The sequence below is a fragment of the Chionomys nivalis genome, chromosome X (assembly GCF_950005125.1).
Source record: "Chionomys nivalis chromosome X, mChiNiv1.1, whole genome shotgun sequence".
NCBI classification, from domain to species: domain Eukaryota; kingdom Metazoa; phylum Chordata; class Mammalia; order Rodentia; family Cricetidae; genus Chionomys; species Chionomys nivalis.
In genome coordinates, this window is record NC_080112.1 from 97,598,842 (window position 1) to 97,887,199 (window position 288,358).

The window sequence follows — 288,358 nt, forward strand, 5'->3', positions numbered from 1 at the left end:
GAACAGCAACCTGTACTCGTAATATCTGAGCCATCACTATAGCCCAGCTTTATACATGAAAAAAAAGAGATGGATCCTATATGGTCTCATTTCTTTATGTGTAGTTGATATCTATATCGAACAAAATTTTCAAATTATATTCTCTATTTTTATTTCATCATTATAAATAAAAGTTTTAAAATACAAAAAAGAATGAAAGATACTAAAAAGAGAAAAAAAAGATCTTTATATCATGTTTACATTCCCAGTACATTCTAATTTACTGTTTTAATACTACAGAGAAGGATTCAATAAATATTTGTCTGAATGAATAAATGTACTCTGAAGTTCCTGACACAGTTATTGGTCCTTCCATGTGTTTGTTTTTTGTCTTTTCTTAATAAGTTAGTAAGCTACTGAACAAATGGATACACTGCTTATACTGTGTCTCACATCAAATCTAAACAATAAGTAGAATGTTAGTTGAAAACACACAGAAAGCTTTTACTCAATAAAAATTTTACAGGACAATTAGACAACTGTGCTTTAAAAGGTCTTAAACCCTTCCCTGTGAACTTTGTAAAAATAAATGGTTTGAATATACACTATTGCTTTCCAAAACATTTTCAAAAGTAATCTGCAAATGTATTTTCTAAATTCTTAGATACATTCAAAATTCACAGTTCATCATATATTTCCTTCCTGAATGGCAGGAATTTTTTTCTCCACCAAGATTACTTAAATGTATTCAGTCCATGTTTTTATTCACCCCATTTACCGGTCTTACTTTCTCCTTCTTCCTGACCCCATGTGCAACCGGCCACCAATCCCATTGTATACAGCAAAGGCATTCTTTTATTCAGAAGCCTGCATTCTGGTTTTCAGCATAGAGCACACTTCTATTGAGTAATCCTGCACTTGCCCTGTGCTTAGTTTAGCTTGTTAGTTGCTTACAGGTAGGCTTAATAAAAGCCACACTCTTCACTGGCTTCCTACTTGCGGTGGGATTCCTTCACTCTGCTCTCTAGTCTAGTCCTAAAATTATGTACATGTCAGCCATCTTTCAAATATCTGTACCTAATCTAAAATCAGCAGCTGAGAAGTGTGTGCCCTTGGTTCAGCACAACTTATCACTGGAGGAAAAAATGTACACATGAAGGGAAGTCTGTAAAGTTATCTATATATGAAAAATTTGGCATACTGTGGCTGCACAGGACTTTTTTCCCCACTAGTTTCAAGTTCAATGAAGCAAGAAGCAGACTCTTTTTCTGCCTTTGGCTAAAGGAAAGCTCAAAGGCTATTAAGTTTCCAAAAGGCTTTGGGAAATACCAAATGACCGCAGGGAACTCCCATGTGCTCCTAAAATTTTATACTGTGTAACCAGAGAACATTTGAAGTTTCTTTGAACTAATGATGATTTTTACATTTTAAAGTGGTAATTATTACAATATAAGCCAAAGTGTTTACTTTCCTTCCATTGCTCCACTGTGGCTTGCAACCAGAGGGGGGTAAACTCTGAGCTTGAAAAACACTCTTTAAAAAGCTCTATAAGCCAACTGCAATTACTTTCATAGGAGAATAATAAAAATGAATAAAACAAAGATTTTGAAACTAAAATCAGCAGTAGCAGAAAAAGTCTGTAGCAAACAAGTGGCCTTGAAACTGAGATAACAAGAGCAGTGAATAACATTGAAATATATATATATATGTGTAATTCAATATATATGTGTATATATAATATTTATTTATTTATAGGTTTAGTAACACTGGGGGAGAAGTACCCCGAGTAAACAAGTCCCTCAAAACAAGAGGAAATGCATGCATAGCACTGCATTTCAAGGTCAATTACATCCTCTAATGAGCTGTGCCAGCTTTTGCTTAGCCCTCTGAGTTGGTCTCAAGCAGAATTCTGAGCAGAGAGTAATTTGTTTTTCTATACTTCTACAAAAATTATAAACAGAATAACAGGTATTTCAGTTGGTTTATTTCAAGCAAGTCAGCTCTACTCAGAACAGACAGCAAAATTACTACTGGAATGTTTTAGAATGCTAACACATTTTTATAAAATACACTTTTACGTCCACACTCCTTAGTTTTCATTGAAACCAACAGTGAATCTTTCTGCCAGATTTTGTAGGAGATCAAAAGAAAATTTTGTCTTTCTTCTAGAATGGATCTTTTGTGACTCTGGGTCAAAAGCTTTCCTTGCGGGTTACCAATAGTTAAGGATCAACAGTTTGGGGTTAAAATGTTAGCTACACCTTCTGGCATAGAAAGCCCTTCCTTTGAATACATGACTTTAGAATATTTATCGTCAATCAAAAATCTCAAAGCACTAAAGATTTTCACTTATTATGTTTAAAAAGTAAATGCTGTTTTCTTATTGTACACTTGGTATGATCTAAACTTTATATAGTAAGTACCCTTTTCAGTGTTATTAAATACACATATACTGAGTACCTACTATAAGCTAGCATGGTATTACTAAAAAATTCCAAATAAATGAAAGCCTGAGCCCCTTGCCCTTAAGGCATTGCAATTGTCCAAAGAAGTATAATTTACTTGTATCGGTACAAGCATCCTAAACATTTAGTGAAATAAAAAGATTGCATTAGAGGTCTCACACTTTCTATCTTTTAGAATGACAAAATCTCCCACAGTTATTTACTTTAGAATCTACCCCATGCACAAGGTCAGCAAAATCCCCAAGGAAATAACAGTAAGTACTTTCAAATGCTTATAAAACTGGACAAAATGTTTTTGAAAACACGGTTGACCCTTCTTTCTTCTCACTGAATAAAATGAACCTAAGTCATCATTGCCAAGATTATGTTTGCAATAAACAGATTTTGAGATTATCAGGCTTAGGAGTATTGCTTCGGTTTTTAAGCACACAATAATGTCACAAAACAACTTTGTTTTCTCCTCTACTCCAAATATTGGTCTGTGTTTATAATTTAGTTCAGAGAACTTTGTTCAGTTAGAAGCAATTGAAAACCTTGAGACAAAATGGTCAAATTACCTCTTACTATTTCTTACTCATCAACTCAGTGAGTCAAAATAGCTGTGCAAAGTGCTATGAATTATGGGGTTTAGATCACTGTTTATCTACTGTATTATTTCATTATATGAAAGTGATTTTCCCCTGCACTGAATCTCAGAGTTGGTTACACTAATATCTGAATAATTTAGGTACCATTTTGTAATGGTAAGCAATTTTACTGACCCATGTTGCAACAAAAACCAAAGAAGTTTGTTACTTTGTTTCTTTGTTTCTTAGTTAACTGTCATTTAACTTTGTTGCCATCACCATGTAAAATGTGCATATTACAAATAAAATGTATGTATGATTTTAAATGAATATAGACATGAGAAACAAGAGGTTCACTTCATATCTAAGTATACTTTTTTATTTGATGACATACTTGATTAATTAGATAGATAAAAGAGGTAGACTTTTGAGGAAAAATGAAGAGCCCATCCAAAGTCAATTATTTATCACCTTGTGTAAAAATTTGTTTTAGAAAATTTGAGTCTAAACAGAAATTCTGTAAATTGAATCATGTCCCCATTGATTTATATTACAATATAAGAGATGATTTACTTCTATTTATGAACTTTGGTTGGAAATTTATATCCTTTTAGCCTAATTTTTCGCGTGCTTCCATTTTAGGTTAACTACAAATTGATAAACAGATACTTAAATATCCCAGAGGGATTTCAGGTTATTAAAAATGATGTGGACATTTCCAAAAGAAGTACAGAAGACTACCAATATGATGAATCACATCATAATGAACCCAACTGTTAAGAGTGGTACCTCATTAGCCTTCCTGTAGGAAGATGCACTGCTGAAAAGGTAGATGTGGGGGAGAGACATTGAAGTGTTTTTGCCATGCTGTAAAAGGGGAAAATCTACTTTGATATCAAAGCCATTGAAAGGATCTCTAAATGTAGGTCTTACTTCTAGTGAGTTATGCACAAGGGCATTGAACTGGACACTGCAGCTTTAATAACCTCAGAGTCACCACTGCAGATGTCTACACCAGCACAGGTTTGAAAGAGAAGCAGATGGCTGGAAAACTCTTACTGAGATTCTCTAATGATTTCCAAAGGTATAACAGCAAGTAGCTTTTATGTATAAATGATGTTCACCATATGGTAAAGCATGATTGAATATTTTACATAAAAATCAAACTATTATGGTAAGATTGAATAAAGCTGAGTCCAATTAAAAGTAAAGTTTCTTCAATAAATAATGCACTAGGTTTAGAACACTAAGCCTAAAACAAGCTAAGAAAAGGGGAAAATGGAGAAAGAAGATGTAGAAAGAATAAATTGTCTCATAATTTGAAAAGCTTTGCTTTCTCAAATACAGACCACGATTCCATGAAGGCCTGGGACATTATTTTGAAAATACACTGAATCTGAAACATTGTAAGCAGATTAAATACAATATAAAATGAGTACTAATATAACAGACAGTAACTTGGTGTTCTAATAACTGAGGTCCACAAATGTTGGAAATAAGTATTACATAATCCAAGTCAATAGTTCAGCAGAAGTAAGTTTGGAGAATGGAAATCCGAGTATCCAGATCGCTGTCAGCCAACCCAATACACTGTCTAATCAATGACATCTTTTCCTGAGAAATGGATAAACTGCCCAAATAACAGGTCCCCAATAACTGCAGATAATGGAGGTGGGTCTTGTATTAATCTGTTGCTTTCATTGGTTAATTAATAAAGAAACTGCCTAGGCCCATTTGATAGGCCAACCCTTAGGTGGGTGGAGTAAACAGAAGAGAAGGCTGGGAGAAAGAAGCCGAGTCAGTGAGTCGCCATGATTTTCCCACTCCAGACAGACGCAGGTTAAGATCTTCCCTGGTAAGCCAACTCGTTGTGCTACACAGAATATTAGAAATGAATTAGATCAATATGTAAGAGCTAGCCAATAAGAGGTTAGAACTAATGGGCCAGCAGTGTTTAAAAGAATACAATTTCCGTGTAATTATTTCAGGTATAAAGCTAGCCCTGCGGGCGGCCGGGTGCCTGGGACGCAGCCCCACCACTTTATAATTCAACATGCAGACATAAGAGAGAATGTTTATGTCACTATTGTAGGCAGTAATAGGTAAGCATCAGTTAATGGAAGCATTGACTGGTCCTATTGATCAAGAGGGGAGAAAAATATAGTTACAAGAAACAGACTGATGACTATATGCTTCCTGCTGATAGTTTCTAGCAAAATACACCTTTTGTTCACTTCTTAAGACACCACATCCAACAAGTAGAATAGAACAGCAAATACAATATTCCTTCCTTTTTAACCAGGCTGCACTATTAGTTTTCCCAACCACTTGTGGTGGTTCGAATAAGAATGGCTTCCATAGGCTCATATATTTGTATGTTTAGTAACCAGAGAGTAGAATTCTTTGAAATGATTAGAAGAATTAGGAGGTATGATTTTGCTGGAGTAAGTATGCCATTGGAAGTCTTTGGGGTCTCAAAAGACCATGCCAGGCCGCACTCTCTCTCTTACTCATTGCGGCTCATAATAGAGCTCTTAGCTACTTGTCTAGTACCACACCGACCTGTTGCAAAGCTCTCTGCCATGATGATAATGGACTAAGTCTCTAAAACTATAAGCAAGGACCCAATTAAATCCTTTCTTCTATAAAAGTTGCCTTGGATTTGGTATCGCTTCACAGCAATAGAACAGTGGCAAAACAACACTACAGGACTAATGACATATATATTTAGAGTCACACGCACACACACACACACACACACACATATATATATATATATATATATATATATATATATATATATTATATATAAACTCTGAGTCAGGTGAGTCTCAATCTGACAGTTCCAACAGATAAATATTCAAAAATCCAAAGTTGGATCTCTTCCCCCACCTGCCTGATGTCATCTGCACATCCATAAGTCTACCTCTAGATTTAAGACCTGAAATGCCTCTTTGTTTATAAGCCTTCTATGGCTTAAGTTGCTCAAGTTTTCCCTTTTCCATCCATCACTCCACCTGTTGTATCCTCCAGACCCACAGGCCTAACTCCAGATTGATGGCCATCAAACTCATTTTGTTCATGAGTCACCTTTGATGGGTGAGAAGCTCCTTTCCTCTCACACTCTTCCCTTCACATGTTGACAGATATAAACCCCCAAAACTAAGTCTAGACCCATATTTTGAGAGACATTTTTCTAAGTCCAATGAAGCAGCTCATCCACCAGCTAAATCCAGACTAACTCCAGTCATACAGATCCTGAACTGGCTCAATCTATGGAAAGGAAATATATGTCTTACTAGACATACAACCAAAGTAGTCCACATGCCAAAATCAAATTGTATGAGCAAAACAACAAGAATGAGAGGAAAAGCCTGCCTTTTGTCAAACCTTCTAGTCCTATAGATGTGTTCTTTAATGAGATCTACTTCAATAAATCTCATGACACAGAATTTAAAAGTACAATCATAAAATTTATCAAAGAATTAAAGGAATTTAAAGAAAATTCAAACACTTCATTCAATTTAAAGAAGATAAAAATAAGTGTCTGTTTCATGTCCAAGAAAATTCAAATATACATCGTAATGAAATAAGGTAGATGAGGGCACCAGGACAGCCATCATTGGGGTGAGTTTGTGACCTGTGGCAGCAGCCTGGGACAGGGAACTCAGAAGTTCATCATCACCCCCCCATCCTTCCTGGGCTCCCTGCAGGGACTCTACTCTCCGCAGACTGCCTCTCTCTTCCTATCCCACCCAGCTTGCATCCAGAACCCTTCTTCCTTCTGCCCCCTTCCCTCTTTGGGCAAATAACACCACCTAGCTCAGCCTGTCTGGGCGCTGGGGGCGAATCCTCAGGGCAAACAGGCTGGCAGGAGTTCCTTTGTTTCACTGGCCTGCCTGCACCAAGCAAGGTAGGCGCTTTGTTTACGAACTACCCAACCAGCACGGAGATCTGATCTCAGTACCAGGAGAGCCATCATTGGGGTGAGTTTGTGACCCACAGCAGCAGCCCGGGACAGGGAACTCAGAAGTTCCTCATCCCCCCCTATCCTTCCTGGGCTCCCTGCATGGACTCTACTCCCCACATACTGCCTCTCTCTTCCTATCCCACCCAGCTTGCATCCAGAACCCTCCTCCCTTCTGCCCCCTTCCCTTTTTGGGCACATAACACCACCCAGCTCAGCCTGTCTGGGCGCTGGGGGAGAATCCTCAGGGCAAGCAGGCGGGCAGGAGTTCCTTTGTTATTCTGGCCTGCCTGCACCAAGCAAGGTAGGCACTTTGTTTATGAACTACCCAGCCAGCACAGAGAGCTAATCTTGGCACCAGGAGAGCCATCATTGGGCACGGATATCTGATATTGGCACCAGGAGAGACATCACTGGAGCACCAGGAGAACCATCACTGGGGAGTACCATCACTGGGAAGGTACATCAGTAGGCAAGGAGACCTGATCCTGTAAAAGCAGATCCATAGGAGAGTATTCGGAGAAAGAGATGTGCAGTCAGCAATGCAAGAATTCACCCAACAATCTGAAAAATAATATGAAACCACAAGAACCCAGCAACCTCACAACAGGAGGACATGAACACCTTAATCATGAAGAAGTAGAAAAAATTGACTTTATGAAAGTGATTGACGCCCTTAAACAGCATGTAAAAAATGCCCTTATAGAAATGGATGAGAAGTATAACAGAAAGTTTGAAGAATTGAGTAAATCAGTGAATGATACCCTAGGAAACCAAGGAAAAACAATCAAACAGATAATGGAAACAGTTCAAGTCTTGTAAACTAAAATGGAGATAAAGAAGAAAACACAAACAGAAGGCTGGCTGGACATGGAAAATCTAGGTAAACGAATAGAGTCCACAGAAACAAGCATAAGCAACAGAATACAAGAGATAGAAGAAAGAATCTCAGATTCTGAAGATACCATAGAGAAAATAAACACGCTGATCAAAGAAAACAGCAAGGCCAACAAACTCTCATCACAAAACATTCAGGAAATATGGGAAACAATAAAAAGACCAAACCTAAGAATAATAGGAGTAGAAGAAGGAGAAGCACAGCTCAACGGTCCAGAAAATATATTTAATAAAATTATAGAAGAAAACTTTCCCAACCTAAAGAAAGATATACCTATGAAGGTTCAAAAAGCATACAGAACACCGAAGAGGCTGGATCAAAAAAAAAAAAAAACATCCCCTCGCCATAAAATAATCAAAACACAAAGCATACAGAACAAAGAAAGAATATTAAGAGATGCAAAGGAAAAACGCCAAGTTACTTATAAAGGTAAACCTATCAGACTTACACCTGACTTCTCTATAGAAACCATGAAAGCCAGAAGGTCATGGATAGATGTACTGCAGAAACTAAGAGACCATGGATGCAAGCCCAGACTACTATACCCAGCCAAGCTTTCATTCACTATAAATGGAGAAAACAATATTTTCCAGGATAAAAACACATTTAAACAATACGTAGCCACAAATCCAGCCTTACAGAAAGTAATAGAAGGAAAATCACTAATCAAGGAGTCCAACAATGACCACAGTAACTCAGACATCTAGAGACCCTTTACCAGCACATCTCAAAGAAGGGAAACCCACAAAATTTACTACTAAAAAAATGACCGGAGTTAACAACCACTGGTCATTAATATCACTTAATGTCAATGGACTCAACTCACCTATAAAAAGGCACAGACTAAGAGATTGGATACGAAAACAGGATCCAACATTCTGCTGTTTACAAGAAACACACCTCAACCACAAAGACAGACACCTACTCAGAGTAAAGGGTTGGGATAAGGCTTATCAAGTAAATGGACCTAAGAAACAAGCAGGTGTGGCCATACTAATTTCTAACAAAGTTGACTTCAAACTTAAATCAATCAGAAAAGATGGAGAGGGATATTTTCTACTCATAACAGGAACAATTCATCAGGATGAAGTCTCAGTCCTGAATATCTATGCCCCTAAGATAAAAGCACCCATGTACGTAAAAGAAACATTGCTAAAACTCAAGGCAGCTATCAAACCGCACACATTAATAGGAGGAGACTTTAACACTCCTCTCTCACCAATGGACAGGTCAATCAGACAGAAACCTAACAGAGAGTTAAGAGAATTAATGGAGATAATGAATCAAATGGACTTAACAGACATCTATAGAATATTCCACCCAAAGAGGAAAGAATATACCTTCTTCTCTGCAGCTCATGGAACCTTCTCGAAAATTGACCACATACTCGGTAACAAAGCAAACATCCACAGTTACAAAAAAATATCAGTAACCACCTGTATCTTATCAGATCACCATGGATTAAAAGCTAGAATTCAACAACAATGCTACCCCCAGAAAGCCTACAAACTCATGGAAACTGAACAGTCAACTACTGAACTATACCTGGATTAAGGAAGAAATAAAGAAAGAAATTAAAGTCTTCCTTGAATTCAATGAAAATAAAGAAACAACATACTCAAACCTATGGGACACTATGAAAGCAGTCCTGAGAGGAAAGTTCATAGCACTAAGTGCCCACTTAAAGAAAACAGAGAAAGCACACATTGGAGACTTAACAGCCCACCTGAAAGCTCTAGAAAAAAAAGAAGCAGACTCACCTAGAAGGAGTAGAAGACTGGAAATAATCAAACTGAGGGCTGAAATCAACAAAATAGAAACACAGAAAACAATTGAAAGAATCAATGAAACAAAAAGCTGGTTCCTGGAGAAAATCAACAAGATTGATAAACTCCTATCCAAACTAATCAAACGGCAGAGAGAGAATTTGCAATTTAATAAAATCAGAAATGAAAAGGGGGACATAACCACAGACATAGAGGAAATTCAGAGAATCATTAGATCTTACTACAAAAGCCTGTATGTCACAAAACTGGAAAATGTAAAAGAAATGGACACTTTTTTAGATGAATACCATATGCCAAAGTTAAACCAGGACCAGGTAAACAACCTAAATACCTGTTAGTCGCGAAGAATTAGAAGCGGTTATCAAAAACCTCCCTTCCAAAAAAAGTCCCGGACCAGATGGTTTCAATGCGGAATTCTACCAGAACTTCCAAGAAGACCTAATACCTATACTCCTTAATGTATTTCACAATATAGAAACAGAAGAGTCATTGCCAAACTCCTTTTATGAAGCTACAGTAACTCTGATACCAAAACCACACAAAGACTCAACCAAGAAAGAGAATTACAGGCCAATCTCACTCATGAACATCGACGCAAAAATCCTCAACAAAATACTGGCAAACCGAATCCAAGAACACATTAGAAAAATTATCCATTATGATCAAGTAGGCTTCATCCCAGAGATGCAGGGCTGGTTTAACATACGCAAATCTATCAATGTAATCCATCATATAAATAAACTGGAAGAAAAAAACCATATGATCGTTTAATTAGATGCTGAAAAAGCATTTGACAAAATTCAACATCCCTTTATGATAAAAGTCTTGGAGAGATTAGGGATACAAGGGTCATACCCAAATACAATTAAAGCTATTTACAGCAAGCCGACAGCTAACATCAAATTAAATGGAGAGAAACTTAAAGCCATCTCACTAAAATTAGGAACATGCCAAGGCCGTCCACTCTCTCCATACCTCTTCAATATAGTTCTTGAAGTCTTAGCAATAGCAATAAGACAACATAAGGGGATAAAGGGGATTCGAATTGGAAAGGAAGAAGTTAAACTTGCGTTATTTGCAGGTGATATGATAGTGTACATATGCGACCCCTAAAACTCCACCAAAGAACTCCTACAGATGATAAACACCTTTAGTAATGTCACAGGATACAAGATCAACTCCAAAAAAATCAGTCGCCCTCTTATACACAAAGGATATGGAAGCAGACAGGGAAATAAGAGAATCATCACCTTTCACGATAGCCACAAACAGCATAAAATATCTTGGGGTAACTCTAACCAAGGAAGTGAAAGATCTATTTGACAAGAACTTTAAGGCATTGAAGAAAGAAATTGAAGAGGATACCAGAAAACGGAAGGATCTCCCTTGCTCTTGAATTGGGAGGATCAACATAGTAAAAATGGCAATTCTACCAAAGGCAATCTATAGATTCAATGCAACCCCCATCAATGTCCCATCAAAATTCTTCACAGATCTTGAGAGGACAATAATCAACTTTATATGGAAAAACAAAAAACCCAGGATAGCCAAAACAATCTTATACAATAAAGGAACTTCTGAAGGCATTACCATCCCTGACTTCAAACTCTATTACAGAGCTACAGTAATGAAAACAGTGTGGTACTGGCATAAAAACAGAGAAGTCGACCAATGGAATCGAATAGAAGACCCGGATTTTAACCCACAAACCTATGAACACCTCATTTTCGATAAAGGAGCTAAAAGTATACAATGGAAGAGGGAAAGCATCTTCAACAAATGGAGCTGGCACAACTGGATGTCAACCTGCAGAAGAATGAAAATAGACCCATATCTATCACCATGCACAAAGCTCAAGTCCAAATGGATCAAAGACCTCAATATCAGTCCGAACACACTGAACCTGATAGAAGAGAAAATGGGAAGTACCCTACAACATATGGGCAAAGGAGATCACTTCCTATGTATAACCCCAGCAGCACAGACATTAAGGAAAACATTGAATAAATGGGACCTCCTGAAACTGAGAAGCTTCTGTAAAGCAAAGGACACTGTCACTAAGACAAAAAGGCACCCTACTGACTGGGAGAAGATCTTCACCAACCCGGCAACAGACAAAGATCTGATCTCCAAAATATATAAAGAACTCAAGAAACTAGACTTTAAAATGACAATTAAAAAATGAGGCACTGAACTGAACAGAGAATTCTCAACAGAAGAAGTTCAAATGGCCAAAAGATACTTAAGGTCATGCTCAACCTCCTTAGTGATAAGAGAAATGCAAATCAAAAAACTTTGAGATATCATCTTACACCTGTCAGAATGGCTAAAATCAAAAACACCAAGGATAGCCTTTGCTGGAGAGGTTGTGGAGAAAGGGGTACCCTCATCCATTGCTGGTGGGACTGCAAACTTGTGCAACCACTTTGGAAATCAGTGTGGCGGTTTCTCAGAAACATTGGGATCAACCTACCCCTGGACCCAGCAATACCACTCTTGGGAATATACCCAAGAGATGCCCTATCATATGACAAAAACATTTGTTCAATTATGTTCATAACAGCATTATTTGTAATAGCCAGAACCTGGAAGCATCCTAGGTGTCCTTCAATGGAAGAATGGATTAAGAAAGTGTGGAATATATACACATTAGAGTACTACTCTGCGGTAAAAAACAATGACTTCTCGAATTTTGCATGCAAATGGATGGAAATAGAAAATACTATCCTGAGTGAGGTAACCCAGACCCAAAAAGAAGATCATGGGATGTACTCACTCATAATTGGTTTCTAGCCATGGATAGGGGGCCACTGAGTCTATAATTTGTGGTCCTAAAGAAGCTAAACAAGAGGGCAAACCCAAGGAAAAACATATAGTTATCCTCCTGGCTATGGGAAATAGACAAGATTGCTGGGCAAAAAAATTGGAATCTTGGGGGTGGGGTGGGATGGGGGTAAGGGGAGATGGAGAGAGAAAAGTGTGCAGGAGAGGATGAGGGGAACTTGGGGAAACGGGATGATTGGGGATATAGGAAGGTTGGATAGGGGAGCAGGGAAACTCATATCTTAGTTAAGGGAGCCACCTAAGGGTTGGCAAGAGACTTGAACTTGGAGTGGCTACCAGATGCCCAGGGCAATGTCCCCAGTTAGTTCCTTGGGCACCTGAGGATAGGGAACCTGAAATGAACCTATCCTATAGCCATACTGATGAATATCTTGCATATCACCATAGAACCTTCATCTAGCGATGGATGGAGATAGAGACAGAGACCCACACTGGAGCACCGGACTGAGCTCCCAAAGTCCTAATGAGGAGCAGAAGGAGGGAGAACATGAACAAGGAATTCAGGACCACGAGGGGTGCACCCACCCACTGAGACAGTGGGGCCGATCTATTGAGAGCTCACCAAGGCCAGCTGGACTGTGACTGAAAAAGCATGGGATAAAACCAGACTCTCTGAACATGGTGGACAATGAGAGCTGACGAGAGGCCAAGGACAATGGCACGGGGTTTTGATCCTACTTCATGTTCTGGCTTTGTGTGAGCCTAGACAGTTTGGATGTTCACCTTCCTAGACCTGGATGGAGGGGGGAAGACCTTGGACTTTCCACAGGGCAGGGAACCCTGACTGCTCCTGGGACTGGAGAGGGAGGAGAAGAGGAATGGGGGAGGGGGAGAGGGGCGGGAGGAGGGGGAGGGAAATGGGAGGCGGGGAGAAGGCGGAAAATTTTTTTTTCAATTAAAAAAAAAATAAAAAAATAAAAGTAAGGTAGATGATTAAAGATGTTTGAAAACTGAATAAAATAAAGAGATAGACATATTGAAGAGAACACTGACTTAAATGAAGATGGAATTGAAAAGTTCAACACCCCAATTAGAAAACAGGAAGGAAAGGGTTACTGGTAGAAATCAAACAGAATACAGAACATTAGGACTCAAATATAAAGGAGGTGGTCTAGACAAAACAAATAATCTGAAAAAAAATAAAAGTACAACAAATCAATGTGAAAAAATGTGTAATAACATTAAAAGGCAAAAATCTTTGAATTATACGAAATATGTGAAGAATAAGAATTCCAGAACAGTGGCATAGACCAGATCTTCAAAAAAAATTATAGAAGAAAATTTCCCAAACTAAATAAAGGTACACTCACACAGGTAGAAGAAGCACATAGGACCCAACTAAACAAGACCAAATAGAAACATCCCAGGGCATAACATAGTTAAAAATTAAGCATCCAGAACAGTGGTTCTCATCCTTCCTAATGATGTGACCCTTTAATACAGTTGCTTATGTTGTGGTAAACCCCAACCATAAAATTATTTCATTTCTACTTTATAACTATAATTTGCTACTGTTGTGAATCAATATAAATATCTGATATGTAGTATATCTGATATGCAACCCCCAAAGGGGTTACAATCCACAGGTTGACCATTGATATAGAACAAAGAAAAACACTGAAAGTTTCAAAAGATGAAACAGAAGTGATACATAATGGAAAACCCACTGGAATATCTGATTACTCAATGGAAACTAAAATCCAGAAGATCCAGTAGCAGCGCACTCCAAGTTCTAAAAGATCATAATTGTCAATCTGAACTACTATACCTAGAAAAAATCTGTAGTACAGTACATTGGAAAATCTAAGGAAATGGATAAATTATTTTCACCTAAAATATGAAAGTTAAGCCAAGAAAAGATAAATAACGTAAAAAGGCCCATAACAAAGGGGCAACTGAAATCATGATAAAATGCTTTCTGACAAAATAAAAAAAGAAAAGAAACAAATAACCCTCAGGCCAAGATGGGTTCACAGCCAAAGAAGAACTAAAACCAATACTTTTTAAATTGTTTTAAAAAATAGAAATAGAAGGATAAGTCCAAATTTCTTCTATGAAGCCAGTATTACTTTCAACAAAACCAAAGAAAGACACAAGAAAAACTATATAACAATGTCTCTGATTAATACAGATGCTAAAATACTAGAAAATTGAATACAGGTATATATCAGGAATATCATCAACCATGATCAAGTTGGCTTTATCCCAGAATTCTTAGAATTATAAAAATGAATAAATAATCTATACAAATGAACTTTGATACAAAATCACATAACAATCTCAATAGATAAAATCCTTTGACAAAATCAAACATACTTTCATAATAAAAATTCTATAGAAAGTAGGACTGGAAGGAATGTTACCTCAACATAATAAAGGCCAGAGAACACAACCACACTGTTAATATTATCCTAAACTGAGAAGAAATCCCCATGAATATTAGGAATGAGATAGGGCTGCTCTATCTATTCAAACTTGTTTCAATCTAATGCTGGAAGCACTATGTGGCAATAAGGCAAGAAATGGCAACGACAGTGATACGGTCAGGAAAAGAAGAAATAAAATTGTCCCCATTTGCAGGTTATATTATATTGCATATAAGAGGTCCTAAACTGTCCAACAGGAAACTTCTAGAAACAACTGAAACTTTCACAAAGTGGTAGGGTATAAAATGAACTTAGAAAAAATAGTAACTTATTGATACACCAACAACAAGTACATTGAGAAATAGATCATGAACAAACTCGTACTCATAACAGCATCAAAGACAATAAAATATCTTGAAAAATAAAAAAAAGGGTTAAAGGGTTCTACAATGAAAACTTCACATCTCTGAAGAAAAACTTAGAAAACTACTAGGAAATAGAAAGACAGAACAATAGAATTAATATTGTAATGACCATTCTATCTAAAGTATTTTAGAAAATCAATGCAATCTTAATTAAAATGCTCACAAAATTCTTCACAGGAAATAAAAAAACCATATTTTTATCATGTGCCTAAAGCACTCACACTCCCATTCCACAGATACTTGCCCAACAATGTTCATTGCTGCTGCCTTATTCACAATAGTTAGGAAATGGCCATAACTCAAATGTCATTAACAGATGAATGGATAATGAAAATGTGACACATACTATGGGATACTATTCATTTGTAAAGAAAAATGAAATAATGAAATTTGTACATAAGTGATGGAAAAGTTTATATTGCCTAATATATCCCAGATTCAGAAAGACAGATGTCACATGCTATCTCTAACCCGTGGTTACTAGCTATAAATCTTCAGATGTAAGTATATAGCACAGAGTAAATGCAGAATCCAGGAAAGTACAAAGTAACCATGGAGGGATGGCCTTGGGATGGGAATAGTAAGATACAGATAATATAAAGAGAGAAACTGAAAATATAGAGGAGGCTCCAACTGGGGAGAAGGACAGGAGGTTAATAGAGAAGGAGGGAATGGGGTCCAGTTGATCAGGTAGTTCAAATGACTCCCCAAACAATATAGACTTGATGTAGGTCTTTGTTGCATCTCAAAGGTTGAAGGTAAGCCCCTATTGCTGAAGACACTATACATTTAGGACACAGAACTCGGATGACTTGAGGTGTATCTAACCCAAAAGCTTCCTTCTTGAAGTCTATCTTCTATAGTACCAGAAAGTGATATACAAGCTAACAAGGGAGGGAAGTAGTTAATAGTCCCATTGAACTGGGGCACCTATGAGCTTAACAATGACTAGCATGGAAATATGTTCCCAAAGGTCCACTCGTGTGGCACTCACATGTTGGTAGTAATAACAGCTACCTAATTGGACCTATGGGTGATTCAACGGGAGTGGAATCATGCCTGGTACTAGAAAGCTAACCAACTACTCAGGGCTAGAGAAGTCATGGATCTTAGAAGAGAATCTATTGCTACTATTTGGCTAGACCAGCATAATTTCTTACCTACATTTGAAATTCCATTTTTATATCCACAGATACATGTAGTTGTCACTCTCAAACAAAGAAGTCTCTTTCTAAAGCAAATGAAGACCATCACAGAAAGCCATAACTGGACACAGTTCAGAAATCAATGGACTGTAAAGAGCCCAGCTTTACTCAGTATTTCTGCAACAAAGTTCTTAAATCTTTGATTCAGGGAACATCCCAGAAGAGAGGACAGAAAGATTATGAAAGCCAGAATATCAGAAAGTTTGCTGTGAGACTGCCATCTTTGGAAATGGCTGCCTAAACAAGACCTGAACAAAGACATTATCAATAGACATTCAAATGCAGAAAAGAGAAAATATCATGAGGACAAAAGAACTATAGGTAATGCGTGACTGCTGAGAGAGGAAGAATTAGTCTCTCACAGGTATAAGCCCCCTGATTGTTTATTGTTTTTAAAACATGGTGGTCATTCATGAAGCCATATACACAGAGACAACAAAAATGAACTCAGCAAGTTATATTTATGTATTTGTGTATACACACATACACACAGCAATAACAATCAAATAAGAAGAATATCATATTGAGAGTGGGAGAGACCTAGGAGGAGTTAAAGGTAAGTGACATGGGAGAATCTGGAGGGAGGAAAGGAGAGAACTGATATAGTTATATTTTATTTAAAATAGAGTTCAAATTCTTAAGTGCAAAAAAGACATAAGATGGAAAAATTAGGGGTATAGTATTATAATAAAGTGATTATTAAATTTAATTATTATTGATCACATATTACAGTTAGTACAAAAAAACCACACAAACAGAAGTAGCTTACACATTGGTCAATGGGCCAGAAATCTGAACAATTCTATTTCTTCCTAGCTTTTTCCAGAAATAGGAACATTCTTCTAAGGATCCACACTTTCTTACATGTATAAGTTCCAACTTAAAGGGGAGCTCTCTACACTTAAAGATTTGTCAGCATCTCTGAATAAGTTTAGTAGTTTTCAAAATTTAAAATTCCTGGTGAAAAAAAATTCCATGATACACAGGCCATAATCTACAATTAATTAAACCAGATTCCATAGGGGTAGGTTCTAAGAAATAACAGTTTGTGAAACTTCTGAAATACTATCAATGTAAAGCTAAATTTAAGATCACTGGGTTAAAATTTTGGAAAACCTAGCTTGTCTTTTAAAAACAATTAAAAATTTCTTTTCCTCCAAGAAATACATGAGATAACAAAAGCAATGTAATAAACAGGAAAGCCAGGACTTCCCAGGGATTTTCAATGAATTATTACTTCTACACCTACCAAGTGATAAGCCAATTGATAGTTCTCAAGACAACAACTAAAAGGACATGTGCTTCACAGATGCCTCGTGCTACATAAATAAGTCAAGATTAGGGGCTAATTTAATAATGATCCCCTCAATGAAACCCACATATATATAAAGATTCAAAGCTAATATTCACATATGAGAAAAAACAATATTTGTATTTCTGAGTCTTGGTTACATCACTCAGAGATATTTTATTTTCTAACTCCATTCATTTACATGTAAATTTCATACTATCATTTTTCTTAAGAGCTGGATAATTTGTATCACATTTTTATTATTCATTCATCAGTTGATGGAAATCTAGGCTGTTTCCAAATCCTGGCTACAGTGAATACAGTAGCACTGAATATGAATGAGCAAGTCTCTCTGTAGTAAGATAGAGATTCCTTTCAGTACATGCCCAATCCAAGAGTAGTATTCCTAGATCATGTGGTAGATTTATTTCAAGCTGCTTGAAGAATCTCCAGCTTTTTTGAGGTCAAGCCCCTGTAGCTAGACAAGACATGGGCCCTAGAAGAGAACCTACTATTATTTTTGCTAAATGAATACATTAAACAATGTCCTAATTATCTATTTTTATAATCACAGATTAATACATCTCTCAACCCTAATCATAGAAGCTTATAATTGTAGTAAAGGTGATTAACCACAGCTGGCCATGATGCAGAGAATAAGAGACTGTGTGATGTTCAGCCTTAAGTGGAACATCTATAGCATAACCCCTCCTCCCAAGAATTGAGGACGATTTTGGAAGGAGGGGGTGTAGAAGAGTCTAAGAACCAGAAAGGGTGGATGACTACAGGGTTAATTGTTTTTCTGACAAAACAAGGTGGTTGCATTCATGAACTTGTAGCAATTGTAATAGCATGCAGAAACCCCACACAAGCTCAAAAGAAGCAAAATCCAAGGATGGAAACAGGAAGGTGGACATGAAGTCTCACTTGTAATAGTTAATAACTGGCAGGAAAAGGAGAGTCAATTTTCTTTAAGTGTGTGATTCCTGGTAGGTCCACCATATTCCAGGGTGGAGGGCTCACACCCAAGAACATTTTGACAGCATAAATTGGGCTTGATGGATTTTGGGTGTGTGTCTGTGTGTGTGTGTGTGTGTGTGTGTGTGTGTGTGTGTGTGAGGGAGGGAGAGAGAGGGAGGGGAGAGAGATACAAAATTAGGTAATCAGAAAGGTGGGGTAGATCTGGGAAGAGTTGAGGGAGGACGGATGAATATGGTTCATATAAAGTTCTCAAAGAAAAATGTGATTGCTCCTTGCCAGTTCTCTTCCCTGCTTATGCCACTGTATCATGTTATAATTAATCTTAAATGTGATGACTAAAGGCTCTCAAATTAGCTTCAACTCAGTTTTTGGATGGGATGTCACTCTTAATGTTAAAGCCGGACTTCTAATCTTAAATCTTAATTCCACTGCTTTATATTATATCTACCTACTTTGTTGTGTGCTCTATTTCCAAATCTGCCTACACATATTTTCTTGTTACATCAATTTGGCATCAGCTATAGACCTGTAGATGATCACCCATCAAAGTTTATCTTTGTTGTTCTAGCACAATTAAAATTTAAAATACTTTCCCATGAGATCTGAGAAAAACTAATATGACTGTAGAGTGCCATCATCTAAAATCCACCATGAGTGTGTTACTACTTTTGCTTTATCAACAGCTATTCACCAGTCTTCCTTTTAAATCTGTATCTGTGAATCTTTCATTTAGAAGCATTTTAAAGGAAATCCACATGGTTACTGATGTAGGAGGTCTTCTTTCTTTGTGTTTCTCATTGGTCAAATAAAGAAACTGCCTTGGCTTTTTGATAGGGCAGAACTTAGATAGGTGGGGAAGACAGAACAGAATGTTGGGAAGAAGGCAATGTGGCAGACGCCATGGCTCTCCTCTCCGAGACAGATGCTGGTTAGACTCATGCCAGTAAGCCATAGTCAAGTGGCGATACACATTATTAGAAATGGGTTGAATCAACATGTAAGAATTAGCCAATAAGAGGCTAGAGCTTATGGGCCAGGCAGTGTTTAAATTAATACAGTTTCTGTGTAATTATTTTGAGGACTAAGCTAGCCAGGAAGATGGGAGTAGGGTGGGATGCAGCCCACTGCTCCTTTTACCACAGGTTACTTATGACATCTTCTTTTAATTATACAGTGACCAAATATTGACTTAAATCTGGTCAGTGTCCATGGCGTTCTTGTAGTTATGGCAGATTCGGGTACTATAGAAGCATAAAAATATGAATGAGTTTCAATAGTCATTTTGAATGTAGCTGAGATGAATCATAAAATAAATACAAACTGAACTCCAACTATTTTTTACTAACAAAAGAAACCAGAAGAACAGAGCAAGCTGAAATCAATGTGCAGAACTATCACCACTTTATAGGAAAGTTAGACTTGTGCCAAGACTTAAACACTTTAACTGATAGACAGAAAGTGAAGAAAGTATTTGGAATGGAAGGAAGAGCAAGATGAACAGTGATAGCTATAGAAAAGCAAGAACAAGAGGAAAAGGTCAAGTATCCATGAGCACACAGATTTCACCTGGTTTCTGAGAATAATGAGAAACTTTTCACCCTTACGTATAAGGGTTTCTAGGTATCACCCTGCTGGAAGTCAAAATCACTAACATCTCTTAAATGTGTGCCCTACCAGATATTACCTGTATAGAAATATGCACTTTAACTATCACCTACTCACTCCTTCTAACATGACTTTTGTCCTCAGATAGCTCAATTTTATATGCTGGTAGGAGTGCTAAGATGTATTCAGTCTTCATGCTAGAATAATACCGTAATAAGCTGTAATGATTCTCAGTTATATAAAGTAGAGTTTGCCTTCCTCCATTTTTTCCTGATTTATTAAAAGCAAATCAATTAGGTTGTAAATTGCACCAGACAAAACCTCTATGCATGAATAGCTTCTTATTTCTGCAATATCAAAATCAATAGTCATTGGGTCTGCTACAAAGCAAAAGCTGTACATTCTAATTTATAATATATTGCACCTGCATAGACATATTATTACTTGCACAGGTCTCTTCTTATTCTGGTGCGAGCATGCAAGGATATTGTTTCTCTGTGGTTTCATTCCCTAAAATAAAACTTACTATGGACTTGAGCTAGTTGGGAAATGTCATTGGCTCTTAACCAAGTGCAGGTTTCTACTGTATTTTAACTACGACTTGGATCTTGGCTGTTTTGTACACATTCAAACCTTTATAAGATCTGTGGCTTTGGCCAACATTGTAATTATGCTTCTTCTCTATCCTCCCCCATCACTGATAACAATCTTCTGATTTGGCACACTTCCAGAATCATGTTTTAACTCTGTATGTAAGGCCGAGTATACATGACATCTATAATGACCAACATGATTTTTATGCCATTCCTCAGGGAATTTGAGACTTCTCGCAAAAATTTTATCTAATCTGGAAGTTGCTTATTTAAGTAGAGGTTAAACTATTTAGAAAAGCTATAATTTTAATGCTCTAAGAAGTCACATTTGCTTTTGACATTGTGAAATTCTCATAAAAATGGTAGAAAATTCAGATAAGGGAAATCGGCTGAATAACACCCTGCAGTTTCTTATCTCAACTAACACTCGACTATTAGAATGAAAACTTCAGGACAGTAGAGGAATTCTGCTGTTTTCCTTTGATTCTGGTCACTTAGAACAGTAAAATAGAGCTTAGAGTAGACATTTAATCATAATATAATCATAAATGTTTACTGAGGACCCACCATGTGTTATAATGAGTATAAAGAGGCATGGTATACAAGGACTACTTTGCTAATAGTCTCTGTATGTGAGAAGGGAAAGGGTGGCAAATGAAATGACGAAATAATTAAAATGGGAAACTGTCATTACAGTACATCTAGAGTCACAGTTATTGAGTAGTTCTTAGGTGATTAGGTGGAACTAACATAGGCTAGCATAGCCTTTAATCCCAGCACTCAGGAGGCAGAGGCAGGTGGATCTTTGTGAATTTGAGGCCAGCCTGGTCTACAAGAGCTAGTTCCAGGACAGGCTCCAAAGCTACAGAGAAACCTTGTCTCAAAAAATCGAAACAAACAAACAAACAAAAAGCATAGATTCTTGCTTAACAGACATTTGAATGGAACTTTGATTTGTTTTAGTGTAGAATAAAGAACACAGAATTCTACCTACAGAAAATAGCCAGTGCACAGGGTATAAAGAACTCATCGTTCTTCTAGGGTGGTGCTGGAGAATTGTCTGTATTCTGTCAACCATGTTTTAAATAAACACTGATTGGCCAGGCAGGAAATATAGGTAGGAAAACCAGACAGGAAGTAGAAATGAAGTAATGGGAACAGGAGAATTCTGGGAAGGAGGAAGTTGATTCCTCCCATTCCTGCCCAGACCACCAAAGCAGCAAAATGTGATCTGCCCCACTGAAAAAAAGGTACTGAGCCACATGGCTAACATAGATCAGAAAAATGGGTTAATCAAGATGTGAGAGTTAGTCAGGGAGAGGCTAGAGCTAATGGGCCAATCAGCTTATAATTTATGGAGACCTATGTGTGATTTTCTTTGGGGCTAAACAGTTGTGGGGTACAAGGCAGGACAAAAACTCCAACAAACAAGCAGGTCTGTCCCTTCATATTACACTAGGGTAATGAGGAAACAAGCCTAAACACAGTACATAGTAAAACATATAAAACAGTGGTAAATGTACTTGGAGGGTCCTAAACATCATGCTAAGAAGGTTTACTTATTGACAGGAACAAAATGTCACTGAAGATGTTGAGCATAAGAGCTTGGCACAATGCTATCTCTATCTGAGAAAGTTGGCACTATTACTGGTCATGCAAAATTCTGTCCTGAACAACAAACTGTCACCCACTGACTGCCAATTCAATCATGTTCTAGTCTTTTGGCAGGCATAATTTCAGGCATCACAAATCAGAAGATGCCCAAAGTGACCAAGCACCATGCTAGCTGCAGGACATGCCATACATATTTACCTAGAAGACAGAAGGGAGAGAATGAATCAGCCGAGAATAATGACATACAATATGTATTACAATAAACGGAAAATAGGAAGCAGTGTTTAGAGACAGAGAGTAAACTATTTAAATCCGATGGATCAATAAAAATGGTTGGTTGTGGACCAAATTCTCACCTCAATGTATTTCATGCCACTCAATTGTTACTAAATTGTTCCATTATTTCTAACTGTAACAACAATAAATTAAGAAATAACGATCTAGTTTATCCCTATGTTACATATGAAATAAGAGATGAAGCTTAATTCATAGTAAATAAAAACAATCACTGTATGATGAACTTTGGAGAAACTGTAAAACTTTAAAAAATGATTTTGTTCCCAGATATATTAAACATATTAAAACAGCTTTGAATTTTGATAATATCACAGTGAAGCAGAGGCAATCGCATATTGTTTTATTTATCTGCTTGGCCCATAATTGAGTATTCTACTCTATGAAACCAAGATTATGAAAAAACTTAAGAAATTCTTTGTTGCAATAACAGTATTTCCCCAAAGCATTAAGGAATAAAAGTGATACAGTGTGCACCAAATGATGTGTCCAAAACATCAACCCACTATATTTAGAAACTTATAAAAAGAATTATATAACATGATACAGTAGAATTTATCCCAGGAATGAAAGGCTATTTAATATATGAAACCAATCATTCCAGTGTATCACGAAAGTATAATAAAAATGAAAGTTACATGAAAGATTCAGTACCCTTAGAAAAATTATTAGAAAAATTTTGATGTATTTCATGATTACAAAAATAATTCACAAACTAGGAACAAAGAAATCCCTCAGTTGGACAAAGGGTATCTTCAAAATCTCCACAATTAACACAATTCCACAATTGTGGAAAAGTATATGCTTTCTTTTCCCAACAACTGAGAACAGTTGAATTTCAGCTTTTACTATGGGTATTCAAATTATGTGCTGAAGGTACTAGCCACAGAATTTAGTTGACCAAAACAAAAAAGTCACAGAATGATATTAGAAAGGAAAAAGTAACATTCCTTCCATATTTCTATTTACAAATATGACAGTCTGCATTAAAAATATTAAACATTAAAGAATCTATTTAACTAATGAATGGGTTTATCTAGAGTACAAGATGTAGAATTAGTTGATAAAATTAATTACAGTTCTATATATATCAATGAAGCACCTACAATTCATTTAAATCAATTATATTTATAATAACATCAAAATAAAAAGAATCAATTTAATGAAAAATCCACACATAAAACTATCAAACATAGTTTTAAAATCATATAAAAATAGATCAAAATAAATGGAAAAAACATCCCAGAATTTAACTCCATTTTAAAAAATGTGCCATATTTTCTTTATCCAATCTTCTGTTGAGGGACATCAAGGTTGTCTACAGTTCCTGCCTATTATGAGAAAACAACGATGAACACAGTTGAGCAAGTGTTGTGGTAGAATGGAATATCCTTTGGGTATATGCCCAAGAGTGGTATCTAGGTTCTGAGGTAGACTGGTTCCTAATTTCCTAAGGAAGCACTACATTATTTCCAAAATGGTTGTATAAGTTTGTGCTCCCACCATCAAAGGAAGTGTGTTCTCCTTGCTCCACCATCATAAGCCATCACCTGCATTATTGATTCTATCCATTCTGACAGATGTAAGATGAAATCTCAAAGTAGTGTTAATTTACATTTTACTGATGACTACAGATGTTGAACATTTCTTTAAGTGTTTCTCAACCATTCGAGTTTCCTCTATTGAGAATTTTCTGTTTAGATTTGAACCCCATTTTTTAATTTTTTTTTATTTTCTAGTTTCTTGAATTGGATAACAGTTCTCTATTAGATGTGGAGTTGGTAAAAATCTTTTCCCACTCTGTAAGTGGCCGCTTTTTCCAATTAACAGTGTCCTTTGCCTTACAGAAAAATTTTCAATTTTATGAGGTCCTATTGTTAACATTAGTCCCTTCACTATCAATGTTCTGTTCAGAAAGTAGTCTCCTGTGCCAATGAGTTCAAGGCTATTTCCCACTTTCTCTTCTATTATGCCCACTGTATCTGGTTTTATGTTAAGGTCTTTGGTCCACTGATACCTAAGTTTTAGGCAAGGTGATAAATATGAATCTATTTGAATTCTTATACATACAGACATCTAGTTTGACCAGCACCATTTGGTGAAGATACTGTGTTTCTTCCAGTATGTATTTCTGACTTCTTTATCAAAAATCAGATGTCTCTGTGTGTGGACTTATGTCTGAAACTTCAATTAGATTCCAAATGTGTCTGTTTTTTTTTATCAAAATCCATGTGGTTTTTATTACTAAAGCTTTGTAATACACCTTGGAATCAGGGATGGTGATATTTCCAGTATTTCTATTCATGGATCTCCCAGGGAAGGGAATCTATGAGGGTGAGCCTAGTGAGAACTCCTAGTAATGGGGAATATGGGGTCTTAACTGGCCATCTCTTGTAGCCAGGTGAGGCTTCTAGTGGAAGGACTGAGTTGTATTTAGTCAAGTTGTTGGTCAAGGGAGTCCCACAGAGATCCACAAATAACCTAGGTTGATGCTAGAACAGAGGGATGATGTCTGCAAATTGACAGTAGGACCTCATTGCTAAGGACCACATACATATACCTCCTTAAATGTGGAGAGCTTTAGCTGGTACTTGTATGGAGTCCATACCCCTGTGTTCTAATCTCTTTGATATGAGAGGGTAATATCTAGTCTACCAAAAGAGAAACATGGATACCAAACCAGCCACAAAACCTTTGACCAACAATCTGTCCTGCCTATAAGATGTGTTGGAGCAATAGTGGTGCAAAACTCCTAGGAGAGAACAATCAACATCTGATTTAACTTGAGATCCCTTCAATGAGAAAAAGCCCACAAACCAGAAACCTAGGGTAGAACCAAATACCAGATCTAATTTAAAAAAAAAAAAATCAATGAAATGATTCCTAAGAATATTCTGCTGTACTCAGATCTGTGCCTTGCCCAGTCATTATCAGAGAGGCTTCCTCTAGCAGCAAATGGAAACAGATGAGAAGACCCACAGCCAGACATTATGCAAGGAGAGAGCCTACATCAGAGTTTCCCACCAGGTTTTTTCCCCTTGGAGCTCAGGTAATCCTGCAGAAGAGGGGATGGAATAACTGTTGGACTTAGAGGGGATGGTAGAAACCAGGAGAGCATAGCCTACTGTATCAACTAAGCAGCGTAAACACGGGCTCATAAAGGTTGAAGCAGCAAGCATGAGACCTGCAGGGGTCCATAGTAGGCCCTAACTGTATGTGTTGTAGCTGTTGGTTTGGTGTTTGGGGGCACTCCTAACTGTGGGAGTAGGTGTGTTTCTGACTCTTTTGCTTGCTCTTGAGACTCTTTGCCTCCTGTTGGGTTGTCTAACCAAGCTTCAGTATGATGACTTCTGCACTGTCTTATAGTATTTTGTTTAGTTACTGTCTCTTGGAGACCTGTTTTTTTCTGATGGGAAACAAGACGGCGAGTGAATCTGGGGGAAAGGAAAAGGGGAGTTGAGAGGAGTGAAGGGAGGGAAAACTGTGGTCAGAATGTATTGTAATGAGAGAAGAATCTATTTTCAAAAAGAAAAAAGATAAAAAAGGAAAACTTTTGTTTCATTTGAGAGAAATTGTCTCAATTAATATAATAGAGAATAATCAAAGAGGCATTCAACATCAACCTTAGGCACGTGCGCGCACACACATGTGAAATTGTCAAAGTCCTGTACCAACACAAATGTGAACACGTATACACACATGCACATATAAATACATGCTTCCAAACAAGAACCTGTCTGACTCTAGAATCTAGAAATTAATACACAAACACACAAATGTTGCATGACTTACTATGGAGTTGTATAATGAAAAAAATGTAAAATTTAAAATCTTTTTTATTAAGAATTTTTTAATACAATCTTTTCTCATTTTATAAAGCTATACCTGTTCCTACTCCCTCCCCTTCTCCCACTTCCTCCACCTTCTCCCCACTCCACTTTCCCATCCACTCCTAAGAAAGGGTAAAGCTTCCCATGGGGAGTCAACAAAGTCTGAAACTTCACTCTGAGGCAAGATCAAGGACCTCTCTCCTATATCTAGATTGAGCAAGGTATCCCTCCAAAGAAAATGTGCTCCAAGACACCAGTTCAAGCACTAGGGATAAATACTGGTCTCACTGCCAGTGGCCTACAGACTGTCTAATCCTCACAACTGTCCCCTCATTCAGTGGGCCTAATTTGGTCCTATGAAGGTTTGCCCGCTATCAGTTCAGAGTCAGTGAGCTCTCACTAGCTCAGGTCAGCTGTTTTTGTAGGTGTCACTATCATGGTCTTGACCCCTTTGTCTCCTCTTGGGCTGGTCTCAGGTAGTTTGACCCAGTGCTTAACTGTAGATCTATTTTGATATTCACATGCAAATGTATAGGACTAGAAAAGAAAAACATTCTGAGTGAGGTAACTCAGACCCAGATATACAAACATAGTATGTACTCACTCATAAGTGGATATTAGACTTAAATCAAAGGATAACCTATAGTCCATGATCCCAAAGAAGCTAGGTAACAGGAGTAACCCTAAGAAAGACATACATGCATCCCCTGGGAAGGGGAAACAGACAAGACCTCCTAAGAAAATTAGAAGAGGGAAGGGGGAGGGGAGTGAAGGGGAGAGAGGAGGAGAACTTGAGGGAATGGGATGCTCAAGAAGTGAGAAAAACAGTGAGGGGGAGAAAGGAAAGAGATATCTTGATTGAGGGAGCCATTAGGGGGATAGCAAGAAACCTGGCACTAGGGAAATTCCCAAGAACCCACAAGGATGACCCCAGCTAAGACTCTAAGCAACAGTGGAGAAGATGCCTGAATTGACCTTCCCCTGTAATCAGACTGGTGACTATCTTAATTGTCACCAAAATTTAAAATCTTGAGATGACCTTTCCTAACTTCTGATGTTTCTCAATTTATGATGGAGCCAAATGATAACTGATCCATCATAAAGCAGAACAAATATAATTCAAATTATTGTAAATCAAGGACTTTCTATATAGCCAGCTAAGTTTTGAAGGGATATGCTAAGAGCATTCACCAGGTGAATAATAGCCTTTACAATAAATAACATTGGGATTATAAGTACACATACAAAAATATGACTCTCTAGCCAAATAAATGGTTCAGCAGTTAAAGGTACACACCACTAAACCTGACAATTCCCAGCCTTGACAAATCCCTATGTTTGATCCCCAGAACCCATACATAAAAGGAGAAAAACGACTCCCACATTTGTTCTCTGACCTACATAACACGCCCCACATAAATGTGCAGACAGACAGTCAGATACATGTGCACACATGCACACACACATTAAATATACAAACGTAATTTTTAAAGTCTTAAGTCTATATGATCGTCATACTGCAGATAAACCCCATGGGAAACCTCACCTTCTCTGAGGAGTGAACTGGGTTGGGGTGGGGGAAGGGAGGAGGAGTGGGAAGAAGGGAAGGAGTAGAAACTAGGTTTGATATGTAAAATTAGAAAAGATTGTTTTAAAAACAAACAAACAAATAAATAAATAAGAACAAATACAGGAAAATGTAAGTCAAATTGGCCAACATATTTAAAGTAAGAATAGAAAGTTTTATCCAGTGTTTAGAATATTATACAATGAAAAATCTTCATGGCCTCGTATTTAGCAAGGTCTTAGCTTTAGCACCAAAGCTTGTGAAAAATCAGAAAAAATATACCTAATTGAAAAAATTTAAATGTACTTAAAATTTAATCATCAGTATAGTAAGAAGACATCCCAAAGAACACTAATTACAAATCATGTCTGATAAATGATTGTCATTAAAAATATATAAAGAGACAAAAGTCTAGTTAAAAATAGGTAAAGACTCTGAAGAAATGTAGGTCCAAAACCCATATATGCATGTTTAAGAAGCATGAAAAATAGACATCCAAACTCCTTAAATAAGGAAAATAAAAATACCATGAAAATATCACTGTATGCCTGACAGGATAAAAACAAGCGAAAGTGCGAATAGATAACAAGTGCTGGGGTGATGCAGAAGGAAGGGAATGCTTGCTGATGGAAATATAAAATAATGCTTTATAAAACAGGTCCATATGACCATGTGATTCATTCCAAGTTATAAACTCAAAATAAATTGAAAATAGACTCATACAGATATTTATATATGAAAGTTTAGAGAAGTTTTTTTCATAATGCCTGTATGTCCAACAGGAAATGACTAAATAAGCAATATTTCATATATCCATATAATGAAATATTCTTCAGTCAAGGAAAGGCTTGTACTACAATGCAGATAAAATTTTAAAAATTTGCTAAATGAAAGAAGCAATTCATAAAGAATTCCACAATATATGATTTCATTCATATTAAAACACAAAATAAGGACATTTATAGAGACTGAAAGTAGATTTATGGTTTCTTGGAGTTGAGTGTGGAGGATAAAATGATAGGGGACAATAGAAGTAAGGTATCTAGATAGTGTCTTTGTAGGGAAATTAAAATTTTCTAAAATCTATAACTACCTATAATAATGATGGTTGTACATATTTGTGAGTAAACTAGAAACCACTGACCTAGATACTTTAATGTGGGTGAATTTTATGATATGTGAATTATATCTTCATAAAGGTACTTTGAGAAAAAGACCAAATAAAAATGAGAAATCAAAAATAAGAGAATATTATGATAGTCAAAATAAGAACCAAGTCTCTTTTTTTTCAGAGGTGAGGAACAACGTTGTATTCTTTCTTACATAAAGAGAAAAGTTCTCTTTGTACTTACGACTACAGTACGAATTTGAAAATCAAATCTTAGTGTATGTGCATGCTGGGAGGGGGTGTCTTCAGGGAGTTCTGCATATGGGTTGTGGAGTAAAATATGTCCCTAAAGTTTTCACGTAGAATCATATTTAGTCACACTCCGTCTTCTTGCAAAGATAACCACCAAATTACATTATTGTACTGAGTCATTTTTCTAAACAGAACTCACCCTAGGATGTACGTGACACTAATGGCATGCTCTTTTCTTCCCATTAAAGAAGTGGGCGACAATAATATATTCTAGTCTGGGTGCGGCTACTCTGTCTGTAATTTCTTTCTCTGTACTAGGGTAATAGTGGTTTCCTTCCTAAGAAGGGCTATTATTCATAAAATTGGCAAGCAGAGACTTCCTTAGCTAATGTCATTCACATAAGTACTAGAGAATAGGCTGTCTTTGGTCAGAGCCTAGGGAGTCTCAGTGCATACTGTTTTGTATTTTTTTTAACTTTTCCCATTTTATTGAAAGTAGCTTTTTGTCCGTCATATAATATATGCTGATTATAGTTCCCCTCCCTCTACTCCTCCCAGTTCCTGCCTGCCTTCCCCCCAACCTAGATCCACTCCCTTTCTGTTTCTCATTAGGGAAAAAAAAACAGGCTTCTAGGGGACAATAATAAAATAAAGTAAGAGAAAACAAAAACCAATCCACTGAAACAGGACAAAACAATCTAAAGGAAAGCCCAAGAAAAGGCACATGAAACAGAAATATAGACACAGAGACCCACTCATTCACAAAATACTCACAAAAATACTAGACTGGAAGACTTAATATTATATGCAATGAGGATGAAATGGAGAAGATATTATATAAAATTTTAAAAAATAATTTTTTAAAAAGCCCTGATACAACATTATGAGACAAGGAACTATCCATCATTCCTATGAATTGATTTCCAGGTGACTCTCTAGTGATAGGCATGCAGCCTACCCCTGAGAGTAGTTTTATTGCTCAGAGGGATTCCCTTAGAGAAAACTGAATTTTTATTTAAAAGTGGCTATCAATTAGAGATAACTTCTGAATTAGGAAGAGGTTAACATTATCAGTTTATGAATGTTGAGCCATTCCTTCATATCTGGGATGAAGTCTATTTGATCATGGTGTATGATCTTTTTCATTTGTTCTGTTTTACTTTTCAACACTCCAAGAAGACTGCCATCATATTCTATCACCTGTTGACCTCAACTGACCAATTTCTAACACAAACTTATATTCCTCATAAAATAACTATTCTTGTATGTATTTATTTTTGAATTTAAAAGCTATTTTATGAATGTGAATATATCTGTGAACAATTCTTCATGCTATATATGAGTATGTATGTGTATATTCAACATGTATACAGGTGCCCACAGAAACCAGAAAAAGGTGTTGGATTTCCAGGAATTAAAGTTTCTGATGGTTGTGAGTCAGCAGAAGTGGATAGTAGGAACCAAACTTCTGCCCTCTGCAATAGCAGCAAGTGCTCTTAGCTCCTGAGTTTTCTCTCCAGTCCCTTAAATTTTTAATCTTAATGTAATTTCGTCACACCTGCTTCAGCTGAAGTCATCATCCCTTTCCCCTCAGAGAAACTACCTAAGTTTAAGACTTAGTATTCCTTGAGATTTCAGTCCGGTGCTCCAATGTGGGTCTTTGTCTCTGTCTCCTTTCATCGCCTAAATGTTTTTCTTTGGGTTCACCTTCTTAATTAGCTTCTCTAGGACCACGCATAATAGGCTCAACGTCCCATATTCATGGCTAGAAACCAAATATGAGTGAGTACATCCCATGTTCCTCTTTTTGGGTCTGGCTCACCTCACTCAGGATATCGAGAGCAGGAGACAGAGCACGAGCAAGGAACTCAGGACCGCGAGGGGTGCACCCACACACTGAGACAATGGGGATGTTCTATCAGGAACTCACCAAGGCCAGCTGGCCTGGGTCTGAAAAAGCATGGGATAAAACCGGACTTGCTGAACATAATGGACAATGAGGACTACTGAGAACTCAAGAACAATGGCAATGGGTTTTTGATCCTACTGCTCGTACTGGCTTGGTGGGAGCCTAGGCAGTTTCGATGCTCACCTTACTAGACCTGGATGGAGGTGGGTGGTCCTTAGACTTCCCAAAGGGCAGGGAACCTGGATTACTCTTAGGGATGATGAGGGAGGGGGACTTGATGGGGGAGGGGGAGGGAAATGGGAGGTGGTGGCGGGGAGAAGGCAGAAATCTTTAATAAATGAATAAACAATAAAAAAAAAGAATTTTCCACTTGGGTTAGTGACCAAATTATTCTACAAGAAGCTACCAATTATCAAACATGTCAGTCTATTTTTATGTGATCTCTAGAAGAAAATAAATGTTTTTTCTTCATTTGAAAAAAAAAAAGACTTAGTATTCCTGAAGGGCTCATGATTGGCAAACAAAAGCAGCATCTCCTTTGGTTTTTCTTTGTAATTCTTAAAGTTAAAATAAATGCATTTAGTTTATCAGTTAAACATTTCAAGACTGACACTATGAATAATTATATTAGGTCAAAGGAAGAAACAAGCTTATTGAGGAAAATGGGGTATATAATCATTCTCATGGGCAGTGTGCATGTAGTCACTTGTACACTTCTAAATTAACTTATAGTAAAACTGACTTTTTGCTATATTTTTAGGAATTTGAATATATATACATGTAAACAGAAACATCATCCACAATCAGTATATGGAGCAATTCCATCACACTTAGAGAATATGTCATGCTGTCTTGTCCCTTCAGAGTCACACTTTGCCTCTACACCTAACCTTGAGGAAACCCTTCTTTCTGTAATTCTAGCATATTGTACTAGTTAGGGTTCTCTAGAGTAACAGAACTTACAGAATGAATGAATCAATCAATCTATCTATCTATCTATCTATCTATCTATCTATCCACCTACACACACAAAAAAAAACCCACACATATGGGGTTATTTGAATGACTTAAAGTTGTGAGCCAACAATTCCAACAATACTTGTCTACCAACAACCAAGAATCCAGTAGCTGTTCAGTTCACAAGGCTGGATTTCTCAGCTGGTCATCATTACTTGCTGGAGTCCTGATGAAGTAGGCTTTACTATGAGTGAAGGAATAGATATATGAGCAAGGCAAGAGTGAGCAGACAGCTTTCACTAAGGCTACCAACCCAGAGCAGTGAGTGCCTGACTAGAGGGCAGGCCTCAAGGTCCCCGCCAGGGAACGCGGGCCCCTGCTACTGGGCTGCAGTGTCTGCTGTGCTCTCCTGGACCTGCTCTGCCTGCCCCCTACTTCCCTGGGTCCCTGGCTCATTGGGGCTACCAGGAGTCCCTGTGTAGGTGCTGAGAAGTTCCATCTGGACGGGTGAGTGTGTGCTATCCTGGGGCAGACTGTCCCAGTAGAGAGCACAAACCCCCCTACACTAAGGCTACCCAACCAGAGCAGTGAGTGCCTGCCTAGCGGGCAGGCTTCAGCAACCCCCGAAAGGGAGCACAGGCACCTCCAGCTTGTACTGCAGTGTCGCCTGTGTTCTACACGACCCCGCCCTACCCCTTGCATTCGCCCTTCTTTCCGCGGGTCATTGGAATACCAGGCGTCCCTGTGTTGGTGTTGAGGAGTTCATCTGGAAGGGAACGGTTCCTGCCCCTACACTGAGGAGATACACCCAGAGAGTTAGTCACAGCAAAGACTGGTCCAAGACACCAGGCCTCTCCTGGCTCCATTTGAAGGAAGAGATGGGCAGGCGCCAACGCAAGAATTCCCCCAACAACTTGAAAGGCAACGTGACATCACCAGAATCCAGGAATCCCGAAATAAGAAGTGTACACCCTAATCCAGAAGAATTAGAAGAATTCGACTCAAAAGTGAATTATATGAAAATAATAGAGGACCTTAAACAGGAGGTGAAAAACTGCCATAATCAATTAGAGATTACAAACAAAAAGGTAGAGGAAATGAATAAATCTCTCAAAGATACCCAAGAAAACCAAGAGAAACAAGAAAAAGTAATCTAACAGGTAAGGGAAACGGTTCAAGACTTGAAGAATGAAGAGGAAGTAATAAAGAAAACACAAACCGAGGGAAGGATGGAGATGGAAAATTTGGATAAACGAACAGGAACTACAGAGACAAGTACCACCAACAGATTACAAGAGATAGAAGAAAGAATCTCAGACACTGAAGATACCATAGAGAAAATAAACACGCTGATCAAAGAAAACAGCATAACCAACAAATTCTCATCACAAAACATTCAGGAAATCTGGGACACAATAAAAAGACCAAACCTAAGAATAATAGGGATAGAAGAAGGAGAAGAAGTACAGCTCAATGGTCCAGAAAATATATTTAATAAAATTATAGAAGAAAACTTTCCCAACCTTAAAAAAGATATTCCTTTGAAGGTCCAAGAAGCATACAGAACACCAAATCGACTGGATCAAAAAAAAAAATCTCCTCGTCATATAATAATCAAAACACAAAACATACAGAATAAAGAAAGAATATTAAGAGCTGCAAAGGAAAAAGGTCAAGTTACCTATAAAGGTAAACCTATCAGACTTACACCAGATTTCTCTATGGAAACCATGAAAGCCAGAAGGTCCTGGACAGATGTACTGCAGAAACTAAGAGACCATGGATGCAAGCCCAGACTACTATACCCAGCCAAGCTTTCATTCACTATAAATGGAGAAAACAATATTTTCCAGGATAAAAACAAATTTAAACAATACGTAGCCACAAATCCAGCCTTACAGAAAGTAATAGAAGGAAAATCACAAACCAAGGAGTCCAACAATGCCCACAATAACTCAGACATCTAATGACCCTTCACCACCACAACTTGAAGAAGGGAAACACACAAACTCTACTACCGAAAGAAAGAAAGAAAGAAAGAAAGAAAGAAAGAAAGAAAGAAAGAAAGAAAGAAAGAAAGGAAAAATGACCGGAGTTAACAACCACTGGTCATTAATATCACTTAATATCAATGGACTCAACTCACCTATAAAGAGGCACAGGCTAAGAGATTGGATAAGAAAACAGGATCCAGCATTCTGCTGCTTACAAGAAACACGACTCAACCACAAAGACAGACATATACTCAGAGTTAAGGGCTGGGAAAATGTTTATCAAGCAAACGGACCTAAGAAACAAGCAGGTGTGGCCATACTAATTTCTAACAAAGTTGACTTCAAACTAAAATCAATCAAAAGAGATGGAGAGGGACATTTTTTACTCATAACAGGAACAATTCACCAGGATGAAGTCTCAATCCTGAATATATATGCCCCTAATATAAAAGCACCCACTTATGTAAAAGAAACGTTACTAAAATTCAAGGCAGTCATCAAACCACACACACTAATAGTAGGAGATTTCAACACTCCTCTCTCACCAATGGACAGGTCAATCAGACAGAAACCTAACAGAGAAATAAGAGGATTAAGGGAGGTAATGAATCAAATGGACTTAACAGACATCTATAGAACATTCCACTCAAATAAGAAAGAATATACCTTCTTCTCTGCAGCTCATGGAACCTTCTCGAAAATTGACCACATACTCGGTAACAAAGCAAACTTACACAGCTACAAAAAAATATCGGTAACCACCTGTGTCTTATCAGATCACCATGGATTAAAGTTAGAATTCAACAACAATGCTATCCCCAGAAAGCCTATGAACTCATGGAAACTGGACAGTCAACTACTGAACCACACCTGGATCAAGGAAGAAATAAAGAAAGAAATTAAAGTCTTTCTTGAATTCAATGAAAACGAAGACTCAACATACTCAAACCTATGGGACACTATGAAAGCAGTGCTAAGGGGAAAGTTAATAGCATTAAGTGCCCACTTAAAGAAAACAGAGAAAGCACACATTGGAGACTTAATAGCCCACCTGAAAGCTTTAGAAAAAAAAGAAGCAGACTCACCTAGGAGAAGTAGAAGACTGGAAATAATCAAACTGGAAATCAACAAAATAGAAACACAGAAAACAATCCAAAGAATCAATGAAACAAAAAGCTGTTTCTTGGAGAAAATCAATAAGATTGATAAACCCCTATCCAAACTAATCAAACGGCGGAGAGAGAATACGCAAATTAACAAAATCAGAAACGAAAAGGGAGACATAACCACAGACACAGAGGAAATTCAGAGAATCATTAGATCTTACTACAAAAACCTGTATGCCACAAAATTGGAAAATGTAAAAGAAATGGACACTTTTTTAGATAAGTACCATATACCAAAGTTAAACCACGACCAGGTGAACAATCTAAATAGACCTGTTAGTCGCAAAGAAGTAGAAGTTGTTATAAAAAACCTCCCCACCAAAAAAAGCCCAAGTCCAGACGGCTTCAATGCAGAATTCTACTAGAACTTCCAAGAAGACCTAATACCTATACTCCTTAATGTATTTCACAATATAGAAACAGAGAAGTCATTGCCAAATTCCTTTTATGAAGCTGCAGTTACTCTGATACCAAAACCACACAAAGACACAACCAAGAAAGAGAACTACAGGCCAATCTCACTCATGAACATCGATGCAAAAATACTCAATAAAATACTGGCAAACCGAATCCAAGAACACATTAGAAAAATTATCCATTATGATCAAGTAGGCTTCATCCCAGAGATGCAGGGCTGGTTCAACATAAGAAAATCTATCTATGTAATCCATCATATAAATAAACTGAAAGAAAAAAACATATGATCATTTCATTAGATGAGGAAAAAGCATTTGACAAAATTCAACATCCCTTTATGATAAAGGTCTTAGAGAGATTAGGAATACAAGGGTCGTACCTAAGATTAATAAAAGCTATTTATAGCAAGCCGTCAGCTGACATCAAATTAAATGGAGAGAAACTCAAAGCTATTCCACTAAAATCAGGAACACGACAAGGTTGTCCACTCTCTCCATACCTCTTTAATATAGTGCTTGAAATTCTAGCAATAGCAGTAAGACAACATAAAGGGATCAAAGTGATTCAAATTGGAAAGGAAGAAGTTAAACTTTCATTATTTGCAGATGATATGATAGTGTACATAAGCGACCCCAAAATCTCCAGCAAAAAACTCCTACAGATGATAAACACCTTTAGTAGTGCCCTCCTATACACAAAGGATAAGGAAGCAGAGATGGAAATCAGAGAAGCATCACCCTTCACGATAGCTACAAACAGCATAAAATATCTTGGGGTAACTCTAACCAAGGAAGTGAAGAATCTATTTGACAAGAACTTTAAGTCTATGAAGAAAGAAATTGAGGAGGATACCAGAAAATGGAAGGATCTCCCTTGCTCTTGGATTGGGAGGATCAACATAGTAAAAATGGCAATTCTACCAAGGGCAATTTATAGATTCAATGCAATCCCCATTAAAATCCCATCAAAATTCTTCACAGATCTTGAGAAGACAATAATCAACTTTATATGGAGAAACAAAAAACCCAGGATAGCCAAAACAATCTTATATAATAAAGGATCATCTGGAGGCATTACCATCCCTGACCTCAAACTCTATTACAGAGCCTCAGTATTGAAAACAGCTTGGTATTGGCATAAAAACAGAGAAGTCAATCAATGGAACCGAGTAGAAGACCCTGATTTTAACCCACAAACATATGAACACCTAATTTTTGATAAAGGAGCTAAAAGTATTCAATGGAAAAAAGAGAGCATCTTCAACAAATGGTCCTGGCAGAACTGGTTGTCAACCTGTAGAAGAATGAAAATAGATCCATATCTATCACCATGCACAAAACTCAAGTCCAAATGGATTAAAGACCTCAATATTAGTCTGAACACACTGAACCTGATAGAAGAAAAAGTGGGAAGTACTCTACAACATATGGGTACAGGAGATCACTTCCTACGTTTATCCCCAGCAGCACAGACATTAAGGTCAACATTGAATAAATGGGACCTCCTGAAACTGAGTAGCTTCTGTAAAGCAAAGGACACTGTCACTAAAACAAAAAGGCAACCCACTGACTGGGAGAAGATCTTCACCAACCCTGCAACAGACAAAGGTCTGATCTCCAAAATATATAAAGAACTCAAGAAACTAGACTTTAAAATGCTAATTAACCCAATAAAAAAATGGGGCACTGAACTGAACAGAGAATTCTCAACAGAAGAAATTCAAATGGCCAAAAGACACTTAAGGTCATGCTCAACCTCCTTAGCGATAAGGGAAATGCAAATTAAAACAACTTTGAGATACCATCTTACACATGTCAGAATGGCTAAAATAAAAAACACCAATGATAGCCTTTGCTGGAGAGGTTGTGGAGAAAGGGGCACACTCATTCATTGCTGGTGGGAATGCAAACTTGTGCAACCACTTTGGAAATCAGTGTGGCGATTTCTCAGGAAATTTGGGATCAACCTACCCCAAGATCCAGTAATACCACTATTGGGAATATACCCAAGAGATGTCCCATCAAATGACAAAAGTATTTGTTCAACTATGTTCATAGCAGCATTGTTTGTAATAGCCAGAACCTGGAAGCATCCTAGGTGTCCTTCAATGGAGGAATGGATGAAGAAAGTGTGGAATATATACATATTAGAGTACTACTCAGCGGTAAAAAACAATGACTTCTCGAATTTTGCGTACAAATGGATGGAAATAGAAAACACTATCCTGAGTGAGGTATCCCAGACCCAAAAAGAGGAACATGGGATGTACTCACTCATAATCGGTTTCTAGCCATAAATAAAGGACATTGAGCATATAATTTGTGATCCTAGAGAAGCTAAATAAGAAAGTGAACCCAAAGAAAATCGTATAGTCATCCGCCTGGAGAGGGGAAGTAGACAAGATTGCAGGGCAAAAACTGGGAACTTGCGGGTGAGGTGGCATGGGGCAAAGGGGAAATGGGATGAGAAACATGAGAAGGGGAGGATGGGAGGAGCTCGGGGGATTGGAATGGTTGAGATATAGGAAGAGTGGATACGGAAGCAGCGAAGTATATATCCTAACTAAGGGAGCCATCTTAGGGTTGGCAAGAGACTTGACTCTTGAGGGGTTCGCAGGTGTCCAGGGAGATGTCCCCAGCTGGTACCTTGGGCAACTGAGGAGAGGGAACCTGAAATGACCCTATCCTATACTGATGAATATCTTACATATCACCTTAGAACCTCCATCTGGCAATGGATCGAGGTAGAGACAGAGACTCAATTTGGAGCAACGGTCTGAGCTCTTAAGGTCCAAATGAGGAGCAGAAGGAGGGAGAACATGAGCAAAGAAATCAGGACCACGAGGGATGCACCCACCCACTGTGACAGTGGAACTGATTTATTGGGAGTCCACCAAGGCCAGCTGGTCTGGGACTGAATAAGCATGGGTTGAAACTGGACTCTCTGAGCATGGAGGACAATGAAGGCTGATGAGAAGCCAAGGACAATGGCACTAGGTTTCAATCCTAATACATGAACTGGCTTTGTGGGAGCTTAGCCTGTTTAGAGGCTCACCTTCCTGGACGTAGATAGAAGACCTTCGTCTTCCCGCAGGGCAGAGAATTTGGACTGCTCTTCAGTATCAAGAGGGAGGGGGAATGGTGTGGGGGGTGTAGAAGAGGAGTGGGGATAGGGGGAGAGGAGTGGGGGGAGGGGGCAATATTTGGGAGGAGGGGAGGGAAATGGGAAATGGGGAGCAGGTGGAAATATTAATTAAAAATAAAGAGTGAGCAGACAAAGAACAAAAGCTTCCTTCTTCCCTGTGCTTATATAGGCTTCTGGCAGGAGGTGTGACCCAGACAAGTGGGGAATTTCCCCAGCTCAAAAGATCCAGATTGAAGGTGAATCTTACTACCTCAAAGATTAAGATTAGAAGTATATCTTCTCACTTCAAATTAAGCAAAAATCCCTTGTAGGCATGCCCTCCATTTCTGGGTTTAAGTTAATTTCAAATGTAGACAACTGACAACCAAGAATAGCCACCACACAGAGATTTTCATATACATGAAATTGGAATACATGTAATTAAAAAAACCTGTTTTTTTTTTTTTATTCAGCGCACTACCCTTATGAGTCTTCTGGACTAATGCAAGTCAAAAATTCATTTTATCCTGATGTTGAGTAGTATCTCATCATGTGGACATACCACAATATGTTCTACCCCTGCATCTGATGACAGGAATTGTTGCTTTAAACTAAGGTCATAAGAAATATACTGCTGAGGGTTGAAGGGGAGGGGAAAGGCAAGGAGGGGAGCAGAGAAAAATGTAGAGCTCAATAAAAATCAATTAAAATAAAAAGAAATATACTGCTAATCACATTTGAATGTAGGTTTGCTTTAAACATGTTTCCATTTCTCTTGACGAAATACTCAGATTCACCATTTGTCATTTGTATTAGGGTAGTGTGTTCATTTTATAAGAGAGAGCCAAACTATTCTCCCAGAGGACCGAGATAGTTCCATTGACAATGCATGTCAATTTCAGTTACCCTGTGTACTCCGCAGCACTGGGATGTATTATTTTATTTACTAACGTTAGTTCTGATTTCATAATGATAAACTTAGCTCAAAAATCTACATAAACGTGAAAGGGAATGAGGAAAATAAGGAACCCAAAGAGCTGCAGCCAGAGGACAGATATGGGTTAGAGGCCCACCCAATCAAAGATGACAAAATTTGCTTTTTGTGATATGTATTATCTTCTTGGTGAATTTTTTAATTTATTTTTTATTGAAAAAAAAATTCCGCCTCCTCCCAGCCTCCTATTTCCCTCCCCCTCCTCTCCCCCTCCCCCCACTCCTTTCCCCCTCCCTCTCCAGTCCGAAGAGCAGTCAGAGACCTTCTTGGTATATTTTAAAGTTTTCTATTTGGCGCTTCCAGTTTCATTTGGGGATGTTTACAGGCAGATTTCTTGTTTCCATACTGAGCTGGATGCTCATGGAATTCCTTAAATTTGCATCTTATATTAGTTTTGAAAATATCGACCACCAACTTTTCATACTGCTTCCCTCTGTGCGTTCTAGTTATTCCCTTTCTCAACTCTCTTAGCCAAGTGCTGAAGATAGTCATTCTTTTCTTCCTTAATCTCTCTATTTGTGGTGCATTAGGTAGTTGTATATAAACCATTTACCCTTTCTTTTCTACCCTACATCATCCAGTGAATGAAATGAAATTAATACTCTGGCAATGCTGAAGCATGCATGGGCAGCCCATATATGGCAGTTCTGTTGAACTTGTCCATATTTCGTCTCATGGTTTAAGTTGATGAGGACAACTGACCAGGTCTCTTCCCTAAGAGAGCAACAGATCTCATTATAGATCACCATGTGGTTGCTGGAAATTAAACCCAAGAACTTTGGAAGAGCAGGCAGAGCTCTTAACTACCATTTTAATATTAAATGATAAGTTTCCTTAGGAAATCAGTCTTATTTTTATGTCCTTCATTTAATTATTGGGAGTTTTCAAGTTTAAAATCACTATTACAAACATTTATTTGACCATATTTTTATCTTAACATCTATATTTCTGGAAGTTAATTATATTTACTTTTCTTTTTCTACAATTTATAATTATATTATATACTTGTCTTTTATTGTATGCTTCACATAAATACTCAGACCTGTAGTTTTGATTAACGCACATTTAAATATCCAAAGAAAATTGTGGACACAGACAAAGCATAACAGATACTAGCTCAGTCATAACTTATGTTTATATTATTTCATTTATATTAAATTTTAGAATGGCACAAATTATCTAAAGTGATAAATAGTTCCCTAGTTCAGGGATTAGGGTATGGAAAATTATAAAGTGGCAAAGAAGAATGATAGAGGTTGAGGAAACTGTTCAAATATTAATTTATGTGCATTTTGTAACATGCAAAATTACCCTCAATGTAGCGTATTATAGAAAGACAGCAAAATGAATTCCATCTACAAGTATCTGACATATCTGAACAACTTTATACTGGCTGAATGAGCCAGTCAGGAGTAAGAAGTGATCCTCATTCCATAGCATGGTAAAGAATGAGAGTGCAAACTTGGAAGTACGTCTCTTGGTTTTCTTTTATCATTTTCACCATTAAATTAAAATTAATTATATTGAAGTTAAATTTATAAACATTCTAGCAACAAAATGTATCATTATATTACTTCTTCTGTATCAGATTCCTACATATGTTTCTTGCTTCTGAAGTCACTTCTCAGATTCTTCTGTGTTTTATTTAATGCAAGCTGCATAAATACAATTAGGAGTCATCTTTTGCTGATATTCCAATACTTTGTGGTGCTGCATGCAATCTTTTAGCATTCAGGAGTGCATGGAGAAAACATCTGAAATGCTTCAGTAGGCAGTGGAAAAGTAATACAGGAAAAAGTACGAATTGTCTCATTGAGTACATTTAAGTAAAGGTTCACTTAGATTTAAATATATGAACATTGTTACCACTGTAAGTGAAGAAATGTAACTAGCACAAAGTAAGACTGAAAGTCATAGTACAAGAATACTATACATAGCCAGGTGGTGGTGGCGCACGCCTTTCATTCCAGCACTCGGGAGGCAGAGGAAGGCGGATCTCTGTGAGTTCGAGACCAGCCTGGTCTACAAGAGCTAGTTCCAGGACAGGCTCCAAAACCACAGAGAAACCCTGTCTCAAAAAACCAAAAAAAAAAAAAAAAAGAATACTATACATAATGGAAATAAACAAGTTAAACCATCCTATTTCTCTTGATATACTCACTCTCTTAGACATGTTGTTCGCTGTGATAAAGTACCATAAAATGAAAAGACCACTTGTGGAGTGTTGCACAACAAGACTTTTCCTGGGGAGACACCATACACACCTCTACTCACCCCAGACAGGAAATTGATAACAGATCACAGTACAGATAGCACCAAACTGCAATTTGGTGAAGCAATTCACTTTATTGGGGTTAGTTACAGGAATATTTACAAGCGGTTACTTACAGAAGCAGAAACGGCTCAAAAGGCAGCTGTACCACGGAAGCCCACCCCAGCACGGGTGATAGCTCACAAAAGCTGAAAACCTGGAATACATTGGACAGTCTGTAGGCAGCTCAACATGTTAGAGTGTGTTTTCCAGGTGGTTCTGTTGGTCTAAATCTCTTCCATGCAGCTTCAGCTGGTTTCTGCTTCTTCCAGGCATCCGGTCTCTAGTCTCAGCGTTTTCTTTGCAGTTTGGTTTGTCTGAACATAACTCTCACAATCTGTATTATTAACTCTTGGGAGATAAGGGCCTAGTAAATCAGTTTTGGGAACTTCCTGAAGTAATTTTTATTTTATTTTTTTAACCTTTGAAATACGGAGCTTCTCTGCAGGATGAAATGTTCCAATCTTCATGAAACTGCTACACAACAGGAAGGAAGGAGCTTATTATTGCTTGCAGTCCTTTGGGGAAAACAGGACAAGAACTCAACCAGGGAAGGAACCTGAAGGCAGGAGGTGATGTAGAGGTCATGAAGGAGTTCTTCTTACTGACCTGCTCCCAGGGCTTGCTTAGCCTGCTTTCCCATAACATTTAGGACAACCTTCCCAATGATCTGGGTCTTTCAGATCAAGCATCAATCAAGAAAATACCATAAACACTTGCTGGAAGTCCAATTATATGGTGACATTTATCTCAAATTAAGATTCCTTCTTCTACAATGACCTTAGCTTACATCAAGTGTATATTAAAAATTAGCCAGTACACTCACTGTAAACCAAGAATTCAAAAATACTTTTGAATACAAATCCAGCTGGTGATTTTGTATAGCTAACCATCTAAGACTGTTTCCAACATTTGCCTTAATAAGAACAAAATGAGACTATATTTTGGTACAGAAAAATGACATACTGCTTATATTTCTGTTTCTGTAGACAAAGTTAATCTTAACACAACTTGATATTGGGTTCTGACATACACAAGGATGCTTTTATGCTACAGAACTATGTTTGTAAACTTATGTACTATTTGGGTCTGTACAGAAATTATTATGACCCTCCTGTTAACAACTACCTTCTTTTACCAGGTTAAGGGGTAGATACATCTAAATCTGGGTATAACACAAGCAACACACTTTAAGGAAGTCAAGTAAATGATGTTGCTAAAATTCTTGTTAGGAATAGCTATTAGAATAAGACACCATGCTTTAAGTACTATCTGTGGAGAAAAAAGATCAAACAGTAATAACGGTGCAGTCCAAACTTTACATATGTGAATTTAACTCAATCTATGCAAAAAATCTTAACTCTACCAGTTTCTGAACTGTTATTCCCAATAAATGGAAAGAGGAATAAGTAGCATAAGTCTTAAAATAAGTATTTGTTAAATTATGAACTTCTTTGCTCAAAATGAGGTGCATGTCCTCTACTCAGTTATATTGGTATGCAATCTTTAAGTTCTTCCTAGTTCATCAGAGAGTTGGGGATTACACTGATTGAAAATTAGGCACAAGAAGCTTTGGAAAGCAAATAAAACAGAGCAATAGGATTAGAAAATACAAGATCTCCTGCATAAATTGGGAGCATGGGGACCTTGGAAGAGGGTTGAAGGGGAGAGAAGAGGCAGGGAGAAGAGCAGAGAAAAATGTAGAGCACAATAAAAATCATGATAGGTGGGTATAATGAAAGCTGCAACAATCTGCATTTCCATTTGTTTTAATCCAAGGTAGGTCATTAAGGTAGGTAATATAAATTTAGTTTTTGAAAGCATGTACTCAACTAGTAGCCATTTCTTAGAGGTATAAATGAGAGTATTTTATTATTTTCTCAATTTATATATTATTTTTCATTATTTTATAAGATTTAATGTTATTCCTTTCAGTCCTTATCTAGACTATAAAGTCCCAAGATTTTAGCTCTTCTTAAATCCCAGTGCTTTATATCTGAAACTATGAGATGTTTTTATATCACTATTAATAAACCTAGAAATGTGGTCTTTCTAATTGTGAATTTTGTGACAGTTGTGCCTCATATCATTTTTTTCTGGACATTCTTCATTTCTGGTATTTTTTTTGTTATGTGGAAACTAAAAAAGTATAGTATTATTGGAAATGGAAATAAAATAACTGTATGAAATAGCTCAAAGGGCTGGAGAGATGATGACTCAGGAGTTAGCATCACTTGCTGCTCTTCCAGAGGACCTCGTTTTGGTTCTTAGCACCCACTTGGCAGCTCACAATCATCTGTAACTCTAGCTATATGAGATCTAACATACTCTTCTGACCTCTACTGGTGCTGTACACATGTGTTACACTTACATACATACATACATACTTATAGGCAAAACACTTAAAATATCAAAAATATTTTAAAATACTAATTTTATTAAAAATGCTCAAATTCATATCTTTTGGGATATCCTGTCAGTTACTCTTCTATGCTTATTCCCTGACAATAAACATATTCTCCATGGCCTTGAACACATTATTTATGCTCAGTTTGGTTATCTGCAGAAACCACATGGAAGTAATCAATGACCTTTTGACTAGTATGCCCTCTAGCAAGAAATCTAACCTCTGAGTCTACTCCTCAGAAACTCCATGCAGTGTCTAAATGGATTTCAAAAAACAAATAGGTGCAACATGGAACCCATATTTGAAGATCCCTAGGTTGGGGTTCTTGTTAATATTGAAAGCCTCTTAAGGCACCCTCATGTAGGCAATCGCCATGCCTCTCCTTTCTGGGTCAGATGCCATGGAGCCAGCCGCCAGGTCAGACATGCTGAATCTTTCCCAGTAAGCCACCACCTCGTGGTGCTACACAGATTATAAGAAATGGGTTAATCAGGATATGAGAGTTAGACAAGAAAAAGCAGGATATAATGGGCCAGACAGTGTTTAAAAGAATACAGTTTGTGTGTTGTTATTTCGGGTGTAAAGCTAACCATGTGGGAGCCAGGCAGGATGAAAAGCAGGCCTGCCAGCAGCTCATCACTATACCCTCATTTGTGTATGTGTGTGTGTGTGTGAACTTGCACATGTGGTACATATAATCAGGTGACACATATAAAGGGTTCAGTGTAAAAGGAAATAAAATAGTATCAAAATCCACTCTTATATGTGCACCATGGAACACTCATGCAGTTGTATGTGTTAAATAATAAAAACAGACATTCATTCTTTCAGGTTGATAGATGGATCTGACAACATTCTTAACTTCACCAGCTCACACTAACTAGTGTAGGCCACTTAGAAAAATTACATTATTTCTCCACATCAATTAATTTATGGTAGATGAAACAGAAGAACAGTACTTTTGTCCAATGGCTAAAAGAGGGCATCCATTACTTCTCTGATGAGTATGAAATAAAATAAATCTAATTCATAGCTGATAACTACTATGTGACTATAAGAATGACTAGTCAGAGAAGAAAGCTAATGTTAGCAAGAGGCACAGATAATAAAATCAAAGAAAAATATAACTTGGCTAGGTGAAAAATGCAGGAAGACTATTTCTTAATTTTTTATTACATAAACCAACACATTGTAATATATAATCCAGTCTGAATCTTTAGTCAAAAGCATGTTGACAAGATCATGTATAACTTAATAGCAAACAGAAATCACATTTCAAAAAAAGTCATTAAACAATATTCAGGTTGGAAGCACAGGACTGTGGTCAAACACTTACTTAGTATCCTAGTTAGGGTTACAATTACTGTGAGAAAACACCATGAGTGAAAATCAAGTTGGAGAAGAAAGAGTGTACTTGGCTTACACTTACACTGTTCATTGTCAAAGGCAGTGAAGGCAGGAACTCAAGCAAGGCAGAAGCCTGGAGGCAGGAGCTGATGCAGAGGCCATGGAGGACTGCTGCTTATGCCTTGCTCACATAGCTTGTTCTGTCTGTTTCCTATAGAACTCAGGACCACCAGACCAGGTATGACACAACCTACAATGAGCTGGCTCCTCCCCTATAAGTCAATAATTAAGAAAATGCCCTACAGTCTGATCTTATGAACACATTTTCTCAATTGAGGCTTCTTCCTCTCTGATGACTCTAGGTTGTGTAAAGTTGGCATAAGACTAGCCATAATGCCAAATAAACACAAGATCTGCATTCCAAATTCAGTACCACAAGAAAAATAAATAATTAAAACACTACCATGTTTTAGAAGTGCCATTTTTAATTAGACTTTTATAAAAAATACCAATCCAAATTATCTTAGGATAAATACTTCACTGCTCCCCTATCCACCCTTCCTATATCCAAACCATCCCATTCCCCTAAGCTCCTCCCATCCTCCCCTTCTCACATTTCTCACCCCATTTCCCCTTAGCCCCATGCCACCTCACCCGCAAGTTCCCAGTTTTTGCCCGGCAATCTTGTCTACTTCCCCTATCCAGGCGGATGCCTATACATTTTTCTTTGGGTTCATTTTCTTATTTAGCTTCTCTAGGATCACAAATTATATGCTCAATGTCCTTTATTTATGGCTAGAAACCAATTATGAGTGAGTACATCCCATGTTCCTCTTTTTGGGTCTGGGATACCTCACTCAGGATAGTGTTTTCTATTTCCATCCATTTGCATCCAAAATTCGAGAAGTCATTGTTTTTTTACCGCTGAGTAGTACTCTAATATGTATATATTCCACACTTTCTTCATCCATTCCTCCATTGAAGGGCATCTAGGTTGTTTCCAGGTTCTGGCTATTACAAACAATGCTGCTATGAACATAGTTGAACAGATACTTTTGTCATATGATAGGGCATCTCTTGGGTATATTCCCAAGAGTGGTATTACTGGATTTTGGGGTAGGTTGATCCCAAATTTCCTGAGAAATTGCTACACTGATTTCCAAAGTGATTGCACAAGTGTGCATTCCCACCAGCAATGGATGAGTGTGCCCCTTACTCCACAACCTCTCCAGCAAAGGCTATCGCTGGTGTTCAGTCCCTCCCCTCCTCCCATTCCCTCCACATACCTTCCCACCACACCCGCCTCCAATCCTAATAGAGGGTAAGGCACTTTGCACTATGGAAAGTCCAAGGCCCTCCCTACTACATCTAGGCTGAGCAAGGTATCCATACAAAGAGAATAGGATCCCAAAAAGCCAGTACATGCAGTAGAGATAAACCCCAGTGCCACTGCCAATGGCCCCTCAGTCTGCCCCAGCCATACAACTGTCAGCCACATTCAGAGGAACTAGTTTGGTCCTATGCTTGTTCCTTCCCACTCCAGAAGGAGTTGTTGAGCTCTTATTAGCTCAGGTAAACTGTTTCAGTGGATGAACCCTTCATGGTCTTCACTTCTTTGCTCATATTCTCATTCCTTCTACTCTTTAATGGACCTTGGAAGCTCAGTCCAATGCTCCGATGTGGGTCTCTCTGCCTCTGTTTCCATCTGTTGTTGGACGAAGGATTTTGGTGATATTTAAGATAATTATCAGTCTGAATACAGGGCAAAGCCAGTTCGGGCACCCTATCCTCTTTTGCTTAGGGTCTTAGCTGGGGTCATCCTTGTGGATTCCTGGGTATTTTTTTAGGGTCAGGTTTATTGCTAATCCCATAATGGGTGCCTCAATCAAGATATCTCTTTCCTTGCTCTCATTCCTGTCCTTCCTCCATCTCGACTATGCCATTCCCTCAAGTTCTCCTCAACCCTCCCCTTCTCTTCTCCTCTTCCTCTTCTCCCCTTCCTTCTACCCACTGCCCCCATGCTTCCAATTTTGTCAGGCAATCTTGTCAGTTTCCAATTTCGAAGGTTGGTCTATATATGTTTTTCTTTGGGTTCACCTTATTACTTAGCTTCTCTTGGCTCATGAACTATAGGCTCAATGTCCTCTGTTTATAGCTAGTATCCACTTATGAGTGAGTACATACCATATTCAATTTTTGGGGACTGGGTTACCTCACTCAGGATAATGGTTTCTAATTCCATCCATTCGCATGCAAAATTCAAGATGTCATTGTTTTTTACCGCTGAGTAGTACTCTAATGTGTAAATGTGCCACACTTTGATTATTTGTTCTTCAGTTGAGGGGTATCTAGGTTGTTTACAGGTTCTGGATATTACAAATAATGCTGCTATGAACATAGTTGAACAGATGCTTTTGTAGTATGATTTCGAATCTCTTGGATATATTCCCAAGAGTGGTGCTGTTGGATCCTGAGGTAGGTTGATTCCCAATTTTCTGAGAAACCACCATACTGATTTCCAAAGTGGTTGTACAAATTTGCATTCCCACCAGCAATGGATGAGTGTTCCCCTTACTCCTCACCCTCTCCAGCATAAGCTGTCATTAGTGTTTTTGATCTTAACCATTCTGACATGTGTAAGATGGTATCTCATGGTTGTTTTGATTTACATTTCTCTGATAGTTAATGAAGTGGAACATTTTCTTAAGTATCTTATGGCCATTTTAAATTCTTCTGTTGAGAATTCTCTGTTTAGTTAAGTACTCCATTTTAATTGTGTTATTTAGAATTTTAATGTTTAATTTCTTGAGTTCTTTATATATTTTGGAGATCAGTCCTTTGTCTGATGTGGAGTTGGTGAAGATTTTTTTTTCCATTCAGTAGGCTGCTTTTTGTCTTATTGACCGTGTCCTTTGCTTTACAGAAGCTTCTCAGTTTCAGGAGGTCCCAATTATTCATTGTTGCTCTTAGTGTCTGAGCTACTGGGGTTATATATAGGAAGTGGTCTCCTGTGCCCTTGCATTGAAGGCTACTTCCCACTTTCTCTTCTATCAGATTCAGTGTGGTTGGATTTATGTTAAGGTCTTTAATCCATCTGGACTTTAGTTTTGTGCATGGCAATAGATATGGGTCTATTTTCATTCTTCTACAGGTTAACATCCAGTTATGCCAGTACCATTTATTGAAGATGCTTTCTTTTTTCCATTGTATAATTTTAGCTTTTTTGTCAAAATCAGGTGTTTTTTTTTTACAAAGAAACAACTTTTTTGTTTAAATCTATTCTTTTTTTCTTTATTTTTTAAAACAATCTTTTCTAATTTTACATACCAATCTTAGCTCCCACTCCCTCCCCTCTTCCAGATCCCTCCACCTGTCCCTTACCCCACCCACCATCCACTCCTCAGAGAAGGTAAGGCTTCCCATGGGGAGTCAACAAATTCTAGCACAGCACTTTGAGGCAGGATCAAGGCTGAGCAAGGTATCTCTCCAAAGAGAATGTGCTGCAAATGCCAGTTTAAGCACTAGGGATAAATCCTGGTCCCACTGCCAGCAGCCCCACTGATTGCCCCAGCAACACAATTGTCACCCACATACAGAGGGCCTAGTTTGTGCCTATGCAGGTTCCCCCACCATCAGTCCAGAGTCAGTGAACTCCCACTAGGTTAGGTCAGCTGTTTCTGTGGGCTTTCCCATCATGGTCTTGACCCCTTTGCTCATATTATTGCTTGTCCCTCTCTTCCCAGCTAGCTCAGTAGGTAGAGCATTAGACTCTTGTTAAATCTATTCTTAACAGGTACATAAACTATAAGAAGCTGTGAGTAGTGGCACATGTCTGCAATCCTAGAACTGAGGAAGAGAGAAGAATCAGGAGTTCAAAGCTGTCCTTGGCTTTATATTAAAACAAAACAAAAATTATATGCAATAGTGAGATGAAGTGGTTGTTTGATGTCTTAACTTTGTTTCTGGTGAACTGACTTGGACAGTCACATTGTCTTTGATCCAGCTTAACTTTTCATTAAAAACAAAGGTATTCTGACCTTCCTTATTTACAAAGGAGTCATGCTCTTTTAAATAGGTGGGAACAATAGTTCACTGATTGACGTCTGAATTTAGAGTTTCATGGACATAGCCGTGTTCATTCATCCACATGCGGTTATGGTTGTTCTCACACAGTAACAACAGAATAAACTAGTTGTAACAGAGCCTATATGATCCCAAAATAGACATTTATTATCTGGTCTTTCACAAAACATATTAGGTGATTCTTGGTAGTATACAATTTTTCAAAGAATCAAGGCTACTCAGTCTGTGTCCAATAATTATCTGAATAAGTATACTGCCTCTCTAACCTCCAGCTTACTTAGTTCAATTCAGTTTTTAAAATGTACAAATGAATGGGCCAACCTTCCTCTTTTGTATAAACAATTTGCTTCAAACTATGAAATGACTTAACATTTTTTTCAGGCAAATATGTTTAGTATACCTTATTGTACACATTTCTAGATATACATTTCACCTGAAATCTGAATGCTGTTTTTATTTAGCCTAGCATAGCCTAGCTTAATTTACATACAATACCACTGAAATAACTTGATACACATAAGAAACTATACTAAAGAACAGAGCTTTCTTTTTAATCTGAATTATACCAAACCTCAACTAGGAATAGTTCAATGCTCTTAAATATAGAAATAAGAGTTCCCTGAATTCCAGGAATGATCAATTTCTACTACTGAGGGCTAAGCAACAAGAGTAAGGTAGAAAGGATTATGCTTTATACCATTTCAAATGATATTCTTTCAGCCCATATCGTTGGTGTGTGATATTGACTTGATAAGGAAGCAGATCACCGATTGCTAGGATTGCTTTGTAATTTCCTACTTTCCTGTGATAAGGGGCAAGTGAAGAAGTATCAACAGTGCTACATAATGGAATCACTAACACAGAATTATTGTGGACAATCAATCAGTCCCCTATTCTTTAACCAGGGCTACAACCATCCCAAACAGAAATGTAAAAGAGATTAATTGAATATGCTTCCACTCTTTCTATAATTTGTCCCCAGTAATTATAGTAGGGACAATTTTTAGGTAAGACATTCGCATAACACCAGCACAACTATCTTAGTGAACTGATACAAATTTACCCATTTTTAATTAATAAACTATGTTGAATCTTTTGCACTTGAATCCATTTAATCAATCTGAATTGAAACCATATTCTACACCACATTACTTCTTTAAATAATTACCGCATAAAATACCTCTTGTTTCATTCATCATCTTTCTTTCCTTGTCTATTCCTATTGGAAAATGGACAGTTGTAAAAGGAGATCTACAAAGATGCCTGTGGATCAAGTGTTTCTACAAAATAAAAATGGCAATTATAGTTTGGTGCAGTTGATACCAACTATAAGACAGTGGGGTATTCTTCCCCTTAATGATATTTTAACTGGACATTCAAGGACAGTTGAAAAAAATAAAACATTGCTCTACTCCAAATCCCCTAATATGTTGAATTTATAATATATTCTTCTCTCAGTTTATTTGATTGCATATTTTTTTAAGTCTGATGATATTCTGTGGATAGAAGTTTCTGTCCCACCCAGTTCTGCAGCTGTTCAATCCCAAAGAAACACAGAGAGGCCTATACTAATTTTAACTGTTTGCCCTATTAGATCAGACTTATTATTAACTAGCTCTTATAACATAAATTATCCCATAATTTTTGTTTTTGTTTAGCCACGTAGCTTAGTACCTTTTCTCAGTAAAGCATTCTCATCTTGCTTCCTTTGTGTCTGGGTGGCAACTGACTCTCTGCCTTTCCTCTCCCCAGAATTCTCCTAGTCTTGTTCCCCTGCCTGTACTTTCTGCCTGGTGACTGTCTAATCAGCATTTTACTAAACTAATACAACTGACAAATCTTTACAGTGTACAAGAGCATTATCCCACAGCATTTCCATTTTTTCTTTTCAAAACAAGAACTCGGAATCTAATCTCCTTTGTTTAGCTTTTTTCCTAACCATTATCCATAAGAAATTGTAACCAACACTCTAAAGGAAAACAAACATCCATAATCCAATTTTCAGAAAGGTAGGCATACTTGTCAAAGCTACTTTCTGCTAATTGGAGGCACTGATAATCTTATGGGGACCCAAAGAAAATTTAGGATTATGGTTAAGTCCTGACTGGAGTAGTATGTGAAGCTAGATAATCTCAGACAGTAGTCTTGAGGCTGCTAGCTGAATGGACAGCTCGTAAGAAACTACAACAGAGGTGCTCTGAAACATTGGATCATAAGAACTCATAAGAAACTACAACAGAGGTGCTCTGAAACATTGGGGGTCATAAGAACTCATAAGAAACTACAACAGAGGTGCTCTGAAACATTGGATCATATGGCCCATTGTTCTCATCAGAGACTTTTCAGGAGGTCTTTCTCAATTGTCATGGATCAGCCTTGACAAAAATACCACTTGCCAGGTAGAGATGTGGGGATTAGAAGTAGAAGTAAAGAGTACTAAGATGCAAAAATAATAAAACAGAAAATCATAGAATAGTACCAGGAGGGAGTTTCAGTGAATACTGAAATTGCCTGTGTTTAATTTCCAATTGCTTAAAATACCCGACCCTAAGAGGTAGGAGTAATATAAAAAAAAAAAAAAAACAGCATTAACATGATAAGAGAAAATGAATGGACTAGTTGAAGGTTGTGGGATACAACTATAGTTAAACATTCTGCTGCTAGAACAAAACAAGTCACCCTAGACCAAAACATTCTGTAGGCAAACCACTCCCTGGATAGAATCCAAAGTTATCTCCTTAAGGGAACTGAAACTTAGTTGGGACTTTCAGCATACAAGAGTATGTTACCCACATTTAGGGTAACACCAGCCCCCACCACTACTTAGCAAATCTTCATTTCTAGAAGTGCCTTCACAGATACACCTATAAGTATGATTGACTAATAACTTCTTGTTGCTATGTGTGCAGTCAGGTTAATAATCAAGATAAGTAGATCTCAGTGAGTATAATTTTGTTACCACTAACTTTTCTAGCTATAGACAATGAATACATAAACAGTTGAATGGCCTTGGGGTCTTTTTCTACTCATATATCCACAGTGTCCCTTACTATGTATCATCACATGATTTTACCCTAAATACACAAGTAGACCTCCAGAAATAATTTAGAAGACTGGGTCAAAATTAAGCTGTGGATCAGGAATCAAACATGATGCACTTTAATCACATTTCCTAAAATCAAAGCACTGGGTAAATTTGCGAGTAAAGGGAGGGGGTTTGCTGTTGTTGTTGCTGTTGTTTGTATTTTATTATTTCCTCTACATATAATGCACTGTTTATTTAGTTCCTCACAGTTATTGATGCCTATGCATAACATGTCACTGAGGCTGCCTACAATGTTGTAACTATTACTATGTTAGTTTTACTGACAATACCGAACTTCAAATTAAGAAAATGGTCTGTACTACTGCAAGGTAAGCCTTTTGATTCATACCCAGGTACCACAGCTCTTTCCACAAAATAATTACTTGCATGTAAATAATACTTCCCAGGTTCTTGAAAAATAATTTGTTCCCTTAAGTCCTCAAACAACTCTTTCAATTGTATTTGGTTGCTCATTTGCTAACAAACTAATTTCCAGATATCAAAGCTGCTGAAGTTGACTTATTACAAATCCCCATTCTTGAGCTCTTAATTAATGAAGCTTGTTTTTATTCTTCTGCTGCGAGTCTTGGCTTTTTAGTGAAGGTAATGGACACACACTCCTGGAAGTTTATGCAGATTGTGAGGGATTGTACCTTTTGGTTTAGGTAGTAATGGAATCTATGTGCTGATTGAGCTATCCCTATTTCAGCTAGCAATAGAAAGTACACCTACCTTTGCTTTAATGTAGACTTTCATATTATTAGTGCAATATGACATTATGAGTAGAGAAAGCTGCATACATGCCAATTTAGATTACTTTCTATTTCTTTATGACAAATGATTTAGTACCTCTGATGACAAGTTGTCAAATCTACTACTGGACAATTTAAAATATGACAAAACATATTCTCTTAACCACTTCATTCCCTTGGATATGAGTCTTCAAATGTCTCTTTCCCCAGGGCGTGGTACACTAGTTATGCTTTTATAACTTAACAGCTTATCTTTGGCAGATATTACTGAACATGTCAGATTTAAATGCTTGTGAATTCAATTAGTCTGAGGGAAAATAGCCCTAGAGAATATATCAAAATTCAATTAGTCAGCAAATTGGGGTTGTTAGCCTATTCTTTGGGGTAATTCATCAAAAATAAAAGGTTTCTTGACACCAACAATCAACTAATTAAATACATTAAGTCTTGATGGGGGATAGTTTTTATATTCACCACCTTTTACATCTATTGACCAAAAAAATCTAGCATGAAAGAGTTCCATAAGTGGACATTATATAAATAAGACTATAGAATGACTAATTAATGTGCAGGCAGATGGTGTTTCCTTGCCCCTTCTTATGATGTAGTAAAAGAACCTGGCTCTAAATATTTTATACAGGTTGGTAATATGTTAAGTATTCTGTGGTGATTTTTCAATTGCTCACTAGATACATCTTATTAAAGTTTGTAAGTCACAAATGAAGTTATTTGCAATTGAAACATGATTATTATCTTCCTTATTAAAAAGATTGTTAGTGTGCTAGTGACATTTCTTAAATATTTGTATATGTGTAGAAGAGTTATTGTTTGTTATTTTATATTACATTTACTTGTTGGGGAGGCAGTCACACACTTGTCAGGGCATGCTCATATCAATTAGAGGACATTTTGGGGTGTCTATTCTCTCCTTACATAATGTGAGTCATTTGTAGAAGAATTATTTTTGTTTGAAGTAACTTTACTCTGGACTGCAAACGTCATGTTGTGTTTTCCTATAAAGTAATTTTTTACTCAGATCTTTGATAAGACTTTTCACTGACATTGCACAAGGCTCTGTTGTAGTTTTCCTGGCTTTGACTTGTTAGTAAGGCAAACAGTGATATTGTTTTACTTCTTTATAATCACTTGGCCTCCCTCTTCACCATTTGGACCACTGTTTTCTGATGATTTCATTCAATTGTCCCTTGAGGGTCAAGGTATACAAAATCTCCTAATTCTCAGAGAACAGGCAAAAATAGTACCTGATGAAGAAGATAGGTATTAGTGTTTTTGCTATTCTTGCTGGCTTTCTGACGTTTGTGAAGTCACTACGTTTTTCAACTTTTGATTCCTTGTCTGAAATTCTTTACTTCACTTTTAATATACCTATGTCTTTTTATCCATTAGTGTTTCCATCATTATACAATTATACTTTGGTCTGTTTCTACTTGGTTGTTGTTGGGTAACCTTGGTCTTGTATAATTCTGATCCACTCACACTTTCATCCCTTTTTATACAGAACAGCTAAACCACATTTTCCCTCAATGTTTGTGAATGTCACTTTGTTTGATCATATCTTCCCAGGGTCCATCTCTGTAATAAAGTTCATTTTGTACAATTACTATTTTGTACAAAGAGTGAGCCCATAAAAGAGAAAGATAACTAGAGACAACAGAGAAATAAAATTAATCTATTTTATCTGATTTTTAATTATAATAGAAATCATTAAGGTTTGATCTATAGGTGTTTAATATAATTAACTTCAAGATGCAATAACAATTTTATCCCTCCACAGCCAAACCTTTGAGGCAGTGGAATGACTAAGAAGTTGAGAAGTGGAATGATATAGGTACCAAGAAAAATGGTGTAGAACACAGAAATAGTATATCATCTGAGTGTAGTGTATCTACAACTTTGAAGCAACAAAACAGCTCTCATTTTTCTTCAAATTTAGATTCAGTGAGTCATAGGAATAGGCATAGCTTCTGTGCGTTAATGTTACTCCTTCGTTTATCTTATCCTGCATATTCCCTTCTACTCACTCCTTATTCTTATTTTGTGTGAATTATTTATGTGCGTTGCCTTTCTCTTTCTCCATAAACTCTGATGGAGGAAGGTCATTGGTTAAATAATAAAGAAACTGCTTGGCCCTCATAGGTTAGAACATAGGTGGGTGGAGTAAACAGAACAGAATGCTGGGAGGAAGAGGAAGTGAGCTCAGATGCCATAACTCTGCTCTCGAGGGCAGATGCGATGAAGCTCCGACCCAGGATGGACATAGGCTAGAATCTTCCTGGTAAGCGCACCTTGGGGTGCTACACACATTATTAGAAATGGGCTAGTCCAGGTGCGAGAGTTAGCCAAGAAGAGGCTAGATATAATGGGCCAAGCAGTGTTTAAAGAATACAGTTTGTGTGTTGTTATTTCGGGGCATAAGCTAGCCAGGCGACCAGGAGCTGGGATGGCAGGAACACAGCCCGCAGCTCCTTCAACAAAACTCCTATATCAGTCTCCCTTTCTCTCTTTATCACTACATTTTCAGCTTACATAATACATAATTTAGGTATATTTAAAATGTTTGTTATATCAACATTAAAAACTTTTGTGTATGTCTGTGAGATAGCTCAATAGGTAAAGACACTTTGCTCCCAAGCCTGGTATTTTGACTTCAATACCTGGAAACTAGACAGTGAGGATGTCACATGATGAAAGGACTAAACCCCCAAGGTGTCTTATAATCTGTGTACATGTGTGTGTGCACACATGAACACACATATACACTAAGTTTATAAGAAAAAATTAACCTTTTGTACATTATTGTAATTAAGGATAAAAACTGTACTAGATGTGAGAAAATATTTCTAAATTGTGTAATTTTGCAATTAAAAGATAATTGCAGCTTTTAAAAGTGGAAAAGTAGTTTGAATGGTTATGCCAAAGTAGATAAACTTTCAAAAGCCGCATGAAATATCCAATATCATTGATTATGGAAATATGAATCAAATTAATAATGACATGCTGTTTCAAGCCTACTAGTATGCCTACACTAAAATAGAATTGGCAAGTATGTAAACAAACTCAAATCCCCATATATTGCTTGTGAGAAAGCTCAATGATATATCTACTTTGGAAAAATAGTTTTACAACTCTTCAAAATTTAAATATAGGGCTGGGATTTACTTCACTGGTAGAATTCTGGAAAACAATGAATTCAGTCTATAACACTGCAAACAAATAAACAATAAACTTAAAATTACCAAATGGCCCACTATTTCTGCTCTGAGGTATATACTCAAAAGAACAGAAAATAGACTTCAGTAAGAACTTGTCCATACACGTTCTTAACAGATATTTCCAATAACTAGAAGGCAGCACAGAGTTTTGCAATGTATAGCTGGATAAACAACCTATGGTATATTAATCCATTGGGAATGTTTTGGTTATCCAAAGAAGAAACAAATTATTGGTACATGTGGTACTGTGATTACTGAATGTATTATGATAGATATTATGCTGAAAATACATTCCTCGCCACATTCTGCATGGCTTGGCTAGGAAAACTGACAAGGGAAATGTGAGAATAAAGAAATGACAGATAAACACACACACACACACACACACACACGCACAAAGGGTGTGGGCTGGGCTCAGATGAGATGTACTCTTTCTGATGGAAGGTACCTATTCTGCAACTGGGAAACATTATGTATTTACTTATAACACAGGGGGTAGGGGCTAACTAGTAGTTAATAGATATGCATCTTCAGGTAAATGAGTTATTTCCCTCTGGGATTCAATGTTCTCATTTATGTAACTGTATAGACTCCCGCTGAGGTAGTTACATTAATTGAATGGAATGCATGTCTTTCAGCATTAGGCCACAGTTCAGAGTCATACATTTATACCATTTCTGTGAAGTGCTCACCTCATGCTAGCTGTTTGTAACTTACAGCAGGACAAGACTTTGAAGGCAATACGGTCAGAGAAATATTTATAGAAGCAGTTAACTGTATTATTACCAATCTGCACACAGAACCACTGCCCCCAAACTAAAGGGTACATGCTCTGTGAGCACCAGAGTATGGAACAAGCAGGGAGTTGCACTGGTTCATGAAGAAAACATTTGAGGAAGAGCAAGAGGTCAAACAGTCCAGCACATCAGGCTAGCTAAGCAACAGAAACTGAGGAGCTACTGACAGTGCAATGCCTGTTGTGCCTTTGTGCTTGAATGGTAACATTAGATACCCTAATTTAAATGATTCTAAGGCTTCCAAAATGAAGCTCAGCAGAGTTGACTATATGTGTCATTTGTGGATATGGCAAAATTCTCAGAATCAGGGATGCAGTTCAGATATTTTTTTTAATTAAGCTGGGGACCACAGATGGGGAGAAACATGATTAGCATATTAGCCTCAATGCCCCAGAAGCTGGAGAAATTTGTCTACATACTTTCTATTGAATACCTATGAATGTCACTGATCTTTTGTAATAGCTTTGTCTCATATCTAATGTGGGCCTTCTCAACCCTCTTTCATAATTTGAATTCAAAGAAACATGAAACTCATAATTTCCTTGCCTCCATTTCAGGAATTTATTTTTCTCTTATTCAGACAAACCCGTAAGACATACTTCATATTTTGCTATTCACTGAGGAATCATAGTCTCAGAGAAAAGGATAATGTTATGAAAGACGACATCTTATCTCTCTCTCTGTGCCTCTCTCTCTGTCTCTGTCTCTCTGTCTCTCTCTGTATCTCTCTCTCTCTCTCTCTTTCTCACATACACACACACACACACACACACACACACACACCTTACAGACCACCATTTCACCTAGCCACTAGCATAGATAGTTCAGTGGCACCTTGAGAAAGCTAATTGCATTTTATAGGAATCAAACATATTAAAATCCCAATATATTTTCTTTAATAAACTAATATATAAGAAGACTATTTTTCCTCAAAATACCATTGGACAGTCTAGTTAGCCTGCAGCCACCAGCATGATTCCAAAGAAAAATCAAATAATAGAGTGCTTTAGTTTTAATTATTGCTTTATTTATTCATTTATTTCTTTATTGTTAAAACTGTAAGTTCTTTGCTTTCTCCTTGGCAATTTGTTTTGACCAAGGGAATCTATATTCAGTGGAAATCTAAAAATTCTAGACCTATAGGAAACAGATGCTTAAGTGCATTGTTTAAGGACTGTGTGCCAACATCATTTACTGCTTGCCTTCTGTCAGCAAAAGCTCTTCTCAACTTCATGAAGACAATTCAGCACATATTGTGTGACAAAATAAGCGTGCGTGAGATGACTTAAGACCAGTTACTAAAAGAAAAATAAATTTTATCAAAAGCAAATGTCTCCGAACTGTGGACACAGGAACCAAGGATATATAAGGCGAGAGGGGACTGACTGGGAGTCCATTGACCCAGATGTTAAAGGGAGTGTATATAATTTGTATATAAACATAGAATATGGTGAAATTTAACAAAGGTCAATGTGGCCTGAGTCACAAACGGAGGTAAAATTACAGACTTACTATAAGATGTCACATATTTAAAGAAGTATTAAGATCAATACTACTCACATAAAGGACAACACAATCCTTGCTTGTATAAGGGTTCCTTGATTATGACAAGCACCTGCCCACATCAACACTTCATAAATGATAATATCCCTGGCTATGATATTTTTAGCCATACTTAGTAACTATTTGTGGCAGTATGGATAAACTATGCTGAGAAAAATCATCAATTATATGCATTAACTGAGACAATGTGAAATGTAAACAATAAATATTTCTTTAGAACACTCAGAAATCACACTTATTTGGACAATGGACTTTTGGGACTGCATAGGAAAAGTTAAAACTCGCCAAGGAAATGTGTTCTTAATACATTTGGAAAATTCAATTGAAATTGATTGACTTGACAATTTTTCTACAGATACTAGTGGCTGAAAAATACAGAATTTTGGGTTATTATTGGCAGTTATAGTTAATGAAGACAATAAAAAATATACAGAACTTTGGGCATGGGAGAATTCAATGCTTTGTATACTGCAGAGAGGAAGTACCTGCCTCTGGTATCAAATAACCTTAGCTTCCTGGTTTTGCCAGATACTAGTTATGTGACTTTGGAGTGGTTCCTTGGTCTTTCTGTGCTCCACTTTCAGCAACTGAGAAATCAGGCTAACACTGGACTCACTCCTCAGCATCAGAATACAAATTAAACAAGTGCACATAATTCATTGAGTACAGTTACAGTGTCTGTAATACAGTAAACTTCCATGGAGTGGAGAAGAACTCTAAGGGAAAATGAAGATGACTACAGTGGAACACGAAGCTATAAACCCGAACTCCTGAATTAAGAGATGGTCCAGTACAGCTAAAGCCATCAACATATTGAAGCCCATCAACAAATTGCAACTATCAGGTGATAACAAAGCTAACAGAACCCCCATATTTCAAAGAAATATTTTTAAAAACAAATAATGCCCAAACTGGGTGACACAGCTTATGCACAGACAAGAGTAGACTGGCAAGCTTTTATTATGACAGATAAATAGAGTTGCAATAGTGGACTAAGACAGTATTAGATGTTCAGGGAGGCTGCAACATTTATGACCTGTCATCTGTCTACCTGCATTCCCGTATTCAAGGAAAATCCTTCAAAAGCCATCTTTTCCATCAAGTGAGTGCATCTACTTTAGTAACTGATGGGACAAACAGGAGTAATTCCTGACCCAGTGGAAGGTGTTACAAGAGTGAGTAGAAATTCTAATGACATTTCTTCCTTTCAGAGATGTGAGTGGGATAACAGAGTGGAAAGAAGACAGTGAACAAAGAGAACCTTGAGAAATGAGATTGAAAAGATCAATCAAGAAGTAGCGTGCAACAAAACCTGAGTCAGGAGGAAATTATAGTCAGAATAAATGTATGATGGGGAAAAAACATAAATAAGCAGAAAGTAGGATGTAGAGAAGTGTGATGACAAAGTACAGTATTAGAACACCAGTTTGAAGAAGAGAACGTACATGTACAGGAAACAACACCCATTCTAATGGTCAGATCTATGCAATTGCCTCAGATTCTGAACAGTATTCCAGCTACTGTTTCTATGTAGACCTGGTCTTTATTTTCTAGACACTCTATAATTCCTTCTTACGAGTGTTTTAATTGTTTTTTTTATTCTTTTTAAATTAAAAATTCCACCTGCTCCCCGTTTCCCATTTCCCTCCCCTCCTCCCAAATATTGCCCCCTCCCCCCACTCCCCTCCCCCTATCCCCACTCCTCTTCTCCTCCCCCCACCACATTCCCCCTCCTTCTCGACACTGAAGAGCAGTCCAAATTCTCTGCCCTGCGGGAAGACGAAGGTCTTCTATCTATGTCCAAGAAAGTGAGCGTCTAAACAGGCTAAGCTCCCACAAAGCCAGTTCATGTATTAGGATCGAAACCTAGTGCCATTGTCCTTGGCTTCTCATCAGCCTTCATTGTCCGCCATGCTCAGAGAGTCCAGTTTCAACCCCTGCTTATTCAGTCCCAGACCAGCTGGTCTTGGTGGGCTCCCAATAAATCAGTTCCACTGTCACAGTGGGTGAGTGCATCCCTCGTGGTCCTGATTTCCTTGCTCATGTTCTCCCTCCTTCTGCTCCTCATTTGGACCTTAAGAGCTCAGACCGTTGCTCCAAATTGAGACTCTGTCTCTACCTCGATCCATCGCCAGATGAAGGTTCTAAGGTGATATGCAAGATATTCATCAGTATAGGATAGGGTCATTTCAGGTTCCCTCTCCTTAGTTGCCCAATGTACCAGCTGGGGACATCTCCCTGGATACCTGCGAACCCCTCTAGAGTCAAGTTTCTTGCCAACCCTAAGATGGCTCCCTTAGATAGGATATATACTTCGCTGCTCCCATATCCTCCCTTCCTATATCCCAACCATCCCAATCCCCCGAGCTCCTCCCATCCTCCCCTCCTCATGTTTCTCATCCCATTTCCCCTTTGCCTCAAGCCACCTCACCCGCAAGTTCCCAGTTTTTGCCCTGCAATCTTGTCTACTTCCCCTCTCCAGGCGGATGACTATATGATTTTCTTTGGCAGTTTCATGCATCTATATAATACATACTAGTCACATTAACACCTCTGCTAACCTTGCTTTCCTCCTCCCACTCCCAGTAGGGCTCCATCCCACTTTTATGTTTTTGCTTTGGTGACTCACCAGGTTTAGTGAGGATTGCTCTGGGAATTCTAAACTAACCAATGGAGCATGAAAACTCACCAGCAACGGTGTTACCAAAGACAATGTCTTCCTCTCCTCCAGCAGCTCTGAACATCCATTAATTCTACTGGGTGGGATAGGGTCCCATAAACCCCATTCCTGTCTAGCACTAAACATTTATTGGCTAAGTCATGTGACTATCCAGGGAACCACAGCTACTATGAGTTAATGGTCACAATGGCTACAGCATGACCCTCATAAAGAATTTCATAGCCCTTGTCCCCATTGTCCAGTTCTTAAAATCTTAAGTTTATTTATGTGAAGTCAATATATAAAATTATATTTTTGTATTATGCATTTTATGTTATAAAGTAAGTGTGTGTATATCTCTGTGTGCTATATATCATTTCCCAAAATGTGTACTATTTTATTTATAATTTTGTTACCAGTGAACAGTTCTTACCAATCTCTGTGGCCTTGTAGAAGTCAATACTTCACTGCTCTGTATCTTACATAATGTAACTGAAAAGTATAGGTGATACTGTTACACCAGTACTCATTTTTTTCTATGAGTTCCCTCTGAACACTTAGCAACCTAATAAAAGAGCACATTTCCTTAAAGTCGGGTGTGGCTGCACTACTAACTTTACCAATGACTTATGAGCAAAGCTGATATGTACAATTTCTTCATCATTTTCTTGAAATTAAACCCCTTTCTTTGAATACCTGCTTTTTAATTACTGCAAAATCCAGAATAAAAACATAGCTTCTACCACATACACCATGACCATGCCTTAAAATAGGTATTAGCAAACAGTCCATAAATGGACAAAAGTTTTATTTTGTCTCAGTTAAAACTACTAAGTTCTATTGTTGTATTAAAACAGATACATAAAGTAAATAATCCCTAAATACACCCCAATAAGACTTTATTTACAAAAGCAAGATCTGTGAACTGTCTTGGGAGACAGCTGTCCTATAAGTCTAGACCAGCTATGCTGTAATGAGAGGGAAGAGAGAGGAGGTAGGAAAGGAGTATAGAACGAAATGAAAATGAGAAGAACTAAGAGAGTGATGCCCATCTAACTAATGTCATACTAATTAGGGATTTTTGTAAAGGTATGTAGAGACCTGTCTTAGTTAGGGTTCCAATGCTGTAAAGAGATACCATGACCACAGCACCTCTTAGGAAGGAAAGCATTTAAATGGGTGGCTTACAGTTCAGAGGTTCAGTCCATTATCATCATGATGGAATATGACAGCATGCAGACAGACATGGTGCTGGAGAAGGAGCTGAGAGTTTTACATCTTGCACAGACAGCAGGAAGTGGTGTGAGACCCTGGCTTATCTTGAGTATAGCAGATCTTAAAGCCCACCCCCACAGTGACCACATCTACCCCAACAAAGTCACACCTCCTAATAGTGCCACTCCCTTTGGGGACCATTTTCTTTCAAACCACCACAAGTCCTTATCCAAATATACATCTCTTTCCAAGAACTGACTTTCAATATTTCTCTAGATCACAATGAATACATATGCTTTTTAAAAGCTGTTCATTACTAAATATATCTTAAATCAAATGTTTCAAAAAAAAGTATCTAAGAAAAATAGATATGAAGAACAGGCCTACCAAAAATCTTAGATAACCATGAAAGTTGGCATTAACATATACTCACTAAATGTTCTTGCTTTTTTAAAAAGCTTTGTCCTAAGCAGTCCAATCATGATTACTGAGATAACAAAATCCAGAGGGTACTTAATAACTAACATAATTTTCTTAGAAATACAATTAATTCTATCAAAACAAACCATGGACTGAAAACAAGAAACCTGTTAGCACAGCAGGTGAAGAGTGACACCAAATTTAGTTGATTCTGTGGCCCATATTCTCAAGGTGTCTTTGACCCCTCTGGCCGTTACAATCCTTCATCCCTCTCTTCTGAAGGGTTTCCCTGACTCTACCTGTATTCAGGTGCTGGTCTCTGCATGTGTCCCCATTGGTTGCTGAATAACACCTCTCTGATGATAACTGGACTAAGCCCCAATCTATGAGTATAGCATAATATCATTAGGAATTATTTCATTGACCTTTTTCCTTTTTCCATTCATGTTTGGTTCTATTCTGGGTCTCTGGGCTGTCCCATCTCTAGTTCCTGGCCTTCTAGGCAGTGTAGGTATGGGCTCCCTCTTATGGTGTGAGCCACAACTTAACAGTCATTGGTTGTTGTAAGCTCTGTACCACCACTGTCCCAGAGTGTCTGTGCCTTCTTGAAGGCAGGGCAGATCGTAGGTCAAAGGTTTTGTGTTAGGGTTGATGTCCCAGTACCACTACTAGGAGACTTGCCTGGTTATTGAAGATGACCAGTTTGGGCTCCATACTACCGACTATTAGGAGACTTTGCTAGAGTCATTCTTGTAGATCTCAGGGAGTTTCTACTGCACTAGGTTTCTACACTGTTCCCTCCCCAGTGACTCACAATTCCAGTCATCTCATCCCTCCCAGTACTCTCTCCCCCTGTCCCTCCCATCCCTTGCCTGATCCCTCCTGTTTCCATCCCCACCCACTGCCAGTCCATCCACAAAATCTATTAAATTTCCCTTTTCTGGGAAGATCCATGTGATCTTGAGCCCTCTTTGTTACTTATCCTCTCTGGGCCTATGGATTTTAGCATAATTGTCCTTTTTAATAGTTATTATACACTTAGAGAAGTGACTGCATACCATATTTCTCTTTCTGGATCCCATAGGGGCTCACAGAAATTGAAGTGACAAACATATACCGTGTATGGGTCTGTGCTAGGTCCCCTGCAAATACCCTACAGATGCATAGCTTGTTTTTCTTGAGGGACTTCAAACAATGGGACTGGGGGTTGTCTCTGACTCTTCTGCCTGTGCTTGGTACCCCTTTCATCCTCCTTGGTTGCCACATCCAATCCTGATATGAGGATTTGGTTTATACTCAAGTTTGGTTCAAACTAGACAAAATCCCAGCAACGTGTAGAGGAAGTGGACACAAAATTCTACCCTCAATCAAGAAGCTACCTGCAATTGATACCCACTGTCAAAGGAAAAACAATCCATTTTCTCCAGTGGAGTTTCACTGGGTATATCAATCATACTCCAGAACAGACCCCATTCCCAGGAATAATTGGGCAATACACAACAGACTCCATGTTTGTGTGTTGTGTGTGTGTGTGTGTGTGTGTGTACTTTTTGTCTTGATTTGGCTTTTTTGTCATTATTTCATCTTGTCAGGCCATATTCAGTGAATATCCCTAGGAGACCTGCTCTTCTTTTGTTTATTAGTTTTTGGAAGAGAAACAGAGGAGTTGATCTGGGGAAGTTGGGGTGAGGGAAGGGACAGGAAAGAACAGATGGAGGGGAAACTGCAGTTGAATTATAATGTATGAGAGAATAATAATTTAAAAAGAATTTTGTTCTGAAGATAGTATTTCAATCTGTAATATGTCATAAGAAAGAAATATATAAATATTAAATAATGATGCATATCTTGGAGTTAAGGAAAGAATGACACCAAGAATAGCACTACAGAATCACTAAGCAAATATATCTGCATAGAATAATATTTCTGTACTAGGCACTTCTAGAGTGATGCCTCCTGTGATACACATATGACCTTACTGAGTCTGTGACATTATGCACAAGACACGCACAGGTTAAAACTAGACAAAATCCCAGCAACGTGTAGGGGAAGTGGACACAAAATTCTACCCTCAATCAAGAAGCTACCTGCAAGTGATACCCACTGTCTAAGGAAAAACAATCCGTTTTCTCCAGTGGAGTTTCACTGGGTATATCAATCATACCCCAGGACAGACCCCATTCCCAGGAATAGTTGGGCAATACACAACAGACTCCATGTTTGTTTGTGTGTTGTGTGTGTGTGTGCTTTTTGTCTTGATTTGGCATTTTTTTGTCTTATTGCTTTGTGTGTGTGTGTGTGACCATTTTGATTTTCATTAGTTGTTTTATTTTTTTTTAGAGAGAGAGAAACTCTAAAGCATAAGATCCAGCTAAATAATTCCTAGATGCCTGACTTGCAGAGACTTAGAAATAAGAAGTCCATATCTTAAGACTATGCTTGAGTAATTTCTTATGTAGCATTAGGATACTAATTTAATTATGCCTATGAATGCAGCTGGCTTGGATCACAGTCAACTTATCCACGCATCCATGGAATCTTATCACACTCTACTAGAAACTGCCTAACTAACCTGGCTGTATTTTCCACCAAACCATATGCTTCAGAGGATCAGAAACTGTATCTATCACACCTACTGCCACATTCCAAACTCTAGCATAATGACTACTACTGGCAATCCTAAATAAATAGATTAATGAGTAGGTGGATGAACAGATGAATACATGATGCTACAAAGGTAACTGACACTGTGTCTTCTATGAGATGTAGCTTTGGGGGCTTTATACAAAAAATAACGAAACTGCCTTTTTATTTCACTGTTTCCTTCATAAAACCATAATAAATTTCAGTTCAGTGAACCACTTGAAGTCACAACTTCAGCTCAATGGACCATGAAGAATAAAATCTGAAATAGCAGAACTGAAGGAGGCTTAAAGTCAAAAGTAGTTTGGTCTCCAGAAAGTACCACTCCTGTGTCTTAAAGGCGGCATAAACCAAACCCTTACTTATCCAGAATCCACCAAGCATTCAGATCATTTTACATGTTTGCTTAAGCAAAGGATCCTGGTTAATTCCAGGATACCTCACTTATATCACTTTCTTCTAGGCTACATTTTATATAATCTTTTAGTATTTCTTTGAGAATTTCATACATGCATTAATATGCTCTGATCATATTTATCTCTAGGTCTCCAAGATCCACCATATGCCCTCTTACCCCCATGCAAACTTCATGTCCATACAGGATTCACTCAGTCTAATTTGTGCTTCCCATATATACATCTGTATAGGGCCACCCATTGGAGGATGGCCAACTTACCAGGTCTCATATCCTTAAAAAAAAATTGACTATTCCTCAGTTTTCTACAGTTACATTTTGTTCATTGTTATTGTTGAATTTTATTAGGTTTTGAAATGCATTTTGATCATAATAACCCCTCCCCAGCATGGTTGCATTTTCAATAGTGCTAAAATTTGGATTCTAACTTAAATTTTTTAGGAGAGCTTGCTATTCAAAGGAAACAAATAATGCACCCTCTAGACTTCCACAACTATACAGTCCACTGTTTAAGAAATCATTTGTGTGTTTGTATACAGTGACTGAAGGCTGAAGGGAGATTTGTGGATCAAATTTACTTAAAAAGCAATGAAACCTGTGATCTCCCAAAAGAGAAAAGTTAAAAGCATCAACTAAAGTATATGCCAGATCTATCCTTTGATCTTATCTCCTGGAAAGACTACAAAACTTAGGCATTTAATGACAATTCTGTCATTGAACACATATAAGAATCTCTCCAGGTAGTCTAGTTGTTGATCTTCCCCTGATGATATAACTCAGTTCCCCAGGAACCAAATGGTGATGAGTGCATTCCTTAGAACTTCAATCATGCAGAGTTGTACTTCTTATTTCTATATCTCTAATGTTGTCAGAATGCCTCCCAAATTCCTGGTTGCTTCTACCTGAAGCCTCACTCATTTACAGATTAATTTATACATAGCTTCTGCCTTATACAAATCATTGTACACACATTCAGATTAAGCAAGTCTGGAAAGTACCTCGTATCTGACAGGAGAACCAAGATATGGTAATGTGCCTGATACTTTGGGTAAGAACTATGTAATAAAATAATACCTTGACAAAATGTGTGGGTTCATTAACAGTTAGTGCCACCAGCTATTTAACATTGTGTCACTTAATCACTCTGGTTTAAAAAGAGAGATGACAGTTGTTTTCATAATTAAAAGCTTGGTTTTCTTTAAACTTTCATATTTCCCCCTTATTAGAAAGAGATTCCTTCCTCATACAATAGACCCTGATTACAGTTCCCCTTCCTCTACTCTCCCAGTTCATCCCTTCTCCCTCCCCCCCGATGTACTCCCTTTCTGACTTTCATTAGAAAAGAACTGACTTCTGAGAAGTAACAACCAAAGATAAAAATAAAATATAATAAAATAAAACAAAAACCATCACATCAAAGTTGGGCAAGGCAACCCAAGAGAAGGAAAAGAGTCCAAGAGAAGGCACAAGAATTAGAATCCCACTTGTTCACGCATTCAGGAGTCATATAAAAATATTAAACTGAAAGATTTAATATATATGCAGAGGAACTGGTATAAACCCATGCCTTGCTGCTTCAGTTTCTGTGAATTTATATGAGCTTTACTCAGTTAATTTAGAGGGCCTTGCTCTCCTGGTATTTTCCACCCTGTCTGACTCTTACACTTTTTCTGCCTCCTCTTCTGGGGGTTCCTTGAACTCTGAAAGGAGGGATTTGATGGAGACCTCCAATTTAGAACTGTGTGTTCCAAAGACTGAATCTCTCTCTCTCTCTCTGTCTAATTTCTGGCTGTGGGTCTCAGTATTGTTCCATCTTCTGTGGGGTAAGGTGGAGATTCTCTGACACTGGCTGAACAAGGCACTGGTCTATGAGCATGACAGAATATAACTGAGAGTCATTTTATTGTTGCCTTTTTAAAACCAATAATATTTATTTTTAACCTAGATCTCTGGGCTGTCTAGTCTCTGGTTTTTGGTAACTCAGCAGTATTATTTATAGTTTCCATCTCATGTAGTGGCCCTTAACTAGAGCCAGACATTGGTTGGTTACTCCCACAAGCTTTGTGCCACAATCGCTCCAGCATTTTTTTGCAAGTAGGACAGATTGTAGATCAAAGGTTTTGTGGCCGGGCTGTGGTTTACGTTTCTTTTCTTGTAACCTGAAGAGTACCAAAGACACTACAATGTAGGAGTGACAGTTCTCTGTAGGCACCAGCTTTTCATACCTATATTGAATTAGTTGTGTGGGTTTTGTCTTCAGTAATGGGGCAGTGCCATCCATCAGTTTCTGGAGGGCAACCCAGAAAAGGTTAGAAATATAAGAAGGGACTAAGTAGGAAACAGACCTCCCTGGGAGAGGGAAATAGTATAGAGTTTTGTATGGGTGGGAAGGGAGAGAACAGGAGAATCATGTAGTGAGGGAGAAGGAAGATGGGGTTGAGGAAGGGAATGCTAGGAGAGACAACTAGAATTGAGGGGCATTTGAGGAGTGATGTGGAAATCTAGCAGAGTGAAAACTTCTTAAAATATATAAAGGTAATCTAAATAAAGTCTCTAAATAATGAGGGAGACAGTGTCCCAAGTAGCCATCTCTTGTCATGAAATGAAGCTTCCAGGACCAGGACTAGTTTAAATCAAATTGAGCCATTGGCCAAAAGATCTCATGGATATTCCCAAGCAACCCAGAGTGTTTCCAAGACAAAAACTTAGTTTTCAAAACTAGTTCTACTGTCAATTAGCTCTGTAAATTTGGGCAAGTTGATTTCTTGTTGGTTAGTGCCCAAAATAGTATTCTACTTCATAGGACTATTGTGAAGATTGGATAATTTAATACAGATAAGAAACTGAGAACAGTACCTGAAACTTGTTTACATTTAATTATATTTGTATGACTTTGCCTCAAATATTTTCACTCAATTTAATGCACTTCTGAAAAGTGTTTCATTCAACATGATCTATCATGTCATAGTTTTAAGGCTAAGCAACTCACTAGATCCATAACACGTCCTTTATTGCCAAATTCTTCTACTTTTTAAAAAATCTCAAATACTTACTCTAGCCGTATATTCATTCATACACCATTAATTAAATATCCAACTCCATTCTGTATGGTGTGCCTATCCATCTGTCTGCCGCTACTGCCGGGATTGTGCAGCAAGTCTTGCTTGCTGCCACATGGAGACCTGCAGCATGGTCTCATGCACCATCCCTGCTTGGGACTGGCTGCTTTTGGAACACCACAGCAAGCTGCCGGGGTCTCACAGCAAATCCATTACACCCACATTAATTCATTTTACACCAACTTGACATCAGTTAGTCATCTGAGTAGAGGAAAGGGGCTCTCATTTGGGGAAATGCCTCTGTGAGATTTGCCTGTATGCAAGTCTGTAGAGCATTTTCTTAAATAGTTATTAATACAGGATGGCCCAGGTCATGGTGGGAGGTGCCACCTTTGGGAAAGTGTTCCAGAGGTATATAAGACAGAAGTCTAAATAAGACATAGAGAGCAAGCCTGTAAGCAGCATCTATGCCCTGTGCATCAGTTATTGCCTTAAGGTCCCTGCCTTCAGTTCCTTCTCTGAATTCCCTGGATGATGGGCTTATGAGCAATATGTGAAATAAACCCTTTCCTTCCCAATACTTTTAGTCATAGGATTTTTATCACAGGTATAGAAACCCTAAGAAACTAATATCTAGATCATCAGCCACACATAAACAAATCACTGTTATGGTGCAAGATTCTGTTCTTTTGCAGGGCATAGTTGCACATTCTTTTTACCCCAGAACTTGGGAGACAGAGGTGAGCAAATCTCTGTGAGTTTGAATACTGCCTTGCCTACATAGTCAGTTCTAAGATAGTCAGAGCTACATAGTGAGACCCTATATCAAAAAAAAAAATTAAAAGAAAGAAAAAGGAAAGAAGGAAGAAAGGAGGGAGGGAGGAAAGGAGGGAGGGACAGAGGAAAGGAGGAAAACGTTCTAGTTCCTCAGCTAATAACACACATAGGAATATGCATAATCTCTCTAAAGGGTGGGGAAATTGAGACATTACAAAGAATTATATGATCCGCTTTGTATTTGGGTTCATGAACTTCAGGAAATAGTTTTTCTTCACACAGGAAGAAAGAATATCTTCTCTCAAAAGTTCTAGAAAATTCAAAAAGACTTGTGCTTTTTCACCAATTAGCATTAAGGATTTGGTGGAAACCACATAAGCTAGAGCAGCATGACTTCCAAGCCAAAAAAGAAAGGAAAAATATCTCATTGCTAATCTTGAAGTTCATATATCATTATCTGACATACACCTCGAGAGAGGCAGAAATGGTTCATAAAGACAAAAGCGGCAGGCAGAGAAATATCATTGTATTACTAGATGACACTGTGAGCCCCCACAGAGGCTGGGTGCCAGCAGCTTACAAAGAGGCCAACTCATAATGTGACAAGCTCATTAAAACCGTTTATTCAGACATCTTTTTACAGTATTAATGTGGTCATTGTGTGATAGAATGATTTCGAAGGAGGTGGTTCAGCCGCCCCTGCTGAAAGAGACAATTAGTTTTAAGAGAGAAACTTAGAGGCAGTGTTTATTTGAAAATTCTGCCACCTTCTAATGCTTTATTCATGTATTTCTCCTTTTCTCCTCAGAAAACTGATTTTTTCTTCCACTTAGTTTACAAAATGGATGGTACTCCAAAGTCACCAAACTTAACCTTGCATGTGGGAACCCTCAACATTTTCTCCTTCCTAGTGTTACAGTGAAGCAAATAAAGATCTCTACACTTTACAGTCCTTACCTGTATTCACTGACCCTCTTGTTTCTTTTTTTTTTTTTTTTACTTATTTATTTATTTTTATTCTTTTTTAATTAAAATTTCCACCTGCTCCCCATTTCCCATTTCCCTCCCCTCCTCCCAAATATTGCCCTCCCCCCACTTCCCTCCCCCTATCCCCACTCCTCTTCTCCTCCCCCCACTCCATTCCCCCTCCCTCTCGATATTGTTTCTGAGTATTCAAAATCCTTCTCCCCCTGCCTCACCCCAGTCTCAGAATGCTATCCAAAGCAGAGTAGAAATGAAATAGGGCTGGTAAAGAGGAGTGTGGACTAAGAGTTCATGAAACCAAGAAAACTTCCAAAAGTATTCTATGTGTAGACTAAGAAATAATGCCACCAACTTGAATGCAAGTTTACAATAGGCTAGAATGGTAAAATATTTCAATTTCCCATCAGAGCATTTGATTTAGCTTAGCAACATCAACTGGCAGGACTAGTAAATAGAATTTTGGTCATGTGCCCCTTCTGTAGTCCCTGCTGGCAAGGTGGTTTTAAGCCTAATAGCATAAATCATAGTCCAAAGAGACAAAAGGCTGGGTAATGAATTCTTCTCTTAAATACAAAGGGAACAGCAAAAGCGTTTACTGGTTCCTTATTGACAAATTCTAAGGAAATGGCAAGATTACAAATAGAAGGACCTGGAGCATGTATGTTTTGGCTGCATCTACATGAGGCTTATAAAATCAGATACACTTGTATCACCTTTTCAGCAGGACTGCATATGAGGTTCGACCCAAATTCAAGTACATTGACTATCACCAACAGTGCAAGAACAGTTGGGGATATTAAAAAACAAAAGGCAATTTTATTTTAGATTTGGCAAGATTCTCTAGACAGTTTTCTCTAAGTCGTTATGAACCATTACTGTCTGTATTATATAATCAATCCACAAAAGCCAAGCTTTGGCTACTTAATTAGGACATATGGAAGCTGCCCTAATATTGGGGGAACTACATTGCAAAGGCAGAGTTAAATTAGGAAGAAGGTGCCCAGATATCAACCCTAAAACCTAAATGGTTGTTTTATGGCTTAGTTAAGGTTATGGCTAATCAAAACTATAAATTCCCTCCAGGAAAAATACAACAGGTTTCCTTCTGTCACAAGGTATTTCTCATAACCAGCGTGAATCCAGTGAAAATTGGGAATTTAAATATATAATTGAAGAATAACTTACACATCTGCATGCTCTTCTGCAGCCAAGTGATCACCATGTGTCAGTCCCTTTCTGCAAATTCTCAATGACGGTGACTCATCCCTCAGCAAACACCCGAATAGTGGCCAGTATTTAACAAGTGACTTTAGAATAAGTGTTAGCTAACTCAGCAATGCAATGTCCCATATTCAGGTAACACCCTCTGGAGACAGACTAAATACAATTTCATTGGAATCTTGAATGTGACCTTGTATAATAAACCTATGTGTATGAGAAAGGGGTTCTATGTTAGAGTATTTGAGTCAAAGGTACAGACAAAAGAATAAGACCTAGGGAAGACTCTACCAAACTTTGTGTAGTCTCCAAATGTTCCTGCTGTTCCATACCACATGCACAACGGTAAAATCAAAATACATGCTCAACTTGGACAATTAAGAAGTTTCATGTTTATATTCAATTTCGAAGAAAGTTTAAGGACACACACACACACAAACATTATAAAATTTTTCAAGATGTTCAAGAGTCTGGAAAAGTTGCTAAAAGAGTCTGCTTCTGTCATTAAAACACAACATTCCCATAGTATTGTATTTTAAATTCTGCAACATTCCCAACTAAATTTTATTCTTATAATGTTTTAATGACAAAATACAATCACTCTCTCTAGGTATGGACTATACCTTTCTTACCCCTTTCTTTTAACTGCCTGAACTATTTTTTGTTAAGTGAATAAGCAATAAAATACTAATGGCTCCATTTTTATGAAAGTGAAACTGAGGCACCGTTCATTCAAAATATTTACCTTTAAACAAGAAGAAAGTATAAATAACCTGTAGAATAATGATATACTAACTACTAACACAAAAACAAGGATGCACGATTCCACTGCTCGCTTTTGTAGTCGCCATAGCTTAGCTGCTTTGCTTAACTAGGCTTTGTTATCTTTTTATGCAATATAGGGACATTGGTGTTTGGGAAGACCTAGCTCTTTGCTTCTTGTTGTGTCTGGACAAATGCTTATGACTCCTTAGTGCATCATCATCATTTAGATACAGGTGATTCAAAACAATTTGCCACTGACCAAGTATAACCTATTTTGGAACAGAATTCAGAGTCACAGTGCTTAGGTCCTTGCTTCAGCTCTCACTGGCAAATATAATTCCTCTCTGAAGCATGTGTGTGTGTGTGTGTTCATGCACGTGCATTTGTGTGTGTATGTGTGCATTTATTATATATAATTTCAGTGTTGAGGTTTTGAAAGAAAATGCTCTGGGTTAAAAAACAATCCATGAACTACTTTATTATATGAAGGTCTCTGCTGTCTTATTAAAGTCAAAACTTAATGGGAAGAAATGTCACTAAAATTTGTAAATTTACTCAGAGGTTGTATTCATTTGTTTTATCTGTCATTTAATACTAAGCTAGTGTAATACCAACAGACAGATAGACTAAGGCCCTTGGAGATTAACCAAAATGGTCACATGTCCTGAGGTATAAATGAGCCTACTTTCAACACTGATATGACATTGAGTATCTAGATGAAAAAAAGCATTGTGAAAAAAGTTTGGCTTCTGTGCCACAAAATGCAGCATCCTTCTTTCTTAAATGTGATAAATACAGTGTTCCCAGCCTTATAGCAATGAAAAGTTAACAATTGCCTCAGGTCTCAACCAAGACCTACCAATTTTAGTTGGGGTAATATGCAAAAGAGATTGTTTCCCTCTTGCACTTTGCTTCCTAAATATTTCAACTCTCTCTTTGACCTCGACCAATACAAATGACCTAGGGCCACTCCATTGTCACAGCACCTCTCTCTTAAGCTAAACTCAGGCAAAGCATGCTATGATCATATCTTCATGTAAGTTTTACTCAAAGAAAAACCGGTTATCATGGCAAATATGAGCAAATATAATTTAACAAACAAGAAGTAAACGTCTTGGTATTGGGGAATTTCATCTATATGAAAACAAAAGAAGTCATACAAATCAATTCTATATGTAGCTATTTTCACTGAAGATTCCAGAGTTGGCATTTGCTATGTAGTCTACGGTCTTACTATATAGCCTAGCCTGGTCTCCAACTCATGATGTATGTACCTTCTAAGCGCTGGTATTACAGGCATGGAATGCTACACCCAGACCAGAACCAGAGATTTGCAGAGGAAGAAAGAGAAAAAAAAGAATATTATGAGCACCTATTAATTATTTAAAAAATGAGTTTCATTATGACATTTTCATTCATGTAGGTATTATACCCTGACCTTGCTCACCCCATTACTCTCTTGTTCTATGCTTCTGACCACCTTCCTATTTTGAAACAGTGCTCCTCCTACTCCCACGCTGTTGTGTTTTCAAAGAAGACATTTTAAAGGTGGATGAGGTTAATAGCTGATATATTAAAATTCTTAAAAGTCTTGAAATGGCCTGTTAGGGAAGACATATTTGCTAATGGAAGAAAAGAGGATATAAGATTTAAAAATTACTCATGTCATTTGTGGCTTTTGGGGTAGTTTGGAAATAAGAGAATGAGAACAGAGCTAGTTGTCAGGAAACAACAAAGAAAAGGTTTCAGAAAGACTGTAAGAGCCAGATGTCTAGGTATTTTTGTTGGGGAGGAAAGGTGTTTTCTAGACAGTTGAACCTGCAAGTTCAAAGCTCCTGTGGCTAACTGTACAAGATCAAGCCAGTCAACATTCAAGCATGGATATGGGAGGAAATCATGAGTCCCCATACCTAGCTAAGGAGCTTTTGGCAGATTCTGGCTACTAGGGAAGGGAAAGGGTCTCCTGTCGGGTTCCCATGCCACAATGGATGGCCCTTCATAGCTGCACTAATTTAGTCAAAAAAAAAGACATGAAGTTGGGAAGGCATTGGGGCATCTAGTAGGAGTTGTAGTATGGTTGTGGGGGTGAATCTGATTTAAATACATCATGTACATTTATGAGAATACCAAGGAATTAAAACAAAGAATATAACTACTCAGTTGGTAGTTGTATGCACTGCCCTATTTGTAAAAGAGGTATGTCATCTCTAATATCACCACTGACTTGTTATCAGAGAAACTCAAACATATTTATGGAACATTTCAGCATGAATCTCTCTTGTAAGGCCTGTGGAGTTACTGGGATCATTTATTAACTTGTGACATTTAAGAAAGCATTTGATAAGGAAGAAAAGGAAGAAATAGTCAAATATAACTCTAAATAAGCATTTATTACATTAGGTTTGGAATCCATTTTTCTCTCGAGGCAATTATCTTTGAATAAATGAGTTACTGAACAAAACAAACCATTATTACAAGTCAATTCTTCCTATAGACTTTTTTCATGAAGGCAAATTATTGTGACTGTTGATCATAATCTGTTATCTATGGACAAATTTGAAAAGTGTAGATTTTATCAGGCAAATCCATTCTTATAACTCGACAGTCCCAGTTCACACAGATAGCCCAGGAGAAACAAGGCAAGTCATGGACATTTGGGATAGGTGTTTCTTATTCATGCCATTCTTGCTACAAATTTTTTAAACACCTTTGAGCACATTGCCATCTGTGTGTATTCTACAAATGAGCTGCAGCCTAGACAAAGGTCAGTCACTTAGCATTGATTAGTTAGAGGGAGGCTGTTTAATTTCCAAGCCATTAATGAGGCACTCACTCTTCTCATTAGACTGAATCTTCCTCTTGTTCGGGCTAGTAATCTATTAATGAGTCTTTAGCATATCTTGGTAAAGTCAGCTTTCCAATAGACTCACAGCACAGAAACCCAACACAAGTGGCACTGGCAATACTGTGGCACTCGGATGGAAATGATAAATAACCAACACAAATAATCTCTCCTTGAGTTCCTTTAGCCCACCCACTGGTTTCTTTTGGTGCACTAACCTAGGAGTTTCTCTTATCAAATAACTGACAGTGGACGCTTTGCCCTACCAGGGAGGGACTTTTTGGACTACCATATGCAGTAGCCTCCTACTGACTCCCCCCAAAAGCAACAAAATATGACATTTGGTTTCAAAGTTTAGTTAATATACCACAAGCCATTATTTGATTACCATAAAATCTACTGTGATATTTTATTCTAAAGATCACAACTGAATTTGCAATCATGCCTGGTAGAAATGAAAATGGGTTCCATATGACAAAAAGTGGATCTGATTATTAAAAAGGACGTACCAACCCTATTGACTTACATTAAACCTTCCAACACATATATACCACATACTCATGATCTGAATTTGTGATTTGCAGGGTCAGCATTGGGAAAGGTGCTTTTTTTCTGGATCCCCGTGCATAGTCTGAAGGTCAAGTCCTATGTCAATCACATTGGGACTAGATTTCCACACCTCCAAATGGTTTCTCATGGACATGGATGCGAATTGTTGAAGTATATGTTTCTTCCTCATTTTACTCTGCACTAGATTTATAAAATATGTGTATGGGTATTTGCCTACATATATTTGTGCTCTACTTGTATACCTAGTATTTGAGAGGTCGGAAGATGATGTTAGATCCCCTAAAACTGGAGTTACAGGTGGTTGTGAGCCACCATGTGGGTGCTAAACTTTGTTCCTCTGGAAGAACAACAAGCGTTCTGACCCACAGAACCATCCTTTCTGATCCTATGGGATTTATCAAATTCAAAAAAAAACTTAAGAATAACTTTTAAATATTTCTATTAATTTTTAATATGAAGGAGGTTAAATAAAATGCTAAAATACTGTCAACCTGGTGACAATTGCCTTAATCTCAAAACTCAAGAAGTAAAGTAAAGTGGGTCTCTGTGAATTCGAGGACAACCTGGTTTACACAGAGTTCAAGGCCAGCTAGGGAAAAAGGAAAGTATTAAAGATAGTAAATAAAATACTACATTGTATTTTAAAGATTACCATTATAAAAATCCAATTGTTGCTCTGAGTAATCTGTCACTGTTAACAATTAGTGGTGAATCTAATTTTAGATTTCCCTCTGAAGTTCATTTGGATTAATTAAAAGTGGTGAAACTTTTAAGGAGGAAGAAATTAGTTTAAAGCTAAATCATTCTATACAACCCTACTACAAAAATTTCATGACATAATTAGAAAGAGTTATATTAATATCATTCATTCTGAAAATTGTTGCTGCCCTCCTATAAAGTGTCAGGCAGAAAATCCAAAAGTGTTGGAAGGTCTCATGGGAAAGAAAGACACTAAGCAAACATGATAAGTAACTGGAAGAAAACTGAGAATTTATGTCCCTCTTTCATTTTATAGTACAAACAAACTTGTCAAAGGCTCTAAGAAGTCTCACTATTTAAAGAAAAACGCCCCCTTACTTCATTAAACCCAGAAAACTTGTGTGATCCTAACTGTGCATGTAGTTAATCACAACCTCTCTAATAAAATGGCATTTAAGCACAGACATGACAGGTGAGTAGGAGTGGTAAGACAGGTGATGTAACATTGTAGAAACAAGGAATATGCCCTAAAAGGAAGAATCAGCAAGGATTGATATCAGACTGCAACAGAAAGATGGGAAGGATTAAGTTCATACCCAACATTTCCCTTGAGCATGATTAAATGCTTTAAAGAATTTTCAGCAGTAGTGTGGTTCAGCTTTGTTTTTAAGATCACTCTGGCTGCATAGATTGCAGTTGTAAGAAGACAGAAAGAAATGCAAGGTAGCCAGTTTTAAGTGCTAGATAAGATGGTTACTTGTGTTCGAGTATTTTAAAATCATAGCTCCAATTCTCTATGGTAAAGATGTATTTATAAATATATGCTGCGTTGAGATTAGTGATTCAGATATTATTAGTTTTTTGTTGTATGGCTTTTCCTGAAGAGTTATTAACAAATGTCTATTCACCCCTAAAAGAATGCTGATGACTGACCAACAATTCTACCTAAATCTGGTTGGTGAACTGATGAGTTTCTGATTACCTATAGATACAAGGGTAAGGGCTACTAACAGAAAAAAACATAGCTGACTAAAACGAAGCTGCACCAAAAAAAAACCTTCCACCATCACAATGCTGAACAACTAGAGATCCCTATACAACTTGCAGTCAGCTCCACCATTTCCCTTTGCCCAGGACTCTTTATTGCATTCATAACCTTGATGAAGGAGCTTGTGAATGTTGTAACTTTCTGAGTTACAGATTTGAGAAGCCATCAATTGTAGCACTATTTAAAAAAAAAACAAACAAACAAACAAAAAAAAAAACCAGAGACAGCTATTGGAATTCAACTTGAATGTTAGAAAAGCAATATAGCCAGCCATTGGCTCTTACCTCTACCTCTATCCAAAAATGGTGATCTTGCCTCTGAGAATCTCAGAATGTGACTGTGTGTGTGAGAGCAGTCACCTCCCATTTTATATTCCTCTCTAGTGCTGGAATTAAAGGTGTGTACTGCTACCGCCCAGTTTCTGTCAAACTAGTGTGACTCCTGGGATTAAAGGTATGTGCCACCACTGCCTGGTCGGTAAAGCTGACCAGGGTGGCCGTTTTACTCTCTGAACTTCAGGCAAGCTTTATTAAAATACACATGAAATATCACTACAATAAATTATTTTAATAAGTCCTTCTGAACTTTGACTTTTTAAAACAGTTCTAGATAGAGACACAAGGCCCTTGTGCATCCTATACATACCCTGTGCCAGTGAGCTGCATCTGCAACTGATAATGTTTTTTTTCTTTATTTTATTCTTTTTTAATTAAAATTTCCGCCTCCTCCCTGTTTCCCATTTCCCTCCCCCTCCTCCCACACATCGCCCCCTCCCCCCACTCCCCTCCCCTTTTCCCCACTGCTCTCCCCCTCCCCCCACTCCATTCCCCCTCCCTCTTGAAACTGAAGAAGCCTGTTTGGATGCTCACCTTCCTGGACCTAGATAGAAGTGGGAGGACCTTGGACTTCCCGCAGGGCAGAGAATTTGTTTTTTATGCTGGGAAAATACAGACCAAATGATCAGTTCTGACTTGTCTGATCAAAAACCCAAATATTATGTTTTGTTATAGCTCATAGGGCCTTGTTCCTAGAAATAAAATTTCTGAGAAATCATCAGAAGTAAAGGGTTGCAAGGAGCTTCAAACACTAATCTATATCTAACACACAGTGCAAACTTCTTCTGGGAGCAAAACAGAAACTTATCTTGATAGGCTCTACCTATTTAGTGATTTTCTGCCTCTCCCAGGAGGCGCCAGGACAAGAATCATTGGAAATAAAGGTCAGCAAACGAATTCTATAATGTTGAACTAAACTTCCAGTTCTTTCAAAAATGACAAATCTTAAATGGAACACCGTTCTTGAGAAATTACTTGGTTAAAATAACTTCTATTATAACATTTTGAAATATATCCTAACACCCCCCAAAATTAATAAGCTTTCCAGTTATGTTTTAATGTTATTTCATTCGCCAATGGTGAAAAATAAGGTCTTTATTTGTAGTAGACTCAGTTAAATTTGGTTCCTCTTTGTAAATAACCTTTCATAAAATGACATAAATATTTTATAACATCCTAAACATTAAAGAAAACTGCAGGTGACCATGGGTTATAGAAAAGAAAGGAAAAGTAAAAAAAAATAAAAACAGCCCTCTACTGCCTGATATTATATTTTAAACATGAATTCGCAAAATGTTTCCTCTGGCCACAAAAGTAGAACCCACCTTGGGATGTCTATCATATTCATTATGCATTTAGTAATTAAATAATTCTGAATTAAAGACTGTAACAACACCAACAAGACAGCTGCCATCTTTGGAGCATCAAATATCTTAGTAAGACATGTTTAGATTTCCTTTCTACATATTTTCTCAAATTTGATTGTGATTCTTACTGATCATACTGTATTGCATAAATACATCACTGGAAATCTAATAATGTGCTTAAGATTTCAGAGACAGTTATTGTACATATGGTATTAAAATCAAGTGGGTACAGTATAAGGGTAAGGTTTCTTCCTATTATATCTTCATTAATAATTTTGATGGTTAATATTAATTATTAGATTCACAGGATCCAGAATGACTGCTGATAAATCTCTGTGCACATCTGTAAGGGATTTCTAAATTAGGTTAATGGAGGTTGGAGGTCTCTTGTTATTTATAAGTGACACCACTGGATGTAGGGGCATGGGACTGAATAAAAATGAGAAAGGAAACTGAGTATTTGTCTCAAGCTCCTTTCCTGACTTCTCTTGGACAGTTTGAAATTTTGGGATATAAAAACCCTGGAACCCTGGTTTCAGGACTGGTCAGTGTCATCCATGTGATATTAGTTTTGTAGAAAGGAAATATGCAAGATCAATGGGGTCATGTACTATGGGATAATGCTCTTATACACTATAAAGATTTGTCACTTGTATTAATTTAATAAAATGCTGATTGGCCAATGGCCAGGCAATAGGACTAGGAGAATTCTGGGAATAGGAAAGGCAGAGAGTGAGTCACAGCCAGAAGCAGAGGAAGCAAGATGAGAATGCCTTACTGAGAAAAGGTTCCAAGCTACATGGTTTAACATAAACAAGAATTATGGGTCGATTAAAGTTGTAAGAGCTAGTGAATAGTAAGCCTGAACTCATAGGTCAAACAGTTTATTAATATAAGTTTCTGTGTGTTTCTTTAGAATTGAATGGCCGTGGGACAGAAACTTCTGTTTACAAATTGTGCCCAACATGGGGCAAGAATTTCCACATAAAACCTGAGGAAGATTTAAAAAAAAAGATTCTAGCCAGACAAGAAGAGAGTCATGTAGTGGCATTTTATTTGTATTTTAATAAATAAAGCTTGCCTGAATATCAGAAAAGTAAAATAGCCACACTGGGCAGCCTTACAGAACAGGCAGCAATGATACACACTATTAATCCCAGTAGCCACAATGACATACACCTTTAATTCTAGTAGCTACACTACCTTGCCATAGAAGCCAGGCAGTAGTGGTATGTAAACAGAGACTGTTCTTTCATTCCTTGCCACCTAAACCCAAATAATCACACAGAAACTATATTAATTACAACAGTGCTTGGTCAATAACTCAGGCATATTTTTAGTTAGCTCTTATATCTTAAATTAACCCATTTCTATTAATCTGTATATCACCACAAGGCTGTGGCTTACTGGTAAGAGGCTGGGTCCTTTTCCTTCAGCAGCTACATAGTGTCTCTCTGACTCTGCCTACTCTCTTTATATATCTCTTTCAGCCTGGATATATTCTGCCCTGCCATAGTCCAAAGCAGCTTGATTCATCAACCAATAAAAGCAAAACATATACAGAAGGACATCCTATATCATCTCCCCTTTTCTAATTAAAAAGAAAGGTTTTGTCTTTAACATAATAAAATTATATATACAAAACAGTTATCAAGCATGAATTACAGCTACAATATTTATAACTAATTTACCTTTTATCATAACTAAGGAAAGTTATAACTATCTATTCTTCAACTCCATCAAAGACCCCAGAAAAATATAATATTACCTAAATAAATAGGAAGGATATGGCTAGCAACTTTCAAAACTCTGGAATTGACAGAGACATTTCGCTGCCTGGACAGACACCCAAAGTTCTTCTGTAACATTGGGACATCCAACTTCAACCCACAGGCCCAGAGTAGCTGGCAGACTTTTCCATGAATCAGAAATTATGAAAGACTCTTTTGTATATATTGGCACTTTGTCAGCCACTTTCTTCTGTGCCCTGAAGAATGCTTGACAGACCCTTTCATGAAGCAGGAACCCTGAATGGCTCTCTCACCTTTTGACAAGTTAAGCAGTCATTTTTCCATGGGTCTTGCATTTCCAGTTTATATAGCATACTGTCAAGCAGTCCAGGCAAGAACAGTTTCTTGCCCAAATGGTTAATAAACTCCATGAGGAGCCCTTTTGATACCCATCATTCTCATAAAGTAATTGGTGCTACCAGAAGCAGCTATGTCTCATTATTGAGAAAAATCTAAGTTCTTAAACAATTTTAAATGTCATATTCTGCAGGTCTTTGAAGCATTAAAGATTATCCAGATAACTGAAATATCTCTCTATATATATCTAGAAAACCTAATTAACATGACCATAAGTTTGACTATTATAAATGACTATCTATTCATCTGTCATTTTAATTATATATTCCATTTTTAATACCTTAACCAGGAGTAGAAATAAGCATATAACAAAATTGACCTAAAATTTGTATCAATATACCAAGATCCATACCAATGAACAGTATTTATCTCTATAAATCTCTTTAAATGGAAACATTCATAAACAATTATTTTGGAAATTTGGGTGTTGTTTTCTCCAACCTGATTCCTGCTGTTCATTGGGCAAAGTATTTTTAAGGTTCATGAAGATCTTTTGGGGGGATTTTGTTCCATCAAACCACATAACCCTGGAAGGAATCCACAGTTCTTATCCACTGTAGAAACAAAAGCAAAACCTCTTTTCCAAAGTAACATTATCTTTAGACTCAAATTTTGAAGTCAAGATACCTTTATTATTATTATTATTATTATTATTATTATTATTAATTTGTTTAATTATTAAAGATTTCTGCCTCTTCCCCGCCACCACCTCCCATTCCCTCCCCCTCCCCCAATCAAGTCTTCCTTCCTCCTCAGCCCAAAGAGCAAGCAGGTTTCTCTGCCCTGTGGGAGGTCCAAGGACCACCCACCTCCATCCAGGTCTATTAAGGTGAGCATCCAAACTACCTGGGCTCCCACAAAGCCATTACGTGCAATAGGATCAAGAACCCATTGCCATTGTTCTTCAGTTCTCAGTAGTCCTCATTGTCCGTTATGTTCAGCGAGACCGGTTTTGTCCCATGCTTTTTCAGACCCCGGCCAGCTGGCCTTGGTGAGTTCCCGATAGAACATCCCCTTTGCCTCAGTGTGTGGGTGCACCCCTCGCGGTCCTGAGTTCCTTGCTCGTGCTCACTCTCCTTCATTCCACTAAAATTAGGAACAAGACAAGGCTGTCCACTCTCTCCATATCTATTCAATACAGTACTTGAAATTCTAGATAGAGTAGTAAGCCAGCTAAAGGAGATTGAGGTGCTACAGTTTGGAAAGAAAGAAATGGAAGTGTTGCTGTTCACAGATGATGTGATAGTATGCCTAAGGAGCCCCAAAACCTCTGCCAGGGAACTCCTGCAGCTGATACTGTTGCAATCTCAAATTTCTTATTGCTAACATCATTGTAGAGGAATCTGATTTATAAGCCAAGAATCTATGTAAACATTGAAACCCGTCCATCGCCAAAGTCTGTTTGATTTATTTTACTATTTCTAAACTTGAGATACATGCAGACTTCAATAAAGAAAATTATAGCATGTCTTCTTTCTGGATAGAAACCAAAAAACAAAACAAAACAAAACAAAACAAAAACAAAACAAAACAAAAAAACCATACTTTAGTTTTTAAACAAAAACCTTTGAATGAAATATGCTTAATGGGTAGATAATGTTCCTCCCAGAAACAAAAGTTATTATGAAAATCTCAATACAAGGTATGGGATACCTCCATGGAACCTTTTGGTCTGGAAGGTCCCAGAGGATCCCAACAATGACAGGCTATTTAGTTGCTGATTTAGTTACAATTTCTATTGCTGTGAAGAGATACAATGATCATGGCAACTCTTATAAAGAAAAAACATTTAACTCAGGATAGTGTTTTCTATTTCCGTCCATTTGTATGCAAAATTCAAGAAGTCATTGTTTTTTACTGCTGAGTAGTACTCTAATATGTATATATTCCATACTTTCTTCATCCATTCTTCCATTGAAGGACATCTAGGTTGTTTCCAGGTTCTGGCTATTACAAACAATGCTGCTATGAACATAGTTGAGCATATACTTTTGTTGTATGTTTGGGCATCTCTTGGGTATATTCCCAATAGTGGTATTGCTGGGTCGAGAGGTAGGTTGAACCCGACTTTCCTGAGAAACCGCCACACTGCTTTCCAAAGTGGTTGCACAAGTTTGCATTCCCACCAGCAATGGATGAGAGTGCCCCTTTCTCCACAACCTCTCCAGCAGAGGCTATCATTGGTGTTTTTGATTTTAGCCATTCTGACCGGTGTAAGATGGTATCTTAATGTTGTCTTGATTTGCATTTCCCTGATTGCTAAGGAAGTTGAGCACGATCTTAAGTGTCTTTTGGCCATTTGAACTTCTTCTGTTGAAAAGTCTCTGTTCAGCTCAGTGCCCCATTTTATAATTGGATTGATTAACCTTTTACGGTCTAATTTCTTGAGTTCTTTGTATATTTTGGATATCAGACCTTTGTCAGTTGCGGGGTTGGTGAAGATCTTCTCCCAGTCAGTGGGTTGCCTTTCTGTCTTAGTGACAGTGTCCTTTGCTTTACAGAAGCTTCTCAGTCTCAGGAGGTCCCATTTATTCAATGATGTCCTTAGTGTTTGTGCTGCTGGGGTTATACGTAGGAAGTGTTCTCCTGTGCCCATGTGTTGTAGAGTTGAAGTCAAGATACCTTTAAAATATATATGGTGGTCTAGCTTACCAGTTTGTACAATGAAATGTCTCTCTGCACTTAGTTCATTCATAGTAAAAAAAAATTAAAGAAAACATAATAATATACATAACCCAGATAATCCAGACTCTCTGTGTCTTTTCCATCTTTATGTAATCATTTTTTTGACCAGGAGAGCTTTTTTTCCCTAAATGCTAAGCAGGCATGGCTAGGACTGACTCCAAGGCCCTGCCTGTTTGCTTCATCACATCCAACATGGTGGAGGAGTGTTCACTGCCTCTGCTAGCTATGCTCACTGCCACAGCTCAAGGTATGCAGCAGGTCTATGTTGCCATTAACAAACTAGTAGCATGCTTCTCACAAGACCCATTTAAGTGACGTACCTCCTGAAAGAACCAGAGTTCGTGCTGCCAGCACTAACTAGGAAGCTACTTCTTAAAGAAGTCATGCAGTTTATATTGCTAAGTCTGAGTCAGAAAGCCTCTTAAAGGAGGCTTGCCTATGCTCACCACCAGCAAACAGAGTCTGTCTGAAAATATGCAGTTACCAAGATGCTGCACTTGGGCTCCCATTTTTGTGGGCCTAGAAGCACTCCTTTTATTCTTAAGCTTTCCTAGGTCTCACGTGGTTCCATACCCCAAATGGTGGGCACCATTTTGTAAATGGAAACTGCTCTTACACTTTTTTGTTCCTGGCTGCCCAGACCCAAATAATCACACAGAAACTTTATTAATTACAACACTGCTTGGTCAATAACTCAGGCATATTTCTAGTTAGCTCTTATATCTTAAATTAATCCACTGCTATTAATCTATATATCACCACAAGGCTGTGGTTTACTGGTTAAGAGTCTGGGTCCTTCTCCTTTGGCAACTACATGTTGTCTCCCTGACTCCACCTACTCTCTATATATACCTCTTCCAGTCTGACTATATTCTGCCCTGCTATAGGCCCAAAGCAGCTTAATTCATCAACCAATAAAAGCAACACATATACAGAAGAATATCCCACATCAGTAGTACATACCCTTAATCTCAGAAATAGAATTATAAAATGCAAGGAGACAGTTCTCTTTCAGTCTCATTCTGAAGTTTCCTAGAGGCAGGATCACCATTTTCAGACTGCAGTCAAGGTATGAGCCAGTAGCTGCTGCTTTGCTTTTCTGGTCTTCAGGCTGAACCCCAATATCTTTGTCTGAGTTTTTATTAATTGTGCATCAGTTTTTATTAATCAGAGTCAAGCAAAGCTTCTTGGTAACCATATTTACTCCAGTAGGCTCTGTTTGCTGACAGCAAGCAGAGATGTGACTTCTTTAAGAAAGGTTTCCAGACTTAGTGTTAGCAGCAAAAATGGAATGGCAGCTCTTTTAAGAGGCTCTGGCGCTAAACACTTAAATGGTATTTACTAGCACCCAGCAACATGTTTCTTGGTGGTAACATGAACCTAGAAACTCCACAGAGTTGTGGCAATAAATGTGGCTCTCACCAATACTTTTGTCATGAAATTAAAATCTCAGGAAGCCAAGGAATGGGTGGAACCAGCTGTCAAAGCTGCCACTTTAATCCTAGCCAGGCGTCTTAGCAGATTAAAGACTTGTGTGATCAGAAAAAGATAGAGATATGAAGTAAAGACAGATTCAGATTAAAAAAAAACTCAACTGTTCACATTGTGTTTAAAAATATATGTCTGCTTGGGAGAGAACAGAAATGGGATAGGAAAAGTCCTTAAAAATAAATAGAGTAAGAAAAATAAAATAAGCCGCATAAAGATGGAACATAGAGAATCTGGATACTGTATGTTATTGTGTTGTCGTTGAATTGTTTGATGGCTGAAGAAGCAACAGCTGCCAAAAGACATTTGATTATAAATGCTGATGAATTAATCCAACCTATATATTTTTGAAAATGCTTTGTCTTCCAAATTTAAGTCAAAAGATATGTTATTTTGGAAAGTGATGTTGCTTTTCTTTCTGTAGGAAATGAGAGGCTATGAATTCATTCTTGGTTAAGAAAAACAAAGGTATAATCAAAGAAGACCCCCTGAAAAATCTGATAGGGATAAATTGCCCAGATGATCTAACATTTCAAAGCACTCCTGTTGCAGTTTCTTTTGAATTCTGCATCCAGAACAGTTTCAATGTTGCTGACTGTGATGGTCAAGACTCACAGAATACTCCAGCCCAAACTCAACCACAATCCTAAATTTTCTTTGGGTTCCTATAAGATTATCAGCACCCCCAATTAGTATGAAGTAGCCTAGCAAACTATGCCCACACTCTGAAAATTAGATTATGTATGTTTGTCTTTCTTTAGAGTGTTGGTTACAAGTTGTCATGGATAATGGTCAGGAAAAAAGCTAAACAAAAGAGATTAAATTCAGAGTTCTTGTTTTGAAAAGAAAAAAGAGGAAATGCTGTGGGATAATGCTCTTGTACATTGTAAAGATTTGTCACTCAAGCCACGTGGCTAAACATAGACAAGAACTATGAGTTAATTTAAGTTGTAAGAGCTATTTAATAATACACCTAAGCTAATAGGCCAAACAGTTTATAATTAATATAAGCCTGTGCATGTGTATTTGGGACTGAATAGCTATGCGACTGGGTAGAGCAGAAACTTCCATCTACATTCATGGAGTCATGGGTCTTGATTCAGCCACTGAGTCTGGTTCCAGAGTAATTGCAAAGAGGCTTAATCTAAAAATGGGTAACAGTATTTCATCAGCTGATATCTTAGATTTAAAAAAGGGGATAAAATGATCTGAACACTAGCATTCATCTTTCTGTTCTCCTAACTACAGACACAAAGTGACCAGCTGTCTTCCACTCTTGCTTTCATGATGGAATATAACTTCAAACTCTAAGCTAAAATACACCTTCTTTAAGAGACTTTTCTTGGGTATATTTGTCATAGCAGTGAAAAGAGTAACTAATACAGTAAATTAACTGGATTAAACAGGTAAGCACAGTGCATATATGTAATTTAGGTACTAATGGATGAAACTTATACGGTAAGAAAATAATCAAAATCCATGATTAAACTATAGTGGAATACAAACAATTTCCTAGTTCTTAATTAATCATGGTAGTCTTCTTGAAAGAGAAGGAATGCAGGTAAAAACCTAAGTAGACTTTCATGGTTACTCATTTCTGTTAATTATAAGAATCACAAAGAATATCCTTTTACTTCTTGCTGGGATCTGGCAAAAATTGATTAATCCATATTTATTGAAAAATAAACCTAGAAAGTTGACTTTGAACCAGTCATTATTCATCCTTTCATTGTCCCCACTCCCTTCACTTAAAGAGTGTTTTAAATGTTTTAAGCAAAATCATGCTAATCCTTGAGTGGAAACTGGAAGATAGAAGCTATGTTGGTTTCTAACTTCAGTGTTGCCCCCAGCTTCTTAAGCAAACTGAAGTGTTGAAGGAGCAACACCATGTTAATTCTAAATATAAATCATCCCTATTGGCAGGACAAGATGCATTTTACTAAGAAGAATAATTTGGGGGGGTTTACCATGATGACACTTTCAACTTTTTATGTGTTGTATATTAATACTGGTATAACAACTGTTCTTCAAACATCTCCTAAAACTACGTTCCAACAACAAGCTTAAATCATTTGTAAAATTGCTCCCATATGGTCAAGCCAGAGTGAGCTGTCCTAATGACCCTAAATGTTAGGTTAGGGCAGGAGCCACCATTGACATTTTCCAATCAAGACTTTCTACTGGTTTAGTAAAGGGCTTTATTGGCCTTTGTCATTGATTTTAGAAGCAGTGATGAAATATAAGAGAGGGGTTGTTAAATCTCCTTCACTGCTACCTCTACCCTTGACTTCTATTACCAATTTATCTTGGAACTTCAGGGAAATTCACTAGTTCCTCCTTGGTCTTCTGGCTCTTCATCTATGAATCTAGAATGAGACTGGTGAGTCACATGACTCTACTCCCTGAACACCATACTCACTCAACACTAAACAGTAATAACAAAAAGTCTTAATAAGAAGCTGGTATTTTCAATGATAACCCATGACACGTTGGATCATAGATCAATGAGTAGCCTTAAAATAAAACCTACATTTAAGGCCAACAACATATTTCTCCCTTTCCCTGACCCATCTTTGCATACTATGTGTTTCCCTGCCTTGCTATTAGAAACACTACTCATGTATCCTACATTGAAGGATCAATTGGGTTTGAAAAGTTTTTTTAACAATAAAATGATAAAATATTCACTCTAGGAATGACACTGTTGAATGAATCAATTTAATTTTCAGTATACAGGCAAACAATTTACAGAAAGTCTAGTCCCAGGCCTAAGGAGGGAAGAAGGAAGGGTGTATTCAAAGAACTCCATGTGTCCTATCAGAACCATTTGTCCCCCTTTTCACTCTCTGCAAGAAGGAAAAGCAGTCAGTGTTGGTTTGAATAAGAATGCCCCCCATAGGCTCAGTCATTTGAATACTTGGACCCCAGTTGGTGTTTGTGTTCCAGGAAACCATCGTGAAGGAAATATGTCACTGGGGGAAGGATTTGAGAGGTTACAGATTCATGTCATTACTAGCTCACTCTCTATGCTTCATGTTTGTGGTTTAAACTGTAAGCTTTTGATTTCCCACTAGTGCCACCACGTCTGCGCATGCTGCCATGTCTCCTTTCCATGACAGACTCTTATCCCTTTAGAAACATAAGTCAAAGCAATACCTTCCTTCTATAAATCGCCTTGGTCATGTCTTAGCAACGTTATAGAAAAGCAACTAATATATAATCTGTCTTCTGTCTTTTTACTAAATGCTCATAATTCCCATATCTTTAAATTCTACAGAGTTAACCTGAGCAAATGCAGTCAGGTGGCCAAAAGATAAAGTCTTAACAGCCATTAATCACACTGTTGCATGATCAATTCAATCTAATCAGCAACACCAAAAGCCAAAATCCTTGACCATGAAACAGCAGTTAAAATCATTTCAATTACCCTAATGATTAATTTACATCAATGATGCACTTTCTCCTTGTCACTTAATGTACTTTAAACCAAACTCAGAAAATTATAACTGAAAAAAGTGAAGTAAAACTACTATGGTATGAAGTGAGTGGGAGAAACCATAATCCTTACTCTGTCTGTCTTTCTGACATCTGTGCTAGGCCCTGAAGCAACTCCAATGAACCCTAGTTTACAGAATTCATGCATATAACTGCAGCACTCAGGAAGCTAAGAGGTAAAGACTGTTGAGAGTTTGAAGTCATCCTGGGCTACACACTGAGTTCCAAATTACCCTGGAATATAGTGTAAGACAGGCGCTTTCTCTCTCTCTCTCTCTCTCTCTCTCTCTCTCTCTCTCTCTCTCTCTCTCCCTCTCTCCCTCACACACACACACAAAATAATTTAAATGAAATCCAAACCCCTCATTATTTTTTCTGAGAATACTAGGGCTCATAAACATAGTATGATTTAACTTTAGTGTACATAATACTAGAATCAAAGTATTTAGAGTCCCTCACCAGCACTTAACCAACAGAGGTCTTCCTATGTGAGCTGCCAGTAAAGGGAAAATTCTACTCCAAGGGTGCAGCTTTGCCAGAAGAGGAAGAACAAGTAGATGACTCTGCACTGGGTTAGGATATGGCAAGAGAAATCCCAAGTACTGAAACACAATTCAGTTGAAAACAGGGTATGCAACACAAGTCATTTCTTTTCTATAGAATTGGTCTTACTAAAGCATAGCTAACTCCTCACAGTGAAGTACTAGCAGCCAAAAAGTTTTCATACAATGCTTGGTAATTAGCAATTATAAAAACAAGGAACAACTATATTTTTATTCGGTTCAAATAGGACAAACCACTTTTAAAATAATCCATTAGTTACTGGATGAATGCTCTCTGATGACAACTAGGATAATCACCAATCTGATTACAGTAGATGGCTATGTACTCTTGCTAGGAATCTTAGCTGGGGTCATCCTTGTGCATTCCGGGGAGTTTCTCCCTAACTCCAAAATACCCCCCATTAAGATATCTCTTTCATTATTTTCTCCCTCTGTCCCACCCCAACCTGTCCAACCCAATCTGATCCCTCGTGTTCTCATACCTCCCTTACCTCCCACCCCAAGTTTACTCAGGAGAACCCAATTCCCAAGCTGGGTTGCCTGCCCAACCTTCATGCATGGGGAAGAGTTTGGTCCTGCCTCAACTTGATGAGTCATGCTTTGTTCCAGTCCATAAGAGGCCTGCCCCTTTCTGAATGGAAACAGAAGGAATGGATGGGGAGGGGAATAGATGGGAGTTGGGAGAGTGACTGGGAGGAGAAAAGGGAGGGAAAACTGTAGTCCATACGTAAAACAAATGAAAAAAAATTAATACAAAAGGGTAAAAGACTCCATTAAAGCATGGGAAAGTTTGGCAATCATGTATGTGAATTTCTAGAAAAAAAAAGTCATTCTACTGCAATCAAAACAATCATAATATTTAAACAGATTGTATTCACTTTCCCACCCCAGATTACATAATTATTAACAATGATATTAATAACTTTGAGACAATGTAACTTCTGACAGGATCCTCAAGACCTCTAATACATTCATATACTTATTTATTTAACAAATACTTATCTAGTATCCACTATTAGTTCTTCCCCAAAGAGTCCAGTGACACTCTTTCGGAACTATGTTAGCTGAAACATAAGTGTAAGAATGATTAAAGTAGAAATTAAAACTTTTGACAAAATGACCTCTGAGGGACATTTAGAGCAGAAATTTCATGATCATAGGATTTCATTTTATTAACTGGATCTATACAGATGCTTTAAGTGAGAATATTTTGAATATTTTCTTTTAATCACCTACATTAAGCACCTATCCACTATTGATTTATTATAGGCATGTACATAAACACATTTTGAATTCTCATTATTGTGTCTACATGTCCAGTTTGAAAACAAGCCAAAGTAAATTTCCATTTCTTTATAGATTTAATGTGATTTTTAGTCAAAATGTATTACCACCTTGATTTGCTCAATAAATAAGTTCTAAGTATAAACCTGTGTTGGGTATTTTGTTGTTGACTATTTTAAAGAAGCATATTATACTGAAATTTAAAATAGAAAATGAATTATTTAGATCACACCATGATATCTGAAGGCAATTCATACACAGTAGTTGGAAAAACTATTTTGAGATGTGAAAACAAAATTGAAATAACTACACAGCCTCTCTGGTAACAAAGCTGAAAGGGACAATGTCCACTTAGATATTCAATGGCAGTCATTCTGGCCACTCAACAAAAGAGCTTTTTCCTTCCATCTGCATTCTTCCCCAAGAGGGAAATGTGTCTTATACATAATTAAGAACGAAGTTGAAAACTCCAAGATGAAAGGCAAATCAGGAAAAAAAAGTCCATGCCAGCCTTGGCATATCAGGGATACAGAAATTTTTGCCCAAGGGTAGAAACTTAGAAATTGAAGTAAACTCAAGAGATCATGTGGTTAAGGATCTTGCCCTAGGTAAGAGAATCTCTAACCAATGTAAGACATGATTCTCTTAAAAGCAAATGTCACCCTTAATCTCAAATCATCATTTTAAACTGAAATCAGAAGACAGCTCTTCATAATCAAAAATGTTTCATCTCTTTCCAGTCATCATTAGATTTCCCTATTCCAAGACACTGTAATTACGGATTTTGTAACCTTTCATACCAGAGTTTATTTTCATTTCCTTTCTGCACATATTGAAATGCAGCTGAGATTTTGATTTCCCACACCCAAATCCAAGGTTATTGCTAAACAACCACATGTTTACCTATGGACTTTCAGAGAAATCTGTACTTGGTATGCCCTTCCAATAAATTACTATGAACTTCATTATTAAAAAAATGCCAAACTAAACTATGCAATTAAAATTTTAAATCAATTTCTTTCTAGACATTATAAAATAAATGGTTTACTTCATATGATAATATATAATTAAAATATTAAATTTATTAAGTGTTATGTATAAGGGTACAGTCTCTGATCAATTATAAGAGAAAGAGATCAATTTTAAAGCTTTCATACAGTGCAAGATAACACAGAACTTCCTAAAATTGAATTAGATGCATCTGAATGGTCTGTTTAAAGATATTTTTTCCTAATCTCAAGATATTCACAAAGAAAATGATAAGAACTCTCTAAGTATTAATAAAAGTTAATAATTTTCTTGAGTTAGAGGCAACCCAGGCTTTAAGTTTAAATTAGTTTCTAAGTTTGAGATACTATATAGATAAATTAAATAAGTTATAAAATAAAATATAAAATAAAATAATGGCAAGTATTCTCAGTTAAGATTCTATGACATAGGACAGAAAAGAAACAAGAGGAAATTTAAAAAGGAAGCAAACTCAAACCAGTGCATCCCTCAGCCCTCATCAGAGAAGCTTCCTCCTGCAGTAGATGGCAATTAACACAGAGACCACAACTGGACAATGTATAGAGAGTGAGAAACATTGAAAATGCCAGTTCTAAATGGGATGCTGTCATCAACCCCTCCCCTCAAGGCTCAGGGATTCTATGTAGAAAAGGAGGTAAATGATTGTAAGATTCAAAGGTATTAGATGATCCAAGAAACAGACTTCCAGACACTTCCAAGACTGATGATACAGATATGAATTCACTGAAGATGTGTCAGCATGCGTAAGAACTGCCTAAGTTCAAAATAAAGTTCCTTCACTGAGAAGTGGAGGAGGACACAATTGATAGCTTACCCAATCGATAGCTTCTGTGTTACAAAAAAAAATCAGTTTTCTCCAATGGAGTGACAATGGATATGTCAACCACATTCCAGGCCCCATGCCCAGAAGTAGTTGGCCTACAATAAACAAATCACAGCTTTTGTGTGCTTTTTGATTTGGTTTGGTTTTTTTTTTTTTTTTTTTTTTTTTTGTCTTACTGGTTTTTATTTATATTGATTTTGGTTCGGGGATTGTTCATTGCTTTTGTATTTTTTATAGAAACGGAGAGCACATGAAGTTGGGTGGGTATGGAGGTGTGGAGGATCTGGGGGAATAAAAAGAATATGTTAAAATTATATTATATGAAAAGGTTTCATGAATGAAAATAGAGGGAAATGAACTTAGATAGAAAGTCTAAATTTTGTTACTATACATATACCTGAAATGACCACAAGTATAGAAATTTGCACAAATTAGGACACTTAAAGGGACATTAAATATGACTGAAGTGTTTATATTTCAATAAAATTAATGTTATCAAGATTGTATTTATGTATTTAGTGATATATATGTATATATACATGCATATATGTGTTTAACAACATCTAATGAAAAAGGAGGTCAAAATTTTAAAGAGAGATAGGAGGGATATATGGAATGGAATCCCCTAAAATAAGAGAAAAAATTTAAAATAATTAAGCAGAGATCACCCTCATTTTATGTAAATTGTGAAGATAAGGTGTTTGGAAGCACAAACATGATCAGGAGCTGAGCGTAAAGCTAATGCTATCCTCTTGAAAATGGAACAATACAAAGACTCATTGAAGACATGTTTAAAGAAATGAGTAAGAATAGCAAGTCTACAACCACAAAGCGGTAATCTAAATCCAGATTCTATCTGAGCACTTTGTATTAACTCTATAAGCCACATGCTAATGGATATGACCAGAAAGAAGTATCACAGAGCACCCTTGAAACTTTTGTGAAGGTTACAGATACATACAAATACTCATGCATGCTTCTTCTACAAACGATTTTTTGTTCAGTTTATGAACATTTGTGGAGTTATTTAAGCCTTATCCATCAACTACAAATTCTGATTAAAATGGATTAGATTGATTGCAGGAGGCAGAGATATGATCCATTAACAGAAATGTATAAAAGAGCAGATTTGCTCCCTATAATCAAAAGCTTTCCAAAATTAAAGCATCTGCCTCAGTGGATATTTTGTTCTGAAAATGAATCTGTCCTCTGGATCATCACTGCTGTGGTATACACTCAGTGGGATTCCTAAATTAGGAACAAAATAACTCTGATGCCTTTATACATTAAGATTTTGTGAGTGAGTTAGTACATGCCTGTAACTCTCAGCATTTGTGATACTGAGGCAGGAGGATCTCAAATTCAAAACCAGCCTCAGTTACCTAGCAAAAACCTGTCTTTAAAGAGAGAAGAAGAAGGAAGAGGAGGACGAGAAGGCCGGGGAGGACGGGGAGGAGGAGGAGATAATGATGATGATGATGATTCTCTGATTAGAACAAAAAGATTTACCCTTTGCATATTTCATTTTCTGGTGCTTTAAATATATACTTGCTCTCAATTGTCTTGACTTATTTCATTTTCTTTGACAAGGTAAAGGTTGAGCTTCCTGAATGTCAGGTTTATGTAAATTAATCTGTAACCTATGGGTTTGTAGAAAAATCAACATGTTAATTTTATGCAAAGTAATGCAAAAGATCATTCTTGGTTTCTTGCCTTCCCAAGTGGACATTCAAAGTAGTATAAATATTTAAGAATGTGAAAATGGCAAACAAAGCCTTCACTACGAGCACCAAAAAGGGCACCATGAAATGTGCACAGGAGAATCCAAGAAGTCTGATGATACAAGTCTCTTTGAGTAACACCAGTAAGAGGTCAGAGTATGGCAAAGCTTATCTAAATATTCAGAGAATTGAGTACAGTGGAATAGTTCCTAAAATCACATTAGGAAAGAGGAAAGCAAGATTATGCCGGGGACAGAGCTGTTCATCCTTTTGTTTTTATAGGCAAGCAGCTAACCTTTACACCCTGGGCTTCAAAACATGGGGGTCTGAACTCACACTTTCTTAGAGGAAGTAGAAAGGCCCTATTCAGACTAGAAAATAATTGCAAACACAATGATATTCTGGCAACAAATTGTCACAGCCTCTGGTAATGTTTTCCTATAGCATCCTGGTCATGACATTCACTAGAAATAATGTTTCCTGTTATTTTCTAAGTAGCAGGACAAGTGGGTAAATGACATTTTAGTACCATCCACAAGCTCTACTCCAAAATATAAAGAAACAATTAAGAAAAGAACAGGCAAAAGTACATGGCTGAAGAAGAGAATTTAAAATATATATCTAGAGATACCCTTTGATATTGGCAAATACTGGGTTCAGAGAGCACCTCCACAAGGCTTCCAGGTTCTTATGCACAGAACAAGGAATTGGACAGAGACATATGGACAGCAGTGGAAGCAGAAGCAGGGGTGAGTGAGTGTGTGTGTCTATATGTGTTTGCTGATGAAGATGGACTTTCAGAGGTAACACTATTAAATCCTTCTTGTCAAAACACAAAAGCCTATGCACTCAGCCATCTTAGCCATCATTCCAAATTGCCAGCTATGATGCTTAGGAAATTCAGGTTGCTCAATAACTTTCTACCACAAACACTCTGCTCTTTAAGCAATTTGGGTTAAACAATCTATAAGTATTTACCATCTAATATGGACTTATTGATCAACTATGATGTGGAAGGCTGTCTATTACAAACAAAAAATTCAAAGCAACAATTTCTGACTTCCTGAAGTTCATAGATATAGTACAAAGGGAAGACATACAAATAACTAAATCCTAATATGACCAATTCTAGCAGAGAAGCACAAACAAAATGTGACAGGAACACAGAGGAAGAGAGACAATTACTTCTAGCTGGAAGAACAGGATGTGGAGGGGGAATCCAAGGAAACCTACCCAGAGAAAGCAAGGCTTGAAGTAGGTCTTTAAATATGAGCAGTTTTATGAAGACAAAGAGGAAGTAGGAAAGGATTTACACCTGAAGCAAAGCAGAAGATGAAATATCCAGAGCTCAGAAGTGAAGATTTCTTTTTCAGAATGATAAATAACTCAGGATGATTTGTGTATGCTCTATGAGAGGGCTACAGAACAAGATTGATATCACCTGGGGCTAATGTGGATTTTTATACAGTCTTCAACTTAAAATGCTTCAACTTACAAGTTTTCAATACAAGAATATTCATTTGGAAAACGCATGCTTCAAATTTTGAAAGTTGATCTTTTTCCACACTACTGACATGTGATACGACACTCTCTCATGGCACCGGGTAGTGCCATATTTCAGTTCATGGTCAGCAACATTATCAGGACACTAAAAGATACAATATTCTGTAGTATACTATATTGCTAAACTATGTTGCTTTGAAATGCACCTGAAACATACAATATGTTCCATATGTGATATGCTTGAAAACATATATATGCATATATATGAGGACATTTTTATATCTATGTCCACATGACATAAATATTTTATATTTCTATAAAAATAGTGCATAAACAAGTATGTTGTGGAACATGAATTAGGGAATAAACCAAGAAGGATTGGACATGTCACAGATCGTGTGCCACAAGACACTTGAATTTTATCTAATGTGTGGTAGTGTACGGAAAGGTGTCTGTTTCATAGGGAAACATCTTACTATCTTTTTTTTTTGGTTTTTCGAGACAGGGTTTCTCTGTGGCTTTGGAGCCTGTCCTGGAACTAGCTCTGTAGACCAGGCTGGTCTCGAACTCACAGAGATCCGCCTGCCTCTGCCTCCTGAGTGCTGGGATTAAAGGCGTGCGCCACCATCGCCTGGCTAACATCTTACTATCTTACAGCAAGTAGTTGCTCAATAAATATTTATTAGATGACTAGATAAATACTTACAAATCACACGAAACCTACAATCTAAAACTCCCCCAGCACATGTTATGGAAGATGAGTGGTAGCAGAGGAGTGGTTGAAAGCCAGAGGCTTCGGGTTGCAGCCATGTACAGTGTACGTGAGGGCAAAGATAAAAGGTTGAAGGATGTCAGCAGTGGGAAAAATGAAGAGGAATGGAGATTTGGAATGTGCGTCAGCCCTTATGTTAGTAGAAAGTGGTAGTTCTGCGATTTAGATGGCTAGGAGGATCGGGTCCAATAGCCTTATGCTCATTTATGTCCAAACCTAGCACCCTGAACTGTCCTAGAGATTACCTTGGATATGTTCTATTAATGAACAAAAAGGTTCTGAGTAAGATTAAGATAAACTGGGGACGCTTTAGATACTATTCAAACCTTGGTGAGAACTAGATGCCAGTAAGGAAGCAAGCATTTTAAAAGCAGAGTGGCTAGGGGTGGGGACTGCCAGAAGGAAAATCTGCCAACCTTATGGCCTTTCTATGCCTTTAGACTTTGAAGTCCTAACTGTGAAGAACTGCTCAGATAGTAACTTGAGCTATGCTTTGCAGTCTCTCCTTAAGAAAAACAGAAAGATCCAATGAGTCCCTGAGCCGAGGAGCATTCATAACTAACACATCATAGAGGGTCTGATTAGGCCAATCACAGCCTGGTGACAAGAAAAACAGTTCGTCCTTCTAATTTCAGGCTCTGGAGACAGCCAAGCAGGGATGGGGGAGAAAGAAAAAAAAAAAAAAAAAAAAAAAAAAAAAAAAAAAAAAAAAAAAACTGCTACTTCACTTCTATAGAAGGAATGTGTCACACTGCCACCTGCTGGTAATTCAAAGACCAGAAATAAATTTCCTTTTGAAAATCATTCGTTCCACTTAGCTGAACATTGAGGAAGACAGAAAAGTAAACTTCAATTTATAATTGGCAAAAATGACTTAGTCAGTAACTTCTTTTATTTCAAATTATAATTTTGGAGTTGAAAATGAAGCTGCGATTGGCCCTTCCTCTTACAGCTAATGGAAAACACTCAAACTAAACCTGTAGTCAGGACACGAATGTCACAGCAACCTTGTCTCCTACTCTCCCAACCAACTGATACACCACAACCTACATTTCTTTTTTAGACTCTCAATATATTTCCTATACTTTAAAAACAGGAGATAGATATATTTGAAGCACCATCTGTCTAGCTGCTTGTTTCTGTGCAAATATGTTTCCTAACAACTTGGGTCTTTCACTTGGGATGCTTAGTGCTCAGAAATAGCGATCACTTTATACACCCACACACTCGCTGCTATTGTCCTCTTCTGGGAATACTGTCTCATCATTATTCTCAACCCAGACTTTCACACTTGATGTCAAATGGTATCTCTCACAAGAAGCCTTCCCTGATAACTCTGATCCCATGACAGAAAGGAAATATTCTTCATCAGAACTATATCTGTGCCTCTCCCATTAAATGGACTATTTTACATCTTTTATAAGACATAGCCATATTTTAAGGACAACAGCCTGAACTTGGGAGTCAGACAGTGATTTGAGATCTGAATTTGCCTCTGAATAGCTGGAGACCTCAGATGAACTTGCCTTCTCTGCCCTTTAAATATCTCGACTGGAAAATAAATGCAGTGATGGACACACAAAGGTACAGAATGACAAAGTACTTAATAGCAAGATACTGCAGTCAGATAAACCTGGGTTGAAATCTGTCTTTACTACTAATTAGCCGGAGAGAAGTGGTCAAATTATTACACCACTCAAGGAGCTCAAAGATAAAAAGCATCTGTCTCTATATCTATAAAAGTCAACAAGTGTAGGGCCTGCCTAGATTGGTGATTTCTTTCTTATGAAGACCCATGTGTTTTAGCAAAGTGGATGACATGTAGCAACACACGACTCACGTTACTGTCTCCCTTTGTCTGACACTCATTGACTTCTCTGAGAGCAAAGAGCATACCTTTGTCCATTGTACAAGGTACCCAGAAAAGGAGTGTGACACAGTCTGCTTGCATGCTTAGTGCACTAATAATCATCATATATCTATGACATTCCTTAGCAGAATTTAGTTTTTAACAACTACTGCCTTACTTTCCCCCACAAAGCAACAATGCCAAGTACTTGCCATTCTTCTCTAGGGATTAATGAGAATCTCTGAAAAACCATGTTTCTTGTCTGTAGCCACTTGGGGAGAGCTCACTTCTGGTACAGCTCCCCTAAGTCACACAGGCAGAGGGAAGCTGTGCTGACTCTTCTTTGCCTGGGGGGAAGGTCATTGAATGTCAAAGCATTTCTATCAAAGGAAGAAAGTCTGCGCATTCCTCAGAAAATATTCTGCTTCTCTATGATGGCTTTAAATAAATACATAGAACGAAAAATAGGGCATTAATTAGAATATGAAAAGTGGTACACTACATACACAATATCTCTCTTACGGACTGGGGGTACCCCGAATATTATAAGAAATCTTTGGGTATCAGCTTCGCCAAGGGAGAAACTAGAGCAAGCATTAAGGGTGTGCTTTGCAGAGCACGTATTTCATTTAGTGCAAATTACACCTGTAGAAGTCAGTAGAGTCACAAGGGATGCAGTTTCCCCTGTCATGCCTACATGAGTTGCGTTATGATGAAAAGTCACCCTAGCAGAAATAACAGAAATTCAAAACTCCTCTCTAGCAAATACAATAGCCTTTCATTCTAAAGCAAAAATAGGAAGGAGCCCACACTATAGTTCTTAGCTATTCTTGTGGATGGCGTAAGTCCTAAATCAAAATTAAGAGAAGATACAATTTTTCTTAATTGTTCTCTCATTCTTCAGTGTTGTGGATAGAAATAAATCCAAGGTGATACCAACTTTTCTAACTTCTGTATGTAGACAAGGACACAGAACTGGGTAGAATTTTTTAAGCTCATGAACTATTTCCATTAGTCCAATTATCTACACATTTCTAGTTAAAAGAAGTCGTGTCATACAGGCCTCCAATATTTCAATTACAGTCATACTTAGTATTGCTGATATTACATAATAACCAAAATAATGAACTTAGTTATTCACTCACATTAGCTGTTCTAGTTTTTTGTTGTATAACTTAAGAAAACACATGTTTTCCTTTCTACTGAGTCATTCATATTATCATATTCTCTCTCTGTCCATCTCTCACACACAAACATACATCCACATATAGACTACACAGATAAGCATGCACATCTGTAGAGTTCATTGAATCCAAGGAGCATATTCATCATAGGCAACTTAAGAATTTAATAAACAAGATTTTATATTACTATATACAGTGATTGAGAGTGTAGTGAGAGAACTCTAATATTGTTAGTGGAAATATAGCTAGTATACTTACATTAGTTGAAACTGTGTTAGGGACTTTAGAAGTTTAAATGAAAATGGTATTCATTTCCAATTTGTCTTATCTATAGCACCAGGATATAAGCAATAGGGAAACTCTAGCAGAATAATTTTTATTATGTTTTTCCACTTTTATTTATTTTCTTTTTTGAAACAGGATTTCTCTGTGTAACCCTGGTTGTCCTGGAACTCACTTTGTAGACTAGGCTTGTCTGGAATAGAGATCTGCTTGCCTCTGCCACTTGAGTGTTGGATTACAGGCATGCACTGTCTGGCTTGCGGATCATTTTTAAACAGTAAAACATAAGACAAAAGTCTAGACTCCATAAGTACATCACATATTTAATTTTAAAATCAACAAAAAATACTACACAGCATTTATGAATACAAGGAAGATGCATATAATCAAGAATTAATGGTTATGTGAAGAACATATTAACTCGGAGAATAGGGAGTTTAGTATGGTTGCCAATTGAAAAGTATATTTAATCATTACTACACACACACACACTCCATCTGAAAGAATTTATGTTACACTTAATAAGTTAGTTTGGGGAATGATAATAAAAAGACCACATGTTATGATTATCTTTCTGAGCTTGGGTTAGCTCACTTAATTTCCAGATCCATTTACTTTAATGCAGATTTCAAATTTCATTTTCCTCTATAGCTATGTAAAACCCTGTTGTGTTTCTTATTCATTCATCTACTATGAATATCCAGATTGAGTCCATTCCCTTGCTATTGTGAATTATGCAACAGCAACAAACAAGGATTTCTAAGTGTCCCTGTGGTAAGATATGAGCCTTTGATTATGACCAGTATAAGTAAGCCATAGGATAGTTATTTTATTTATTTATTTTTTTGCAAAACTTCCACACTGATTGCCATAGTGTCTTCATACTTTGCTCTCCCACAAGCGGTAAATAAAGGTTGTTCCTTTCCTATATCTTTGCCAGTATTTGTTGTCTTTTGCTTGATAGACATGCTGAATGGGTAAGATGGACACAAAGCAATTTTAATGTGCATTTTCTGGAAAGTTAAGATGTTGAGCATTTTCAAAAGCACATATTAATCATGTTTCTTATTTGTGTTTATTTTTGCAGTTCTTTGTATGTTTTCGATATTAACTACATGTTGAAGTTTATCAGTTAATGTTTTTTCTCTCTTTCTGTGAGATGTCTATTTGCACTATTGATACACTCCTTCCTGTGTAGAAGCATTCTGGTTTTGTGCAATCCCATATGTCAATTGTGCTATTTCCTGTAGTATTGGAATCATGTTCAGAAAGCCCTTGCCTATTCCTGTATCTTAAAGTATCTTCCCTGTTTTTCTCCAGTGGTTTTAGCATTTCCAGTTCTAAGTCAAGGTCTTTGATCCATTTTGAGTTAATTTTTATGCAAGGTGAGAGTTACAGATCTACTTCTATTACTCTGCAAGTAAATATGCAATTTTGCCAGCACTGTTTATTAGATAAGTGTTTTTTAGAGGATAGATTTTATCATCTTTGTGGAGCATTCAGTATGTTTTCATGCCGCTACCATGCTTCTTGTTTTATTACAGCCTTGAGGTTCATCACTACATTATTTATTTGAGGTATATTTGGATTTTTTAAAATAACAAGACTTATAACTACAAACTTTCCTCTTCTCACTGTCTTGGCTATACCATAGAAGACCTGATAGGCTGTGCTAACCTTTTCTTCTCTGGATCCTTCAAGGAGCCAGTATTTATGCAAAAGTGTTCTATTCAATCTTTAAATGCCATGCACTTTCTAAGGTTGCTTTTGCTGTTGATTTCTAATTATATTCCAATATTCTGTATGACAGTGAACAAGTGAGTGCTCAGACCATGGCGGTATATCAAAGGGTAACAGGAAAACTTGTCATTCAGAAGACGATGAGGTAGCAAAGAAACTACATGAAGGGTAGTATATAATAGTCAAACAAAGACATAAGATGAATTACAGACACATTGAGCTCAATACCAGAGTAGAAAAATATTTGAAAGGCAATCAGTTTTCAAATTTGATGAGAAACTTCAAGTAAAAGATTCAAGTGTCTTACCTAGCTGTAAGCATGATAAATACAGAGAGTGTAACAAACTCAGGAATCTCAATGTTCTAAAAGCCAAACTGGTCAAAAGCAGTCAGGGAAGAATAGATGCCACACACAGATGGGGAAAATAAAATTGATCACTGCTTTTTCACTAGAAATTATATGATGACATCAGAGAAGAGTGAAGCTGCCAAGCCAGCGCTTTATACACAGGGAAAGGAATCCTGAAACCTAAGATAATATAAAGTTGTTTTCAGATTAAATAAAAGGAAACTTTCCAGCATATCTGTGCTACAAAAAAAATAGTAGACTATTTCTAATGTGAGAAAAAAGAGCGCCAAAATATTTCAAATTATCAGAAATAAAATAGAGCCTGTATAATAGTAAATTTGTGAAAAATACTAAAAATATATTTTCCATTTCTCTTAATCATCTTGAAAACTAATGAACGCACAAGACCTTTGCATAATAAATATAGAAGATTTGATGATGTAAACACAAATACAAGTAGATCCCCAAACATAATTTATGCTATGGTACAGTTATTATATAGGTGAGCTGAAAAGAAACAAGTATAAAACATATGGATTATGACATGGGATATAGGATAGGCAAGCAGTAAAATAGAAGTAAGTATCAAATATATAGTGGTTCAGGAGTGAAACATGTTGTGGCAGATTACTGATCCTGAACAAACAGAAAATATTTGAGGCTTTGTGACCAAATGGACAACAAGTAAACAACAATGATTAGAAAAAAAATGAGAGAGGACAAATAGAAAATATGTAAAAATAGAATAAACTTATTCCCAAACATACCAAGATTTTATTCATGGTAAATGAACTACATTCTTTACCTAATGAGAAAAAATTTTCAAGCTGTATAAAAAGCAACCTTCAGTAATATATGGTCAACAAAAACACATTTCACATTTAAAACTACAAAAGTCAATTTAAAAGAATAGGAAGTGACATATCACATAAACAGCATGCTTATATCATCTAGCAGATATATTAACATAGACAAAGTAATTTTTAAGTAAAGAAGGTAACTCTTTGTATACACCAATTTTGAATTTGCGTAACAAACAAGAGCTTTAAAGTTCATGAGGCTATACTGACAAATGTAATGAAAGAATAAGACAAATCCACAATTATAGTTAGACATTAATAAAAATTATCTGACTGTTTTATTCAGTGAGTATCACAAAACCAGTAAGGGTGTAAAGACACCAAAAATATCATCAATCACCTTGACTTTAATGATAAGTACCAATTAATATGTAGTAAAAATTAATTGTTCATATGCAATGTTCACCTGCAGAGTATGTCCTAGTTAGCGTTATTATTGATATGATGAACAGCATGACCTAAAACAACTTGGGGAGTAAAGGGTTTATTTGGCTTATACTTCCACATCATTATAGGAAGTCAGGACAGGAACTCAAATAGGGCAAGAGCCGATGAAGAGGCCATGGAGGGGTGCTGCTTACATGCTTGCTCACATGGCTTGCTCAGTCTGCTTTCTTATAGAACCCAGGACCACATGCCCAGCGATGGCTCCACCCACAATAGGCTGACCCCCTCCCCTATCAATCACTAGTTAAATGCACTATAGCCAGATCTTTTGGGGCACATTTTCTCAATTGAGGTTCCCTCACCTCAGATGACTTTAGCTTTTGTCAAGTTGACATAAAACTAGCCAGCACAGGGTTATAGGCTACAACAGAAAGTAAAATACAATGAACAACAAATGGTTAAAATACTAAATTGTATTTTCTCTAACATACACACAATGTAATTAAATTAGAAATTATAAAAAACAATATATTAATAAAATATTTTATGTTTCGAAAACTAGAAGAAATTATTTATAAAGTTTTTACCATAAGGAACAACAGATGCTTTATTAGAAAAATGTGTTTTAGTTGATGCAAACATTTCATGGACAATGAAAGTATCAAATATTACATAGTACTCTAGGAATCAGCACAATTTTAGCTGGCCCGTATCGACACAGGCCCATGACTTCATCAACTCAGGAAGAAGAGGGGAAAGGACACAAATTCAAAGCCTTCCAGGGCTACAAGAATTTATATCTGATGTGAACTTATTCTTTACCACATTTTGTTTTGTTGGTTTGGGTTTTGAGGGTGTGTGTATGTGTGTGTGTGTGTGTGTGTGTGTGTGTGTGTGTGTGTGTGTGTACTAACATCTTTGTGGTTTTCATTTTTGTTGGTTTTATTTCTTGTTTTCTTTTTTAAGAGAGAAAAAGAATATGAGGTTGGGGTGGGGTTTTGGCAGAATTGGGGAGGGGGTATTGTATGACCAAAATATACAATATGGAAAAAAACCTTAAAGAATAAGTTCAAGGAAACTTGGGCAATTATTATGATCCTGTTTCAAACTGAGATGAAAGAAGAGAGAGGGGGAGAGATCTGAGATTATAGCTTAATGGTGGAGTACTTATGAAGCTTTCCTAAAGCTCTGAGAGCCCTGCAGAGACACAACACACACACACACACACACACACACACACACACACACAAACACTAGATAGTGATCCCATTGCAGACCAGAGTACAGATACCATCAAAGTCTAACTTGGTGAACCAGTGAGTTTCATTGGGAATATTTACAGGAATATGGTAGAGGGATTACTAAATGAACAAGCAACCAAAAGACAGCTGTATCACCCAGGTTTACCCCAGTACAAATATCAGCTCACAAAAACTAGGAACTTAGAGCACACTGCATAGACTGCAAGCAGCTCAACAGGTTGAAAGCATCCTTTCCAGATGACTCAGTTCTAAATCTCTTCCAAACAGCTTGGTTGGTTTCTGCTTCTAGGCTACTTGCTTGGTCTCAGTATTCTTTGCAACTTGATTCATCTGATTGTAACTCTTAGCAGTCTATGCTGTTGATAATATTCTTTAGGATGGATGGACCTGGTGAATCTGATCATTTTCAGGGACTTTCTGAAGCTATTTTCTGTTGTTTACTTTCAATCTTAATCAGCTTCCCTGTAAAATGGACAGTTTCGATCTTGGAGGAAACTGCTACACAATATCCAGTACCAAAGAAGAAGCTACAATTTTTGCTGTTAACATATAATTTAAAACTAATTTAATTTTAAATATAAAATCTTTAAATATCTGAAAATTAAGTAACACACTTTTATTTAATGCCAGTTTAAAGAAGAAACCGCAGAAGGAATAGGACATATTTTGACTTACTAAAAGTGAAAACATAATCTATCAAAATTTTTGCTATGCTGCTAAGGTGATTATACCTATAGAGAAATGCCTTTATATAAAAGTATTAAAATCCAATATATATTTTACATAAAGAAATAAGAAACAAATTAAATACAAAGAAAATATAAAAAGAATGAAGCAACATCAAATAAACAGCAAAGATCGATAAATTTGATAAATCTCTAAACAAATCAGAAGGCTCAAAAATATATTAATATCAGAATTTGAAGAGAGTAAAATAATACTAAATGATTATGAACAATTACCTGCCAATACATTTAAAAGTTAGTTGAAATAGATGTATCTCTTCAAAATACACAAAGTACCAAATCTGACTTAAAAAGGAAGAGAAATCCATAGTCCTGGATCCATTTTTTTTTTAAAAAAAACCAATCAATACATCAAGTTGTTGATGTTCAAGAAACATAATTCCAAGTTCAAATAACTGTTGAAGCCATCTTATAAATCAAGAGTCATCCTCATATAACCTAATGAGGCCGATGCTACCAAAAAAGTAACTAGACATTCATGAATAAGGCACAGGAATACTCAGGAAAACTAAGCAAAAAGAAGCAAAAATATTTTGTGGCAAATATCAAAAGTATAACATACCATGCTGAAAGTTCTTTGGGAGGCCCATACTATTTATTTCTTTTAAAACAGATTGACTTGATGCTTGATATGTTTGCTGCAATTCATTTGATTAACACAACAAAAGAGAAAATATCTCAACAGTCGTGAAAACAATTTTATCTCATTTCATAATTTAAAAAAAAAACTCAGCAAACAACTAGTGAATATGGGTAAATAATGTATGGCTATTTTAAATTGTGTGTAGGTTTGTAATGTTTCCCAATAATACTTTACTTAAACATTAAAGAAACACTAATCGCACTTGTCCTCCTAGAGTCAAACTTCCATGTCAAATTCTTGTTTCCTGCATGAACTCATTTCAGACTTCTTTCTCTCCTGTGACATGGGATTCCCCTCTGTATGCTATTAATACCATTGGTGAATAAGGAAACTGCCTTGGCCTGTTGATAGGGCAGAACTTAGGTAGGTAGGAAAAACTAAACTGAATGCTGGGAGAAAGGAGGCAGAGTCAGAGAGAATTCATGTAGCCCTGCCAGACACAGACGCCAGAATTTTACTTGGTAAGCCACAGCCTCATGGTGATACACAGATTACTAGAAATTGGTTAAATTAATATGTAAGAGCTAGCCAATAAGAAGCTAAAGCTAATGGGCCAAGCGGTGACTTAATTAATACAATTTCTGTGTGGTTATTTTGGGTCTGAGCTGCTGGGTGGCCAGGAAGCTAACAAGCGGGCTCCTACTACACTCCTGCCTAGATATTCTGTACAGTCAACCCCATCAATTACTACAAAGGTCATCATTTAACATTATTCTCATGAAAAATAAAATCTGTACCACTCTATGATCAGGATCATCTGTCATTTAACTTGCTGTACCCAACCACCACCTAGGTGAAATATATTTGGGAAAGTTTATGAGGATCGTTAACTTGATAAAATTGAATCTCACTATTGAAACAACCCTCTGATCAGGTCTGTGTGATAGTTTCTAGACTGGGGTTAAATGAAATAGAAAGGTGCATTCTAAATACAGTCATGAACACAATTCTATTGGTTGGCACCTAGACTGAATATAAAGGAGGAGCCTAGCTGAATATCAACCATCTCTCTCAGCTTCCTGACTGTAAATGCAGTATGATGTGCTACCTCAAGCTCCTGGTGCCATGACTTCCCCACCATGACAGACTATGTCCCCAAACTTTACTAAAATAATACTTCATTAAGGTGATTTTCTCAAGTATTTTGTCCCAACAATTTGAAATTAATGAATACAATACTCCTAGGCACATAACCACACACATTGCCATTTCTATTGTCCTTTCCAGTGATAGTCCTCCTGCTTCTTTCCAGCCCATTCTGGTTCTCCTTGGGTGTAGAGACTTGCTCTAAAGTTCCTAATCTTCTGTAGAATGTCCGCTGTTGACCTCATCCTTCTCTGGCTCTCCTATCTTTAAAGTTCTGAACTATGCAAGTTCAATGTTGAATCAGTTTTCTTGTGTTTTCCCCCAGGTGCTTCATATCTGACAAATTTCAATAGGAGTACTTACTTCCAGTTAATAGAATCGGTTAGTTAGTTGGTTTTTCTACATTTTATTTTTCAAGGAATATGGGTGTTTTTTTCTGGATATATGCTTATGCAGTATGTGCATAGTGGAGCCCCAAGCCAGAAGAGGACACCCAATTTTCCTAAGACAGAAATAGTTACAGATGACTCTGAGTCACCATGTAGATATGAGAATTAAACTCAGGTCCTCTAGAGGATTGACAATTACTATTAACTTCTGAACCATCTCTCTAGGTCTAAGATATGCTATTTTTGTTTTACACTTAAAGAATCTTTATAGGAAAAAACTCCACTTGTCTATAAATGTGCAAATACATCAGAAATTCTATTTCAATTTTAATCAGCATAAGTGCACATTTTAAACATTATTACTATCATTTTATATGCATTATTACTATTATTATGTTATGTTATTATTATGTTATGCATTATTACTATCATTTTACAGCCACATTTCAGTGTATGGATATAGTCTAAATATGAATATAATCTTGATAGCTATATGCTATTCCACAAGGTTACTATAATTTTATTAGCCATTCATTTATCTCTTTAAGATTAAATATTTTTAACTGAGTGAGCTGTCATTCCTTTTCTTTTCTCCCATACACTAGGGCTATTAGAATGTTATATGCTCAGTAAGAAAGTTTAATATACTATGCTTATGACCATATAAAACCCATTGAATAAGAACTTTAAAATTATTTCTCTTTCATCTTCTCCAGTAAGCATTTCATTGAGTGTGATTCAGGCCACACATTCTGACTAATATGGCTAATCCTCTGCCTACTCTCAACTTGCTGTAGACTTTGTCTTTCACTCCAAACTCTGTTACTTCCACTGACCTTGCCAATCATTTCCACACAACATTTCTTTCCCTCAAAGATCTAATTTCCAGGAAATAATTCACTCTAATTAAAGATATAAAGATACTCAAATACCAAGTATTAAAATATTCCTTTAACTTAAAGCAAAGATGGTTAGATGGAAATTTATTCTTGATCTTAGTTCATTGCAATAAGTTTATCAAATGAAAATTGAAAAGAATCTTGTTGGTATTCTACCTAATTGTCTAATATTCTACTATTAAGTGACATGGTGTGAATATTCTTAAACAAGAATTACTTCTAGCCCACATGTTTGAAACAAAATGTCATCTTTTTTCAAAGAATTCAAAGAACGTTACTTGATGTTATTCAGATTGCATAACAAGATTCACAAGAGAAGTTACTTTGTTTACACTTGGAAGGAATGAAACTCTCTGGGTTTTGTTAAGTTCATGTAACCTCTATTTCTGCATTTATCATTTGCTTTTATTTATCTCATTGGGAAATTTAAAAGTTGCACATTTCTTGTTAAAACAAACAGCTATCTACTCACTGACAACCAGATTTCATATCATAAATCTCAAATATAGTTGATGTGGGATTCCCTTCTGTATGCTGTGAATACGATTGGTTAATAAAGAAACTGTCTTGGGCCTGTACAGGAAATAAAGGTAGGTGGGAAATCTGGGCTCAATGCTGGGTGGAAGAAGGTAGAGTTAGAGAGAAGCCACGTAGCCCTGTGAGACACAGACACCGGCTTTACCTGGTAAGCCACAGTCTTGTGGTTATACACAGATTACTAGAAATGGGTTAAATTAAGATGTAAGAGTTAGCCAATAAGAAGCTAGAGCTAATGGGACAACCCATGATTTAAATAATATAGTTTCTGTGTGATTATTTCTGGGCTGAGCAGCCGGGAAATAAACAGGCAGCTTCCTTACAACATATAGTAATTCTCTTATAACATTGAATTGAATGATTTCATGTAAATCCATCAAAAAATATATCTGTAAGGACCTGGTATGTACCACTATGTCTTCACATCCTCCTCACTGCTAGAAAGTACATTTTCCCTTACTGATTCAAGTATTTTGGTAGCTTTACGATTTTATTCCCAATTGCAGATCACAGAAAAGTTGATTACTGTGGTCATACTCCAAATGAACCGAATGCATGATGACCCAGTTTTCATACTTAAACACACAGTCCTAGAACACTGATACTTTGTTCTCTGATCTGGATAGCAATACTGGAAGAACTGAAAACCAACAACTGCACAACACAGCTTGCAATTTTGTACAGAAACAACAGAAACAGCAGCAAGGGAAGCATCAAAAATCTAAGGCAATGTAAGAGAAGAGCCTCATGGCCCAAATGATAACAACCACATGTACTCTGAAAATATCATTTATCAAGTTCTAAAAACTAGAAAATAAGAAGAATTTGAGTGGCCTATTTTTGAGGAAGAATAATTTCTCAAATGAATACTACCAAATTTTAGTCTTAGGTACATGTGTCCTCTACTTGAAACTGGCAATTTTGCCATTGGATGTTGTCAAGATATTTGCCAATGTCCTCCATAAAGCTTTAAGTAAGCTGATTTTAATATAATATACATTTCAAATGACATTATCCATATCCTATATTTAGAAAACAAGAATACTGATTGATATTTTGAATATAGTGTGGAGAAGGTAACAAGCTCATATTTGTGCAACCAGCTCTAGTCTTATCTTTTCCTGTGCAAGTTGGTTATGCCCACTATGACACAAAACACTCTCTGGGATATTGTTGTTTTTTTTTTCTAAAATTATCACAAACAATAAAATTTGCTCCTATATGTTCTGGGAGTAGACTTTTTTACAACTAGTTAAGTCATAGAACACTTGCCAAATGTGGATGATGCCTTGGACTCAATCCCCAGGACTGCAAAACAAAACAATGAAAAAAAGGAGAATTTTCAATTGCTAAGTAATTTCTGCCCATTTGGCAAGGACAGAAGTAGAAAGTTTTATCCCTTGTTCTTCTGTCTGGTGCATAAGAGAAACCCATGGCACAAGACCTGTAAGTTTTTCAGTTAGAGGGATTTCTTCTAGAATGAAACACACACAAATGATAGAGCTTCACATCAGGAGCTAAACAGTCTTGCCTGCTGGTGAATAGAGGACATAACCATTCTGCTGGCTTCAACTACAGAGTAGGGAAATGAGAACAATAGAAGCTCAGAGTTTCCTTGGAGACTCTACAAAGAGTAACCGTGTATACTTGAACCTGGATCGCTTTAATTAACAAAACCAAAGGACATCATAAACTACATGAAGCAAAGTTAAGCGCTAGATATTTATGAAGCATTCTTTAATAACTTCAAAGGTTAAGCAACTCAAATCCAACTACTAATATGAGAGTAAAAATATGTATATTTCCTAAATAGTAGTAAACATATGTGTACTGATGCAGTAGAGAATTTTGATGGGGGCTAACTAAACAGAAAGGAAGAGTGAGAAGACATGCTTCCCTCTTTCATCACCTATGGTCCACAAGCATTCTTTATCCATTTTACACGTAATTTTACTGAATAATGAAATTAAACAATAAACATATATATAAACAAAAACTGTAAAGACAAGCACCAGCCAACATTTGCCTATTAGATTCTCCTGTCTGCTCTCTATATATCATAAACAGAAGCACCAAAATGAGAGAAGAATAACACTGTACATTCAAAATACTACTACTGCGTAGACCTACAGGAAGATTTTCTCCAGTGTCATCACTGTGCTGTGCTAAAGGAAGCAGCAACATGATAGGGGAACAAGAGAATGGAAGCAATAAAAAACCCGAGTGCCTCACCTTAAGTAAATAACATCCTGTATAATGTTTCTTTAATAAAGACAATTACACTTGACCTCACTGAGTAAAGAAAGCTAAGATTCCCTGGAAACCACAAATAACCTCACACTGAACACGTGCAAACAAAAAAGCAAAATATTAAGAAGTTGATCTCTGAATGCCACATGTATATCAATTACCTTCTCTCTATGTATAAGCTTTAATAGTCTGTCTCTTCGTAAATAAAGAATCTAAAACATTAACAGTTTATGTTGTCTGTTTGCTTTTATTGTGGGTTTTACTTGAATTAAGCCATCACCATATAGATGGCTTTTAACGAAGTTAACTCATTTTCCCCCTTTCAGGCTGTGCTACAGACATTATGACATCACTCACTGAGGGCAAATAGGATCTGGTCCACCAGGTTACATTTGCCAGTAAGTAATCCTTCCAAGTGTTTTATTTCAGCAAAGATCAAGCTGAACAAAGACTGAAAGTGAAAATGTGACTAGAAAAGTGAAGGAAGGAAAGGCAGCCATAAATGATGTGTCAAGTTAGAGAGATGATAGATAAAACCTTACACACAAATACAGCATAAAGAGATCCTAATTATTCTAATGTGATTTAAACGCACGAGTCTATAAAAGAAAACACACCAATGTGGTACCTTACCACTACCATTTTAGAAGTACTCAGACTTTGGTATTGGTATTTAGTTTTATGCCTCTATCCAATATTTCTGAAAGCTTATTAATATGCTATTAACTGAAGAGCACTGTCTATTAGTTATTTTAATTAACAAGTACATTTTGACTTCAGAAAATAAATACTAAATTCTGAGTCCAATTCAGGTAATACTGTTTTGAACAGTCAGCATGTACTTTATTGCTGTGATTTTAGACTTAATGATAGTAAACTGCATGAATATAATGGAAATAATGGAATTAGAAGTCAGGGGAAAATCGTGACTTGGTCTTTTGCTTTGATATGATAATGTGTTGTTCAATGCCTTGGTAGAATGATTATATTCAGAAAATCAATTGTTAAAACCTCATTCATGCTTTGTAATTATAACTATGGTATGTAATCAAAACTGAAAGACACATCTCCATATGTTATTAAACAATGATTAAGTTTTGATTGAAATATCTACTGAGGACAGCTAATCTCTTAGTGTAATCATGATTGGCTGTCAGACAGCCATGTTCTAGAAATAGGTGTTTCTACTCAAGAAAATTTCTCTTCAGGAAATTAACTACTGTAATTTTAAATTAAATGGTTTAAATGCCTTCCTATTTGGGATTCTGTTCAGATATGGAGAGCTAAAGCATCTCTTTAAAGTATATCACTGTACATTCAATCACGAGGCACAGGATGGATACTTTTTAAGGACATCCTCTCTTCTGATTTATAAATGTTTGCTCCCAGGTGGTTACACACCAGCAAATGTAACTGACTCTAAATAACCCTTTAATATTTTGTAGTCTGCTGAGAGTTTACTGGTCATTGAATTTTAACAAAATTTCATTGGTTTCCAAACATTTTCTCAGTGGTAGGCAACAAAATTCATTTTTATTTTGGCTGCTTTCCAGTAGACTAGAATGCAAGCACTTCGATTTAAAGACATTTCTCGCTAAAGACACAGGTGGCCAATGAATGTTCACAAAAAAAAAAAAAAACACACATTTTGACCATATAGCAGAAAGTCGACAGCAACTTACCAGAATTTCTTTTTGATACCATCTTCAAATTTGTACTGACTGCAGAACAGATCACCAGGGCCAGAAGAAGTAGCAACTTCATTGTTCACGTTCTTTGGCAGCTGAGACACAAAAAAAAAAAAAAAAAAAGAAAAAAGAAAAGAAAATTTGAATCACAGTTATAGGACAATGGTTTGTACCCTGTCAATTGTATTTTAATAAAACGCTGATTGGCCAGTAGCCAAGCAGGAAGTATAGGCAAGACAACCAGGCAGGCATTAGAGGCGGGGCAATGAGAACAGGAGAGTTCTGGGAAGAGGAAAGCTTATTCTGCACTCATGACCCAGCCACAGAAGAAGTAAGATGTGACTGCCTTACCGAATAAGGCACCAAGTCATGTGGCTAACATAGAAAAGAATAATGGGCTAATGTAAGAGTTAGTTTATAACTAATGTAGACCTCTGTGCATTTCTTTGGGGCTAAATGGCTGTGGGACCTTGAAGGACAGAAAACCTCAGACAACAAACCACATAAACACACATTTGCCTCAATGAAACTGCATCTATAAAATGATGTCCTAATCTGAAAATCTAAAATCCAAAGTCTTCTGAAATTCCATTCAGGATGTTTAATGGGTAAAGTCTACAAAAGGATTCTAAAAATCGAAAAATCCTAAATATGGAAAATTGTTGGTTCCAAGCATTTCAGATAAGAGATACCCAAGATTCTAGTGTATTTTTCAAAGATCCAGTGTAGAAGTAATAATCTACTGACATCGGGCTTTGTGTTTATGGAAATGGGAGAACATGTAAAAGCACAGAGTTAAATCTTGTGACAGTTCCCAGTATAAAACTTCTCAATGGCTTCAAATAGATGTATAATGAAAGCTGAATTCTGTCCTTTTGGCTATATCTGAGAACAAGAAGATAGGCTCTTTGGTTATTTCTTTGAACTTCTTTCATCACATTCTTTTTCTTTTTTTTTTTTTCTTGGTTATGACCCAATTACTAAATTTTCTCATTTGTCTATAGATTATTTAAGAGCATTTATTTCTCATGCCATTTGCCTTTAGCCTTCATGCCTTCATCCCTTCATCCTGAACAAATCCTCCCTTATCTTCATGAAGCTAATTTCCAAATATCCTACAGGTGTCAGACTTCCAGACTTCATCAGACTAATAAATTTTAACTATGATTATCTTGCTTACTCTTTTTCTCCTTTGTTTTTTTCTTTCTCTCCCCTCCCTATAAATGGGCTCACTACTGTTCTTCATACCTCAGACTAGAGTTCCATGTCCTATAGGACTGTTCACCTTCTTCATTAGAATCATCAGAATACACAGCTCTTTTGTTTATGTGACAAGATGACAATTTATACAGCAGTGGCACATTCAAAACTGAATAGCACCAAGTCTTCAGCAATTGCAAAGAAAAGGTTTAAAAACAAAGACAAACAGATGAAAAAAAAACAGCCAACCAACCAAACAAAATAAGGTGAACTTGGAAGGGGGTAGTGCTCTTAACAGGGAAAGGGAGTACTCTCCAGCATCATCAAAGGCATTTTGGAAAAAAAAAGTATTTAATGGTTTTGCCCAAAGTGAGTTAAGACTTTTTAGTTAATTTTGAAGTATCAGAAGATGGAAGGTATTGCACCACACAGGGTTTATCATCAACCCAGGATAGAAGATGCCAAAGAAGGTTGGAAAGGTGAAAGACAGTGATCATCAAGATAAAAAAAAAATTGGAAGAAACCCTGGGTGGAAAGGTAGGAAGAGCTGCTGGTAACATTTAATGATGCAGAATATTGTTTAAAGATTTGTTTTCTTTTTTAGTTGATCTGTACTTGAAGGAACCAACTTTACCAGATTATAAAAGTATCAGAGTGATATGAAGTACTGGATGTGATTCTATATTCCCTGAATTCATCTCAAAGATCCATTTGATAGAGAAAATCCCGAAAATTTCCAGAGTGTGGCTACTAGCTCAGCAAACCAACATAGCTAAGTCCTTGTTATAAAGCTCTTGAATCACTAATAAACAAAGAGGCCTGATAAGGAGGAGTTGATCACCTTTGCAAGAGGACAAGAGATCACTCCCTACTTATTATCATATATTCTGGACTTCTACAACCCTGCTACAGGAATGAAGAATTAGGAGACACAGAGTTCTGAAAACTGCTAGATGACAAGGGGACTAAACTACTTTTGTCTACTCCCAGTACAGAGAAGACAAAATTTGCATCCAAATGTCCAAGTTGGAGTCAGTAAATAGACTATTCTTGCCAGAAGCCAGATGTGTGCACAGGGAAGGAAACTTGTCATCTAGCAGTTTTCAGAACTCTGTGTCTCCTAGGATTCTTCATTCCATAGATCATTGCAACAAAATTTCCAGCTCAGAAGAGGATATTCGTTTTAGAATTCCAAACTTTCCCTGGATCTCATGCCTTCTCTAGCTCTTCTGCCTTACCTTCTTATTCGTTTCATTTAATTTTTTAATTTTTTTATTTAAAAAACAACCTTCTTTATTTTACATACCAATCCCAGTTCCCTCTCCCTCCCTTCCTACTGCTCCCTCATCTTCTCCCCACCCCACCCCCATCCACTCCTCAGAGAGGGTGAGACCTCCCATTGGGAGTCAACAAAGTCTGTCACATCACTTGAGGCAGAACCAAGGCCCTCCCTGCTGTATCTAGGCTGAGCAAGGTGTCCCTCCATAGGGAATGGGCTCCAAAGAGCCAGTTCATGCACTAGGGATAAATCCTGGTTCCACTGCTAGTGGCCCCACAGACTGCCCAAGCCCCACACCTGTCACCCACATTCAGAAGGCCTAATTCATTCCTATGCAGGTTCCTCAGTTGTCAGTCTGGAGTCAGTGAGCTCCTACTAGCTTGGGTCAGCTGTCTCTGTGGGTATCCCATCATGATTTTGACCCCTTTGCTTATATTATCTCTCCTCCCTCTCTATGACTAAACTCCAGGATCTAGGCCCAGTGCTTAGTTGTGGATCTCTGCATCTGCTTCCATCAGCTGCTGGATGAAGTTTCTATGGTGACAGTTAAGACAGTCATCAATCTGATTACACAGGAAGGTCAGTTTCGGCACCCTCTCCACTATTGCTTAGGGTCTTAGTTGGGGTCATCCTTGTGGATTCCTGAGAATTTCCCTTGTACCAGGCTTCTCACTAACACCGTAAAGGCTCCTATTTAAAACTTCAATAATTTCTAGTGACCTTGATAAAAAAAAAATAAAAAAAAAAACAATTGCCTCATGTCTGATTTAACTCCTCCTGCAGTGCTCAGCTTTGATTTTTGCTTTACCAGTTTAACTATGCTGGTTAAATTTATAAGATCTAACAATGCTATCCTACTCCAAAGCTATTATAACTATAATTGTATCTTCACTGTTTCTATCTGAGAGCTATCTAAAAGTTACATTAACTTTCCCAGAAAGGACTATTTAATTATTTTGATATCTTATAATTAGTGAGCCACAATGATTATTTAGAAGAATCTTTAAGAATTCATTCAGCAAATAGTCATGTGCTTAAATTCCCAAAATATATAGACTATATCCAGTAGCTGATAACTCAGTATTTAAAAACAGCCTAGAAATATTTCTACCTTTTAAATTATCTTTCTCTATTCTTGGTGAAAGAAAATATTTACTATTTGACTTTAATTAGATAAATCCTCACTGGATTAGAATAAGCTTTTCCCGTAATTAATTCATGCATTCTCTTTCCTTTCACCTCTCATTTAAGAGCAATGAGGATTAGGAGACTGACCTGGACATATATACATATATATGTATATATGTAAATATACATATTTAACAATAATTTGTCAAGAGCCTGCGGTAAACTGCATTTTATACTAGGAATTTATTGAGGATTTGTGTATTTCAGACATGTATTACTAATCTGTTATGTAGTATTGTGATCTTTCAAAAATTCATTTGGGCATTAGCATCATTTTACTTTTTAAGAAAATAACAGTTGTGACTTAGCCAAAACCATGACATTATAAAATCATAGAAAAGGGGGGTTTGACTTTATGTCTGTATGATCAAATCAAGATGTTTTAATGAGTAATAAATTATTTTCCCTTGACTTTCAATGCCAAAACAAGTCACAAGATGATAAGCTTCGTCTCCTGAGGATTAAGGAGGTATAACCCCACTGTAGAGAAGCATGACTAATATAGCACTTAGTCAAGGAGAAGTCAGTGAAGATCAACCTAATATGTTAAATGGTAACGGCAAAGAAAGTAAGCAACGTAGTTGGCAGCATGTTCAACGGGTGATTCAGATTTCCCATTGGAAGAAAAAATCTGCCAAACTGCCAATTCATACAGTCAGAGAGAAAGGCCAGTGTAATCAATCTCCTTGCAGTGTTCATCTGTAGCAGCAGTCAGCCTGAAATATCATCATTGATCAAGGAATGTCTTAGGACTGACCAGTGGGCTCCAACCATACGGCTCCACACATCTGTTTAAATAATAAAAGTGTCAGAAGCAGTTCAAGCTTTCCCATGGAAATCTAAGGTTTACTGCATTATAACTTTCCTCTTGGTGATTTTACAACCAGCTTACTGTTGTGTGAAGAAAGTGTATAGGAGCATACATAATACCTACTATGATGGCAATTTTGTTGCTATCCGATTATTTAGAAATTACCTTTCTCCCCAAAATAGTCTGTTCTCCCCACCATTGTCTTAAATATGCAATAGTTCTTACTCCTATAGTTTATATTCCCCAAGAGAGCTTTGTGTTCATTGATTCCCTAGATTGGCACTCAATCCCAGTCCCCCAAAAGCCATGTGCAAAATTGTAAAGGAGGAAGATGATAGGACAATGGCTAATGAATTCATTACTATTTCTTTCCTTGGAGTACCAAATTATGATATAAGTAGTACTCTCTTGACTAGAGAGTCTTTAAGAATGTAATTGAACCAAATCTTTTGACAGATGATTTGCAATGATGATGTTATTCTCAGGTGACATCCGGGCATAGTTTGCAAATTGCCTTCAACACTTGCTTCTCTTCCTCCTTAAAGTGCCAGACATACTGAGTTTGTAGTTTGTGCTCATATTGTAGTTCTGGAACTATAACAAGCTTAATTTATGGATATATGCAGCTGAAAATGTCATTAGAGAACACATGGGAATTCTCATAGTATTACTATCAGGGAAATTTTCCCATCATCTATTCTTAAGAATATATGGACCATACTTACATATATACAAATACACAAAGCAGTTAAATAATTTAAAAACTTGTTATATCAATCCTTGACATTTTCTAATTCTGTTGTTAACAACAATGAAATCTAATGATTAGAGAGAGAGGGCGATAAGGCCATATTGAATATCTAATCAGAAAGCAGAGACACAGTAATATTCATAAAATTCTATTTATAGGAAGCAAAGCTGATTCGCAATAAGACTTACCGACAATACTTATCTAATTCAACTTTGAACCACTCATGAAAATTTTTATTCTCTTCATTTCTATCTTATCCTCAAGCACGTTCTATCATTTGAAAACAGCTTCATGAAGTGACAGCTGACTCTGTTGATAACTCTAGTAGTTGGAAATTGAGGTAAAAAGAGACATGGAGACGAAAACCCACAGAGCCAGAAATACAAATTTACGAAAATGAAGTGACAGGAATAAACAGAGATTGGACACAGATGAGAAGAAAAATATACATAGAGAAGAAGAGAGATATATAAAACTTACAAGAGAGAAAGAGAAAAAAATCTAATAAAAATGAACATCCAATATGTTAGCATACGACACAAATGGTGTCAAGTTAAAAGGAAAGAAACAGTCACTGCTGAGAGAGAGCAAAGGAGACATAGTACAAAGAGATGGACACTTGGGGACAAAACTGTAATAAGTCAACATGTATGGCATAGAAACTCTTCTTTTCAAACAGTGGTGATTACAACTCTCAGGTTTTTACGTCTAGCACAGTACTCAAAAAATGAAAATTTCACTTCTGTAACACTCCTTTTCAGCTGGATGTAGCCAAATAATTGTGTCTGACAATTAATATATGACCAAAAAGGATGCACGTGAAAGGGCTTAGTAATAATTTACAGTTGTTCCCATCCCCCCAATATATTCCTCTGTTTCTGTCAGAAAGGGCCAGGCTTCCAATGGGTATTAACAGGGCATCTTACACCTGTAAGAATGGCCAAGATCAAAAACACTGATGACAAATTATGCTGAAGAGGTTATTGGGAAAAGGGAACACTTCTGCTTTGCTGGTGGGAATGCAAGCTAGTACAGCCCCTTTGGATGTCAGTGTGGCGATTTCTCAGAAAATTAGGAAACAACCTGCCTCAAGACCCAGTAATACCACTTTTGGATATATATCCAAAGGATGCTCAATCATACCACAAGGACATGTGCTCAACTATATTCATAGCAGCATTGTTCGTCATAGACAGAACCTGGAAATAGCGTAAAAGCCCCCTTGACCTAAGAATGAATAAGGAAAATGTGGTACATTTACAAAATTGAGTACTCCACATCAGAAAATAATAACAACATCTTGAATTTTGCAGGAAAATGGATGGAGCTAGAAAACATTATTTTGAGTGAGGTAACCCAGACACAGAAAGGCAATTATCATATGCTCATAGGTGGTTTTTAAACATAAAGAAAAAAAAAAGGCCTACAAATCACAATCCCAGAGAACTTAGACAACAATGAGGACACTAAGAGAGACTTACATAGATCTAATCTACATGGGAAGTAGGAAAAGACAAGATCTCCTGAGTAATTGGAAGCATGGGGACCTTGGAGGAGGATTGAAGAGGGAAGGGGAGAGAAAGGGAGGGGAGCAGAGAAAAATGTAGAGCTCAATAAAAATCAATTAAAAAACCAAAGTCTAGCATATCAAGATGCAGTAAGACTTTCCCTTGCATTGAAGTCGGGCCCGGCAATTTAGTATGAGGAATAGGTTCCCAAAAGCCAGACAACGCATTATGGGCAGCCCCTGCTCCCAATGTTAGGAGACCCACAAGTAGACTGAGCTACATATGTGTGTAGAGGGCCTAGGTCAGTCCTATGCAGGCTTCTTGGTTGTTGGTTCAGACTCTGTGAGTTCTAGGATCTAGGTTAGTTGTTCCTGTGGATTGTACTGGGATGACCTTGACCCTCTAGCTCCTACAATCCTTCCTCCCTCTCCTCAGCAGAATTCCCCAAGCTCAGCCTAATGTTTGGCTGTGGGGCTCTCCATCTGTTCCCAACAGTTACAGGGTGAAGGTTCTCTGATGACAACCAGTGTAGTCACCATCTGATCATAGGAGATGGCCCATTCAGGCCATATATTCACTACTGCTTGGCTGCTCTCCTAATATTTATGGCTCTTTGACTTAAGGCACTTGTTGTACTTTATGGCCTCATTGTGAGTGGTGGAGTCATGAAAATGGTTCTGGCCAACTACCTGCAAGTAAAAATTTCAGGCCACACCACTTATTTATTTGTTCCTGCGATGCCTTACGTGGCTATCTTTATGCAACTGCAGCTGGTACTGTTCCCCATGATGGTTGCTCTGTCACCTTGAGTTTTATAATGACCAATCACTGTGCAGAGCTTCCGGTCACAATGCTATATAAATGAGAATTAAGACTATTGTAAATACACTGAAATTTGGGGATTGTGACAACACCATAGTTTAAATTATCCTGAGACAATTGAAATGTATATAATCTTACATTAAGGTGAATATTACACTTTCTGGGCATGTTAACCTTGGCAAATTAATATGACGCCTAGAAGAGCAAATAACTACCTTCATAGAGAATACAAAATGCAAAGAAACCATTGCATGACATAATCTAGATTCAATATAACCATTCCAATTTACTGGCCAGGGATATCTCATTATACTGCACTCTACTTTGTGTTTCTCAGATACGGCAATGTTTATGAATTAAGGGTCTGCAGTAAGCCTGTACCACCAATCAAGTTAAAGCCCATCCATGCCATTTGCCTACCAGCATGTGCTAATGCTGTGCCTCTGTGTAACATTTTAGCCATTCTCATAATATTTCCTTCTTATTATTTTAGTTACAGTGATTTGGTATTAGTGATCTGTGATGACAATGGAATTTTTGTGGGGTGCCATGAACTGTGGCCACAGAAGAAAGTTAATTGACAAATTTTCTGGCTGCTACACAGAGCAGTCATTCTCCCTAGGGTTCCATTATTCCTTGAGACACAACGATATTGAACATAGGCCAGATAATAATCCCACAGTGGCTTCTCATAATGAAATTCAAAGAAAAGAGTCCCAAGTCTCTCACTTTAAATAAAAAACAAAAGGCTAGATATTCTTGTACCAACTAGACAGATTATGAATACAAAGTAAAAGTTCTTGAAGGAGACTAAGCATGTTATGCCAGTGAATTCCATGAGTGATATGACTATAAGAGGTTTTCTTGCTGAAATATAGAAAGTTTAATGGTCTGGAAAGAAGACCAGACTGCCATAACATTCCCATAAGCCAATTGCCTCATCTGGAATGAGGCGTCTGTTCTTCAGTTCCATGAAAGCTGCAAGAAATGAGGAAGTTGCAGACAGAAAGATTGAAGCTTGAAGAGACTAGTTCTTCAGTTTTGAGTGAAGAAATTGTCTCCATAATATTAAATTGTAAGGTAAAGTAACTAGTGCTGGTGCAGAGGCTGCAATAAATTATGCAGAAGCAAAAGATGTAGCTAGAACCATGGGTGAAGGAGACTACACTAAACAACAGATTTTCAATGTATGCTAAAGAAAGAGCCTTTTATCAGGAGAAGATGCCATGTAGGACTCACCTGGGTGGAGTCTTACTTTTGGCTTTTTGTTCATTTGTTTTGTTGGTTTTTCTTTTTTTTTTTTTTTACCAATATTTAGTTTATTGATTTAAATATGCATTATAAACCCAATTGAAAACAATCAAGATATTTTTGCTCAGTATGGAATAGACAATATTGTATCTATGAACCAGTGGAGCTGATTTTTAATCTGTAAAATATGATAGTAGAGTTACTAAGATTCATAGATATTACCAATAATTAGGAGATCAGAAAAGGTGAAGCCATGACCCGCTGTGTAATTTCACATCCCAAGAACATTCGGAATTCAAGCAGGAATGCTTCTTCATGGAGAATTCAAAATAGATGCAAAGAGGTGCCCTTTCTGCTACTGAAAAGTGCACAGATGAAGAGTCCATTGCCTTTCCACCAGGCCTATAGTCTCACCCTTGAACCAAATACCATCCTGACCGCCTTGCTCATATTCTCCCTTCTTCTGCTATTCAACTAGACCTTGGGAGCTCAATCTAGTGCTGTAATGTGAGTCTCTGTCTCTATATCCATCTGTCGCCGGACCAAGGTTCTATGGTGATATTCAAGATAGCCATCAATCTGACTACGGGACAAGGTCAGTTCAGGCAAACTGAACCAAAAAAAGTCCCCTTGTCACAATATAAAACAGGAGGATCTATATATGTTTTTCTTTGGGTTCACCTTATTACTTAGCTTCTCTAGGATGGTGAACTATAGGCTCAATGTCCTTTGTTTATGGCTAGAATCCACTAATGAGTGAGTACATACCATATTCACATTTTTGGGTCTGGGTTATCTCACTCAGGATAGTGTTTTCTATTTCCGTCCATTTGCATGCAAAATTCAAGATGTCATTTTTTTTTTCACTGCTGAGTAGTACTCTAGTGTGTAGATTGCCATGCTTTTTTCATCCATTCTTCCATTGAGGGGCATCTAGGTTGTTTCCAGGTTCTGGCTATTACAAATAATGCTGCTATGAGCATAGTTGAACAAATGCTTTTATAGTATGATCGTGCATCTCTTGGGTATATTCCCAAGAGTGGTATTGCTGGATCCTGAGGTAGGTTGATCCTCCTGGAAATTGGAAGCAGACAAGATCACCAGGCAAAAGTTGGGAGCATGGGGGTGGGGAGGAAGTAGAGAGGAGAGAGAGAAGGGAGAAGGGAAGGGTTGGGGAGAACTTGGGTGAGTAGGATGGTTGAGATAAGGAAGGATGGATATGCTAGCAGGGAAGAAGATATCTTAATTAAGATAGCCATTTTGGGGTTGGCAAGAGGCTTGGCTCTAGAGGGGTTCCAAGGTGTCCACGAGGATGTCCCCAGATAGGACCCTGGGCAGTGGAGGAGAGGGTGCCTGAACTGACCTTGTTGGTTTTTCTTATTTGTTTCTGTTGCTCAGATAAAACACTGATGACACTTGGAGAAGGAAGGGCTTTATTTGCTGTACAAACAGTCCATCTTCAAGGGAATCCAGGACAAGAGCTAAAGGTACGACTTGAAGCAGAAACCATGGAAGAATGTTTTCTGGCTTGCTTAGTTACCGTTCCTATACTGCCTCGACCCACCTGCCTAGGGGAGCCTTGCCCACAGTGGGCTTGGCCCTCCTGCATCAATTTGCAATGAAGAAAATGCCCACTAGATATACCCACAGGCCACTCCAATGGAGGTGATTTCTCAGTTGGGGTTTCTTTTTTTCCATGCATATCAGGTTAAGAAGGATGTCAACATATGGCTTCAAGGCTTCAGAGGTCAGTCTATTTTTCCCATTAGGAGCTAGTTTAGCCAACAACTCTAAGTAGAAGACAGTGTTAATTTACCATTAGGAAATTCTTTAGGTTCCAAAGGATTCTATACACCTTAATAAAGTGAGAATAATATATCTGTTTATAGTATGTGTTAATGAGTATTTTAAGGTCACTGTTGAGATCTACTTCTAGGAAAAAGAAGGACAACCTTTCAAAATTGTATTGTCAATTGCCAAATCAACTGGTCACCTAAGAGCTCCAAAGAAGTTATGCAATGGTGTTAACATTGTGCTTGTGCTTGTCACCACATGCATCCACAGCTCTTGGATCAAAGACTGCAGAGCATAGGTGGAAAGACTAAAACTTCAACAGATAGTGATGCTCTGATGGATACAAGAAAATAAAAATGCACATCTCCTGGAGAAGATCTATTCTTTTAGATACCATTATAAACATCAGTGACCCAAGGAAAGAGACCAAAAGCAAAGTAGATTCAATGGCCTTCTGTTAGAAGAAGTTTCAGAGAAGTTAATTCCAGCCTTCATGGATAACTGAGGGATTTAGTCATTTGGTGTATGAAGTAACTATAATTAAAGCTGGGACCTAAAGATGCGGTTGGATTGCTACAATCTCATGGTAAAAAGTTAAGAGCTGTTTCTTATGGGTGAGAAACAAATTAGTGGTTTCTACTCCTGGTATACACAGTGTGAACATGGTGGAAATGACAACAGATGTATAGCATTTCACAAATGTAGTAGAAAAGGCAGTGGCAGGGCAGGAAAAAATTCAATTTTGAAAGAAGTCCCACTGTTGGGAAAGTGGCTGTCAAACAATATGATACACTATAGAGAAATCTTTCAAAGAGGATGGATGAATCCATTGATGTAGGAAACTTCGCCATGGTCTTATTTTAAGAAATTGCCATATGCCACTCCAACTTACATTAACTGCTACCGTGAGTCAGTAACCATTAGCATCAAAGTGAGATCCTTCACCAGAATAAGGCTTATGACTTGCTGATAGTCCAGATAATTGTTGGTGTTTCATAGAGAGAAAGCATTTTTAATTAAGGCATTTAAGTGGCCTTTCAAAAGAATGCATTGCCATATTGGACACTGTAGAAATAAAATTAAAAACATTGGGGAGAAAGTATGTTATTTACTTTCTTTTGAGAGTTGCTTTGTTTTCGTCATCTGGAACTTAGGCCACAAGGCCTACAGAGTATGCCTGTATTTCAAGGGTAAAAATTATTGGCTTGTTGTTTTGCTTGTTTCTTTATTCCAAGACCACTGAATGCAGCAAATAGAAGACCAACTATACTTGAATATTGAACAAAGAAAAATTTCCCCTGAACCCAGTCGTTGCTATTTCCTATGAAATATCAGCATCTCTGTTTGAGACAGGGAGGCAAAAAAATCATGTATATACCTTAAAGATAACAACTAGGTTAAAAAATATGGGGGCATAAAGTGAATCAAGACTCAGAATAAGCCTTTATACTCCTCTGAGAAAAAGGCTTTAGACAGGAGAAATTTTCCAAAATCAGTAAGTAGATGCAAGTTTAGAAAGAGACTTTATTAAACATACGTGCAGCAGAAGAGAATGGACAAAGTCTGGCTGCTAGGAAAGAGAGATGGGACACACATGAAGCACAGGATCAGAGAAAATATACTTTTAAAAATAAAGTATCGTTTTGTTCATCCTTAGACTGGAGACATAATAGGTTTGGAGAAATAATGTTATTTTTCCTTTGGTGAATAAGAGATGTAAACAAACTTTAAATGATGGGAGAAAGGACTCAGAATAAAGGAAATAATCAAAGAAAAAAAAGAACAGAATTGTTCTAGACTGTAAGAATAGCAAAGAGATGAAGAAGTAAACATTTCGAGAGCTAAAAGTAAAGGTTTTGCCATGTACGGGGGACTCTGCTAGCTTTCCTTAGAAATGGAAGATATGTTTATAGATCTTGTGGGAAATTAGCACCTTGTGGCTTTTCATACTATATCAAAATAGTCATCAAGTTTATTTTGGATAAAGGAGAACTGACATTTTAAGACAAGACAGTTAGATCATGGCGTTGTGTTAAGGTCACCATTAACTTTTAGCGACTGCTTTTTATTTACTACACTTTAATCTGAGCTATTTGACTGTATATTATATACTTGAAATTCAATTTTCTGTTTTAATTCACTTAACTTTTTCAGCAGGAATCTAGTGGGAGTAGCTTAAACAGAACTTTTGAAGTTTATCATGATGTCAATTTTTTTTTTCTAATACCATTAATCCTTATTTTTTTTCCTTTCTACATTCTATTCAACTGAGGTTTTACAGTACCTTAAAGCACAACCTAGATGCCCCTCAACTGAAGAATGGATAAAGAAAATGTGGCACATTTACACATTAGATTACTATACAGAGGTAAAAAAAAATCAATGACATCTTGAATTTTGCATGCAAATGAATGGAATTAGAAAACACTATCACGAGTGACGTAACCCAGACCCCCCCAAAATAAATATGATATGTACTCACTTATAAGTGGATACCAGCTATAAACAAAGGACATTGAGTCTATAGTTCGTGATTCTAGAGAATTAAGTAATAAGGTGAACCCAAAGAAAAACATATATAAACCCACCTAGAAATTGGAAACAGACAAGCTCTCCTGACAAAGTTGGGAGCATGAGGGCAGGGGAAAAAGAAAGGGGAGAAGGGAAAGAGGAAAGGAGAAGGGGAAGGTTGAGGAGAACTTGAGGGAATGGGATAGTCAAGATGGAGGAAAGACAGATTTGAGAACAAGAAAAGAGATATCTTGATTGAGGAAGCCATTATGGGGTTAGCAAGAAACCTGGCTCTAGAAAAATTCCCAGGAATCCACAAGGATGACCCCAGCTTAGACCCTAAGCAATAGAAGATAGGGTGCCTGAACTGTAGTCAGACTGATGATTATCTTAAATACAACTACAGATAGAACCTTCACCCAACAATAGATGGAAACAGAGGCAGAGACCCACATTGGAGCACTGGACTGAGCTCCCAAGGTCCAGTTGAAGAGTAGAAGGAATGAGAATATGAGCAAAGAGGTCAAGACCATGAAGGGTTCATCCACTGAAATAGTTTACCTGAGCTAATCAAAGCTCATCAATTCCAGCTGGACTGGGAAGGAACAAGCATAGGACCAAACTAGTCCCTCTGAAAGTGGTTGACAGTTGTATGGCTGGGGCAGACTGAGGGGCCACTGGCAGTGGCACCAGGATTTATCTCTACTGCATGTACTGGCTTTTGGGGATCCTATTCTCTTTGAATGGATACCTTGCTCAGCCTAGATGTAGTAGGGAGGGCCTTGGACCTTCCACAGAGCAAAGTGACTTACCCTCTCTTAGGATTAGAGGGGATGGGATGGGAGGGTACGTGGAGGGAATGGGAAGAGGGGAGGGAGGGAGTATTTGGATTGGTATTCTTTTAAAAAATCTAATAAATTTTTAAAAATCCAATGTCCCTTTAAAAACCTAGAATATTTTAAAATTCAGTCTCAACTATGGGCTCCTGTACAATAAAAAATAAGAGAAATATTTCCTCACTTCAAGAAGGAAATATCAGAGTACAGTCACAATCAGATCAAATATTATTCAATATCTGGGATTCCCTCATGATCTTCTGGGCTCCTCCAAAGGGCCTGGGTCACTTATCCAGCTCTGCCCTCTGCATTCACACTAACTCATCTTCTAGGCTCAGGCAGGCTTCACTCCCCACTGATGTTCTTTGTGGTCATTTCGTGGTACTGGAATCTCCAAAACACTGGGGTCTTCTGCTGTTTCTGGACAGCATTTTCACCAATAGCCTTTCACTGACTCTCTTTATGGTACCAAGCCTCAACTTTTCTGCATGACCCATTCCACCAAGAACCTTCAACTCTTACTGAGGCTATATCAATAGCCTCTCTTGCCTTTTCACAGGGCCAAGCCTCAGTTGATCTCCATGACCCCTTCATGCCTTCAAAACCAGTGGCACCTGGATGACTCTTACACTAGCAAGTTTGACTGCCAGAAAAAGGTACAAACTTGGCCACACTTATAGAACACAACTCTGGGTGCTGGCCGTCAAAAATAAAAAAAAATACAAATTTAAAAAATATTTTTAAAATAACTGAATATTTCTGTATGATTATACAATATTTTCACTATCCATCCATTAGTTAAAAGACATTTACACAATTCCAATTTTATTGTCAGCAAATTAGCAATGAACAAGGATTTGTGTGTATCACTGTTTCAGAGTATGGGGTCCTTTAGATATATGACAAGGAGTGCTATAATGATTTTTAGCTTTTTCAGAAACCTCCATGCTTATTTCTGTAGTTGCTGAACCAGTTTGCACTTCCATCAGCATGAATGAGGGCTCCCCCTTCCCCACATCTCCATCAGCATTTGTCATCATTTACTGATCGATAATCATTGTGAATTGAGCGTATGGAATATCAAAGAAGTTTTATTTGCATTCCCTCATAACTAAAAATGTTGCACAGTTTGAAAATGTTTATCAAATCTTTGTATTTACTCTTTGGGGAATTCTTTGTTTCTATCCACAATCCATTTTTTAAAATTGGGTTGTATTTTTAATGTTTATTTTTTGTGTTCATTACACATTTGAGATACTAATTCTCTTCCAGATGAATAGCTGGCAAATTTTTCTGAATTATAAATCAGAAATAGTGTTGCTAAAGTAACCACACACTGGCGATATAGCACAAGTACAAACATTATGGAAATTAATCTGGAAATCTCTACCCCACTGACCAGAATACATAGTGCTACTATATTCTATGCAGGCTTTGGGGGTGAGAAAAGTATCAACAATTTTATTCAGCTGTGGATTCTCAGTACTACAATACTGATCTTCCAGACAAGATATTTCCATAGGATAAACAAACTGAAAAATAAAAACCTCATGATCATCTTATTAGATGCTGAAAAATCTTTCAACAAAATACAACATCCCTTCATGATAAAGGTCTTAGAGAGAACAGGGATGCAAGGAACATACCTAAAAATAATAAAGGCTATATACAGCAAGCCAATAGCTAACATCAAATTAAATGTAGAGAAACTCACAGGGATCCCACTGAAATCAGGAACAAGACAAGGCTGTTCATTTGCTTCATATCTATTCAATATAGTTCTTGAGGTCCTAGCTAGAGCAATAAGAATATAAAAGGAGATCAAGGGGATATAAATCAGAAAAGAAGTCACACTCTCACTGTTTGCTGATGATATGATAGTTTACATAAGTGACCCCAAAATTCTACCAAGGAACTTCTACAACTCATAAACACCTTCAGTAACATAGCAGGATACAAGATTAACTCAAAAAATCAGTAGCCTTCCTTTACACAAATGATAAAAGGGCTGAGAAAGAAATCAGAGAAACATCACCCTTCACAATAACCACAAATAGCATAAAATATCCAGAGTAATTCTAACCAAACAAGCAGAAGACTTTTATGAAAAGAAGTTTAAATCTTTGAAGGAAGAAATTGAAGAAGATACCAGAAAGTGGAAAGATCTCCCATGCTCTTGGGTAGGTAGACTTAACATAGAAAAATGGCAATCTTACCAAAAGCTGATGGAGGAAGGTCATTGGTTAAAAAATAAAGAAACTGCTTGGCCCTCATAGGTTAGAACATAGGTGGGTGGAGTAAACAGAACAGAATGCTGGGAGGAAGAGGAAGTGAGCTCAGACTCAATAGCTCTCCTCTCTGGGGCAGATGCGATGAAGCTCCGACCCAGGATGGACGTAGGCCAGAATATTCCTGGTAAGCGCACCTTGGGGTGCTACACACATTATTAGAAATTGGCTAGTCCAGGTGCGAGAGTTAGCCGAGAAGAGGCTAGATTAATGGGCCAAGCAGTGTTTAAAAGAATACAGTTTGTGTGTTGTTATTTTGGGGCATAAGCTAGCCAGGCGACCAGGAGCTGGGGTGGCAGGAACACAGCCCGTGGTTCCTACTGCAAAAAACAATCTACAGATTCAATGCAATGCCCAGCAAAATCCCAGCAGAACCCTGTGTACATAATAAATAACCTTGCTCAGCCTATATATAGTGGGGAGGGCCTTGGTCCTGCCTCAAAGCAATGTGCTAGACTTTGTTGACTCCCCATGGGAATCCTTACCCTCTCTGACGAGTGAATGGGGGTGAGACAAAATGAAGGTGGAGGGAGTGGGAGGAGGAGAGGGAGTGGGAACTGGAATTGATATGTAAATAATCAATAAAATAATTTTAAAATTCAAATAAAGGTTGTGTTGCATTGTTAAATAAAGTAGTCAGAATCCATAGAATATCATAGGTCTTGATCAGAAAATTTACATCTTATCTTGTCCTGAGAGAATCAGCAAACAAAAGTTTTATGCAAAATAGTTCTCTTATCTCCATTTTGAGACATATTACTCCAGCTCCTTACAGAGAATGAATCATAAGCAGATGCAGAGCAACTAGGACAGCATTCTTAAAGACAGTCTATCATAGGCAGTGTGTTGGCATGGTGGTCATTAGGGTAATAATGAAAAGACATTGCTGAAACCTGTAAAAGATGAAACTAAAGCAAGTAGATAATATAGCCAGGAAGTGATATTTTGGTACTTTCTTGATCTTTCAGAAACCAGCGACACAAACTGTGCCCACACACTCATGTGGCTTTGTTTTAAGTCCTAGCTCCTCTGCTAATTAGATAGGAAAGTGTCTGGTCAGAAGTCCAATATGGAAGATGTTACAGAACAAGTCCAGATGAAAGATGACAATGTTAGTGAAAGATGACAGGTTAGAGTGATAATGATAAAGAAAATATTATTGATAAAGTATATCTAAGAAGTGAGGCTTTATGGCATACACCCTTAATCCCAATAGCTGGGAGTCAGGTAGACAGATCTCCCTGAGTTCAAGGCCACCCTGGTCTACATAGTGAGCTCCAGTCCAGTCAAGGCTACATAATGAAGCCTGCACTCAAACAAATAAAAAACAAAAAAGTATATCTATAATGCAACAGGTAAGTCACAAAACTGAAAATAGTCCTGCATACAAATTCTTAACCTACCTCTTTTTTCTGATGTAATCCCAATAATGTCTCTCACTGAGACATGCCATCACACCCATGCAATTTTGCTCCATAACTCTAAAATGAATGTGCTTCCTTTTATGCTGTGGATGTATGTCTTACATACAGCATAACTATTTGTATCATGATTGCCTATATTCTTTGAGACGTAGTTTTGTGGCATAATTCACACATGTTCCTCTGGACACTAAAGGAAACATATGAATATCTAGTAATTTTGTCAAGTCACCTACACATGAGCTTGAACTCAGTATGGTAGAATGATAAATTCAAGCTCCCATATTTATGAACTGTAAGATCTAAGCCTGAGCCATTTTATTGTCAAATACTTAAATGACAATACTGAATAGTCTCTATGGCATTTCAGAATTGAAAGAAAGAATTTAAGGGTTTGTTTCATCACATAAACTTCATAATCTTCCATCAGATTGCCTTATTTGGGTCTGGCAGTGCCTTCACTACCTATAGGTTTTGAATAAGGCACTAACCTGTTTATTCCTGATTTTTTCATTTATAAATGAGACAATAGCCTCTTTTTCCCCTTGGATGCTATTGTACAAGGTGTAAATAGTCTGTCTATAGACAACAGTTGTCATCCTTATCATCTAATTTCTATAGCATTCACTGATTAAAAAGTATTATCAACTTTCAAATAAGAATGCTGGGTTCCAACAAAGTTAAAGAAATTTTTTATGATATAGCTACAAAGTGTGAATCTGGGATTTAAGACCAAGAGTTTTGCATTTAAAGCTCATGTGTTTATACCCATTTCAACTTGCCAGGAAAATCCCAGTAACCCTGGATCCTGAAGTTAGCCACTTCTAAAAGACCAAACTACACATGGCCTTCCTGGGTGGCAATTAAGGTGCTAGTCCATAGGTTCACACTTTTCTTTTTGGTTCTCTTCTCTCTGTGTCTCATTTTTATCTTGTTCTGCTAACATTTTGAAGCAGAGTATCCTCTACTCACTTGCTCTTCTTAAACAACCTTCCCAGTCCAGTAAAAGATTCAAAATCATATACCGTGCCTGAGTCGAACTTGCTGCTGTGACTTCTCAGTCTGAGGGAGCATGCACAGAGCCTGCACAGGTCTACACCAGGTTCTCTGAAGATGTATTATGTCTTCCAGGTATTTTTATGGAATTCCTGAGTGTGTGAGTAAATGGGTCTCAAATTGTACCTTTCCTTGGACTCTTTTCCTTCTTTTAGTTTTGTTCAATTGTGATGTCCTAGTTTTGTTGAATCCTATATATTTAATTTACTATATTATATTTTATTGTTATAAATTGTCTTAGAAGTCACGTTGTTGTCTAATGAGAGACAAAAACAGAGTGAACTCATCAGAGTGGAGGTAGGAAGGAACTGGGAGTAGAAAAGGGAAAACCATAATCAGGATATATTATGTAAGAAAAATTTCTGTTTTCAATAAAAAATTGCTACTATGAGTTTCTTCTTCCCATGGAACAGGTATCCAAAGAAAGTGGGAGTACAGGAAAAATTATCAGAAGAGACAATGGTATAGGCATACTATTATAGTAAAACAATGCTGATATAAGACTAATATTACAGTCATGCTAACATTTTAGTTAATGGCATGAAGTGGCCAATAGAACAGACTTTATGACCGTTGTCTTTCCTTTTAAAAAGTGGGTCTATGCTGCAGTATTTTCCTTTATATCTTCTCTATTATTATCATTTTTGTCCTATTTGTTAATTTTTTTGTTTTGGTGAAAAATAAACATTGCTTCTACAAATTTAAAAACAAATGGTTTAAACAAACAATAAGAATATAATTAGCTGGGTAGGGAGATAAGTAGTTCAGTATATGGATGGGAGGGTTCATGGGTAGGTAGGTAGATTTTGCAAAGTAAAATTGGAAGAAACAGTGGTCTCTCCAACATACGCTGTTGGTAGAGGAGCACAATTTTGAAGAACAATATCCAACTAAAACTATTTTACAATATAGTTTAAACACAAAGTAGTACTCTCTTATTAAATGTTCATTTACAATACAGAGAAAAGTGATATAGAATTTTTAGATCAAATGATGTCATTTAATACCTACTGTTAGAAAATATGTTTACATAGTATATGATAAAGTTTTTCATACACTAGTACAAATAAAACTAATTCATGCACCCACCCACTGTGACAGTGGAACTGATTTATTAGGAGCCCACCAAGGCCAGCTGGTCTGGGACTGAATAAGCATGGGTTGATTCCGGACTCTCTGAGCATGGCGGTCAATGAAGACTGATGAGAAGCCAAGGACAATGGCACTAGGTTTCAATCCTAATACATGAACTGGCTTTGTGGGAGCTTAGCCTGTTTAGAAGCTCACCTTCCTGGACGTAGATAGAAGACCTTCGTCTTCCCGCAGGGCAGAGAATTTGGACTGCTCTTCAGTATCGAGAGGGAGGGGGAATGGTGTGGGGGGAGGAGAAGAGGAGTGGGGATAGGGGGAGGGGAGTGGGGGGAGGGGGCAATATTTGGGAGGAGGGGAGGGAAATGGGAAACGGGGAGCAGGTGGAAATTTTAACTAATTCATATTTTATAATGAACACAAAGTATGCCATTGCCTCTTTAGTCCATAACTGACATGATAAATCATCCATAAGAATAGCTAATGACCACAAAGACAATGTTAAAATGAATATCCACATTTATGTGTACATAATATATAATGTTCATATGAACATATTTCAATAAGAAAAACTCACAGAAGAATGATGGTCCAAAGCTAACTAGAGTTTATGTTTTGAAAGATTTGCCAAATATTTTTTAATTAAATGACTATCAATTAGTAGTCCTATCCACCAATAAAATATGAGTGAGCATTCACTTTGCATTCTCAACCAACATTGATATACTGCTTTCATCTGTATTATAGCTTTTTTTTTTTTTTTTTTTTTTTTTTGGTTTTTCGAGACAGGGTTTTTCTGTGGCTTTGGAGCCTGTCCTGGAACTAGCTCTGTAGACCAGGCTGGTCTCGAACTCACAGAGATTTGCCTGCCACTGCCTCCCGAGTGCTGGGATTAAAGGCGTGCGCCACCATCGCCCGGCTCATCTGTATTATAGCTTTAGTTGTGCATTTATGTTTACATGTTTATTTACTTTTATATTTGAATTGTTTAACTGATACATAAAACATAAGATTTTTTCAGTTCAGGGACAGAAAACACAAAAATGAGTAATTTAAAGTTTACTTGGTTACATTCCAATACATAGACACAATGTTTAAATCAGGGTAGCATATGCATTTCCTCAAATACATGTTATTTCTGTACAATAAAAATGTTAAAAAATCCCTTTCCTTTTTGGTAATTTATTTTTCTGTAAACAGCTTTGTTCATAATTTTTGTTTCATTTTTACTCGAAAGCTTGATTTTTAAAATGCTTTTAATAAAATATCCCTATATCTATTTATATATTTTTTTTTGTCAGCAAAAGCATCTTTAAAGTCATGACGTTTTCTTAAGTGCTCTGAAAGTCAAAAAGGAAACACTAAAACCCAGGTGTTTGAGGCAATCTTTAAAACATAGTACAGGAAATACTTTTTGTTCAAAGAAAGATAGAAAAACATAGAGTTGATGGAAATTGGCATCTTCAATATCACTGTCTATTTATACGGTGTTTTGACAGTCATTAAGCAAAGAGAATCTGCAGGAATGGGATAGATACACATGAACTACATCAGCGCCTGCCGAGTCGAGGCACTTTCAGAGTATACTCAAGTTGAAGACTTCTTTTGTTCCTCTCATCCCTTCGTTATGAATGGACAGGAAGGTACTTGTTTGAGAAATTGTTCCAGTGACAAAAGATTCTATATTTCTTACTTACAGTAAATGGCTAGCACCTGGAATCAGCCCGTTAGACAACACTTCTATAAATGCGAGAAACTGAATGGCAATTCAGCCCCATTCTGGCCCTTTATCCTTCAAATGACTTAGCTGTTTGCTTCCTCAGTTTAAAAAGCATGGATTTGAAATGGGCTATTTCTCTAGCTTTTGCCCCTAAAAACTCTGAAGGCCTAGGCCAGTACTAGTTCCAGGATTAGAAAGAAGTGCCAAGTCTATTTGGTGAGTGAATTAATCATCTCATCCAGTGATGCACTAATAAGTATTAAACAATTTGCTCTTCACAGAAAGGTTCCACGAGGCTTTATTGGCAGCCTTTGCAAATTGCGATGATGTAAATATCACTACCATGACTGATTTCAGTGTACCACTGTTATGTCATTAATTATGACATTTTAAAAAATGGATAGAAACTTCTGTTACTAGCCAGAACAAGCTGATTCCAGAACACAGTTATTGCCTTCAATTCTGTCTTCTAAGCCTAGCCAGTGTCTGTTTGTGGGTGCTCTAGAATTAGATCTATATTTGCTTTGGAACTTCTGTATATTCAGAATGGATGACATCCTGAACAAATAGGTGCTCTATATATGACAGCCAGCAAAACCAAATGTCAGAGGTGATGCTATTGCTATTCCTTTTAACCTAGAATACTCTTCAACAAATCACAAACATAACTCCCTTACTATTCAGAAGGAAAATGACACCAAGATATTATCTTTGGATGTGGCTAAACACAAATGTTCAAATGTAAAAGTAGTTTCAAGGCATTAAGAATACAAGACTTAACCAGGCAGTGGTGGCACGTGCCTTTAACCCCAGCACTTTGGAGGCAGAAGCATGAAGATATCTGTGTTCAAAGCCAACCTGCTCTACAGAGTTCCATGACAGCCAAGACTACATAGAGAAACTCTATCTCCAAAAACCAAACCTAAACAAACAAAATACAAGACTTAAAAAACAAATTGATTCTTGGGCTAGCAAGATGGATGAGCAGATAAAGGAGCTTGCCACCAAGCCTGGCAACTTGAGCTTGATTCTGGGACCCACATGGTAGAAGGAAAGAACCAACCCCTAAACCTTGTCCTCTAACCTTCACATAGGCACTTACAGGTGCAAACATACACATTCATAAAATAAAATAAAAACACAAAATAAGGAACTTGAGACTCCTTTGGCATGAGGAGGTACTCTACAAGCTACAGAAAGAGAAAGCTGGAGCCTAACCACAGAACCCTCCACCTACTACCGGCCTGCCTGCAGGATGTGCTGAGACAATGGTGGCTCAGAACTGTGGGAGTGGCCAACCAATGTCTGGTTTAACTTGACATAGCAACATAGCCTGAATGGCCAGGAACCTGAGACTAGCTAGCCCAGAGACTTAGGGCAGAATCAAACACCACTGGCAACAAACAAACAAATAAACAAGCAAACAAATAAATAATAAACAAACAGAAACCTAATGACATTCTGCTATACTCATAAATTGGTGCCTTGTCCAGTCACCAGCAGCAGATGGGAGCAGATGCAGAGACATACAGATAGACATTATACAGAGGAAGAATCTAAACAGGACTTCTTTATTAGGGCCCATCACCTAAGAAATCAGGGAACTCCACAGAAGATGGGGAGGAAAGACTGTAGGAGTCAGAGGGATTGAAGTACATGGCCCACTTAACCAACTAAGCAGGGCTCAAATGGGCCTACAGAGACTCAAACTGCAAGCATGGGGCTTGCATGGGTCTGAGCTAGGTACTCTTGTGTGTATGTTATGGCTGTTCATACACTTGGCGTTCTTGTGAGACTCCTAACAGTGGGGGTTGGAGTGTGTCTGGATCTTTTGCTTGGTCTTGGGACTCTTTTCCTCTATTGGGTTGTGTGGTGGCGCAAATGAATGTAGACAGATTATATAGATATATACAGCTTTAATAAGGAAATAAACTTACAGGACCAAAGGTTCCCGCGGTGTACCGGAAAAGCGGAGCAAAAGAAAAGGGCTGCTGGGCTCACGCCCGGCAGATTTATCCGTAAACATTAGCCCGAGGCGAACACGCCCCCAATGGGTGGGGCTATGTCCCTACATCTCCCCCTTTTGTCTAAATAAGATAGAACCAAACCAAATACAACTATATACAATAATAACAAATAATAAATATAACAAACAATATTGAGAACAAAACTTTTGCTAAACATTCTATCTCAAGGAGTCTAAATAACATAGAGAGTAACTACAATTATATAATCTTCAACTCCGTCAAAGATCTGAGAAGGGAATAAATATTACTTAACAATCGAGAGATATCCAAAAATGTGCAACAATTGACAGAGACAACTGACTACCTGGGCAATCACCCAAAGTCTCGTTTGCAATGTTGAGTCAACCAACTTTGGCTAAGGCCTAACATAACTGGCATACCATTATTAAAGGCAAGGAACTTTCTTAGGACTATCCTACCCTGTCTTGGCAAGATAAGACAATCCTGTTTCATCCACTTAGGGATATTCTGTATCTTTGTCAGAAGTTGAGGTATGGGCTTTTCTTAACCCAAAGGCCAGTTCTGCCAAGAAGACAAGCTCCCAGTGGAGTGTCTTTGGTGCTCAACGTTCTCTCGGGAGTAGAGTGGTGTTGCCAGGAGTAATTGTGTCTCTTTGGCATAGAAATTTTAGGTTAGATTAAAGGCCATTTTCTACAGCTCTTCAAAGAGGCTGAAGATCATACTATCTATACTAAATATAATCTCTATGTAACTAAAAGACCTGATAAACTTAAAAATAAATATGACAAACATATAATTCTCAATACCTATCTAACTTTGAAGACTAAAAGAATAAACAACTGTGCAATATATGAAGACAATGATCTTCAACTGTAAACAATGTCATAGTATCAGAGGTAGAAATGTACAATGTAATATGGTAGATGTATCAATACAATATAGACAAAGTTATAAGCATACTCATACAAAAATAGAGGTAGGAACACTCACATTCAATATTCAACATATCAGTATACAAGAAACAGTACCAGTACAATTTTCTATAAACAGTAATTCACAAATACCAATCATCCCAAAAAACCAGTTACCCCCTTCTTTTCCTCTTCTTCTTTTTTTTTTTTTTTTCACGTTGGGCGCCAAATGTGGTGGCGCAAATGAATGTAGACAGATTATATAGATATATACAGCTTTAATAAGGAAATAAACTTACAGGACCAAAGGTTCCCGCGGTGTACCGGAAAAGCGGAGCAAAAGAAAAGGGCTGCTGGGCTCACGCCCGGCAGATTTATCCGTAAACATTAGCCCGAGGCGAACACGCCCCCAATGGGTGGGGCTATGTCCCTACAGGGTTGCCTTGTTTAACCTTGATATGAGGGCTTTTGCTTTGTCTTATTGTATTTTGTGACACATTTAGCTGATACTTTTTGGAGCCCTGCCCTTTTCTAAGAGGGAAATCTTGAGAGAGAGGGGGTATGGGGGATCTAGGGGAGTAGAGGGAGGGAAAAATATGGTTGGGATGTATTGTCAGAGAAAAATCTATTTTCAGTTTAAAAAAGGAAACCTGAGACTTAAACATAAGTTCTAGTAAACAATTTGTTGATCGCTATTTAATTCAGAAATCTATTATAACAAAATAATAAAACAATGTGGTTATAAATGAAATATAAAAAGTCACAATATTTTTTTTCCTGAAAGACTACAAGGAATGGTTGGTTTGTAAACATTGCTTTTCCCACATCAACAGGAGACACCATCATACTCTCCAGCTATGTATTTGCCATTGATGCAATAGAAAGGACACACATTTGTGAGCTCTACCTTCTAAGCAATCTCACTAAACTAAAGCACAGCACTGAGTTTACAGCGAGATCTCATATGGGCCAATAAAATTTGATTCAGTTATTATCAAAAAGCCTCACATCAGACTATTTCCTCAAAGGCCATAATCCCCATGGATGTATAGTGAAAGCAAAGCCCAGATACAACCTATCTACTACTCATCAGACTATTTCCTCAAAGGCCATGATCCCCATGGATGTATAGTGAAAGCAAAGCCCAGATACAACCTATCTACTACTCATCAGACTATTTCCTCAAAGGCCATGATCCCCATGGATGTATAATGAAAGCAAAGCCCAGATACAACCTATCTACTACTCATGGAAACAGCTGATAGTCTTCATCAACTGCTAGTGACTTAACATCATTTCCCTATACAAAAACAACAGCAACAACAACAAAAACCTACAACACTGAGCCTGGTGGCAAAGGCCTATAATCACAGCTACTACTAGAGAGGCTGAGGGAGGAGAATTTTGAGGCCTTCCTAGCCTACAGGGAGTACAAGGTCAGTTTGAGTAACTTAGCAAGACTCTTTCAAAGTAAAATGGAGGGGTTTGTGGTAGACTGATTATCTACCATGCATGAAGTCCTGGGTTCTATCCCAAGAACTGTGACTAAAGGAGGGAATTCAAGTTAGTTATCCTAAGGGAGAAAATTATGTTCGTTATTTTAGCTTAGAAAAAAAAAAAGATAATCGCATTCTGGGAAACTTTCCTAGAATATGAACCAAAGCAGGAGCAAATATTTTTTTTCCTGTTCACACCTTCTATCAGGATATATTCACAGTACCCTCTGCTGTTCTGTAGAAATATTACAGCAATACCAGGAGGCAAAAGAAAGTCAATACACCTGCCATAAGAGACCCATCAAAGACACATACTCAATATTGCAATTAAGGAAGTGTGAATATTACAAGGCAGTCTGTCTATGTTCCCAAGGCCCTATTAAATGAGTTTCTTCCGAATGTGTTCTTTTTCTAAGGAACTGAGATACAAACAGGTAGAGGATAACTATTGTAATTAGGATTTATTGCATGAGATACCCTTCAAGGGGGCACAGGATACTTAAAACAGCACAGTTTCATTAATTCATTAATGGAATCTGTATAATGGCTCATTCAGGGCCAGGGTGTTTTAGTAAAATAAAGTACTAAGTATTGATTAATGTGATTCTTTTTTTTTTTTGGTTTTTCGAGACAGGGTTTTTCTGTGGTTTTGGAGCCTGTCCTGGAACTAACTCTTATAGACCAGGCTGGTCTCGAACTCTCAGAGATCCGCCTGCCTCTGCCTCCCAAGTGCTGGGATTAAAGGCGTGCGCCACCATCGCCCGGCTTGATTAATGTGATTCTTATTCAGGGTAAAACAAAAGGAAATTAAATAAATCACCTCAGTAACTCCATTCCTTGACAACATAAGGCAAAACTACTGAGTACTGATTCTAGTTCACCTTGACACTGAGGTAGCTCATGCATTCTCTCTCCCTCCTATAGCCTTCCCTCTCTTCCTTTTTCCCTATATATTTCCTATATGGGGTATATATTTTAAATTTCTCTCTTGATTTAATAACCCATTTCAAATTAGTATCAATATCTTCAAACATATATAATTAAAATAAGTCATAATATCACTTAGCCAGAAACTCTTGAAGAACTTATCATTTGGGAATTCTTATTAGATTTCCAAATTTTCATGAAGCACAATCCATAGGAAATATTATGAAGCATAGTCGATTAGTCATACATGAGTACTAAACTGGCTAATCTCATCAGTTGCCTATTACAGTCGTCCAAGTTGCATACCATTGGTTTCCTCCACATTCTTGCCAAAACTTTTTATTTCAATGCTTTGTCTTTTTATCTAACTTACAGCTACATAGCTTAAGAAATTCTGAAATGCTATTACTGTACAGTTCGGTGACTAGAGAATGCTAACAATCCTGCACATTTCAGAAAGATGGAAAGAAGAATTTTTAATTGTTTTCACCATAACAAGGTGATTTTTTTAAAAACCAGCTGTCATTCATGCTAAACATCAACAATTCCAGCACCTGGGAGCCCAAGAGGACCACAGACTTGAAGCCACTGGAGATTAAACAGTGAATTAAAGACCAACCAGCTTGAACTTTGTTGTAGGATTTGTCTTAAAAGGGGGGAAGAGGTTGTAGATGATATTTGAACAGATGCATATGTTTAATCTGCTTCAAACATTAGTTTATACCCATCAAATGCCGCACAGTACCCCATTACTGTTTATATTCTGGGGTTTAGGTACAAGAGTTGTGATGTAAGACCTTGTGCTTGCTAGGTCAGCACTCTACCACTGAGCCCAAATTTGACTATTATGTATTGGCTGGAAAAACAATTAATTCAAAATAAGAGTTTACTGTAATGGGCTTCCTCTCAACCATATGTTTTTAAAATCATTCTTGGCTTCCTCGTTCCTTTAGAACAAAGGTTAAAAGCATAGTAAGATCTACAAAGTGCTTCACTCCTGCCTTAGTTTCACCTCCAATCTAATTCCCCGACTGTTTTCTAGGCTTCTGCTGCCCTCAGCTGCTTTGAGTTGTAAAGCTATTCCAAGTGCTGTCTACTTTCCAGAATATCACAATGCTCTCCCTCTTCTCCTTCGTGTTGTTACTTCTTCACCCGCCTAACTTTTGCCATGTTTCAAGTATCATTTTAATGTACAGTTCTTCCTGTGTGTTTCCTAATTTGCATTATTTCACAAGAACTTACGTTTTAACATTTCTATGGCACCTCTTCTCCATGTAATCATTGAGTATACTTGTAAATATTATTTGATATTTTTATCTAGTTTATATATGTGTGTATATATATGTCTATATACTACATCATATCTAAAAGTATAATATACATAAAAAGTAGTTAATAAAATCATGCTTATGGGTATTACCTGACTTCCCAATTCTTCGTTTTCACTTTTCTTTGTCCAAGATATGTTTTTGTTGTTGTTTTATTTTTATTTTTTGATTGAGGCATGGCATTTTACCATGTAACTCTAGTTAGCTGGTGTTAAACTCACTATGTAGCCTAAGCTGGACTTAAACATGCTCCAATCGTCCAGCTTCAACCTCTCAACTGCTAGGATTAGAAGTGTGCAACATTACACTACACCCACTTTTCAATAATCTTTCCCTGAAAGTAGCACCCGTAATTGTTCTATATAGGCTGTGCTAACTGAAATTCTGTAACAAAATAAAATTTGATTATGATTCCTACTTCTGAATTGGTGCTTTCTTCTTGTTCCACACCATAAAGTTTGATTTACCAATATTTCTGGAGAGTGTTGTAGCTTCTAGTTCCATGCTGTTATGAGACACTCTTTAAAATAAGACCCACACTTAATGTCAGTGTTCTATTGCTAGGATTCATGTCAGATACCTCTAGGAAACAAATTGCTGTATTCTTCATACAGTGTGAACCGCCAACATTAATGCCTCTGACATTTAGTTAGTCCTATAGATAATGATTTATGTTGCATTGCTGTTTATACTATTCCCCACTTTTCTATGGCTTTTAATCTTAATGAGGATCTCTATCATCTCAGCCTTTTCTTTCTTTGCGGCTTGTATTACATACATATCATTGAAAGGGATTTGTTTGCATTTTCTTTTCTCCCACTGCTAATTTTCTACCATGAATTTTCCTTCCCTAATGCCACTATAATAGACTTTTGATCACAGAATTACTATCAAAATACAACCAAGACTTGTCAAGATTTTAAAATCACACAGAACACATAGGAAACCTTCACATAGATTTTATCTTACACCCATCAGAATGAGTAAGATCAATAAAACAAAAAACAGCTCATGCTGGTGAAGAGTTGGAGCAAGATTACTAATCCATTGCTGGTGGAAGTACAAACTCATACAGTTATCATGGAAATCAGTGTGGCGGTTTCTAAGAAGATGGGAATCAATCTACTTCAAGATCTAGCTACACTACTCTTGGGGATATCCCTAAAGTACTCTCCATCACACCAGAAGGACACTGGCTTAACCATGTTCACTGTTGCTCTATTCATAATAGCCAGAAATTAGAAACAACTTAGATGGCTCTCAGCAGAAGAATGGATGAAGAAAATGTGGTAAATTTACACAATGGAGTATCACTCAACTGTTTAAAAATGAAATCATGAAATTCACAGTAAATTAATGGAACTAGAAAAGAAATTCTTGAGTGGGGTAACCCAGACCCAGAAAGACAAAAATGTGTATAATTACTTATATGTGGATATTAGTTGTTTATTCAGTGATAACCATGCTACAATCCATAAAATCATATGTTATGTATAGAGTAAGGGACAGAGTGTTGGAAACAGATTTCTCTAAGAAACGGAAATAGAATATATAGTTATGGATGAATGGAGGGCTGGAACAGGAGGATTAAGTGGAGGGGGAGAGGGAGCTGATAGAGGGAATATGGGTGGAGGCCGATAAAATTAAGGGACTTTGGGGGTAGTATGAAAACATAATACAGTATATGCTTCCTAAAATATAAATATATGAACACTATCTACATAAAATTTCCAATTATTTGGGGCAGACAGTGCCCCAAATGGCCATCTCTTGTTACCAAATGAAGTACAGTACGGGGATTAGGTTACATTCAATTGAGCTGTTGGCCTAATGGGTCCCATGGAACTCTCAAATATCCCAGGCTGTTGCCAAAATTGTCAGTTGCTTTCCACAAACTGAAAGCAAGGTCCCATTATTGAAGAAAATATCTAAACAACTCATTGAACATGAAGAAGTCAAGCAGGTGCCTACATAGAACATTCACCACTACATGCTGGTGTCATTCATTCAGGAAATACTCCAGACTGCACCAAGGAGAAACATTACCACCAACCCAGTACAAACCCTTTGGGTCCTTCCTGCAAGACACACCTGGTGCAATAGTGGCATAAAGCTTGCAGGAGTAACCAACAAATATCTGATTTGACTTAGGGCCCTTTCTACAAGATGGAACCCATACCCATAGCTGCTTTACTGACCAAGAACCTAAGACTAGGTATCCCAGGGACCTAGGATATAATCAAATACTACAGTTCTGTAAAGAAACATAGAAAAAAAACTCCTAATGACTCCTAATGGCATTCTGCTATACTCATAGATGAGTGTATTGCTCAACTATTATCAGAGAAGCTTCCCCCTGCAGCATACTGGAACAAATACTGAGACCCACAGCCAATGCAGATAGGGAGAGACATTGGAAAATACAATCTTAAATGGGATGTCTCCATCAAATCCCTTTCTTTGGGGCTTACAGAACTTTGGAGAACAGTAGGCACAAAGAGTATAAAAGCCAAAGAGGATGGAGGACACCAAGCAATCAAGGTCTTCTAGACACAAGAGGGTTGGAACACATGTGAAATCACAGATCCTGTGTCAGCATGCACAGGATCTGCATGAGTCTGAGACAGATGTGGTCTTGTAGGTGAAAGGAAAAGTAGACACATGCCCCAATCCCTAACCTAGATGCTATCTCCAATAGACAGCCAGTTGCAAATGAAAACTTAGTTGTCCCTAATGAAGTCTCACTGGGGAAACACCACTCTTAATGAAATGTCTCATTCCAAGAAGTAGATAGCCAACATAAATTAAACTTAACAGCATCTTTGGAGATTCCTTGTCTCGTACTGAGGTGGTCTCTGCGTCTGTATCTGTTTCTTGTACTTTTTCTTTGGGATGTTCTCCTTCTGTTTGTTTTGTTTTATTTCAATTTGCTTGCCTTCATTTTATGTGTTGTTTTGTATTATCTTTCCATAAATGCCTGTTTGCTTTCTAATGAGAATCAGAAAGCGGGTGGATCTGGATGGGAGGGAAGTGGGGAGATCTGGTAGGAGTAGAGGGAGAAGAAACCATAATCAAGGCATAGCATATGAAAAACGTAAGTTAAACAAAATTAAAACAAAGAATCATGCTCACATATCACAAGGGAATGAATGGACAAGTTAGACTCCCATGTTAGATCATTTGTTAAGAGTCATGGGACTTCTTCAGTATATGGTTTACTAAAAAGGTTTTAATCTTTGAATAGTTAATTTGATATCTCAGCTAACATCTTTAAATAGGTAAAAAAAAATACTCTCTCTCACACAAACATATTCAATATTCTCCTGGACAAATTTGCTAATGTATTTAAACTAACCATTACAACAGACAGTATATAAACCATTTGTCAAGGCCCATGGAGTATCATGTCCTCAATCTCAATTGATTGATAGTCACTGCCTTCTATCTCAATTCTACCACTATCCTCAAAAGTAATTCATATGCTCTCCTTCACGAAACCTACTACAAATTAATTTGATATGACATATATAATTTTATTCATGGTTTTATTTGATTTTTATTAATGAATACATTTTCTTTTATATTTGTTCTCTTTCACTCATGTGTTTTTCATTCACCAATATGAAATTATGTCAAGTGAAATAAGACAGATAAAGAAATAAATCTGCCCTATGCTTACTCTCATATGCATATCCTACATTTGTGTGTGTGTGTGTGATGAAATTAGAAAAGGAACCATAAAAGGCAGTGCAATGAATTATGCTTATATATACCCTCCATTTCCCCACTCATATCCTACTGAGTTACACCCCACATCCTCCTCTCAAATCCATGTCCTCATATATTTTTTTAATATAGTCAACTACTATTGTTTATATAAACATGGGTATAGGAGTGGGTACTGAAGAATGAGCAACATACCTGTTGTAATACAGAGCGGCAGGGCTGCGTCCCCAGCACCCAGCCGCCCGCATGACTAGCTTATGCCCCGAAATAATTACATGGAAACTGTATTCTTTTAATCACTGCCTAGCCCATTAGTTCCAGCCTCTTATTGGCTAGCTCTTACATATTGATCTAACCCATTTCTAATATTCTGTGTAGTACCACGAGCTGGCTTACGAGGAAAGATCTTAACCTGCGTCTGTCTGGAGTGGGAGAATCATGGCGACTCCTTGACTTGGCTTCTTCCTCCCAGCATTCTGTCTGTTTACTCCACCCACCTAAGGGCTGGCCTATAAATGGGCCAAGGCAGTTTCTTTATTAAATGAAAGTAACTCCTCCATCATTTCCCCTTTTTTTGTTTAAACAAAAAAGAAAGGCTTTAACTTTAACATAGTAAAATTACATATAACAAAATGGTTATCAAGCAAGAATTACAATTACAATATTTATATCTATTTTATCTTTTATCATAACTAAGGAAAACTATAACTATAACTAACCATTCTTCAACTCCATCAAAGACTCCAGAAGGATATAATATTACCTAAGCAAACAAGAGATCCAAAACTCTAGAAATGACAGAGACATCTCACTGCTTGGACAGTCACCCAAAGTTCTTTTGTACTGTTGGGGCATCCATCTTCAGCCTTTAGGCCCATAGTATCCAGCAGACATTTTCATCAAGCAGGAAATTCCAAAGACAGTTCAGTCACTTTTTGCTGTGTCCTACAGAATGTCTCGCAGACCGTCTCACCTTTACGCAAGTTCAGCAGTCCTCTCTCTGCGGTTCTCTGTGTCCAGTTTATGCAACAGTCCAGGCAAGAGCAGTTTCTTGCCCAAATGGCTATCAAACTCCTTAAGGAGCCTCTTCAGTGCCCATCTTCCTCTTGAAGTAGATTGGTGCTGTCAGGAGCAGATGTGTCTCATTTTCATAAAAAGCCCTAAGTTATTAAAACATTAAATGCCATATTCTGCAGTCTTTGAAAGATATGAAGAATGCCTATCTAGCTGAAATATATCTATGCACATCTAGAAAATCTAACTAACATGACTACAAGCTTGACTATTATTGATGATTATCCATTAACAACCTATATTTCCTATTTTACATTACATTTTTAAATGAATTACACAATCACAATACCTTAATCAAGATCAGAAATACATATACATATAACAAAATTGACCTTAAAATCTATACCAATGCAAATTATTCATACCTATATCATTTCCCCCTTTAAATGTAAAAGAACATTTATAAACCATATTTGGGAACATGGGCGCAGTTTTTCTCTCCAAACTGCTTCCTGCTGAATGGGGGCGCTGTATTCAGATCTTTCATGGTGTAACCTGTGTGTCAGGGTCATCTCAGTCGGCAGTTGAGTGAAGTAATTTTCTGAAGGTGTTCACAGCAACCTTTCAGGAGGGCGTGGTCTATCATACCATATTGGGATAGACGCAATCCACAGAGTCTCATCCTCTGTGAAAACAAAAGAAGACCCTCTCCAAAGCATCATATCCTTAGACCCATATTTTGAAATCATAATACCCTTATATCCATTCTGGTTTAGCTTGGCAGCCCATATAATGAAATGTCTCTCTGCACTTAGCTCCTTTACAGTCAAAAATTTTAAAGAAAACACAATAATACAAAGAATCCAGACTCTCTGTGAATTTTCCATTTTTACGTGGCTTATTTTTCTTTATTTCTTTTAATCTACAACTATCTGTATTCTGTCTCTTTAAAGACTTTACCCTTTTTTTTTAAGGTAATTAACTTTATTCTCTCTCTATTTTTTTTTCTCTCAAGCCTACGTACATTCATCCAACAGTGTCTGAATCAGTTCTATTGTGAATCTGTAATTTTTTTACTATCCAGGAGCATTTCTTAAAATGTTAAGCAGTTCTTAAAAACTTAAGTTGCACCATGTAGGGGTAATACGGTACCACCTGTGTCCAGCTCAGTTTAAACCTTAACTGCACTGTTATTATGGTAATTACGGTAGTTCCTGCCTGAGACCAGCACAGTTCAGCATGGTGGAGTTGAGCCACTCCTGCCTCAGAGCCATTTGGTGCCCCTGAGCCACACACAGTTCCAGGCACACAGCAGTCCACATTGCCATCAAGCAAGCCATAGCACTTTACTCCAAATGCTCCATTCAAAAGCTCTGTCTCCTGCAGGAGCCAGACAGAGATCGTAATGGTGGCACAGCCCAGAAAGCCGGCATTTTAAAACAGCCAGTTTTTTCCTGTTGCCGAGTCAGGACAATTTCTTTGCCGCACGCAACCCACAAACAGCAAAAAGCTGTCTTAAATTCTCTCTGTGTCCTTTTTAAGCCCTCTCAGGTTTTACGTGGAGGTCATTAGCACGTTGGGTGCCACTCTGTTGTAATACAGAGCGGCAGGGCTGTGTCCCCAGCACCCAGCCGCCCGCATGACTAGCTTATGCCCCGAAATAATTACACGGAAACTGTATTCTTTTAATCACTGCCTAGCCCATTAGTTCCAGCCTCTTATTGGCTAGCTCTTACATATTGATCTAACCCATTTCTAATATTCTGTGTAGCACCACGAGCTGGCTTACCAGGAAAGATCTTAACCTGCATCTGTCTGGAGTGGGAGAATCATGGCGACTCCTTGACTTGGCTTCTTCCTCCCAGCATTCTGTTCTGTTTACTCCACCCACCTAAGGGCTGGCCTATAAATGGGCCAAGGCAGTTTCTTTATTAAATGAAAGTAACTCCTCCATCACATACCTGACTCTTCTTCCCCCAACATCTATTATCTATCTGTCTGTTTTTAACTAGGAGTAGAGTATTCTAATCCCTTCATGCACATACGCTAAATGTTGACTGGTTTGATCTTGTGCAGGCCTTGTATAGATACCATATCATTTTAGAACTCATGGACAGCACAGCACTGTTGTTATGTCCTGAAGACACTGTTTTACAGATCTGGTCCTGTGCCCCTTAGAATAAAGGCCTGAGAAAAGATGGGGTCTGTGGATATACCCTTTGGGTATTGACCCTCCATAATCAGTTGTTCTCTGCACTTTGACCTGTTATAGTTCTCTGTAATAACTTCCATCTACTTTAAAAAAAAAAAAAAAGATGCTTCTTTGATAGGTGGTAAGAGCTATAATACTATATTACATAAGGATACATATTAATAAGACAATGTTTATGAGATAGCAATAGGTTGAATTACGTTCAACAGTATTGTTTTTTATGCAAAGTAGTTAAAAGTAAATCTTTAATTATAAGCAAATTCAATACAGATTTCACTATTCACTGCTTAGCATAATATAGGGATATTAATTGATTGTACCAACAATAGTTTACACACACTTCTCTATAGCCTTCCTCCATAAATTCAATATAGTTGTAGAAATTAAAGAATCCATTATTTCATCTCTCAGAGCGTTTACCTAGCTTGGAGTTTGATTTCTCTTTCTGTAGAGTTGGCTGATGGTTCATTTTCTCTCTGTGTGACTCTGTCTTCATCTTCTCTGCCTCTGTCTCTCTTGCACTGTTCTTATCAACCAGAGAACGCTTTTTAAAAGTACTTTATGTCTAATACTTATATCTTAGTGTGATAAATTTAAATACTTAAAAATTAAATAATTATATGACAAATTCATTTATCAAACTGCTTTGGAAAGCAGATCACTCAAACAAGTATTCAATTTGCTTTGAAATAGTTATCCTGGATATTAGTATCTTTATTTAAGCAGTTAAAATAAATTCTCATTAGTTTGGCAAAAAAAAGAACACAATTTTTAAAATCAATTTAGCAGAGTAGTAATAGTAGGTTCTACTCTAAAGTCTAGGACTTCTATAGCCATGGGTTCTTAAATAGTACCTGACATGGCTTCTCTACAACCTAATGGGACTTAAATCCAATTAGACAGCTTTGGATTACTCCCAAGATATTTGTGTCACTATTGAACCACTGGGCAAGTCTTGTCAAATTGGTCATTATTGCAGTTCACAAGTTTACAGCTGAGTTATAACTTTTTTCTAATCATAGTCTGCATAGCACTGTCCAATACTATGAAAACTAACCATCAGAGTGGTGTAAGAGTCCCCTCTGTGTGTTGTGATTACCACTAATGAATAAAGAAACTGCCTTGGCCTGTTGATAGGGCAGATCTTAGGTAGGCAGGGAGGACTGAACTGAATGCTAGGAGGAGGAGGAAGGGCGGAGTCAGGGAAGACACCATGGATCCACCGCCACAGATAGACATACTAAAACTTTGCTGTTAGGCCATGACCTCATGGTGATATGCAGATTAATAGAATGGGTTAAATTAAGATGTAAGAGTTAGCCAATAAGAATCTAAAGCTAATGGGCCAAGCAGTGATTTAATTAATACAGTTTCTGTGTGATTATTTCAGTTCTGGTATGCCAGGACAAACAAGTGGTTCCCTGCAACATCAGGGGGAGGTTTCCAGGTAAGCATCAGTTTGATTTCTTCAAATTCAGCGACCAAAGTATATAATGTGTTTAGCAATAGGGTTTTACCCTCAAGTTCCATCAGGGGACCAAGACAGATGTCAATAACTTCTATTATTTAAGGAAAGTACTTTAAGGAAAATACCCAATTCTTGGCACTGGACTTTTTGTTTGATAGTCTATGGCTTCTAAGATGAGTATTATCCTTGCATGGGAGTTAATTAAAATTAAGCCACCTATTCATTTTCATAGGTTTATAAATTAATAAGTTTCTCTATGACTTTTCTAAGCACCCTTTGTGTTATCTGTTCCTCTTCCCTCTTTCCCTTCAGTTTGACATTCCCATGCCTTCTTCATTATATCGTACCTATTTTCCCTTTTCACATCATGTGGCTGCTACTATCCTTCTCCATTAAGTTTCTTCTTTCTCCCCCACTGATTTCTACAGTTTGAGTAACTTCTTTTGGCTAAAGTACTGTCCTAGGAATCCTCTTAAACTATAATTGTCCTTAAATGTTACAGCACATCTTAATCCAAAGTAACTATAGATTTTCATATGAAATAGCTCACAAAATAGAGGTACAATAAATTTTATCAAAGAAAGACAAATACCAAAGAATAAAGATCTATGAAATATAGGGAAAGTCTAGTTAAGATACTGAAGTATTACCCAACCATGATGTAACACAAAGAACCATGTAAAAGAATTCAGAATAATCAGGCAGAGGAGAAAGGATCATCAAGAACAAGCACAACATTCATCCCAGTTCTAGTAAGAGTCAATCTGCATTCAATATCCATATCTCAGACTACAAAACCTGGATGAACAATACATATGGGGATGGCGTCAGTCATCCAGTTATCTTCTCGAACATCCTAGTTACTGAGAGTTGTTTCCATGCCACAAAACTACTATGAAAGCAGCACAAATGCTTCTGTTGCTTCCTTCCCCCAGAAAACTCTAGCCCTTCTCTGGCTTCCAACAGCCATAGTAGAAAAAGATGAGAAGACCAAAAATCTGGACTTTTGACATAAGAAGACAGTGATATCTGATGTCAGAAACTTTACCACAAGCAAAATGTAAAGCGAAGAATTAATGATACAACTACAATTATCTATAGGATAGCTATTGATTGACATTTCATCAAAATAGCAATAAAAAGATCATGTAATTCCTAAACCCGTATACCCTGAAGTCTAATGATGCCATAATTTCCATTAAGTCAAAATCATATGTCAATTTCTAAAAGAATTTCACACATTATGTACCTATTTAAAGTATTACTATTCCAGAAACCTGTGACTCTCATGATTGGGAGATCTGTTAATAGTATCTCCATTCATCTGAACTTCAAGCTAAAAATTCAAAGACATCCCCCAAAGTCCTCTTCTTTATGGGACAAATCCAATTCAATCAATAACATCTCTTATATCTGTTTTTTTTTTTTTCCTCTGAAGTCTGATGATCGTTGCCCTGCTTCAGAGAGCCACAGTTTTCCCAACTGGGTTCTTACCAAAGACTTGAAAGTGGGTTTGTCTCCCTCCATTTTGCTAGCTGTTCTCACCCCTCATCAGAGAACCTTTTTTTTTTTTTTTTTTTTTTTTTTGTAGTGATGGCAGTTAATACCGAGTCACAACTGGTCAAAAGTGCAGAGAAAAAGTAACTACAGCGTGTTCAGCTCTAGATGGGAAATCTGTATAATATGCTCTTTCAAGAGGCTCCAAAATCATCATGGAAGAAAGGACAGGAAGATTATAAGAACAAGAGGTTCTGGAGGATAGTTGGCAAAACAGTGTTTTCTGAACACAACAGGGGCATTGCATATGAATGCTCATAGATGCTGTGGTTGTGTTCACAAGATATACAGAAGATCAAGCTAGGGAAAAAAAATCAAGCATGGATGGAATAACAGCTTATAAGGCCCCACTCCTGTAACCGCCCAGTGGGTCAGTTATTCTAGGGTTGTAACCCTCCTGGCAGGTCAGTTATTCCAGGGTCCCGAAGAGGCGCTATCTGAAAAGACATGGGCGGGAAAGAGGAAGGAGGCCAAGCAAGATCTGTTGTCAAAGCCTCACTTTATTGACGAAATGGTTGTGGCTTATATAGCCCTTGAATGAGGAATTTGGGTTGGGATGGGAGGCAGGGGCATGGCGAGGGCAGGAAGGGATCTTGCAGCAATGGTCACGAGTCGACGTTTGGTCACGAGTCGGTCACGAGGTCACGAGTCGTCAGTCAGGAGGTCACAAGTAGACACATCTAGTGTTCTCCATGCAAGCGGAATTGTTCCTTTTGTGATTCCAACCACAAACATTTCTCTAGATAGTTGGAATGTGGGGCAGGTTCCGCTAACAGATAATTCTCAAGATAGTTGGATGTGGGGTGGGCTCTGTCAACAAACAGTTCTCAATACAGTTGGGGTGTGGGGCTCTCTGCAAACATCCCCAGGACAATGGTCCCCGCCATCATCCCTGGAAAATGGCTCCTGACACACTCCAAAGTGAGGAGTTATCTTTAGTTAATGGCTACTAAAGGAGAGTCAGGTTTTTTTTTTTTTTCTGGAATATGGCACTTGGTACATTATCCATGTGCCAGTGGATGGTCCTATACCCATGTCCATACCAGAAGCACTGACTGAAAACAGTGGGTTAAAAAATGAGTACATAAATTTGGAATGGAGAAGTGGTGGGTGCTTATGGTAGGAGTTGGAGGGCTGCAGTTATGAGGCTGATTTAATCAAAATACTACTATGACTCTCTTTTCCCTCCCCCCCCCTTCTCTTTCTCTGGCTTCTCGCTAACTCTAACTCCTTTAAAAAACCAAATTCATCACATGTGTGTTCAGACGGTACTTTCAAAGTTCAGGCTATCCCTCCTGTGTCATCCGCTGCCTCTCCTACTGACCCACTACATGTACCAAGTACTTTTATTTCATACTGCTTTTTTTTAAAGTAGCCAGTTCCTACATCTACCATTATAATATGTTCAGAATTCCAACGCTGGGATCTCTTTCAACACTATGGAAAGTGCTACTCTTTTAAAACAATAAAACAGTAGCTGGCAAAACAACTCAGTCAGTATAGTGCTTACAGAACATGCAAGAGGACCTGCATTTGAACCAACAACAACCTGGAAAAAGCCAAACATGCATCACCTGTAATCCTAGTACCATGGAAGCAGAAACAGAAGAAACTCTACGACTTGCTGACCAGCCAGTGTAGCCAAACCAGCAAGCTCCAGCTTTAGTGCAAGAATCTTCACTCAAACTAAGGTCAAGAAACAATTTAGGAAGACAATTGATGCTGATCTCTGCTCTCCAGATGTATAGGCACATGTCTGCACACACACACACACACATACACTGTAACAACACAAACTCTTCACACACAGATCTCTCTCTCTCTCTCTCTCTGTCTCTCTCTCTCTCTCACACACACACACACACACAGCAACAATATAAAATATTCTCCAGAGATACCCTCTGAAAGAACCTAGGTGCAAGGGGAAGGCATAACGGCAAGGTTGTGCATATAAGCCTCTCTGTCTATAAGCAGGACCAAGCAAGCAGCCAAACCAGTTAAGAGGCAGACAGTGCAGGGACAATTGTTTAGTCACCCGATTTCTCCTTCAGTAATTTTAATTAACAGTACCAAATATTGTGGCTCCATGTCTTCATCTACATATTTTGATCTTTTGAATAGTATCTCAATCCCAGTAACTTATTTACACCTTCATTATTATCTGCATTACCTTGTTACAATCTCAAAGCCACAGTTTCTAAACTGGAAACCTCTGAAATTGGGTTAGGAAAAACATGTTATTATTTCTGTTCACTTCTCATAGAAATGCAGCATTTCCTTCAATTATGAACTAGACAACAAATCATAGATAGAAGTATCTGTAACTTTGCCACTAACCGAAATTAAGGATAATTTTATATCCCATTAATATCGTGGCAAATGTTCCAAAATATTCTTTATGTTCATTCAATACTTTAAATTATGGTCATATTAGGCCATCTGTTAGATCCCATATTTAACATATTAACAAAAGGCACGAAAATGACTGTGTACAATATGTTTTGGAAATATTTTGATGACTGTTTTTCAGCATGCTTGGGTTTCTTTATGTTCCTTTGGATTTTATTTTGTATGATTATAAAAGGTTTCTGAAAAGAAATACAGTTTTGAATCTTCACCAGACTTCTAAATGGGACTTGGGAACCACAAAAAGGTTAAGAAAGGTTATCTAAAGCAATGCTCTTCAAATGTCAGCCTGTAGAAAAATACCCAAGACTCCTGGGTGCCAATCCCAGAGATACTAATTAGTTGGTTATTCAAACATTTTCATTTTGAACCCCAATCTTTGGGTGATAGCTATATTGGAGGTTCTTATATGTTATTCTGATAAAGACTGGCATAGGTACATTTGAAAAATATGTCCCATTTGTACAATCAGAGCTACTCTTTCTTAAATTATTCTTTTCACACATTATATCCTGACAGCAGTTTCCTCTCCTTTCATTTCTCCCTGCACTCCCACCCCACCACCTGCCCTCTCCCCCAGATCCACTGCTCCTCCGTTTCCCTTCTGAAAAGAGCAGGCCTCCCAGGGATATCAACAGAAAGAACATGGCATACCAAATTACAATAAGACTAGGCACAGATCCTCATATCAATGCTGGATGAGGCAACTCAGTAGAAGGAAAAAGGGTCACAAGCATAGGCAAAATCATCAGAGATACCCCCTCACTCCCACTCTTAGGTGTCCCACAATAACACCAAGCTATAAAACCACATAGAAGGAGAATACCTAGCTCAAAACCATACAGGGTCCCTGATTATCACTTTAGTCTCTGTAAACCCCCTGTGAGCCCAGTTTAGTTCATTCTATGGGCTATGTTCTTGACCCATCTGGTCCCTAGAATCCTTCCCTATCCTCTCTGTGAAGCTCCCCTGGCCTTGCCTAGTGTTTGGCTGTAAGGCCTTGCATCTGTTCCCATCCCATTAGTTGCTGGACAACGACTCTTTTTTTTTTTTTTTTCCAATCACATTTGGTTTTATTCTTGGTCTCTGGGATGTTTTGCCTCTGGTTCCTGGCCATCCATGCAGTGTGGGGGATGGGCTCCCTTTTATGGGTATGGGCCTCAAGTTAGTCCACTCATTGGTTGGCTACTCACACAAGTTCTGTATCACCATTTCCCCCAGCACACTGTGCAAGCAAGTTATATTGTAGTTCGAGGGCGTTGTGGCCAGAAGGATGTCCCAGTCTCATTGCTGGGAACCTTACCTATATCCTTCATTGCTAGGAGATTTTGCTAGGGTTTCTCTCATAGATTCCAGGGAGTTTCCAGTGCACTATACTTCTAGATGATCTACCAAGAAAGAGATGACTGGAAAGTCATGTCTCCCACTACTTTATCCCAACTACCCCCAAGCCTGAACTCTCCTGTTCCAATCATCACCTGCCCTCAGTTCACCCACAAGATCTATTCTGTTTACCCTCGCAGGGAAATCCATGCACCCTACTTTGATTCCTCCTTGTTACTTAGCCCCATCATACCTCAAGGATACTTGCTCAGCTATGTTTATAGATGCTTAATTCATAATAGCCAAAAATTAGAAACAACCTAGATGTCCTTCAGCTGAAGAATGGATAAAGAAAATGTGGGTACATTTACACAATGAAGTACTAATCAGCTGTTAAAAACAATGGCATGATGAAAGTTGCAAACAAATGATGGAACTAGAAAAAAATTCAAATCATCCTGAGTGAGGAAACCCAGACCAAGAAGGATAAGGATGTACTCACCTATAAGTGGACATTAGCTGTTAAATAAAGCACACTGAAGCTACCACCCACAGACCTAGAGAGAACTACTTTTGAAATGTTAAGAAATCTTTTCATTCTTTTACAAATCTTTGAGACAAGGATTCACTCTATAGATCAGAGTGCTCAAAAACATGTCAAATTCATTTTAACTTTCCAAATACTGGGATTAAATATATGTGCAACACCATCTAGTAAGAACCTTTTATTATTAATGGTATAGAAATAATGTAACCCTAACCACTTTATAGAGGAGGTAGAAAGTGAAAAGAATTTTTCTAAAATCAAGAAAAAAGGTGATTTGAAAATTAAAATATATAGAATATTTTGGATTTTCTCAAGTAAACTAAAGAAAGCCATGCACAGATTTCCCCTTTTACCTGTCCCCCAAATATGGTAAATAAAAAATTACCTTCATTGCCATCAATATAGCTACCACTTTGATTATAGCTTTGGAAAACACATTTCTCACTCATTCAACTTATCTCTGCACTCCAAAATCACAATCTTAATATGTTCAACTGCGGCCAGGATATAGTTCAAGGCAGAACTGAGGCATACCTTCTCATTCCTTCTTCTCCCCTCTGTATTTAATGTAAAACTACAGTTTAAGAGCAATTAATGCGCATCCAAAAAACTCTCAAGTCTAGCATTTCTTTTCATTTCCTCAGAATTGTTGAGGGTAATACCTTCTCCCTCAGACTGCTGTGGCTGACCAGCACTGCTACATTCCTACAACCCAGCATCCTTCCATTCCATTTCCTAGCCAGTACTCAGGGTAAATTTTCACATGGATTTGGTTATGTAGCCCTTTTCAATATTTTCAAATGGCTTCTTATTCCCCTCAAGACAAATTCTACACACCTCAACATAGCAAAAAGCCATGCATTATTTTGACCTTGCTATTCCTCTTATTCTTTCATACTCTAAATTTCAACTGTGCTTTTCTTCCCTCCATAACCAATTAAGAAACCCCTTTGTTATTTCAGGAACCTCCCACATTCTTCTCCTCATGCTCTGTGCCCCCAAATAATCACCTAGGTAAAATTCCCATGCTTTGAATTCCAACTTAAATATCACCTCTTCACAGAGGCTTCCCTTAACACTCTGCTAAGGTTGTTCATGCTCTCCTCTTTCTTCTCCACCACTTCTGTAGGCCCAGATTTCTATATGGTGTGGCAGCCAGGCTCTAAAGTCATAGGCCCCATTTGAGGTGGTCATGTAGCTCTTCAGACAAGCTGTCTCTGCCTAACAAAACGTCAGAATGTTGTTGCTCCTTTCTTTGTAATTTGGAGGATGCCTTATAGAGATGCTGATTCAAGCCTATGTGACAGCTAGCATACAGGGCAGACCTAGGTAGATGTGGACATGACAAAGCGCCATTCACCTGGTTACCTAGGAGACAGGTATTTTCCTGCTCAGTTTGTGTGTTGGTATAAAAGTTGGTTGGAGAATAAACGCGGAGAGATCTTCAGGAGAGAAGAAGCCTGAGACGCCCTTCCGTGATGACCATGTAAGCTGTGTCTGATTATTTCTCACGACTCCGTACCAGTCCAGTTAGGGAAAATAGTTATCTATGTTGGGCCCCACGGCATAATACTAGGTATTCAATAAATATTTCATTGTTGATTGAAGAATAATACCTCTCTTAGTGTTCTGTCTAAACATGACAACCAAAACCTCATAGCACTTTCATATGTAATTAACTAATTAATGCACACAAGCTGTACAAAGACATGTAATCTTGCCTGTTTCATTCATGTACATATTCCTATGGGTTTAGAACAGTCTTTAAAACTGAATTTCTATACATGTTTGTGCAAGGAAAACAGGCAAGAAAACACTGTCGCAAGTTCTGATTTAATGAATCCCAAAGATAAGTCAAAAAACAAGTATGATGCAATATTGGGATAGGGATAAATATGATAAAAGAAATGTTGACCAAATACAGAGGACATAGGGAGGGTAAGTGGTACACAAGAGCTTAATAACAGACACCCATCTGAGCTGCAGTGTGAATGACAAGTATAAGGGCTGGAGAGATGCCTCCATGGTTCATATCACTTGCAGCCTTGCAGAAGACTCAGATTGTGTTCCCAGTATCCACATGGCAGCTCAAAATTACCATTAACTCCAGTTTCAAGGTATCTAATGTCTCTTCTGACCTCTGAGGGCAATGGGTATGCATTTGGTACACAGATATATGTGTAGGCAAAACAGTTCTACACATAAAATAAAATAAATCTTTTTCCAAAAGAAAGTATAAATTCATGAGAAATGTTTGGGTATGAGTAACTCTACTGATACATCATCCATTCCGGGAATATATGTACATTTCAATGCATTTGGTGTTCATGGAACATAAAATGGAAGTGAGAGACAATAAAATAAAGGTGTGGAGGTAGAATAAATAAATGGTGGGAGAAGCTGAAATTGCCATAGAAAAGAATTAAAGGATTGGAAATTTACATTTGTTTTTACAGATAGGATTCAACATGGAGAAGGCCAAACCCAGGAACAGGCACATCCAATAGAAGATTATTACAATAAATCATATAGTTTTGTTTCTCAGAATCCCTGATAAATTACAAATAATTGAAGTTCAAATTCCCAGATTTATCAACAATATTCAACTGCTTATTAATGGACCATACAACAAAAACTCTCTTAGAAATAATTAACAAATTAAGTAAAATCACAGTCTACAAGAAGAAACACACAAAAATCTGGGCCAGCCAGATCTTCCTGGGAAGGGGAAATAGAAGAGATTTTGTGAGTGGACTGAGGGCAAGTGGGGATGGGAACAGGAGTGAGCAGGTTGGGGGTGAACAAGAGGGGTAGAGTACAGAAACAGACTACTGGAAATGGTGGGGGGATTTCAGGATCAGGTAAAAACCTGGTGCAAGGAGTCTATAAGGAACAGCACAGCTAAGACTCCTAGCAACAGTGGATATACAGCCTGAACTGGCCACCTCCTGTGATCAGGCAAGACTTCAAGTGTAGGGTGTGAGAAACCAACCTCATAATCTTTGACCCACAGTCTGTCCTGCCTATGGGATGTGCTGGAGTAAGAGTGGCCTAGAGATTGAGGAAGTGGCCAACCAATGAGTAGTCTAGCCAAAAACCCATGCCAGGGAGTAAGCCCATCCCCACACTGCTTGGAGCACCAGGAACCACCAGCGGGATGACTCAGAATGACTCAGAGACCAAGGATAGAACCAAACATGTGTGGAGGAAAGAATGTCAATGTAATGATACCTAATGATATTCTGCCATACTCTTAGATTGAGTCCAGTTGTCATCAGAGAGTCTTCATCCAATAACTGATGGAAACAGATACAGATCCACAGGCAAACATTAGGCAGAGTTCACGGGAATCCTATATAAGAGAGGGAGGAAGGATTGTAGGAACCAGAAGGGTCAAGGACATCACAAGAAAATAGCCTACAAAATCAACTAAGCAAGGCTCATAGGTGCTCATAGAGACTAGATCAACACCAGGGAGCCCACATGGGACTAACCTAGGCACTCTGAATATATGTTAACAATTGTGTAGCTTGTTCCTCTTGTGGGATTCCTAACCATGAGATCAGGAACTTTCTCTGACTCATTTCACTGGTTTTTGGGTTGCCCTGCCTGGCCTTAATACAAGGTGAGGTGCTTAGTCCTACTGCAACCTTATATGCCATGTTTTGTTAATATTCACGGGAGACCTGCCATTTCCTGTATAGAAATGGAGGAAAAATGGATTAGAGAGTGGGAACAGAAGAGGGGTAGGGGGAGAGACTTGGAGGAGAAGAGAGAGGAGAAAATGTGGCCAGGATGCAAAATTAATTAATGAATCAATTAATTAAACTATCTGGGTAGACAAGAAGGATTAGAGAGTAAAGGTATTTGCCTCCAAGCCTGACAAACTGAATTCAATCCCTATAATCCATGTGGTAGAAGGGGATAAATTATCCCTGAAAGTTGTCCTCTAGCCTCCACATGTGCTATAGCACACATAAGCCCTTCCAATTATAAGTTATGTGCTTTTAATTTATAGTTCTTCTATGCATTAATATGGAACTATCTGGAAAAATAGCAACAGAGCAATGTCACTTATAATGGCCACAAAATTAATACATCATTAATATAGTTCATCAGGAATTTAACCAAGAACATAAGGATCTCTGATATGAAAAATATTAAAAATTGCTAAAGAAAATACAAATAAATAGGTGGATAGTTTATAGTTGTAGATTAGGAAAAAACGCTATTGTTGAAATGTACTGAATGTTCTAAATGCTCAATGAAATTCCCATAAAAATATCACTGCTATTCTTCATAGAATTAGAAAAGACAGTCTTGGGATTCATATGAAACCATGAGAGTATCCAAATAGCCTAAGCATTCTTAACAAAATAAATCAGGGTGTATTATACTATCTGAGTTCAAGATATATCCTAAAGCTGTAGTAATCAAAATAGCCAATGTTAGCATAAAAACAGACACATAACAAAGGAACAAAAGAGAGTTTCCAGAAATACTTCTGTATTTATAAATAATCCATATAGAATCCTCCACCCCCAAAAAACTCACCACCAACACCACCAAGAACATACATGGGAAAAGCTGAGCACCTTCAATATATGTTCCTTGAAAAATTGGAAATGTACATGCATATGGATGGAACTATACTCCTTTTTCTCACCAGTCACAGTGATTACTTCAAAAGAGATTTAAAACAAGGTGCAGATGCTTTGAAATGGTTTCTAGGTTTCCAGATGCCTTATTACTATCCATTCCTTCTTAAATAACTATTTGGTTAAAAGAGATTAAGAATCTCTGAAATGTAGTCCAGGATCCTGATAATATATAGTCAATATGCCCATACTCATCTTAATAGTTCCCCAATACCAGTAACCCTACATATGATGAATGACAATAATTCTGGGTTTTAGGGATTTCAACAAGATATTATAGACAGCTAATGTTCTTGCATTCATGATGATCTTTTCTTTCTAATCAGGGTGCTTCACAAACACCATCAGAAATGTGTAAGTCTCTAGGTCCCTTTAGATATCATATGAGATGGAGTTTACCTGACTGATAAAGCATATGTCAGTGACTAAAGAACATTTCTAATATTAATTATGCTCTTCATTCCTATAAATGTTCGTGAAAGATGAAATGATTATTTTCCCCCAGTATTACCATTAGTGAACTATGTAGTCATGACATTTATGGTATACAGAGGAAAATGTGAGTATCAAGTAAAATATCTTGTGGTTACAAAACAAGAATCAGCTAGAATAAGCCCCCTGGGCTGGAGAACTTTTAACTCATGATCTAGAAATGAATAGTTCCAAATTCCCTTAACTGGCAACTGGTAAGAACTATATAGAGGTTAGGAAGAGAAAGATATGTGAAAAACACCTTCCAGATGTGAGTGTTTATGTATATCCATCCATTAAATGTGTCTTTTATACTCCCAAACCAAACAAAAATAATATTTTTCCATGAATACTTCCTTTAGCCATAGTATTGCCTCAAATACTACACATCAGAAATTTAAAAACTGAACTTAGGTCTTCTAAGACATAAAAGGGTAGAAGATGTCCATGCTGTTTCAGTTTACCAATAAACAAATAAAACACACAAATATCTCCAAAAATCCCCATACCTCCCTTAACATAATTTATACTTGAGGACATAATATTCTAGTTTCATTCTTAGCTAATATCAGAACTTCAGGTCTTGAAAAGAAGAGAATTACTTGAGCTTGCCAGCAGCATAAATAAGATATAATCCCAGATTCTATTAAGTCCTACATACAATCGCATTTCAGATAAGGGAACCCATGCTTCATAATTTAAGTGCAACAATGTTTCTGTTTTGATATTATCATAAAGAAATTACTTTTGTTCGCAGTGTTATCTGACCTTCATACAGAAACTGATTAAAATGTTTCCCCTTACAACAAAGACAACTGTAAATGAAAGTTGAAATGAAATATATGGCCTAGCATCATTGTACAAAGAGCTTTCTTATTCAAATAAGACACCACCTCAGAAAAAAATCTAGGTAGGCTCATTTTCCCCCTACAATAAACACAATTGTTTTATACACAAAGGATATTTTATCATTCATGACAGCAAGTTGTCACTTTCAGGGACAGCTTCAGTATAGCATGCCATGAGTATTTTATATAGTTTATTCACAAGTACTATGTGTATTGAAATGACCTCTGTCTTACAGCTAGGACAAACTTGGACACATTCCAATGGGCTTTTTCTTAATGTCACATATAAAAGACATTGGAGCAAAGAGGGTCAGTATAGTGAACCTTTTGTTTTTGTTGCATTTCTAACTTTCTGCTGATGAAGTGGGGGGGAGGCAGGTATAGATTTTCAAGCATCCATTTCTCAGGTATTTAATGTCAACCCAATATTAGAATAATTTTCACGTACCCACAGGACAATTGCAAAGCCAAAGGAAATGAAGCAGAACAAATAGACTGTCTTAATTAATGGAGGAAAAAAGGAAGAATGTAGTTTCTAGAATGACTGCATGTTTGATCATAGACTGCAGAATATACTTATTTTCCTTGCCTGTGTATGTGTACCTTTTCTATGTGTGTATAGGACACCAAAGAGACCTTTATTTCTAGAAATCATTGGGGTTATTAGAAATTTTCTGATTTAGAAAATTCTTTCAACGTAATGATCAATGTGCTCCAATACCTGTATGTTATTAAGGGTATTTAGTGAGCTTTCAGGAAAGGAATGTGAACAAAAAGAGAGAATAGAACATTTTCTAGAACATAACTGAAAGCAGTATCGTGGGCTTTTAGAATTGTAAAAGAACCACACAGTCATCTTGAAAAATCTACTTTTTAAAAACCAATCTCAGAAATACTAAGGCCAAATGGATATTATAGAGGTCATGTAAGTAGTCAGTGATGAATCTCTATTAGAACAGAATCGCCTGACACACATCCCAGCACTCTCTTGCCATCCCCAGTCATACTACATACAGATCATAGTTTGTCTCTCTTGATACATACAACTCATAAAACACAAGAACTTTATATACTGGCATAAATATACTGAAACTTACTAGTCTAAATTCACAGAGAATGCAATGCAATGTTCCTATCATCTTTTTGACAGTGTTTCATCTGGATTAAAAACAGCAGACATATTCATTGCAGAAATGATGATTTCAAAAAAATTATTATTAAATGTCTTGTGGTGAAATATGCAAAACAAGTCTCATAAATATGTCAAGAATAAAGACTCAACTCATTCTAATATGGGTAGTACCAAGGAAGTGTCTAGCTTATTAATTAGAAATTATTTTTAATTCTTTTGTCAATGTTAACAATTTGTTTGAACCCAAAACTCCGGCTTCATTAAGTGTCAGTAAGCAAGTGATAACTTGTTAAAATTTCACTGGGTCTTTTATTTCTCTCTAGGAAAACAGGCTGAATCTGATAGCAGGTCTCAAAGTAAAGGAGTCTCGGCATGACAAACAGGTGGCTCACTTTCTCAGCACAAATGAGTCAAGCTGTTACTTTCCCCCTTTTTTCTCTTTATTTCTTTTGTAATCATTTTAATTTAAAAAAATTAATTTGTTTACTTGATTCACATAATTTACAAAGGTCTGTATTTACTAATTGTAGTAACCCACTTTGAGTCTTGCCTCAACAAACATCATTTTGCTAATAAACACCAGAAGAATGCACGGGAAAAAGTGAACAAAAACTTCATAAAATCAATTGGTATTGCACAAAGAGGTCTTATGTATATGGTACATAATATAAAACTAGCTGCCAAATATTTTTTCAATACCTCTAAAAGACAGGCTTGAAATAGCTATTTTTCATAATTGATCACTTCTCGGTATTTATAGAAATTATATCCTTGGGATTGGAGAAATGGGTTAGGAATCAAGAACATTCACTGTTTTGCAGAGGTCCTATGTTCAAATCCCAGTATTCACATATCCAGCAACTATCTGTAAATGATACAGTTTCATGGGATCCAAGACCCTCTTCTGGCCTCTGTGGGCATCAGGTATGCACATAGAATGCAAATATATGCAAGCAAACACTTAGAAGTAGAAAATAAAAATTAACAAATCTTAAGAAATCTTATTATTTATATAATCCTTTAAACATTTTCTCTTTAAGATTCATTTTGCATATCTACTTTAAGAGCTATGGTTTCCTCAAAGTAAATATTCCGTTATTGAGACAATAACATTTACTGTTATTCAGAAATCGCCAATGGACATAAAATATAAGAATCTGCATAAACAAATACAGATTGAGAACACCTTTATTATAAAATGCACTGGGCCAGAAGTATTTCAGATTTATGTATTTTTCAGATTTTAGAATACCAGTTAATAGTGAATATTCTTGTTCAAAAATTCCAGATTTTTTGAGTGCTTAACTTGTATCCATAAAGGTGTCCACCACTTATCTCATTCAGTTAACTAAACATTACCTAGAATATAATGTTGTAAAAATAGGAGTTGTCTCTCTAAGCCTGAATTTGTTTTTTCCTATGAAACTTAAAACATCTCAGAGACCAAAATTTACCTGAATGTAAAATAATTTATGTTTCTACATTACACAAGTAAGTCTAAGACAACAGATCTTGTCCCCAAAAGAGTCGTGATGGTATTATACCAATGGGCATATTTTGCCAGGATTGTCATTATTGCATTTTGTTGAGTACACACCTGAGTAGGAACCCTCATTACTTCTCTTTCACAGCAGCTTGCATAGAACTTTCTAGCTATTGGTGAGCAAACTTCCAGCTCAGACAAAACTTAGTTTTTCAATGTTTTACAACACAAACGAGCTATCTTTAGCAATAATGTCTTATAATTTGGTTCAGTAGGACAACTGTGGTAGTTTGAAAAACAATGGACCTTAAAGAAAGTGGCACAATTAGATGGTGTAACCCTGTTGAAATAGGTGTGGTCTTGTTGGAGGAAGTGTGTCACTGTTCCTCCTTAAAGGCTTTAAGGTCTCAAGCCACACCTGGTGCAGGAGGCCCTTTGTAAAGTATTTGTGTTGCTTTCATTGGTTGAATATAGAAACTGCCTTGTACTTTTGATAGGGCCAAGCACTTAGGTGGGTGGAATAGACAGAACAGAATTCTGGGAAGAAGAGCAGAGTCAGGTAGACACCATGAACCTCCAGCCTAAGGCGGACATAGGTTAGAATCTTGCCTGTAAGCCACAGTCACATGGTGATATACAGATTTAATAGAAATGGGTTAATCAAGATGTGAGAGTTAGCCAAGAAGAGGCTAGATATAATGTGCCAGGCAGTAATTTAATTAATACAATTTCTTTGTGGTTATTTTAGGGGTTAAGCTAGCAGGACAGCAGGGAGCCCGGGGCTGGACACGCCCTGCTCCTCTTACTACACACACCCACGAAGACAGACCACTTTCTGTTGCCAGAAAGCCAAATATAGGACATTCAGCTACTTCTCCAGCACCATGTCCGTCTGCACACCATCATGTTGCACCATGATAATAGACTAAACATCTGAAAATGTAAGCCACCCTGGTTAAATGTTTTTTTCTTTATAAGAGTTGCCATGATCATTGTATCTCTTCACAGCAATAGAAATTGTAACTAAATCAGCAACTAAATAGCCTGTCATTGTTGGGATCCTCTGGGACCTTCCAGACCAAAAGGTTCCATGGAGGTATCCCATACCTTGTATTGAGATTTTCATAATAACTTTTGTTTCTGGGAGGAACATTATCTACCCATTAAGCATATTTCATTCAAAGGTTTTTGTTTAAAAACTAAAGTATGTTTTTTTTTGTTTTGTTTTGTTTTTGTTTTGTTTTGTTTTGTTTTTTGGTTTCTATCCAGAAAGAAGACATGCTATAATTTTCTTTATTGAAGTCTGCATGTATCTCAAGTTTAGAAATAGTAAAATAAATCAAACAGACTTTGGCGATGGACGGGTTTCAATGTTTACATAGATTCTTGGCTTATAAATCAGATTCCTCTACAATGATGTTAGCAATAAGAAATTTGAGATTGCAACAGTATCAGCTGCAGGAGTTCCCTGGCAGAGGTTTTGGGGCTCCTTAGGCATACTATCACATCATCTGTGAACAGCAACACTTCCATTTCTTTCTTTCCAAACTGTAGCACCTCAATCTCCTTTAGCTGGCTTACTACTCTATCTAGAATTTCAAGTACTGTATTGAATAGATATGGAGAGAGTGGACAGCCTTGTCTTGTTCCTAATTTTAGTGGAATGAAGGAGAGTGAGCACGAGCAAGGAACTCAGGACCGCGAGGGGTGCACCCACACACTGAGGCAAAGGGGATGTTCTATCGGGAACTCACCAAGGCCAGCTGGCCGGGGTCTGAAAAAGCATGGGACAAAACCGGTCTCGCTGAACATAACGGACAATGAGGACTACTGAGAACTGAAGAACAATGGCAATGGGTTCTTGATCCTATTGCACGTAATGGCTTTGTGGGAGCCCAGGTAGTTTGGATGCTCACCTTAATAGACCTGGATAGAGGTGGGTGGTCCTTGGACCTCCCACAGGGCAGAGAAACCTGCTTGCTCTTTGGGCTGAGGAGGGAGGAAGACTTGATTGGGGGAGGGGGAGGGAATGGGAGGTGGTGGCGGGGAAGAGGCAGAAATCTTTAATAATTAAATAAATTAATTAATAAAAAAATAAAATAAACATTTCAAGGAAAAAAAAAGAAATATAGTAAAGGTGATTCACAGCAACCCTATAACCAACATCAAATTAAACGGAGAGAAACTAAAGTATGTTTTTAATAGAATTACAAAATAGTAGCCTTTCGTGGGTTATCTTGACCCTTCCCTTTTCCCCCATCTTTCTACCTAGCTGCATTACAACTTAAATGTCTCCATCCCTGGTACTCCCCCAACCCCTTAGTCTCATGTCACATGTGTTCTGCTGATTTAGAACCACAACACAGGAGAGATCTCATATCTGGCACTGGAAACCTGGTCAAGAACCCATGACTGCAGAAGCCACTGACCCTAGGGAAGAATCTACTACTACTGCTGTTTTGCTAAACAATCATACTTTCAAACTGCTTTCTCAATATTTATGTTTATTCCCATGGATTAATGCAGTTTTCCATCTTCATCATAGAAGCTTCCTTTTATAGTATATGGTAGTTAAAACAGAAATTCACACATGGTCAAAGCATGGGTAACAAGTGACTTTGGAGTTATTTAGATCTAAATGTGCTTATATCTAAATGGGACATCAATAGCATCAAGGAACATTTCAGAAGAGGAGGCAGAAAGAATTGAAGAGCCAGAGGCTTGGGAGGAATGCTGTGCACTAGACATGACCATGGAAACCTTGAACTAAATGTGATTGTAACTACCTGCACAAGACCTGAACAAGATTAGGTCAGTCACCACTTCATCATACATGGCCCTCTAAGAGCCCATGTGAAGTTAATAGATAATGAAGGAAGGACTACATTATCCTTAGCACTGTAGTCTCTGATAGACAAATTGCACATGTTCTAGTAAACAAGCCCCATTAGTACACAGGCCAGCAAATGTAATCAACTAAGTGGATTTTGTTTTGTAAAAAGATATCAGAATAGGAAGGGAATTGCTGAGAAGAATGGTTTCAGTGGGAGAGGGAATGAAAGAGGATAATGGGGGTGAATATCCAACTAAGTATATACATGTTTAAAATTTAAGACTTTTAAAAAGTTACTGATAAAATTGTAGGGGAACATGAGTGTTACAACTCTGGAGCTTCAAAGATACCCTGACTTATCAGGAAGCCAGGCTCTACTTAGAGCCACAATAGGACAGTTCTAGATGGGTAGAGCCACAATAGGACAGCTCTAGATGGTTAGAGCCACAATAGGACAGCTCTAGAGGCTGAAGCCGCAATAGGATGCTGAAGAAGGTCTCTAGTTAGTTCCTGGCTACTTAACCCCAAAATAATCACACAGAAACCATATTATTTAAATGACTACTTGGCCCATTAGCTCTAGCTTCTTATTTGCTAACTCTTACATATAAATTTAACCCATTTAGTAATCTGTGTATCACCACAAGGTTGTGGCTTACTGGGTAAAGTTTTGGCGTCTGTCTCCAGCAGGGCTATGTGGCTTCTCCCAGACTCTGCTGCTTTTCTCCCAGCATTCAGCTTAGTTTTCTCTGCCTGCCTAAGTTCTGCCCTATTAACAGGCCAAGGCAGTTTCTTTATTCACCAATGGTATTCACAGCATACAAAGGGGAATCCCACATCAATAGAACAGCTCTACCCTGGAGGAAAGGTGTCCTGACTATCAGGAAGCCAGGCTACCTGAAGCTGAGGTGTGGTAGGGAATGTTCTCCTCGCAGAATATAGAGATCCTGCTATTCCCCTGGAGAGCTGCTACAGCTGAGTTCTGCTCTGTCCCATTATGGGAGTATACTAGCAGAGCTATCTGCTTCTTCTGCCCAAGATGTTATTTCTTTTGTTAACACTCTGCTAAAGAAAAAGCCCCTGCAGAAATGTAGCAATCTCTTCTTACTCCAATGAAAAGTTCTTACTTTTTCTGTTCAGTCTTCCTCAACCCCACTAAGGAGTGTCCTAATAAGGTTCTTCTATTTTGCTCAACCTTGCTCAACCTCCCCCCCCCACACACAAAGTGAGCATCTCAGCAAGGTTTTTCAGTTCAGTCCTCTAAGGGATGTCTCAGCCAGGTTCTTCTATTCTGTGCCTACCAAAGAAGATCGTTACACAAGACTCTTGAGAAAGAGATTATTTGGGAAGGAGGAGTTCAGGTAAGTGGCTACCTCTGCCAGGGTGGTGAAAGACAACTTGTGATTTAACAGGCAGAGGGACTTGTATAGGGCTATTTAGGGGTGGAGTTTTCCCATAGAGAAGATGGACTGGTTAGATTCTCCAGGATTGGTTAATTTAGTTGGTCAGGGCCAGAGAAGGCTCCGATTTGAGGGTCAAACTGTGTTTCTTTCACTGGTCCTTCTTAGCCTTTTGTGTCTAATCTTAGGGTCAAGGCATATTTCTTCTACTGGCTCTTATTCTAGGGACAACGTGTATTTCTTTGGCACTGGTTTCAGAGCCAGGGCATGTTTCTTTGGTCCTGGGTTCAGGGATAACATGTTTCTTTCCCTGGTTCAGGTGTCAGATCCAGGGTGTGTTTCTTTCACTGGCTCTAGGTTCAGAGTCAGGATGCTCAGTGATTGGTTGGTTTTCTTGCTTCAGTTGGCCCTTTTACCCTACAAAAATAAATTTCTGGTTATAAAATAAAACCAAATTTTTTCCCACCGAAAAGAAAAACAGAGTACCTGAGTTTCCATTTTTAGTTTTAAAAAGATGCATTTTCAAGAAAGGCCTTCCCCCTTTTCTTATCCTTAAACTCTAACTAATCCTAAATAAATCCTGAACTACAAAAATAAATAAATCCACAAATTCCTGCCTTTTATGAAACTATAAGAAACGGACCTGAAAAGGAATGAGACTCCAAAACTAAAGAAGATTAAGAACTTAGCTGTAGGTGTGTACAACAGTACATATAGGAGCCATATAGAACTCAGTGTTGTAGAGCCACATACATTTTCCAAATGCTATTGAGACCTAAAAAATCACAGTGAAAGGAAAATTCCATTTCTGCAGTAAGTGGAGAGCCAGGTGTTGCACAGCATGGGCTAAGGACAAATGAGGATTCAAAATTCCTCAAAGCACTCATTTTTCTTTTTTCAGGTATGACAAAATGGAAATGTATTTCAAAGCAATAAGACACAGCATTTTGCAACTAAAAGGAAAAAATTCATCAGGTTCATTAAGCAGCAGTCATATAATGGATATAATTCATTATATGAGCCTGGTATAATCTCAAAGCAATCCTACTTTCTCCTTCCTTCTCTTTTCTTGTATTTATTGGCTAGCCAACTCAGCAATATGATTAGGACACATTTCTAATGACAGAGGGTCAAAGTATGATTTCCGTTGTTAAAGGTTATCATCCTACATGCTAAACTGGCTTTTCTTAATTCGCTGGGTAGAGACAATTTGACCATATCTCCAGCAGCCACTTTGCAATTACATGCCCTTGGACAGGAGACATAGGATAAATACTTGTGCTGATTCATTTCTATGACCGAAAAATACTCTGTAGCTTTTGCCTTTTATCCCACTGAAAGGGAGTCAGCAGCATTACCTATGAGGTACATCTGTTCTAATAGTATTTCAGTAGTCTGAAAAGACTGTCATGATAAATATCCACAAATAGAAAAGGAGTAGTGATAAATAATATGATCCTTTTACAGAAGTATTTTTCAAAGAGGAATGAGCAGATACCCACATAGAAACTACTCAGGGTGATTTTAAGTTAAAATTCACATTCTTTCCCCCACACCAGATTCGCTACTGTACAATATCACAGTGAGATTAAGGCAATCCTGAGCAATAATAAATTTCATCCCAAACTGAGAAAGAGAAAGATACAGAGAGACAGACACAGATATTCATATAGAGAGAGGGGGGAAAAGAGGGACGCAGAAAATGCTACTAAATTGAGCATTTAACACCAGACATTTGTACAGTTCTTCTAGGGGTCCTTAAAGACACAAGAGACAAGAAGCAAGGAGCATCTTGCTCTTCCTTTCCCCAGGTTTAGAAATGAGAAGTCATTCTCCAGTGCCCTAAGAAGGCTAAAGAAAGATGATATACACCAGGTCCTTAGTTAAATACTTTCAAAATTTCTCAAGTGAAACAAAAAATAAAGTAAAAAAAAATGCTTTTAGAATTAAGAAAGAAAAAATTCTGTAGTTCAGGCACTTCACAAACAATAAATTGCTTTTGGTCAAATTAAAGCATTAAAAATTAATACATGATAACTAATATGTTTGACTTGAAAATGCAAAGAAAATCCTTGTGGGTGTTTCAGAGAAGTTTCTTGTGACCTGACAGCTGGCTATTGCAGGAAATGAAATTTCACAGTCCAAAAGGAAGTTTAGTTTAGTAGCAATTAATCTAAGATCTGGGGCGAACCACATACAATGTGAAATTCCAAGAATTTAAACAGCATATCTCAACACACTGACTTGAGAATGTTTTTACTGAATTAGAGGGCGTGGGTGGGCATATTTGAATGATAGGACTACCTACTGGGAAGCTTAGAAGGAGACAAAGAAGAGAAGAAAAGGGTGCTGACTACTAACAGCTGTAGCCACATTTCTCAAATTACTATTCAGTCAGTGCTGCTTGCAGCTCTATTCTTCCTGGAATTTTCCCTACACACACACATACACACTTTCTGATGTATCTCATTCCCAATTAATTTCCCAAATGACCTTGTTCTACGCTGCTGCTATAGAATCAGTTATACCCTATGATACTCAGAGCCACAAAACAGCACTCGAAAATAAAAATGAAGTATGTCTTTTATCACTTCTAACCAAATTCAGGATTGATGCATTGATTAAATCTCACTATGACCTCCACAGTGAAAGGTTACCCTGTCTCTCATCCATTTTATTATTTCCTGTCCCCAGCTCTTTTTGGCATTTCACTTTGAATATTCTCTCTGTCATATCTCTCCCACTGTGTAACCACCTATATAAACATCCATGTTCTATAATAGCTCTTACATCTGAACAGCTATTTATTTTATGAGCATTACAAGTAAAAATACATGGTCCTACAAGGAATATTACAGTTGTGCTTTGGGCCTGCATACTTTATGATGTCAGCAAGAGAGATCCATTAATTTACAGTTCTGTGCTCGGTAGGGAAGCCATATAATATTCTACATATATTTAGTTCCTAGAATGTAGTTTAATCAATATGGCACCTCAGGCAACCTAAAATACTGAAGGCAACATAAAAGAAAGAGTGTCAGACCAAGAAATTTTATGTCCACTGATGATGGGAATTTAATGCTTTGGAGGCTGCAGAAGATATATATATATATATATATATATATATATATATATATATATATATATATATATGAGATGTAGATACAAGGTATTGAGAGAAAAAAACATGGCTTAGGACCCTGTGCTTGTTAGCTTTTATCATCAACTTGAGAAAACCTTGAGATGCTTGGGAAGAGTGAATATCAATTGAAGAATTACCTTAATCAGATATGCCTGTGGCCATGTCTATAAGAGACTGTCTTGATTGACAATTGATGTGGAAGAGCTCAGCCACCTTGGGTGGCACCATCCCTAGACAGATGGAATTAGGCTATATAAGAAAACCAGCCTAAAAACCACAATCCCAGAGAACTTAGACAACAATGAGGACACTAAGAGAGACTTACATAGATCTAATCTACATGGGAAGTAGAAAAAGACAATATCTCCTGAATAAACTGGGGGCATGGGGACCTTGGGGGAGAGTTGAAATGTGGATGGGAGAGGCAGGGAGGGGAGCAGAGAAAATTGTAGAGCTCAATAAAAATCAATAAAAAAGAAAGAAAAAAAGAAAACATTATAAACATGAGTCAGTGAGCAAGCTAGTTAGCAGTGATACTCCCTAGTTCCTGCATTCAGTTCTTGCTCTGATTTCCTTCAGTGATACACTATGACCTGGAAGTACAAGATGAAGCAAACCTTTTCCTCCCAAATTGCTTTTAGTCAAGAGTGCTTTATCATAGCAACAGAAAGAAGACTAGAACAGACCCCCAAAGAGATGTTTCCAGGCTCCAATCCTTTATTATCTACCTCAAAAACTGCTGGTTGCTTTGATGATATTTTCTACTTCAGGGTGTCATCTGATAATTTTTAAGTGAACATCACCTTGAGCCAAACACTGACCTTCTCTATGTCTCAGGCCTAACAATTGGAGTGGGACAATTAAAGCACTTGTCTTTGTGCTTCATGGTTCTGTGACCTTTAAAACCATTTGCTTATCTCAAAGAGTTGTTCTGAAACCGCAAAGAAATATTCAAAATGCAAACAACATAAAAGTTGTAAAGTGCTATACAATATAGTAGCATTTTAAATTCTGTACCTCCAAATGAAACCAACAAGTTGTACGTGATCTTCCAGATAAAGCAAATGGACTCCTGAGCTTCAATTTTCGATAGGTCTCAAGACTTAGGATTATATTTCCTTGCAATTTTCAGATGCAAAAATAATCAAAGGCTCAAATTGTGATGTTTATTAAAAAGATACCAAGCCATTTAGTAATGCTGGGCATATTTTGTGTCCTAGCCATTTTTTAACTGCTGTGTGGATCTCCTAAATAGCTTTTTGTTGTTGTTCCATGAAGACTAATAAAAATGATAGGAGGGTTGAAACCAAACAGAATTCAATTAAATTTCAATCTATATTCTGTAAGGGGTGCTAATTATATATATATATTCCTATATACTACTAATCTCTTTACAGTTTGCAGACCAGTCACTAGTTAATAACTTTGGATATGTGACTAACATTTAGGCATTAAACTCTTCACATGGTTCTCGTGTGTGTGTGTGTGGGGGGGGTTAGAGGCTGCATCTGTACATATTATGTAAAGACAAAATAAACTAATTTGAGTGATGGCCCTTTCTAACTTCCTAAGAGAAACATTGTAGAGGAATTTTTTTTTGAAATGAAAGTTACTTTTATTTCCGAATTTGTTTTCTTTTATATGAATAGTATACCTTATTTTATTGTATTTTTATTTATTTATTTATTAAAGATTTCTGCCTTCTCCCCGCCACCACCTCCCATTTCCCTCCCCCTCCCCCATCAAGTCCCCCTCCCTCGTCATCCCTAAGAGTAATCCGGGTTCCCTGCCCTGTGGGAAGTCCAAGGACCACCCACCTCCATCCAGGTCTAGTAAGGTGAGCATCCAAACTGCCTAGGCTCCCACAAAGCCAGTACGTGCAGTAGGATCAAAAACCCATTGTAGAGGAATTTAACATCAATCAAGAGTCAATAAGTTCTGTGCAGTATACTCACATCAGAGTCAGGAGAAAGGGATGCTTCTTTCCTAAAATTATACATTCTGAAAGAAAGCACCAGGTCCTGTGACACTGAGACCTGCATTCCAGCACAAAGAGGTCATGATCAAAGAACACCTGCCTGTAATAGACAGGAAATTTAAAGCATATGCAATTTTTTTATTCAGTCTAAAGTACAATATACTCTCCCTAAATAATTCTGCATTGGGAGCTCTCCATTGTGAAATCTCTGTTCAACACAAGCAATCTCTGTTGCTATTTTCACAGCTACAAAATGTCCAAGTGTAACCACATCCATTCCTGTGTTTTGAAAATGTATAGAAATCATTGGATTTCATTAAAGCAAATGCAACAAATGTTGACATGCTATTAACTAACCGATTCCCTAGGAGGATTGGCTCCTAAGTCCCATTGGAGTTAGAACATAGAGAGTTTTTAATATATGCATTAAAAAGACTGATAAAACTAGCAACAGTTTAAGTTTCTATTTATAATTTGGTGCTAGAGACTTGTGCATGCTAGACAAGTACTCTACCAGTAAGTCACATCCTCAGACATGCTTCCATTTATATTAAGAATTATTATAGTTTCTTCAAGCTTTATATTTTATATATACTTATATTTTATATATAATACTTACATATCTTGAATTTTATATATTTTAATATTATACTTTCTAGCAATACGAACTGTAATATGCTTTGTAGATAATAAGTTCATCCATTGACAATTATTCGCTAAATTTTAGACTATTCAGAATTTGCAAACACAACCATTTTATGACCTTTTTGTCAACAGAAAATGAACACAACACTAATTGTTAATTGTACCCTATTTACTCAACTGCTTGAATCAACCCTAGCCTAGGAAAATAATTTACTACCCCCATTAATTTGACTACTGTGAACATTTCATATAAAGACAATTATATGGTGAACTCTTTCATATTTAATTCCCTTCACTTAGTCTAATGTTTTCAAATCTCATCTGTGCTTAACAGTGTTTAATTCCTTTTTTGTTGGCATTTATAATTGTAGTATGTATGCATATATAACAACTTGCCTATCTTCTCACAAACTGGCAGATATTTTGAATTGTTTTACTATTTTGTAGGTTATTTATATTCAATTTCTTTTTAAAAAAAGACTTTTAGATTTTAAATTTATTTGGTGTATACAAGTGTTTTGCCTGCACCTATGTGTGTGCACCATGTGCAAGCCTCATACTTTGGAGGCCAGAAGAGAGGAACAGGTCCCTGGGACTGGAGTAACAGATGGCTGTCAACCATCATATGGGTCTGGGAACTAAAGCTGAGTCTTCTACAAGACCAACAAGTGTTTTTAGCAGCTAAACCAAGTCTCTAGTCTCAATCAGTTTCTCTATCAAGTTCTAATTTATATGCACATCACTATGTACTGATCCAGATATGTAAAATATCACTATTTACATTTTTATTGCATGTGTTCATTTACACGCACTTGTATGCGTGGGGGTAGGCATTCATGTTCCACAGTGCCTGTGTGGAGGTCAGGACAATTTGTACAAGTAGGTTGTGTCCTTCTTCCCTTTGGGTCCTGAGGACAAAACTAAGGTCATCAGCAAGCACCTTTATCTACTAAGTCACCTCGCCAGTCTACAATAGTAGCATTACTCTCTATTAGGTGATTATTCCCTGGGTTCTTTCTGGGACATGAAAATCAATAAAATATATATGGAGAAACTAGTATGCAATAGGCAGAAAATGGAGACTTAATAAGTATTTGCTGACTGCAGGATTACTGAATGCGAAAATTCTTCTTCCTAGCCAACACTTTCCTTTCAGCGCATCCCTACCAAAGCTGCCTGGATGGCATGTAATTGAATACTAGAACCGGAGAAGACTATAAAGTCCAAAGTTTCTCAAAAATGTGTTTCAAGAACCACTTGTATCTGAACTACCAGGGGAGCTTGTTAAAAATGCCTATTTCTGTCCTCCCCCTCCCAGATAATCTAATTCAATAAATCAGACTTGGAGGCCACAGGAAGCTACCTCTGTAATAAGCACCCCAGATAATTCAAATGCATACTAAACTCTGAAAATTATTGATCCAAGCCAGTCTTCCCACTGTACAGACAAAGAACTTTGGGTCCATCTGGGAAAGTGCCACACTAAAGGCTACAGAGCATGGTATAGGGATAATGACAGGGAATTGAGGTTAGGAATCTCAACACAGCACTTTCAGTTACCTTGACTACTCTCTCTTAGCACATCTTCTTATCCCTACAAATGGGAGCTTCATGGACTTTCTTCACAACCATCAGTGACTGACACACCATATATGCTCAGCAAAATAGTTACTTCTTTAAGCTTGGTCCTTTGTGAACTAAATGACTAAAGGGTCTCTTTAGGGTAGTATTTGATAAAAGTATAAAGTTAAAAAAAATGCAATGCCTATGAAAAGAACACTAGACCCAGGAGGGAGATCTCTTTGGTTCCTGACCCAAATGTTGAAAAATCTCCTAAGTAGGGAACAATCTTCAACCATGGGCTTTGGTGACTAACGTAGCCCTGTAGTGACATTTCCTGCCCAAGGTCCTGGAACAATTCTACACACCCTCTGTGATCTATTTAAAGGAGCCAGGTCTTCTTTTTCTTTTAGAATACACTTTCTGCCAAGTTTTCTATCAGAAGGAAATGATAAATTACATGAGCTACCACCATGACTAAAAGGCAGTAGGAAATTTTTTAATGAAAATTACTATGCCTATCAGAAAGACTCAGTACAAACGCATTACCATGTGTTAGAAAAGAATGATAGAGTAGCCACTTATTTTTCATTTTCCCTCATTATTTTGAATTTTAAACTATAAAATAGTACTTTATTATAATTAAACAAAAACACGTGTGAAGAAAACAATCACCTCTTTACTCCTTTTTATCTTTTTCCCATAATGCATCAATTTAGAAGCAATCTAAATTTTTCTGTCCATTTTAAACTATGTATTACTTTATATACATAAGTGACGTGCGCGCGCGCATGTGTGTGTGTGTGTGTTTAAGAGTCCCTTCCAACTTTAGCCATTTAGAAAGTATTATTCTTCATAAATTTTTTTCTTTTACTTGTAGGTAGTCAACTATTGAGCTTTACCTAGACTAAGATTCCAATTCTTATGTTAGTGCCACACAGATCCTAACTATCTCTCTACTTTCTTCCCACCTCACAATATGTCCTCTTCCTGTGTAGTTTTAATCCCTGGCCCATCGCTTCTTGCAACTTATACTCTATTTAGTTCTTTGTTCCATTGCCCTTCTGCTGAATCTTCTGACAAAAGTCCAGACACAGATCAGCACATCTGTCCACTGCTTCCATGATCACACCAAGCACAGCTTGAAGAAGCAATACAAACTGATAACTTCCATCTTCATTTGAGCACCCAATGCTACACACACGTCTGTTTTTACTATTGTTTATTAGTGTCCTCTTCCCTTCAAATTCCAAAGTTCTACTTCAATAATGCAAATTTTCTTACCAACTCCCTCCCAATTTAGTCTCAACAAATGACAGTGCCTGGTATTTAACAGTGAGAACAGAAGTCCAACAAAGTTCTTTTCATCCATCCACTAAATCTACAGCAAATTTGCATAAGCATGTTCTCTCTCTTCTTTGCTTAAATTGGAGGGAAATCCTTCTTAGTGTTTAATTTTAACATATCCATGAAGAAAATTAAGGTTACATAATTCTAAAATATAAGATACTGCAGAATTATTTACTTTGAACAAGGCACTAGGAAAGTTGGGTTAATAAGTGAAAGGGCAGGTGGGAGTGGAAATAAAAAGAGAATGAATACACCAAAAAGTCAAGTCTAACCATGCAAGAGTATATTCTTGAATAGAAATATGTGGTCAGTGTTTGGAACAACTTTCATGGGAAACAGATGGTCCAGAAGAATGAATGGGTTCACGTAAAATCTGCTTAGCAGCACTGTGGGACCCAGATGTAGTCATAAACAAGGCACTGGTTTAACAACAGGTAGGTCCTGGCATAGATATCTTCACTGGAAGGATTCAGCAATACAAATACTGGAGCAGAGAAAGTGATCATAGGCTTGATACAAGAATGGGAAATTATCTGTAGGTTTATTGACCAGATAATGGATGCAGAGCACGATGAGCATATCAGCAAGAGGAGCACACTATGAAGTTTAGGCCAGATAAGAAAGGAAGCAATATTAAAAAGAAATAATTAGCCTCAGCTTTGAAATTATTGTACATTTTACCTTTCAAAGTGCAACTTTCTAGTGTATTATGCCATTTCCCCATTATTTACCAAATGCATTACCTTTATGGGAACAGAATTCAATTACCACCTGCAAATAATAACTGAGATTTTTTTTTATTAACCTGTGTCATGGTACTAATATTTTAAGATACTTTTAAGAAAATAAAAAATAAAAGAATTTTGTCTGATTTAACTTAAACCTTTAATTGAAGTTGATACCATGTATGCTGTGATAAAGAAATCACACATCCCAATTATAGAAAATTTGAAAATCTGTTAACACTCTACATATATATGTATATATAGTTATGTGTCATATTTAAATGCATGGTTTTCAAAGCTAGTCTGGCTTGGTTTCACCATTACAAGAGTACTTTGACTTCAGGAATTATTTTTCTTTTCTTGTGAGATTATAATGTAATTACATCATTTCTCCCTTCCCTTCCCTTCCCTTGCTCAAAACCCTCCCATATATCCTCCTGTGCTCTCTTTCAAACATGTGGCCTCTTTGTTAATCAGTTTTATATATTAAACTTTAGAAAAATGTGTTCAAATTTTCCCTTCTGAAAAATAATAGTGAAATTACTACCAGGCTGAGTATATGTCTCAGCAGTAGAATGCTTTACCACTCTTTTCAATGTCCTGGGATTAGAGACTTGTACTTCAAACAGATACTACCCATTGAGTAAATGGACCACATTTTCCTTATCCATTCTTCAGTCGAGGGGCATTTAGGTTGTTTCCAGGTTCTGGCTATGACAAATAATGTTGCTATGAATATAGTTGAGCAGATGTCCTTGTGGCACAATTGAGTATCCTTTGGGTATATACCCAAAAGTGGTATTACTGGGTCTTGAGGAAGGTTGTTTCCTAATTTTCTGAGAAATCACCACACTGATATCCAAAGGGGCTGTACCAGCTTTCATTCCCAACAGAAATAGAGAAGGGTTCCCTTTATCCCACAACCTCTCCAGCATAATTTGTCATCAGTGTTTTTGATTTTGGCCATTCTTACAGGTGTAAGATGGAATCTCAGAGTTGTTTTGATTTGCATTTCTCTGATGACTAAGGATGTTGAACATTTCCTTAATGTCTTTCAGCCATTTTAGATTCCCCTGTTGAGAGTTCTCCGTTTAGTCTGTACTCCATTTTTTATTGAACTATGTGTACATTTACACAATGGAGTACTACACAGCAAAAAAATAACAACATCTTGAATTTTGCAGGCAAATGGATGAAGCTAGAAACATCATTTTGAGTGAGGTAACCTAGACACAGAAAGACAGTTATCATATGTACTCACTCATAGGTGGTTTTTAAACATAAATCAAAGAAAACCAGCCTGCAAGCCACAATCCCAGAGAACTTAAACAACAATGAGGACACTAAGAGAGACTTAGATAGGTCTAATCTACATGGAAAGTAGAAAAAGACAAGATCTCCTGAGTAAATTGGGGGCATGGGGACCTTGGGGGAAGAGTTGAAATGGGAAGGGTTAAAAGGGGGAGGGGAGAGGCAGGCAGGGGAGCAGAGATAAATGTAGAGCTCAATAAAGATGAATAAAAAAGATACTACCCACTTCACTTTCAATACAATAATTTATGAGAATGAAATGAATTAATACATATAAGCCAATTAGAACAGTACTTAGAATCAGAATCATTCATTTAAAAGTATGTTAAAAGAACTGAGAAGTGATGTTAAATGTAATTTTCCACTTCCAAGAAAATTTAAGCATCTACTATGTTCGAAAGCATTTGAGAACTTCATAGAATATGTAAGGTATGTTTACAATGTGGTTTGCACAAGCTACACTTGAGAGCAAATTGTAGACCTATATCTGTTACATATTAGATGTTTCAGTTTATCTTTTTCTTTTATTTTTCAGACATACAAGAATAAACAAACATATGTGTTTACGTAAAATTAACTATAGATTATAATTTTTATATTTATTCTTATTTTATTATTAGAAAATGGTTCTCCCAAGTTACTTTTACTTATATTTTTCTCTTTTTATTTAACCCTTAAATTCTTCTGAAGTTGTTGCCTAATTTTGACTAGTTTATCTTTCAACTTATATAATATTCACTGCCATAGTTTGCACATCTGAGAATTTTATATTGAGATAAGCAATTGCTACTAGAAACAGAACTTGTTTACATATTTTAATAATTTCCACTTATCACGTTAGAATAAGTCCTTAGTGAACCTGTGAGGTCAATGAAGGTGTTTCTTATTTTTGTGGGACATCAGATCAATCTCTAGAAATGAAATAATTTAAATGGAACATTAGATCAGTCATAGTCTCTCAAAATTATTTTTATATTCCATCCAATGTTCTATATAGCAGATTTTGGCATTTCTGAAGGTTAAATGTGTCTTCAGTTTTCATGAAATGATTGGGGAAAGCCCTTCTTCATCTCTAGGTTATAAAATACTAACAAATAAAATGGTTTAAAATACAGAATATTTTTAATGCCTTTGTTTCTTTTTTCTTTTTTTTTTCACACTTAGATATTTTATTCAGCTGCAATTAAATTGATTTTAAAAACTGAACATGGGTGTGCCTTTATTAAAATTCTCTTTTACTTTTAGACATGCTGCCATAAACATATTTATTAAATCTGCATTTTCCTTCTGTGTAAATTTAGGATTTCTCATTTACCATTTCTTAAAATCCAGAGTATACTTGAGTTTATTCTTGAGAGTTTGTTTGGAGGTTCTAGCAGGGAGCACAGCTACTCATATACCCTTGACCGAAGACCGGTCCTCCTATATTCCAGGAAGGTCATCCTTTTCCACCAAGCTTGGAGCTTCAGGAGGAACGCACATGGAGTGGTGAGGGAGGAAGGAGACACCCACCTAGCCAGGCAGATCAGCCAAATCAACCCTGGCGATCAATGGGGTGACAGATGTTGCAGACAGATCTCCCTTGCATCCTTGAGTTTATTCTTTAGACACTGTAATATTACATTTTTTGTCTATTCCTACATAAATACCACCAGGTGGTTGTGGTGCATGTCTTTAATCCCAGCACTCGAGAGGCAGAAGCAGACGTATCTCTGTGAGTTTGACGCCAGCCTGGTCTACAAGAGCTAGTTCCAGGACAGGCTCCAAAACTACAGAGAAATCTTGTCTCAGAAAACAAAAAAAAAATGCATCTTACATAAATACCACAGCCTTTATATCATTTGTCCAGTGTAATTTATATGTAGTAGCATGAATTCCTTGTAAATTTTTCTTCACATCTTTATTGGGAATTTATAGTGTTTGGAGAAACATAAATATCCAATTTTCTGCCAAAAGAATCAAAATGATTCCTATAATATTACAAATTCACTTGTCTTCTGAGAAGGACACTGTGAACTTTGAACAGTTGCATAAGCTGGCGAAAATATAAACCTTTGTGTACATGTACTGACAGAAATAAATCCAATGTAACTCTTTATGGTAATTTCAGTGTACTGCAGCTCCACATTCCAATAAGATAATCACTAGCTGCATATAAAACTGAGCACTCAAAATGTGCCTAATGGACTGATGACAGGAAATTTATTTTACTTAAAAACAATCAACTTAAATTTGCACGGTCTCTTGTTTATTGGATAGAGCCCATCTAGAACACAGCAATTTTTAAAAGGCTCTACCATAATATTTCATAGAACTATTGATGGACAATAGACTTGACCATTTTCCACTTAATTTGAAACTATCTTGTAGATACAGACCTTCAGTCAAATGCTAAAATCTAACTGGTCCTATGTTTTTAAAGCCAACCCCGCTAGAAAAATGTGATGGACATGTTCTGTATGATTGGCACTATACAAATAAAACAGGTAGTACAGCCTTAACAATGTTTAGAATTTACTGGAGGAGATAAATGATACACAAATAACAGTAATTGTTGCATAACAGGGTCAATGTCATAGAATAGAAAATAACAAAGCACAGGGGAAATTCTAAGAAAAGAGAAATTAATTTTGCTATAGGGCATTTGAAAGAGGTGATAATTAAACTGCCTCAAGAATATGGTTCATGTTCAACAAGGAAAATAGTAGATCAGAGAGGAAAAGGAATAATGAAAGAATGACATAAAGAAGGCACAGAGGATGAGTAACATAGGTCACGTGGGATGGTAAGTGGTCTGGTCTAGATCATTATACGTGCAGGAAAAAGAAAGAAGGCTTATGAAGCAGATAAGACTGAATTTAAAAGGCCTTAGAAATCTGGACAAAGAACTCAAACATAGCTTCGTAGCTAATAAAGAGAGAATAACATTTTATCAAATCACTGACCCCTGAGATTAAGACCTCGGAGCACCAATAGATATGTGGTCACAATAAAATACAGTTTTACGACTTAGAAATGTAACCCCCTTCACAAGACCATTATAAGCATTGAGCAAGGTACAGAAAGGAGGAAGTCATTAAAGGAGCGCAAACCAAGTACAGCATAAATGTTAACATCCATTAAAAAGTATGACCTAGATGTTTCCTACGTTGCCACCCATCCAAGTAAGTCATAGTAAAGAAACCAACTTGAGAACAGTACTTAATACAAGAGAAGAAATATTACCGCCACAGTTATTAGAAAAGATAATAACTGCTAGAAGGTTCAGCGCTTAATAATAATGGCTGCTCTTGTGAAGTTCTTGGGTTGAATTCCAAGCACGCACATAATGGTTCACTCTAACCTAACACTGCAGTTTCAGGATATCCAATGCCCTCCTTCTGGGCTCCTCTAGTACTGCATGGATGTTTTACACAGACATCCATGCAGGCAAAATACCTATACATATCAAATAAAATAAATCTCAAAAAGCTAATAAAAAGAAAACATTATTTCTGACTATAAATTGAAAAGCAGCAATACATTACATGGCTCACTGGATATCAGAGGGATAATACTTTTTTTTTAATTAGTAACAATTATCATCTAGTATGTCTCAAAACTGAAATTTGAGCCCCCAATAAATTATTGGTCATGCCAGCACATAGGTTACAATGGTAGATAACTTTCTACAGTTAAAAAGCCATCTACATAATGTACCCAGCAACTCGAATTGTTAGAAATTATTTAAACTTGACACCAACCTGTACTGCTTAGAATCCATTCATCAGTTACTCAATATATTTACATAGTTAAACTATTTTAATTATAAAATAATTGTGCAGTGGGCTGAGAGATGGCTCAGAGGTTAAGAGCACTGACTGTTCTACCAGAGGTCCTGAGTTCAATTCCCAGCAACCACATGGTGGCTCACAACCATCTATGATGAGATCTGGTGCCCTCTTCTGGCCTGCAGGGATACATGCAGGCAGATGCTGTGTACATAATTAATAAATAAATCTTTAAAAAAAAATAATAATTGTGCAGTTACTAAAATTGAGAAGGCTCAAGTTTCTAGCTTCATTCTGACTTTATTATTAAAACTTCACATGGTAATTGTATAAAATAGAAATGTATAAACTTTTATAGCTGTTTGGCTAGATTTAATTATTTCAATGAATGTGGTGGTTTGAAAGAAAATGGCCTCCACAGACTCACAGGGTGTGGCCCTATTAGGAGGCATGGCCTTGCTGGAATAGGTATTGATGTGAGAATCCACAAAATCGAGCTCCCATGAGGTGTGTGTGTCACTGGGGCTGGGCTTTGAAGTCTCAAATGCTCAAGCTAGGTTCATTGACTTGTTTTCTCTCTCTCTCTCTCTCTCTCTCTCTCTCTCTCTCTCTCTCTCTCTCTCTGTCTCTCTCTTCCTGCTGCCTGCAGATCCTGATGTAGAACTCTCAACCATGTCTGCCTGTATACCACCATGCTTCCTGTTATTATAATGAACTAAACCCCTGAAACTGTAAGCCAGCCCCAATTAAATGTTTTCCTTTATAAAAGTTACTGTAGCCATAGTGTCTCTTAACAACAATAGAAACCCTAACTAAGACAATAACTCAGGAAAGGAAAGAACCAAATGAGCCTCAGAAGATTAGTAAAAACATGTTTTGGAGAGTGAACCAAAGACAGCAAGTAGAAACTTTTATAATAAAACCTTTCAAGAATATAGAAGAACTGAGTAGTAGCAATAATGCTAAAAAGCATAGAACACATTCCAGAGACAAAACTAAAAGTATTTAATTAAAGAAAAGATTACAGAAACATGAATGACACAAGTTCTGAGAATAAGAAATAACAGAATCAATAAAGGAAGCAGACAAAAACTTTACTTGACAGAAAACATCAAATTATTGTTTGAGTTCAGTTTGCCTTCCATATCCATATTCATGAGTTCTGCATTTGTCATAGATTTATCATTAATGAATAAAACATATTCATAAAAAATATATCTGTAAATTAACAAGTATAGACTTTATTTTGCCATTATTCCCTAAAACAAGTTAATATATAATATATTAGATAGATTAAATTATATATAATCTAAATTATATATATGTATATATATATATCTCACTGACTGTATTAGGTATAAGTAATCGGGAGATTATTTAAAGTATATGGAAGAATATATACAAGTTATAGGCAAATATGTCATTTTATATAAAGGCCATGAACATCTGTGGATTTTGTTATACTTGGTGTCTTAAAATGAATCTAGTATATATGTCAATAAATTACTTTATATTTTATATGCTTATAGGATAGCCAAATAATAAAACAAATCAGGTAAAAAATGAAAATCAGGCAAGAAGCCAAGGTACAGAAACTTCAAGATGGGAGATTTAAGGGGAAATATGAGGTAGGAGGGTGGCCAAAGCCAGGTTCCGTGGAACAGAAAATGGGTCTTTTAACAATGATAGGTAGAAACTTGACCGGAGAAGTCCTGTTAGTGCACACTTAAAGATTAGATGCAGATTTTCCTTACTTTTGCATTTCATTGCTAAAGAGTTCAAACTGTAAAGTGTTTAATAATATTTCTACTTTACTACATTGCCATTTCACGAAGGAGCATACGGCACTTCTCAAAGGGAGAAGGCAGTGTGTGTGTGTGTGTGTGTGTGTGTGTGTGTGTGTGTGTGTGTGTGTTTCCACTGACCCTCATACAATCTTTCCTACCACAGCCACAGACGTACTTAGATATGAGGAACAGAACGCCGTTTCCTCTTAGAGTCCGCATACTGCTACAACTGTCATGGAATCTATTCATATCAGCACAGCACATTTCTTCTAAGGAACAGATGTGAACACAGAATTCCATTTTTACTGAAGTGTATGATTATTTCAATCACATTTTGACTCATTTTTCTTTCCCAGCTTTCCCCATATTTTTTTCCAAATAGCAAATGTTTTGCACTGAGCCACTTCCTTAAATTATACAATCCAACATTTTAAATAAAGCAACATTTATTGCCTCAAACAAGACTGGCATTGTCATCTTATAATTCCCTGTTTTCATATGGCCAGGTCCTTCGTAGCATGTTTTCTTAAAATTAAAGAAAACCTCATTTGGTCTTGCACCTGTGGATACGTATTTCAGGTGAATAACTCGAGCTGTTTCCCAAGTAGCTAGATTATCACCTGACACTTGAAAGCAATGATTGTGTGTCCAGGTTTTATTTCCTGTTGTGGGCAAACAAGAAGCTTGCATTCACTTGAGTACCTGTGGTTTAGGCCACTATTTGGTAAACCAAGACACCTGCAAAAGCCAGTGTCCAAACACCTCAATTTCCCCGAACCCCACCCTCAGGATCGGTTTAGCTTCTGCACACAACAGTGGTAAGAGCCCTCAGAAACTGAAAATATACCAGTGTTCAACCTGAGGGCAGCTACCTCCCAAAGGTGTTTAAATTCCAATGCTAATGCCTGGCCCCAGTCTGTGGGGCAAAAGCCCAGCCAGTTAAGGCTGGATATCAACTCTAGTTGCCACTTGCTCACCCTTCCTGCCAGCTGGGGCTAGAGTGCTTGAGCCAGGGTGAGCCTTTGACGCAGCAGTCTTTTAAATGTTTTCTATTCAAATCATCCACTTTCAGCCTAGTAATTTGGGGCTGTTTAGCCCAGGTAGCCCGCAGATCAGAAAGTTTATAAAGTAAGCTAGCAGCTCAGAGCTGTAGCCACTGCTTCAGGTCCTGCCACTGAGCTGTGGGACAGCAGCGGGGCCACATAGCTGAGCTGGCAAAGGAAACAGAAAGGATTGACTGGAGTAATGTCAGGCAAAACCATCTGATGCTTAGACTTTGAGACACCTGGGAATTTGCAACTCCCTAGGTCCCGGGCTAATTGCCTGATTTCCATCAGGGGAAGAAGAACGTGTCGGGAGCCACAAGACAAGAAGGAAAGCAGAGAAAGCAAAGCGTCTATGACCCTGTAGGCAGAGCACAGCATTATCACCATAAAAGCTACAAGCCCTGAAATTGGTAGGGACAGCCTATGCCCACCACAACTGTGTGGGGATACAGAAGTGCCAGTGGTTTAAATGGTCCCCAATCCCTACAACTGTCCTAGACACTTAATTCCCTTCTTTCCAGGGACTGTACAATGTCTAAGAAACTTGTACCATTTCAAGAACATTTTCCTCTCTCTCCCTTCTTTGGGTCTGTCTTGTTTGCACCACATGCTTCCCCTGGCCAGAAAAGAAGCAGTATTACTCCTGGGGAGTCTACACAATCTGTGACTGAATATGTTGGTGATGCGCAGGTACTGCTTCCTCTTCACCAGCACGATAGGCTTAAACAGCCCCCCTTTCCCATACTGCCACCCCTTTTGTAAATTCCAGGTAGCTTTCAGTCTAGCTGTACTTTTCCTGTACTTTATAGCAATGGCAACTTTTGCAGGGAAGAATCGAGTCTCAAATACTTGTTTACTAATGTCTACTCCTAAGTCCCTAGGTTACACTAGGTTGGAGGTAACTCCGAGGACCAGAAGAAACAACTGGAGCAGAGAACTGTAACATATGCTCAGCTTTCCAGATCTCTCTCTCAAAGCACTTTTCTTTCTTCTTTCGTTCTCTTTTTTTTTCTCTCTCTCTCCTCCCCTCTCTTTCCTTTTCTTTCTTCCACGCGTGATAGTAACATCAAGCTGTTTGTTCCATTTCAGAGGTTCAAATCAAGAAGAGCCCCTTGAGGGTTATTCTTTCTAAACTGCCTCTCTGAGATCCCCCTCACAAGGAATCTGAGGGGCAACTTTGGGAATGGGTCATCTTCACCCTCTAGCAACAGTGAGAAAAGGTTTCTGCAACCTGGAAAACCCCTGCTAAAGGCGGCAGGGAGGAATTTTTTTTTCCAGGATGAAGAGAGCATCTCAAGGTGTGCAGAACCACTCCTTTAAGTTTTAATAAAGACAGGCAGAGATGGTTCTGGTTCACCAGCAGTCTTGTGCTCCGCCGGGATTCCCAGATGCAGGAGCCCATATTGGGAACCCCCGCTGCTCCACCCAGCAACCATCTGAACCCCAACCTCCACAGTTGCTCTGGCCATAGGCAAAAAAAAGTAAAATAAAAACAAAAATAAATAAAAAATATTTTAAAATCAAAGTAGGGAGCACCCAGTGGGAAATTGCCTTTCAGATTGTAAAGCCACGTCTCACCCACAGACCACAAAGATCTTGCTGGAAAAATACTTCATCGAGCAGGTTCCTATAGGCAAGCAGCCCCTGGCCCTAGACTTTCAATGAGGGCTTAAACAGAAAAAAAAAAAAAAAAAAAGAAAAGAAAAAAAAAGAAACAGGCGAGTTTCCAAGTGGGGAAACTCCAGCAGGACAACTATTGCTTCTATATAGCCTTAGCCTCCCATATGCCCGAATGTGCCTATCCACAAGAACCAACTCTCTGTCCCAGGAGTGAAGTCTGCCTTACCCGAGTCTTGCAAAACAACCAGCAAGGTCCAGCAGGTCTCAGGCGTGTAGTTTCATATCCAGGGCGAGATGGAGGACGGAGTTCCGAAGAGCGCAGGCTTCCAAGGTGGTCAGAAAAGCTTCCCAAAGATGAATGGGATGAGGGAAGCCTTTGGAAGACGGTGTCTCCCAAGCAGTGGGCACAAAGTCTCCACCAGATTACCTCCACTCCCAGTCCTTACTCAACGAGGATGCCAGGGAAGTTCGGAAGATTCCTGGAGTTCAGTGACGCTTCCGTGGACTTTGGGAGGAACCTGAGAGGGGACGGGTTACAGGAGGGCTCCTAAATCATTAGGTCCTAACGAATGGCAGGTACCACCTCTCAGCTCAGTGACTGGATTCTCGAAGGTGCCCGCCTCCAAGATTCTTCGGAGCGACTTAGCTTTGGTGCAACCTCGTTCCAGCCGCACCTTGTCCAAGCCAAACGGTGCGCACCACACTGGGACGCCGGGACGCTGGGTGCCTCAGCCCGCAGCGCAATCACCGCTGGTGGGGCAAGCGAGATCCAGAAGACAGCGGAGCCCGCGGCTCAGCCGGGCTGCGGTGCAGGCAGCCCGCATGAACCCCGCTCGCCCGCCTGCCTTTCGCGCCTCTCCAGCGCTTCCCGGAGTCCTCTGGTCGGTGCGCAGAAGCCACTTGCCTCCAACCCTCAAGGAGCGAGTGCGGGGAGTAAGCCCCGCGCTCTTCTCACATCCTGCCACCGTCGCTAGCGCCTCCGAAATATGCTTAGAGTAGGAAAGTGGGAGGGTAGTGGAAGTCACCCAGAGCCTGGGCTTCGTTGCTAACAGTTTGGTGCCTCCTGGCTGACTGACTGCAACCAGGAGGTGCTAATTAGAGAAGGACCACTCTGGCGCGTCACGGCAAAGGGCCGCGTCTGCTCCTCCTCCTCTTTCACACCCCCTTTGGATTTGGAAGCGCCAGGAGGGAAAACCGGATGAAGAGAGTGGGGGAGAGAAGCTGCCAACCCCAAGTCCCCAGTCCCCCTGGTTTAAAAACGCGCTTCTCTTACCTTTCCTGGGAGAAGGGAAGCGTGTCGCTGCAGCGCCGTCTAGCGTCCTTCCCCAGGCTGCCATAGAGGGTTGAGGCGAGCAATCAGTTCGCTCAGTGCAGGTGTGGGAAGTCAGGAAAGCAAAGTTTTTCAGTTTTTCTGGTCCCCGGTTCCAGTCACTGGATACAAATGCTAGCTCAACCAGCTACGCACCTGTTTGGTTCCATGCAGGCCATAACTTAATGTTTTTTAAAGACGAAGGTACCAGATTGCCTAATTTTGGTTATAATTAAGCTTTCCAGTACTTAAGAGAACCCTTTTCCAGTCCCCCCTGTGTTAAAGACCCTAAACTCCCACTGTTCTCAAGTCCCCCTGGCCTTAAATCAGGCAGGTAATATTCTGGGACGTGAGGATGGTCTCACAGCCAGACCCAGAACTGTGATCACTCTTCCTTAAACCATCAGCCATGCTCCTGAACACCTGCTCGCCCCCCCCCCATGCCAGGCAACCCCCAAACCACCCTCTTAAGCGCTAAAACAGAGAGAGATTATTACCCGAGAACCTGCGGGATCTAGATGGCAGCGGTGCCCAGTGCAGTTTCTACCCTAAGTCTCTTCCCCAGCATTCCCGTGGGTTTTCGAGACCGTGCTGATTAACGTACTTAACAGGATTGCTCATTTAACGGGTCAGCTGAGCGCTGTGCGCTAGAATTTGCTGCTACACTGAGCTCCTATTAATTTATCTTTCTGTGCACTTTCTCCAGCTGTTCTCCCGAGGCTGCTCCAGCGCTCCGCATTAGCCACAGAAAGTCAGCTAGCACAGGAGACAGAAACAAGGACCAGGAGGGGGTAAGCCCTTGGTGTGCCTTTGCGCAGCGCAGATCCATGCCTTTCTAGTTGGCTTTTTTTTTCCTGACCCCCAATCGGAGTGCACTCAACTTTTAAAATTAAAGCCTGTGGGTGGTTAAAGTTACTCTCCATTTTTCATCAAGTTCACTCGCTCGCACTCCTTTCCCCTTTATGGATCATTCTTCTTATCATATTTCACAAAACCACACCTCATGGCATATTCCTTCTGCAACTGGATTTAAATTTGGAAATCTTGAGAAGTCACTGTGAATGGAAAAGTCCTTCTAGGTAGGCAGCAACTGGCAGTGCCAACCACTCTCCCTGTTGTGTTGTTGTTGTTGTTTATATGCATGCTTGGGAGGTGTTTTTGAAACAGAAAATGCCCTACAATTTCAGTTTCTGTTTGTTAACGATCCTTTGGTTTCACATAAAACACATTCCGTCGCCAGGGCTGGCCAGCTGGTTCTCCTTTGTCCTGTTACAGTGCTCCTGAAAACTTCTCCACATGCTTGCCCAGCAGCAACCTTCATCTACATCCCAAGCCAACCCCTGCTGGGTCTACATCACCATCACTGGCACTCATGATGCCTGCTTCCATCCAGCTGGCAGTCCATCAACAAATATACACAGGATGTGATCCACGGTAGAAGAACACCTTTTCCTGGACTCTGATCCCTTGGTTGGGTCGCAAGTGTACACACACTGACCTTCACTATAATGCCAGTCCTCAAGCTCTGGGCTTAGATGATCAGCTGAGATGTCCTGGGTGAAGACATATGGGTAAGCTATGAAACCCTTCACTTACATTAGAAGCCAGTAGTCAGGGTTGATGGAACTCATTCACTATACTGGCCAGTGTCATCCCTCAGCAAATAATCAAGTAAAAAGTCTAAACATTTAACACAGAAATAGATCTGAGCATGTAGGCACTATGCTGACAATCCCAGCCCTGGGAGCTCACAGAATAATAGAATTGCCATGAGTTTAAAGTAAACCTGAGCTACATACTGAAACTCTTGTCTCAAAAATAAATAAATCTTTCTAAATGCAGTCATGTCATTGATCAACTTAAAACCAACTTTCTACACACAGTTTTACACAGTTTCACTCAAAAACTAGTACCTGTTTATACACTGTACTCCACCTTCGGCACCTAGCAAAGTATACTATTTTATGTGACTGCCATTCCTTCAGTACTTTCTCTGTTGATCAGGACTGGTATTTAAGTCTCAAGAATGCATAAATCTGGCTGACCTTACTGTCTTGGGTAACATCACCCTTCACCAGAACCTTTAAGAAAGTTTTACACAATTGAGAATTTAAAGTACCCTGGCAGGTCTGGATTTTCTTGTAATGAGAGAGATTGTTGATTCCCATCAAAGACAGCCACTTGTTTAGCCAGTCCTTGCAGTCTCAGTAATGGCCAAACTGTATTTCTAAAGGAGTCAGGGTTATGGTACCAAATGATGCAGAAAAGAAATATGCTCAGAAAATGAGAACAGCTCCAACTTGGTGATACTTTATGCTTTAGTACTTTGTTAAAGCTCACTCTAATCCATGAATCAGCAGTGCTTAGAAATATAGACTGTCCAACTTAAGTCTAGGCCAGGATTTGTGAGTAACTAATAAGATTACCAGCTAACTTCGTATACACATTAACATTTGGGAGAGCTTTTTTTTTTTTTTTTTTTTTTTTTTTTTTTTTTTTTTTTTTTTTTTTTTAAAGAAATTCTTTCAGCTCATCAAGCTCAAGAGAGCAAAGGGACAAAAAGTTGAATTTCCCAAGACTGACTATCAAGCTCTTTCTCATTGAGAAGCACCTAAAAAGAAGGCCACATTCATATTTGTTTAGGCTAATTGGGGCCAGACTAATTGAAAGCCAAGGAGCATCTTGAAATTATGATATGTGCCCTTTCTACAGATAACCTTGCTGCACAAAAGAATACCCTTAGTTACACAACAGGAATAGGGAGAGAGTGGTGACATGGCTTAATACAACTAAATCAACTGTTACTGCTAAACTAACAAACCAATCCCTCTGTCTCGGGAGGATAAAGTTCATAATCTTCCTAACTAAGAAAATAGACCTTACAGTGTTCTGCAAATCTCAGCTACTTACTGATTCATCCTGAGAAGAGCTAGCTGCCATTTAGTGAGGCAAAGATCTTTAAAATGTTAAGAACTGGTATAACCACCCTAGCAGTGGTGGCTCACACCTTTAATCCCAGAGCTGGGGAGGCAGAGGCAGATGGATCTCTGTGAGTTACAGGCCAACCTAGTCTACAGAAACAAGTTTCACAACAGTTTGACAGTTTGGTCTGTCTCAAAAACATCAAAACAAAACCGGTCTCGCTGAACATAATGGACAATGAGGACTACTGAGAACTGAAGAACAATGGCAATGGGTTCTTGATCCTATTGCATGTAATGGCTTTGTGGGAGCCCAGGTAGTTTGGATGCTCACCTTAATAGACCTGGATGGAGGTGGGTGGTCCTTGGACCTCCCACAGGGCAGAGAAACCTGCTTGCTCTTTGGGCTGAGGAGGAAGGAAGACTTGATTGGGGGAGGGGGAGGGAATGGGAGGTGGTGGCGGGGAAGAGGCAGAAATCTTTAATAATTAAATTAATTAATTAATAAAAAATCAGCAAAATTAAAAAAAAAACAACAACAAAAAAAAACATCAAAAAAACTGGTATGACCAAATTTTTTAAAAATTACACTGAAATGTACCTTTTTATAACACGACAAATTTTAAAATTTTCTCACAGAAAATTAAGAGGAGATACTAGACAGCAAATGTTTACCATGTACCTACTATACACCAGGTACCTCAAATTCTTGTTCCTAAGCATTGCTGATGGTGAGAATTACTGAGTGAGGAGCTTGTTAAAGATTTCTAAAATCATACCCAAGATCTTCTATACGGAAATCTCAGTATTAGGCTTCCTTAAGTACTGAATGTGTTTCTAATCAAAGGTTAGAACTCATGAAAAAAATAAATCTTACTACAAAGAAATTAATCCTTTCTAAAAACAAACAACAACAGAAGAAATACTATAAACAAAGTTAAAATAGAAGAAGCTATAACATGTAATCAGAATTAGGACACTTCAAACAGCAGTATTTTATAAACATATAAAGTGCTCTTACAAATGAATTTGTAGCCGGGCAGTGGTGGCACAAACCTTTAATCCCAGCACTTGGGAGGCAGAGGCAAGCAGATTTCTGTGAGCTCGAAGCCAACCTTGTCTACTAGTTCCAGGACAGGCTCCAAAGCTACAGAGAAACTCTGTCTCAAAAAAACAAAAAAAAAATAATTTATGAAAAGTCAATCCAACAGAAAAATAATCATGGCCAGTGAAAGGGTCCAGGAAGTGAAGAAACTTGCTGTGCAAGCCTGGCCCAGTTTGATCCCCAGAACCCAAATAAAGGTAGAAGGAGAGAACCTCCAAAAGTTGCCCTCTGACCAAAACCATGCCATGGCATACATGTGTGCATGCATGTGCACACACACCAATACACATATAAACAACAATAATAATAATAATAATGTGACATTGTAAAATAATAGACAAAGGACATAAAGTACCAAAATTTTAGGACCAAGTGGAAATACATAGATTTAAAAAGAATTGCAACTTAAACTATGACAAAGAATGAATAGTGTATGCAAGCAAGAAGAAAAACAAATTATCTCATTTACCTAGCTAGAGTAAAGAAATAAGGTCAATCACACCCGAGGAAAATGTGTCAATGTCTGCTGATATATGCACACTCATATATCCAAAGCTATTTCCAGGCACATAAGAACAGGCAACTGTGGCTGGTTTTTGGAAGAAAGGTGATGTGCAATGACAAGCAGATTTATGTTCAATTGCATATTTTGGTACACCGGACTAGTTTTCATTTGATCATTACACAAATTCACATTTATACCTTTTATTGTGTGATTTTGAGTGCCTCCTACTCCATGGAGTCTAACATGAGAGCCGGTTTAACCAAAGCAAAATGAGAAGACATAATCTTGGGTTTATGTCATTCAACTGGGTAGTTCTTGTTCCAAGTAGAATGCCTGGTACAATGGTAACTAATGCAATTGACCTTACATTTAGGAGCATTAATTATATGCAATTTTTTTTCATTTAACCAGTGTTTCTTTTGAAACAACATAACCATTTATTATTAAACTTTTCATTACATGAAAGTTGGGATATCTATATGATGGAATGCTATGAAGCTTTCAAATGTAAAGGGACAACTGTGTACTTATGTGGAAGTATTTGAAAAAAAATAGTGTTGGTGTGAGTTCAAGACCAGTCTGGTCTACAAGAGCTAGTTCCAGGACAGGCTCCAAAACCACAGAGGAACCCTGTCTCGAAAAACCAAAAAAAAAAAAGTGTTGGACAGTATAAGTTGCAGAACAATATGCATACGGTGCTTCCATTTTGGTTAAAAAGATTGAGCAGAATAAGAATAATGTATATCTGTATGTGCTTGAAGAATACACATGAAACTAATTGTATTTTTACCTTCAAGAAGATTTCAGCACTGAACAAAGACAGGAGGAAAAAAATCTCTGAAAACATTTTATATTGTTCCTGTCCTTTGACTACTTGAACTCATACAATGCATTACCCCTCCTAAAGTAATGTATGTTCATTTTGAATGCATTTTTATATTTAAATGAGCTCAAGTGATAAATTAATACATAAAAAACTGTGAACAAAGCAATTCCTGGTAATGCAGGCCTGCAATCCCAGCTACTTGTGAGGAAGAAAGGTCTGTCTGAACTACAAAGTAAGAGGAGATATGATCATATTTCATTGCTTTCATGTTCTAAATTCTAAATTTTTTTTCTTTAATGGGTTAGCCTGGGCATTTTAGAAAATTTAGTCTGGAATCAAAGTAAACCTGGAGACCTGGAGATATAGCTCAGCTATGAAGCACATGCCTAGCACATGTAAGACCCTATGTTCAATCCCTAGTAGTGAGAAAAAATAGTAGAGGGGTCAGTGGGAGGAAAAATGAGGTGGTGAGGGTGTACACAATCAAATTACCTTATGTTTGAAAATACATACATGGTCAAGAATAAGTGCCAGCTTAAAAATCAAAATAAAATTCTTGGAATTCAATCTTATATGAGAAAAGAAAATTTAAAAGAGATTTGAACTCTCAAAGACAAGGAAAGTGCAAGAAAAGTATAGTTGGAGAGATGTGGCAAGTACATTGAAACTCCGAAGTACAATGACTGCTCATCGTTTCCCAAGTGCTGTGGTCTAAATACTCATCTGCCATGTGAAAGACATGTGAAAGACATTTTCAATCTGACAGGATCTAGAATCACCTAGGAGACAAGCCTCTAGGTATATCTATAAATGGGTTTTTAATTGGGTTAACTGAGGTTAGAAGACCTACCCCAAATGTCGGTAGCATTATTCTACGGACTCGGGCCAAGGCTAGTTAAAAAGATAACCCGCTGAACATCAGCAGGAGGAGAAGGAGGAAAGGAAGAATAGAAGGAAAGAAGAAAGGAAGAGAGGGAGGGGGAAGGAAGGAGGGAGAAAAGGAAACAATAACGAAAAAACACAGTATTTGTTTCCGTGAAAGGGACTGGAGTGTTGGGCAGAAGATACTGGGAGACAAATATTTTATTAAACAATTGTGGGACCAAATAATCAACCAGGTTTAAGAACAAGTGCCTTAATTTTAGCTATATCATTGCTGCATAAACCTAAATCTTTTTGTTTGTTTTTCAAGACAGGATTTCTCTGTCTAACAGCACGAGCTATCCTGGGACTCGCTCTGTAGACCAGGCTGACCTCAAACTCAGAGATTCATCTAACTTTGCCTCTCAAGTGCTGGGATTAAAGGTGTGTGGCACCACCACCTGGCAACCTATATCTTTTTTATGATTGGGGAAACTATATACTTTAGAATAATCATGCACTTAATCTATTTTATTTACAACCTGTAGTCCTGCTACCATATGCTACCTCCCTCATTGGAGTATATAAGCTGAAACATACCTCAGCAATTAATACTACATGCAGAAGTTCAATCTTTAACTTAGGGTTCTTTTATTTTTTTATTTTTTTACATTGAATCTTTTTTCTTTTTTTTTTCTTTTATTCTTTTTTAATTAAAATTTCCGCCTCCTCCCCGTTTCCCATTTCCCTCCCCCTCCTCCCACACATCGCCCCCTCCCCCTCTCCCCACTCCTCTCCCCCTCCCCCCACTCCATTCCCCCTCCCTCTCCATACTGAAGAGCAGTCCAAATTCCCTGTCCTGCGGGAAGACCAAGGTCCTCCCACTTCTATCTAGGTCCAGGAAGGTGAGCATCCAAACAGGCTAGGCTCCCACAAAGCCAGTTCATGTATTAGGATCGAAACCTAGTGCCATTGTCCTTGGCTTCTCCTCAGCCTTCATTGTCCACCATGTTCAGAGAGTCTGGTTTCATCCCATGCTTATTCAGTTTCAGTCCAGCTGGCCTTGGTGAGCTCCCAATAGATCAGTTCCACTGTCAGAGTGGGTGGGTGCACCACTCGTGGTCCTGACTTCCTTGCTCATGTTCTCCCTCCTTCTGCTCCTCATTTGGACCTTAAGAGCTCAGTCCATTGCTCCAAAGAAGGGGAGGATGAGGGGAGCTTGGGGGAATGGGATGGTTGGGATAAAGGAAGGGTGGATATGGGAACAGGGAAGTATATATCCTAATTAAGGGAGCCATCTTAGGGTTGGCAAGAGACTTGACTCTAGAGGGGCTCGCATGTGTCCAGGGAGATGTCCCCAGCTAGTACCTTGGGCAATTGAGGAGAGGGAACCTGAAATGACCCTATCCTATAGCCATACTAATGAATATCTTGCATATCACCTTAGAACCTTCATCTGGCGATTGATCAGGTTCTGTCTTTTATATTTTAATACTACTTCGTTTCCCCTATAGATAAGAGTTAATATTAATTCAATGGTGTGTGTATGTATATGTGTGTGTATGTATGTGTGTTTAGAAAGTTGAATTTACATCTTCCATTTTTTTCTATAAGGCTCTTTTCTTTTTATTCCCTTATGCATCCTTACTGCTGTCATTAAATCAAGTTACTTTTCACTGAATTAAGTTGCTCAGCTATGTAGATTGATTTTCATGAAGATGGTAGTTTTTCTGCCATTCTCTCTTGAAACACTTCTCTTCTCCTTTCCTTCCTTTCTTCTGGTTTTCCCATTGTGCATAATTTGATATATTTGGTGGCATTTTATGTTTCTGCAAAGTTTCCTTTTTATTATACTCTTCCTTTTTTCAGATTGTATTATATTCCCTTCCCAATAAAAGACCATCTATCTCTCTGCACCACACATAGAGAAGTCGAGGGAAACAGCAGATCACAGATCAAGTGCCATAGACTCTTCATGGTTTTCATTGACTATTAATAGATTTTTATTGATTGCGGATATTTTTAAAGTAATTTTTAATTACCTAGTTTTCCCTTCTCTTTCCTCACAACAAACCCTTCCATGTAGCCCACTTGTTCTCTTTCAAATTCATGGCATTTCTTCTTTAATTCTTCTTCCATATATATTTGTGTACCTGTATATATTTTTTAAAGCATAAATAAAACTTTCTCAATGCTGACCATTCCATATTGAATAACCAATTGGTGTGATTGTCCCTGAGGATGACTATTTCTCCTGTTCTCAACATTTCTCAGTTGCCTAGTGTTGAGTATATATTTCTTTATTTGCCTATATATCCTTAAGACAATAACCAGATTTTTTTCTTTCATCACCTATGCTCGTTTCACTTGGGTCTGTGTTGCTCTTGATGTTGCTCCCCAACAAATACTAAGCAGAAGGAATAAGATTCACAGATGAATACAGAGCAGAAAGATTCAGAAACTTCACCACAAACAGATTTTTGTTGTAAGAGTCACAGGAAAGACAAATAGTATCAGGAAGAACCAGAGGCTTCATTGAAAAGGTAGCATATAATGAGGGCTTCAAAGGCAGGTTAATATAAAGAGGGAGAATTTCAGGCAGAGTCAGTAACATCATTTGCTTTTCAGTAATTGAGCACAGTATTAACAGGCACTAGTTTTTATGCATTGCCTATGTAGCACTGAAATACACAGACAGCAATCTCTGCTCAAATGGAATTGAAATTCTAGTGTAGTGCTGGTAGTGGAGGACAGAAAAGAAATTTATATAAGCCACGTGTATAATATAGCTTAAAATGTTGCTGTAGAAAACATAAAGCAGAATAGGTGATATGAACAAGGACAAGAAAAATGTAATTTGAAATAAGGTGTCCAAAGAAAGCATCAGAGGAAGTATATAACTTGAGAAGAATCTTAAAGAGGATGTACGAAGAATTTTATCCTTTATCTAGGCAAAAATGTTGCAGGCAGGACTAATAGCAAGTGCAAAGGCCTTGAGGCAGAATCATGCCTAACAAAGAACAGCAAATTGACCAGTATGACAGTGACTAAATGCAAAGGGTAGCATTTAAGATGAAAGAAATAATGAGTAGTTCAGAAAGTGTAAGAATCAGCAAGTGTGTATGACAGATAATTGTCGCACTTTATGAGAAAGCGAGACATGCCCAATGCGACTGTGGTACAGCATCTCTGAAAGGTGCAAAAGAATGAAAGGGCTGGAAAAGTAGATTGGGGAAAATTGTGAATAGCTTCAAAAGTGAGAATAAAGATCTTATATTTGAGGCTGGGAAAGAGAATCTTTTTAGACATTAACCTTTACAACCCTGAGTCATAAAGGCGTACTTACAATGCCTGCTTCTTTCTCCCCATCCTTTTCATGTTCCTACCTGTACCTGAAATGGGCAAGCACTGGGGTTAGAATCAGAGCAGCAGTAACAAGTGGACAGGCTCCCCCTCTATCATCTCAATCCTTGATTCAGCTTGTGACAGGTAGGAGACCGATGTCTGAAATGCCATTGTTTTATTTTTAAAAAGTAGCTCAAGTTCTACTACAATGTCAGGCAGGAAATTTTCTCCTTAAATCTCGGTCAAATCTTTTTATCTTTGGTTTACTACTTACTGAGGCAAGAAATTCTTCATCATCCTGGATTTCTGAAGAGAGTAATAGAAAAATAAGCCTCAGACTGAAAACCTTGTGTCTCTCACAAAGAAAGGAAGTCAATATTTATTTATTTTAATAATCACCAGGAAAACCTTTGCCAAAGGAAAGTCAGATATTAGTAAGCATCAGCACATTTGCCAGAATAGGGGAAGTCATTTACAAATAGCTTTCTAAATCAATTGATTGGAGTTTGGGCTTTTTATCATTGAAAGAAAAAAATCCTTTGCATTATAACTAAAGAAAATCTCAATCAAAGATCACAAAGGCAGAAATATAAAGCAAAAAAAAAGGCAACTGACACAAATGGTTTTTGCTGTATTATTAGCTAATAGTCTCCATAGAGTGAAGTTTTAAACTGGAACGAGAATTTACGCAACAATGCTGCAGGTCAGGTTGCAGCACGGGCACTTTTAAAAGACTGAGTAGTTGAGGCTGATCTTAAAGCAAGAGAACTCCAGAAGGCAATTAATTAATGCTGCATGTTGTGAGAGCAACATGCACAGAGAATTCTAGCAGTTTAAAGCGTCAGCTGTCACTTTAGCTCATTTGTGACACAGGAAGAACTGCTCTTTTTGAAGATGCTCTGACAGCACGGGGTGGTGTGGTTATCTCTAGGTACCAGCTTCTTAAACTCTGGGTCACAGCACAATAAGGGATCACATACCCGAATGGGGCAGGCTTGAAAATTTGGGCAATCGTGAAAGGCTTCTTCTAGATGAACAACAAGCAAACTTAAATTCAAAATCATGCGTATAATGTATCGGAGGTGCTTCTGGCATCTCTCAGCTGTACTGTATCAACGGCTTTGCTGCAGCCTTGACTCTGGAGACATAACATGGGTACTTCACGCTATTTATGTTGCTGACTTGAGTCTTAGGAAAAAGTTGTTGAATTAACAACTTTGGCTTAGGATTAGGACAGAATTTCCAACAATTTCTAAAGAGACCCTAAACATACTTTGCCATTTTGTGCTACATATTTATGCAAAGTGACATTTTCAATACAGACGATTGTAAATTTAAAATATCTATCAAATCTGAAAATGTTGAAGATGCTCTACATCCTCGAGTATCAGCTATTCAGAAAATCCTTTTAAAATATATTTTATTATTTTTAATTATGCGCAATGTAGGGGGTAGTGGGTGTATGTGAGTAGAGGTGTCTGAGGAGGCCAAAGGGGTCAGGTCCTATAGATCTGAAATTATAGTCCTTTGTGATCCGCCCATTAAGAGTACTGGGGACCACACTCTGGAAGAGCAGTGCATACTCTTAACCACTAAGATGTCTCACCAATCTTTATATTTTAAACATAGTTTTAGGTTTTCAACTTTAAATTAAAATGTAATAATATAATTACATCATTTCCCACCTCCAATTGCTCCCATGTCCCGACTTCCCACTCCCTCTCAAATTCATGACTTCATTTTCTTTAATTATTACACACACACACACACACGCCACGAATATGTAAATACAACCAGCAGATAAAGTTTAGTGTTGCGTGTGTGTGTGTGTGTGTTTAAGGCTGACTACCTGCTACTTATTGGATAACTAATAACTAATCCCTGGGGAAACGCTAATTCTCCCTTTCTCAGCATTTCTTAGTCACCTGTAGTTTTTTGTCTAAGGGTTGGGTTACTTGAGATTTCCCCCTTCTAATTTAGCATGACTATTGATTATTGCTGTTGCCATTGTTCAGGTCTTGTTTAAGCAGTCATGTTCTTGATAAATCAAGACTGGGTCTTCCCTGTCATTTCTGGGAGACACAGTCTCACAGAAGACTTCTTGGTCCTCCGGCTCTTACAGTCCCCGAGTTTCAGGTAGGGGGGTTGTTGTGTTGTAGATGTATCAATCAGGGCTGGGCAACCCACAATCATTTGTTCTATGCCCTTTGAGCAGTTGTAGCTGTCTGCAATTGTCTCCATCTGCTGCAAAGGGAAGTCTCTTTGGTGAGAGGTGATAGATACATTTATCTGTGGGTATATGGGTATTTAGAATGCGGTCGAGAATTATACTAGTTTAAGTCAGTAACTGTAATTTGTTCTACTCTATTAGCCTCTAAAACTGCGGTTCTCAACCTGTGCATCATGATTCCTTTGGGAGTTGAATGACCCCTTCACAGGGGTCAGCTAAGACCATTGGAAAACAGACATTCACAATGTGATTCATAACAGTAACAAAATTATAGTTATGAAGTAGCAATGAAAGTAATTTTATGCTTGGGGTCACCACAACATGGGGAAATGTATTTAAGGGTTGCAGCAGTAGAAAGGTTGAGAACCACTACTCTATGGTCACCTCACTAACCACAAGTGGTTGACTAGGTCTAATAGTATTAGGCATGATTTTCCTACTATCAAACAGGCCTTAAGTCCAATTAGACATCTGTTGGTTTGCCAATCTTGCAATTTTAGAGAAGAATATCTATGCTGGATCATAGCTAAGTTCACGGGTTGGTTATCAACTGGGTAAGACGGTTGATTACTTTCCTGCTCTGGCAGCTTGCACAGCTCTTTTTGGTACTATGAAATCTAGTCCTCAGGGAAGGGATATTCGTGTTCGATCATGAGTCCTGTATCAGAAGTATGTGGCATTTTCAGCAATGGGAGCTTAGCTGTAACTTCTGGGTCATATCCAAGGGCAATATTATTTGGGGAGTCTCTTGAACTCCCCTAACCAACAACTAGACAAAAAGTTTCGATACTTGGTACTGAAATATTTATTACATAGTCAGTGGGCAGGCCCTAGAATGTAATTCTTTATATAAACATAAATAAGCACATCCATCTCCTTATTATTCAAATTTGACTTGAACTTTAATAAATGTAATAAAAAATTGTATGTGTACCAAAGAATTGCTTTAAATTTTTGTTATGCTTTATTATCACCAAACATCTGATAAAAATAAACCTATTTTTATACCTAGATATCCGGGCTCACATAAAAATTTCTCAGGTAAAAAGGGGTCGCAAGGTGAAAATGTGAAAGAACCTTTGACATGCTACATCATCGAAAACCATTTTAAGGATTCTCAAAAATAAATTACAGTCAAGTACATAATGCTGCTGTATTTGAAAATAGCCTTATGAGTGTCCATTTGTATTAAGTTTTAAAAACCTTGATTATTCAGAACATTATTTTCTTTAGCAGATATTTTAATACAGGAAGAACCATGGTTTCCTAAGAAGTACTATTACAGAACAAGAACAAACGCCAGTGGTGGCTTTATCACTTCCTGTCATAAACAGATGGGCTTTTAATCTGTTTGAAATTTAAAGAGAAAGATCTTTTTAAAACTTTACAAGTCCCTAGTCCATTTCTAAAACTGCCTACTTTGTGCAGTGTAACTTAAAAACATCAAGAGCCTTTTGTAGCCCCTGAGAAAAACGGCCCTTAACACCCAGCTCTATACCTACCTCAGATATGAATATACACATCTTTGAATGTGAGACATCTCAGGGATCTGGGTAAGTTTTATTTACTTCTTGTGAAGGTACCAAAGAAAGCTCACGCTTGTTAAAAATATCTCTAATTAACTTTCCAAAACTAAAATTTCACTTTGTTGTGCTTTCATTGCATACTGGGTGTTTTGGATCACAAAAATCGATGCAAAGCAGGAAGACTTCGTGCACCACATACCAGAGTAGGAACCAGAAAGTCTGAGCCATTTTTCTGTTGTTGTTTTTCAAGCAGTACTTCTGTTATTCATCTGTTACTCATTTGGTATCAGTTTTTTTTGAAATTGTGATGAATATTGTCACCTGACAAGAATATGATACAGAAAAAAAGTTCCCACAAAGCACTACATGCCTTCGAGATAAATACCAACTAGTTACTATTATAGTAGCAATAATAAGCTAAAAATAACAATGAGACATACTTTGTGAAATGTTGGGTTAACATAAAACACACTATCATAGAACAGAAATACAGATTTAAATCTTGACATTCTACTCTCTGGTCCTAGTATTGCCACTCTGTGGGCATGCAGTCTCAGATGCCCTGGGTCTGTCACCTCATGTCATCTCCAGGACTCAAATCTGTTTTTCTTGCTGCCACAACTTCCAGAAACATCATTCACCACTCTTGTCAGGATTATGACATAAAATCATATCATATCACTTCTTTTACCAGAATTAAGAGGTGAGTAGCAGTGGCATAAGATAGCCCAGGGACTTTGATATATACAGTAAGGTGAAATTATATATATAATGATACCTTTGATTTATATTTTAATTTTAAATGCATAGATAGTGATATCATTAAACATATTTTAACTTTAATAATAAATCAATGGCATATTAATTATTTCCATATAAAGTAAGGACATATAAATTACTCATAAATATCTACTGCAAATTGAATTTTTAAAGCTAGCTTTATTTTCCATATTCTGATCTCATATTAGCCACTAGTGGAAAATAATTCATGTCACAACCACTGCTAATATGACACAGATAGCAGTCTTTACTCAAGGTAGGCTTAGGACTGAAGGAAAAGAGAAATGTCAATGTTTTAGACTTATAGATCAAATGAGAATTAATTTTTAGCAAAACTGAACATTCATACAATGACAGAATAAGAAACAATTTCTCAAAAGCATAGAATTTTTGAAAATAATTTAAATGTCCAGTCCTTTACGATGTATTTTTTTATTTTAATGATTTGAAAGGATAATATTAGGTAATGAGGAAGGACTGAATGCAGGTAATGGACGTAAGTTATAGAAGAGTACATAAAGCAATTGTTCTCCTATTGCTAACTATGCCATGGTTTTTTGGGGGGGTTGGTGGTGGATAAGTATGTAAAAGTGTGGGGTCCAATGCGAAGTCTCACAGTTCAGAATGGCTATTGTAAGTGCACAGAAGCTCACTGAGACATATAGATGTCGGGGCTGGTACACTTCTGTGCCTGGTATTTTTGAATGTTTGTTTGTTTGGGGTTTCTTTTTGCAAGTTTTTTTAAATAGAGTTTATTTAAAATAAGCAAAAAGTGGCAGTTGTTAGAAGAATTTAAACATCCAAGTCTGCTATAATTATTTTTTTATAAGGTCCTTGGTAAGCAAAGCATTCTCACTTCACATCTAGTTAGGTGTAAAAAAAATGGCAAGGATAAGAATCAGTAAATCTGCTGAATCAATGGGAGCCATGTATTCAACTCCTTAAAGAACACCGTTTTTTTTTTTCCTCCCTCTTCTTATAGGCTGCTGCAAGAATGCAGAGTGAATGGAAATAGCCCTCTTTGCCCTTCTCTATAGTACCAACTGTCATGTCACAGAGGCTCCACAGGTGAGGAACCCATTGCCTAAGTGGCCAGTTGGATTCTACTCCTATTTCCTTTTGATTCCCTGCCCCCATGAATGTAGACTATCTCCTGACTACCCAATACCACCCAGGGAGTCAGCTCATTCGGGGTCCTTCTGTTTCACTACAGCACTTACGCTTCTAAATATTTCTAGGCTCTAGCCTTTCGTGTGTGACCTTTCCTTGTTTCAAAACTTGAATCTTGGGGTTTTATTTTGAAACAATGAAGGTGCTGCAGTGATAAATGCTTTTCAAAAATATGTACACTAGCATCACAGTTGAATATAGAAAAGGTTTTAGCCCTCTTCCTCAAGGAAAGCTCAGTAATAATCTGCTCTGTGGCAATCAGGGCAATTGTTTGCGGACAGGCATGACAATCATCTCCCTCATAGATTATCCAAAGCCATACAATACACCTCTTATAGAACCAACAAAGGTATTTTCCTCCACCTAGTCCCCTAGGGTCAATCTTGTAGATTTCAGGGAGTTTCCACTGCATTAGGTTTCAAAATTGTCCCTGAAATGCCCCCAATTACAGTCATCTCTCCCTCCATCCTTCCCACCCTGGCTTGATTCTTACTATTCCCATCCCCAACTTCCCCCAGTCCACCCACAAAATCTATTCAATTTCCCTTCCAAGGGAGATCCATGTGCCCCCCAATGAGTCCTCCTTCTTACTTAGCATCTATTGGTCTGTGGACTGTAGCATGAGTATACTTTACTTTATAGCTAATATCCACTTATAAGTAAATACATACCATGTTTGTCTTTCTGAATCTGGATTACCACACATAGGTTCACTTTTTTTCCTACTTCCACCCATTTGCCTGAAAAATTTACAATGTTATTTTTTAACAGCTGAGTAATACTCCAATGTGTATATACCACATTTTCTTTATCAATTTTTCAACTGAGGAACATCTAGGCTGTTTCCAGGTACTGGACATTATAAATAAAGCTGCTATGAACATAGTTGAACAAGTGTCCCTGTGGTAGGATTGATCATCTTTTGGGTATATGCACTGGAGTGGTATAATAGGGTATTAAGATAGATTGATTTCCAGTTTTCTTAGGAACTGCCATATTGATTTCCAAAGTGGCTGTACAAGTTTGCACTCCCATCAGCAATGGAGGAGTGTTCCTCTTGCTCCACATCCTCTCCAGCATGAGCTGCTACTTGTGTTTATTATCTTAGTCATTCTGACAGGTTTAAGATGGTATCTCAGAATTGTTTTGATTTGCATTTTCTTGATGGCTAAAGATGTTGAACACTTCTTTAAGTGTTTTTCAGCCATGTGAGATTCCTCTATTGAGAATTCTCTATTTATATCTGTTCCCCATTTTTAAATTAAATTATTTAGTGTTTATTTTTTATTGTTGTCTAGTTTCTTGAGTTCTTTATATATTTTGGATATTAGTCCTCTATCAGATGTGGAGTTGTTTTAAAAAAAAATGCCCATTCTATAGATTGCCACTTTATCCTACCAAAGGTGTCCTTTGCCTTATAGAAGTTTTTCAGTTTCATGTGGTCCCATTTATTAACTGTTCTTAGTGCCTGTGCTGTAGGTGTTCTGTTCAGTAAGCTGTCTCCTGTCTCAATATGTTCAAGTCTATTCCCCCATTTTTTTCTTCCAATAGGTTCAGTGCTTAGGGAACATTTGGCTCTTTTATGGGGAAGGTATAATCTTAGTACTTAAAACCTAAAACCTGCCACAATCCTTTTGTTTTTGCAAGATTAAAAACACATCTAGGATGTGCAGATAGCAAATTAAATTACATTGGACCCTGAGCAGAAAGAGTACCTGTATCTTTAACTTTTGTACAAAGTAGACAATGGGCTGAAGAGATGGCTCTGTGAATAAGAGCACTGGCTTCTCTTCCAGAGTACCCTGGCTTAATTCTCAGCACTTACATGGCAATTCATAATTGTCTATAACTCCAGTTCAGGGGATCAGACTCCCTCTTCTGGCTTCCCTGGATAGTGACCACATGTGGTGCACAGACAAGAGGGCAGGCAAAGCACTCATACACATAAAACCAATAAATGAATAAATACATAATGTAGTAGGAGGCTGCTAGTTTGTTTCCCGGCTGCCCAGACTCCCAAACTAATCACTCAAAAACTGTATTAATTAAATCACTGCTTAGCCCATTAGCTCTAGCTTCTTATTAGCTAACTGTTACATATTAATTTAACCCATCTCCATTAGTTTATATTTTACCATGAGGCTCGTGGCCTACCAGCAAGGTTCTGGCATGTCTGTCTCCAGCAACAGCTCCAAGGCTTCTCTCTTGACTCTGCCTTCCTTCACCCAGCATTCAGTTTAGTTTCCCCCTGCCTAGCTCTATTTTTTTGCCCTATCACAGGCCAAAACAGTTTATTAACCAATGGTATTCACAACATAGAGAGGGAAATCCCACATCACCATAAGTTTTAAAGTGAACAAATAGGTATTGTGTAAATTTATTAAGTTATATAGATATGTATAGTGTGAATTACTAAACCAAACTAATTAGCATTTCTGTCACCTAGAATATAATTATCTCAGACCCATTTGTTCTCCCTTGATGATCTGGGAGCCCCTTTCTTTGGTCCTCAAATAAACACCAAAGTCTCACTAGTAAAGTGATAAATTCAGCTCTCAAGATGATTCCTTTGATGACATTCCTAACTCTGACTGATCCCCCAGAGATATCTGTCTGTTGGAGCCTGTGATACCTAAACGTTCCCCTGAAGTTCATCAATCAATCAGTCTTATATTCGTCTTTAATGTCTATGATGCTTTCCCACATATACACACGTTTTGCCTTTCCCCCAAACCATTAAAAACTAATTAATTAATACATTTTCAATAATGAGTTAAGAGAAGTGGCCATTTGCAAAAACAAATTATATCTGAAGCTAAAAATCTGAAGAAAAAAAAAAACTTGGACAGATTCAAACACTAGCAGTCTCACTACTAAGCTGTACAGCCTTGAGCAAAGCAATGAGCCACACTGTGCCTCAATTTCTTTTGTGCTAGGTGGATAGATAGGATTTTCTGATGTTTACAGAATCCATAGGAGGAATGGTGGATAATATTAGAATCAATCAGGAAAGCCACTTAATACTTGCAGGGATGTCTAGGTTAATTGTTCTCCAACTTCCTTGTGCATTGTAATCTTGAGTAGCAAGTTGGTAAAGAAGAAACAAAACATTAAATACCAATTCCCTAGTTCCCATTCTAGATTGAATCTGATCCTGTATGGGTTGGGATCTGCCAAGGTTTAAAGATTCTCCTTTACTGTTGAACTTTCTCCTAAAGTAGATGCAAAAGTTAAAGCCACTGACTAATTCAGAAGCCTAAAACTATCACTCAGCATTTGCAATAGCTCCATATGTTAAGCTCCTAGGAATACTATTGGCTAAGTTGACTTGATTGTCTCAGCCATGTGCCAAATAACCTCAGAATGTCATCACAATTCATATATTTCCAAATCTTTTCCAAACTACTGTTTGGAAAAGTTACTTGTCTCCCATCGAATGCTGTTTTTCTCACCACTATGAAATTTGAAGCCTTTATTGATACTCGTGCTATATGATCTCTCCTGTAGCTCTGTCCTATATCATCCCAGGATACTTTCCCTGGGATGTTTTGGTCATTTAAAACATAGCACAATGTTTCCTTTATCCTATCTATCATCATACTTAAAGCTTAAAAGTACCTCAGAAGTGCTGTACAAGTACAAAAGCAGCATTGGCAGTGCTTCCTAGCACATTAAAATTACTAAGAGTAATTTCTAAATCATGCCCATATTTATGATTTCTCCGACACTAATTTAATTGAAGTGTGTCACAAGGTGACCGAGAGGCCTGGAAACAAGCTCACTAGTCTTGTTTACTGTAAGGGTATAATTGAGAATCCTTTTCTACATCCATGCATATCAGACTTCCATCTCTATATTTTACATCTTTTAATTTAAATTCTTCTTTCTACAGATTACCCAGGAAGAAACATAAACATATCTTATTTCAGCCATGTGCATTATAGAATAGCTCTAATTCTACCACTGGAGAGACAGAGGCAGAAAGATTGCCACAACTCCAAAGCCAACATCATCTACAAAAGCAAGTTAGAATGCACCCAGAGTGACATAGTAAGACATAGCCTCACAATAATAAAAATTAAAATAGCTTATTTAAAGAACCTATACCCTTAATAATACTAACAAACCAATGTATACCAAGTTTAAGATATTGGAACAAGTATCCTAAGTACAGGTAAAAGTGAAATAGATCGATACATAGATACATAGATAGATTCATTTTTCATGTGTATGCTGTACATGTATGTGTGTATGCTTGTTTACCTGTACACATATGTGGGTACATGTGAAGAAAAGGAATTGATGTCATAAATCATCCTCCATCTCCCTTCTACCTTATTCAAAGAGGCAGAGTATCTCAGTCAAACCCAGAGCTGTAAAAAGCGGCTAGTATAGTTATCAGTATGGTCTAGAATTTATCTAATTATTCCAAGGATGGAATTTCAGGCAGGTCTCCAGGCTCAGTCGGCACTTGTGTGAGTTCTGGAGATGTTCCTTCTGGTCTTCATACTTACATGTCAGGCATTCTAAACACTGGGCAATCAGCCCAGCCCAAAGAGCATATGCATGTAACAACAATAAAGAGGCCATGAATTTGGGGGAAAAAAAGAAGCTTGGGAGGCAGAGGCAGGTGGATCTCTGTGAGTTCGAGACCAGCCTGGTCTACAAGAGCTAGTTCCAGGACAGGCTCCAAAGAAGGATATAATGGAGGGCTTTGGAGGGAGGTAAGGAATGAGAAAATGATGATGTAATTATATTATAATTTCAAAAAATAAATAATTTTAAAAGGAAAAAGTATTAGAGAAGGTAAATAGATTAAAATACATTATATTTATTCATAGAAATGTTACATAACTATTCGGGCAATTAATATATGTTAATGATTGAAATATTTTAAGATTGAAAAGAAATTCAACAATAAAATTTACTAAAAGTTTTTTTCTTATTTATTATCATTATGCCCCCTCATCTATAAGCAATGCTAATGGTAAAAATCTTTTCACAAAAACGATTGCTTCTACTGATCTTGCTTCTTGATATGCACCAGCTACCAAATAATCACTACAAATAAACTAGCATTTTTTTGCTATCCGCTTGTTGCAACTCTGATACTGATACAGCAATGGTGAGAATAAAAAAGACATCTCTGCATAAAATATTTTTCATGAGTTGTTAAGGCGATTTAATGTAGAGAAGGCATTCTTTATACTAGCTCTGCATAAGTTCCCCATTTCTCACAAGAGATATTTCAATAACAACACATTGTACATTTGCTAATATATACAATGAATTGACACTATCCATACCTTCTAGTATATTATTGACACAAGGATAAAAAGAATTGATGATTATGGATGTAAATTGGAAATTTTTAAGCAAAGTAGCAATATCATCTTGCCACTTTGACTACTGTTAAACATCAAAAACAAGATCTGAAAACCTTAGAACTTATTGTAGTAACTTCCCAGCATCCAATCAAGAGCATGACTTCTGAGACTATAGCTATGCTCTTCAAGTCAAGCTTAAAGTGCTGATTATGTACTCCTCTCTGGGTTACTCACTGCCTTTCTGGATGGTGCAGAGTTATCATTGTCCCATAATAAACCAAGTTGACAGTGTTGAGTGTCTTATTGAATTAGTACCTTCTAGCCTATTCCTCTAGGCAATATTTTTTGTGTGGCCATGATTCCCTGTAAACTATTTTTAATTAAAGATAACTGAAGTGTTTTTCCCTTAAATGGATGTTAACTGATGTGTTGGTTGGTACCATCAAAGTTTCCAAAAATATTTACTAAACAATTATCATAGTAAACATGACAAATGTCTCTTCTTTGCATGGACCTTGCACTTTGGTGGCATAATAGCAACAATAAAAATAAGTACATTTTAGCCGAGCAGTGATGGTACATGCCTTTAAACTCAGCACTTGGGAGGCAGAGCCAAGTAGATCTCTGTGAGTTCAAAGGCAGCCTGGCCTACAAAGTGAGTTCCAGGATAGAGAGGACACAGAGAAACCCTATCTCAAAAACTCAACAAAATAAAATAAATATACTTTATAAAAGCAAATGATACCTAATAGTAGAAAATGATAATAGTATCACGGTAAAATAGGTAGAATAAGGAGCTCTAGCATCTGGAGAAGAATAAAATTTTAAATGAAATAGCAATAGGAATCTCCATAAAGAGTTTACCATTTTAAGATCCCAAATATAAATGAGATGCTGCATTATTTGTTTTTCTTTAGCTGTATTATTTCATACTTGAATTCATTATGGCATTTTTAATTTTCTAGAAAAAAGCCAAAGGAGAATGATGGTTATAATGTATTGAAGGGGGAGGGCCAGTAATAGGAGAGATGTTGACCAAGGGGGACTAAGTTTAAGTTTGAGAGGGAGAATAAGTTTCTAAAATTCACTGCAAAGGATTGTGATCACACTTCATAAAATATGCTATTTCAGAATTACTATAAGTGTGTTTAAAATGTACTACAAGTCAGGTGATGTCATTTAAAATATACTACAAGTCATACCTTTAATTCCACCACTTGGAAAACAGAGACAGGCAGATCTCTGTGACTTCAAGGCCAGCCTGGTCTATAGAGAGAGTTCCAGGACAGTCAGGCCTGTTGCAACAGAGAAACATTATTGTAAAAAAAAAATTCAAACTACAGAAAACAATGTATGAGGTTATATGTCAGTTGGCTTCATATAATCACTCCAAAATGTATATACAGATCAGAACACAACATTATGAACATATGCAATTTAAATTAAATTTTAAAATTGTACATTTAACAGAGAAGTTGAAAATGAACAGCACACACACTAATTGACCAAGTGTGCATTCAATTTGTTTGGTTCCTGTGAGACACCAATCGAAAGATTTAATATTACACATGAAGAAAAGTAGAATATTCATAGGAATGTGAAGACTTTGGATCTCCAAAGTTCAGTGAATTTCTTTTATAAGACAAAACCACTTCCTATAATTGGACAAAAGTCATCCCACCATTACTGAAATATTCCATATAGGTACAACCCCTTAAAGTCAGACTTGGGGGAGGGAACAGGGCATGCACATATATTCCAAGCTATTTTTCTAAAAGATTTTATTACTAATTTTCTTTGGATTTTAGGAGTGTTTTGCCTCCATGTGTTCATGTGCATCACATGCAGGGCTGGTGCCCAGGACAACAGAAGAGGGAATCAGATGATCTGGAAGTAGAACTACAGATGGTGGTAAGCTGCCATTTTGGGTTCTGGGGACCAAATCTGGATCCTCTGCAAAGCCAGCAAGTTCTCTTAACTGCTGAGTCGACATCCCTCACCAACCTTCTTTAGCTTGTATCACCATAAATTTGAGAAATACATGCAGGGGTAAGTTGTAAAAAAAAAAGAAAAAAAAGTTTGCATGCAAATGGATGGAAATAGAAAACACTATCCTGAGTGAGGTAACCCAGACCCAAAAAGATAAATACGGTATGTACTCACTCATAAGTGGATTCTAGCCATAAATAAAGGACATTGAGTCAATAATCCTTGATCCTAGAGAAGCTAAATAAGAAGGTGAACCCAAAGAAAAACATAGTTATCCTCCTGGATATTGGAAGGAGACAAGATTGCCAGGCAAAAATTGGAAACTTGAAGGTGGGGGTAGGGGTAAGGGGAGATGGGGAGAGAGAAGGGAGAAGGGGAGGATGGGGAGAGCTTGGGGGAATGGGACGGTTGGGATGGAGGAAGGGTGGATATGGGAGCAGGGAAGTATATATCTTAATTAAGGGAGCCATTTTAGGGTTGGCAAGAGACTTGACTCTGGAGGGGTTCCCAGGTGTCCATGGAGATGTCCCCAGCTAGTTCCTTGGGCAGCTGAGGAGAAGGAGCCTGAAATGGCCCTATCCTATAGCCATACTGATGAATATCTTGCATATAGAACCTTCATCTGGCGATGGATGGAGATAGAGACAGAGACCCACATTGGAGCACTGGACTGAGCTCCCAAGGTCCAAATGAGGACCAGAAGGAGGGAGAACAAGAGCAAGGAAGTCAGGACCGCAAGGGGTGCGCCCACCCACTGAGTCAGTGGGGCTGATCTAATGGGAACTCACCAAAGCAAGCTGGACTGGGACTGATGGAGCATATGATCAAACCGAACTCTCTGAACGTGTCAGACAAGGAGGGCTGACTGAGAAGCCAAGGACAATAGCACTGTGTTTTGATTCTACTGCATGTACTGGCTTTGTGGGATCCTAGTCTGTTTGGATGCTCACCTTCCTAGACCTGGATGGAGGGGGAGGACCTTGGACTTACCACAGGGCAAGGAACCCTGACTGCTCTTTGGACTGGAAAGGGAGGGAGAGAGGGAGAGGGAGGGAAATGGGAGGAGGTGGAAATTTTTAAGTAACAATAAATAAATAAAAAAATAGGAAAAGCACATTATCAATAGAATTTATAGAGATGCATCCACATAAAATAATTTCTGGATTCAGCACACCATCTCAGGCAATTGAAGGTGATTAACAACTCCAATGATGGTATAAGAACTGGCAAAATTCTTATACATAAAATATAAACCTTAGAGAAATGGTGCCCAAAGATTCACAGTGAAGTAGAAATAAAACAGCTTTCCCAGAGATTGAAGCTCAGCTCTGACTCATTTCAGTAATCCAGACAACCTCACTCTTAACACTAATATGATCTCAGTCTGATGATTTTCTCAGAAGTTTGGCAGAAACACACACACACACACACACACACACACACAGAGAGAGAGGGGGGGGTTATCTAAAATATCAAGGAATTTCTAAACAAATGTTTTAACACAGATGCTTGAACAAATAAGATAGTAGCCAAACCAAGCAACTGAGCAGGAAAAAGACAGTAAGACAGCCAGGAAATAGAATCACTGAGCTTCATTAAATTATTTTCAGACATATATTTAAAAAATGATCATATTTGCTAAACTCAAAGAAATATTTCAACAGAGAACAGAAAGGAAAACATAGTAGATATAGTAAAAAAAATAGAGGTTCTAGATATAATTAAAGTAGTAATTGAAAATAAAATTGCAGCTTGGGAGTATATGCAATAGAAGAAATATTTAGGACACTGAATATAGTTCTGACAATATGTAAAAAGAAGCAAGTAGGGAAAAGTGTGGGAGAATAGGAAGAAGAATAATTCTGTTTCTGAAATACACCAAAACTGAAAAACATGCACATTGACAGAGTTTTGTAATATTACCATTATGTTCTCAATGTTCATGCAACTGAAAATCCACATATTCACATCTGATCGCTGAGGTGTTATTATGGAGAGGTTAAGGCCTTTAGGAAGCACCTTCATTAGTCTATTTTCTGATATTATGATACACCTAAAAGTGAGTCATTTACAAAGAACAGAAATTGCTTCTCATAGTTCTGAAGCCTGCAATGGCCTACATCATCTCCTCAGCATCTTCTGTCTAGTGAGGTCCTTTCCCTGTGCATTGTATGAGAGAGGGTACTATTTAAACTGTATGTTACATTTCACACAGCAAAAGGTGGACAAATGGCTCCTCATATGGCAGAGGAGTGACAAAAGGCAAACCCACTTCCACAAGTGTAGTGATATTTCATTTGGATTTTAATAGATAAAGCTTGCCTGAAGGCCGGTGCAAAGCATCCACACTAGTCAGTTATACAAACCAGGCAGTCATGGCATACACCTTTTCGTTTCTTTGGGGTTTTCTGGTTTTTTATTGATTTTTATTGAGCTATACATATTTCTCTGCTCCCCTCCCTGCCTCTCCCCTCTCCTTTAATCCCCTCCCATGGTACACATTCTCCCAATTTACTCAGGAGATCTTGTCTTTTTCTACTTTCCATGTAGATTAGATACATGTATGTCTCTCTTGGGGTCCTCATTGTTGTCTAGATTCTCTGGGATTGTGATTTGTAGGCTGGTTTTCTTTGCTTTATGTTTAAAAACCACTTACAAATGAGTAGAAATGATAATTGTCTTTCTGGGTCTGGGTTACCTCACTCAGTACACCTTTAATCCTAGCAGCCACACTAGTTAGTCATAGAAGCCAGTTGTGGTGGCACACACCAGTAGGATTTGCTGGAGGAGGTGTAGGTTGGAAGATCATGAGTTTGAGAAAAGTGGCATAAATAATAAAAACTCAGAGACAGATATTGGGGTTCAGCCTGAAGATCAGAAAAGCAAAACAGCCAGCCACTGGAGAGTTCTTAGCTCTATGAAATCTTCAGACTGAAAAGGAGAGTCCCTGTCTCATCCTGCCATGTATTCCCCTCTAGTGCTGCAGTTAAAGAGTGCACCAGCACTGCCTGGCCTCTATGACTAACTAGTGTGACTACTGGGATTAAAGGTGTGTGTCACCACTGCCTGGCCTGTATGGCTGACTAGTGTGGCTGCTTTACACCGACCTTCAGGCAAGCTTTATTTATTAAAACACAAATGAAATATCACTTCATACACACAAGCCTTTTGGTATGTGGCATTAATCCATTTACTATGGTACTTTCCCCAAATACCTAATCACTCCGCATTAAATCCCCACCTATTAGTACTGTTGAACTGGAGATTAAGTTTTAATATGAGTTTTGTAGGAAACAAAAACATATAAACACTCATAGAACAAAAGCTGCATAACGGTGAAAACAGAGCTTTGTGTAAAGCTTACAATTATAACAATGAATAAACTAGGCAAAATAGCATATACTCCATCTAGTAATGACTAATTCATTACTGATGATATACACTTCAATTTAAGCAGCATTTATAAATATGTTGGTTTACTTGTGTGATTACAGATGCATGCTTAAATGGTAAAATTGCAAATAAATGTATAGCGATTCATAACCTAAGAGTAGGATAATAATTTTACCACAGTGTGAAAGAAAGGGAATGAAGAAAGGACAGGTATACATACAGAAAAGATGAGATCAGGTGTCTGGGCTCCTGTGTGGAGAAGCTACAGTACTCTGGAAGCTCAGAATGTTTATTATACACAGTTGAACAGAGAGGCAGTGATATTTGCATACAGCTGAAAAAGAGACAGGCTTATTGTATACAGCTAAGCTCAGTAGAGGCAGTCTCTGTAGGGAAGCAGTCTTCCGGCCTTGGATATCTGGGTAGAAAAAGGTACAATGGACATTTGTGCCCACGTTGTCAACATTGGCCCTGAGACCTGAGGAAGGTTTGGCCGTCCCTCTGAGTCTCACTCAGGGAAGACTTTCCCGCTCACTCAGGGCTGAGGCATTAGCTACTCAGGACTTCACATGTTCATTGTCACAGGTAACACTCTATTTTGCAATCTGCACCACCCTGCAAAAGTTTAATAGCTCACCAGACTGTACATATATGTTTTAAGATTTTTTGAAATCTGTGTTGTATTTCACATGTAAAAATATTTTCAAAGTAAAGTGTTGTAATATGAGCGGCAGGGCTGCGTCCCCGGCACCCGGCCGCCCGCATGGCTAGCTTATGCCCCGAAATAATTACACGGAAACTGTATTCTTTTAAACACTGCTTGGCCCATTAGTTCCAGCCTCTTATTGGCTAGCTCTTACATATTGATCTAACCCATTTCTAATATTCTGTGTAGCACCACGAGCTGGCTTACCAGGAAGATCTTAACCTGCGTCTCTCTGGAATGGGAGAATCATGGCGACTCTTGACTCGGCTTCTTTCTCCCAGCATTCTGTCTGTTTACTCCACCCACCTAAGGGCTGGCCTATAAATGGGCCAAGGCAGTTTCTTTATTAAATGAAAGTAACTCCTCCATCAGTAAAGGATTACATAGAATGCCTGACTTTGTAATTTAGAGATAGAAGTAGGAAAACCACCATAGAAACAAGGTCCCTTATATAGAAAAGAATAAAGGTATTCAAGAACAACAGACATTAAGGGGCAATACTTAACCTCCAAAGGCAAAGGTGGCACTCTTACTCTAACTAGCAGTATTGGAATGTTAGTTTTTTTGAACTTTTTATTAACTTTTCTTACAATATATATTTATCATATTTCCCCTTCATTAATTCCTCCCTGTTCCTCCTGACTTCTACATCTATCCAACTTCATATTTGTTCTCCATTTTTTCTTTCTACCATAAAAAGAAAATCAAAAGAGAATATTATTTAGAATAAAATAATATACAAAGGAATTAAATAGTAAGGAATTATTTGTGAGGCCCATGGGTTAATATAAATGAAAGCTCCAGTAATGTCATAGACCTAGCACAATTCCCAAAACTAACTCATTTCAGAGATCAAGAACCCATAATGAAGAATATTGTTAATACCACCACAGATATATACTGCACATTTTCCTCCCTAGTTTTATCAAAATGAATATTTAGTAACTTGTCATGAAAACTGTATGCTGGCAAAAGAGAAACACCTAACATGATTAGGAATTACTGGGCACTGAGTGTGAGTTACACTAATCCCTAGGGGTCCACAAAGCCCTGTGGTCTAATAGCAAATGCAAAGAATTAAGGGATAAGGTGACAACTTGGGATGGTGAGATGACAAGATGGAATCATGGTCATCTCTCTATTAGTGCAGTGGTCTATGACCCAATCCTATAATAATTTCCTCCATTCCAAACTATTTGTGTTGCCATAATTGCTTTGCAAATGAAGCATGCTTCTCCCTGGGTTCCCACCCTAGGAAAAGGGCTATTGTGGACAGAAGAGAAGTGGAAAGCCTATGCAATTTCCCTGGCTATGAAAACAACAAACCAAAAATAATGCAATAGGCCCCTGACAAGCACCGAAGAATGATACCATTAAAGATGTGGAATGATTTTTATTCCTTTCATGTCCAATTTAAATACCAAATTTTGCTTTCATTCAAGATCCAAGTCTTAGAAAGTGAGAGTCAATTATCTTCAATCAGTATGACACTCCAATTTACAGCTGCTCTTCTAGATGTAGCCTGAAGAAACTCAACATAGTATCTAGCACCTGGTATACAGTTAGCATTCTGACCAATATTTTTTTCCTTCGATGTACCACTAGGTAGAAAAGACACCAAAAGCAGTTTTCATTAGCCTAACAAGAATCACTTCTCTTTACTTTTCACAATTTTATTTTAAAAAGACATATTGATTACATATTTTAATATAAGTATACTGGATCTTTTGTTATCTCATAAGACATCACTAAATAGCCTATGTATGTTATTGATAATATCATGTTCACAATGCATTATGAGCAGGAACTTCATAAATGTTGATAACTTTATGACAAAATCTTTGAAAATCAGGGGCCTTCCATTTCCCAGATGTTTCTGGAGACCACTAGCTTCAGATATGATGGCATGTCTTTTTCAACTGAAAAGACATCTTTCTGTAATATCTCATAGTCCCTAAATATCACATAGTCCCTAAAAGTCACAAAATATTTGTGATTTTTACAATTTTGTTATTTATTTATTTATTTATTTATTTATTTATTTATTTATTTAGTGTATGTGTACAGATGCCTAGAGAGGCCAGAGAAGGATGTTGGATTCCTGGAAATGGTGATTATAAGCCAATGGACATGGGTGTTGGAAAACAAACTCAGGTCTTCTGCAAGACCATTGTTAGTCTTAACCATTGAACCATCTCTACGGCCACTTATTTAGAGATTTTTTTTTTTTGGCTTTCATTTAACTTATATTGAATGAGGTGGTTTGCTCAATTTACTAGTAACTCAAAATTCTGTCAACTTAGATCAGACTCAGTATATTAGAAGGCTCTAAAATATGTTTAGGCTCAATAGCAAGGCGCTCACTTAGTCTTGTAATCAAAACACTCAATGGAAATTTAAAAATACCCAGGAATGAAGTAAAGAAAATATAATATAACAAAACAAAACATCTTTAATGTAATAAAAGCAGTATTCTGAAGAGAAAAATACAGCCTGAAGTATCCATAATAAAGATTAGTAAGTCAAAAAGCTTATGACATGCTATCATATGTTATATAAAAATATTAAGGGGATAAATCCAAAGGAAGAAGGGAAGAGATAATAAATAAAAGACTAAAGCTAATTTAGCTAGAAGAAAACCAGAATGTCTTTCTTTAGAAAAAATAAAAATAAAAAGATAATTTTCTATATAGATTGGTCAAGGAAATAATGTAAATGAATTAAAAGTGGATGTGAGGACTAATAACAGTAATAAAATAATACCATTATACTAAAGACCAACATTTCTAAAGACCGAAACATGGGGAAGTGCCTAGGAAACCATTATGTACCAGAATTAACAGCCTTAATACTATTTAAAAATTTTAATCAGTGTTAAAAGAAAACACTAGCACAAGCTGAGTTCTGATGAGATTTCAAGAGAGATCGCTTCAGTTATATACAGTTTTAGACTATAGGAGAGCTTCCAACCTATAGTTTAAGGACCATACTGTGGCTCTACTTGCCCAGATCCAATTCTCTGGTCTCATAGCCAATTCTGAAGCAAAACACTCCTGGAAAACTTCCCTGTTACCCCAACCCCCGCACTCCCATCTCTTGTGAGTTCCAAATGTCTTTTCTTTCTACATTTCCTCTCTGCACTTATTGTTTTGTCTCAGACCCCAACCTCAGCAGGCATCCCCTGCTAACCCAAAGAAGGCTCTTTTCAGAGCAACAAGTAGGCAGAAGGTAGACCCACACCTCTCCTACTGCTTCTGAAATCCAATACCCCAGTCTTGTTCCCAGTTATTTAGCAGGAAACTTGCTATGACCTCCCTTTCCTCTCTAACTCCATCCCCAATGGACCACAAAGATCTTCTCCAACCTTCCTTATCTCAACTCATCCCAGTTACCCACCTGCTAACACCATCAGGCATTCTCTGTGAATACACCAGTTGAGCAGGCCGGAAATCAGGCAGCACACAGTCATTACTCTAAGATCCAGAGAGAAAACAGAAGCCAAGGAACAAAACATCCACCAAAGAAAAACAAATCAAGAAATCAGCACCTAGACATATAATCATCCCAAACCCAGATGCCTATATGCCAGCATAAAGATACAATCAATCAAAACCCGGACAATATGTCTCCACCAGAGCCCAGCTGTCCTACCACAGCAGACCTTGAATGTTCCAACATAGCTGAAGTACAAGGAAAACACCTTAAAACCAATGTTATGAAGATGATAGAGGTCCTTAAGGAGGAAATGAATAAATGCCTTAATGAAATTCAGGGAAAAATAAACAAAAAGTGGAGGAGAGGGATAAATCCATTAAAGAAATCCAAAAAAAAAAAAAAATCAAAGAGTTGAAGGAAAAAATAGAACTGTTCAATACCTGAAATGAAAATAGAAGCAATAATGAAAACACAAAGTGAGGGAATTTTGGAAACAAAAACTTTAGGAACTCAAACAGAACTACAGAAGAAAGTTTTACCAAAAGAATACAAGAGATAGAAGAATCTCAGATATTAAAGATATGATAAAAGAAATAGATACATTGGTCAAAGAAAATGTTAAATCAAAAAAAAAAAACTCTTGACACAAAATTTCCAGGAAATGTAGAACACTATGAAAAGACCAAACTTAAGAATAATAGAAATAAATGAAAGAGAAGTATCTTATATCAAAGTCCCAGAATATATTTTCAATAAAATTATATAATAAAACTCCATATCTGACAGTGTATTAATATCCAAATTATATAAAGAACTCAAGAAACTAGGTATCAAAAAATAAATAATCCAATTTTTAATTGGGGTACATATCTAAACACAGAATTCTTCATAAAGGGAATTCAAATGCCTGAGGAACATTTGAAAGAATGTTTAAGATCTTTAGCCATCAAGGAAATTCAAATCAAAACAACTCTGAGATTTCATTGTACACCCCCCTGTAATGGCTAAGATCTATAACATAAGTGAAAGCTCCTTCTGGTAAGGATGTAGAACAAAGGGAACACTCCTCCATTGCTTGTGGGAGTACAAACTTGTACCGTCACTATGGAAATTAAAATTGTGTTAGCTCAGAAAACTGGGAATTGACCTACCTCAAGATTCAGCCATACTATTATTCCTGGGCATATACCCAAATGATGCTCTATCATACCACAAGGACACTTGTTCAAACATGTTCATGGCAGCCTTATTGGTAATATCCAACACCTGGGGGGGGGACTAGATTACCCACAACCAAACAATGAATAAAGAAAATGTGGTATATTTACACAGTGGAGTATTATGCAGCTGTTAAAAATAACATCATGAAATTTGCAGTCAAATATATAAAACTAAAAAAATCATTCTAAGTGAGGTAACCAAGATCCAGAAAGACAAGTATCTATTCAGTTATAAGTGGGTACTAGCCTTTAAGTAAATGGAAACCAAGCTACAATCCACAGACCTAGGGAAGTTAGGTAAAGAGGGGGTATCGGGGGATGGGGGTACATGGCTCTCCCTTGAAAGAAGAAATAGATTTTACAGCTAACAGAAGGCAGGTGGAGATCGGTGTGGGGGATCAAGTTTAGAGGCAATAAGGTGGAGGGGAGAGTGCAAGGAGGGATAGCTGGTATTGGGAGCATTTGGGGACTGTTGTGGAAACCTAATACTGTGGAAACTTCCTAGAATGTATGATGAAGATGATACTAATGATCTTAATCTCCTACTAATGGGGGATACAGATTATCAACTGAACAACTCTTATCACCAGGTGAGGCTTCCAGTGGTGGGATTAGGTTGCATTCAATTGAATTGTTGGTCAGAGGGTCCCATGTAAATGTTTAAACAGCCATTGCTGTTAGTAAGACAAAGGGTAGCTCTCCACGAACAGTGGGGCCACATTGCTAAGGGCAACTCCCACACAACTCACTGAACATGGAGAAGTTGAGCTGGTGCCTATATGAAGATTTTGTCCCCATATTCTGGTCTCTTTGTTGTAGGAAGATATTCTGTAGGTTAACAAAAGGAAATGTGGACACCAACTTAACCACAAAATCATTGCCCTACAATTTGTTCTGCCTGCAAAATAAGCTAGGGCAATGGTGGCACAGAACTTGTGGGAGTAGACAACCAATGTTCTATTTGACCTAAGGCACCCACTCCATGAGAAGGAACTATAATCAGGATATATTGTAGAAGAAAAGTATATATATATATATAGGGAGGGAAAGGACCATACCCTAAGATAATAATAAAAAATTATGAGAATTTAAGATTGCTAATTCATTTAACTCATAAATAACTCCTAACAAAATATTAGCAAATCAAATTCAAATGAAAAAATAATATACTATAAGTAAATTAAAATTAATGCAGGTATGAAAAGATGTTTTGAAAAGAAATGGGACATTTCATAGCCCAAAAAGAAAACATCGGTAAAACATTCCCAAAGTCAGATTTATCTAAAATGAGCAAACATTTTGTTCTAATTTGGTTTCCATTACTGTAATAAAACACTAACCAAAAAGCAACTTGAGAGAGAAAGGGTTTATCTGACTTCAACTTCAGATCACATTCCATCATTGAGGGAATGAAGCAGCTGCCATGGAAGAGGGATGCACTGAAATTTTTGAGAAAATGTCCTTGCTGACTTTCCCAGAGGCAATCCGATGGAGGCATTTTCTCAATTGATGTTCCCCTTCCCCAGATGACCCTAGCACACTTCAAGTTAACAAAAAACAAAAATTATCAAAAACAAAATATACCTCCAAACCTAACCAGCATAATTTTCTTTAAATTCGGGAATGAGAACAAGAAACTCATTATTACAATCTTAGTTCAACATTGTACACAAAATTCTATCCAATGTAATAAAATCATTAAAGATGTAAACATTCCAAAACAAAAATGCAATTGAGATTGTTTGTGGATCACTTATAAACAGTGTAATAATTTCAGTAAAAAACCCAAACTGTATTCTTCTGCATTATTATAAACAGGAGACTTCAACAAATTGGCTGCTTATAACATTAATGAACAAGATTCATTCTCATTTCCATCTACCAGAAATAAACCATTAAAATGTACTTAAAGAGAAGACTCAATTTGTAGTAAACACTATTAGAAATTTCAAGATTCTTGGAATGAATATAATAATTCATACATATATATGATATCATGGAAATTATAAAATATGATTAAGATGTATTTAAAGAAATGGAGTATTTCATACCTTTAAATTGTTGGGTTTCTCCAAATCAAAGTACAAATAGTGTTATATTCCAAAACTATTTTGTATGACTTGATGATACAATTTATATGAAAGATAAAAGGGCCAAAGAACAACCAGAACACAACTGACAACTAAGACCCAGCTGTGGGGTGTTTTCCAAGGCATTAAGAGATATTAAGTTATTCTGAACCTATAATATCAAAACAGTACAGTAGTGGATCAGGGCTAAATTAAATCACCATACCAAAATCAGTCTCATCCATAAGAAAACAGAAATGACCCAACAGGCCCAATAAAAGTAGGAAACATTTGATAATGTTGATAAGATAGCTACCCTACCAAATGCCCTGTTATACACTATAGGCAAGATCCATATTCACACTTTATTGAAAACATAAATTAAAATACATAGTAAATGACACAGAACAGTGTATTTTAATGATACAGTAAAAGATTAGTGTTTATAAGTATGCTAAGACTCATTTTTCTGACACTTATGAGTTTTGAGGACACTTTCCTCCTCCTGGGTTGCCTTCTTCAGCCTTAATACAAAGGGAGGTGCTTAATCTTACTGCAACTTGATATGCCATGTTTAATTGATATCCATGGGAGGACTTACCCTTTTCTGAACAGAAACAGGGTAAATGAATGAGGAGAAGGGAGGGACTAGCAGAGGAAGAGGGAGGGGAAACTGTGTTCAGAATGTAATACATGAGAGAGAATAAAAGCACTTTAAAGACTATGAAGGAGAAAAGGAAGATTCTGGAAGACAATATCCAGAGTACCCCCAAAACAAGCAAGAATTGGTAGGAGAGATACATAAGAACTTCAACACAGTTATGGGAAACATAAATAACATAAAAATTGTAAGCGTCCACAGATGTGAGCCCTGTTCCACCTTGACTAAAGGTCAGGGGGGTTGAGCTTAAGGTGACTCTTTCAAAGTTGTTGACAACAGGTGTAGCTACAAACAAGATATCCTGAATTAGAGTGCAGTTACTTGGTGTGGACATTAAGATGGCCCCTAGAGGTGGATCTGCTCCACCCTGACTGAAGAAATCCCACACTAGTTCAGAATTGAATATAATAGAGGGTTATATTATTTAGGGGTAGACTTGCAGATCACAGTGCTCTGCTCCAACAATAAACAGCAACTAAAATACCACAGCCAGAAGAGAAAGAGTGGATGCACGCTTTACATCAGCATATATAGTATATGAGACCCTGCCCAAGTGGGCAGGTAACTTAAAGGCTACTGGCTGTAGGAATTCCAACAGCACCTGACTAAAGGTCAGAGAATTCAAGCATGTCCCTGCTCTTTCATTTCAAAACACAGGGAGTGACTGCCTACTGCGTACTTGGTCTAGGGTATATTTGCTGCATCCTGCCCAAAACATCAGAGTACTTAACTCAGGAAATAATGGCTTGATGTCTTAAATACTGAAGCAAGTAACTGTTCTGGTTATCCTTTGTGTCATATTAAAGGAGCCTTTTGCCTTCTTCCCCACTTTTTGTATTAGGGTATATAAGCATACTGAAAATAAATGTGGGCAGATTCAGTATTCAGTATTCAGTGAGTTGCCCTCGTGGTACTAGCCTATGTCTCTGTATTTCTTTTGAATCTCTGTTAGTCTACCTAACATTTTTAATCCACATGCCCCTACCCTGGAACGTACAACTCATTATGACTGGACTGCAACAGATGTCATGCCCAATGTGTGGCTTATGACAGAAAATTAATGAAAACAGCCAAGTGTAGTGTCACAAACCTGTAATCCCTGCACTAGAGAGGCTGAAAGAGGAGAATCACCATGTTTTTGGGAAAGCCTTAACTGTATTTTGAGTTCTGTGTCAAACTTGCCTACACCCTAATACTAGACTCTGTCTCAAAAAATAAAAAATAAAGAAGCTGATAAGAGGTATTTTACAGAACAAGAAATGGAACCAAAGAAGAAATGTATGTTACATTGAAACTGATAGAAGAGTAAGTGGGAAGAAGCCTTAAATGCATTGGCACAGGAAACCACTTCCTAAATATAACACCAGTAGCACAGACCCTGAGAGCAACAATCAATAAATGGGACTTCCTGAAACTTAAAAGCTTTTGTAAGGCAAAGGACACAGTCAATAAGACAAAATGAAAGCCTACAGAATGGGAAAACATCTTTACCAACCCCGCATCTGACAAAGAGCTGATTCCAATATATATAAAGAACTCACAAAACTAGACAACAAAACACAAAATGATCCAATTAAAAATGGGGTACAGAGCTAAACAGAGAATTCTCCACAGAAAAATCTCAAATGACCAAAAGACTTTTACGGAATTGCTCAACATCCTTAATCTTTAGGGAAATGCAAATCAAAGTGACTCTGAGATACCATCTTACACCTGTCAGAATGGCTAAGATCAAAATTACTGAGTACAGCTTATATTGGAGAGGATGTGGAGTCAGGGGAACACTCCTCCATTGCTGGTGGGAGTGTAAACTTGTACATCTGCTTTGGAAGTCAGTATGGTGGTTACGGTGGGAATCCATCTACCTCAGGACCCAGCAATACCACTCCTGAGCATACACAAAAAATACTCAATCATACCATAAGGACACTTACTCATCAGAGTTCATAGCAGCAATATTCGTAATAACCAGAACCTGGAAACAATCTAGATGCTCCTCAACTGATAAAAGAAAATGTGGTATATTTATACAATGGAGTGTTTAGTCAGCTATAAAAAATGACATCATGAAATACACATGCAAATGGATGAAACTAAAAAAAAAATCCTGAGTGAGGTAACTCAGGCTCAGAAAGACAAACATGGTACATATTCACTCATAAGTGGATATTAGACATAAATCACAGGATAACCAGACTACAATCTTTAGTTCCATAGAAGCTAGGTAACTAGGAAGACTCTAAGAGGCCCACATGAAGCACCCTAGGAAGGGGAATTAGATGAGATCACCTGGGTAAACTGGGGATGGGGATGGTAAAAGGGAGGAGATGGGAGATGAGAACATAATGGAATGGTGGTGTGGGAGGTCCTTCTGTCTGTGTGTTGCTTTTATTAGTTAATGAATAAAAAAACTACTATGAGCCTGTGGCAGGAAGGAACAGAACTAGGCAGAGAAAGCTAGGATGTATGCTGGGAGGAAGAAAGGCAGAGTTAGAGAAAAGTCATATATCCCCGCTGGAGCCAGACAGAACTTTAGCTTGTAAGCCACAGTCATGTGGTGATTCACAGATTAATGAAAATAGGTTAAATTAGTATGTAAGAGAGAGCAAATAAGAATTTAGAGCTAATGGGCCAAGCAGAGATTTAATTAACACAGTTTCTGTGTGATTATTTTAGGTCTAAGCTAACCTGGTGGCTAGGGAACCAACAAGAGGTACTCCTCCAACAAACTAGTGCCAACATGGTTGACTAAAATCCACTTAAAACCTGAGAGGGCTTGGAAAAAAATCTAGATAGAGTTTTAACACAGCTTCTTGCTGTTTTCTGGTGGCCACAGCTCCTTTAAAAGAGGTTTTCCTGATTCAGCGGTAGCCGGGGGAAAAAAGCCATGCCATTTTGAAATGCCTGCTTTCTGGGCTAAGTTGCCAGCATGACCTCTGGCTCTTCTGGATGACTGAGTATTTGGATGGGGTTTGTGAGCAGCGTGCCGCAGCTTGGTTGCTGGCAATGTGGACCTGCTGTGTGCCTGGAAGTGGGACAGTGCATGTTGCTCAGTGGTGCGAGCAGCTCCACCATGCTGGACTGGATGGGGCAAGCAGAAAATACCATATAAAGCCTAGTAATGGTGCAGCTTAAGTTTTTAAGAAGCACTTAACATTTTAAAAAGTGCTTCTGGAGAGTAAAGAATTACAGATATCCATGAAGACAAATCCAGATGGAAAAGAGCTCTAAATGAGTCACAGCATTAGATGAATATGTAGGCTTGGGAGAAGGAAGAAAAAGAGTATAGAGAGTCATAAAAGGAAGTTAATGGTTAAAAATGGTAAAGCCTTTAAAGAGACAGAGTACAGATAGTCATAGATTAAAAAGAGTAAAAAGAAATAAGCCAAATAAAGATGGACTATACACAGAAAATCTGGATTATGTCTATCATTGTGGTTTTTTTGAATTTTTTGACTGTGAAGGAGCTAAGGATAGAGAGACATTTCATTGTACAGGCTGCTAAGTTAAACCAACGTAAAGTTATCTTAACTTTAAAATTTGAGTCTAAGGATATGTTGCTTTTGAAAAGATGTTTTTCTTTTGTTTCCACAGAGGATGAGAAACTGTGGACTGCTCCTAGACTAATATGGTATGATAGACCATGACCCCTAAACAGTCACCATGAACATCCAAAACAGTACTTCCCCAACTGCTGACTGAGATGAATCTTGCACACAGAATATAGCATGAAAGACTTGATTAACAGTGCCCCAGTCAACAGGAAGCAGTATGGAGAAAACTACACCTATATTACCAAATATTGTCTATAAATGTTTGTTTACATTTAAAGGGAGATATGATATAGATATGAATAATTTGCATTGGTTTGGATCTTGGTTTATTGATACAAATTTAAGGTAAATTTTGTTATACTGTATATGTATATTTCTGCCCTTGATTAAGATATTGTGTTTGTGTAGTTCATTTTAAAATGTAATTGTATAATTAAGAAATATAGGTTAATAGATAATCATCTATAATAGTCAAGCTTGTAGTCACGTTAGTTAGATTTTCTAGATGTATAAAGATATATTTCACTTAGATAGGTATTCTTCAAATCTTTCAGAGACCTTCAGAATATGGCACTTAAAATGTTTAAGAACTTAAAACTTTTCATGACAGTGAGACACATCTGCTCCTGGCAGCACCAAGCTACTTCAAGAGAATGATGAGCACTGAAGAGGCTCCTTATGGAGTTGGTTGACCATCTGGCAAGAAACTGCTCTTGCATGGACTGCTTGATAAACTGGACATGCAGGACCCACAACTGCTAAACTTGTCTAAAGGTAAGACAGTCCTTCAAGGTTCCTGCTTCATGAAAGAGACATTCTACAAGGCACAAAAAAATGTGACGAACAAACTGCTAGTATAGGTGAAATTGTCTTTGAAATTTCCTGCTTTGTGAAAAAGTCTGCTGGATACTATGGTCCAGTAGGCTGAAGATGGATGCCCAAACGGTACAGAAGAACTTTGGGTGACCGTCCAGGCAGTGATATGGCTCTGTCATTTCTAGAGTTTTGGAAGTTGCTTACAATGCACTTCCTGTTTACTTAGGTAATATTATATCCTTCTGGAGTCTTTGATGGAGTTAAAGAATAGATAGTAATAGTTTTCTTAGTTATGATAAAACATAAATTAAATAGAAATATTGTAACTCTTGCTTGATAACTGCTTTGTTATATGTAATTTTACTATGGTAAAGTTAAGGCCTTCCTTTTTGTTTAAAAAGAAAGGAGAAATGGTGTGGGAGGTCCTTCTGTCTATGTGTTGCTTTTATTGGTTAATGAATAAAGAACTGCTTTGAGCCTATGGCAGGAAAGAACAGAACTAGGCAGGGAAAGTTAGGCTGTATGCTTGGAGAAAGAAGGGCAGAGTTAGAGAGAAGCCACGGAGCTCCTGGAGACAGACAGGACTTTAGCTGGTAAGTCACAGCCACGTGGTGATAAATAGATTAATAGAAATGGGTTAAATTATTATGTAAGAGTCAGCCAATAAGAAGCTAGAGCTAATGGGCCAAGTTTTAATTAATATGGTTAAATTAATATGATTTAATTAATATGGCTTCAGTGTGATTACTATGGGTCTGGGCGGCTGGAACAAACAAGCTGCTCCCTCCCTACAACAGAATGGGATAGTTGAGGAGGGAGAGGGACAGAGTGGGAAAACAATGAAAGAGATCCTGATAGAGAGAGCCATTAGGTCAATAGGAACAAACCTGGTGGAAGGGAAATTCCCAGCTAAGACTTCTAGCAATAATGGAGAGGGGGCCTGAACTGGGCTTCCCCTGTAATCAGATTGGTGGATACCCACCTACCATCATAGAGCCTTCATCTAGTAACTAATGGAACCAGGTACAGAGATCCACAGCCAAGCACTAAGCTGAGCTCCAGGAATTCAATCCAAGAGAGGGAGGAGGAAATATATGAACAGGGGAGGTCAAGATCATGATGAAGAAAACTACAGAAACAGCTGAACCAAGCTCACGGAAACTCATGAACTCTACACCAACAGCTGTGGAGCCTCCATGAGCCCAAAATTAAGCCTTCCATGTGTGAGAGACACTGTTGAAACTTGAACTACCTGAGAGGCCCCTGGCAGTAGAACCAGGATTTATCCCTGAATCATGAACTATCTTGTTGGAGCCCATTCCTAATGGTGGGATGCCATGTTCCGCCTTAGTTCAGCAGGGAGGGTGTTGGTACTGCCCCAACTTAATGTACCAAACATCTTTGATTCACCATGGAGTCCTTACCCACTGGGAAGAGTGGTTGGAGGATGGACTTAGGGGAGGCAGGGGGAAGGAGGAAGGGGAGAGAACTGTGGTTGGAATGAAAAACGAAATTTAAAATTAATTAATTAATTAAAATAATTAATTAGAAGATAGAAAGAAGCTGATAAGAGTCAGTTCACAGAACAAGAAATGGGAGCAAAGAAGAAATGTATATCAAGACATATTAGACACCAAGTTATGTAAAATTTATTAACAAAAAGTAATATTTAAAAGTGTCTAAAGTTGGAATACAGTTGGATATTTCCTCCAAAATTTGGACACTGGTATGATACATTGCTTAGAATTTCCAGTCCTGGATATATACACCCAAGAAATGTGTTCAAGAAAGTTACAAGCAATGTTGCTCACAACACAAGATGCTTACAAAGAGCCCTAACACTGGTCAGTTTAAAGTATTTTCTTTAGAAATACATTTCCATACAACGTAGCTATGCAAAATTGAGACATTTCTATATTTCTATGAAAAACAGAAATAGATTAGTGCTATTTCAGATGAAGAGAAATAGGAATAGATACTTTATAAAATTGTAACTTCACCTATAATCTTTTAATACTGGATGGTTGAGAATACTTACATCCCTTAAAGCTACAATTAATTAACCAATAAACAAATCAAGGCATGTTGTATTTGAACCAGCAATGAAAAGTAGTCTTGAAGTCCAGCAAAAAGTAAACTTAATAGATAGCTACAGAAACTGATGTAAACAGAACCATAAAGAGTTCTGTTCCTCAGGATTAGTTTCAGGCCACCTTAAGAAGTAAAGCATCTGGGGCTGGAGAGATGGCTCAGAGGCTAAGAGCATTGCCTGCTCTTCCAAAGGTCCTGAGTTCAATTCCCAGCAACCACATGGTGGCTCACAACCATCTGTAATGGGGTCTGGTGCCCTCTTCTGGCCTGCAGGCATACACACAGACAGAATGTTGTATACATAATAAATAAATAAATATTTAAAAAAAAAGAAGAAGTAAAGCATCTAACAAAGTTAAATGGGTAGGAAGATGAGAAAGATCTGGGAGGAGCTGGGGGAGGGAAAAGAATATGATTCAAATATATTGTACGTAAAAGTTTAATTAAAAAAAAGCAAAGCCTGCCAATTACCAGAAGTACTCACTGATGGCAAAGCCTCCCAATTACCAGAAGTACTCGCTGATGGCAAAATAACAGATGAAAGATAGATAAGGAGCAGTTTGTAAATAATCACAGACAAGTTTCAAGCTGAGAATTGTAATAGTTAACCCTATTTTCTATATTGCTTATATACAGACATACAAATATGCACATTTTCCTTTTCTAACTTTTAATTTATTTTTATTTTTTTGAAATTAAAATATAATTACATCTTTTTCCCATTTCCTTTTTCTCCCTTCCATCTCTTGCATGTACATCTACCCCATGTTGCTCTCTCAAATATATGGCCTCTTGCCTCTTTTTCTTTAATTACTGTTATACATATTTTAGCCATGTGACATTTTGCCAACTCCGTTCTTCCTTATCACTGATTTTTTAATTCCTCTTTCCTCTCTTTCCAGCTTTTAAAAACCCATTTGTGTGTGTATGTGTATGTACACATGCATGTAAATTACACACTAGGATATACATATGAGGAAAAAAGCATGAAGTTTGCCTGGGTGACAACACTTTGATGTGGGATTCCCCTCTGTATTCTGTGAATACCAATGGTTAATAAAGAAACTAGCTTGGCCTGATAGGGTAGAACAGAGCTAGGTGGGGAAAATAAAAGTGAATGTTGAAAGAAGAGAGGTGGAGTCAAAAGAGAAGCCATGGAGCCGCCACCAGAGACATACATGCTGAAACCTTTTTGGTAGGTCATGAGCCTCGTGGTAAAATATAAAATAATGGAGATGGGTTAATTCTACATGTAAGAGCTAGATATCAATACACTTAAGTGATTGGCCAAGCAATGATTTAAATAATATTGTTTCTGTGTGATTATTCCAGGAGTCTGGGCAGCCAGGAAAACAAACAAGTGGCTTCATACATCATCACTTAGTATGTATTCCAGTTCCCTCTATTTCCCTAAAAAGTTTATAATTTCACTTTCCTATACTCCTGAATAAAATCTCATTGCGTATATCCTTTTCATTATCTATTCACCTGTTGATGGAAACCTAGAAAGTTCTCATTTTCTGGCCATCATGAAAAGCAGCAGGTATTTATATGGTAGGATATAGAATCCTTTGGGTGTATGTCAGGAAATGGTATAGCTGGGTTATTTGATAATGTTTTTTTAATTTTTGAAGAAACCTCCATAATGATTTAGATAATGGCTCTATTAATTTTTACTCCCATTCATAGTAAATAAGGGTTCCTCTTTCCCCACATCCTCTCCATCATTTGTTATCAGGTTTGTTGATGATAGCCATTCTGGGTGTGATGTGGTCGTACCTCAAAGTAGTTATAATTTGCAATTCCTTGATGACTGAGAGTGTTGGACATGTTTTAAAATAGTTATGGATCATTTGTGTTTCTTTTTTTGAGAACTATCTGTTCATTTCATTAGTACATTTGTTGATTAGCATTTTTATTCCCTTGGTGTTTAATTCTCAAGTTCTTTGCAAATTCTGGTATTAGCCCCCTGTCTAAAGAACAGTTGGTAAAGATTTTTCTCCTATTCTCTGGGCTATCTGTTCTGTCGATGGTTTCTTTTGCTGTACAGTAACATTTTAATTTCATGTAGTCCCATATGCTAATTCTTGGAGTTCTGATAAAATAGTTGTTGCCTCAAACATTATCTTTAAGTACGTTTCATATTTTCCTCTAGCAGTTTCAGCATTTCAGGTTTTAAATTCTGGTCTTTGATCCACTTTGAGGTGATTTGTTTTTTATATTTTGTTCCGTGTTTTATTAATTTATCCAAGTTTTTAATCATTTATGCAGAGTAAGGAATACTACAATATTCCCTTATTTCAGGAACGATGCATGTTAATCGGCAAATAGAAGTTTCCAATGCCTTAATTTAGATAAAATAAAACATACATTGTCTACTGCATATTTTGTGCAGTACTTTAATATATATGTGCATACTTACAAACATTTACATATTCATGTATATATTAAAATACTATATTGTAATATTTGTCTTCTATTTTCATGGATTTTATGGTGACAGACTATATGTTGCTAATATGGTTAAAATATTTTAAATTCAAAGAAAGGTAGATTTCTCAAGTTTATTTTTTATTTTTTAATTTTTAATTTTTATTTTTATTCTTTTTTAATTAAAATTTCCACCTGCTCCCCGTTTCCCATTTCCCTCCCCTCCTCCCAAATATTGCCCCCTCCCCCCACTCCCCTCCCCCTATCCCCACTCTTCTTCTCCTCCCCCCACACCATTCCCCCTCCCTCTCGATACTGAAGAGCAGTCCAAATTCCCTGCCCTGCGGGAAGACGAAGGTCTTCTATCTACGTCCAGGAAGGTGAGCGTCTAAACAGGCTAAGCTCCCACAAAGCCAGTTCATGTATTAGGATCGAAACCTAGTGCCATTCACTCAATTTGGAGCAACGGTCTGAGCTCTTAAGGTCCAAATGAGGAGCAGAAGGAGAGAGAACATGAGCAAGGAAGTCAGGACCAAGAGGCGTGCACCCACCCACTGTGACAGTGGAACTGATTTATTGGGAGCCCACCAAGGCCAGCTGGTCTGGAACTGAATAAGCATGGGTTGAAACTGGACTCTCTGAGCATTGAGGTGATTTTTGTAGAGGGTGAAAGATATGAATCTCATTTCATTCTCCTGCAAGTGAATATTGAGTTTTTCCAGCACCATTTTTGGACTAGGTGACCTTTTTTTACACTGCATGTTTATTGCACATTTTCATTTCAAAAATTAGGTGATCACAGCTTTATCATATTTTCTTAATCCTCTATTCTATTCTATTGGTCTGTATATTTTTGTGCCAGTATCAGATGTCTGTTTTTAGGCTAGTATGTCTTTGTAACCCTGTTGTATAAGTTGAGGCCAGGTATTACAATACTTTTAGCTATATTCTTCCCCATTAGAATTGCTTTGCCTATAGTTATCTTTCATAGTTATTTAATTTCAAAGATGGGAGTATTTTGTTTTATGTGTTTTTGGCTTTTATAGTTCCTGATGAAAAGTTTTAAATTATTGCAAAATTCCTGCTATTGTATGTGAGATTACATTTCCCAGTACCACTTTTTGTAGTGTTTCTTTACTTAACATTTTTGACATCCTGACTATGATGTGTCATGAAGATTTTCTTCTCTGCTTGTGTATGTTTGAGGTTCTAAATGCCTCTTACATTTGGATGTCTACTTTGTTCTCTAGGTTTGAAAATTTTTCTATGATTTTATTGAATCATCTCTGTTTATTTAGAGTTTATCTCTGTTCCTTCTACCAGACAAATTCTAGAGTTTGGTCTTGAATGTTTCTCAGACTTCATGGAAAAATCATTTATCATTCATGTTCTCTTTTCCTTGTGTATGTCTCATTGTATTATTGTCCCCCATCCCCAAAATTCATTCTTAGGCATAAGCTTGTCTATCAATTTATATTTATTAGTTCTTTGAAAATTTCACACATGTTTTGATTATATTCACCTCCATCTCCTCCTATATTAACCCCCCTTGTCTATCCATTCAAATTTGTATCTTCCGTTCTTAGTGTGGTTTTTGACTAACCATTTCTTTCATTTCAAGTATTTCTGTTTTTAGTCGGTGTTTCCATTGCCTTGTTGAATTTTTTCTCTATAAGTTTCTCTTTGTCCTCCAATGTACTACCTGTCTTGGTCACTTTGGGGACTCTCTTGTCAGGGTCTTAGATATAGTTTTTTTTTATTTTGTGCATGTGTTTTTAAATATATGTGATCAATAATTATTTTAAAAGGTAAGATTCTGACATCTGAAACATTTCAACTATCTCTGTGATTTTCAATCCTATTATAAGAGAGGTGGGAGGTTGGTAATGCGTCCTCATGGATTATTGTGTCATAATCTTTGTATGTCTTTATTGTGTTTTGGGTATCTGCTGAAATGGATTTGTATTCCAGTTTTAACTTTCCTGTGGTTATTTTAAGTGCATTAATAATAAATTCAGAGTCGCCAGCAATATGTCAGTGTCACATTAAGGAAAACATTCAAAGCACTTCCTTCTTATGTCATTTAACCTAGACTAAGCCTGCATTTGAATTCTCTACTTAATTTTCCCCGTGACCTCCATCTCTCTGTGTGTCCATTTTATGAGTATGAAACTGTGCAATTCTGAAGGATGTCTTGTGAATTTATCCCTGTGTCTGTGTCTGCCTGTTTCTAAATGTCTGCCCCTAGCACAAGGCTTTGTTCTATATTTATTGAAAAGTACAGAAAGTGTCACATGGGGGAAGTATGAGGGATACTTTATAGAAATATCTAAGAGTTTTACAAGGGATTAAGTCACTGACTCGAAATGACTCCCAATGGACTCAGATAATAAACATTATTACAAGTAACATTGCTTATTAAGAAATAACTGTTGAGTTCAACATTTATGGTAGATACTGATTTAAAACATTGCTTTCAACCTATATTTTCTGTTTTCACAAAATTATTATCAAAACACACATACAAACACACATATATATTACTCTTGGATCAGAGGCATAGAAGAGTACATAAATTAAGACTACAGTTATGCATTTGTTTAGGTTGTGACATGACAAGTAAGGTTGGTTTATTATATTGTTCTCATAAAGGCAGGTTAAGCAAACAGTCTGAGTACACAACAGGCTAGCCATCTTAAGGCTTAAGTGACCTCAAGATGTATTATTAACTCTTGCCGTGTGCTACAGCAAAAGTTCTTGTCTCTGAGAATGTAAGAGACTAGATTTTGATAATGCATTTCCACACTTCCCCTTCTTCCTACTCTATTTGGTTATTTTGTTTTCCATAAGTCTTCTAAAAGGATGTCTACATGAAGTTCACTCGTGGAAACTGGTAAAACCTGAATTCTTACATGGGGTAACTGACACAATTCAGTTTGACTAGGTGACAGCAAAGTCATAGATAGGGATGCATGATGATTATCAGGGTATCCAAATGGGGTCGAATACTAGTCATACATGGAACTCAAGAAACTGGCTTGGGGCTGGAATAAGAAGAGTCCTATGCTGACCACTTCTATCACTGGAATCAGAGCTCTGATCCTGCGGTGAATGCTGGGAATGCTGGAGTCAAAACTGTGTTGTGTGATGTTTTAGTCTTTTGGCTCTTTAGTCTTTTGACTTTTGGGGACTGGACGTCCCCCAGGTCCCAAATAAATCACACATGGGGGCTTATTCTTAGTTATGAGTTCCAGGTATTAGCTTGAATTGTTTCTTGACAGCTTTTCTTAAATTATACTGACTACCTTTTGACTCTGGGCTTTTTCCTTTTCTTCTGTATATCTTTCACTCTTACTCTGTGGCTGACTGGGAGGTTGGGTGGCTGGTCCCTGATGTCCTTCTCCCCTTGTTCTATCATTCCTCTTCTGCCTCAGTTCTCCTTCAATTTATACACTCTGCTTGCCAACCCCGCTTGTCCTCGCTCCTGCCTTGCTATTGGCCATCTGGCTCTTTATTAGACCATCAGATGCTTTAGACAGGCAAAGAATCACAGCTTCACAGTGTTAAATAAATGAAGCATAAACAAGAGGAACACATCTTTACATCATTAAATAAACATTCCACAGCATAAACAAAAAGTAACACACCTTAAAATAATATTCCCCAAGACTTCTGACCCATGATGAACTCTGAGAACACTGTTGTAACACACCCCTGTCAACTTCTTTTAGTCTTTTTATTTTTTCTTTTATTAAGACTTGGTCTCACCATATAGTCCAGGCTGGTGTGAAACTTTGTAGCCAGGGCCAATCTGGAACTCATACTCTTACTACTATGCACCATGCTAATTAGTTTCCAGCCACTTAGGCCAGAAATTATCACCCAGAAACTGTATTAATTAAATCATTGCTTGGCCCATTTGCTCTAGCTTCTTATTGACTAACTCTTACAATAATTTAACCCATTTCTATTAATCTGTGTATCGCCACGTTGCTGTGGCTTTCCGCGTAAAGTTTTGGCATCTGCCTCCACCAGGATTACATGGTTTCTCTCTGACTCCACCTTCTTCCTCTCAGCATTCAGTTTAGTTTCCCCCACCCAGCTCCTTTCCCCTATAGCTCTGCTATAAGCCCAAAGATACAGAGGGGAATCCCACAACACCGGTGCACACTTATAATCCTACTACTTGAAAAGAAAGACCTCAAGTAATAGGATAACCTGGGCTACACAGTGAAATCCTGATTTAAAAAAAAAACAAATAACAAAAAACAAAAATGTCTGCTGGTTGTAATTAAGTATTTTTAAGTATTTAATAGTTGTTAAGTGGCAATACATCAAGGTGCAATTAGAACAAAACCATAAAATGGATATTCATCATGCAGAGATGGATTTGGTGACTGGCTCTTGCATTTGGGTAGAATATAGTCATAGATTCTTTCCTCAGAAACAGGTGCATTGTGTCACCACAGTGTCCCTGCTATTTGTTGTTTTGGAAATTTGAAGTTGGAAAGAGATATGTACAATGCTTAGTTGCAATGGAGGCAGTAAATCTCGTGAAGTGAAGTCAACACTCACTCTCATCCCCTTCTAGCGTGTGTTCCTTCACTGCCAAACCTGGGAAAATTAAATTTCCATTTCTGAGTCTTCCTTACAGTTGTTTCTGGATGCAAATTAGTTTCTACCAATTAGATGTACTTTCATGAGATTTACAAGGCAGACATGATTCAAGGGTGATTTCCCTGCAAATGCTTTGATTGTTGTTGCCAGAGAGCAGTCTTAAAAGACTTTGCATTTTTCTGCATCAGCATTCCCGTGTTCTTTCTCTTAGTTGGTATTCAGAAGCAAATGTATTTGTAATGGACGATACACTCAGCCATAGATGCCCTGTCACCTGAGTCATGGGTTGAAAAGTAGCTGCAATAATGGTGGCGTCCCAAGTCTTCAAGTACTAGATATCCCTTTGAGTACTTGCATTTAACAGTTCCAGTGGGAGGGGTATGATTTCTTTATCTCCTGTAGTGAGCACAGGGAGCATGTCCTCTGCCAGACTAGTTCTGAGGTGTTACTCTGAGTCTCCATTCTCCGCAGACTCTATTTAGAGCACATTCCCCTAAGTCCTGCCAACATATATATTTCCCTAACATTAAATATCTTGAAAAGAAGAGGAGGTAGGTTTTCCTTCTGACAGAATCCTGATTGATAGAGATGTGCTCCTGAAAGATAGTTTTTAATATTATAAATATTTTTGTTTATGTTTTTATTGATTTTTATAAAGTTCTACATTTTTCTCTGCTCCTCTCCCTGCCTCTCCCCTCCCCTCTTCAACCCTCTACAAGGTCCCCATGCTCCCAATTTATTCAGGAGATCTTGTCTTTGTATACTTTCTACTTCCCATGTAAATTAGATCTATGTAAGTCTCTCTTAGTGTCCTCATTGTTGTCTATGTTTTCTGGGACTGTAGTTTGTAGGCTGGCTTTCTTTTCTTTGTGTTTGAAAACTGCCTATGAGTGAGGAGATGTGATAAATTGTCTTTCTGTTCTGGGTTACCTCACTCAAAATAATGCTTTCTAGCTCCATCCATTTTCTTGCAAAATTCAAGCTGTCATTATTATTTTCTGCCGTGTAGTACTCCATTGTATAAATGTACAACATTTTCCTTTTCCATTCTTTGGTCGAGGGGCATTTAGGTTGTTTCCAGGTTCTGGCTATGACAAACAAAGCTACTATGAACATAGTTGAGCACATGTCCTTGTTGCACAATTGAGCATCCTTTGAATATATACCCCAAAGTGGTATTACTGGGTCTTGAAGAAGGTTGTTTCCTAATTTTCTGAGAAATAGCCACACTGGTATCCAAAGGGGCTGTACCAGTTTGCACTCCCACCAGCAATGCAGAAGTGTTCCCTTTTCCCCACAACCTCTCCAGCATAAGTTGTCATCAGTGTTTTTGATCTTGGCCATTCTTACAGGTGTAAGATGGAATCTCAGAGTTGTTTTGATTTGCATTTCTCTGATGACTAAGGATGTTGAACATTTCTTTAAGTGTCTTTCAGCCATTTTAGATTCCTCTGTTGAGAGTTCTCTGTTTAGGTCTGTACTCCATTTTTTAAATTGGATTATGTGTTCTTTTGGTGACCAATTTCTTGAGTTCTTTGTATATTTTGGAGATCAAAACTCTGTCTGATGTGGGGTTAGTGAAGATATTTTCCTTTTCTGTAGCTGTCATTTTGTCTTGTTGACCATGTCCTTTGCTTTACAGAAGCTTTTCAGTTTCAGGAGGTCCCATTTATTAATTGTTTCTCTCAGTGTCTGTGCTGCTGGGATTATATTTAGGAAGTGGTCTCCTGTGCCAATGCATTCAAGTGTATTTGCCACTTTGTTTTCTATCACATACTGGACAGATGGCACTCATGACATTTTAATATATGTGTAGAGAATACCTTTAATATATGAATACAGCATATGACCCTACTACCTTCCCTTACTGTCCCCTCTCACACTAGAACTTTTCACTCATCTAATAGTTTTTTCTACTTTCTTTATTAATGCATGAAAATTATACAAAATCAGCTTCATTGTGATATCTTGATATATGCATATCACATAATTAGATCAAACTTACCTAAACTACCTTCTCTTGGCCAAACTCTTTGTCCCCCTTCTTTTCCACTAATAGTCCCACTTGAGTTTTTATTTTATTTATTCTAGATTCTATATGTAAATGAAGACATACACTATTTATCATTCTGTACCTGACTTATTTTGCTTAAGATGGAGAGCCCCAGTTCCATCCAGTTTCCTACCAATGTGATTTCATTCTTGTTTTGAGAAATAAAATTTTATAAGCAATTCTTTTTTGCTTGTTGAAAATACGACATAAAATTATAGTCTAATTTTGATTGAATTTCATGAGATGTTTGGTTTGTAAAATGTTAAATTTAAACTTCTCTAATGCCCGGCTTATCTATAAAGCTTTTAATTATACATGCAAACACATTTCCATAAAATAAATAATTAAGCACATGGCAAAGAAAAATCCTGCTCCAAATATTTATGGATTTGTAAATTACTCCTGTCATTTAAACTAAGCTGTTAAACTGTAGGCATTGTCACTAAAATAAATCAAATTAAACTTATTCTAATATCAACTTATATTTATTGAGGGCTTATTTTGAGCCAACATCTTGCCTTCTGACCACAGAAAGTTGACCTTAGGAAACAATCTCAAAGACAAACTATCTTCTCCCCAAAGATAAACTAATGTGAAGGTTTAAGGGTGTAGAGGGATTGGTTGGTTTGGAGTTTGTCTTTTGAGATGGGGGGTTTACTATGTTAGTCCACGAGTCTCAATCTCATGATCCTTCTGCCTCAGTCCCACTGAGTGCCTGGAATTATAACCTTATTGCACTACAACCAGCCATGCGATATTACTCTAATACATAAGGTGCATGCTAGTGAGGATGGAACTTGAGAAGGTGCCATCTGCTAGGAATTTTGGTTCATTCCTAGACAGAAATAAACTGCCAAAAACTCAAATAATACAGAAAAGGTAAATTCAGTTGTCAATAAATTCCTTTTGTATATTAACAATGGCACATGGAAAAACATCCAAACAGGCACAAACTTTAGTAGTAACCCATGATATATTTTTAGTTTGTTTGTTTTTCAAGACAGGATTTCTCTGTGTATCTCTGGCTGTCCTGAAATGTGTTCTATAGACCAGGCTGGTCTCAAATTCACAGAGATCCACCTGTCTCTGCCTCCCTGAGCACTGGGATTAAAGGCGTGTGTTACCATCACCTGGCTATGTTTCATGATTTTAAACAAAAACATGGGAAAACACTTTAGCTGGTATATCATTTAGTCAGTTGCTTTTCTGCTGGAGCTTATGACTTCCCTGGTCACAGGGTTTTAAGTTCTCAGCAGTAGATGTGAATTTTCCCCTGTGAAGTGGACCTTAAGTCCAATCAGAAAATTGATTCTAATCCCAAACCCTGAAGCCACTACTCCACTAGCTAGTACATCTTGCCTGCCACTTCCATCATGAAGCCTGCTAGGTCCACCGCTAAGTGGGACTTTTAGGCATAATTCTCCCCAGCATCCTTAATAGAAACTTCTGGAGGTAGTTCACAGAGAGTGGACACTTAGAATTCAGTCTTTACTTTGTTTCTCTAAGTCTGGATGCCAAAGCATGCAACTGGTTCAATAACAGGATCTTACCATTCGTACAGTTCTGTAAGGCAACCGATAAATGTGACAATAGCCTTTATCAGTTTTTAAGGGCCTCTAGGGCCTCTGTGGCCAACAGCTCCTATGAAGGTAACCCACTCCTAGCACTGAGAATCCAGACAACCTTTATAGCTTCTAGACGCATCTATTTTTACCTTTGGGTGCTCTTTAGCATTTACAGGCCCAGAGTTGCAAGCTTTCCCCAGCCACTTCGAAGATTATTACTTGAACCTTACCTAACCATAAAGCTCTCAAGAACTCCAGGGCAATATCTGACCTTAGTGCCCACTGCGAACTGATTCCCCATGCCTCTTTTGGGGCAATTGTATATCTCTTAAATGAGTCTCTAATTTTGCAAAACATTCAAAGGTTAGCATTGTGCTAGCTATTTTAAACAAAACCTTTATACACAAGACGGAGAGAACAATTGCACAAAGTCCGGAGTCAACCTCTCATAATAAATCGGAAGACTGTGGAGATATCCTTGTTGTGGCACTTCAAATGTCTATGTCTTTGTTCTCCATGTTGGGTGATCATAGAAAACCACAACCCATCTTTTCCTTTGAAATTCTGGCTTCACACAAAACTAGACTCCTTTCACTGCTTCGCCTTTCACTGACCTCTAGTTTGTCTCCCACTTTACAGACATACTGTACATGCTGGTCTGAGTTACATAGAACTGCCAGTCTTCCACTTTGTAAAATCCTACCAAAGGACTCAGCAAATCTGCTAAAGCTGCATGCCAGAGTCCAGGTCCTTGCTAAATCCAATTCTTCCTTAAGTCTCTAGTGAATGCTGTCCTCTCAGCCTCTGTAAATTGCCCATGGAACAATGCTTTCCCCCAACCTAGTTCTCTCTGTAGTGTCTGTCCTTCCTCTATTATCCTCCAGCCCCTGATAGCCATGCACTGGTGATGACTAATTATCTCTAATGGCTCAAATGAGCCAGTTCATCAGGGACCGATTCGCCCTCAACTGCCTCAGGCTATGGAGTTTGTCTCTCAAGGGAGGATGTGTGGTTATATTGCCCAGTTTCTCTGTTTTTGAAGCACTCACACTAATCCTATCTGCCCCATATCCCACAGCCTCATATCTGACAGGCTGTGAGAGAGTCTTCCATTGTTTACTTAAAGCTATTCCCTAATTTCTGGAATTCCTGAGTTAAATATTCTTAGATTACCAATGTCTCCCATCAGACCATTGTTAAGACCCCTGTCTGTATGCAGGTTCAGGGGTTTTACCATTCTCTGTATCAAAGGTCAGACCTTGGGTATCTTTTGTTGTTTCCAGGTTACTCATCACTACTTGACTCCCCAGATGAGTTCCAGGTTTGGGGTTCACAGGACAGGCTCTGTATTACTGATCTAACTAGGACTCTATTCCCATTTCAACCCTTAGCCACGAAAAATGGTAGGCCAAAACCTCCATTTTTCCTTCTCGTTTATCCACTTGACCTGCAGTCTTTGAGGCCAACACCAAAGATGCCAGCCTCAATTCCCCTTCTCACTGAAATTTTGCTCTTACAACTGTAACCATTCTCTGGCCTCTCACTCTGATAGTTGTCAAAACACCCCCTTATCTGGGGTAGATGTGCCCCTTATCAAGCAGACATGCCACTCAGTATAACCAAGAAGAAGATTGCTATCCTGGGATTTCCCCCACAAATAATTCATGCACTATAGTCTCACCTTAGTTCCTCGTCTCTACTCTCTACACTGTCCATGCCCAAGACACTATCCTCTCAAGCCCTATACAGGTAAATCACCATGTCAAAATGTCCTCCACAAACACAACCCTTCATATGACTTCCCTTCATCTGTTTGCCTCATTTCCCATTTCCGGGACAACACCATTGCTCTCCCCAAACTCATACTCAACTTTATTGTATCCTGCAGACTACATCAAGTGTTGCTAAAATTCCTTAACAAGGGGAGACTTAGCAACATCTACCCCTTTCTCCTATGGTTCAGATGATAGACTGAGGCATGATTCCACAAAGTTCACCCTGAAGAACCAATGGTTTATTAGGCTTCCTTACAGAGCCCAGGTGAGTGGTTACTTAGAGAAACTTTAGACTCTCCTTCCCTAACTGACCACATCTAAAACAATCTTACAGAACTGGGAATGGCTCCCAATAGCTGCTTGGACAGGGGTCCCTATTCTAAACTTTCCTGACCTTTATACATTATGGCCCTCCTTCAGGCCACATGCAGATTTGCTAAGTGGTAGAGAACAGCTGGGTACTTAGGCTACACACTCATCTCCTGCTCTACTTTGCCCTCTATTGGGAGGGTGTAAACCATCAACAAGCACAGATGAGATGATGTTTTGCAAGAGGGAGTGGCTCAGGTGAACTTCTAAAGATGAAAATTGCTTGGCTTGGAGGATAGTTACTAAGGAGAGCATGGTAACATAAAAAAGAACAAAGCTCAAGGGGCCTCGGCCCTAGACAAAGAACCACAGGCAACAAGGATCCCGAGAGGAGAAGAAATGATCTTCCTCAGGAAGAAAACCCCAAACTTGATTGTCCAATACCAAGTGGTCAGCCCTCAGACCATATATACTGGTAACATTATATGCATTGAGCAGGTTGTGTTTATTTAGAAATACACAACATACACAACAACAATTAAAGTAAAATAGGTCAATTATTTGAGAGAGAACAAGTGGGATGCAGGGGTAGTGTTGGAGGAAAGAAGGGGAAAGTTATGATATTCTATTATAATTTTAAAAAATAAAAAAACCGCAGAATTCCCATCTCCATTTCATGCTGTAGCCCAGTGAGTCTCTCCACACCTTGTCCCCAACCAAACATCTCTAGCCTAGGTCCCACATCCAGCTACCCCTGCCTCCACAACCAACTTCTAGTCTTTTACAAGGACCCACCCTACCTACCACCAATCCACAGGTCCCTTCATTCATTACTCAAATCTCTACCCAGTCAGACCTCCCACTTATTTTCAATGGTTGTTTTTTTAAAACTGGTTTCTGCTGTGGGATAATGCTCGTATACACTATAAAGATTTGCCACTCGCATTGCTTTAATAAAATGCTGATTGGCCAGTAGCCAGTAAGGAAGTACAGGCAGGGTGACCAGACTAGGAGAATTCTGAGAAGAGGAAAGGCAGAGAGTCAGTCACTAGTCAGACACAGAGGAAGCAAGATGAAAATGCTGCACTGAAAAAAGGCACCAAACCACATGGCTAAACATAGATAAGAATTGTGGGTCAATTTAAGTTTTAAGAACTAGTTAATAATAAGCCTGAGATAATAGGCCAAACAGTTTATAATTAATATAAGCCTTGTGTGTTTCTTCGGGTCTGAATGGCTGTTTGACTGGGCAGGACAGAAACTTCCATTTACAGGTTTCACTCTTCACTTAAACTAGTATTGTTTTCAAGGTTATCTCTCATTGATGGCTAAATCCAAGTACCCCTTCTATTATTGAAATTCTTTAATGTCTTCTCTGTGTACTTAAGATGAAAACCCAGCTCTCACATTGTTAACATAAATCTCATTAACCTGGATGGTCAAGTACCTGCTAATTCTCTCCCTTCAATTATTTTATTTTATTCTAAGTTAAGGAAGGGGAACATGCATGCAACAGCACACATGTTGCGGTCAGAGACCAATTTCCTTTCTAGAATAATTTCTTTCCTTTCACCATGGCATTTAGTGAAAAAATTCAGGTTATGGCATTTGAATGGCTATTACTTTTACCCACTGAGACATATGACTGGAACATATATGCTCCATCATTACTCTGACATTGCTTTGCTATCTTAGTGTTGCCAGTCCAGAATTGCAATTACTTTGTTAAATGCACGGATTTGTTGTCATCACAGTGCCAGTAACCTTAGTTGCCATTTCTTCTGTTTGGAACAATCTCCACCTTCACATTATTGACCTCTCACCCTTTAAGGCCTGAACTGTCACTTTCTAGGGAAGGCCTGCATTCTTTCTCATAGGGCTCTATGCTTTTTACTTCATAATCCATATTGGAATTTCATTTCTATGCATCCTTGAAATTATTTCCAGTCTGTATCTTCCACAATATAGTTAGTCTCAGAATGGTAATATTAGAGGACTTTGGTTTCCTGACACGTGAATATTTATAGGGAAGAAAGGGGAACTAATGGTCCATTTCTTTTCCTGAGAAATCAGACAGGTTTCAGATTCCTCTACCTTGTGGCATTAGTAAGCCAAGTAAGAAGCTGATTGTCCATAATTTATCAAAAGAAAGGATATGCTATTCTTATTCTGCAGCCAGTTTACTATTAGCAGGGTCTAGTGGACAGATTAGCCACTATCCACTCCTAACGTCAGTGAAAGTGAACAAAAGTGACACTTGGAACTACTAAATACTCTTCTTTCCCCTTTCCCCAATCCCAACAAGTTTTTCATGCGACAATAATGAGAAAATACAAAACAGAATGAGCTGGCTTTCTATTTACCTCTCCCCTTAGAAAAACCTAGTGGTGAACAAACACTCAACATTTACTGGGCATAAATGAGACTGAACATTGTAGTGCTAGGCTGAGCTAGTTGTCATTCTCCTTCCCCTTGCTTCTCTGCTAGTGCCAGTAGGGCCAAGTGGAGCTAACGTTCTGCCCCTAATGCTGCAGCAACAAAGAAGTATGAGTCAGTCTACCACCCCCCAGCAACAGGAAGCAGGGAGGCCCAACAGGGAGATGACCTAATACCCCAACCTGCCAGCAATGTGTGTCCCACTTTCACTGCAAAATATCAGCAAGGCCAAGGTTAGCTGATCTTCCACCCCAGCCATCTGTAGTAAAGGAACATGACTTAATAGTGCATTTTTGCTGGGTTGTATTAGTGGAATCAAATTAGAAACAACATACACACCCACTTAACATATCAAAAGTCAATAGCCTCCTAATACATTAAGAGACAGCATCTTATAAACCTAGAACTATCTAAGATAAAATAAAAAATCACTTATCATGCCAAGCTTAAAGGAAAGTATGGTATGGGTAAGAAGATCATGTAAACAGATTCCAAAATCAAGATAAATCGATATTAGAAATAAATAAAATATATTTATTTATTCATTAGTTTATTTAGTTTTTAAACAGGCTTTCATGTAGCTCAGTCAGACTTCTAACTCACTATGGAGCCAGGGAAGGCTTCATTTCTACATACTGAGTACTGGTATTGCAGCTGAGTGGACGTCCTATAACGTTTTAAAAAATATTTTCAAAGCTACCATTATGAAAGTGATTGAACAATAAACTACAAATTGTCTGAAACAAGTAAAAAAGTACAACATGCCCATAAAGACATAGAAGGAATAACAAGGAACCAAATGGAAAATACAGAAATGAAAAATACAGTAACTGAAACTAAAATGTCACTGATGAGATCCAGAGTAGACTAGAGGTGACAGGATAGAGTCATTGAATTTGAGTATAGAGCCATAACATTTCTCCAATTTTATCAACAAAGGGAACATAGAACAACAAGAAAAAGGAATCCCCAGGAGGATCTGTGGAATGAAAGTAAAAGAACCAATGACTCAGTCACCAGGAAAGTGAATGGAAGAGACTGAGAAAACATTTCCAAAATAACATATGGCGCTAGAGAGAAAACTCTGTGGTGAAGAATACTTACTGCTCTGTTTCTCAGAATCCATATCATACAGCTCACAACAGTCTGTAACTTCAGTTGCAGGGGATCTGACGCCATCTTCAGACCTCCGTGGGAACTACACTCATACACACACATTCACACACCCAGATAATTAAAACTATAAAGGAAAAAAATTAAACTAAAAATTTAAAAATTTCTGAAATACGGAAAAAAAATCCCTAAATCTGACAAAATAATCCCCGTATGTACATATTAAAGAAATGGACTCTAAATAGAATAAGCCCAAACAAAGTGATACCAAAGTATTCATAACTTACTTCTGTATATGAATGACAAGAAATTTTATAGGCAGCCAGAAAAAAAAACTATGAGGAAGAAATATGATACATGTGATAGTAGAATTCTCATCAGAGATCAAATAGGATAGAAAGAAGTTGTACCGTACTTTTACATACTAAAAGAAATTCCAATAGCAAATTTAAAATAAAACAAAAACATCTTTTGTGTTTAAAGGGAAGATTAACTCTGAAACAAAAGAAAGCTAAGTGGCCTTGTGACTGCGATGAGTAAACCTTCTCCAAACAACATAAAAAAATGAAGTTCTTTAAATTGATTGCAAATGAAAACACAAGCAGAGGTAATGTTTTCTAACTCACTCTCTGAGGTAGCATTGCCTTAATACTGAAAGCATATAAGATATAACAATAAAAGAAAAAATAACAGACTACTATGTCTCACAAATAGATACAGAGAAGTCCCCATCAACATACTAGTAAATCATATATGGTAATTCAATAAATCAATTTTATGTCATGACCAAAGATAATTTACTCCAGGAATATAATACTGATTTCTCATTAAACAGATGAATTTAGTCAATCATAGAAAAAGTCTAAAAAAAGAAATAAGTCATATAATCATATCAATACCAAGAAGAAAATTATTTGACAAAATATAAAAATCATTCATAAGTGGGGGGAGGATGAGAAAAGGAGAAATAAGCAAGCTAAGAACACAAAAACACCTCAATGTGATAAAAATCATCTATGATAAACAGCAAGCATTATATATTAAGACTGAAGGCTTTTCTCCAAAGACTGTTAAAGGATAAAAAAAAAAGTTAGATAATGAGCTAAAATATTTGTAAACTCTGTGCAAGTCAAAGGCCTGGTATATTAAAAGGAGATTAGAAAGAATGAGAAAAACAAGTACCTAAAAATAGACATTATAAATAATACCAGAAAACTAGCTTAGTTGCCAGTGGGCACATCTGAGGGCTGTGTACAGCAACAGTGACCTATTAGGAAAAGTCCCCAAAAGTAAGGCACCAAGAACGCATCATTCAGCAGCAGCTTAGATGGAAATATAGAGAGTGGTTTTTGTTTTTATTTTTTTATTTTGCACTAAGAGCTAAAGAAAAACTTGAATTTTCTATATCAGAATTCAAGGAGATCAGAGAGAACAATAGCCATAAATTTGTCTGGGGATAAAAGTGAGGGGGAGATTATCTGGGAGAAATTATCACGTGACATCTGTGAATGAGTCAGCCAAAATAATTATGTTCAAGGAACATCAGATTTGGAATCCATGTTTCATAACTGTCCAGCTGGTAGATAGAGTATACACTGAAACCACTTTATTATTAATATATTTTCTCTTATTCTCTTCTTTCTTTGTGTTCATATAATGGTCCTATCATTTCAAAAGTTGGTGTTTATAAACTTGATAGTAACTACAAAGTAAAAATTGTAAGAGATAAACCAAAAAAAAAATAGTTAGAGATTACGACGCAATACTTGAGCAAATGATTTAACTACAAGGACTACTGTATCAGATGGGAAAAGAAAACAAAGAACTATAATTTAAAAATGGGAAAAGATTATAAAATAGTTGTAGTAAGACTTTACGTGGTCAATAATTACAGTATTTGTAAATGGATGACGTTCTTCACCTAAACATCACAGAAAGAATGAATATATTTTTAAAAGACTCAATGATAGGTTGCTTTCTAGAATCTCACTTCTCTTCTAAGGACACATGTAGAGTAGACTGAAAGTAAGATATTCCACACAAACTGAAGACAAAGGGAAGCAAAAACAGCTCGGCTATTCTAATTTCAGATAAAACAAACTTCTGCGAACAGTGCTAAAAACAGAAAAGAGGGGCCATTATGTAATAAGGAAATCTTGACCATACTAGATGAAATAATAGCTTATAAATACATGTAAACCTAACTAAATGCATAAAGAACAAAGAAAAATTCCAACATATAATAATATCTGGGGATTTTATCACCATGCTTTCTTCAGTATACAGAGAACTCAGATAGAAAAATCACCCAAATTATATTGTCCCCTAGAGTGAATACACACACTTTCATGAATCTATACAACAACTAAACAACACATATAAGACTCACATTCTTCCCATCAACACAAGAAACAATTCTTCAGGGTTGATCAAATGATATGCCACAAAACAACTGCTGTTTTAATTGAAATTATTTGAAGTATTTTTTTCCATACACAATGCAATAACACAACAATGACCAGCATGGTAAAATGTCACAAAATTGTGACACTTAATATCTTGGAGGTAACTAATATCTATTTAATTGGGGTTAAGCTTTCCTCAATAGGAGGAATTTATACCTCGTACTATAAACATAGGCAACTACCTGTGGCTGGTGAGGTCATGGACCCTAGAGAATAACTCACTACTGCCACTTTCCTAAACCTGTGAAGTTTAAAGCTACATTCTAAATATTTCTCCTTATACCCACGGAAAAGTATAGCTCTCATAGCTCATTAAATAAACTTATTCTTGGAGCTGACCATGACTGTTACAAAAAGCAAAAACTAAAAAACTAAATTGGTCAAATTGCAGAACACTGACTATGAAGTGTCCAAACCCCTGTATGTATGTATGTATGTATGTATGTATGTATGTATGTATGTAAGTATGTATGTGTGTATTTATGTATATATGATAAAACATAACCCCTGTACCTAAGGCTTAAGGAACATTGTGGAAGAGGGAGCAGAAAGATTTAAGAGCCAGAGGAACAAGATGTCCACTGTGAGATAATGCCTGCTATATATGACAGGGAAGCTACTACACCCATGAAATCTCAACAACATGGTTGTCTAATCAAGAACAATAACAGCACAAGTGAACATGTACACTGAATAATGTCTAAAGGGTAAATTTTATACTAAGTTCTGTCTAGTCACCACAATAAATGATGCAACACAATGAGGTTCTGAGCCTCTTTCCAGACTTGAATCAGTACCTCTCAGTTTATTATTTAAATCTTTTTCAAATCTACTTTTTGATGTGGTGAGAATCAAACCAAGAGTCCTGTCGACACTTGGAAAGTACTCTATCACTAAGCCACATTCCCAGGCTTAAGCATCTTTAACTCACAAATCTCTAAGGAAGAGTCACAAAACTAGCACAAGGAAGGCCTAGAGCAGACCACAACTTCAGTATGACAAAGATGAACATACACAAGGTACAAATTTAGTTTGTTTTTAACCCACACACTAGATCCATGGTTCTCAACAAGCAAGCTGCAACCCTGTGGATTGAACAACCCTTTCCTAAGAGTCACTCACATATTAGATATCCCGAATACCAGATATTTACATTACAATTCATAACAGTATCAAAATTACACTTAGAAAGTAGCAACAAAATAATTTTATGGTTGAGGATCACTATAATATGAGGGACCCAACACTAGCAAGGTTGGGAAACACTGCTCCTGATGATTTGGATGTAAGAAGTTCATAGGTATCTCAGACATATTTTCCAAACAAGCTTATTGCCCTCATTTCAAGAGTAATCCTATCACAACCCTCCAAAGAACTGTCCACTCAAGCTAGAAACCTCACTTGACTCTTTCATTTAGCTTATTTTAGTTTAGTTTATTTAAATAACTTTTTTATTTTACATACCAACCATAGTTTCCCCACCCTCCTCTCATCCTGTTCCCTACCCCTGACTCCCATCTACCCCCCTCCCCATCCACTCCTCTTCCCTCTCCATTCAGAAAGGGGCAGTCCTCCCATGGGCTTGAACAAATCATGGCTCATCAAGTTGAGGAAGGACCTAGCTCCTCCCCTTATGTTGAGGCGGGCCATATAATCCAGCATGGGGAACAGGTTACCAAAAGCCAGTTAAATATCAGAGACAGGTCCTGATCTCACTGCTAGGAGCCTTATGACAAGCTCAAACTACACAACTGTCACATACATGCAGAGAGCCAAGGTCAGTCCCATGCAGTCTCCCTATTCATATGTCCTACATTGAAATAGTCACAAAGTTCAGCAATGACTTCTGATAAGATGGGTGTTAGTTAGTTTTCTTACTGCTGTAAAGACACCATGATCAGGACAACATATAAAAGAGTTTATTTAGATCCCAGAGTTTCAGAAGGTAAGTCCATAGACAGACATGGTAGTGAAGCAGTAGCTGAGAGTTCACATCTTGATCCACAAGCATGAGGCAGAGAGAGCTAACAGAACTGACACAAGTGTAAAGCAGAGAGAGCTAACAGAATGGCATGGACTTTTGAAACCTCAGTCTTCAGTGGCACACCTTCTCCAACAATGTCATGCCTCCTAATTCTCCAATAAGCACATACTGCCTAATCCTTCCCAAACATTTACACTACCTGGAGATCAAGTATGCAAATGTATGAGCCCATGGAGGTCATTCTCAATCAAGCCACCACATTCTACTCCCTTCCTCACTCCAGCCCCCTGTGGTCATATCATAATGCAAAATGCAATTAGTCCAATGCTAAAAGTTCCCACAGTCTTCACAGTCTCAACACAGTTTCAAAACCTCAAGTCTTTTATGCAACTCAAGGTTTATCTCTTAATAGTAAACCTTGTAAAAATAAAAAGCAAATTACATATTGCCAATGGACATGAATACAGAATATACATTACATTCCATAATTCAAGGAATGGGGAAATAATGGAAAAAATACTGGACCAAAGCAAGTCTAAAACCCAGTAGGGCAAATGCCAAATCCTATAGCTCCATGTCTACTTCCAAAGGGCTTACTAGCCTCAGAAGCTCTCCTACAGAGGAAAATTCCATGACCCCTTTACTCATGCATTCTTCATGACTCTAAAACCAGAACCACCTGGCTGATGCTACCAAATTTGGCTGCCCACTAGGGATGGAGCCTGGCTCTCTCCCTGAATTACATTTACATAAGCTTTGATTTGTTGTTTCTTTTAGGAACAGAAAATCTATTAAGCCTTTCACAAGTTTCAAGATTAGCTGGGTGAGGTCTTGTTCGAGGACATCTCTCCCTTTATTCCATTTCAAATTAGGCCTCCTCTTATTTCTGTCTGCACAAGCCTTGTCTCCAATATTAAACTTCCTGGTGTCCTTTTCCTCCTCAAACTGTACATTTTGTATTTATATCTGCCATTTGTTCTTTTTCTTTGTAGCCCTACGAAAGAGTGATTTCTAATAAAGACAATCCCCAGTGACACACCTCCTCCAACAAGGCCACACCTCCTAATCCTCCCTAAACAGTCCCCCCACCTGGGGGCCATTCTAATACAAATCACCACAATATCTGAATCCCATTCATTCTAGCTATCTTCTAATCCATTCGTTTTTGCATTCACAGTTCATTAATTTCTGAAACTGAAATAACTCTTTTCTTATTCACAAATGAACTAAAAGATGGCATTACTTTAATATCCAGGAAAAATTCTAAAATTTATTGATGGAGGAAGGTCATTGGTTAATTAATAAAGAAACTGCTTGGCCTCATAGGTTAGAACATAGATGGATGGAGTAAACAGAACAGAATGCTGGGAGGAAGAGGAAGTGAGCTAAGACGCCATTTCCTCTCCTCTCTGGGGCAGACGCGATGCTGCTCTTCTCCAAGGAAGACGCAATGAAGCTCCGACCCAGGATGGATGTAGGCTAGAATCTTCCTGGTAAGTGCACCTCAAGGTGCTACACACATTAATAGAAATGGGCCAGACAGTGTTTAAAAGAATACAGTTTGTGTGTTGCTATTTGGGGGGCATAAGCTAGCCAGGCGGCCGGGAGCTGGGTGGCAGGAATGCAGCCCGCAGTTCCTTCAACAATTTATGAGAAAGTACAAAAGAAACTGAATCATAAAAGTCATTTGTGGAAAAGGACCAAAAACAAAGCAAATCAGGAACTCTTACAATACCAGACTTCACACTGCACTGCAAAGCTGTAGTAATCAATAAAGCATAGTATTGGCATAAGTATAAACATATTGATCAGTAGAACAAAATAAAGAACCTAGAAATAAGTCTATGCACCTACAGTAAATTTAACAGTCTCTAAGTACATACTCTAGAAAATTGTTAAGGTTTTCAAGACATAGAAGAAGGAAAATTTGATAGCCACATAGACATGAACTATGTTCCTATCTGTGCTGGGTTGTTTTATGTCCACTTGAAACAAGCAAAAGTGATCTGAGAAGAGAGAACCTCAACTAAGAAAATGCCTCCATAAGTTTAAGTTATACGTAAATCTATAAGGTATTTTAGTAGTTAGGGATTGATGGGGAGGTCTTAGCCCACTGTGGGTGGGTCATCCCTGGGCTAGTGGTCCTGGGTTCTATAAGAAAGCAAGCAGAACAAGCCATGAGGAGCAAGCCAGTAAAGTTTTTTTTTTCCATGGTTCTGAATCAAGTCCTGCCTCCAGGTCCCAGCCGTGTTTGAATTCCTGACAAGGCTTTCATCAATGATAGATGACAGTGTGGAAGTGGAAGCCAAATAAACCCTTTCTTCCCAAAGTAGCTCTGGTCATGGTGTTTCATGATAGCCATAGTAGAGATAACTAAGACATTATCCCTCACCAGTTAAAATCATCAAGTCAAAATGGACTAAAGCCTAGAAACTAGAGAATAAAACATAGAAGAAATACTTTGGGACTATGGAATAGGCAGACGTTGATCAGAAAACAAAAGCAAGTAAAGTGACAATATTCAACAAAATGCTGCTGCACAGAAAACGTGTCAACTAAGTGAAGAGATGCATTAAGCTATAAAATGGGAAATAGAGGTACAAACTGTGCTGTAGTGGCATTTTATTTGTATTTTAATAAATAAAGCTTGCCTAAAGTTCAGAGAGTAAAACAGTCCCACTGGTCAGCCTTACAGACGAGGCAGTGGTGACACACAATTTTAATTCCAGTAGTTGCACTAGTTTGCCATAGAAACTGGGCGGTGCAGGCCTTTAATCCCAGTGGTGCATGCCTTTAATCCCAGTCCTAGAGAGGATTATAAAATGGGAGGAGACATCTCACAGTCACAGTCTCATTCTGAGATACTTGGAGGCAGGACTGCCATTTCGGACTGAGGTCGATCGAGGTAGAGCCAGTGATCGGCTGTTTTACTTTTCTGGTCTTCGGGTTGAACCCCAATATCAGTCTCTGAGCTTTTATTGATCATGCTTCACTATGCACTCAATGAAAGACTGATATCCTGGTCATTTAAGGAATTCTAAAACTTAATAGCTAATAGTAACAATAATGAACTGGTTAAAAATAGCACTAGACTTCATACAAAATAGACATTGTACATAAGAAGACTTTAATTGTGGTTGGTTTTCATGTCAAATTGACACAAATTAGTATCACCTGAAGAACTGTTCCGATTGCTTTGATTGACATGAGAAGGCCCACCCTGATTGTGGGCAGCACCTTTAGGTAGCAGTCCAGATAGAAAATAGTATTTTAGAAGGAAGGATATCACAGCATTTACTTGTGTGGCCTTTCCCCTTGGCCTTTGGTCCCTTTGCCACCAAGTCAATTTGCCCCATTGCAGCTGCAGCTACTGACTGCTTCCCTTACAGTAGAATGGGCATTTCCCATTGCTTCATTTCTGGAAGAGGGGATCTCTGAGAACTTTCAAGGATTCTGGCATTAGGTTTGGACTACTGAGGCACTGTGCCTTGTGGAATACAAAATGAGAAACCACAAACCCCCAATTAGAGAAAGCACTCACGAAACTACTTCAACTGTTGAGGCATTCAAGCTTAGGGATCAAGTGACTTTGGAGTCCTCAGCTTATCAGATATGATTTGCCTGTTATTAATATTTTAAAGTTTACTTAGTTTTGAGATATTATCTATGTGTGTTTGAATGTATATTCATATATATATATATATATATATATATATATTTGTCTATGTGTGTGTGTGTATTTATCCCATTGGTTCTACTCCTCTAGAAAGCCTGACAAAACATATACTAATCCCCAACAGATGTATGAAAAAAATGTTCAATACTTATCACAGAAAAAATTTTCAACACTTATCAAAAAAATACAAATCAAAGCACAATGAGATAGCATCTCACTTCAGTAATAATAACTTATCAAAACGATAAAACACAAGTTCTGGAAAGGACATGGAGATAAAGGAACAATTGAACACTAAATAGGGGTTTTAAACTTGAAGAGCCATTACAGAAAACAGCTCAAAGGATTATCTAAAAATTAAAACTAGCATAAACCATAATCCCTCTACTGGTTTATACACCAAAGGAAATGAAATCAATATATATTGTACAGACACCCATATTCCTATCTGTGCTGCAGCACTATTCATAATGGCCAAGAAAGGAAAACAACCTGAGTGGCCATGAGCTGATGAATGCATTTTAATGAAGTATAACCTGCCTGAATATTACACATCCATAAAATGTGACATGTATGAATATAGAGATCATTATATTAAAATTAATATACCACATACAGAAAGGTAAGCAGCATATGATCTCACTCATCAGTAGAATGCCAAAATGTTACCCTTATAGAAACTGAGAATTGCATGATGGCTATAAGAGGGTGGGAAGAAAAAAGAATGAGGAACAAGGAAACTGAATAAGGAGTACTAAGCTTCAATCAGATGGGAGGAAGAAGTTCTAGTGTGTTTTTGCATATTAAAGGAAAGATAGACAACAATAATTTAACTATGAATTCCAAAAACTAGAAGAAAATATTGAATTTTTGCATATTTTTGCAACGTAGAAATGCTAAACGATGTTGGGGACACATGCCTGTAATATCACCACTAGAAAGTTTCATGCAAGAGGATTACAAGGCATGCAGCCAGCTTGAGCTAAGACAGGGAGAGCACATCTCAAGAAAACAGAGCAGAAGGAGGGAGAACATGAGCAAGGAAGTCAGGACCACTAGGGGTGCGTCCACCCACTGAGACGGCGGGACTGATCTAATGGGAACTCACCAAGACCAGCTGGACTGGAACTGATGGAGCATGTGATCAAACCGGACTCTCTGAATGTGGCTGATGGTAGAGGCTGACTGAGAAGCCAAGGACAATGGCCCTGGGTTTTGATTCTACTGCATGAATGGGCTTTGTGGGAGCCTAGTCTGTTTGGATGCTCACCTTCCTGGACCTGGGGGAAACAGGGAGGATCTTGGACTTCCTATAGGGTAGGGAACCCTGACTGCTCCTTGGACTGGAGAGAGGGGGGAGAAGGAGGGGAGGGAAGTGGGAGGAGGGAAGGAGGTGGAAATTTTCAATTAAAAATAAATAAATATAAAAAACAAATACATACACACATATGTATAAATAAAAATATGTACAAATAAAAAACCTAAATCAAAAAAAATAAATGTAGCTTAAATCTAAAAAAAAAAATAAAAAAAAAACAGGAACTGAGGATGTAGTACAGTGGTACGTTGATGACCTAAAAGTTTCATTGACCTGGCTTTAATCTCAAGAGTATGGTAATGCAGAAATAAGGAGAGCAATAGAGGGAACACGATATATGTTTGGAGAAACAGATACATTGGACCTGACAAAAACATTCTGCGTTGTAGAATCTTGGCCATTGTCCTTATTAGCTTTATCTTTTATCTGTCAACTTGATATAGCCTAGAGTCACCTGAGAGAAAAGCCTGAGCTGATAAATTGCCTAAATCACATTGACTGACTGTAGCATATCTATGGGGAATTATCTCAAATATTAATTGTTACAGTAGGGCTCAGCTTACTGTACGCAGCACCATCCCTATGCAGGCGAACCTGGACCATACAAGAAAGCAAGATAGTCATGAACTCAAGTGAGCCATCTAACAAGTAGCAACCTCCATGGTTCCTGATGTACTTCTTTGGTTATGAGCAAACTACCTGGCCAGAGATAATGCTGCACTGAGAAGCAAGAAGTCCTCCCATCAGGCTCTTTTCCTGAGTTCCTGTCCTGGCTTCCCTCAGTGATGAACCATGATCTGGAAGAGTGAGAGAAAATATATACTTTCTTTCTTATGTTGCCTTTGGTCAATGTTTTATTAAAAGATAACAATTTTGAATGCAGATTAATATTTTTGTGTCATGAGTCAGTTAGAAATAAATTTGATTAATAAAAAGACATGTACAGTACTCAAATCCACAGTAAAGCTATTTATAAAAGGTTACCCTTTTGAAGTTAGCCTTTCCTATGAAATGTGCCTGTCTATTGTTGACACATTGGGTTACTTCTTAATGATTTCAATGTCTGATAACAGGAAGTTCCAGACTTTAAGCATGTCTCCTGTTTGAATAAAACCCACTCTTGAAAAAATTCAACATCAGCTTCTGTTCACCTTCACACTCTTCTGTTAAAAGTGCCCACTCTGTAGTCCAGGATCAACAACTGCCCATAATATCTTTAGCACTACACAGAACAGGCTCTGGAACCACTTTTAGAATCATGTTCTTAGCTGTTTTCCATTGTCAACCAGATTGTAGTCCTCATAAGGATTTTTTATTAATGAACATCCAATTGCCCCTTGGAAAAATGGCATCATGTTTCCAAATCTATGTTACAAGACATTTGTCTCTGGCTTTTCCAACTTCTGATCTCTCTAGGCAGCACCCAATAATCCACACTGTTCCTGATTTCATACTTGAGGCCATTACTTGCTCAGAATCTCAGGCAGACCCCTTGTAAAGGAGAAAAGAAAACCAACTTCTACTTCATTATTAACTGTGACCAGGGGAGAGTGTGGAAAGGATGAATGAATTGATACTTGTAATATTTTCTGGTACTGAATATAAACTCAGGGCTTTGTACATGCTAGGCAAGGGTTCTACCACTAACTCACATTGCCAACCCCACACTGGTAACTTTTGAGTCAATACCAGAACCAGAATCAATGTGAGGTTAGAACACAGAGTGTGCACATTAGTAATGATAACAACTAGTAAACAGTTTATTATGTCCCTGGAATTTTTGCAAATTCATGTATAAGTCAACTAATGCCAAAAGCAACTTGTAAGAATTACTATTATGACATTTTATTTATGACTAAACCCAAAGCACAAAGATAGTGAATAATTAGCCCTAGTTTATTTTTTATGCCAGTTACTATGTGAAGAACAGGCTACATATGTAAGAGCTGCCCCAGTCCCACCCTATCTGTAATGTGCTCCACACACCTGCCTGTTCAAGACATACAATGCCAAATTCAACTGTAAATTGAATGATGTAAATTTTATATCACAAAAAAGAAAATGCTAACCTGGAAACAAACTCAGGTTGTTTGGTTCCATTGTTCTATATATACTGTACAATAGTGCTCTGTTAGGATTTGAATCTAAAATGTTCCTCAAAGTCTCATGTGCTAAGTTTTTGGTTGCCAGCTGATTGATCTGATCCTAATGTATATAAACTAATCAGTGAACTATTCCATTGTTGAATTCATCATTGGAAAAAAATATTGAGAGTTGGTGGGGTGGGGTAGGAAGCCCTTCTGTATATGTGTTGCTTTTATTGGTTAATGGATAAATCTGTTTCGGCCAGTGGCTTAGCAGAATAAAGCTATGTGAAAAAACTAAACTGAATGCTGGGAGGAAGAAGGCAGTCAGCAAGAAGCCATGTAGCTGCTGCTGGTGACAGACACCTCCACTGGAGCCTGTTGAAACTTTGTCGGTAGGCCACAAACTCGTGGTGATGCACAAATTAATGAAGATGGGTTAGTTTAGGATAAAGAGCAAGCTTCAGATATTGGCCAAACAGTATTGCAGATAATATGGTTTTGTGTGATTATTTCGGGGCTGAGCAGCCAGGAATAAACTAGCAGCCTCCCCCAACAGTGGGGACATTTGAAAGAGGGGCCTGATTTGAGGGACTAAGTTAGTGGGGACATACCTTTGAGAATATATATTATCTCTAGTCTTCTTTGCTCTCTTCTCTCTTTTTACCATGAGTTCAGAAGCTCTACTCCATTATGCTCCTCTCTCCACCATGATCCTCAGCTGTACCATAAGCCCATAGGGACAGTACCAAGTAACAGTTGACAAAACCCTCTAAAATCATGAGTCAAAATCAACCATTCCAGCTATAAATTGTCCCTCTCAAGTATTTTGCCACAGAAACCAAACGCTATCTAACACATGATCTTGAGAAATAGGCTAGCAATGGATGGGTTTTCTGTCATTCTACTATTATCTCATTTTGAAGGGAGAGACTTGTCTCATTATTTTCCCAACATGACTTAAAAACAGACCTGAGATGTACTGTAGACCAAATTACACACCTGTTCCCAAACGCTTAGGTTGATACCTAAGAGTTGGGAGTTGAGCTTTAAGTTTGTTTGAGGTGTAAAGCAAAGGACACTGTCACTAAGACAAAAAGGCAACCCACTGACTGGGAGAAGATCTTCACCAACCCCGCAACAGACAAAGGTCTGATCTCCAAAATATATAAAGAACTCAAGAAATTAGACGTTAAAATGCTAGTTAACCCAATTTAAAAATGGGGCACTGAACTGAACAGAGAATTCTCAACAGAAGAAGTTCAAATGGCCAAAAGACATTTAAGGTCAGGCTCAACCTCCTTAGCGATCAAGGAAATGCAAATCAAAACAACTTTGAGATACCATCTTACACCTGTCAGAATGGCTAAAATCAAAAACACCAATGATAGCCTTTGCTGGAGAGGATGTGGAGAAAGGGGTACCCTCATCCATTGCTGGTGGGAATGCAAACTTGTGCAACCACTATAGAAAACAGTGTGGCGGTTTCTCAGGATTTGGGATCAACCTACCCCAGGACCCAGCAATACCACTCTTGGGAATATACCCAAGAGATGCCCTATCATACAACAAAAGTATATGCTCAACTATGTTCATAGCAGCATTGTTTGTAATAGCCAGAACCTGGAAACAACCGAGATGCCCTTCAATGGAAGAATGGATGAAGAAAGTGTGGAATATATACATATTAGAGTACTACTCAGCAGTAAAAACAATGACTTCTTGAATTTTGCATGCAAATGGACGGAAATAGAAAGCACTATCCTGAGTGAGGTAAGTCAGACCCCAAAAGAGGAACATGGGATGTACTCATTCATAATTAGTTTCTAGCCATAAATAATGGACATTGAACCTATAATTCGTGATCCTAGAGAAGCTAAATAAGAAGGTGAACCCAAAGAAAAGCATATAGTCATCCTCCTGGATATTAACCTTCATCAGGCAATGAAAGGAGACAGAGACAGAGACCCACATTGGAGCACCAGGCTGAAATCCCAAGGCCCAAATGAGGAGCAGAAGGAGAGCGAGCACGAGCAAGGAACTCAGGACCGCGAGGGGTGCACCCACACACTGAGACAATGGGGATGTTCTATCAGGAACTCACCAAGGCCAGGTGGACTGGGTCTAAAAAAGCATGGGATAAAACCGAACTCGCTGAACATAGCAGACAATGAGGACTGCTGAGAAGTCAAGAACAATGGCAATGGGTTTTTGATCCTACTGCACGTACTGGCTTTGTGGGAGCCTAGGCACTTTGGATGCCCACCTTACTAGACCTGGATGAAGGTGAGTGGTCCTTGGACTTCCCACAGGGCAGAGAACCCCCTGACTGCTCTTCTGGCTGCTGAGGGCCAAGGGAGTTGATTGGGGGAGTTGATTGGGGGAGGGGGAGGGAAATGGGAGGCAGTGGTGGAAAGGAGGCAGAAATCTTTAATAAATAAAAACAAAAATATATATATATATGATATTTATGGAATTCAACATAACAAAAATATTTATAGTTTGAACAAAGGCGCCAGAAATCAGAACTGACAGTGGTGTAAGTCAAATTAGGGAGGGACTGGAGAGACAGCTCAGTGGTTTGGAGTAACAAATGCTCTTGCAGACTATTAATGTTTAATTCCAAGCTCCCACATAGCAGGTCACAACTATCTGTAGCTCTCCTTCCAGGAGATCTGACTCCCTCTTCTGGTGTCTTCAGACACTGCATACACACAGTACACAGACAAAGGATTAGGAAAACATTTTAAACCTTCATCAGGCGATGAAAGGAGACAGAGACAGAGATCCACATTGGAGCACCAGACTGAAATCTCAAGGTCCAAATCAGGAGCAGAAGGAGAGAGAGCATGAGCAAGAAACTCAGGACCGCGAGGAGTGCACCCACACACTGAGACAATGGGGATGCTCTATCGGGAACTCACCAAGGCCCGCTGGACTGGGTCTAAAAAAAGCATGGGATAAAACCGGACTCGTTGAACATAGCGGGCAATGAGGGCTGCTGAGAAGTCAAGAAAAATGGCACTGGGTTTTGATCCTACTGCATGTACTGGCTTTGTGGGAGCCTAGGGTGTTTGGATGCTCACCTTACTAGACCTGGAAGGAGGTGGGAGATCCTTGGACTTCCCACAAGGCAGGGAACCCTGACTGCTCTTCAGGCTGCTGAGGGAGGGGGAGTTGATTGGGGGAGGGGGTGGGAAATGGGAGGCGGCAGGGAGGAGGCAAAAATCTTTAATAAATAAATTAAATAAATAAATAAATGAAGTTTGTTTGAGGTCACGAAGGTGAGGTTCTCATGATGGGTTAGTGGTTTTCAGCCAAGGAACACCAGGGAGTTGACTCCCGGCCTCTTCTCCACTCCTCTTTCATCTTCTTTCCTCTCCACTCTCTGTTACATGAAGACACAGTGGGAGAGGGAAGTCTAATACAAATCAGGCAAACAGCACTCAACAGAAACTGACCATGTTCATACCTTGATCTTGGCCTTGAAGTACTCAAAAATTTGAGAAAACAAGTGTGTGATATTTGAGGAATGTGCTTTATGATATATTTATGGCAATCTGAACAGACAGACTAAAACTAGAGTGTAAAAGCATGCCTCATTATTCTGCCCTTTGAAAGGCTGGCTCTAGATAGACTGGATGTTTATAAGAAAATCCAAAGGGCTATTTTCAAGCACAAACCCAGCTCCTAGGTGGCTATAGAACAAGTCATTTGGAAATTTGTCTTAATGGTATATAAAAGATGCACAGCAGAGTGAAGTAATTTTATTCAAATATCAAATTTCAGAGATTTTTTAAAAAGATAACCAGATGCCAAGTTGTCTAAAGTTCAGAACAATACAGTGACCTAAAGGGGAAACAGGATAACAATAAAAAAAATGAAAAACAGGCTAGATCCCCAAGGATGAGCAGAAATAAATAAGACACATAAAGGATAACATAAAAGCATTTCCTTATCACACTAGGTAAGAAATAAAACTTTTTTTTTTAAATTCAGAACACTATTTCACTCAAATAAATGGAGGAAGAAGGTGGGAGTAGGCGACCAAGCGAAACTGTTTCCCAGTCTTTCTGGCAAGGGAAGATAGTGTCTAAAGACCCAAAAAGGGAAAGTACCAGCTGAAACAGCATGGAAATGCTCAGCAGGCCATTTTAGATCGCTGACAAATGTGGAGACTTAGAAGGCTGTTTTTATGAGTACCATGTCTAAAATAAACAATGCATGTTTCCAAATTTACAAAAGGTTGGCTTAATTTACCCATGGATTGTTATGTAATTGCAATATTAGAGCTGAATCCTTTCTTTCACTCTTTCAAGTCTCCCCTAATACTTAAAACAAAGTGGGATATATGCTCAGTACTTAGTAAGTATGTGTTGACACTACTGTTTAGAAATGAGGTAGATTCTAGACATCAGTCAACACACTTCTATGTAGAACTTCTAAGAGATAAGAACAGACTCTTTCTTGTAGGTCTCATGCAAGCCATGGGAAAATACAGATAAAATGTCTCTGAAAGTAATTAAGAAATTTTATGCTGTAATAGTTGACAGTCTAATGAAACAGAAAAATGGACATACACCAAGAATCCCAGCTTATGTAAGAGTAAAAATGACAATTCAACAATTGTATTGATATTGGGTCAAAATCTTGTAGATAATGTAAATAAAGTAGCAATTCAAATGCATCTTGTCACAAAAATATTGTTCCAATTGCTGGGTACATACAGAGTTTTTTGTGTTTCTATTTCTTGCAGTAATTTGAGACCTTACAAGTAAATGGCTAGACTGCTAGTATCAAAAGCATTCCATCCCAGATAGAGTTTTTATCTTCAAAATCTGATTCTTGATACTTTCTGAAGGCTTTAAAGATCTTCCCCAGGGGCTGGAGATATGGCTCAGTGGTTAAGAGCACTGGTTGCTCTTCCAAAGGTCCTGAGTTCAATTCGCAGCAACCACATGGTGGCTCACAACCATCTATAATGAGATCTGGCAGCCTCCTCTAGCATGTGGGCATACATGGAGGCAGAATGTTGTATACATAATAAATAAATAAATAAATAAATAAATAAATCTTTTAAAAATAAGATCCTCCACATCCCATTATGCAATCATCCTACCCAGATAATACCACAAGAAGTAGTAAACAGTTCGGTGATGAAATCTCAAATGTTATTGTTTATTGGATATAAGGATAAGAAACTCATAGAGATCTATAGCACAGCATCATGCCTGTGGTTGATAGTATTCTATTTTATTTTGAGTACTTTCCTAAGAGGGCCAATCCTATATTAAATATCCACATTACAAAAATAATAAATAAGAGGACAGGAAGACTTGCTTGACAATAATTGATAGGCTTATAGCAAAGAGATTATGGTAAAGACTTCACATTTGTGTACTTCTTTCCAAACTCATCCAATTATATCTGTTAATCATGTAAAACATTTTAAATATAAAATCTGTAAACACAAATATCAGTTATGTATGTTCTCTATTGAGCACAGTTCTAGACAGTGAAGATAAAGACACGAATGAGATAGACAAGGACTCTGCCTTATGTGGGATTATATTCTAGTAAGAGAAGACATGCAATGAACAATCAAATAAGAATAAAATGTTTCATGTCTTGCTGAGTATAATAAAATTGGTACTGTCAAGAAAGGAAGTTAATAGATGATCAAGAAAAGTATTATCAGGGGCAGGCTGAATGAGGAGGAATGGTCTGACAGAAGAGGGTCCTGAGGAGAAATATGAATAAACTGAGGTGAAAAGAGTGATTATCTTCACGAAGAACACTGGGGGAATTCTTTGTGTCTACTCTTTTGACTTTCTCTACTGTAGCCATACGCAACATTTCTCTATTGTGTGCCTTTGAACATGCCCATTTCCTTTACCTGAAATCCCCTTTCTCTCTTTTTATCCCCTTATATACTTCTAGGCTCTGATTAAGGATCCATTCTATAGGTAGGTCTTCCCTAGTTCCTCCAGGTGAGATTAAGAGCCATATCAGACAGTCATTTTCAGGCTCATTACTCATTCAGCTCACTTAATATCCATATGTTCTGCTTTCTTTTAAACTTTCAGAGATTAGAAGCATGTATTAGTGTCTGATTTCTTGTCATCACTAATTATTTTTATCATCATCACCATCATCATCATCATCACTGGCCCTATGATGACTTAGTTAACCACTCATTGAGATTAGAAATCTTACTAATGCCCTCTTGATGGCTCTGTGAATCTTCAATAAGCAGATAAAGATGTTTCCCACATGCCTTAAACATTTAAACATGTATCTTTTTCACTCATCTATTCATGCATTTTCATCCATGTTTACTATTTTTATTCCTTCCATAAAACAAATTCCCTGATGTGGATTTTCTAATATTTTGAAAATATCTGAAATAAGTCAGACTATTCCAATTAGGAGTACACCAGAAAGACTTACGATGCTGCTCAAAAACACACCACACTCATTTTTTAGCCCTTAAACATCTTTCATTGTCCATTGTTTCCCAGTGTTGTGTTAGCAAAAAATTAAAAGCTAACGGTACCCTTGATTTAAAATAACTTTTTTAGTTTGATAATTTTTTTAGCTATCAACAAATGTAAATCATATAAGATGATGATGTTTTTCATATGAACCCAACAATGGATACACAATAGTAGTGAAATTCCTTCAAAGTCACTTGAGATTCTCCAAGCCTCTGGTGCAAGGTACAGTTTTAATATAACAAAATTGGCTTGAAGTTCTGCAGAAAGTACTGGGTACAGTTCAACTTTGAGTGTGTTCTCTAATTTAAAAAGTCAGTAATTGGAAGGTGAAAAATAATGAGCTCTATTATGTTGCTAATGGCTTAATGTGAGATTTGGGGTTTGATTCTACACTTGGTATTATTTGTTCTAGCCTGGCCTCCTGTCAGACATCACTTGCAAGCAATATCACAAACTTTTTAGAAAATGAGAAGGCAATTCATGTCCACATAAAATATTATTCTTACTTTGTATGCTTTTTTCACATCAAAGGTCACATGTAAGGTCTAGCTCTGGAGTCTGAGCATACAAACTATGGCATATAGACTGATAACTCCAAGGGAGTTCTACTCTGCTAGATGGAGGAGTTGAATTTCCTGAGTACTATATATCTCTAATAATGAAATTCAAGGTTGGCACTGAATAGTATCTAAGCCACGAAGATTTCCATGAATTTTATGTCTCCTACCATTAAAGAAATGAGTGATTTACATACAGCAGATTTTATTTTCAGTGAAAACTTTAATACAGGGCACACACAACCACTACTACTGAAGGTAAGATGACTAGTTATCTAACAAAATGCCCACTTGGTGCTCATCACTATCCTAAAAGAGGAATAACTGTGAAAAGCACCAGCACGAAACACACCACATTCGGCTATGAGACAAACGTGCTGAGGTTGAAGAGAAAACTCTTCCAAGATTATCTTCTAAGTAAGGCACCTTTGTGATGCATTCCATAGCAAGGAAGACTAAAACTCCCTCTCTCCTCCCTCCCTCTCACTCTCTCTCTCCAAAAGCACCACCAAAAAAACCAAAAATCAATCAAAATCCCTTAAGAAAAAGCAACCAAACAAAAACAAAGTCTCTCTCTCTCTCTCTCTCTCTCTCTCTCTCTCTCTCTCTCTCTCACACACACACACACACACACACAAATGTCATTGAGTTCGTTTTGAGTTGGGCAAGTACTCCTGGGCATAGGGCTTCCTTGGGAGTACATTTGACATATCCAGTGACAATCCATTGAAGAAAACTTATTTCTTCTTTCTTATCAGTTATCAATTGCAAATAGTATCTTGGTTAGGAATGGGACTTTGAGTCCACTTCTGCTTCTCAGTGCTGGGATTCTATATGGTTTGAACATATACAAGTCTTGCTCATGTTTCCATAGTCCGTGTGTTCACATCAACCAACCCTGTTTTGTGTACAGAAGATGCTGTTTTCTTGGAGCCATCCAACACCTCTGGCTCTTATAATCTCCCCACCTCTACTTCCACATATATCACTGAGCCTTCGGGGAGGGCTTTGATAAGACATTCCATTTAGAACTGAATATTACAAAGTCTTTCCATCTGCATATTGTCTAGTTGTGGGTTTCTGAGTTATTAACATCTACTCCAATAAGAAGCTTTCCTTAATGTATATTGCTTTATGTGGCTAAATTGTAGGGAAATTTATAGGGCAACAGTAGAGAAATAATGTAGTTTCCAACTAACGTAGCTTCTACCTACTTCAGAAGATCTCCCTATAACCCCTAAAATTCTCAAAGTCAATACTTAAATGTTTTATAAGTTTTATTTGGATAAGGTCTGAATCCTGGACATACTGTCATTGTTTATCTACAACACCTTCATATAAATTAAATTGCATAAAATATTTGCACTTAATAAATTCCTATAAGAAAAACCCACCCAACAACCCCAGATTGTACCCCTTTCTCCTCCTGGGAACCATATTAGGGCCCACAGCCTAGACAGTCTTGCAAGAGGTCAGGCTGGTCCTAGAATCCCTAGGTAAGACACTGTCTACCACCCACAAGATACCTTTAAAACCTTCCCTACAACCCCAGACTGCACCACCCCCACCTATCAACCCCAACCCCATCCCTAGCTCCATACCCTGGTCTACAACTTCAGAAGAAGACTCTTGCTTTATCAGAAGCCAGACAGGATCTAGGGACCCAAGGTCTAGAACTTCAGAAAAATTCAGCTTTATTGGAGCATAGACCAGATCTAGAAAACTCCAGTACTAGAGACCAGGCTGGTCCTAGGGACTCCATAGGCCACACCAGATCTAGGGACCCCAGTCTGCACCCACTCCTCTGGGCTCCATATTCTGGTGTATAAATTTGGAAGAGGACTTTGGCCTTAACAGAAGCCAGGCTGGATCTAAGGACCCATAGCTCCCAAACCTAGAAGGGACACCCTACTGAACCTGAAGATGTTGTAGGGAGGGGGCCCCAGGCAGCTTACACCCAAAATAGCCACACAGTAACTGTATTAATTAAAACACTCCTTTGCCATTAGCTCTAACTTCTTATTGGCTTACTCTTATATATTAGTTTAACCCATCTCCATTAATCTGTGTATCACCACATGGCAGTGGCTTACCAGAGATTCTAACCAGCATCCATCTCCAGAGGAGGATCCATGGCTTCTCTTACTCTGCCCTTCTTCATCCCAGCATTCAGTTCTGTTTTCTGTGCCTACCTAAGTTCTGCCCTATCAACTAGGCCAAGAAAGGTTTTTTTATTCATTAACTAATGAAAGCAACACACAAACAGAAGGAACTCCTACACCATGAAGATACACTAATCACCCGAATACTTGGTCATTTAAGCCAGAAGACCAGAGAGAAAAGAGAAACTAAGGAACAAATCATCCAACAAGGACAAAAACATTTAATAAAGACAAATGAAGAAATGAACACCTATACCTAAAATCATTCCAATTCCAGAAACATAAACCCTAGTGTAAGAACAAAATCAATAACATAAAAGAGAATATGGTATCACCAGAGCCCAGCTATCCTACAACAGCAAGGCATGAACAATCCAACACATCTGAAGCACAAGAAAATGACCTTAACATTACTTTATTAAGGTGATAGAGGTCCTTAAAGAGTATATGAACAAATTCCTTAAGGAAACTGAGGAAAAGACAAGCAAAAATTGGAAGAAATCAATAAATCCTAAAGGAAAACCAATAAAAAACAAACAGATAAAGGAAATTGTCTAGATTTTCAAGACCTGAAAATGGGAACAGAAGCAACAAATAAAACACAAATTGAATCCTAGAAATGGAAAATCTGGGTAAGCAAACAGGAACTACAGACACAAGCATCACCAACAGAATACAAGAGATAGAAGAGAGAATCTCAGGCATTGAAGACACGATGAAGGAAAAAGGTTTATCAGTCAAAGAAAATTTTAAATCCAAAAATTCCTAACACAAAGCATCCAGGAAATCTGGGACACTATGAAAAGACCAAACACAATAATAGTAGAAATAGAAGAAGGATATGAAACCCACATCAAAAACCCTGAGAATATATTTAACAAAATCATAGAATAAAATTTTCCCAACCTCAATAAGGTGTAAAGGTACAAGAAGCTTACACAACACCAAACAGATTGGATCAAAAAAAAATCAAACTAAATAAGGTATAAAGGTACAAGAACCTTACAAAACCCCAAATAGATTGAATCAGAAAAGCAAATCCCCTCACCACATAATAATCAAAACACTAAACATACAGAACAAATAAAGAATATTAAGAGAAGCAAGGGGGAAAGGTCAAGTAATACATAAGGGCAGACCTCAAGGAGATGCTCAGCATCATTAGCTATCAAGTAAATGCAAATCAAAACAACTCTGAGATTCCATCTTACACCTGTCAGAATGGCTAAGATCAAAAACACCAATGATAGCTTATGCTGGAGAGGATGCAGAGTAAGGGGAACACTTATCCAATGCTGGTGGGAATGCAAACTTATACAGCCACTTTAGAAGTCAGTGCGGTGGTTTCTCTGAAAAATGGGACTCAATCTACTTCAAGACCCAGCTATAATTCTATTGGACATATATTCAAATAATGCTCAATCATAGTACAAAGACACTTGTTCAACTATGTTCATAGCAGCTTTATTCGTAATATTCAGAACCTGAAAACAACCTAGAGGTCTCTCAACCTAGAAACTGATAAAGAAAATGTGGTACATTTACACAATGGAATGTTACTAAGCTGTAAAAAAAAAAATTAAGAACACCAGAAAATTTGCAGACAAATGGATGGAGTTAGAAAAAAAAAAATCATCCCCGAGCAAGGTAAACCAGACACAGAAAGGCAAATATCATATGTACACACTCATAAGTGGAGATTAACTGTAAAGAATAACCATGCTATAATCCACAGCCTCTGAGAGAATAGGTAACAAAGATGGTTTATTGGGAGGGACACCCAGATCTCCCTGGAAAGGAGAAATAGAAGAGATTTTGTGAGTGGATTGGGGGTAGGTGGGGATGGGAACATGAACAATCAGGTTGGGAGGGGCAGAGGGGAAGAGTGCTGAAGGAGTCTGCTGCGGTAGCATTTCCAAACCAGGTAAGAACCTGGCACAAGAGAACCTCCCAGGAGTCTATGGGGAGAACTTTAACTTGGACTCCTAACAATAGCGGATAAGTACCCTGAACTGACTATCTCCTGTGATCAGATTGCTGCCTGGCCCAATTATCAGAGAGGCGTCATTCAGCAACTGATGCAGGCAGATGCAGAGACCCACAGCTAAACCTTGGGCAGAATTCAGGAATCCTGTAGAAAAGGAGGAGGAAGGATTGTAGGAGCCAGAGTGGTCAAGGACATCACAACAAACCTCATAGAAACAACTAACCTGGACGCGTAGGGGTTCCCAGTGACTGAAATGACAACTAGGGAGTCTGCATGTGACTGACCTAGGCCCCTTGCATATTGTGACAATTGTGTGGCTTGGGCCTCTTGTGAGACTCCTAATGGTGGGAACGGGAGCTGTCTCCAACTCTTTTACTAGCTTTTGGGACCCTACTCCTCATACTGGGTCGCCTTGCCTCCCCCACCTGCCCTTAATAAATGGGGAGGTGCTTAGTCTTACTGCAACTTGATATGCCATGCTTTATTGATACTCATGGAAGATCTGCCCTTTCCTGGATACAGAGGGAAGAAGAGGGGATTGGGGTATGAAAGTAGGGAGGGGGGATTAGGGGAGAAACTGATAGGGTAGAGTGGGGGAGGTGAATTTGACCAGGATGTGAAATAAATAGATGAATAAAAAATGAAAATAAAAATAAATAAAAAATTCCTACAAATAAGACATGAGGAAGTTGTTCTTATCATGTTTGGTTTGCCCAATGCTGAAGTCTTCCTTTTTAAAGTTTTATTTTATTATTTGTGGAGGTGACATTTGTTCCTTGTAAAAAATTTAGAAAATACAATACCAATGCATAAATAGCTAATGTCAATAAGGATTGACAAGAGTCAAAGAGCCTAGCAGCTGTTGAGGTCGAGTGGAAAACTAAAACTAAATTTTCTAAATTAATAATACTGTTTATGACTGTAATTTTCAACACACCAAATTATACAGTATTTTTCCAATAAAAATGTATAATGTTCACTTTAACATTCCAAAATTAAATTCATAGATACTATAACTTCTTCATATGCTGTAACAGGAGGGGCCTGCTTGTTGGGGTTTCTAGCTCTAGCCCCTTATTGGCCAACTCTCACATCTTGATTAGTCCATTTTATTAATCTCTGTTCACCACAAGGTTGTAGATTGCCAGCATGAGTCTAACCAGCATCTGTCTTGGGCAGGAGAAGCATGACGTCTGCCACACTGTCCTTTTTCCCAGAATTTTGTTCTGTCTTTCCCACCTACCTAAGTTTTTGCCCTATCAAAAGGCCAAGGCAGTCTCTTTATTCAACCAATGAAAGCAACAAACAAACATGAAAACCTCCTACACCATATCCCCTTTTTCTGTTTAAACAAAAAAGAAAAGCTTTCACTTTAATATAGTAAAATTACATATAACAAAACAGTTATCAAGCAAGAATTACAGTTACAATATTTATATCTACTTTATCTTTTAGCATAACAAAGGAAAACTATAACTATCTATCTATTTTTCAACTCCATCAAAGACGCCAGAAAGATATATTACCTAAGTAAACAAGAAGTAAGCAACTTCCAAAACTCTAGAAATGACAGAGACATCTCGCTGCCTGGACAGTCACCCAAAGTTCTTTTGTATTGTTGGGGCATCCATCTTTGACCTTCAGGCCCATATTATCCAGCAGACATTTTTATGAAGCAGGAAATTTTAAAGACAGTTTCATCATTTTTGTTGTGTATCCTGCAGAATGTCTCACAGACTCTTTCATGAAGCAGGAATCCCTAAAGACCATCTCACCTTTAGGCAAGTTTAGCAGTCCTTTCTCTGTGGGTTCTCTGTGTCCAGTTTATGTATCAGTTCAGGCAAGAACAGTTTCTTGCCCAAATGGCTATCAAACTCCATAAGGAGCCTCTTTGATGTTCATGTTTTTCTTGAAGTAGATTGGTGCTGCCAGGAGCAGATGTGTCTCATTGTCATGAAAAGCCCTAAGTTATTAAAACATTTTAAATGGCATATTGTGTAGTCTTTGAAAGACATGAAGAATGCCTATCTAACTGAAATATATCTCTATATATCTAGAAAAATCTCACTAACATGACTACAAGCTATTATCGATGATTATCCATTGAGAACCCATATTTCCTAATTATACATTATATTTGTAAATGAACTACACAATTACAATATCTTAATCAAGATCAGAAATACATATACATATAACAAAATTGACCTTAAATTTATATCAATAAAGTAAAATCCATACCAATGCAAATTATTTATACCTATATCATATCCCCCTTTAAATGTAAAAGAACATTTATAAACAATATTTTGGAATATCATACTATAATATGCCTAAATTGAAAATATATTTATAATTGATATACAAAAGATACAGTAACCAAAATATCATAAGTTATTTTATTATATAAATACTTTGATATGAATACACTGAAAAACAAAATGAAGGTATTGATGTCTACTGAGAATATATTAGCTACAAATGCAGGTGGATGTGGAAGTGTTGTATTCATATTTTAAACACTATAAGTGCTATGCTATTGAGAAAACAATGAAGTGATATCGAAATGCTGAAATAAAAAATACCCTAGCAACCAATAATTCTACATTCACTTAAAACATCTTTCAGAAATGAAAGATAAAGGCATGTTCACACAACAGCTGAGAGAAGTGGCTGCTAGCATAAGTGCAAAAAAAGGTTAAATAAGTTCTTCATACCAAAAAAAAATATGATTCCAGGCAGCTACTTGAATATATGCAAAAAGTTGTAAAACAATAGAGGAAAATAATATAAGAAACATTGCCAGGAATAGCATGATCTTTAAAAATTGTGGTTGGAACTTATGGTGAAAACATTTAGGCCAAACAGGCAATTATGTACTGCCTTAAATTTCCCAGCACTCTTTCAAATTGAGGTGAACTTTGTTATGGCTCTGCCCAGTGAGCTAAGAGCAGAAGTGATGCATGAGGGTGCTGAGGTAGGTAAAAGCATTCTGCAGAGGGAAAGCTTTGCAGTTTCAAGTTTCTTTTCTTGAGACAGGATTCATCTGTGTAGCTTTAGAGCCTATCCAGGAACTAACTAGCTCTTGTAGACCAGGCTGGCCTCAAACTCACAGAGATCCACCTCCCGAGTGCTGGGATTAAAGGTGTGTGCCACCACCACCCAGTGAACATTTTCAAGTTTCTAAGGAAATATTACAGTGTGGACATAAAAGCACATTTAATTCTTTACTATTTAGATTTACAATAAAATATGATTAGGCATAAGTATTGTTGTTAATTTAATTTCATATCCTTCCCTCTATACCAATTTTGAATGACAAAGGACCCTTTGATGACTTCATCCTTATTTGACATATAAAGAAATTAAGATACAAACTTTTCTTTCCTCTGCATTGAAATCAGTCTCATTTGTACTGTATAATAAATGGGCCATAAATGTAAACAAAGATTATGCTCCAAATCTGTAAATTAAGTTTTTTTCATACATCTCTAAGACATGGAGAACAAAAGAACTCTACTTCAACACAGGTTCTAAGACAGTGCTTTTGCTCACTCAGGAAGCAATTTTTTTTTCTACACTCCCATCTTTAAACAAGAAATTGAGCACCATGGCTTAGCAAAATGTGGTTTGTCCATCATAGGCCTGAAGTGTTCATTATTAAAGAGTCAAAACAAGGGCTAAAGGGACAAATTAGCCATTAATAACATTTAGTTCTCTTCTAGAGGTCCCCAATTCAGACCCCAATATCCACATTGGATGGCTCACAACCATCTACAACTCCAGTTCCAGAGAATCAGAAACCCACTTCTGACTTCTACACACACACACACACACATACACACACACACACACGTAATGAAATAAATCTTTAAAAATAAATTAATACAGCAAATCATAAAATCTTGTATGTTAGGAACTACTATGAGCATGTTACAGAATGTAAAAGGTCAGTGCATATATTACAGGTCATATGATTCAAAGCCTATATTTTACATGCGAGAAACTGACTTAAGTTCTGCTCAAGTGCTGTCCACAAAATGATCAGACCAGGCATGAGTAGTACATGCACAATTACCCAGGTCTACTATCTCCTAAATAGTAATCCTTTTAGTAATCTTTTCACTAATTTCCATTTACTCTGACATAAGTGGCCTATATAAACATAACTTAGAATCCTTAATATGTGAATATGGATTGAAAAGTTGAATAGGACAACATAGCAAGAGGAGTTAAAGGCTAACATACACTGAAATATAAAATAGTCTAGGTAAGAGTATATAAATGTACCCAGGGAAAGAATATTACTACTTCTAATCCATATCCAGAACCTTCTGGAACTATCCATAACCATATTTGTGACTAAAATGCACTTGAAGCTCTCTATTTCAAGGGTGAGTTTCACAAAAGCACCTACCCTTGTTCCGAGAAGCTTCTGAGCTGACTGGCTGGCAGTGAGGCTATAGCATTAAGCTAGGATCAGGAATGTGGTCATTAATGCATTGTGGAGGCTTCAAGTTGGTAAAAGGAATCCTCCCAATTTGTATCTTGCTTTCCTCAGCCTTGGATCTGATCCCAAGACCAACCTAACTTGATCCTTTGTTCTCCAATGTGCCTTCCTTTCAAGACTTTTATCTGTAAGAAAGCCACCAGTTTGCACTTGTCCGTCCTGCCAGACTGCAAGACAGTAAATCTCAGCAGCTGACGACCATACAACCCAAGCTGCCCCGTTTTCCATCGTTACACACCAGGGACCAAAGTGTGCAGTATGCAATGCTCAGAACATCCCATTTATTAAAAAGCACATTGTAAAGGTATATCTTGTTGACACTGGTAACATACACATCTAAAATAGAGTGTTCTTTCACAGGTGGGAAGAAGTAATGGTGGTAGGGTAGAAGGGATCTAGTGAATACACTTGCATTATGCAGAATGCTGACAAGGCAAAACATGGTGCATACCCAAGTGAGTTTTCCGAGGTTTTCAGGTTGTAAGTGTCCTACTGATATCATTAGTGAATTCCCTCAAGATCCCAAAATGCATATCATGTGAACTTGCTGATTGGTATATATTTCATGTTTGTTCCCATGCCTTCATTTTCATCAATAGCTATTGCTTACAATTATATTATTGCTTAAATGTGTTTGTTCTTTTCCTATTGTTTACAAATGATAACTTTAATTGTAGGTATAGATGCATATATATATATACACATAAGCAATTGGATGTTGAAATTGTATGTGCATATTGTATAGGTATAATGTTTATAGTCACTTTTAGGAGAATTGCTATTTAAGTCTTATCTCCCTAGGGCACAGATACGCTAAGTAAGACTTTTACAATTAAATAATTATTTTTACATTGTGATGCCCTTATTTTCCTGCTTAAATCAACCATCACTTTCCTGTTCCAGCCGCCTCTGGGCTTAGAGAGGATGCAGTTTGGGGCTAGAAAATGCTTTTAGGCAGTAGTTCTTAAACTTCACCATACATCAGAATCCCTCGGGAGCTTGTTAAAACAGAATGCTGAACCCACAAGAAGTTGTGATTCAGTAGGTCTACTGGATGCAGGGTGTTGAGCATTTGCATATTTGACAAACTCCCAGGTGATGTTGATGCTACTGGGCTGGGTACTCCAGTTTGAGAATCACTGATGATGCACACATATCTACCTGTCTCTGACTTTGACGCCATAGTTTAAAACTAGCTCTCAGTCCACAGAGAAAGAGAGGAAAGGAAACACATGCTTGCACATAGCAGTTCGTAGAAAGGAAGCATATGTACAGTATCATCCTCTCCCTCTTCAAAGGGAAATTTGCAGAGAATAAGGTAGTCCACACTGGTAGTAAGTGGTAAGAGGAAAGAATTTGAAATTGTATTTGCTGGTTAGCATGTATATGTTTTCTGGACACTGATATTCAGACTGATCCTCTCCCCCTGCCACCACCAAATAAAATAAATTCACCACTTTCCCTCTGCTCTAGACAAACTTAATATTCCAGTTCTCAAACTTTAGTGTGAAAAGTTCAGATCTGAATTTTTGTGTCTTCACCAGATATGAATCTTAGGACAACAGCTCACAGTAAAAGAGTAACCTAGAGGTGGTAGAAAAGCCACACTTTGAGAAGCACAGTTCTGACATCAAAAAAAAAAATCAAAAACGTGAAATACAAGAGGAAAGAAACCAAGGTAATATTTTCAGTAAACTCTAGAAGCAAGAATCTCTTCACGTATTTCAGATAACATACTCAGGGGTAGAAGTCTGGTATGGTATAATTAGAGTGACATTTGGCCTTGCAAATGCCATCTAAGGGTTTTTAAAAAAAAGATCTCATAAACAATTTAGTAAAGAGACTAATTCCAGGACCATATATATATATATTCTTTAAAGCACTTGTTTCAATTACCTGATTCCTCATCACTACCTCTGTGAACTTGCCTGCCCCATGTGTAACAGATTTTTTTTTAATTCCATGTGCAAAAGTTAAATTATTGAACTAGGAATAGAACTTGTGCCCTGGAACTCTGTACTTGTACTGAGTTGAAGTCATGGATAGCTGAAAATACATTGCATATTCCTCCAGGTTGTCCTTTTTCGGAAGATCTATCATAGTTTGGTACCCGAAGTTCATAAAACATGGCACCATTTAACAGGGTCCTGAATAAATAAGCAGATTACCTCTCTAATTAAGGTACATTTTGCCTTTGGAGTTATTATCCAAAATTCACCAAGACTATAGTTATAGAAGTAGAGTGACAGAGAGGAGGGCAGAGAGACCACTCAGGTCTGTTGGAGGCAGAGACTGCACTTTAGTTTCCCGGCTGTCCAGACCTGAATAATCACACAGAAACATCCCACATCAGTCTGTTACTACTGGCAATATACTTGTTTCCAGAGTATAACAGAGGTATCTGCATTTCTACAAGCCTTTCAAAAGCACTTCAGGAAAACTGGTATAATCTGGCATTTCTTCACCATCTGTAAACTGCATTTACTTGAAACAGCTGTCCCTAACTGCTAGATACCTTTGTGTATCTGCTGTGGTCCCATCTGTCTATATAAGGAGTAGCTTTTGTTAAATAAAATATTGGGCAAGAGAGAGAGACATGTCAGATTTTGGTCAGGATACATTACTATCTAAGAACCGTGGCAGAAAACTAATCTCAAAAGCAGCAATAATTAGAGAGCCTGAAGACACTGGTCAGAAGAATACATTTATTTAAACATCAGGTGTCAGTTATAGACTCTAAGTCCTAATTCTCCTATCCTTATGACCCCATCACAAGTTGTGTATTCCATCCCCATCTGCCCTTCTAGTTGCTGAACCTCAGTAGACATTAAAAGACCTCCCATTCTTCCATCCTTTACCTAATTACAAGAAGAAGACAGATATTTTAGAATGAATTTTAATCAGTGTTATGTATGCTCATTCCAACTTTTCAGAATACTTTTTTAGTAGCATTTGGTCAGGTTTGGAGGGCTATAATAAGTAGAACTATGAGAGAACAGCCCACAATCAGCACGGCTTGCAAAGCAACCTATGGTAAAACACTGCAGCTTGCCTTATTACCTTCCATATTCAGTAGCTGGCTTCTACCCAAGGTTAGAATGGAATACCTTAGGTACTTGACCTTTCATCTCATTTTTTCCAGCTCTTATTCCTATACCCCCATACCTTTGCTACGGAGAGCAGTAGATATGTACCACAATTCACAAGACCCAGAAACAATTTTAATGAAAATAAGGATGCTGAATGCAAGCAAAGGGGAAAAATAGACACCTTTTTTGCCTATTATAAACTTATTGTCAGTGTCAAGGACAGAATCAAGGCATCACGTAAGTAACAAATTTGGTTGGTGCTCCATCTTTAAAACAATTGTTCAATTTTTCAATATACACAAGTAACAGAGCAAATCAAATCAATATGATTTCCTCCTTTGCTGACCTGCCCCACACCTCTCCCACAGCAAAGGGTTATTTGCAAAACATCAAACACTCCTTCCACTGGAATTCTCCCATGTGCTCTCATAGAATACTGATGAATAACTATCCTGCCTGGATTTCATGTGGTCAACAGCCTCCAGTTTCCTTTGATTTTGAGCAAAAATCACAGTTGTTTTCTCTAACTGCTGTGGAACCAGGATGCACAGTAGTGTTGTGGGAGAAGTACGCAACAATCGAATTCTCCAGTTTCGGGGCTACACGACATTACCTCTTCTGCCTTTTCTTTCTACTTAGACTTTTCCCTTTCTACTTCCTAGAAGATAAAGTAAACATCAGGACGAAGAAAAGCTCAGACTTTCCTTCCCCTGCTTTTCTGCTTCCTTCTGACTTCTAAGTAGTATTGGTCAACTCGGGCTTGCCTACCTTCTCCTCTACTTTTCTCAGGGGAAATAAATTTGGATCCATATGCCAAGATTAGATCTGTACATAAGGACTTAGATGCATTCAGAGATCATCTGTTTAATTGATATCGCTGGGTTACAAACAAGAAAGATATATTTTATCATATACTGATTATATGTTCACTCTATTCTCATTCTCATATATTCACTTTAATCTCATTGTTAAATTCTATCATTATCTGTATTGTATAGTTTTGGAGACTGAAGCATTAAGGAGTTACACAATTATCCAATCATACAGTCAGCAAGCAGTGATATGGAGACTTAAAGCCAGATATATACAGCTTCACATTTTATGTTTTAATCACTAAATTTACTGCTTTTCATAGTCACAACAACCCTGAAGAGAGGCTAAACAATTATCTAAAATAATTTAATATTTCTTTTTTGAGCCTTCTGTGTGTTTAGCATATAACTAGTTTGCCTTAAGCAGTAGCTTTAGGAATGGAGGGATAATGGGTAACAAAGAGATTAGCACTTGTAACAGAAGGCATAGACAAAGAACAAGGTAATATTTGTTTTGTTTTTGTTTTTATTATTTTGTTCTATTTTTAAAAGATTTTTTCTCTTTTATATTGATTTTATTGAGCTCTACATTTTTCTCTGCTCCCTTTCCTTCCTCTCCCCTCCCCTTCAACTCTCTCCCATGGTCCCCATGTTCCCAATTTACTCAGGAGATCTTGTCTTTTCCTAGACTTCACATGTAGATTAGAGCTATGTAGTCTCTCTTAGGTTCCTCATTGTTGTCTAGGTTCTCTGGGATTGTGATTTGTGGGCTGGTTTTCTTTGCTTTGTTTAAAAACCACTTATGAGTGAGTACATGTGATAATTGTCTTTCTGGTTCTGGATTACCTCACTCAATATGATGTTTTCTAGCTCCATTCATTTGCCTGCAAATTTCAAGATGTCGTTATTTTTTTCTTCTGTGTAGTACTCCATTGTATACATCTACCACATTTTTCTTATCCATTCTTCGGTCGAGGGGCATTTAAGTTGTTTCCAGGTTCTGGCTATGACAAACAAAGCTGCTATGAACATAGTTGAGAACATGTCCTGGTGATACGATTGAGAATCATTTGGGTAAATACCCAAAAGTGGTATTGCTGGGTCTTGAGAAAAGTTTTTACCTAATTTTCTGAAATATCTCCATACTGATATCCAAACGGGCTGTACCAGTTTGTACTCCCACCAACAATGCAGAAGTGTTCCCCTTACCCCACATCCTCTCCAGAATAAGTTGTCATCAGTATTTTTAATCTTGGCCATTCTCATCTGTGTAAGATGGAATCTCACAGTTGTTTTCATTTGTATTTCTCTGATAGCTAAGGATGTTGAACATTTTGTTAAGTGTCTTTCAACCATTTTAGATTCCTCTGTTCAGAGTTCTCTGTTTCGTTCTATACACCATTTTTTACTGGGTTATTTACCAATTTCTTGAGTTCTATAGATAGATGATAGATAGATAGATAGATAGATAGATAGATAGATAGATAGATAGATAGATAGATAGATAGATAGATAGATAGATATAAATATAGATATAGCTATCAAGACAGGGTTTCTCTGTAGCTTTGGAGCCTGTCCTGGAACTAGCTCTTGTAGACCAGGCTGGCCTCAAACTCACAGAGATCCACCTGCCTCTTCCTCCGTGTGTTGAGATTAAAGGCATGTGCCACCACCACCTGGAGTTCTTTGTATATTTGGAGGTCAGCCCTCTGATGTGGGATTGGTAAAGATCTTTTACCATTCTGTAGGTTGCTGTTTTGTCTTGTTGACCATGTCCTTTGCCTTGTAGAAGCTTTTCAGTTTCAGGAGGTCCCTTTTATTAATTGTTTCTCTCAGTGTCTGTGCTACTGGTGTTATATTTAGGAAGTGGTCTCCTGTGCTAATGCATTCAAATGTACTTCCCACTTTCTCTTCTATCAGGTTCAATGTGGTTGGCTTTATGTTGAGGTCTTTGATCCATTTGGACTTGAGTTTTGTGTGTGGTGATAGATATGGATCTATTTTCATTCTTCTACATGTTGATATCCAGTTATGCCAACATCACTTGTTAAATATGCTTTTTTCCATTTTATATTTTTTGCTTCTTTGTCAAAAATCAGGTGTTTGGGTTAATATCCGGGTCTTTTATTAGGTTCCATTTGTCCTCCTGTCTGTTCTTATGCCAATACCAGGCTTTTTTCAGTACTGTAGCTCTGTAGTAGAGTTTGAAGTCAGGGTTGTGATGCCTCCCAAAGTTCCTTTATTGTACAGGACTGTTTTGGCTATCCTCTATTTTTTGATTTTACATATGAAGTTGAGTACTGTTCTTTCGAGGTGTGTAAAGAATTTTGCTGGAATTTTGATGGGCATTGCATTGAATCTGTAGATTGCTTTTGGTAAGATTGCCATTTTTACTATGTTAATTCTACCTACACAACAGCCTGGGAGATCTTTTCATTTTCTGGTGTCTTCTTCAATTTCTTTCTTCAAAGATTTAAAGTTCTTGTCATACAGGTCTTTCACTTGTTTGGTTAGAGAAACTCCGAGATATTTTGTGCTATTTGTAGCTATTGAGAAGGGAGATGCTTTTCTAATTTCTTTCTCACCCCATTTATCATCTGTGTAAAGGAGGGATATTGATATTTTTGAGTTAATCTTGTATCCTGCTACATTACTGAAAGTGTTTATGAGTTGTAGAAATTCCTTGGTAGAATTTTTGGGGTCACTTATGTAAACTATCATATCATCAGCAAATATTGAGAGTTTGACTTCTTCTTTTCTGATTTGTATCCCCTTGATCTCCTTTTGGCACCTTATTGCTCTAGGTAGGACCTCAAGAACTGTTGAAGGGGCTGCGGGCTGCATTCCTGCCACCCAGCTCCTGGCTGCCTGGCTAGCTTATGCCCCAAAATAACAACACACAAACTGTATTCATATAAACACTGCTTGGCCCATTTCTATTAATGTGTGTAGTACCATGAGGTACGCTTACCAGGAAGATTCTAGCCTACGTCCATCCTGGGTCAGAGCTTCATCGCGTCTGCCCCAGAGAGGAGAGGAAATGGCATCTGTCTGAGGCGTCTTACCTTACTTCCTCTTCCTCCAAGCACTCTGTTCTGTTTACTCCACCCACCTATGTTCTAACCTATCAGGGCCAAGCAGTTTCTTTATTAATTAACCAATGACCTTCCTCCATCAAAGAACTATATTGAATAGATATGGAGAGAGTGGACCTTCTTGTCTTGTTCCTAATTTCAGTGCGATCGCTGCAAGTTTCTCTCCATTTAGTTTGATGTTGGCTGTTGGCTTGTTGTATATTGCCTTTATTATGTTTAGGTATGTTCCTTGTATCTGGGTGCTCTCCAAGACCTTTATCATGAAGGGATGTTGTATTTTGTCAAAAGACTTTTTGGCATCTGATGATATTATCATGTGGTTTTTATTTTTCAGTTTGTTTAAATGGTGGATTACATTGACAGATTTTCATATGTTGAACCATCCCTACATATCTTCGATGAAGCCAACTTGATCACAGTAGATGATTTTTCTAATGTGTTCTTGGATTTAGTTGGCCAGTATTTTATTGAGTATTTTTGCATCAATGTTCATGAGTGAGATTGGTCTATGATTCTCTTTCTTAATAATGTCTTTATGTGGTTTGGGTATCAAGGTAATTGTAGCCTCATAAAAAAGGGTTTTGCAATGTTCCTTTTGATTCTATTGTGTGGAACAATTTGAGGAGTATTGGTATTAGTTCTTCTTTGAAAAACTTGTAGAATTCTGAGCTGAAGCCATCTGGTTCTGGCCTTTTTGGTTGGGAGACTTTTGATGACTGTTTCTATTTTTTTTAGCAGTTATAGGTCTATTTAAATTGGTTATCTGGTTTTGATTTAATTTTGGTAAGTGATATTTATCCAGAAAGTTGTCCATTTCCTTTAAGTTTTCCAATATTGTGGCGTATATGACCTAATGATTTTCAGGATTTACTCAATGTCTGTTGTTACGTCCCCCTTTTCATTTCTGATTTTGTTAATTTGGATATTCTCTCTGTGCTTTTGGCTTAGTTTGAATGAAGGTTTGTCTATTTTGTTAATTTTCTCTAGGAATCAACTCTTTGTCTCATTAGTTTTTTATATTGTTTTTCTTTGTTTCTATTTTGTTGGTTTCAGCTTACAATTTAATTATTTCCTGCAGTCTAGTTATCCTGGGTGATTTTGCTTTTCTTTCTTCTAGAGTTTTCCAATGTTCTGTTAACTCAATGGTATGGGTTTTTTCCAGCTTCTTTATTTAGGCATTTAGTGCTATGAACTTTCCTCTTCACACTGCTTTCATTGTGTCCCATAAATTTGGGTATGTGGAGCTTATTGCTGCTGTATAAAACAGTAAATTCCTGACTGGATTCCAGGGCAGCTACCTAGTTTGACAGCAGCCCGAGAAGGTCCGGGAAAGCCCACCACCAATAGAAAAGAAAGGAAAACCTAGCTCGTAGGGCAGTGACTCCAGCCAGATGTAGCTCCAACTTATCCTGGTGACTGTAAAGCCACAGGAAAATGGCTTTTTCAAGAATTTGTGCCGCAAAAGTTCTGCACCAGATGTAGCATGACTATTAAAAACCCAGAGACTGATATTGCGGTTCAAGCTGAAGATCAGAAAAGCAAAACAGCCAGCCAGTAGAGAGTTCTTACCTCTACCAAGACTCAGATAAACAAAGGTATGATCCTGTCCACAAAATGACTACAGACTGCAATGTTCTCCACAAAACCCCAGACTGTACTGCTCTTGACTCCTCCTGCATTATATATCTATCTCTGCCCAGCTATATCACTTCTCTCTCCACCTTCCTAGTGCTGGGATTAAAGGTGTGTGACTCCTGAATGCTGGAAACACCTCTGTATGAGGTCTATTTGTCTTTTAGACAGATTCAATCTCAGGTAGCCAAGGGTGGCCTTGAGTCCTTGAATTAAAGGTGTGTGCCACCACTCGCTGGCCTCTGAACTTCAGGAAAGCCTTTTTATCAAAACACAAATAAAATATCATTAATCATTTTCTCAAACAGTTCAACTATTTACACCATCTCTACACAGTAGCCTACCTTGTAGAGTTGTTGCCCTATTATATATATCTTCAAACACTTCAGAGATCTACAGGATAGGCATTTAAGATGCTTTAATAACATAGGTTCTTTAATTTTTTATGAAAATGAGACATATCTGTTCCTGGAAGCACCAATCTACTTCAGAGAAGATAATAGGCATCAAAGAAACTCCACATGGAATTTATTTTCTTTGTGGCAAATTAAGCAACTGGGCAAGAAAGAGCCCTTCCCTCAACTGCTGACAGTATGCTGTCCAAATTGAACAAGTAGGACACAAAAGAGAGTAACTACAAAACCTTGTCAAAAAAATACAGGAAAGTCCTTCAAAAACCCTGCTTCATAGAAAAGCTTGTCTGAAGATCATAGTGCAGAGCTAAGCCACTAGAGGCCAGGGAGTGGTGGCACACACCTTTAACCAAGGACTCAAGAACACCCTGGGCTACCCAAGATTGAATCTGTTTAAAAGAGAAATAGAACTCACACAAAAGTATTCCCAGCCCTGAGGAGTCACAGCAGTAGGGAGGTGGAGAGAGAAGTGATATGGCTGGACAGAGAGAGGTATATAAGACTGGAGGAGACTACAGCAGTACAGTCTGAGGTTTGGTGGAGAGCATTGAAGTCTAAAGTCATTTTGAGGACAGGAACACACCTTTGTTTGTCTGAGCCTTGGTAGAGGTAGCGGCTTGACTGCTTTACTTTTCTGATTTTCAGCTTGAACCCCAATATCTGTCTCTGGGTTTTCATTAGTCATGATGCAAAATGTATTCTTTCCTAAATATCAGTACACTCTTCTGTTTCTTGTTAAGGCTGACAGACCCATGCAAAAAAATTATATGCAATTTTATATACAATATGCATATACATGATGCTATATATCATTAATATGCACATGCTATCTAGAAAAATAGGATTAATCTTATGTGTGGAATGCTTTGGCTAGGGTGGTGGATTTGTGGCTAATATGTTTGCTATACAAGCATGAAAAAGTGCGTTTGGACTTTTACTAACAACACAAAAGTGAGAGTGGCGGCACACATCTGAAACTCAAGCACAGGGTGCAAGGCAGAGACAGATGGATCCCAATGGCACAATGGCCAACAGCCTAACCCAAATGGTAAGTTCTAGAATCAGGGACAGACCATACAGAGAGTGGTAGAGAAAAATACAGTCAAGAATGCAGGCATGAATGAGGTGCACAGGCACGCATGCATACACACACACATACACACACACATGCACGCACGAGAGAGAGAGAGAGAGAGAGAGAGAGAGAGAGAGAGAGAGAGAGAGAGAGAGAGAGAGAGTTTGGAAAATAAAATAAACTACTTAATCCCCTTCAGCAAATTAAGGACTGAGTTTGAAGGATGAATCTCTCATGGAGTGACTTAGAAAAGTCATCCATTTCCCTATGAAAGTTAAACCAACTACATGACACAAGCAAATACAAGCTTAGGGAAATAAACAAGAATTTCACCTTTCCAACCTGGGGAGCTGTAGGAGGAGGAGGAGAAAGAGGGAAGGGAAAGGAAGCTAAATTTGCATGGGAAAGCAGAAGAAAATAAGTGAAAGTCATACCATTTGTCCCTTAACCACATAAAGTGCAAGCTAGACTTCTTGAATTCCAGTACACGGTCAGCTACATTGAAGGCTCTTTAGTGAGACACCTCAAGTTTGGCTTTCCCAATCTTCCTTTACTTTCCATGAGGAATATCCATTGTCCATGAAAACCACTGAGTTTGCTATGAGAGCCACAACTCCAAATAAAGGAGCCTATGGCAGACACCAGCTAGTCACACCTTAAAGGGCCAGAGTCCATGAACAGTAGAGGCTGAGAGGAAGCAGGGGCATCTAGACTACGTTACTAGCCTCTGGCCAATCAAAGAAAAGGAAATCAAATCATGGCTGATGAAACTAAAATGTTTAACTATGAATACCAGTAAAGCAAGCAGCAAACAGATTCAAAAAGATATTTGACAGTCACCAGAATAGCAAGAAGCATATACAGAAGCTACATCTTATAACCTTCATCTTCACTTTAACATCTAGTGGTCCATTATCTTTTTCCCTACACCCCTAGGTATATAGTCTTATAAAAATGAGTGATGGGATATTTCTCTGATATAGCATTTTTATGCTAGAGTAACTAAAAATTAAAGGGCTCACTTATATGGGACCCTGGGAAACTACGGCCCATGAGGCAAATGAGTCACCCGTGTTGGCAAATAAAGTATAATTCTAACTACTCCCTTTATTTATACGCCATCAATAGAAAAATGATAGCTTTCAGAGTTGAGTGCTTCCTACCAGGAATATATAGGGTCTACAAATCATAAATTATTTATTATCCAGTTCTCTTCAGTAAAAGATTACCAATCCCTGGGTTTGATTACCAAATCAGGCTGAATTTTAAATCAAATTGGTTATATCCACTTTTAATATACTTGTACCCATCTCTCAGTTGAGCTGGGTAGAATCAAAGAAAAGTCAAGACTAGATTAGAGGCAATTCTATAAGTTGATTTTCTTTGCATGATCAAAGTATTGTGGGTGTGATATCTGCAACCCTAATAAATCACTTCAGGTAGTAACAATAATAACACTTTATAACTATATAGTGCTTAGAGCTTATAAAGTACATACACATCCATTGGCTTACATATCTTCACAAAGTTCCCATGAAAAAAACATTATTACCACATTTCACAGATAAGCAAGTGTTGCAGTGAGATTAGTGACTTGCTAATGGCCACAAATCTGGAGAGAATGCCTGAATGTGAGATCAGGTATTTTGATAACACAATCACTGTGCTTTCCATTCTACCTTATCCAGACTACTAGTACAAACTCCAGTCAGTTCAACAGAACCAGAATGAGTGTGCTCCAATGAACAACTTAGAAACTTTATTTTCATTCTTCTACATGTTGATATCCAGTTATGCCAGCACCTTTTGCTGAATATGCTTTCTTTTTTCCATTTTATATCTTTTGCTTCTTTGTCAAAATTCAGGTGTTCCTAGGTGTGTGGATTAATACCTGGTCTTCGATTCAGGTCCATTGGTCCTCCTGTATGTTTATATGCCAATACCAGAATGTTTTCAGTACTGTAGCTCTGTAATAGAGTTTGAAGCCAGGGGTTGTGATTCCTCCAGAAGTTTCTTTATTATACAGGATTGTTTTGGCTATCCTGGGATTTTTGCCTTTCCATATGAAGTTGAGTATTGTTCTTTCAGGGTCTTGAAAAATTTTGTTGGGATTTTGATGGTCATTGCAATGAGTCTGTAGATTGCTTTTGGTAAGATTGCCATTTTTACTATGTTAATTCTACCTGCCGACGAACATGAAAGAGCTTCCCATTTTCTGGTGTCTTCTTCAATTTCTTTCTTCAAAGTTCTAGTCATACAGGTCTTTCACTTGTTTCGTTATAGAGTTACTCAAAGACATTTTATGTTATTTGTGGCTATTGTGACAGATGATGTCTCTCACAAAACTCAAGTCCAAACGGATCAAAGACCTCAACATAAAACCAACGACAATGAACCTCACAGAAGAGAAAATGGGAAGTACACTTAAACATATTGGCACAGGAGACTACTTCCTAAATATAACTCCAGTACACAGACACTCAGCGAAACAATTAATAAATGGGGCATCTTGAAACTGAAAAGCTTCTGTAAAGCAAAGGACATGGTCAAAAGACAAAACGGCAACCTACAAAATGGAAAAGATCTTTACCAACCCCACATCAGACAGAGGGCTGATCTCCAAAATATACAGAGAACTCAAAAAATTGGTAATCAAAAAGTTAGGTTGTTTCCAGATTCTGGAATGCCCCTTGATCGAAGAATGGATAAGGAAAATGTGGTACATTTACACAATGGAGTACTACATAGCAGAAAAAAATCATTATTTGCAGGCAAATGGGTTGATTTAGAAAACATCATCTTGAGTGAGGTAACCAGACCCAGAAAGATAAATAATGTATGTATTCATTCATAAGTGGCTTTTAGACATAAAGCAAAGAAAAAACCAGCCAACAATTCATAATCCCAGAGATCTTAGACAACAATGGGGACCCTAAGAGAGACATACATGTTTCTAATCTACATGGGAAATAGTAAAAGACAAGATTTCCTGAGTAAATTGTGAGCGTAGGGATCACAGAAGAGAGTAGAAGGGCAGTGGGGAGAAAGAGAGGGGAGGGGAGAAAAATATATAGCTCAATAAAAACAAAAAAGAAACTTGTCCTTTAGTTTTCATGGTTATCCAAATAGATTTCTTAACATCTGAAGATGAAACTAGAACTTATTATATGCTTTCTGTATTGCTTACTTGCTATGTGTCACGCATACACATAAATTTATTTTCTAAGAAGCGCTTATTACCTGCATTGTTGGAGGCTATTCTAGAAATGAGCAGTTAAGGTAGATCATTGTTAAGAGTACATGGTGTCTAGAATCAGAATGACATTGGTTCAAGACTAGCTCTACTACTCTCTAGCTAAACACTAACTTCTCTGGGCCCTAATTTTCTCAAGGTTAAAATGGATATTTTGAAGACTAAATGAGGTAATGCATGTAAAATACTTAACACAGGATCAGAAATGCGGCTAGCATGAAATGAAACACTCAGTGAAAGACTGTTAACGCAGATGGCGGAGCCACTTTGGAAAAAAATATATAACAAAGTCTTACCAGTTTTATAATTAAATGTGCAACTCCCACATGACTAAGTACATGCTCTTCTAGACATTTATCTTAAAGAAATAGTTAGGCTCATGTTAAAAGTCTGTATGCAATGGAAGATACCTCAACCTATAAAGTACTTTCCTTTCCAGCAGGAAGCTAGGTATGGTAGCACTTGCATGTAATCTCAACAGGGGGGAGACAGAAAGAGTGGATCCATGGGACTCCCTGGCGAACAACTGTAGCCTACATAGTAAGTTCCAGGCCAGTGGGAGACGCTGTCTCAGGAAAAGAGAGAATGAATGGATGAATGAATGAATGAATGAATGAACGAATGAACATCAGACAAAACATGAGGAATAGTACCCAAGGTTTTCTGCTGAACTCTGTATGTACACGTATAACACACACACACACACACACACACACACTTGTAATGAATATGCACACACCCCAATATGTGCATATATACTCCAAAAAATCCTGTACATTAATGACAAAACAGTTTTGTTTGTTATAAAAACATAAACTTGGGGTTGGGAAGATGGATCAGCTTTTCCACAGGACCAGCATCTACATGGTGGTTCATAACCATCTGTAACCCCAATTACAGAAGTTCAGAAATTCTCTTTTGGCCTCCAGGGGCACCAGGCATGCATGTGGTACACAGACAAGTATGCAAAATT